Source organism: Notolabrus celidotus, chromosome 6 (genome assembly GCF_009762535.1).
Source record: "Notolabrus celidotus isolate fNotCel1 chromosome 6, fNotCel1.pri, whole genome shotgun sequence".
Lineage (NCBI taxonomy): Eukaryota > Metazoa > Chordata > Actinopteri > Labriformes > Labridae > Notolabrus > Notolabrus celidotus.
Genome location: NC_048277.1, coordinates 32,989,101 through 33,277,458, shown reverse-complemented (window position 1 = coordinate 33,277,458; position 288,358 = coordinate 32,989,101). Strand labels below are relative to the sequence as shown.

Here is a 288,358-nt window from a genome sequence, read left to right as displayed (position 1 = left end):
TTAAAGGAATCTTATCTCTTTGTTTTCCATGACACCTTCATTCATTTGCATAACCGAGGAGGAAGAACAGGAAACAAAAAAAGAGTTAAGAAATCTCTCCATGTGTTAATTATTCATGTTCTATACAGGCACATTCATTCATTACACTCATTCATGCCCAATAATCCTGCAGGCAGATCTCTGTGGGACTGATATTTAATGATGTCATCATTCATTCATTTTTTCCCCTTGCTAAATTCTTTATGGGGTCATGTGGTCCGCCTGCTGCGCTGAATGGAAAGAAGAGTCAAGAGTTCATTATGGGATTAATGCAGATATGCTGTACAGGCAATGAGTGATAACATTGCTAATCCCATATCAAATCCATCTTCATTGTAAAAGGAAGCTGAGGGAACTCTGGATAAACCTGCAAACTCCACACCGAAGGCTCGTGGCCAATGAGTCACTGCGCCAACAGAAAAATTATCACCTCGGAAACATGCATGAAGAAAACTCATATCAATCCATCCCCTAGATAATGTTTGTGACATTTCCTCCATGTGGCACCAGGCGTTGTTGGGATGAATAAGAGGTGCATCATTATCATCAGGTATTAGCAATGAGTTCGTCTTAGCCGTTATGACGGATGTAGAGGCGGGCGGATCTCTTGGGTTGTGTAAAGCTTGAATTACTTGAGTGAAACGCACGTGATTAAATGTTAAGTGGCTGGTGGCGTTCGAAGCTTCAAATGTCACTGGTGCTTCAAACAATGAACAAACACCTTAGTTAATGTTGTACATCTTCAGAAAATACTAAATATTACAGCTTTGAATCAACACAAGGTTATTTATTTCCAACATAGAGGGACTAAAGTACTCATATCTAATGTAGTGTTTAATGCAGATCAAAAGTAGGCCATATTTGTATATAATATCGCGCTGCTTCTTTGGCTTTTACGTCTTGATTATAAGACTAAATGACTCTGAGTATCAATGTGACGTACTGGTGGTTCATATCATCATTGAGATGGCTGGTACCAGTTTTACAATCCAACAGATGTCACTACATTTGTCGAGTTTGAAGCTGCATCGGTTGTAATTAGCCATCAATTCAAAAAGAGCCATTTAAAGTTTCAGCCAGCCATCACGACTAAGATGCTAACGTCATCTGTTGTTGTACTTGCTGGGTTTTTGTGACGTTTTTAAGCCTTACATTTCCAAAATAACTGCTCCAATGATTAGGTGGTTGTGATGGAGGCTTTAGTAGTTGAGGAAGAGTTGCTGTCTTGTATTTTGGTGGTTTCCAGATCTAAGGCACTGGGTATTTAGATGGCCGCCATTAATGCCTTACACTGGGGGTGGTAGAAAAACATATCCACTGTCAAGGATTGTCTTTTCAGTATCCAATCAATCAAATCTATGAAATGATAACAAAGGAGAAGAACAGTGTGCCATATTTCATGGTAGAACAATCTATTTGATAACCCCGGTGACTAATGTACAACAGTTTATCCTAGCATTAAGCTGCTTCTAAGCTAACATTGTTGTCCAATTTTGTTAGACAACACAACCACAAGAAACATGTCAATTTGAAGTGTTAAAATGTAGTAGTCCTGAAAAGTTAGCTAGCTAAAAGCAAGCTTGAAATGATGATAGCAATTGTAGCTAGTAAGTGGTTAAATGCTAATGAACGGTTGTAAATGTGATTTCAAGTAACTTAGTTCGCTAGCTAAAAGCATACTAGATTATTTAGAATTAAAAAATACATTTTAGCTAGCCAGTGGTTGGATGCTAATGTTAGCCAATGTCAAACTGTTACAGATGCATCGTCTTCTATGTTGTGTCACCAGAATATATATGATGATTTACCTCCAATTTCAACGATTCATTGCCTTCCTAGTTGCTTGTCACTCAATTTTGGAGTTTTCTCTCTCCTGTTAGAGGCCAGCTTTGGAAAATCATTTGATGATGTGATCTGCTCTTTGCAATCTTTATGAGGTATAGTGTTGTGCAATCCCCCCTTGCAGATGCCTTAAGAAACAGAAACTCATAAAAAAGACATTTGAGGCCTGTATATGTCTGAAAAATAGAGCAGATAAAAGTTATTCAATAATCTGGTCCATTCCATGGTTTAAGATTGACTGTATATCTAATCAAATTCAGTATATGAGAGGTAAAAGCACAAGTGTCCAGTCCTACTTTCTGCACAGGATGGGATTTAGTGTCTTGCTCAAGGACACTGTAACAGATATGGACTCCCTCTGCAGCCAGGGATCAAACCTGTGAACCTTCAGGTGAAGGTACAGGTCTCTCTGTGCTCCGGATGTCATCCATCAAATCTAAACCCAACTTTGGCCAAGCTTGGGATGCACTTATTCTTAGAACGGGCTGCTGTGATGTCATGGCAGGACCAGGATTGACAGATAGCGTTGGGGGTATGCATGGCATGCCGAGCGCCCGGGGGGCTCTCATGGCCGTTCTTCCTGTCTGCGGCTTGGCCTTTCACGACTCTAAAGCCAAGGATTAAAGGGCACAGGAAACTACCGGTGCTAATTTTAGAAGGCATGTAGATGGACTTGGCAGAACCCATCAGCACCTTCATCACATCCACACTGCGGCTGTGACAGGGAAGGCCATACTGGGATCTGGAAACACATATGGCGGGGTCATGTCGAGGGTTGTCAAGAGGTCTGGCATGTGGACATGTGGTCAGATGACTGATGGGTGTAGAGTTAAATGTACAGAGGCGATCAGCTGGCAGACTAAAAAAAGCATTGCATTGGGGTCGGCATTGATGGGTTAAGAGATTCAATACGATAACTCCAAAGTCCTCTCAGACACAGAACTTTTTTCTACAACTCTAGAGGTATAAACTCTTTATTGTGCACAACGGTCTAATTCTGTCGTTCCATGACAGGAAGAAAGTATCAGAAATGGCCTCTTTGTTGCAAGAAAATCTACTAAGAGCGTGTGCTGGCTTGCTCACATGTAACATGAGAATGCAATGAGTTGTGAGCATCAGATTCTTTGTAAGATGATTCTGCATCATTTATGACAGTGCTGTGGTTATAATGAAGAGAAAAGGTGCAATGTTCCTTTACCCTTTGTGATATGGAACCATTGTTTCTTTGCATGTTTATGTTTTGAAACTGCAGCAGGGTGTTGATTAGCTTAGCATTAGGCAGAGATAAAAGCTGCACTGCCTGTATGAAAAGCTCAGAAGTCCTAGAATTAGCTGTAGAAGTGTTTGTTTGATTTGTAACACAAAGGAAACCTGTGGTTTCATGCAGGTATGGACCGATCAAACTTTTTGAGGCCCTGAAATCAGTACTCATTGCTGGGCTTTGGTAATGGCTGATAATTAACAACCTGAATTCCAAGTGTGAGGAAGAGACTGGGAATTACGTTTATGCAACGGCAGGCTTATTTGCAGTGGATGTTCCAAAGTAATGCAACAACAGCTAACAACACAGATTTGTTGGGTAAAGGTATGAGAACATTTTGATGGGGGGGCCATGTTTTTGAAAGCTTGGGACACAATCCAAGTTTGTTTAGAGCATTCACCAAAGCGCATATAAATAAGTCTTAATGCTCAGGTTTCCTGGGGAAGGACTCCTGGGCCTTGGTGGGATTATACAGTATGTTCCCTTTGCTAGGTCAGTATAGTTCATCTACATTGATGAAGCCGACTCTTAAGTGGTATTTACCAAATGTAGATTGGAAAGCAGGTGTTGCACTTATTAGTCACACATTTGTGCAAATACAATGTTAAGAAGTTGTTATGTGCTGTACCCTGTTCTGTGCTTTTGTATGTTCTCCTGCTTTTCTGTCCTTTGCCAGTCACATCTCTTTAAAAAGCTAATATGTGATCCTGTTGTAACCAGTAGGAGTTGCAGCAATGGTGATAGATCTATAGCCACCTACACGCACATTGTCTCACAGAAGGGAGAAGGCAAAACAAATTGGAATTAGAATTAATATATTAACATGCAGTATAATGGAACTGTAACACAACAACTGCTATCGTGCCCTCAGAATGAGCCAATTGGCTCACAACTCCAGGTGCTTGCTAACACCATCCAAAGCTAAACTACAGCGTTAGAACAGCTTAGATTCTACTGCATAGGGAAGTTTTGTGTCAACACTGAGACGAGGTAAAAAGTAGCTTAAAAAGCATGAATCAGCACCTGGGGGAGTCACAGTCGAGATGCTAGCACTGTACAAATCAACAAATCAATTATCTTCCACCCTGCAGATGATAAAAACCTCAGCTTATTTTTACTGGCACATGTTGCACAGTAGCATCTTGAAGTGTTGAAACGGCCACATCCGGTCTCTGATTAAGTACGAACATGAAATCCAGCGGTGGGTGTCGGTGTGGAGTGCGGCTGCCCCACTTCTCACTGCCTTCTGACCATGAAAATAAAGGCAAGAGGTTGTGGGGCTAAACTTGGCGCGCCTGCTAATCCTCTGCTAACGGTTCCTGTCCCTCTTACCCTCAAGCGACAGCGTGTTGACAGCCGCCTCCACCCGCTTCATCTCCCCCTCCTCCATCCACCCCCCTCCTCCAGCAGCAGCTCCCCCCCTGCACCCCCAATCCACCTGTCTCATGTCACATTGCTTCCCCCCCATATCCACTCCAGCAATTTCCTGTTGCCCTCACAGATCGTGTTACAAGTTCCAAAACTGCAAAGGCAGACACACACCAACACACACACTCATACTTCCTACATGCTCGCTCTAATAGACATTAAGAGAGGCACACACTCTCGCACACAAACACGTATACACACACCCATTCTTGCATGCCAGCCATGCTATCATTTTCACTGCCAATCCTCACAATCTCAGCGCTTACACCATCACACTTTCCAACTCCCTCTCTCTCTCTCACACACACACACACACACACACACACACACACACACACACACACACACACACACACACACACACACACACACACACTCGCTCTCTCCCTCTGACCAGATTATTAATCCGGCTCAGGGAACAGGCTGTGACCAAAACCTCGTCGGAAGCAACAGATGGACTGCCTCACAAAAAAACAACCAAAACCCCCAAACACTTCCTGTCAGCTTTGCACACATGCAGCTCATACACACACTAACACATACACACTTATCAGCCCATAACACCTCTCATGAATGGCTCTGAGAGAGAGAGAGAGAGAGAGAGGATGTTGTGGGTAAGATTAGAAATAAATATGTGTGTGTGGAAGTGACTCTGAACAAACAAGGCTCTTTCTGGAGGGTGTTTGAGGAGCTTGCGTCTTTGTGAAGGAGACTGAATGCAGCCTGGATCATGTGTTCAGGTGTCTGTGCGTCTGTGTTACTGTGAAAATGAGGGACTGTAAGAGATGTGGTGGGGTTGTGTGTATGAGTTTTGTGTGTATATTTGGTGTGAGTGGACTGCACAGAGAAAATCAGTCTGATAGGCAAACTGAGCAGCAGGAAGTGTGCTTATTAAAAATGTTCATCTTAAGTCCATGTGTGAGTTTGAAGACTCAAAGGTTTGCCTTATCAACACAGAAAGCTTAAGAAGACACTCGAAAGGTCAATTAAGGTTCAACTCAGCCAAGTATAAATAACAGGAAGTCATAGTTTTGACAGTGAGCCAGAAACCATTCATGTGTCTCGTGTTTGACAAGGCCAGAGTCTTTGACTTCCTTAACCACCTTGGTAGAAAAACACACATAAATACATGTAGAAAATAACCATTATAGCTATGACTCTATTGTTGTAAATGGGCCCAAACAAAGCAGCAACTTGCAAAAGTTAGTGGAGGAAGCCAAAACAGAATTACCAAAAACTACAATTCCTTGAATGATAACCAAGTTGAATCTAAAAGCAAGTCAGTTCCAAGCACCTCTGGTTTTGAAGAATGAAACCAATGCAGAAGTTTAAAACCTGCAGTACTCCCAAAAGCCCAGGAAGCCAACCAATAAGTTCAACATGTTTACAGCCTGGTTCACAAAACATCTCTGAGTATCTAGCTCATTTATTTGATCTGTTTACACACTGTATTACACATTGCTGGGTGATTTTTTTTGACAATCAAATCAGTAAAGATAATATGAGGAGAGAGGAATACATTTGGGGTGTGGTTGATTTGACTGACAGGCAGGGGCATAGAGGATCCACCTCTCCTATTTCCAGGGTTAACCAAAAGTTAGGTTGTGTTAGTTTTTCCAATATTGCAACCATTTTTGGGCTCCAAATGTCTCTTCAGAAACCACCGTGTGACGACACAGAGACTACATCCACGTTGAAAACAGTCAATCCCTGTAGATCCCATGGGAAAATGTTGTGCTTATTCCTGCTTCACGACAACTGAGATTTTAACAATCAGTTAAAGTTGCATTAGGGGTAACAGTGAAGCATAACCAGGAGTGTGACTGCTATGAGTGACAGGTGGGTGCAGCAAGCTGTTTCTCAGCTACGAGTCACTGAACTCAGCTGCATTTGTGGTTTGAGTGTTTTTGCAGAAGTATTGATGTGCAGATGTTTGTCCTGTTCCAATGAAATGACATTCTACTATTGATGTATTTCTGTTGACTCTAGCATATATATATATGCAGGCTGTTACGACCTTAGCCTTGAATCCAGTGTATAACTGTCTTAAATGAATATCTTAGCTTGCATATCAAGTCTTCTGTAGCTTCACTCTCTTGACCAAAAATGGGACTTCAAGATCCCAATTGTTTTAGCCTCTCTCTCTCTTGGTGAAGTTTTGTTTACATTTCATTCAACTATTATACTTTTAATGGAGGTAAATCATAGATATGTTAGAATGTCTGTGTGAGCAACTGTCTGTCCACTAACCCCAGCTTCATATCTGTTTAATGATGCCAAACACCAGATGGAGGTCCAGAGGTCAACTATGAGACAGCAGGAGACACCTGGTGTCTTTATGGTCTGTCTGCACTCATAAATGCACACTTCCTCTGACTGCGTCAGTAAGTCAAACCTGTTGCTTCACAGGCGGGACTGCTTTCACAGCCAGCCATCATCACCTCTTTCTGTACTCCAAACTTCCCACATAGAGGGAGCTCCCATTAAAACCAAATACTCCCAACCATCAACAATGAAGAGGCTCACATGTTTCTTTTTGGTTGGTATACTTGGTTGTATACTTGGTTGTGAGGTTGCGTTTAGAATCAGATTTAGGTTAAAGGGATAGTTCCCCTTTTTTTAAAGTGGGGTTGTATGAGAAACTTGTAAATCTTAAGTGTATTACCAACAGTGGATCCCATTCAAGAGAACTGGCATGAAAGCTAGGCTATCAGCTGCTACAGGCAGGGTCCAGTTTACCGCCTTTAGCTAAGAAAGTGCGCCCCAAGCTTTTTCTCAGAGCTTTACTTTGCTGTTAGAAAGCCATTCATGGACCCAGCACATACAGTATGTGTTTCCCCCACTTGCAGTGCTCTGATCAGATGTTTGGGGATGCAGCAAAAGAGACAAAAAACAACCCAACTTAAAAGCTGGGGATTTTGACGGCTATGCTTTTCTGACAGGCCTCATTTTTATAGCATAATGACCGAGCCATAGCCCCCATAATGTGTTCACCTCAGGCAACATTAGGATAACTTATACATCACAGACCTGAGCAGCTGATAAGTGTGCCACAGCATCTCAAAATAAAACTATCCCTTTAAAGTGAGGGTCAGGGAACATGGAAAACATTACTCCACAGATGGTCCTCACAAGGATAGAGCACAGAGGTGTGTGTAGGTTTCATTAACATGCTTCCCCACTGTTAAAATCATCACTTGTGTCCTCTGACCCCGCCCACGCCCCGAGGAATGCTGGGAAGGAATGTCTGGAGTAGGGGGAAAGTCAGAACGAGGAGCTTTGTTCCTGGAGTCTGTGTTATACTCTCTCTCTCTCTGTCTCTCTCTCTCTCTCTCTTTCTCTCTCTCTCTCTCTCTGTGTGTGTGTGTGTGTGTGTGTGTGTGTGTGAATGTACAGTCCAATACAATGTTCTCTAACACAGCCACTCAGCCCACGCTATTTCCACAGCAAGACAGTGTTTTTTTCCTCCAGTGAACTCACAACTAAACTAGACTTTGTTCAGGAACTGTCCGACATTTGAGCAAAATATTTAACCTTTAACTTGTTCTAAAATTAACTTTGATACATATTAATCCTTCCAATTTACACAAACATCTGCATCCAAGTTAAGCTGTTTTATAAGACTTTATTGGTTTCACACTTAAACCTGAGATTGATTACACTCAAGTTATCCCTGGTTCTCTTGAAGCTTTGTTTTTTGCAATTTGGCGCCCAGACCCTAGTCTACCCTCTCAATGAGTAAAAGGATGTATTCAGCATTACAGACTTTCCTTGGCCAGCTGTATATTGTTCATCCTTCGTGTAATCATAATCCCCTCGGAATTGGGAAAGGTAATCGTATATAGTCCAACTGTCTCTGTCCATGTTGCTTTTCCAAGATTCTCAGTTTGTAAGTCCTTCAGTTGCAATAACATATAAACAAAATAACTGGGGAGCTTCCTTCTTGTGATTCCATTTTGGCCTTTTTCATGCATCCATTGAGAAGAGAGGACAGGGGAAGAGGGAGTGGTAATGATATGAAGGAAAGGGCTGAAGGTGGGAGGGCAACCAAATGTCATTTACGTAGACGATTTCCTCCTCCTTTTATTCTGCCTTCATCATTTTGGATTTAACTTGACTACAAATCCCAGGATTGTAGTTTGAATTCTCTTTTCTGCAGGAGCTTAAGCTGTTTTGCAAGACGACACAGATCAAACACTCAAGACAGAGACACCAAGAGCACAAAGAGGAGGCATGGACTTTTAACAGGGCATAAGATTTTTCCAAGGAGATTTTTCCAGCATTGTGGGAAATAAGCTTGTCTTGCTTCCTTGTTGAAGTTGCTTTGTCTTGACCTAAAGCTGCATATTTGTCACAAACTTGGTGATATTGAAATCTTTGATGCCAACAATAATCACAACCACACTTTGGGTTGTAAGATCGAACCATTACAATGCTTTTAAATCTATACTATACCCGGGGGGCCGTTGGCCTGGTGGTGTGGGCGTGCCCCATATACAGAGGCTGCAGCCCTCATTGCAGCGGTCGCAGGTTAGGTTCCTGCCTCGACCATTTGCTGCATGTCTTACCTTGCTCTCTACTCCCCACATTTCCTGTCTCTCTCCAGCTGTCCTTTCCATTATATGCAAAAATGCCCCAAAAGTATAACTTAAAAAAAAAAAAAAGATCTATACTATACAAAAATCTATATCTAGACTATATATCCATTCCTCGTAACTACCCTTCATGCCCAGCCTGCAGGGGAAAGACAGGACAGAGAAAAACCCAACAATAGAAAGGAATGCTATTTTATGCTCTGAAGCAACACTTTCTGAATGCCTAAAAATGGCTCCTGAGGTGAAAATGTTCCAACAGGTGCCAAGAGATGTCAGCTGCTGCAAATTGCACCCAAATCTGTGTGTGACAAGTTGTGCAATGCTGACAGAAATAGTACGGAAGTTCAAATTCCTGGGTTTGTGTTTTTGCTGCATGGTGTTGCACATATAGTATATATGCCCTCAATTTTCACAGACCCCTCCACCGCCAACCCACCAGGATGTTGAAAAAAACAGTTTGACCAATCACATCACTTGAGTATCCTCTTCACAAGTTGACGGACATGCCTGCATCTCTTTCAAACACCCACCTTCTCGTTCCCGTAGCCCTCTCATCACCCGCCTCCCCCTTCTGATTCATGTGTGAATCTGATGGATTTGCCGGGTGTTGATAGAGCTCGGTGTCAGGTGCTGCACGTGCCTCACTGAGCTGTCCCAGATACAGGCAAAGCTATGGGGAAACATCCGATTGTCACGGTTTATACCTTAATAGGTTTTACCATTATAGGCATCCAGAGAGAAGCAGCTCGAACGGTTGGAAGAGAAAGGGGATTGACTAGAAAATGGAAAATTGCAGGTTCCCTTTATGTGAACCCAGAGGATATAAGCTCTTTTTAAGCAACAGCCTGCTGTACAAAACCACAGCCTGAAGGAAGAGTGAGTTTAGATGTAATGCAGCCAAAACATAAAAGATAAATCAGGGGAAGAAATATTAATAATGCCCAAGCTACTTCATAAATAACATTCCTGAGTCATAACCATTACAGTGTTCAAAAGAACCTTTACTGTAGCGACACTGAACAATGAGTCATGACTGTAATAAATCTACATCTTATAAAGCTTACCTTTTACATTAAATCAAATGAGTGTGATGTTAGAGTTACATCAGAGTGCCAGATGCAACTCATCAGCCACGTTTGAATGAAACTGTGTTGCTTTTTAAAGCTTCATGTTTTTGCTTCTATCAAGAGTTGATGCTTCTGTGATAAGGCCGAACAGACACCTGTCTCCAGCAAACAAGCTCTGATTAACCTGATCCCCTCCACCTGTAAGCCAATCAAAATTAGCCTGTGAAGAAAGTGGAACAATTAATAGCTTATAAAGACCTGTCACTACAAACAGCGCTTTGTTGCACTTGATGCAAAGAATGCTGAATGATAAAGTAAAAGTAATGCATGCATGGACATCAGAGATTATTTTAATCCAAGTTTTTTAAGTGCTTTGACCGAACCAGACCACAACTGTGTCACATTACCCCCCTCGACTTCCACCTTACATTGACAGTGACTTAACAAGGTGGTGGCATTTCTGTCATGATTTGGATTTTTAGTGTAATGTTTAGTTGTATGTTTCCCTGCTGTATGTTTTTGTTTTTTGTTTTGGCTCTGGGCTCTCCACTCATATGTGATCAATCTACTCCTGATTAGCTGCCTCATATAAGCTCAGGTCTTCTCCCCACATGTTGCCAGATTGTTGCCATTCCTCAAGTAGTATTGTTGGCTCCTTAAACAGTGATATTGTTGTTGAAGATTGTTTTGCCTGTGGCGTTTTCCTGTGCCTGACTTTTTGCTCTTTTGTCTCCAGCGCCACACCACTTGTTGCCCAGCCTCAGCCACAGCCACAGCCAACACCTCTCAGCTGCCTCAACTCAGCCAGTTTTGCCACCTTCATCCACGCCTCCGCTGTCCACCCTCTGGGCCTGGTTCTTCTCCCTTCATCAGCCTGTTCATAATAAATCCCCCTGTCACAATCTCTTACCCCTGTCTGTGGTTTGCATCCAGTTGAAATACTTCGGTACAAACCATAACAATTTATCTTCCTAAGTTAAACGTTAGGTGTATGCTCAGGGATAAGATCTTGAATGCACTTAACATCATTTATAACATATTGATTTTATACTTCTTATTCTTAGTCCTAACAATCTCTAACATTGTCAGTGAACACAGCATCCTATAGGAACATGGGTTTCTAGGAAGCTATGACAGTGGCAATGCCAGGGATTTAGGACTCCTTGAAAAACAGGAAGTCAGACCCCCAAACAGCATAAAAACATCCGGTTATAACCTCAGAATACATAACTCCATGTTGACGGCAGATGTATTTCACTTAAAGGCACTATGAGGAGTTTTTAAATAGCTGAGAAACAGCTTATAACTGTATTTTTGAAGATATTAAACTAACAAGTTTTGCTCAAATAAGGACATGGCTGACTTGATTGACAGGCGGTTACCCTGTAGTGGTTACCCTGTTGCTGTTAGTGAAAAGGGCTAAAGGCCCGCCTCTTTACCTCACACTAGCTCAGACAAAGTTAGGTTGAGTTCAGCATTTTCAATATGGCACCCGCCGATGATTGTGTTCAAAACAGCGATTCAGGAACAGATGGATAACATCCTGGATTCTACGTCCATTAATTATACAGGCTATGAGTACAACCCCTAACATTAGCTTGATCAGCTCCAAATCATGAAGTACCAAATGTGGGACATATCACGGTTTCTGTCTGAAAAACTCAAAGGTTTGTTGGACAATGTTGGAATAATGATATCAGGTTTCATGAGTTCATATAAATGGATTTGACTAAAGAAGTAGGTGGTAAGAAATAAGGCTGATTTTTCTATCACACCAGGTTTCATTAGCTGTTTGAATGACTCATTTAGGTCTGAGCAGTCTAAAAACATCTTTCAAAATGTGTTCCTCTCTTTTTGTCACAGAGTGAATGAAATGAAAGTAGCACAGAAACCTGACTGACCAGACTAATGCTGTAACTTATACTAACCTTCAAATTAACTGTGAGTCAGGCTGGAGACTTATGAAACCTCTCCTTTTAAAAAACTATCTTTAGCTCCTTTATGAACCTTCAGTCAACGCGTCCTTGCGCCCACACAGACTCTACCTGAAGCGACTACCAGATCTGTCTATTCTTGCTCAGCTGAAGAAAAGAGATGGAGCGAGAGAGAGAGAGAGAGATATTAACTGAGAGATAAACAGAACTAGAAAGAGAGGGTAGGGAAAGAGAAGCACTGGTTGACAAAAGACGGTCTCTAACGGCGCTGAATCATCGGCGCTGTCTCCATCAAGGCCCACGCAGCAAACTCAAGAGGAGTATAAATAGTCATTATCATTTAAGAGCTGTTTTAGAGATGACAAAAAGAGAGAGAGGAGACACCCACACAGACAGACCTGCCATTAGGTCTTTTAACTAACACTAGTTTCTTGTGTTGTCTGTTAGCCTCCCTCTCTTGTTTACTTTGTTAGCACTGTGTCAGCTGTGGCGTGTCCTCCTGGGGTGCAGAAATACATCCATAAATGGGAAACACTGATGGATGAACCTGCAACTTGACCTGTTGTTTGAAGCTCTAAAGGTGCTATAGACAGATATTAACCCCTTATTTTGTTCTATGATCTTGTGTTTCAAAATATTAAACCATTTTGGAGATGCTGAAATGATTCTTGCCTTTTTCATTTCATCATATGCCTCATTTCCCAAAAACTGAACTTTTAGCCATAGCTAGAACTCCTAGACACACTACATTGGTTGCAATTTAATGATATGTAATAGTGCCTACAGTCATGGATGGTTGGGAGAAGTTGCTCTCGGAGGACGTTCTGGTACCATTCTTTATTCATGGCTGTGTTTTTAGGCAAGATTGTGAGAGAGCCCACTCCCTTGACCGAAAAGCAACCCCACACATGAATGGTCTCAGGATGCTTCACTGTTGGCAAGAGACAGGACTGATGGTAGCGCTCACCTCGTCTTCTCCGAACAAGCCTTCCTCCAGATGCCCCAAACAATCGGAAAGGGGATTCATCAGAGAAAATGACTTTACCCCAGTCCTCAGCAGTCCAGTCCCTGTACCTTCTGCAGAATATCAGTCTGTCCCTGATGATTTTACTGGAGAGAAGTGGCTTCTTTGCTGCCCTCCTTGACACCAGGCCTTCCTCCAAAAGTCTTCGCCTCACTGTGCGTGCAGATGCACTCACACCTGCCTGCTGCCATTCCTGAGCAAGCTCTGCACTGTTGGTGGCCCGATCCCGCAGCTGTAACACCTTCAGGAGACGGTCCTGGTGCTTTCTGGACTTTCTTGGGCGCTCTGGAGCCTGTTTGGCAACAATTGAACCTCTCTCCTTGAAGTTCTTGATAATTCGATAGACGGTTGACTGAGGTGCAATCTTACTCGCTGTTATAAACTTCCCTGTTAGGCCCTTTTTGTGCAATGCAATGATGGCTGCACGTGTTTCCTTGCAGGTAACCATGGCTAACAGATGAGGAACAATGGTGTCATGCACCATCTTCCTTTTAAAGTGTCCAGTCACTCAATCATGACAGATTGATCGCCAGCCTTGTCCTCATCAACACCCACACCTGTGTTAATGTGTGTGACACCTGTGTGTCATTGAAATTATGTTAGCTGGTCCTTTTGTGGCAGGGCTGAAATGCAGTGGAAATGTGTTTTTGGTGATAAAGTTCATTTTCAAGGCAAAGAGGGACTTTGCAATTAGTTGCAGTTGAGCTGATCACTCCTCATAACATTCTGGAGTATATGCAAACTGCCATTATAAAAACTGAAACAGCAGACTTTGTGAAAATTAATAGTTGTGTCATTCTCAAAACTTTTGCCCATGACTTTACATGTACTGTTCCTGTCACATAAACTGATAAATATATAAATAAATAATTTGGGGTATCATGTTGGACCCTTTCTGGTCACTGGTCTCTGAAAACTTCCACTAAAGAGTGCAATAGAACGTCTTCTCAGTAGGTCAGTAAACCTGCAGTCTTCTAAATGTGTGTGTTCTTTCTTCTGCAAACTTCCGACATCCTTACTTTTCCTCCCCAGCCCTTAAATTAGGGAAACTATAATAATACCCAAGTGCTCTCTCTCCACCGTTCCTGGTTGATTCGTCTGTGCCGTTTCCCGTCATCAGCATCCGCCCACAGCAGGATTTTGGCACATTGAGGAACAGGAAGTGGAAGTGGGTGATTAAGGCAGAGCCAGGCCCAGTGCATCCAGCCCAGGTATGAGTAATCCTGCTGACACAACTGTGCCACTTCAGCAGCAGAACAGGGGGAAGAGAGCTAATAATGGAGTCAGTGGGAGGAAATCAGCACTCCAGCATATACTTCACCAGCTACTGACTCGAAAACACACACAGCTTCATGGGATTGTTGACATTTCCCAGAGTGGACTCAATATGGAGCTCAAATATGACATTGCTGTGCATGTGACCCTGTTATGATGCTAGTTAGCGGGACGTGTTATTTCTGGTTTCTAATTAACTTCAATTTTCATTTATTAAGTTGATTAGAAAACATTCAGGAAACGTGATTCTGTCAATGTTTTGTTTGTCATGCAAGCTCATGCAGTTTTAAATAACAATCTGTGCATTCAAAAAAGGGCTCATGTTAAGATGATTTTTAAAAATATTTACATAAATTGATTTTATTTAGACTAGAAACAAATTAAAGCTGGTTATTCTGAAAAAGAAAAGAATATACACTTGCCCATAAAGTTGGAATATTTCTGGTATTCAGACACATTCCTCTTTATACACATAGCAATGATTCCATACTAAAGAAACATCAATACATTTTTGAGAAGATATATGCTTTATCTATCAAGATTAAAATCACATTGTCAAAATCAGTTCATGAGAAGAGGTAAAAAATATTTGATTCCAACTTTATGGGAATAATTGTTGAAAAGAGAGTGAATTGTTTTAAACTTGGCAAGCCATTACCTACATTTAATTAGTTCAAATACTCCTACATTATTGATCTGGTGATTGATTGGGATTAGTCATGGTTAGTTAAGCAAAAAGCCTTCTCATTGATTAGATCAATTCTGTGCTTCACAGCACTACTCATGAGCTATTTTACTCATCTGCAAAAACAGACCCATAACTGTAACAAAAGTGAGTCCATATGTGACCCGTTTAAATTTGCGTTGTGTTGTTGTGTGAGTACGATACTGTGACACCAGGATTCTGCACCAGGCACAGAAGACACCCAGACCTCCATGTAAGATACAGCCCACTCCAGCTCCTCTCCCACAGGGAAACCGTACAAAGAGGTGCAGGTAACAAGGTGAATTGAATCACACTGAACTTATAAACATACCTGGCACAAAAGACAAACAGACCTCCATGTAAGATACCGCCCACTCCAGCTCCTGCACAAACAAAACACAGCATCACATCCTGTGCACGTGAACTAGCACAACCTGCCGTGCACGTTAGCTAAAAGTCTCTACATGACATTTGAATTAACTCAGATTACAGGCAGTAAAACACATAATAAAGTACTAGGGGACAGAGGTACACACAAAAACATCAGGGTCAGACTGATATTCTGCAGAAGGTACAGGGACTGGACTGCTGAGGACTGGGGTAAAGTCATTTTCTCTGATGAATCCCCTTTCCGATTGTTTGGGGCATCTGGAGGAAGGCTTGTTCGGAGAAGACGAGGTGAGTGCTCCCATCAGTCCTGTCTCTTGCCAACAGTGAAGCATCCTGAGACCATTCATGTGTGGGGTTGCTTTTCGGTCAAGGGAGTGGGCTCTCTCACAATCTTGCCTAAAAACAAAGCCATGAATAAAGAATGGTACCAGAACGTCCTCCGAGAGCAACTTCTCCCAACCATCCAAGGGCAGTTTGGTGATGAAGAATGCCTTTTCCAGCATGATGGAGCACCTTGCCATAAAGCAAAAGTCATAACAAAATGGCTCGGGGAACAAAACATTAAGATTTTGGGCCCTTGGCCAGGAAACTCCCCAGATCTTAATCCCATTGAGAACTTGTGGTCAATCCTAAAGAGGCGGGTGGACAATCAAAAACCCACAAATTCTGACAAACTCCAAGCATTGATTATGCAAGAATGGACTGCCATCAGTCAGGATTTGGTCCAGAAGTTGATTGACAGCATGCCAGGGAGAATTGCAGAGGTCTTGAAAAAGAAGGGTCAACACTGCAAATATTGACTTATTGCATGAATTCTGTGTAATTCTCAATAAAAGCTTTTGATACTTAGGAAATGCTTCTAATTGTATTTCATTATACCATAGAAACACCTGACAAAAACACCTAAAAACCCTGAAGCAGCAGACTTTGTGAAAATGTAATATTTGTGTCATTCTCAAAACTTTTGGCCATGACTGTAGACACTGACCTCTCCGTCAGGGAAATCATACAAAGGGGAGACAGGAGTGGGCAAAACAAATATATAGAAATAACCACAGAAGAAGAAATTCACAGGAAGGAGGGGCTGCACATCAACACACACAACATTAACAAAGTTCTGAGGTTCAACAAGTAATAAAACGATTGACAGGTATTTATTGTGTAATTATAAAAAGAAAGAAACTGAATATACAGGGACTTAACTGACTTAAATATAAGGATTGGTGTTTGCAGTTGTTTTTGTACTAACAGCTAACTATTAAGCTGAAAGACAGATTTTTAAAATAACCTCACAAGGATAAACTCCGCCTTTCAAGCACCCACAGTCTTCAAATTATATAAATGTGTGTCCATTTATTTATGTAGTCCACTGAGTAAGTCATCTCCACTATTGAAGACAACTTTGCATAAACACCCATGGATCACAGGTTTAAATGTAATTTCATGTAATTGAAATGTAATTTCATGTAATTGAAATGTAATTTCATAATTTCAGTTTTTAATCTTAAACAGTCTTCATCCAAACACCTGTAACCTTTTATTTTCCCCACACAGTCTCTGTTAAAAAGGGCCTTGAGTGTTTAAATGCAGCAGCCGCTCCTGTGTCAGAGACGAGGAGGAAGTCCATTAACAAACAGCAGGGGCCACACCGGATGACAGAGCGCTGGCACATGATGAAGGCTGCAGGCTCAGGAGCCAACAGAGCCTTGTAAATATTTTAGTGTGTCTAATGTGATGTTTTCCCTGGCTTATCCTCCTCCTCCCGTGGAGCCGATCAACGCTCAACTTTACTCCCAGCCTCATTTCATAATGTCTGATAATTGATTCTTGACAGAGAAAGGTCAGAGGTCAGGGTCAGATACACAACAGGACGGCCGGAGGTGTTTAGAGGTTCAGTGTCAGCAGGGTGGATGTTGATCAACTCAGGAAACTTGAGAATACTTTGCTGCATATAAATTGAATTTATTTTGATCTTTATGGTCTTATTTTTTGAATCTTTATGATGCCAATGAGTTACAGATTAAAAAGAATGTTGGATAAGCATTATTGTGTCTTGAAGAGTTATTGAACTTTCCATAACCATGAGTGTTTGCTTCAAATCAACACAACAATCAGTCCTGCTGTAGACTGGACTCACCTGTACCAGTTAAATTAATGTTTTGATTAGCAGAAAGGGTTACACGTGTGACATCAGTCCTTTGGCTCCACCAGCCAGGTCAGTTCTGCACATGCCTTCCCATCACCAGCACAACATGTCAGCACCCATCTAGGTAATATTATGGCCTCTAGTCTCACTACGGGAGGAGATGGAGGAGCACTGCACCTTTACCTGAATCTGTAACATCATTGAAATCACTTCTTAAAACTCACTTTTTCAGACTTGCTTTCATGTGATGTCGGTGTCTATAATATTATTATTTCCTCATTTTTTTTTTCCTTTGATTGCTTTATTCTCCCGATGCTTCCTTACTGCTTTTATTGCTTTATTTATTTTACTGGTTGTATCTGCACAAAATGCTTTTATCTCTTTTTCTGTCTTTACCTCCTTTTATTGTTTTTAGCTTTCCTTTATTTTGTTTTAATTTCTTTCAATGCTTTATCTATATTGTTGATCATATCTCTATTGTTTTTATTTCCCCTCATTGCTTTTCCCCCTCTTTTAGTGTTTCTTTCCTTTAATTGCTTTAATCGACTTACTTTCTTGGTCCCTTTGGTCTCAGTTCATATTGTTAGGTTCTTGCGTTGCTTGGGTTCTTCTTTTTGTGTTGGGTTCTTGATGTTTGATTTTGAATTGTCGTTCAAGTTCTTTTCGGTGTTGGATTCTTATGTATGCCCTGCTGTCTGTCTAGCACTTTGTAAACCATTGTTTTTAAAAGGTACTATATCAATAAAGTTTGGGTAAAGAATCTCTATCACTCATGTAAACTAAGGCTGAAGATGGTAATGAAGAGTCCTGAGTTCAGTCTGATGTTAGGAAAACTTTGGCTGGTGCTCTTTTTAAATCAGAAATGTAACTGAGGTCATTATTTGTAGAAAATAACACCAAAAGCAAAGGATACATTTCAGTCATGAAGGTATAAGACACACAAAAAGAGGCCTTTTTTCGTCCACAGAGCGCTTAAGAAATTCCTGTGCTGAATCTACATCAGCCAGACATTCTGGCTCCCGTCTTCCAGCAGAGAACAACCTCTGACCTACAATCTTTCTTTGTAGCTGCTAAGATGTCTTACGCAGAGCTCTGACACCGAGCCCCCGGGCCTCCGTCTGTCGGACTGACACTTAGGTGGAAGGTAAGAAGAGGAAACGTCCTGAAATCAATATCCTCTTTGTGCGGACGGCTCGCCTCTTCCGCCGGAATCCAGACATGTAAAACCTCTGAGCAAAGAGGGATTTAAGCAGATTTAGCAAACTGCTGCCACACTATGCTGACGGGAAGAGGCTTCTAGTAACATGAGTTGTCAAAAAAGCAGAAAAAAATACTACGAGGGAACAGAGAGCAGGAAATGATGGCTCCCCTGTCTCACAGGAGAGATCAGCTTGCAATGAATGCTCAGCGTTACATCAGCTTGATTCAGGAAGGAATAAAAACTGCAATATCAGGAATGATATGAAGTTACTCCAGTACTTTCGGCTTTGTTAGCTTTAATCTCTCTGTGATTTGAAGTTGTTAAAAGGCTTTTAGAACAAAACTTGGCCTATCATGTTTTAAGGAATTCACTGACACCATGAACATCCCGGTCACTAAATTAATGTAGAGAGATTAATTTAATTCATGCCAGATTAAGCTAACTCCAAAGTATAACTCTCACTCTTATTTTGAGCTATCATAATGACTGTTCATAACGCCCATTATTCTGTGGCTTGAGGTGTTGTGACTTAACTTGAGCCGTTGAAAGATTGCAGTCGTCTTGTCTTCCTCTTTAAGGTAATGTTTGGTTCATTAAGGAACTGTTTCTTCAGAAGTTAAAGATCTGGTAGGCAAAAATGGAGAGAGTTCAAAGAATGGGATAGGTTTTAAAAGTATTCAACAAGGACATTTCAGTCCTTCACTTCATTCTTTCCTGCAAAACCATTTCACCTAAACAAGAGAGGCATGGACAGTGCTGATGAACAAGTTTGTAAGAGGGCTTCAGTGAGAGAGTGTGTCCCAGAAATTTCTCAAATATAACAAAATATACTTGTAAAATAAACTTCCTTCGTCTGGTGATGTAATTATTTTTTTGTTACCGTTTTTTCTTCTTCAATCTCTGGACCCATCCACTATCAGCATCTATCTATCATGGTCTGTAGATGAGAAGCGATGTATGCCTCTAGGAGTGAATGCCAACTTTTCAGTACTTGTGATAGTTCCAGTGATCAGCGTTTAAAGACTTCAAGACTTCCTTTTTCATTCATCTGCATCAAAACACCATCACTGTTTGGTCCATTACATTCCCTGGAGTCGTGCCGGTCATCTGCTTCTATAGGTATTAGTTCAACAGCAGGCATTACGTGACACAGATGCTTTACTCTAAGGCAGGGGTGTCCAAACTTTTTTCAAAGAGGGCCACATTTGATGCTGTCAGATTTCCTCAGGGCCAGAGGCTCCTACTGAGACTCAGTTATCATAAAAGCTATTTCAGTCAGACAACTCACGTTTAAATTGTTTATTGTAGCAGCAAATACATATTCATGTTTGGCGCCCAGGCTCCGGCCTCATCACTCCCTGCAGAAAGTTTACATGCAGACTTTGAGGAGTGATGAGCAAAACATACTAAACACCCCCGGAGCCTGCAGATGGAAGCTGGGGAGGCGGCGGGGAAGAAGAAAATATCAGCGATGGCATGCAGCAGCAGAGTCGTTGACAGGCAGAGGGAGAGATGGGAGATTTTTCCCAGTTTAAATAGACCGCCAATTTGAGAGGCAGAGGGCAGGATTGGATGATGGATAAGAGAGTGGGACATGTGACGTGTATGGCATTGCAGCTCGAGTTGTCTGCCTGAACTAGCTCGCAGGCATCGCTCCATATATGAACTCTATTTGATAAAAAAAAATTCCTTAATAAATCAGTAACTAGGTATTCCTCAGTTCTCCACAAGCTACATAAACATTGGCAAAAATTATCTTCTTCTGGAGGAAAATGTTTTTCATTAGGGTCGGGCAATGTGGGAAAAATATTCTCATTATTTTTCTATGGCAGGATCACGATCTGGATTTCACCACACCTCTTTTTCATGTTGTTTTTTAGACTTCTCTGACCAGCAGACGACATTTTTAGAACAAAATAATTCATTTTGAACAATTTTAATGCACCAAATTTGGCCTTTTCTACACAATTTCATAATTTTGATCTTGTCTTGTGTCCTCTTTTGTGTCTTCTGAACTTTTAGTGTTCACCAAGAACATTTCCACATCATGATAAAAACATTGATATGAAAACCTGTCAACTTTAAGAGTTCTTGTGTTTCTTCTTTATTGCCATCTTGCAGAATTCCCGGTTCTGATGATTCAGAATGTGATTAATTTCTTTGCTATAATATAATGGAAGCTTGGGGCCATAAATAAATGGACCTTGGGCCGCGATTGGCCCCCGGGACGTACTTTGGACATGCCTTCTCTAAGGAATCAGTTCACAGGTTTCAGGTCTGCTGAAGTACAACATCATGACACAGAACAACTCTTAAAATGTCCATCTATCTATCCATCCATCTATCCATCCATCCATTCATCCATCCATGCATCCATGACAAACACTTGGTTAATCAGTGACAGAGAACACTGAGTCAGATGTGTTCTCAGGCACGTAGCAGCCATATGACAACATAATAAATGTCCTGTAAAAGGGAAGTAAGTGGGCTGATCCATCTGTTACAATCAGGAAACACACCGGCTCAGACATCATGTGATTGTCTGCAACATTCACAGCCGCAGATCAGCTCTCAGTGAAAAAGTAATCCTGACCCCCCTCCACCTCCACCTACAGGTAGCTTCTGTCTGCAGTTCTCTCCCTGAAGCACATCAACAGGTCACAGCGTGGGAGGAAAAATTCAAACACAGAAGGAAAGCCAGCGTTGTGTGACAACCGGCAATGAAACAAACCATAACCGAGTTTTCAAACTCTGGACGGCTGGATGTTGCATTACTCCCTTCCTCCTCTGCTCCTGGAGACCAACACTGATGACTGACATTACCAGCTAAATTACACACACACACATCTAAGCACACGCAAAATGTGGACACAGTCAGAGACACAGTTCTGCACACACTGAAGGTTCACCTTTTCAATCTGCAAAGAGAGCATCCAGATAAAAAGGAGACGCAGATGTTGTGTTTTAAGTGCTGCTGGTTTGTCTGCAGGATGATGCTGAAACAGGTTCTTTAATGAGTCAAGCTTTTGATCAATGATATAGCAATCTCACAAGTGAAAAAAAGAGAAACCCCTCCCCTTACCTAAATGACATTTTGGTTAATTGTAAATGTCTAATAAACCGTAATCAAAGACTGCATGCTACTGTGAACACAACACTTATGATAAAGTGGCAGATTAAAGGTGGTGGCTACTTGCTGCAACACTAACTAAACACAATGAAGTCTAAAGCCCATACTTATGCGTTGACCCTACACAGCAGTGGCCGACGTGGTCGTGAGCACCATGTCCTTGTGCGTGGATGTGTCCGTGTCGCACAGCAATACTACACCAAAGCGCTTGAGGGGAGTGTGGCCTCTCTAATAGTCTGGTTGCCTGATCTGGCCCTGTTAAGTTCTCTGTTTACTTGTTCACAGCGATTCTGAACTTATTATGTTAATTTACAGGTTATACATGTTGCTGTTTATCATGCAGCAATGATTACAGGGAAGAATGGGGAGGAGATGTTGGAGGACATGAAATGCACGGTCGATGAACAACGATACAGGAATTGTGAACCAATCACAGGGCTTGCGGTCCACGTCAATTCGACCCGTAGTTACATTTTGGAGGAGGTGCATGTCAGGCTAGGTATAGGGGCTACACGGACCTACGTGCATAGGCTATGCCGGTGATTTGACGCAGAAGCATATACCAGACTTTACTCTGATATAAAACCATCTTTTGAGGGTTGTTTTTCCACTTTCACAAGATTACAACATCATAAAGTGTACTTAAAGATCAACAAGGTCAAAGTTTGTCTAGGTTTCACGTAAAATATAATCATAAAATAACTTTATTAGTTGCTAAGTCCATCATTATGTTTATGATATGGACAAGGTACATCAATCAATCAATCAATCTTTATTTATATAGCGCCAAATCACAACAAACGTTATCTCAAGACGCTTTTACAAACATAGGAGGTCTAGACCACTCTATGTCAAATTATGAACAGAGACCCAACTTCAAGACAGGGTAAGACTCAGTCTGACCCCACCTTAATCCATCATGAGCATTGCTCATCGCAGTATTTAGCTAGTTACAGTGGCGAGGAAAAACTTCCTTTTAACAGGCAGAAACCTCAGGCAGAACCAGACTCATGTTAGACAGCCATCATGCCTCGACCGAGTTGGGTCTTGAAAGAGGGATAGAGGGGAGTAAGAGAGAGAAGTGATAGTGATGAGATGAGTAGTAAAGCTGTTGCTGCTGGAGTCCAACACGTCCGTATCAGCTGGAGTCCAGATCGTCCGCAGCAGGAGGACGTCTACGGCAGCTCCGAGGAATCTACGAGACAATGGAGCTCAGGGACTCCAGAAAGGTCTATGGTTAGTAACTTTAATGGGACAGGGAGAGTTAAAGTAAGTGATGAGGGGGTTGGGGGGAAGGGGGTGAGCTAGGATCTCAGTGTGTCAGTGCGCCAGTTCCCCCGGCAGTCTAGGCCTATAGCAGCATAACAAAAGCTGGTCCAAGCCTGATCCAGCTCTAACTATAAGCTTTGTCAAAAAGAAAAGTTTTAAGCCTACTCTTAAAAGTGGAGAGGGTGTCTGCCTCCCGGACCCTGACTGGTAGATGATTCCAAAGAAGAGGGGCCTGATAACTGAAGGTTCTACCTCCCATACTACTTTTAGAGATTTAAGGTACAACTAGCAAGCCTGCATGTTGGGAGCGTAGAGTTCTAGAGGAGTAATAGGGCACTATGAGCTCTTTAAGATACGAGAGTGTCTGATTTTTAAGGGCTTTGTAGGTTAAAAGAAGGATTTTAAATTCTATTCTACATTTTATTGGGAGCCAGTGTAGAGAAGCTAACACTGGAGAGATGTGCTCTCTCTTCCTAGTTCTAGTCAATACTCGAGCTGCGGCATTTTGAACTAGCTGAAGAGTCTTTAGAGACTTATTGGGGCAGCCTGACAAGAGGGAGTTACAGTAATCTAACCTGGAGGTAACAAATGCATGGACTAGTTTTTCTGCGTCGCTCTGAGATAGGATTACAAAAATGAATGAAGTCCATTGACATCGTTATATGAACACCAGTCTCATATTTGACTCATCCATCCATCTTGACCTTGTCACAACAGCAACTTTCTCCCCCTCAAACTCATCATCGACTATACCTCTGCTGCTCCCAGTGAAATGTGCTTTCATTCATTCAATGTTGGTCAAGCTGCAAAGTTGACTTTGAGGACAATCACAGTTTAAGAAATTCTCATAAGGAATCTGTTTTTTGTTTGTCACACAGCCTTTCTTGTTAAGTTTAAAGGTGAAAACACCAGAACAGAGCAGTCCCCTTTGATGACAGTGTTAACCAGTGTTCTGCTTCCTGTCAACCCTCCCTCCTTTAGACCCCAACACAAACACAAACACACACACTCACACACACACATGCATTGCAAAGTTGACCGCCACCTGCCTGGCCCTGACCCTTCCTCCGCTGTTTTACAATGCAGGATGAGTGTTAAATTGCCTTGACCCCTCGTTCAACTCAGCCAAACTGATCCTGAGGAGTGAGATGGATTGGATGGCGGGCGTTCCGACAGGCACACAGAGATCAGCTAACATGCTGGTTTCCTCCTGGTCAAGGTAAAATACCCGGTCAGTGGAGTGAATATCAGCCATGTTTGCCTGCTGTCACCTCCTTTTGTTGTATAATGAATGAACAGAGGGGAGAGTGAACTGCTGTTTGATTTCAGCTTCAAAGTGACACCCAACTATAAATGGAAATATTTGAGATCAGATGAATTTGTTTGAGACAAAACATCAAAACAAAAGAAACTTGTATCTGCAACTTAAACCACTGATCCAAAATTCATCCATACACAACTATATCAGTGCATTTTGTCACTACAGGGTCAAAATATTCTTCTTCTGGCACAGTTGCTGAGTTTTCTAGCATGACACATACAGTTCTTAAGATTTAGTATTATAGTACTATCAGTTCTACCTTTTGATGCACAGATGAGAGATCAATCTTAAGTAGACATACCTAATTATGGAGTGGAAAGGAACTAAGTCTTGATGAGACTGAAATTTAAAGTGCTGAAAAACTGCTTGACTTTATTTTGGGTTGCCATATTAGTTACACCTCATACTGTGCCACTAAGGGAGCAGTCTTTTCCAAAAAAGTTCAAATACCCAGTGAGGTCCCTGAACAATGGGTTGTGATTCTAAACTGGAAGAGGGGATTCTAGCTTCTGGATCTTAAAAGTGAGCCAGTGGGAGACCAACATTTCCTGGTTGCAAAAAGTTATGAGGGACAAGATCTTAGTTTTCTGAATCATTCTGGTTTTAGAGCAAAAGAGGCACAAAGTGTTGACTGAAGTGGAAATCCAGAACGCATTGGCTATCATGTGACAATTTGGCTTATATCTGGATATTAGTGGGGACCATAGTCTGTATAAAATATGGATGCAGTAGTTACGTCACCTATTGGTTCCTGAAGAGGCGTTATAAAGCCCAACAATGGTAGGCGCCTTATTGGAAAAGCCCACTCCAACTAAGTTTGGACTGATCTTGAAATAGACAAAGAGGTGGAGTTGAGGCTGGCTTTAAATCTTCTGGCAAACAGCTACAACTCACCAACATGTCTGCCATGTAAACTGATCCCCTAATTATGCAAATTGTTGCACAACATTGGCCTTAGCATTTTCAAAGTGTGTTGTGTTGTGAGAAATATTGAACCCCTTGTGCAGCTGTGAAGAAAAATAAACTACTGAAACTAAAAATGTTTTTCCAAATGGACTGTAAACATGTTTATTAAAAAAAATAAGAAAAATTCAATTTTATAATGGAGCCTAATGGGGTTCCTTTGCTTTTGGACACATGCTCTAGAGGACTCTCAAGGAACTGCAGTTTTTCAGTCACATATGCTCCATGCAGAGTTTGCCTGTTGGGGACAGCTTTCCTGTTGTAGAGGTAAAAAAAAAAAAAAAGTATAGAGATGGGCATTTGGGTTGGATGATTTCAACTGTAAGAATTTTTTTTTTCATGTGTGAGTTTCATCAAATCAAGAATGTTTAATTTAGTTGGAGTATGCAGGAAAAATTATTACAACATATGGCAAAGACATTCCATAAAGCCCAGAGGCCATTTCTCATCTGCAGTCCTTGGACAGGATGTTATATAACCTTTAATACATCAAAAAAATTCCATCTTTTCACTTTTTCTGAAATGACATGACATTGCTTATTATGAACCAAGTTCAGTGTGTCCATAACATCAAACCAGGGTATTACGGAGGCATCAATACATAGCCACACTCGTATGTAACAGACCTTCTTTCTGTGGATTTGTGAAGACCCTACAATGGAGAGAGCTATTTTAGCAACTCAGTGTATCAGAAATAGCATTCATATATGTCAAGGTTAGGAGATTGTACTGAAGCTCGGCATACGTGTATGACATACTGATGTACCTGAGGAGTAAAGGTGCAGGAATTCATACCAAAGCGTTTCAGTACTGTACCATGTGTACTGATCCAAGCAGGGAGGAACAGCCCTGTGTGTATGTACATGTCTGTGTGTGCCTCTCATAAAGCGATGTGAAATCACACAATGAGGCACCAACGTTACGCCATTTCAGGATGCAATGTGTCCGAACAAAGATGAAGTGATGATGGAACTCTGTTCTGGCACTGTTGCAGAGTTTGTGCAAGAGGCTTGAGTCTTCTTTGCTGACTTTCCAATGAATCACCTTGAAACATCCTCAGTTTTAATTCTTTTTTATAACCTTTGATAGGTGTTTTTTAAAGCAGTTGAGTCGTGTGAGGAGGAAGCTTTGTGTCAATTTGTTGGAGTATGGAAATTATGGTCACGCTACCTTATTACAACCAGTACAACCACAGCACACCCTGGTTTACTGTGAATGCCTGTTGGCACAAGGCCTCGCTCTCAGTTTTACAGTAAATGCTGAGGACTCATTTCTGGAAAAATTATTCCTTTTTTTAAAAGAACGGAAAGAGACTGGGTAACACCTGCTCAAGTAATCCAAGGCTGCACCCACGGCTTCCCAGAAATGCTCCAACATCATCCCATACTTTCCTTTTTCCCCCTCCTGTCCTCCTCTGCGCCTGCCCTGCTTCAGCCCCTCGGGTCAGATAATAGAGAGCTGAGAGCGACAGCTGCACTTTAACTGCCCCAGGAGGGGGCATCGAGGGGGCGGGACCGCTGGAAAAAAAAGGGGGCAATGAAAAGGAAATGAGGAACTGAGGATACATTCTTTCCAAATGAGAAGGAGAGGAGAGAGAGTGTGAGTCAAAAGGTCACTGAGTTCGCACCTCACCTGCAAGTCGACCCCACCCTGTGAGGAAGACGTGAGAAGAGCAGGATCACGTTAATTATAGAGTGTGAGGAATGGGCAGGAGCCTCGGGGTGCTCTGCCAAAACACTTCACATTTATTCAAGCCAACAAATATGAGTCAGATATCTGTAAAAGTGCAATTATGTGTGTGAAATCAAGCAGATTCTTGCTGGAGCTTTTCACAGGCTAGTCTGTTATTCACCTGCTTTTTGACGCCAGAGCAACCCCTCATCAAACCTCATGGATTTAATTCCATGTGGTTTGTTAACTTGTAAATATTTCAGGGGTTCTGGAAGGTGCACCATACCAGAACATTTGAATAATTCCCTTCATAAAACCTTGAAAAATCCTGCATCAGTGAGTTTGGTGCACTCTATATAACCCTACTTCCAGGCTAGCCACAGGCCATCGATCTCCACAAAGGCCTTATGGGGCCCCTAAAGGAGGGCGGAGCCATGGCGAAAGGATGAAAGCGAGGAGGAAGGAGAAGCGGGGGAGTAAAAGACGAGAGCCTGAAGCCCCCAGTGAAGGGCAGATTTCATGCTGTCTGCCAAACAGAGTGGTCCAAACACTTTGAATCTGCGAGCATGTGAATGTGTGCCTCCATGTTGTGTGTGAGTTTGTGTAACCCCAAGTGTGTGGGAGTGACTGGAAGTGTTGGGCTGAGCCACTGAAAGGTGTCACATGTTTTTGTGTTCGGTGGAGGGGGATTAGCAGCAGGACAATGCAGGGCAGTAATCCCTGTTTTTTTTTCATTCATTCCTTCCTCCTTCCTCCTTCTCCTCCCATCCTCCCCTCCTTGCTCCCCGGTGAGGCTTCTTTTACTAGCTGCTGTTGTTTTTGCTTTTACAACTGTGAGAGAAAGTTCAATTACAATCAAAGAAATTGACTAAGAATGAGAGAGGCTAACGAAGAGTACGGGGAGCATGTACTTAACACAGGAGCTCTGGAGAGGGTACCGGGTCAAATGGTGTGGAAAAGCGTCCAAATACCTAAAGGGAGGTCTTGGGGTTAAAGGTCAGGGGCTTCCTGCAGGCTGCAGGGTGGCGTCTTTCCTCTGGTGCATTCAGGCTGCCACTGGTTGGTGGGACTGAGGTCACTGTGGGGTTAAGAGGTCGACCTCTGAGTTTACAAAAAGAAAGAATCAGACCATGGAGAGGTGGAGGTGTGGGGATAAAGGTGGTGGCTGATCTGTTGAGCAGGAGAGAAGCTGAATGGAGTCTAGTCCGTTATAATTTAAGTGACAGGGTTACAAATAGTCTGATTTCATATATTGTAGTAGATACAACAGAATTGGCTCATGGATTTGGGCAGAGATGTTCAGAAATAGCTGAGGCTCTTTGCGTAATCATGAAGAGATGTCAAAAATAAATGATTTTAATCAAGATTTGGATGATGCAACTCTTAATTCTGTGGGGTTTTTTTTAGCCATTTGTGACTCAGCAACTGCAAAATGTACTGATTCATAGACTGAGCAAACTAGTAACCAATCCACCAGTCAGCTGGGGTTGTTGCTGTTTTGGAAGGGTTAAACATTTTCAGCTCAATGTTTGTGAAACTATTTCATTTTTCATTCTCAGATATAAGAAATCTGATGATAAAAGTTTTCTTGGGAGGACCTTTTGGTTGAACTTCCCTCGCAGTGTTCCCCTGCTTTTATTTTTTGGGTCTAGCTTGGCTAACTTAATCCTCTCCTTGTTGAACTCCTAGCAAGAGAGCAAACAAACTTAACCCCCCAAGAATAGTTGAGAATATCTCCTGCTTTAATCCCATTACTGATGTTGTTGTGTAAATAAGTTTGCAATGAGTGTAGCTGCAATAGTTTTGCTGAAATATGTAAGGTCTTCCCTGAAAAGGTCACTATCTGGATGGCAGCAAATGTTGCTCCAAAACCTGCATGTACTGTTCAGCATTGATGGAGCCTTCCCAAGCGTGTAAGTTACCCATGTCATGGACACTTATGCATCCATACCATCAGGGATCCTGGCTTTTAAAGTGTGCACACATAACAAGCCAGTGGTCCCTCTCCTCTTTAGAGCAGAGGATGTGGTGTCCATGATTTCCATATTGATTTGACAGATGAAAGTTTTCCACTTTTTTCGGCCTATCTTATACCCCCTCATGTTACCAACCTGTTGCAAATTGACCTAATTAGCATTAGGAGATGTTGTCCCAACTTTTTTTAAAATGCTGACATCAAATTCAGATCCAATAAACTGGATGATATATTCCCAGAAAGGGAAGCCCCTTTGTCTGCCGCTACATTGCTCTGATTGTTTGTAGGTCTGTCCGATCCCTTCCCTCCTGCATGCAGCCATTGCTAACGTCTTCTGGAAAAAGGAAACAAATCACTTGTGGCATCTTTTGTTTGACAATCTACACAGGTCAATTGTTCCAATAAGGGTTCCTTAACAGTTATATCTAGGGTTCAAGTTCAGTATCCCACATTAAACATTCAGTTTGTGTTCAAATAAGACATGAGGGTAAACTTTAAGGCTCCATCAACAACATGCTTTCATTTCAATACAGCGTTAACAAACCAAAACAGACGTTCATTCATGCACCGTTTCAGAACATCCTTGGATTCTCTATATAACCATACTGTATCTTTATCTCTATACCATTATATACCATCATAGACCATTCATGTACGCAGGGCATGCATAAGCCGGAGTAAACACTCGCTTTTCACATTATGAGGGGAGAGAACACTCAGAGTCACATGCATATAAGCATACAACCTGTGCATTTACGCAGCAGTAACATACTTAAATGCATCATTTAACTGCTCAGTAGCATTCAGCATGGACAACAAGGTCAGCAGTGCAAGTAATTAGACAGTCATGTTGCAAGCCAAGGTTTGTTTTCCTGTTTGCTCCTTTTAGAAAAGGGTCATTTGGTAGAGGCATGACGAATCAGGGGAGAACAAACAGTGACTGGAAGATCCAACAAGCAACTTAATGTGGGTGTCTGCATCATAACTTCCAAAAGTGTCTGTAAAAACAGCATGTCACCACAGAGTTATCAAAGTAAAAGGGTGTCAGCAGTGTTATAGGAGGTCTGTTGTTTGCTGGAGTATAGCTGTTGCCTGGCACAAAGGTAGCAAAGGTGATGCACTATCAAATAAAAGCATGGTAGTTTTAACTAAATGAGGTCATTTGGCTGACTCCAGGATGACCCCTGCATTTATAACCCCATTTCGCAGGTTGGAACCACAGTAGGACTCTTAATCTGTCTTGTCTGAACAATTTGTGCTCCACATGGATTGATTGCTTATAAGTGCTCACACCCAGCCCCGTAAATCAGGAAAACCTCAACATCACTGTCTCAGTCCAGCTCCGAGCTCCGCGGAGGCTGAATGAACTCGGCAGAACCTCTGTTCATGTTTGTGTATCATGACAGCGAGTACATTCTCTCCTGCTGTTAATACATCTGTCTGCATTCTTACACAGATTAGCCACAGGTCGCAGCCTCCCCATTGTGTAACACATGCAGGAGTAAGATTAATGTTGTGAAAGTGTGTCAAAACAAAGCGAGGCCAGGGCTGTACGAAATGGACCGTTCACTCTTTGAAACGCTCCATTGATTCAAAGGTTCATTTCCCTTTTAGCTTCTTCAACCACACCAAATCATTTTAAAATGAGCAAATAAATCAGACATAAAGTAAGAAAAACATGAATATTTTATTCTTATAGTAGATAATATTTTACATGTTTTATTGTAGAAATGTATTTATGATATTCTTAAAGAGCTGTTTATTACTGAACTGTTAAACCCACTTAAAGCTTCTGTGAGGAGTTTCTGATTGGTTATGACGGACTGAAATAAACACTGGTGTCTCTTTATGAGATACAAAAGGGAAAGAGATGACCAATGATGAGACTGAAAATTTAAATACTGTATTTTTTAATGCCTGTAACCACTGTGAGGGGCTAGGTGTTAGATGAGAAAATGAATGGCAATCTGAAGAAACTGCCTTTTCTTTTCTTTTCTTTTATTAATTAATTTATTTAACTATTTATATAATTTATTAATTTATTTTTTATCTTTATTTATTAATTAATTTATTTAATGTATTCATTTTTATAATTTCTTTATTTAGTTTATTTATTTATTTATTTATTTATATATTTATTTATTTATTTATTTATTTATTTATTTATTATTTATTCATTTATTTAATGTATTCATTTTTGTAATTTCTTTATTTATTTAGTTAATTAATTAATGTATTTTTTTATTTATTCATTCATTCATTCATTTATTTATTAATTTAATCTATTCATCTATTTTTATTATTTATTATTTATTATTTTTTTAATGTATTTATTTATCTATTTATTTGTTTGTTTGTTTGTTTATTCATTCATCCATCCATTTATGTTTTGATTAATTTAATCTCTTAATTTATTTCTATTTTTATTATTTTTTATTTAATTCTTTTTTTATTTAAATTATTTTTTAATGTATTTATTTATCTATTTATTTGTTTATTTGTTTATTCATTCATCCATCCATTTATTTATTTATTTATTTATTTATTTCCCCCCAGAGCAAATACTCAAAGTGACAGATACATTTGATTGTTAAAGGAAATACTGCAAAAGTAAATCAGCTGAGTTGTAGGAGGCACTGCTGGCACCAAGATCAACACAAACAGAGTGTTCCTCATTGGAGCTTTAATAGACAAAAATGATCACTTGGTGATGAAAAACTCTGTTCTCTCCAACTCTACTAATCTGTCCTTGGTTTTGTTACTTTACTGGTGAGGTCCAAGCTGTTTGATATGCTACTGAAGTGAAATGGTTATGTGAGCTACACACTGAGTCCATGTAGTGCTGTAACTCAAAGTTGTAATGATTCATAACTCAATAGAGGATTATTTAAGCCATGATTTGAAGCAACTATTTTACCAAATTAGGTTTTCAACATTTCTTTCCACACACAGGATCTCAAGGTCCAAAACTGAAGTCATACTTAAAAGTCTGCACGCTGAACTCAAAGGTCGAACACGAGTCGGATATTTTGGCATGAAACCCTCTCAGTATGACTGAACGCTGAGCAGATGTTCCAGGTGAGGTAAGTACCATCTGTCAGGACTGCACCACAAGCTGTGATTTATAGAGTACAGTTCATTTCAGAGGCCGTAAACGTGAGTTCATTTTTTCTTCCACTTGCACAAACAAGTTGTGGAGTGCAGGCTGAGGAAGAAGAGGATGTTCTTGGAGCAGGAATGTGTTCAGTACAGGTGGACATGTTGGTGATGTGCCGCTGAGAGGTCTGCCAGCTGCTGTGTCACACAGATCTGAGGTTCACAGATCGGGCAGAGGAGAGAGGTGTTGACGAGTGCAGCACACTCTGCTCCTTCACATTCCTGCTACATCTGAGAAATCTGAAAACTTTTCCCTTTTCTCTTTACTTTACAAACTTCCTACAGATTTCTAACCATGCAAAGAAGCTGGACCCAGTTTGTGCAAATGTCAGCATGTGGATGAAGTGTTAGCCCTCATAAGTGTTACTCTCTGACTCTCTCTCTCTTTCATGCCCACACACAGATGTTAACACACAGGAGCTCTCTGCTCCATCACACCGCCTCTTCCTGTGAACAAAAAAAATGTACATCTATTTTATTTTTTGCAGAAATATTTACTTTCGTCCACATTTGCTTTAGCAAAAGGAAAAACCGCCCACATGTGTTGAGGTAAAGTTAAGTGGACGTGTACAGCAGCTCTTCACTGTGGCTCCATCCACTCGAAAACGGCTTCAGAAAACCCACACTGTGAAACAAAGTGAAAACAATACGTGAATGCAACATCCTCAGCCCAAATCATAAAGACCGTTGGTTCCTTTCAGGCACCCTCAAATAAGAGAAACACACACACACATTCGCACACCGTGAAAAGCAAACTGAAGGTCTCTGGAAGCCAGCCAGGGTCTAAACGGTTCCTGGCACTGAAGAACATTTTTCATGCACTCACACATCGTCACGTTAGAGGCGTCTCTTTATGCCCGTTCTGGTCTTTTCAAGCTTTATTCAGAGCGCTTTTGTCTCAAGGTCGAAACGAGGACTCAACTCAGGTGTCAATGAAAAGAGTTAAAATTAGAAAGATCAGGGGACACTTTGCAAAGAAAATTAGAATCTGTCTCTTACAGACTCTAAATAAAAGCAGAATATTAAAAAGGTACTATCATAAATACTGGCCCTGGAAACAGCTCTCTGACTATATTAGTAACATCCAAATGCTTAAAATAGTAAGCATTGAAAAGTGCCTTTAGTAGATTCGATTCTAATTAATAAACATCCAAGACTTTTCTGGGAATTTTTGTTATTTTTTCCTATCAAAACACCAATTCACAAATGGGTTAGATTCTATATTTAACTGAAAATCGTGCAAAAGAAACATATCAGATGTTGAAACTGGAAAAATGTATTATTTTATACAAAAAAACATGCTCATCTTAAATTAGATGCCAGCAACATGTTTTAAAACTGTTGGTACAACAACACAACACTGAAAAGGTTTGTGTGTAATGCTAGAAACACGTGGAACAACATCCCTCAACTAATTAGAGAACTTGCAACAGCTTAGTTACATGACTGGGTATAAAAAGGGCACTCCAGAGAGACTGAGTCTCTTAGAAGTAAAGATTGGAAAAGGTTCATCACTTTGTGAGAGACTGGGTGAAACAACAGTACAGCAATTCCAGAATCATGTTCTTGAGAGTTGGGAGTAGAGATAAGAGTCGCAAAGTCAGTGACATCTTTTAAATCTCTTCTTGAGACCTACTTGGATAGACTTGCATTTATGTGACTCCACCCTTTTAACCGCTTTTTATTCCTATTCATGTATTTATATTTCTAACTAATTAGTTGTTTTTAATTTTATTTGATTATTTATTGTTTTATTACTTCTTTTTTCATTTATTATTTCAGTTTTCTTTCAAATTTTCATTTTTTTTAAAATACTTTTTATTTAGTAGTTTTCACAAACAAAGAAACAACAACAAGGAAACAAAACAAGACAAAACAAAGACATGGCAGCATGTCAGCATTGGATGAGTTTTCTTGCATCTTCAAAGACTATCTTCTGTAAGTAAACAGCTCATTTTTAACCCATCCTTGAGTATAGTATTTGATACACAATGTTATTATTTTAATTTTCTTAATCTATCTTTTTCCATTTTCTACTTTTTCTGATGTGCTGTCGTCCTCTAAAAACCTTCTTATTGTACTTTATGTTTTTATTTGCTCATGAATTTTATTTATTTATTTATTTTATTGATGTATTTTTATTTATTTATTTTAGTTTATTTCCTTATTTATTTCTATTTATTTATTTTTTATTTATTATTTATTTATTTATTTTTTATTTATTTACTTATTTATTTCTTATTTATTTATTGACTTATTTATTTTTTATTTAACTACTTAATGATTTTTTTTAAATCTTTGCCTTTATTCTTCTAAATCTTTTACATTGTATTTTGTTTTTGCATTGTTAGAATTTTCTACACTCCGTCTGTTAAAAGTTTATTTTTTCATCCGAATCCTGCCATGCTTTGCTTGTCAAAGCACTTTTAAATATTTGCTTTTAAAGGTGCTATACAAATAAAATTATTATTATTATTGTTGAAGAGAGTCAGATAATTTAAAGAACTCTCCTTACAAAAGGGACGATAAATGATAATGGATGTTCAAGAACTTTGGGCCCTCAGGCTGCGGCACTTCATTAAAAACAGTCATGACTCTGTAGTGGAAGGCACTGCATGGGCTCAAAATCCCTTCCAAAAAGTCTGTGAACACAGTTTGTTGCTGCATCCACGAATGCAGGTTATAAATGGACAATGCAAAGAGGAAGTCTTACATAAACATGATCCAGAAATACCATCAGCCTCTCCAGGCCTGAGCCTATAAAAGAAGGACTGAGGCAGAGTTAAAAAAGTGTCCTGTGGTCTGAAATTTTTTACATTGGAAATCATGGATGCTTAGGGGAGGGGCCACCGGCTTGTTATCAGCACACACTTCAAAAGCAAGCATCTGTGATGGTGTGGGGATGCATAAGTGCCCGTGGCGTGGGCATCTGAGAAGGCCCCATTAATGCTGAATAATATATACAAGTTTTCAAACAACATATGCTGCCATCCAGACAATTCTTTTTTCCAAAGAGGACCTTGCATAATGAAGCAAGACAATGCCAAACCACATCCTGCACGTATTACCACAACATGACTCCATCGAAGAGTCCAGAAGAATCCAGTGCAGGCTGTAAAGCTAAGCCTCTGTTAATAGTAACATATGTGATATCGTCTGTTTGTGATTTAATTTGATTATGTAAGAGTGCTGTTATTCTTCATACTCAGAGGCTGATTAAAGTGAGAAAAAACAGCAGAGGACACTTGAATGAGTCCAAATGTGGATGCATGAAGAGTGCTACAGAAGGTTGAGTAGTTCAGCTCTGTGGTGATGATTCAGGGAGCTGGAGAGAGAGGAGACAGGTGGCAGTGTCATTCGCACTTCATGACGCCGCCCGGTGGGACTTCAAACTTTGACTTCTCTCTCTCTTTTAGTGTACATCTGCGTGGTGATGACCCAGCTGTGACCTCGCTGGAGAGGAAGCAGCGAGGAACCACGTGACGAGTGGCGTCATAAACAAACCACAAGCTCATCACTGAGGTGTGATGTGGCACACTTGGGTGGCAGGTGAGTAAAGTCCATCTTGTGCATGCATGTGTGTTAAAACTTAACTTTTTACCTTTGTTTCCCCTTACAACATTTTACTTTTACCAAGCCATGTTAATAAGTTTTAGGTCCTGGCTGCATGGAAAATGTTTTCATGTTATGCAATGATCTATGTGTACTTTAAATATCAAGTTACTGTCCATTACTCCTACTAAAGCTAATGTTATAGTTCCTTGCACACGGCTGAATATGCATTTACTTTTCTTCGTTGGATTTCTTTGAGCCGTGATTCCCTGCAACACTGCACTGACCTCATTGACATAAACTCTATTTGACGTCTCATTTTATAGCTTCATTAAGCAAAGTCCAAGTCGAAGCACTCCCATTGTTTCACGGTGTAAATGTTCTTTACTTTTCAACCTTTGAAACCGACATCAAAGCAACCCAGCATGCGATCTCCCTAATCAGCCGATATCTGTGTAAAATCTACAAGAAGAGGTCTGGTGCAGCAGCAGAGACGGTGCGCGCTAACCTCCCCTCACATTCAAACACAAACCTGGCTGACCTCAACTTGATCCTGCTGTCTGGAGCTACAACAAACCAGAGGAATAATGAGGAATAAAGCTCCTTTTACTGCCACCCTGAGAGGAAGTCACTAAATGAGGTGGAGGGAGGGGAGCAGTAAAGTCAGAGGCAATCTGTCTGTTTACAGCCCCTCATATAAATACAAGAAAGACAGGACCAGTATATTGGATGCTACATAGCTGAGTGGTGGACTAATGCCCTCTGATTGAGAAACAGATGTCCCTCCTGTGAAGCGTGTGTATTCCTGTTCTGTATGCTTCACTGATGACTACACGACTTCACTTCTCTGGTCGTCTTGTTAGGAGAAATTCCTTCACAAAAACAACAAACATAGTTGCTCTGCAGGGGGACAGGTTCTGATTATCACACTGACACGAATATAAGAGAACCCTGATTATAAGACAACCCCCCTTTTCAAGACTAATCATCATAAAAGACCAAATCTTGTTTCAATTAATAAAAGAGTTTTAATTGGTGATAGATGTGAAAGAAACTCATTGAATAAAATAAGATAGGTTGGAGTTGTGAAGCCCATGCAGAGGTGTTATGAACTGCAGTTCATGGAGTGTCCACTTGAGGCTGGCTGCAGAAACACCAAAAACCACATACACACCCATTCATAAAACACGATCTTTACAGCAGAAATAAACATGTTTACTAGGGGTGACCCCAAATAGTCGAATATTCGACGATTCGTTCTAACGAACCTTAGTCGACTGCCAATCTCATAGTCGAATATTTGCATATGAAACGTGGATCATTCCATTCAAACCATGGGGGTGCTCAATGTCAAATTTTACATTATTTTCCTGTTTCCCGTAAAAATAGTGTCTCATTTAGCCTATTTTAATATAAATATAGACTTATTTAATGTAATTCTGAGAACAGCTCTTGAAGTGTTAAATCTCCTTAAAGTGGTAATTAAATCTCCCCTGGTAATTAAAGGTGGACTCTCCCATTTAGCGGCAGCTGTGGAGCAGACGTACCTCAGCGGGCCTTGCAGCTCAAAATGTCAGCAAATAAAACTTCAGTTGATCCTAATAAATAGTGATGAAGATGAGGAGCAGCTTCATGAAGAGGGCTGTGAGATCAAGGATTACCGGACCACACAAAAACTGTACGGGGCCAAAAGAACGAGGAGGAATACCCAAAGCTGTCCGAAGCCTCAAAAACAATCCACAGCATCCCATCCAACTCCACATCATCAGGGAGGATATTCTCAAAGACAGGATTTACAGTCAACAAAGCAAGGAGCGCACTTCTGCCCGTACACATGATGGTTTTCCTCACGTACAATTTGAAAAGATTCAAGCGGACTAAGACGTGATGAAAGACTGTTTTAAAAGGTTCTGTTAAGAGATTTAAAAACCCTTTAGCTGGTTCAGGTTTGATTATGAACATTATACAAATGTTTAGTCTTAAGTTGGACAAACTACCCTCTGCAGTGCTGCTCTCTGCTGTGTGAACACTGTTTAAATATCTCCTGATTCCTTATTCTATAACGGCGCGTTGTTCCATGTTTAACGGATGGTGGCCTTATTTGAGTTTTCTCTCCTTCATCACCTCGTTGTTTTTGCAATATAGATTTAAAAAACTAAGTTTTATACTTATAATATTCTGTTGTCCCTTTTACTTTAAGCTGCGAGTCTCTTAATTGTAAAGGGTTATGTGTAATATTGTCATGCGGTCACCATCATGCAGACTTTTGGTCAATAAGGAAAAACAACAAACATTCCACTATTCGTCGACTATGGGCAAAATCTGATGAATCAGATTCGACTAAGCAAATTCTTAGTCGGGCTCACCCCTAATGTTTACAGCCTGGTTCAAAAAGCAGTTTAGGTATGAATAGCTCATTTCTCTATCGGCACACACTGTACGGGGTGAATTTTTTATAACTCATTACTTTTTTTAAGGTATATTTTGGGGCTTTTTTGCCTTTATTGACAGGACAGCTGAAGAGAGACAGGAAATGTGGTGAGTAGAGAGTGGGGGGGACGTGCAGTAAATGGTCGACTGGCTGGGAGTCAAACCGGCAACCTCTGCGACAAAGACTATAGCCTCTATACGTGGGGTGCTTAGACCCCTAGGCCACCAGCGGCCCAATATAACTTGTAACTTTTGAAGATATTAAACTTACAAGTTTTGCCCAAATAAGGATGTGGCTGACTTGATTGACAGGCGGGCACCCTGTAGCTGTTAGCGCAAAACTAAAGGCCCGCCTCTTTCCGTCACCTTAGCTCAGCCCAAGTTTGGTTGATTTCAGCATTTCAAGAAAGAAAGGTACTGTATTGATCCCCAGGGGGGAAATTCAGTTTTTTTCACTCATGCTATTTTGGACATGCTACACATACAGTTTTTTGGTATATACATACAAATGCACACACATGCAGTGAACATGCTTAGGGAGAGATGTCAGTGAGGATGCTGCCGTCAACCAGCGCATCCAGACCAGTTGGGGGTTTGGTGCCTTGCTCAAGGGCACCTCGGCAGTGCCCAAGCAAGTGAACCAGCACCTCTCCAGCCACCAGTCCACTTGGCAAACTTCGTCCATACTGGGACTCGAACCGGCGACCCTTCGGTTCCCAAGCCAAGTCCCTATGGACTGAGATACTGCCGCCCCAATTTCCAATATGGGACCCGCTGACGATTGGCTTCTAAACAGCGCTTCAAGAACAGATGGGTGACGTCACGGATACTACGTCCATTTATTATACAGTCTAGGCTTTTGATATTAATTAGTGACCAACTTTCTCTGACACCAACCTCTTGGCAGCGATTTCAGGCATTAAACATATTTATATGGAAGTCGTCAGTCTTGATGCTGATGGGCTGCTTTTCAAGCTCATTAAGAGGATCCAGAATTCATTTTAGTCTGTTTCATGACCAGCAAAAACTCCTCACTGGGCCTTCAACATTTTGCAGAACTCAAGACTAAAACTCAGAGACATTCAGCAAGAAACTGACTGACTTACGGCAACTTCAACCACATTTTATGGTCAACTTTTAAAAGAATTTAGATGAAAAAGCATGCCACACTCCAGTAAAACGTAGGATTCTGCTTTGACAATTTGTCTGCAGCTAAACCACATGAAAGGTTGGAAGGATGTAAGCTACCCAACATACAACACTGTACTTCTGTAGACCCTTTAAATCACAAACTACATATTTTAGAAGTTTCTTGGTGAAGAATGATTAATGCTGATAAATGCTGTGTTTTGTACTTGACACTAATATTGCTTTAATCTCCTTTGTAATCTTTTTTTTCTGCTACATTTATTTCCAAACTGTAAAGGTGTGATCTTGGGAGACTTTATGCTTTAACTGCTGAGCTTAATGAACTAGCAGAGGTGTGGAGGGATAAGGCTTGGGGATGGTTTAGGTCAATAAAAGCCAACAGCCAACAGCTAATTAAAGAAGCAGGAATTAGAGAGGGGCTCGGTTCAGGAAGCGCCACAGCTACGTTGGCCTGCTGTTCTCTTTCCGATCGTGGCAGCAGCGGCAGGCTGGTAATGAAGTAGCTCTGGCACAGCAGATGGGAGGCTGGTTAATGGTGGAGAGCTGCGGGGGACGACTTCAAAAGAGCTGTTGAGGAGTGTAGAGTAGTGTAGCGTGGAGGCTGAGCCGAGAGGAGGGGAAAGGCTCCACTTTGGGCTTTTATGGCTGAACAAGAATGTTTGTGTAGTCTGGCTTGTTTAGTCTGGTCTGATAACAAGGAGCGTGTACAATAGGTCTGTTGGGACGGGGGCTGTTTGATGTGAGGTCTGTTTTAGGAAATCTAAGCAGGGGTCATATTTCAGAGAATAATACATATATATTATTATAGGTAACTCAGAAGTGTTCAAGATACTTTTATCACTAACCTGCACGGCAATTATGAGGGTTTGCAAAACCAGTTTGTTCACAGAGCACACGCCGACTTAAGACTAGTTGTGACTGATTTTTGAACATGAAATTAAAATATGCAATATAAATTCTGCAAACTCTACACAGTCTGACAAAAAATCTACATAACTTTAACTTATGTTTGCTTCTCCTAACTCTGTTTTTGTTCTCCACCAACTTCTCTTAACTTTTTCCCCAGCTAAATGCTAACTTTTATCTGCCCCAGACGAAATCTGACACATGTACACTGCAAAAACTCAAAATCTTACCAAGTGAAATTGTCTCATTTTCAGTCAAAATGTCTTATCCCACTTGATTTAAGATACATATACTTAACAAGTAACATTTGAGCAAGATAGAGGGGACTTGTTTTAAGACATCTTAAATGTCTTGTTAAGTCAAACAATCTTGAAATGATCTTGTTTTGAGTTGTAATTGAGAAGAAACAAGGTTTATTTTACATTTCATACATTTTTCATGCTGAGATCTTTTTTGAAGAAGACGGATAATCTTGATTTAAGACAAACACTTTACTTGATTTATGTAAATGCATTTTATTGGAGAATCTATCAGAAAACAGCTCCATTGATTAAAGAAAGAAAGGAGGAAAGAAAAGTTGTTTTTTTAAAGGGTGGGTTACAGTTTTTAGGCACTTTTTCTTCTAAATTTAGATAAAAATATACATCCTCAAACTACATGCACATAATGAAACAACTACTTTAGAGCATAGCTGGCTTATCCTAAAAAACAACATGACTGAATATTAGTATATCCAGCTCACTATGAGAAGACATTATATCTCAAACTGCTCAAATTAAACTTTGTAATCTTATTCCAAGTACAAGATGGTGTTAAACCTAGAGAAGTGCCGCTATAATACAACTCAAATGAAGGTGAATATATCTCAAATGAAGAAGTTGACATGAAATGTATTAGTGCAAAAATCTTTTTTTGAGAGAAAAAATACTAATTGTTAGCATTTCTGTCTTATTCTGAGACACTAAGCTTTAAAATACTGGTAAAATATTGCTTAAAATAAGTTTTCCATGCTATTTTTAAGATCACAGTTTTCTAAATATTACGTCTTATTTTAAGAAATCTTACCAAGCTAATTTTCACTTGTTCTATTGGCAGATTTTTCTGCTTATTTCAATGTAAAAGTACCTTGAAATAAGCAAAACAATCTGCCAATAGAACAAGTGCGTGCAGTTTGTGTTCGCTTTTTTGCAGAAAACTGAACATTAAGTCAAAGTATGATCAATCTGATGCATCATATTCATCTTATTTCCAAGGAGAAGCAGCAGGTTTCTTAAATCTGTCCTTTCAGGTTAATGTGGTCCAATAAGCTTGACTAAGAAAGAACACTCATACAAACACACACAAGTGCAGACACACTCTAATGCACCCACTTAACATAAAACAAGTACTCAGCTTCCTCCTCTTCTTTCTATCTCTTCCTGACACACTCATTCACTCACTCACTCACACACACACAAACTCACAAACAGACACGCACACAGCCTCCGGGCCAGCCTAAGCAGGACAGTTGCTGAGGTAATGGTCCTTGGGGAGTGGCAGCCGTTCTCCCCTGAGCTCCTCCTGCATTATTGAAAGGCCAGTTCATTCATGTCAACAGGAACTTCCTGCCTGCCTGAGCAAGTGTAAGGGATACACATAAGGACCTGTCCGCCTGCACACTCAGTAACCGGAGAATGCCAAGGCCCGGCCAAGAGGAGCCGCCACATCCGCTGCAGCAGAGCGAACCGAGTCGGGTGTATGTGGGGGTTTGCGTAACCCACCGGGACCTGACACAGACGGCAGCAACAATGGAGCGTTTGAAATTGTCTCTGCTGTGATTAGCGATCAGAAAGCTGAGAAAACTAGAAGGAGGGTTTGGTTCAGGGATCTTTTCAGGGAGTTTGTGAATGGATGGTCTGTGGTTCACTACTTAGTGGACAAAACTGTGTGGAGGGATTACATGCTTTCACCAAAGGACAAAAGCTGGTGCCATCCAATCCTGGACCCCAAAACTTGTCCCAAAGCCGATGAGGCCAACCTGATAGAAATTGTGAATAATTTAAAGTTCAATCTTCAAAACAAGCCTTGGCAGAGATCCAAAATTGAGTATTTAGTCGGTCCTGATATGAAGATATTTAAAAAAGGGAGACTGTACTGAGGAGACAATTACTGGTCATACTTTGAGAACTGTCTTCAGTGTTTTTGTAAGAAAAACAGAAACAAATAAAGTTATTTAAATCCACTTTTTCCAGTTATCACATCTTTAAATTCATATTTTTTCACCATAGAGGATCTGATCAAACAATTTTTTTGTCTTTACTATAACCCAAACTAAAGACCTGGGTACCAAAGAAAAATATTTTCAGCATCCATGTAGACTGAAATCATTAACCAGTGAGTCCCTGTTGTGTTGCATGCATATGATGGAGGCACATATCCATCCTATTAGGGGCAGTAATGCACCAACTGCTTAAATCAACAACAGCAAGGCCTAAGCAGATAGGCAGCTATCAAAAATTGACCTCAAAATAACTGACTATGATTTATTTTTTAAATTGTGTTTAAAATACAAGCATGTAAATACTCATTTTAACATACGTTAGGGCCTGTGTCCACTAACTGTTTTGCTTCTACACTACACATGACCTCAATATCAGATCACTTCTCACCATTGCTTTATGTTGCAAGACAACAAAAGTTCTCTCACAGCACTTCTGCTTTCCTTCGTAGCGCCAGAGAGATCTGTTTTAAAATCTGTATATTCTTCATACTAACTTTTAAGATCTTGATTTTGATTGGTCGGTGAGGGAGCAGTGACGTTATCAAATGCAACAGTATCACAAAAGTGGAATTATTTGGGCGCTGTGAGTGCAGCAAGCAAAAAACAGGTGACATTGAGTGCTGAAAACACTGACCGGGACTGGTTTTGAATGGGAAATAGGTACTGCCAGCTCAATAAGAATGCAGTCAGTGGACACAGGCCCTTAAATTTTCAGGCATTTTTTGCCTTTATTGATAGGACAGCTGGAGAGAGACAGGAAAGGTGGGGAATAGAGAATGGGGGAGGACATGCATCACATGGTCGAGCCGGCGACCTCTGTGACAAGGACTGTAGCCTCTGTATGTGGGACGCTTAGACCGCTAGGCCACTAGTGCCCCACATACAGAGGCCCTTATACTAAAGCCTAAAATATTGCAGATATGTTCTGTGTGTAATGATGTACTCTCATTTAGCATATGTTGATGTATAAACATGTTTTTTTATAAGACAATGTGGCATAACAGGTTGATTTAGTGAGTTACATTTGTGTTTGCAAAGATAGTGATTATGCCCATGTGTTGATACACTCTGTTCCTACATGTTATGAAGTTGTGTGTGTGCATGTGTGCTCAAAAGAACTTAGAAATAACACGTTCTTTCCTATTATTGTCATTTAGAGGGCGTTAGAGATGATCCTTGCTTGCTCATTTGAGTCCCATAGTCCTCTGTTATTAATATAAACAAGTATGTGCGTGTCATACTTGTGTCATGAATCTCTTCCCTGTGAGTATCTCCCTCTGTCATGTGAGCAGTGTTTAGCAGCAGAGAGTTCATGGTGTTACGAGAGCACTTTGCATGTTGACTCAGACGTTGGTGAGCAGGCAGCCGTCACATCCTGACACTGCGGAGCGTCAATATATGGATCCGGATCTGCACTCCGGATATTTGATCCTTGCCTCCTCAAAGCACTTACACGAGGTGTTGTTAGATCAGTTTGTTCTCAATCAGCAGCGTCTTTATATTCATCACTGAACTTGTGTTGTCATAGCTTGCTCCTCAGCCCCTCCGCTCTGCTCTGAGAGGATGTCATGGGATCCAAAGAGGAAGCCAAATTTAACCACTACAGTTCACATGACCGCTCAACAAACGCTGCCATTCAGGAAGGAGTATCACTAAAGAAAAAGCATGGTCCTCTGTGCGTGTGGGTCTTGCGTACTTGGCTGTCAGTGGACAATTCTCTGATGAGTGTTATTCTGAAAAACAGTTCTCCTGGGAAATTTTATGGAAATAGGATTAGACTTGAGTTTGTTCACGTTTCAGCTGGACCATATGCTTTTACCCTGATATGAATGTCAAGATACTCTAATGCAAATACGATTTTACTCCAAGATGGTACAATACCATGAGCCATACTACAAAAGGCAGTGCACATCACATGTCAGTCAGTCACTTTTTTACTATCTATTTTGTAACCATCTATCATAAAACCCCACAAATGCACTTTTCTGTCTTTGTAATGATAGTTTTACAAGCGCCTGTTTTTCCTTTGTTACCTGGTTGACAAGCCCCGCCCCATTAAAGGTGACATATCATGCAAAATTGACTTTTTAATGGTTCTCTACCTGAAATATGTTTCCCTGGCATGTCTACAAACCCCCCGAGAATGAAAAAAATCTATTCTGCCCCTGTTCTGATTTCTCCACCTTTCTGTAAATGTGTGTGAAACGAGCCGTTTCAGACTTCCGTGTTTTTGTTACGTAACAACAATATCCGGTCTGTCACGGAGTCAGAGCTCAGAGCTTGTTCAGCCCATAGACTGTATAAAATAATACTGAATCCCCCCTCCGTTTTTCATTCCCTGCACACGTGTGGTAACAAGGAGATTAGGAGGGAGGCATGCAAGTTGTAGGCTGTCTTAATAAACACAAAGGTCGCTTTTACTCCCCACGTCTGCAGATTTGAAGATCTAGTGGATGATTTTTATTTGTCATGGATAAGTGCTGGCGCTAATTAGCATAGCTACATAGCTACATGTCGTAGCTGTAGCTGTGTACCAAGACACACGTCTACATACTGACAAATAAAACAACAAGAAATACAGAATCTGTGACCAATCCTTCAGAAAAGGTCCCACTGCCTTTCTGGCAGAGGTCGGTTTTACTCCCCACTTCTGCAGATTTGAAGATCTAGTGGATGATTTTTATTTGTCATGGATAAGTGCTAGCGCTAGTTAGCATAGCCACATAGCTACATGTTCGTAGCTGTGTACCAAGACACACGTCGACATACTGATAAATAAAACAACAAGAAACACTAAATCTGTGACTCTGTGATCAGATTCAGAGGGTTGAAGTAACGTGATCTCTGAGCAGCCGTGTATATTCAGCCAACATGTAAACATTAGATCAACGTGCTGGAGAGCCGAGGGCACATCCACTTCCTGAGGGGGCGTGGTCAGAGAGAAAACAGAGTGTTCTGAGGAGGAGAAGAAGAGGGTTCTTCAGGCATGCCAAAATCTGATTTCAAAGGTTTTTTTGAGCATAAACCTTAAAGACTTGTTTTGGGGACCTCTTAGGCCAATATATATTGATGAAAAAAGCGTGATATGTCACCTTTAAGTGTATTATTGGTTGCCTGAAGGGGTGACACCAGCAGCATCTTTCTGAACAGTATAGGCTGAGATGTTTCAGTAGTAGCGCCAGAGTATAAAAACAAATGTTCTGTGGGTATACAATTAAAAGATAATGAGACATCTTTGTGTTTCTGAAGTAAAAAAACATGGATGTGGTCTCTGTGGCGTCACCCATTGGTTTCTGAAGAAGCCCAAAGATAGTGGTCACGATATTGGAAATGCTGACTCCACTATAACTTCTGATCAATCCAGACACAGGCAGAGAGGTGGATCTGAGGTGGGCCTTTAAGCAAGATTCCCCCCTTGCAGCAAAAGTCAGAAAAGGCCTGATTTCTGGACCTGACTGCAGAGGTGCATCACCACGGAGGTCTGCAAAGGTTCGGGGGCATGGCTGCGGAGGTCTGCAGCTGGACCCCCTCTCAATTTTCTTGCTTTCCTTTGCTCTTCCAGCCATCCTCCAGTGAACACTGGAGGTCGCCTCTTGGTTACCATCTGTCTGATTCAGCCTCTGGTGCCTCAGGAAATGTTCAATGAAAAGTATATCAGATTAGAATGTTGCAATGTGAAACTTTTTGCTTCAGGAACACAGAAAAATCAATGTCTTTAGTAAATAGATCGAGTAATGGCTTCACAAGTCGTGACCAAGTGAGGAAGTCAGATCTAGAAACAAATGTTATGTTTAATGTGTCAGACTGTCTTAAATTGGTATGTTTGCCCTCTCTAGACAGACATGACTGTGTTTTATTTATGTACAGCATGAACTTTATCGATACCTTGTTTTAGTTATGATAACAAGTGTTCTCCAAACTTAATGATCTGTTCTGAGTCACTAAACCAAGCAGTGCTTTGTCTTGAACTTACCAAAGCTTCACCTGTTGCTTGTATTGTAAGTAGACTTGTAGTCTTATTGAATTAGTTGCACAAATGTAAGAAGATAAATCAATTAAAAACACAAATGTATACACGTATTAGCAGAATGTATGTAAAACAAGGGTATTTATGTGGTCCAATCTGGAGAAAAACTGCTTTTCTTTGGATAACTAAGCTTCTCCTTCAGGGCTGTTTTCAAAACTTTGAGTACAAAAAATGACCACATGAAAATAATAAAAATAAACCCTCTGAATTGCTCCATGGATACTTTCAATAAAAGCCAGAAAGATAAACTGCTGAGCAATCAGAACTTGGTGCAAAACTAACACAACAACACAACATGACGGTCTGCGAGACCTCTCCTCACTGTGGAGCACAAAGTGCTTTAAAACCTGACATTCTTGTCCCTCACGAGCTGCCATAAAGCTTTATTTACTTGACCTCTGAGCCTGGGGGTCACACACACATTAAGGTAGAACAGCACTCATTTGAAGTGGCTCACTTGTGGAATTCCCAGCAGACCTTTCATGTTGTAAAAATTCCTGTGTATCCTGGTAAACACCGAGGAGTTTGACCTCATCCTAACAGGAAGTTCAAAAGGTCATCATGGATTGGGGGGAGGGTTACTTTCTCTGTCTCTCTCTGTCTCTCTCTCTCACACACACACACACCTGACAAGGAGCATATAACAGGCTCATCTGTCAGGATAGATCTGGATGACCTTTGAACTCTTCTGCGGCAGACCAGCGACCACACAGCGACCTAAGATTGATGGTATGATGAATATGCATAATTATTCATGTGCACAAAGTAGTAATTTGTTCCCTAACATTAATAATTTAAGTCATTCAATTACTCATATTAAGTAATTTGAGCATACAGATGATTAATTCATGCATACAGATGATCAAGACTTTCACCCTCGGTGGCGTTCTTGCTGGAGTATCACATATCATCAGAGAAAAATGGCTGCCCTTGAATATGGCCTATGGCAGGGTCATGAAAGTGACTCACTTTAACACCTGAGGAATGAATCCTCATATGATGTTGGAAAAGTGTCCTTAAAGGCTGATATGTTGGACTCAGGATTCCTCACTGAAGAGATTTTTCTCACTGAAGTTAGAAACCCTCTGCGTCTCTATTTCCCCCTTCCATCCACTCCAAACTTTTGCAGGCACCAATGTTCTTATCATGCAGAACAATGTAAGGAAGAGAACATTGTCTCTTCTCCAGAAGTATATTTCTCTCTGCTGCCTTCACCCACCAATTTTAACCCCTCTCCTGGCCCTGGCGAAGTGATCTAAGACTGCTGAAGTAGAGCATCTGACTCAACATGGCATCACTGCTCAGCGGAAGCAGAGGCTTGTGAGGGACTAAAATATTGATGCTGTGAAAAGAGGCGTGAGTTCCGAGATTTTCATGTGCTCGGATATAGACGAGGGGAATGATGCACTTTCTGCAAACAAGCTACGTCAAAAAGGGTCACGTAAAAATAAGTCAGACGTAATGTATTCTGCTGTAGGGGGGAAGTTAGTTTTGAACTTTGGTTGGTTCGTCATTCAGTCAGTCACTTCACATCATGGGTCAACTTCTGGTTCATGTTCCGAATGAATTACACGCTTTTAACTGCAGGAACTAAATCCTACACATTTATATGACAGTTAATGTGCCTTTTGTGTCGTAGTGAGAGGATGAATTCAACTTGTTTGACTTCAAGAAAAACTGAAACAATTCTTACATGTTTAATTGAACTCAACTTTCAACTCAACTTTATTTATATAGCACTTTTCATACATAGAAACATGCAGCCCAAAGATCTTCACAGAACAACAGACAGTCAGAAAACAACAGCAATGGTAAAATGATAAAAGGCATGATTATAAATAAAATACTTAATTCACTAGCAAGGACCACGCCACACAAGGATATAAGTTGAACATTTAATGAATTAGTTGTGCGTGGTGTGCCCAGCAGAAGGAGACTCAGGATGGGGGTTCCGTCTCAGCCTTGTCTGCCAGAGCTGATCTTGACCCAGGTTGTACCTGGAAGTAGACAGGGCATAGAGGGAGCGAGCACGAGTTGAGTAGGAGAGGACAAGGAAATAAGTTAAGTGCAGTAGAGTAAGGTGAGGGAGGGTGGGTTGAAGAATCACGGACAAGCAGTTGGAGTAGGCTGGCTACGTTTAAGAAGGCTTGTCAGGTGATTGAGGGTGTGGTTTAGGCGTGGTCCTGCTCCCGAATCTAAGTTAACACCTTAACTTCATATAAAACAAAATCATAGCCCTGTGATAGGCTGGAGACCTGTCCAGGGTGTACCTCCGACGGAAGCCAGCTGGGATAGGCTCCAGCCCCCCTTGGCCCCTAGAGGGATACGTGGTCAAGAGAATGGATGGATGGATGGATGGATAAAATAAAATCAATACAGTAAAATTAATAAAATAAGTAATAGTGGAAAGAAAAGTTAAAAATAAATTAAGTTAAGGTGTTAACTTAGATTCGGGAGCAGGACCACGCCTAAACCACACCCTCAATCACCTGACAATCCTTCTTAAACGTAGCCAGCCTACTCCAACTGCTTGTCCGTGATTCTTCAACCCACCCTCCCTCACCTTACTCTACTGCACTTAACCTATTTCCTTGTCCTCTCCTACTCAACTCGTGTTCGCTCCTTCTATGCCCTGTCTACTTCCAGGTACAACCTGGGTCAAGATCAGCTCTGGCAGGATAACGCTGAGACGGAACCCCCATCCTGAGTCTCCTTCTGCTGGGCACACTAATTCATTAAATGTTCAACTTATATCCTTGTGTGGCGTGGTCCTTGCTAGTGAAGGTAGTGTTAACAAGATCAGATGAATACAAGAAATAGAGAAATACATAATTAAATTAAATACATATATGTTAAAGCAATGATTAAAATAATAATGATTAAAATAATAGCTAAAATAATTAAAATAATAATAAGATTTAAATTTCCCTTTCTCTCTTTCATCCCCTTTTCCTTGTATTTATGAAGTATCATTTCCTTGTGTTTAGCCAATGGGCCTGCACACTCATGCAGAATAATCCCCCCCACTAAACTGATTAGTGTAACTCAACATACTGTAGGTGTGCACGCCACAGCTGACAATGGCCCTGATGAAGTCCTGAGTAAGTGCAATGCATCAGCTTGTTAAAGATGTTTTTGCCTTATAAAATAAGCATTTTAATTCTACAGATTCTTCTGCAGTTTCTAGGTTCCTTTTGTACCCATACAGCTACCTCCTCATGAGAATATCAAGCACAACAAATCTTGAATTGTACTTGAATTTAACTTTTCTGTGTTGTACTCGTAACCCTGTAATTGTTGTCTATTTGTAATATGTTTATAGAAATCTGCAGTGTCTCCAATTTGTGAGGCAAACTATTACACCACAAAGAAGCGATCAGAAGCAGCCAAAACAAGAGGTCATGTGATGATATTGTTCAAATGCCAATTAGGAACTTGTAAAATTCAGGGTTGTTTTTTCTTTGTTGTTTTTCTCTTCATTTGCTGTGATTGTTCGGGTTCATTCCCAGCAGAGCTTAAGAGAAAGGCCAGCAGAACCTCTCCCTCAACAACAAATTACTGCAGCCAGATGGAAGATTATTACTTTCAAATCAAACTCCAAAGTTTTCTGAGCAGCTGCTTACTGAAGATTAGAAGTTCTAAAGAGACAGAAGGAGGTGGGTGGAGTAGAAAACACTGAGTATCAAATCCTGTTTCATTGGAGTCCACATTACCTTAAATCCTAGACGCCAGACTGGACTTCAGGTTGATGCTGAGGAACAACCAGCTACTCAACTCATGACACCATGTGGCTGCAGAATGCAACTGTTTCGCAGGTGTTCTCTCTCTGCAGCGTGTCACTGCAGAGCCTGACCTCCTGCTGTCCTCAAGTCTCACTAAAAAATGTTTGTTATTTAGAACACAGATTCTTTGGGTTTTTCCAAGAAAAATCCAATCAAAACAAATGGACCCATTCACACAGGATTGGAATAAGATTATTCTGAAGGCTTTCAAGAAGATCATGCGCTTATAGGAAGTTGCATAATACTCTGAATGAGTCAGAGTGGCTTCAGAGGAAGAGTTCATAAAAACAGTGTGTGTTTGTGTAGAGCTATGTGTTGCAGAGAGAGTGCTTTTGTTATGTTTGATATTAACATGTAGCAGATGTGGCGTTATATCTTGTGTTTGTGTAGAGCAGTAAAAATGTTCATGCATGTGAGCTGGACCTGCTTCGGAGTGACTTACTAAAGTCTGCCGTTCTCATGTTGAGACTCCCACAGAGCTCCCTTGGCACAGTTACATCATGACTCATCAGTCATGCAAGTGCTGCAACGCCTTCATCTGTCATACATGACACTTTGGTCTGTCCATGTTCCCCTGCACTGCAGCACAGAGCTTCACGTTATGCAACAGGTAGCTCTGACCAAACACGCTGATTGGTGAGAGCAGGAGGATGCATGTTCTGTTCGTGAGTGCATACAATCAGGCCTAATGACTCACTGTTATGTGGAACTACTTTGTCTTTATGATGTAAATCTAAAACAAACACACAGCATGGGAAAACCCATATGTATGTCACATAGAAAACATAACGTGTTCATGCAACAAGTATGCAGTTGAATTAATGTCATGAATGAGGCCAGATGGTCCCCACATGGATCTATCTGCATCTGGAAGTTTAACTTTAAAACCCAGGATCTTTATCCAGAATGATTCAGTGATATGGAAGTTACTGGATTAGTCACATATCCAAGTCTTTTCCAGAGAGGTTACTAAGGGGGCCACAGATCTTGCTTATTATTTCTGCAACATATTCATTATACAACAAAATGCATATGTATGTCACACAACACAAAGTTCTTAAATCTGGAAAACTACATTTCCAGGGAACTACATGTAAAAAAGACATTCAAAGACATGTGATAACATCATTATCAGTGATCTGCAGCACTGACTCGGCAGACCCTTATCTAAAGAGTTCCACTTTTATTTGACAGGGGAAGTATTTAACTGATTAATCAGAGATGATAACGTTATATTGCTTCTTAATGTACCCTTCTACAAACGCAAGAATGTAAGGCTGGATAAAGGTTCCTTTAAGATGGATAAATAAAAATGATAAATGATCTTTAGTGAATTAAATGTCAGGTTATAATCGTTCATAGTCTCAGGGATGTCACCCACTGGTTTATGAGGCTCAGCAGTAATACTTCTGACTCAATCTAACTTTCCATTGACCTAGAAACAGACAGAGAGGTGGAGCTGAGGCAGGCCTTTTGGCTTCCTGGCTAACAGCTCCATTGAGACTGCCAGTCAGTCAACTAAGCCTTGCACCTATTGAAGCCTTATCATGCAAAATTGTAACTTTCTGCACTTCAAAAGTAATGATAAAAAAAAGATTAACCCCTAATTGTGAGGTCCCTAGTCTCCTTCCCTCCCTTTTCTTCTGTTTCCCTTTCCCTCTGTGTTTGTCTTGTTGTCTGCTCACCTCGAGATGAGGGTGGACTCAACACACCTTGCTGCAATCAAGTCTGCTCACCTGCTGCTAATCTACAATCAAGCCATCCACTCTGTCTGCAGTACTGAAGCCCAGCTCAGTCCTCCACTCATCGCCACATCATCCGTTTGAGAGGGTGGTACTCAGCACAGACCCTCTTGAATTGTGTTTTTTTTTTTCCCTTGGTGGGGAAGTAAGTTGTGATGCTTAGTCTCAAAGTCTCAAAGTCTTCTTTATTATCAAATAAACTGCAGTATGCACTAGACATACTAAAGATTTGATATTGTGTTTCTCTCTCAGACCCTAGCAACGACAACAACAGATAAACATAGGAAAGCTAGAAAAAGATAAGAAGTAAGCTAATAAAAATAATAAAATACAGTTTAAAACAGTGCAAACACTTTGATTCAGACCTCAGTGTTGATTTGGGGTGGGTCAGTGACTGGGTTAAGTCTGTGAAGAGGGCACTATGGGAAGAGAGGGCAAAACAGGGAGAGAGTTCAGCATCCTGACTGCCTGGTGGATAAAACTGTCCGTCACTCTGCTGGTTCTGGCCCGGAGACATACTTAGATATTCAAAATAAAAGATCAGCAGTAGCAGGGAGAGTGCAGAGGATTTGCACATATGGTTTGTGATTCATTTGGTGTAGCATCTGACTAAGCTTGCAAGAATGAAATGTGTTTTTTGACATTTTTCACAAAATTTAGTATCAAGAGGCTGTCAAGGATTTTGTTTTATTATCAGTTGTTTATTTTTTCAAAGGAAGGCAGACTTTTCATCTGAATGATCCCATTGATTGAGCATCTTCTGTAGCATGAATAAAAAACGTTACATTTTAACGCACAACAAATCCCCTGTACAACAGGCTGGCAATGGTGTGAAGTCCACCCACTGTACCCAACAGTCCCCTGCATTCATCTAATTATAGTACATGTAAATGAGGACTTGGCTGTGATCTGGCAGCTTTGGAACAATGAATCACTTCAGATTTTTGAAGAAGAAGCATAATGGAACAACAACAATTTAAAGATGGAAAGACTGAATCACTGCACACACAGCTGTAAACATAACAGGTGAGTCATTTCCTTTTTAATCTGCTGTAATCACTGTCATTATAAAGTTATGTTGTGCAAACACCTTCCGTGACCTGCAGGTCGTAACATCGTGCAATGAGGATGAGTCATAGTGGAGGAGTCACACCCTCCAAATCTGGAGGAACAAATCTGCATTGTTCACCGATTGACTGTTATTATTGGTTCATCTATCAAATGACTGGCTGCTTACTCTCTGACAGCAAGAAACAAACACACTAAGCAGCTTCATCTGTTGCAAAACAGCCTTTTACTATTAACCCATTTGTTAGGTAGCTCTTGTAAATTAAACTGGAGTATGATAAAGACATACAGTCATGATGGGAAAGTGATGGAAAATCATGCATGCTTATTCTTCAGATTTACCACATTTCAAAAATTGAAAGCAATGCATGCACGACCACATGACAGGGTGTGTTTTTTTTTTGCCAAGAGATCAAAAAATAAAAATTCTATCACCTGACTTTCACTCCCACTCAGGAAACAAATATCCGGCACAGCCTAACAGTGCTGAATGATTTCACAGCTGATGTTTTGAGGTGTTTGTTTACAAATTCTTCTGTTGTTGGGTCACTGCTGTGTACTGCTGTTTGGAAGAGAAATGCATCAACAAACTGGACACCAGTTTCTTAAAGACTACAACAAGTCCAACTTGAGAATCAGGCTTTAGTAGTCCCATCTGTGATCTTAACATCCCACCAGTCTGACAAGCCCAAATTTTGAAGCAAAATGTTTATAGCAAGCGGCAACCTCCGGTGTTAGAATATGAAGCCCATGCAAAAGTGCTAGAAACTGCAGTTCATCAAGCGTCCACATGAGGCTGGCTGCAGAAACACTGGAAACAACACATAAACCACCAATTAAAAAAAGACGTTTTTTGCAGCATTCATGCTTTTGTTTCATCCCGACTGGACTATTGTAATTCACTTTTCACCTGCCTCAGTAAGTCGTCCCTCCATCGTCTTCAATTAGTCCAGAACGCTGCTGCAAGGCTGTTGACCAAGTCCAGCCGGAAAACCCACATCACTCCGATTCTTTCTTCCCTACATTGGCTTCCAGTTAAATTTAGGATTCATTTTAAGGTTCTTGTTTTTGTGTATAGAGCTCTGCAAGGTCAGGCTCCTGAATACATCGCCGACCTGCTCCACCACTACCTCACCAGTAGGTCACTCAGGTCTTCTGACCAGGGCTTGCTGGTTGTCCCTCGAGCTCGTCTAAGGACAAAAGGTGACCGTGCTTTTGAAGTGGTGGCACCAACATTGTGGAACGCTCTTCCTGTAAATATTCGCTCAGCTGTCTCTGTTGTCACTTTTAAGAACTCTTAAAGACACATTTATTTAAACAGGCTTTCGACTCACCTTGTACAGACTAATGTTTTAATTATGCTATTGTCTTTTACTGTTTTATGATTTCATTTTTAATTTGAATATTTTTCCTGTGAAGCACTTTGAGATTTTATTCTATGAAGGGTGCTATACTAAATAAAATGTACTTACTTACTCATGTGACCGGTGGGAATCTGCATTGTGTTTGTTAAAAATGACTGATGACCAACACCAGGACCTCGTTTGTTCTGCGATTATTCTGTTAATCAGACAGACAAGAACCTCTGAGTTTATAAAGTATGCAGCCCGCCTCCGCTCCTGCACAGATGAAAGCACATTTCGACTAGCTTAAACCTTCAGTGCACGTAAACCAACATGTGCATGTTCAGTTAGTCTGCTTAAACATGACTTTAAAGGTGACATATCACGCTTTTTTCATCAAAATATATTGATCTAAGAGGTCCCCAAAACATGTCTTTAAAGTTTATGCTCAAAAAAACACTTTGAAATCAGATTTTGGTCTGCCTGAAAAGCCCTCTTCTTCAGCCCTCCTCAGAACACTGTTTTCTCTCTGACCACGCCCCCTCAGGAAGTGGATGTGGCCTCGGCTCTCCAGTGCGTTGATCTAATGTTTATATGTTGGCTGAATATACACGGCTGCTCAGAGACCCGCGTTACTTCAACCCTCTGAATCTGATCCAGAATCTGATCCTGACGGAGAGGCGCCTGCAGCAGGACCTTTCTGAACGATTGGTCACAGATTTTGTGTTTCTTGTTGTTTTATTTATCAGTATGTAGACGTGTGTCTTGGTACACAGCTACAAACATGTAGCTATGTGGCTATGCTAACCAGCCCTAGCACTTATCCATGATAAGTAAAAATCATCCACTGGATCTTCAAATCTGCAGACGTGGGGAGTAAAACCGACCTCTGCCAGAAAGGCAGCGGGACCTTTTCTGAAGGATTGGTCACAGATTCTGTGTTACTTGTTGTTTTATTTGTCAGTATGTAGACTTATGTCTTGGTACACAGCTACAGCTACAGCTACGAACATGTAGCTATGCTAACTAGTGCTAGCACTTTTTCATGGAAAATAAAAATCATCCACTAGATCTTCAAATCTGCAGACATGTGGAGTAAAACCGACCTTTGTGTTCATTAAGAAAGCCTACAACTAGCATACCTCCCTCCTAAGCTCCCTGTTAGCACACATTTGTGCAGGGAATGAAAAACGGAGGAGGGGTTGAGTTGTATTTTATACAGTCTATGGGCTGAACAAGCTCCGAGCTCGGACTCCGTGACAGACCGGATATGGTTGTGACGTAACAAAAACACGGAAGTCTGAAACGGCTCGTTTCACACACATTTACAGAAAGGTGGAGAAATCAGAACAGGGGCAGAAGGGATTTTTTTCATTTTCAGGGGGGTTTGTAGACATGCCAGGGAAACATATTTCAGGTAGAGAACCATTAAAAAGTCCATTTTGCATGATATGTCACCTTTAAAAAGGGATAAAAGTAAACTCTGTTTAATATACACATAGAAACACTATACAGGACAAAAGCACACATAGAATAAGTAAATATATGGAAACATATATGGAAACAGAAAAGTTAAATGACGGACACCTACCTCTCCCCAAGGGATAACATACAAAAGGGGAGAGGGAAGAGGGCAAATCAAATATAAAGGTCAAGATACCAACGAAGAAGAAAATGACCGGAAGACGAGGCTGCACTTCAAAATACTTTTAGAAAAAGAAATATACAAAGAGGCTCTAAACACACACACAGGTATAATTTGTGTAATTATAAAGAAATAATAATTAATATTGCATTTTAACCCTGTTACACTCACTTACATTAATAAACATATTTACAGCCAGGTTCAAAAAATGGTTCAGGTCTGAGTAGCTAATTTCTCTAATGGCACACACTGTACAGGGTTAAATTTTGGTATAACTCAGTATTTTCAAAGATATTAAATTACAAGTTTTACCCAAATAAGGACATTGCTGACTTGATAGACTGGTGGGCACCCTGTAGCTGTTAGTGAAAAGTCTAAAGGCCCGCCTCTTTACCTCACACTAGCTTGGACAAAGTTAGGTTGTGTTCGACATTTCCAATATGGCACCCACTGATGATTGGCTTCAAAACAGTGTTCAGGAACTGATGGGTGTCATCACAGATACTACGTCCTTTTTCATATTGCCGACTGTTTTCAAGTTCATTTTTTTGTGCATTATTGTACTCTTTTATATTACTTCCATTGCAAACTCATAGCATCAGCAAAGAGCTGCTGATGTGCATGAATGATGTCATCTCAAGGTGCCCATACATAATTCAGCCTCTGTGCTCATAGTGAGATCAGGTCTTCAATTTTCTACTCTGACAAACAAACGTAGGAAGTAAAATACATTTAAAAATGATAAGTTATGGGTTTTTAATGATCTGCTGCTTTGTGGGAGTCAAAGTGCTGAGCTGACATGCTGAGCTGGTGTGTGTTTGCGTGTGTGTGCGTGTGTATGTATGCTGTAAGAATGGCTGATAACTATCCAGCTGCTTTCCTCCAGCGTAAGTGAACAGTAAGACTAGGAAATGAGCATGTTTCAGCCTCTGTGCGGTGTTACCAATCTCAGGTCAGACTTGTTAATGTGCTCCCTGTTTGTGTGTGCGTGTGTGTACATATGTCTGTGTGTGTCTGTGTGTGTGAGTCAAATGTTGGGTGTTTCTTGCTGTCATCATGTGGTCTTTGGGAAGCAATTTGAGGACAATTAGTGGCCTCAAACTTCCTGCTGTCTTTTGTAGTCGGATAACATGAGCTCGCCCTACACAAGCAACTATAATTATCCAAAGTCTCGTCTTTCACATCTTATTTTGTTGAGGCTTGCAGACCCTGTGAGTGTACTTTGTGAGTCTGCATGTTGACTTGATTAAAGGATAAGTCAGTGATCACTTTATCAAATTGTCTTGGTCATCAAAATCACCTCATCCTGCTGATGATCCACCTCAGGAAGTGCGTGGTTCATAATAAGAGTGAACAAACACAATATTCAAGGTCTTCTCACTAGAAATTTTCCACGTGTCATGAACAAAATTACTCAAGCATTATGAGCACTAGTGCACAAGATACTGTTTAAGGGCCTGTGTAAATTAACCCTTTTTTTTGCTCTGGCGGCATCTTCTTTCTACACAAGACCAATGCAGTTCAGCTTTTTTTTTTAACATGGAGAGTCAAGTGCAAAACAGCTGTTAAAAATAGTTCAATTTTTGGGACACTATTGCGCTTGTCAGTCACTATTCCATCACCAACCAATCAAAATCAAGAACAAGCAGGACTTCTGATATTAACTTTGTAAGCAGCAAAGGCTGACACGGGACTTCCACCAGATCCGTGTCCAGTTAAGTGAAATATGATCATGTTTTATTTTGAAAAATACCCTGATGTTTTAATTTTGTTTTGGTGCCTGACTTCCTGTCCTGCTCCAGCTACTCTGTTGAGATTGATGAGTCTTGCTTAAAATAGAAGTCTTGTTTATCTGATCCGGAGGGCTCCAACCTGCTGGATCAGAGACGCAGCCTGAACGTAATGGATTGGATCCAGTGGGAGTTAACACATTGACTAGAATAGAAACCTATCAACTCTGGTGCTGTGACGGATGGGAGACAGACCGGACACGGATCTGGTGGAATTTGGCTGCAGGGTCCTACTTCAGGAGGCGAAAGTTCTGAAGGTGCAAAACAATGCTGTCAGTGGAGACAGGCCCTAAAGCTTCAATGTGAAAGCTTACTGTAGACCTGAGATTTTGGTTTACTAACACTATTTCCAAACTATTAACTAAACCTTGATACTAAACTTATAGTTTGGAAAACATACTTCAAGTAGAAGTTTTTATGAAGATCATCACACAGGACATCGAATCTGTTCCCAAAGACAGCTAATGGATGAGAAACTTAACAAAGAGAGACATTTAAAGAAGAAGGGAATAGAGAGGGATACTAATGCATTTGAGAAAGAGGTGACTCAGCGGTGTAAGGGGGCAGCGAGTAATCCTTGATGAGACGAGTTTTCAACACATGACAGAGTCTGGAAAGATCGGCCAGTGAGAGAGTAACGTGACCGGGTTAATCGAGGTAAGGAAAGGTCTGGAGGGATGAGGTTTCAAACAGTTAGGCTGACTTTTACAAACCAGAGTTCATATCTGTCTGCATTAAAGAAAGAAGAACTGCTTAAGTCATGCTTTAAACCAATCAGTAGGACATTTATAGACGCAAACAAGGCTTTGTGGCAACTTGCACACACACTTTATTTATTAATTCACCGTGGCACTGTGGCATCAACATTAGTTTCCATCTCAGGCTGGTCCTGAAAAATGGGCACAGATGTGAGAAGCCTGATGAGCTACTGGACCTCAATCATCTCTGATAGGGAACAGTGGAAGAACATCCAGGTAGCAGCAGCAGCAGAGTGCATCTCCAAGGTGCTGATACTAGCAATAATGTTAAAAGTTTTGACATTGGCTTTACTTATGTTTAAAGATGTGTTAACCTCTAAAACTTGAAAACGAAGGAGAGCTGAATGAAGACAGGAATGTCAGCAGAAGTATTCCTGCAGAAGTCCTGCTCACGTTTTCAGATGTTACATTCAGTGAAAATGTTCAGCTTAAAGTGATTTATATAAGGTGATTTAATTTGATATGAATGATAACTAATAAGCAGGCTAATGTTGTATCTTGACAGTGAATTAAAATGCTAAATTCAATGTTAATTTGCATCTTCAAGGCTGATTAGATCCGTTGGAGGAGTTACTGTCTGTTGAATTCAAGGTCTTTCTTTTTAACTGTATAAATTAATTGTTTTTCAATCATTGTCAAATCAATATTTTGTGTCATCTTGTTCATGTTTTTAGTTGGTAGCAGGTAATAAGTAGGTGAATGTGACTGATGGTTATCCCAACATGGTGAGCAGAACCCCTCCACAAACATGAGATGACAGAATGAGGTGCAGGTATGCACCCATCACACATTTTTGCCATCTAGTTGTTAAATCTAAAACTAAGAGTACTTTTTTAACTTTCCTCCTGCTTCTCTGTCTCCATCCCAGCCTTTGAGCTGAATCAGACAATCCCTCACAGACTGCGGACAGTGTTTGCTGATGGGAAGCTGTCGGCCTTTGAGCTCCTCGTTACAGACACACCAGATGTCCCTGGCCTTTGCTGTGGTTTTGGGACTTAATGTAGATGTGGGTGGAGGTTTTTTCGGTGAAACGCCTTCTCTCCACCACATGAAAGTGTCGTGGCAAAGATGTGGCAGCCTGTGAGAAGATACACTTGTGCACGGGTCATCGTTTTTCAGTTAAGATTAATAGAGGCCTCTGGTGTTGTGTGGTTGTGCAGGCAAACAGGGGGGGGTGTTCAGGTTCACATGGGAAAAATGTGACACGTTTTATGAGGGAAGATCATAAAAAAGAACATTTCTCTTTTAAATGGTTGCTATTTTTTAAAAGGCGTTGTGTTTTTTTATTCTAAATTGGAAAATAGTTGAGTCACGAATGTTCAGGGGTACACCAAAGTCAACAAGATTCATCCTCAGGGAAACCACAGTCTGCACTTAATGTCGAGCTGTCTGTGATGCATCAAATATCACAGCTGTGTGGCTGAATGACTTTGTGTCTTGGTTTATCAAACTGCTGATAACTGTAAAAATATGAAACTGTTAAAATGTTCTTGAAGGTTATGTCAATGAGAAGAGAATAGTATTTTTTTGTTAAATTAAATAATAAAAAGTTAGTTATCATTTATAAATCTATGTTTAGTCCATATCTTGTATCTTTTCCAGCCATGTAGTGCTTTTTGATGCTATTAATGAAAAAATGCACCTAGTCCATCTTTTATTCAGGAAAGCATTTATTGTTGTAACTTTCTTGACATCTCCAAAATATTCAAAGTAAGCCCAAACTTAAAAGAGTCAAGAGTAACTGAATTAGCTTAACATGTTCTGTATTTGTTGTTCGGTGATCTTGAACACTGACTTCATCTTTGTCTTTTCACTCAGCGTCACGTCTCGTTTGTTCTAAGAAAGCTCATAAAGAATTCAGACTTTCCGTCCGCTCTTGGCCCCAAGCTGTGTCTCCAGGATGAAGACCTGTGTAATAACTCTAAATTCGTTTTCATGACTCCATCAAAGAGATGTCAGATTAGAGAATGAGTAAAAACTACAGAATAATAGATGAGCTTGAATGTTTGATAACGTTTCCTTGTAAATACTTTAAAGGTTAGTTTGTCCCAGAGCGTTGGGGTTGTTCCTCCTTTTGCATGCTTGTGTTAGTCATCCACATGCCAACTGTTATGCTAGTTTATGAACCAGCATGCAATGTTAGCTCTCAGACTCATGTTGGCAGCCAGTGGCGTACTCAGGATGTTTGAGGAGCAGGGGCGATAAAGTCCCCAAAAATTTTCAGGAGCAATCACTTTATTCCTGCATTCTGGTGAATATTTATGAGACTATTTGTTCTGCAAATTAAATTATGAAAAAGGAAAACACAAAACTATTTATCTATTTCTTTATTATTATTATTATTATTGATTATATTAAACAATTAAGATAACATAACATAATAAACTACCTGGGCATCCAGAGAGCACTTTATGTGTTTTAGGGGTTTCGAAAGGGGCACTTTTTTGCCATTTCTCCATAGGTGGGGTATCCAGAGGGCACTTTTTCTACTTTTTAGGGGCATTCAGAGGGCACCTTTTGTGTTTCATTCATTTTAGGGGTATCAAGGGGGCACTTTTTTGCATTTTATATATATTAGGGGTTTCTAAAGGGGCACTTTTTTGCTGTTTCTCCATAGGTGGGGTATCCAGAGGGCACTTTTTCTACTTTTTAGGGGCATTCAGAGGGCACTTTTTGTGTTTCATTAATTTTAGGGGCATCAAGGGGGCATTATTTTGCATTTTGTGTATTTTAGTGGGTTCTAGAGGGCACATTTTTGCATTTTTTCCATAGGTTGGGCATCCAGAGGGCACTTTTTCTACTTTTTCTACATTGTAGGGGCATTCAGAAGGCACTTTTTCTACTTTTTTACACATTTGAGGGGCACTCAGAAGGCACTTTTTTTACGATTTGTGTATTTAAGGGGTCTCTAGGGTACACTTTTTTGCATTTTGTGCATAGTTTGGGCATCCAGAGGGCACTTTTTCTACTTTTTAGGGGCATTCAGAGGGCGCCTTTTGTCTTTCATTCATTTTAGGGGCATCAAGGGGGCATTATTTTGCATTTTGTGTATTTTAGTGGGTTCTAGAGTGCACGTTTTTGCATTTTTTCCATAGGTTGGGCATCCAGAGGGCACTTTTTCTACTTTTTCTACATTTTAGGGGCATCCTGAAGGCACTTTTTCTACTTTTTTACACATTTTAGGGGCACTCAGAAGGCATTTTTTTTACGATTTGTGTATTTTAGGGGTCTCTAGGGAACACTTTTTTGCATTTTGTGCATAATTTGGGCATCCAGAGGGCACTTTTTCTGCATTTTTTGTATTTTAGGGGCATCCAGAGGACACTTCCTAAAGTTTTTCCATAAGTGGGGCATCTTGAGAGCACTTCCTAAAGTTTTTCCATAAGTGGGGCATCTTGAGGGCACTTTTATAATGTTTTATGTATTACAGTGGAATCCAAGAGGGCACCTTAGCGCATTTTCTTATGGCAACAGCCAGTTAAAGAGAAGAGGAGAGAGGACTAGAGTTTGTGACGATGTTTCCAAGCAGTGCTAGTATTCAAAGATTAACTTTAGCTAGCAAACTACAGAAATTAAAAACAACCTTACATCTGGCTGTGAATGAAGAACCTGTGTTGGTCGTGCCTCTCTGGAAATCTTCTCAGCTATGTTTTCTCCTTTTCCAGCTGCAATCAATTTCACAGCCGATTTTATTTGGTCTTTATTTCTTACCATCTGCCCTCTGTGATGTCACTCGGGATCAAACGAGGTGCTTCTTCTGACGCACACAAAATAATCTTCATAATATCTTGTAGCCAGTGACGCACCGTTATTTTCATATCTTGTACTTCGTGCATGTTTAAGATTTCTGTCTGAATGTGCATGATGCAAACAGATTTTAAATCAGCAAGGATTTTAAGACTCCTGTATTCTGAGCGTGGCCTAAATGTAGGATAATCAAAGTGTTCGAGATCCCCTTTTTATGGAGACACTTAAAACTACAAGCGTAACCAGGGGCGGCGTTTGGTTGGGATTGAGGTGATGACATGGTTCAGCGATCCTCAGTTGGTCTCTCACTGTCCCAAGAAGAGCTCTAACCCTTACCCTAGAAAAACTGTAACAGTAGGATGAACCCATGCTGAGTGTTCTGAACCAGAACTCTCTCCCTCGTCTGTCACTTCACCCACAGGTGTGATTTTTAGTGCGAGCTCCTGAAATGGAGTAGGTGGATAAGGTGTAACTGCTGTATTTCTCTGTGTGTGAATTTGTGTGTTACTGTGGTCAACCACGGATCATATATTAGAGAGTCCGCCTCAGACAGGAGATGAGAAAAACTGAAGGCTGGGAGTATTGGTGGGAAGCTAACTCGGTCATTGACTGAGAGAAAACACAGCTGAAGATGGGTTTATCTCTTACTTGTAATCTGGAACAGCTTGGCCTTGATGAGGTAGAATGTACAGTACACCAGATTCAATCTACTGTAGGTAGTATGGTACAAATTAGCAAATATTTGCACGTAAGAAACTAGAAAAGCAGACAAAAATCCAATTCAACAAGGATTAGCATCACTTCTGTTAAAGTGCTTTTGAGCAACAAATAAAAAAAGTGTTGCTCAATCTGTTTTTGAGAGTAGAAGTTGGATTTCTGGGATACAGGAGCATGGACTAAAGCAGAGGTTCCCAAAGTGTGGGTCAGGACCCCCCTGAGACACAAATGAGGGGTTATGAGATGTCTTCCAGAATGTTGTTTTTTTTAAGTTATCTAAAATAGTACATTTTACCCATTATAGTGAAAAAATCTTGACAAAAATAGTAGCTAAACTTGAAATAAAACCTTGAAAATAGAAAATGTCATGAGTTTTCTGCCTTTCTTTTTGCCAGATGACTCCTAAGTTTAGGGTTAGTGAACATGTAATCATCAAAAGCATCAATAGCAGTAGATTAATTCACAACAGCACAGGAAACACAACCACATGCTCATATAGGTAGGCTAATTTTCTGCAGACGCAGAAAAGCTACATTAAATCTGAAAATCCAGGCTGAAAAGGTTGGGAACCCCTGTACTAAAGCTATAATAAGTTGGTTGCTGAAATGTGGATTTAAAGCCCCCTTTGTCTGGTTTAAAATATATACTAAAACACAAACATGGGAGAATATAACTCAAAGTTATAAATGGTAAACCCCAGAGACATGATAGAAAATGAGATCACGTCTAATCTCTGAGTCACAAGTCTGTGTTTGATGAAGTCATATCTCTGGGCACAGTTAAAGCTGAACAAAGCAGAAAGGGAAGACATGGCAAAGATGTCCTTAACTTTACAGGAAAGCCTCTCATCTGTGCCAGTATCACATGAAGGCTGAAGACAAACACATAGTTCCTTCAGAGCTCTACAGAGCCAGAGACAGACCACATCAAACGCTCATGTGCCTGATGCTGGTAAACAGGACCAGTCTGAGCCAGAGCCTACATCATGTGTGTACCCACACCTGGCTGCCATGTTTACCTGGCGGTCGACATGCACACCGGTGTGATAAAGCCTGAGATGGTTCGGTGGGATCATGGCATTTCCCATAATCAACAAAATTCATCAAAGAAGAAGATTCCGCTAACAGCTACATGGTGCCCGCCTGTCAATCAAGGCAGTCACGCCCTTATTTGGGCAAAACTCAGAAGTTTAATATCTTCAAAAATAACTCGTTATAGAAGAATTCCGATAAAGAAGTGAGCTATTCAGACACAAACTGCTTTTTGAACCAGGCTGTAATCATGTTTATTTCTGCTGCAAAGAACATCTTCTTTAAATGGGTGTGTATGTGGTTTACGTTGTTTCTGCTGTCAGCCTCAAGTGGACGCTCGATGAACTGCAGCTTTTAGAACTTCTGCATGGGCTTCATAAGACCACTTGGTCAAAATCCCACAACAACAGTGGTTCAACAACAAAAACAACATTAGGGGCAGCCTGATCAACGTCATATCAAACTCTACCTGTTGACACTGTGGGAAAACGGTTGTTTCCATCACTGGCTTGCTTTAGAGTGGGGAAACAATGATGTGAGAGGAACCTGACGAGCTACTGGGCCCAAACCATCTCTGACAGGGAAAAGTGGAGCAACATCATGTTCTGCAACCCAGGCAACAACACTTGCCTCATAGATGTGTCTACTGCAAAGCCCAGAGGAGAGCTGAATGAGGACAGAAATGTCAACATAAATATTCCTGCAGAAGTCCAGTTCACCTTGTCTGGTGTCACCTTCATTGGAAATGTTCAGTTTGATGTGAATTATAACAAATAAGTAGGTTAATGTTTTTTAACTTGCAAAGAGGCTGAAAATCAATATTTTAAGTCAACTTTTTTGTGTCTCCAGTTGGTCGCCAGGAAGTGGGGGCTGTGCCACCTGTTCATTATACATCAATCAATAAATCATCTTGTTTTGTATGGCGCCAAATCACAACAAACGTTATCTGAAGACTCCAAACAGAGCAGGTCTAGACTGTACTCTATGTTCTATTATTAACAAAGACCCAACATCAAGACAGGATAAGATCCAGTCCCATTTTACAGACACGACTCAGTCTGATCTCATCTTAATCCACCGTCTGACTGAAAATTGTACTGCTCAAGGCTTTCTCTTCTAAATCTCTGGAGACAAAATTGAGATTCTCACTTCAGCCTCATTCAAGTTTCAAATTGTTCTCATTAGTTTATCCTAAAATTCACTAGGAGAAATAGTTGAGACCATGACATGAGTCTTATTTGAGACTTAAATGAGAGATCTCATTAATGGCAAATTTTCTTCTCTTTTTTTAAATATATTTTGGGGCTTTTTGCCTTTATTTGACAGGACAGCTGAAGAGAGACAGGAAATGTTGGGAGTAGTGAGCTGGGGAAGACATGCAGGAAATGGTCGATCGGCCGGGAATCAAACTGGCGACCCCTGCGACGAGGACTGTAGCCTCTGTATGTGGGGCGCTTAGACCGCTAGGCCACCAGCACCCAAAGGAGTCCACCCCTTTAATTGTAATAATCTGGCTAAATCCGATCAGCCCTTTTGCGGCCCATATTTTAAATAAATGGTCCTTCATACCTGGTATGAAATCTCTATCTTTTGCAGTTTCTCTCAAATCCATTAAATCTTTGTGAAGTTGTTTTGTTCCAAACAGACTTGTAAAGGAAGGACCATATAAGGAAGTCAAAGAAGAGATCATTTGACATCTAAATAGCTGATCTTTCAAGTGGTTCAAATGTTTTAATGAGAATTGTAAGTTTGTGGACAATTACATTGAAATGTTAATTTTGCAGGGCACTATAAATGTTCATGAAAAGTTGAGCTCAGGCTCTTTCTTTGCTCCATCTGAGCTCAGCTTGAGACACAAAAACTGAGTCTGACAAAAACAAATGCATGAGGTTAGATTGAGACAATTGAGAGAGCTCCCTGATTTCTCCACCTGAGCTCAAAAGGAGTCACAACACTTGAGAAATACCTGAGAATCATTTCAGATTTTGATGAGATCTCCTTTTGAACTGGAAGGGAGACTAAGCTGAGACTTTTTACAACTTTTTTTCTGAAGGCAAGAATGAGAAACAGGAGACATAAGCTATAGTCTCATTTTGCTTTCAAACAGATCTCATTGTTGTCTAGGAGACATAAATGAAACACTTATGAGATCTCCTCTCTAAATTTATTTTCCTATGGGCACGTTCAAACATAAGTTAATGTATCCAAGTTTAATTTAAGGTATATTTAGGCATTTCATTGTTTTGAAACAGCCACAATAATCAATAGTTTCTGTCAATATCAGCTTCCTTCCTCACTCTTATTCATGGTTGTGAATAAATCTCCCCGTTACAGAGAATAACTCTAACCATTTATGCCAATGTAAGTACATCACTGAACAAAACATATAACAAGTGTGTGTTTGCTTTAAGACTTCTGAATGCAGATTTGTTCTTAACTACAGTAAAATGAAGGAGATGTAAATCAAACAAAACAAACTGGAAGTCCTGATATTTTAAAATAACCCATTAGTCATAAGTGAAGAGATACCTCTCAGAGAGCGATGTGGGGGGAGAGAAAGGAAAACTGAGAGTTTGACGGTAGGAGGTTTTCTGAATCATCCCCTCCCATAGGCTATTTATTTTGGTTGGGTGGAAAGGAGAAATCCATGAGGGTGTTGGGATGGCTCTGCAGGATGACGTAAAAGGGATGTCTGTGTTTGGGAGGGTAAAAAAGGGGGAGTCACAAACACAAGTAGGCCATCATCGTAGGGAAACCAAAGGATACTGCACCGGAAACTTTACATGTACAGAACATTTATGGTCTTAACTGAAAACAACACTGATGAGAGCTCATCTTTGTGTTTTATGTAGTCCAGGATTCATCTATATGGTGTTGTTTTTTGTTGCTCATTTTAATTCAGCTTGATAAAAACCTGTTTTTGCTCATTTCTCACAGCACTTATTATTTCTCATGCATGCACAAACATTACTATCTCTATTTACTGGCTTTCATAGTAGCACTCGCCCCCAGTCATGTGCTCCCATGTGATGTCCCATTTCTAAATGAGTCTTTACACTGCACTTCCTCTTCATGTGGGACAGGCGCTGAACTCAGTGAACTGAGGGATACAGTTTGATGCACAAATAGACTGGACACACACAATACCTCTACTGTTTCTTTATATTGATTTATTCTTCTCTCTTTTGAAAGACTTTTGAACTTGTTCTAATGTGGAAAGTATGAGAAATATTCTTTTTAACTAAAGGGCATGGCAGACGTTGCATCATATCAGTGAGAGTATTCATTGTAGAAGAACAGTTTGGGTTATCAAGTTGTATAATGTGTAATAATGCAACTGCTAAGCCAACCATTTCCACCAAAGATTAACTGAAGATCCAGCTAACAAAGCAAGAGAAGCTGTAAGAACACAGTTTAAACTTGTTTTCCTCCTGCAGCTGGCTGTATAAATGTATCAGCCAGTAAAAGTGAACCATTTCAGAAGAGGTTCTTTTAAGTCCCAGTTACCCAGCTGATTTTAGCTTATAATGCAATGCAAACTACAAAGAAGGATAACACTTTTTAAAACATTTGAGACATTTCACATGTGATTATTCTCTGTTGAAACCTGTAGCTTAAAGATTCAGGCATCTTATGCAAATAGAGACTTAAACTGAATTGAGAATCAGACTGGACCAGGTCAGTTTTTCTAAAGAGGAGCACGATTTGGGAAGAGTGAAGTGCCAAAGAGCAGACATTTACATTTATGCCTGACCCTCTGAAGCTAAGAGTTTTACTGTGTTAACGAGGCATCTCTTCAATTTTAGGAAAGAAATATGTTTCTGTTCTTATAAACAAAATATAACATCTTTTTCAAATTGACCTTCCTAAATTCCCTTTCCCTAAACAGTTTGTGAATTTGAGCGCTCAGTGAGGAGGCTCAACCCCATACGCCCTCAACCCCATTTTTGTGCTCTGCCGATAAGTTGCATAACCCACCACATGGCCTGAATCGTCCTCTGACACCAAAAGCATGACGATAGATTGGGATAGATCGGGAGCCAGAGCCAAAACATCACCAGGGTTATCAAATGAGCACAGCCCTTTACTGGTGTTTCATCAAGTCAAGCCAATAACACCGTGGGAGTCTTAACCGGAACCAACCCCCTCTGTGTGCTAGCTCTCACCTCCCACCATACCCACACATCGAAATAGAAAAGGGAGAAAACAGAGAGAGGAGTCTGAAGAGAGATGTTAGAAATTAACTTGGTACTTCACTTTAATCTAACCAGTGTAAAGGGCCAGATTCAGATCCCTTTAGAGCAGGGGTGTCAAACATGCGGCCCGCGGGCCAAAACCGGCCCGCCAGAGGTTGCAATCCGGCCCACAGAACGACTTTGCAAAGTGAAAAAATTACAGATTAGACATTAACTGCAAATTTTCAATAAAAGTAACTACTATTTTAAATTTGTCCTCTGATGGTCGCATACAATCATAGTGCTGATGTAGCGCACCTGAACAGCACTTTTTCCCAGCACTTTTTTCTCAAAGTGAGAAAATAGATGACTTGCTGTTTGCATAATCTGGTTGAGATTCATTAAGTCTTTTTAGAGCACTATAAGATGATCCACTAACTACTAACACTAGCACAACACCCCTGCATACAACACTGTCCAGCAAGCAAACAGTTCCTTTCGGAGCTGAGGGGTCCAGGATAGCCAACTTTACCTTCTTCATTATTATAATCTCTCTGTTCTTTTGCAGTAAAAATTACACTCTGTGTCAGGTGAATTGATAACTTGTTTGGTGCGTTTGCAGCAGGTTTCAGTGCTTAAAGAGTAAAATGTTCTGCCCCACTATGAGACTCATCATGGAGAACTGTTTTTGTAGAAAGATAGTTGATTACATTTTCAGCACATATTTGTACTATTTTGCACTAAAACAAAGGGAAAAATGTAAAGTTGTCGTTATTATGTTATGATTTTACTGGTCCGGCCCACTTCAGATCAACTTGGGCTGTGTGTGGCCCCTTAACTGAAATGAGTTTGACACCCCTGCTTTAGAGCCTGATGTGGTCCAAAGGTGTCGTATTTAGTTGACTTTTTTAAGTAGTTAAATAGATCTGTGCCAGACTCATGCAGAATCATGAAGCTGGAACATCAATGAACTTGCACCGCAAATTTTTCAAAGTTTCAGGATATTTGTTGCACATTTTTTTGCTCTGATATTAAGTCTGTTTTATTGTTGTTGCAATTGTAGGTTTAAGGTGATCTTGTGTGTCATGAAACGCACCCATAAATCATTTAAATCATTATCATTATTATTTATAAGTATCATTATTATTTATAAGTATTATTATTATTTATGTGGTATTATTATTATTATTATTATTATTATTATTATTATTATTATTATTTATAAGTATTATTATTATTATTATTATTATTATTATTATTTATAAGTATTATAATTATTTATGTGGTATTATTATTTATAAGTATTTATATTATGTATTTATTATTATTATTATTATTATTATTATTATTATTATTAGTAGTAGTAGTAGTAGTAGTAGTAGTAGTAGTAGTAGTAGTAGTATCGTTATTATTCTTCTTCTTATTATTTTTTAAATTTTATTTAATTGTTATTTTTATTATGCCCAGTCCCAGCAGATGGAAATGACCCCACTTGATGCACTTAATGATGTTTCATAAAAGTCTTAACTTCTTCAGGACCTCCAAACACACTCTGATCTAAAGACAATCAAAGGCTGGAGAGTCAATTTAAAAAAATGATGTAACAAGTTTTTGTCCTTCAGATAGGTGTCACAGACCACAGTTATATGATCTGTTTGTAAGTTTTAACTGCCCCCCCCTGGCCCTTAATGGTCACGTAATCATTGGCTCTGACCTCGACCAAAACATGTCAATAACATCTGATGCCACCGGGCCCCCGAGTCCAACTCCGTCACCTACATCCAGCTGAGTGAAACACGGAGTGCCAGTTCGGCTTTGGACCTGCCAATGTTTACCTCTGAGGTAACTAATGGTGTAAGTGTTTTCGCAGGGCTGGTTTGTGAGGAGGGCGCAGTGGGAGGCTTACAAAACGGGGTTTTTGTGGGCGCTCGCTGACAAGCAATAGGAAGGATTCTCAGACTGGGTTATGCAAGACGTTAGTCATCAAGGCATGATTCATCTTTCGGTTCACTCTCTCTGTCTCTTGGATGTCTCTTTTATTCTCTCGTTCCTCTCCCCACTATTAAACTCCCTCTCTGTTACATATCCCTTTTCAGCAGGGGGGCAGGAGGTGACAGAGTGAGACACTGGCCTATTTATTTGACTTCTTACTGTAGGTGGAAACAAACATTCTCGGTCATGAAAGATCAAGGAAGAAGCATGAGGGATTCCTAAGATGGAGGGGGGACTTTGAAGTGACGTCCAAGTTTTGAAGGAAGTCATTGGCTTATTAAGGAGAAGAAAAGCCAATTTTCATGACATGTCAACCACACGACTACCTCGGCCTCAATCATATCAGAATTGATAATAATTGGTTCCTCCTTTTCCCCCGGTTTCCATTCAGTTCATCATGACCTTGGAGCAGCTGGATGTCTGGTACTTGACCTTTGATTGCCACCCACTTCCTTTTTTTCCTATTTCATCATCCACCATTTCTGGATGGCTCCAACTAAAACCGATGACATGCTGTATGCTGCAATAAGGTGGCTATCTGCAATCACCTTACTCACCTATCCTCCCAATGTAGTGGTCTGTTAAAGCTGCAAGATTACCCTCTGCTCTGTCATTGCCGCCACTGCCCTGCATCAGTGCTTTAAGTGGGCCGGAAGGCTTCTGTATGCAGTGTACCTCCACTTCTATATTTAACTATTGGTGTACCGAGACTTCTTACCAGCTACCAGTACCCTTTCCTATCGTCTTCATACAGCTTCTCTTGGTGATTCATAGGTGAGTCATTAAAGGAAGTAAAATATATTACCCGTGGTGCACTACATGACGCTGAAGTCCTTCAATGGACGTTACATGGCGCTCGTAATGTCCACAGCCGCTCTCCTCTCCTGTCTGTGTGTGTCTCTGTTGTGTGATGGAAGTAGAGTCAACATGTTTTCATCCCCCTCCAGAGAAGGCCTGATGACTGCTGTGCACCACATACCAAAGCTACTGTAAATGGTTTATAATAGACGGATGAAAATTGGATTGGAGCTTGGTGGTGCAGAGGTGCAGAGGTTCTTTGTCTGTTTGGCACACTGTTTTTTTCAATGAATGTGTGTTCTGAAAATCAGCATTATCTTCTGGTATCAACAAGAATGTTACACACATGATTTACAGGTACTGTCCACACGATGCACAAGCCAACAAGTGATTAAGGGAGTACCAGCTCTATAAACTCCACCGCTACCCAAGCATCCATTTGCAAGCTAAGACCTAAGATATTGTCATCACTCCTTGCATTTCTGCAGGTTAATAAAATCTATGAGGACTAATGAGGTTGAGGTCATTTTGCACAGGCTCTAACTCAGCTTGGATAGAGGTTCATTCAACATTTTTGTATGGGTGTAATATTACATTTGTACAGGTTTGATTTTTATATTCTGTGCACATTTCATTTTGATACTTAATCTGTAAAGTTTGTCATTTCAATCTGCACTGGTTTTTATTTTATCTTGTTACAGGCATAATTCAAATTCTTGCACAGTTTAACTTCAAATAAAGGGGGGCTTGTGTTGTTTTATTCATCACGTCATGTGCTTTGTAAGCTCCTGGATTCCTGAATTTCCCTTGGTATCACTAAACTATCCGTCCGTCGGGAGGCAAAACTGGAAGGAAACAACTTCTTTTCCCTCTGGTCTTTTCTATGTGCAGGTTCAGAGTACTTGGCCTGAGAATGAGTACAAGAATGGCACACTTCATTTCATGACTTGGCATGCAGTCAGAGCCAGAGTCACTGGCTTGCTAAATTTGGATGGTATTTGGATTCTACAGGAAAAACAAACAAAGTAAAAAAAAGTCAGCAGTTCCCAAGAAGCACAGTGCAGAACTAGCTGCCCAAGGATGAGCTTTCTTTAATGATGGGAAAAAACTTTCCATCCCCATCATGATGAACTAGCAGATCTGGTCCTCTCAGGTAAGAATGTGTGATGGGGAGAGTTTGTTACCTGTTGTTAAAATTGGCTGTAATCATGTAAGGCTCGCTCCAAGACTCTATTACAAACAAACAAAGGAAAGCTTGAGGGTGCCATGAGGAGATGTTTGATGAATTGGATTTTAAAAATCAAAAGGATAGGGTGAAGTTTCACAGCACCTTTGAGCTTCATAAGGCAGAATAACATGCTCCAGATTAAACCTTAAAAATAAGGGTAAAAAAAAGTCTCTAGCTCTGTCAAGGGATTGTAAATCAAGTTTCTTCTAAGTATGATTATCATCGTTTAAAATGTCAGTGGATGTAAACAACGGCCAAGCTGATAACGAAACTGCTTCTTTAGCATCACTTAGGATTTAAAAAGTTAAGAAGTGGTTATATACAATCTAATAATTTTCAGAGCACCTAAACACTAAGTGCCCCTGTCATATACAGAAAAAAAGAAGGGGAATGTTTGCGCTGTGCATTGTGGGAAACAGCACCCGAGGGAGACTAATCCACTGAATACTGAGAAATTTTCCAGAATCAGTCCCACATCTGGGGAGTTTTGGCATACTGCAGATTTTGCCCTTGTTCACATACTACATAATACTGGATTTTGGCCAGAGTTTTGAATGCCGGTCTGCTGACTCAGCCCATCTTTTGGTCAATTTAGTAAAGAGGAGGAGTTGAGGCAGGCCTTTAGCCTCCTCACTAACAGCTACAATACCTGCCTGTGAGTCAAGTCTGTAGAGCCCCTAATCATGCAAAACGTATATCCCTAATATCTTTAAAGGTGACATATCATGCAAAATCGACTTTTTAATGGTTCTCTACCTGAAATATGTTTCCCTGGCATGTCCACAAACCCCCCGAGAATGAAAAAAATCCATTCTGCCCCTGTTTTGATTTCTCCACCTTTCTGTAAATGTGTGTGAAACGAGCTGTTTCAGACTTCCGTGTTTTTGTTACGTAACAACAATATCCGGTCTGTCACGGAGTCAGAGCTCGGAGCTTGTTCAGCCCATAGACTGTATAAAATAATACTGAATCCCTCCTCCGTTTTTCATTACCTGCACAAATGTGTGCTAACAAGGAGCTTAGGAGGGAGGCATGCTAGTTGTAGGCTGTCTTAATAAACACAAAGGTCGGTTTTACTTCCCACGTCTGCAGATTTGAAGATCTAGTGGAGGATTTTTATTTGTCATGGAAAAGTGCTAGCGCTAGTTAGCATAGCCACATAGCTACATGTCATAGCTTAAGCTGTAGCTGTGTACCAAGACACACGTTGACATACTGACAAATAAAACAACAAGAAACACTAAATCTGTGACAAATCATTAAGAAAGGTCCTGCTGCCTTTCTGGCAGAGGTCGGTTTTACTCCCCACGTCTGCAGATTTGAAGATCTAGTGGATGATTTTTATTTTTCATGGATAAGTGCTAGCGCTAGTTAGCATAGCCACATAGCTACATGTTTGTAGCTTTGTACCAAGACACACGTCGACATACTGATGAATAAAACAACAAGAAACACTAAATCTGTGACCAATCCTTCAGAAAGGTCCTGCTACAGGCGCCTCTCCGTCAGGATCAGATTCTGGATCAGATTCAGAGGGTTGAAGAAACGTGATCTCTGAGCAGCCGTGTATATTCAGCCAACATGTAAACATTAGATCAACGTGCTGGAGAGCTGAGGCCACATCCACTTCCTGAGGGGGCGTGGTCAGAGAGAAAACAGAGTGTTCTGAGGAGGACTGAAGAAGAGGACTTTTCAGGCATGCCAAAATCTGATTTCAAAGTGTTTTTTTGAGCATAAACTTTAAAGACATGTTTTGGGGACCTCTTAGACCAATATATATTGATGACAAAAGCGTGATATGTCACCTTTAAAACGAATAACTTATGGGGATGCCGTTGGCCTGGCGGTCTAAGCGTGTGCCCCACGCTATAGCCCTCGTCGCAGAGGTCGCAGGTTTGATTCCAGCCTCGACCATTTGCTGCATGTCCTCCCCCACTCTCTGCTCCCCACATTTCCTGTCTCTCTTCAGCTGTCCTGTCCATTAAAGGTGAAAAAGCCCAAAAATATTAAGGAAAAAAACCAAAACATAATTCAGTTATATATATATAAAAAAGTTCCACCCAAATTCAGTGTGGCTCTGCAGTTTTTAGCACTTTTGCATTAGCTATATTTCTCAAGACCTGAGGTGATCCCTTGTTTGGAACACAAGATAGAAAAGGTTGATTATGATGCCAACTTCCAGATCAACATAGTCCTTGCAATTTCAGAACAGTTTGAATCCCTTTTGTGTTACATATCTGAAATCACATCTCTTTCTACCACCGTCTTTTTAAACTCTCCTGTAATCAGAAATCCCCTAACAACGTTTAGAGGCAGCTGATTTCAGAACGACTGTGCTCTCACTCAGTTGGCTGCAGCTACAGCTCCATCACCACACTGCAGCTCTGTGCGCTGTTTCCTCCTGATCCCAGAGTCTCCTCATCTCTCCCCCACTGTCAGTCACTCTGTGAGACATCACATGCGAATGCACATGATCCTCTGCACCTCTTGCTTTCTTTCCTGCGTGCACTCGCATTCATACTAGATCAAGGCTCCTGTCTTTGATTCTTTATGCATTTTGTGCCGTACGATACATCAGTCCTTTCTTTTATATTCCTTTCTGTGAAATTTGTTGCAGTTAGAGTTTATTTTTTTAATGTTTTTGAATGAAGCGCAGTGCACCACCGTTACTACAAAAGCATCTGTGCTGTATGCACCACTCCCCCCCCCCTGCAGCTCTATAACCATTGTGGCATCAGAATCATCATCATGAGAATCATCATCCATAAACCAGACACTTACAGCAATTATAAGGTGATCAGTCCAGCTGTAAGATGATGGGGATGAGATTACCGCAGCTCGCTCCCCTCTTTCCTCTCCCTCCATCTGCACCCTCCTTCACCTGACCTCACCTCCCACCACCCCTCCCCCTCCATCTCTATATTATCCCCCCATCTCACGCTTACGTAACAGGGTGATCACAGCCATCCACCGGGCCGACAGCCGATCTGAATGAAGAGGAAACTATGAATGAATAAGCAGCCATTCTTAATCTTGTCTCCTTCTCCTCGCTGCCTTCACAGATTCACATGCAGCTCCCTGTGCATCATCCCTAGAACATCTTTTAGCTCAACTATCTTGTGCTCTTTCTCCAGATTTCCCCTCTTTCTTCCTTGCATGCTTCCTCTTTCATTCATATCTTCCACTGTCCTCTTCCTCTCCACTTCCCCCCACTGTCAGCTCAGCCTTACATCAGCATGGGGGCTGTTGCCGTGCAGATTAAGTGCTGTAATCCTGACGCGTGTGCGTGCAATGAAGTGCATGCATGCGAGTACTCGTGTGTGTGTGTACATGCACCATCGTCTGCAGAGCACCGGATGTTTCTGGTAGCCTTAAAACATGGCAACAGCAGTGGTTTATGACCGCTGCTCCATCCTGCACCCCCCCCACCCCTCCCATCATCATCATGAGCAGCAGCAGCAGCACCGCCGCCGCCATCGCTATCATCATCGCTCCATCTTTCGAGTTTGTAGGGGGGGAGGGGGCACAGCTGAGCCAACGGTGAGGTCATGGGATGTTTCAGAGCCCATTCAGGAAAGCAGCAGCTGGATGAGCGAGGGGGGGATGGAGGGGGGGGAAAGCTAGAGAGGTGGAGCGGGAAGGGGAAAGCATGCCGTCATCAGGGGAAAAATCATTCAGAAAAACTGGATTTGACAGAGAGAGGGAACAGAGTGAAAGAGAAAGAGGAGGAGGAGGAGGGAGGGAGGGGGGAGATACAGATGGGTTTATAACAGCAGCTAGCATTAAGTCAGCGTTATAGCATGGGGAACTCAGCTTTATGAATGAAGGGGATTTAGATGGAGGGACGTTAAAAGACAGGAGGGAGGAATACAATTAAAGAAGATTTTGAGCCACAAATGATGGTAGCTAAATGAGAAAAGCAGAAAGCAAGAAACATGGGACAAAATGTGCAAAAAAAAATCCATTATAGCAATTAAAGGCACCACCAGAGTACTGAGGAAGTATAAAACATAACTCATGATGGTGCTTTGATGCATAAAACAGAAAAGAGAGGGAGACGAGTGAGAACCGATTTCACAAGCAGGGTTTTTGAAGAATTTAAAGCAACAGAATATAAGAATATTATTCCTTTCATTCAGAAGCAAAGTGAAACTGAAACTTCTGGGTGAAAGTTCCTGATGCAGGAGAACCAATGAAGTACTAAATTTGATGTTTCTGGAAACATCCAACATACATGTTAACCCCCGTGTGTCTACGGCAAGTGTTTTAGAATATGTTTCATTTTCTTACGCTGCTCTAACACACGCCTTTCCTTCAGGATTGATTTACTGAAATCATGTCAAGCTGCAACAAGAGAGACCTGATGGTTTAGAGATTACTCTTAAAAGGTTTTGAAGATGACGCAGGCGAGCAGCCTCTGACGATATTCTTGATATGGAATACAAAAATATGACGTACAGAATTCATGTTGCAGCTTTTGTAAGCCAAGTGTTTGAGATAAGCTTTTTTTAACAAATGAAAACCTCACAAGGTTCAAATCCTCTTCTAGAGGATACCTGTGGGTCAGAGATGCTGATCAAACACAACCAATCAGAAGGCTGGGGGAAGAGTTTTTTAGCATTTGTACACTTCTTGTTGGCTTGCCTCAAACTTAGTAAAGTCTTAGATACTCTCATGTTTTTGTGACTGAGGTGAATGTGGTCTATTGCTTGAGGGCTTTTTGTGTCACATGTATGATGAGTTCAAGGCTTTTGCTGGTCTTGTGAAGGTTGTGAATAAGTGTTTTTTATTTTTTCGTTTTGGATCTGAACCTTGGGGCAGCTGTTGCTCAGCGGCAGAGTCAGTCATCACTCAATCTAAAGGTTGGCGCTTCCATCTGAGCTTCCACTGTCACATTTGAAAGTGTCTTGGGGTGAGACACTGAACCCATAGATGCTCCTGTGACAGCCATGAATGAAGGAAATAAGTTAATTGTGATAGTAACTACAGTCTGCTTTTAGCCACTACGCTCCCAAACTATGGAACAGCCTGCCGGAGGATCTGAGAGGCGCTGATAGAGATATTGAGACTTTTAAACATAAACTAAAAACGTATTTATTCAGTCTGGCTTTTATGTAGGGTTTAACTATTTTATTACCTACCTTTTACTGTAATATTGATTTAAATGTTGCTTTATTATTTTAGTAATTTTAACTGTTATCTTATTCTATTTGTATGTATTGATTGATTCATTTATTTAATTGTATTTATCTACTCAGTTTTATTGATATTTTAAGCCTTAGTTTTATTTTTCAACTCTTATCCTTACCTTTTAAATCTATTTATTTTAACTATTTTTATTCTTAACTTTGATGCTTTAACTTATTTTAATTACACATATTTTATTTTGGTGTGCATTAGTCTCTATTTTATTTTATTTTATTTTATATTGTTCTTATTTTTAATTTGTTTATACTTTTATTATTATCATTATTATTATCTTCCCCTAATATGTCTTGCCATTGTTTCATCTCTGCTTCTTTCTTGTTTTCAATCGCTGTAAAGCACTTTGGGTTGCATTTTATTTGTATGAAAGGTGCTTTATAAATAAAGCTTGATTGGTTGATTGAGTAGCATGCTCTGCCATCACTGTATGAATATGGTGTGAATGGATGAATGTGATGAAGTCATGGATAGTATAACTAATGGGTGTAATATCTGTGACGTCACCTATCTGTTTCTGAAGCCAATCATCAGTTGGGGCCATATTGGAAATGCTGAACGCAACCTAACTTCTGTCGAGCTAGTGTGAGGTAAAGAGGCGGCCTTTGAGCATTTTCGCTAACAGCTACAGGGTGCCTGTCTGTCAATCAAGTTATCCATGCCCTTAAATGGGCAAAACTTGTACTCCTAATATATTTTTAACTGTTAAAAATAAAACCATACAGTGTGTGTCGATTGAGAACTGAGCTATTCAGACCTAAACCGTTTTTTGAACCAGGCTGTAAAGATGTTTATTTCTGCTGTAAAGATCGGCTTTTTGAATGGGTGTGTATGTGGTTTCCGGTGTTTCTGCAGCCAGCCTCTAGTGGACGCTTGATGAACTGCAATTTTTAGCACTCCTGCATGGGCTTCATATTTTAAGACCGGAGCTTGCCGCTTGGGACAAGTCCATTTACCATTCCAACTGGGCAACAGAGAAGTCACAGCATAATTCATATCTTGTACTTTTGTTTTCTTTTGGGATTATTTTCTTTATTCAAACTGCAACAAACAGCAGAAAATTAAATTAACTCCAAGGGCCTGTCACCATAATGGCCCTGTGTAATAAAGTATTGTGATGGTATGGGTAAAGAGAGCAGTTGGACTAAACAGTGGAGGCATGGTTCTTGTTTTCCTGCTACATTCAGCCTCGTTCATTAAGCCCAGAGCAAGCAAAAGTGATCTAAATTTCTAAAACGGCAACGTAAACTGGGTCAGAAAAACTCAGTGAGGCCCGAGGTCATTAGTGTTGACCAGTGCTCACACACACACACACACACACTCATACACACACTCACAGCTATCTGTCACAGCGGTCTTCATTGTACAACTTTAGTAGGTCAGAGCAGGAGTCATGTTAGTGTGTGTTGTGTCATTGTTGGGGGTTAAATTGATCGTCCTCATGGTCCATTTGTTTGTTTGCATCAGTATTGAGTTACAAAGAGATGCAAGGGGCTAATGTGCTTTAACACAAACACAAGAGCACCTGAAATCTGCAAAAAAACAGTGAGCAGAGCGACATGATTCACCTCAGACGGAGGTAACATGCCGAGAGTGCCGTTTAGTGATTGTGTGTTTTTGTGAGCGTTCATGTGTCTCTGCAGGCTCTCTGGCTTTCCTGCAGACCTGAACAGAGGGTCTGTGTTGCATGCATAAGCTGTGTACTAATGGACAAGCCAATAAAAAAGGGGCACACACACATACTTACACACTGTCAACAGCAACAGCCACACACACACACACACACACACACACACACACACACACACGTAAGAGCAAACATACATTCACACAAAGGGTTACTGTCAGCTGATGCTCTTTATGTGACAGCGGAAATTAAGAGTTCTATTTTCTGATGCAAACACAGTCACATGTGCATGCACTCCTTTTGTCACATAAAATGACACACATTTATTTACTTGATAAAGAGTCATCTAGATTCCATTGAAAGCATGCACTACACCCTGTGCCGACACACAATCAAAACTGATCTTGTAAGAATCCTTTTTTATCATCAGGCTGGATAAGGTACTTGATTCTGATTGGTCGAAACCCCTGAGCAATAGTAAATAAATCTCAACAGAAAAGGTGACACCAGGGACAACCTGATTATTTCACATCTGCCTGTTGACACTGTCGCAAAAATGTTAGTGTCCGTCTCAGGTTGCTGCCATGGTCATGTTTGCTTTTAAGTGAATTACTCCTGATCTTAGCTAGTCATGCTAACAATACAAGTAAGATGGTGGACCCATCCGTAATGACACATTGTCACATCCAGTGTATGCTGCATGTGACTACTGTTACAAGTACTCATGTCTTCTGAAATTTCACTGATCAAATTCATTTCAATGGGATTACTTTTCTCTTATGTTGAGTTTCACCACTTCATCACCCCTCTAAGAATATGAAGATGTCTTGATGATCGCCCAAAAACACAGCATATTTAACACTTAGTTCTAAATCTTGGAAAATAAATGTAGTCCAGACCATTCTTGTCAAACAGAATTATTATTTCCATGCAATGAGTTATATTTGGCAGTATGGCTCTGTCCTGAGAGCTCCCTGATCTTCCACATGCATACGTGGAATGCCAACACCTGAGGTGGGGAGAGCACACCTTCCCTCTCTTTCATGGCATATGAGGGGTACAGAACAGAGCAGGCACCAGTGACTTACTTATGAACATAGTAAAATGAGGAGGCACTGGGGTGGAGGTGGGTTGAGGAGGAAACAGGATGCATAGGCAGGCTGAAGCAGTTTTAATAGAACGCCCATTTTGACATTTGCCAATTGAATGTAAGTAGAAGGTAATAGGCTGAGCTGTCAGCTGGTATTATGATCAGAAGTAGTCCCTCCTTGTTATAAAATAGTTCATCTTTTTGCTGATGGTCTGGTTTGCTTTGGTAGCTCATGTAAAGAAAGCATCAGTATTCATTTCAGTCTGTTTTTTAAAATTCCTCACATGATCTTTAATCCCTGTTTGAGAAACCATCCCTTTGCATATTTGCAAGTCTTAATTTACACAGTGCATACCATGAAAGTTAAATGCACAAGGTACAAGGAGAAAAGCAATGTTATTAAAATGAATGTTGCCTTTACATCTGTCTTTGATTTTGTTCCCAGAGACAAATGCATTTTCAGTCCATTCAACCCAAGCTCAAAATGTTTGCATCCTCTATTCGGCTGACCAGACATCCAGGATTGTCTGGTATGTCCACGTTTTAAGCTAGGTGCAAAGTGCACAGAAATATCTGTCAAGCTGCAGGTTTCTTTCTGTTAATAATAGGCTGAACTATGAGTAAGGGAGTAATCCCTGTCAAATAAACACATTATATTCAAGTTCTCACACTCTTAAGTCATCTAGGTCAATGCTGCAGTGGTTGCAGATAAGAACACAGTGATAGTCACTTTCATGAATGACTTGATTCTCTCAGGAGTTCTAAATCCAAAGGTCTCAGTGCTGGATTATCCACGATAATCTTGCACTGCAGTGAGATGTAACAACCTCAAGGGGTTATTATAGCATATTGGGATTTATCATGTTTGTCCTATGAATATAGCTTTGTAAACAGTAACTTGTGCATGAATGGGGCGTATGTACTCAATGAAAGGGATTACAAGGAGCCTACACAAGCAGGCAGTCTATATATACTGTAATTCTCAATCTGCTGGAGCGGCTCATGAATGATTTCTGCTGACATGAGTATGAACAGGCGTTAAGCTATAAGCGATCTCATTGCTCATTAGCATTTTTTAAATCCTTTCACTTGAACTAACCGTGTGGATGAAGTTGGGGTCCGTCGAGGTTTAGTGCCACCTGCAGATCTAATCAGGGAGGATGAGTGAACACACCTGTGCAGGTGCATCAAAGCCAACATGGAAGTGTTTGTATCTTCACTGCTTTAATTTGTTATTCTCTTCACCTGGCACATAATAATTCAGGTGCAGTGCTGAACTATTTCCTCCAATCAGAAGAGTTTGTGTTCATCTGTGTTTTGCTGTTTGGCAGGAGGCTGTTACACTCTGGCTTAGTATGTGCCGCCATCTTGTGGACAATAGTGTAACAACCTTTAAAGTATTATCAGCTGTCTGTGATATGAGAGGAAAGGTAATGATGCTTCAGGCTTTTTGAAGGAGCATCAGTTCTTTTGGTGTTTGATTCAACATTTCATTTCTATCTATATATTTTGTAGTTCTTGATCCCTGTGTCTCCAGTTGAGTTTTACTTCCTGTCCTTGTGTGTTTCCCTCCTTTTTGATTAACCTGATTAGTTTCAGCTGTGTGCTGTGTTCACACCTGTGTTAATTACTCTGTATTTAGTTTCTCTGTTCCCTCTGTCCTGTGTTGGATTCTTGTACATCTTCCTTGTCTTCTCTGTGTTTCCTTCTTGTGTTTTCCTTTGGATTTAGTTTCTAAAACATTTTTGTTTGAAACTTTTGTTCCTTATTAAAACCTTTATTTTTCTGCTTAGGTTAGGGTTAGGATTAGGGTTAGGGTTAGGGTTAGGATCAGGGTTAGGGTTAGGATTAGGGTTAGAGTTAGGATTAGGGTTAGGATTAGGGTTAGGGTGAGGGTGAGGGTGAGGGTGAGGGTTAGGGTTAGGATTAGGGTTAGGATTAGGGTTAGGATTATGATTAGGGTTAGGGTTATGATTAGGGTTAGGGTTAGCATTAGGGATAGGGTTAGTGTTAGGGTTAGGGTTAGGGTTAGGATTTGGGTTAGGGTTAGGGTTAGGGTTAGGATTAGGGTTAGGGTTAGGGTTAGGGTTAGGATTAGGGTTAGGATTAGGGTTAGGGTTAGGGTTAGCATTAGGGATAGGGTTAGGGTTAGGGTTAGGATTTGGGTTAGGGTTAGGATTAGGGTTAGGGTTAGGATTAGGGTTAGGGTTAGGATTAGGGTTAGGGTTAGGGTTAGCATTAGGGATAGGGTTAGGGTTAGGGTTAGGATTTGGGTTAGGGTTAGGATTAGGGTTAGGGTTAGGATAAGGGTTAGGGTTAGGATTAGGGTAAGGATTATGATTAGGTTTAGGGTTAGGGTTAGGGTTGGGATTAGGGTTAGGGTTAGGGTTAGGGTTAGGGATAGGATTAGGGTTAGGATTAGGGTTAGGGTTAGGTTTAGGGTTAGGGTTAGGGTTAGGGTTAGGGTTAGGATTAGGGTTAGGGTTAGGGTTAGGATTTGGGTTAGGGTTAGGATTATGATTAGGTTTAGGGTTAGGGTTAGGGTTGGGATTAGGGTTAGGGTTAGGGTTAGGATTATGATTAGGTTTAGGGTTAGCGTTAGGGTTAGGATTAGGGTTAGGGTTAGGATTAGTGTTAGGATTAGGGTTAGGGTTAGGGTTAGGGTTAGGGTTATGATTAGGGTTAGGGTTAGGATTAGGGTTAGGGTTAGGGTTAGGGTTAGCGTTAGGGTTAGGATTAGGGTTAGGGTTAGGATTAGTGTTAGGATTAGGGTTAGGGTTAGGATTAGGGTTAGCGTTAGGGTTAGGGTTAGGATTATGATTAGGGTTAGGGTTAGGGTTAGGGTCAGGGTTAGGGTTAGGGTTAGGGTTAGGGTCAGGGTTAGAACCAGAACTAAACTTAAGCAAACAGAACCAAACTCATGCAAACAGATCCAGAACCAAATTCAAGCAAACAGAATCAGAACCAAACCAGAACTGAACCAGAACCAAACTCAAGCAAACCGAACCAGAACCGAACCAGAACCAAACTCAAGCAAACCGAACCAGAACCGAACCAGAACCGAACCAGAACTGAACCGGAACCAGAACCAGAACCAAACTCAAGTAAACAGAACCGGAACCGGAACCGAACCGGAACCGAACCAGAACCGAACCAGAACCGAACCAGAACCAACTCAAACAAACAGAACCGGAACCAAACTCAAGCAAACAGAACCGGAACCGGAACCGAACCAGAACCGAACCAGAACCGAACCAGAACCGAACCAGAACCAAGTCAAGCAAACAGAACCAGAACCAACTCAAGCAAACAGAACAAGAACCAACTCAAGCAAACAGAACCAGAACCAACTCAACCAAACAGAACCAGAACCAACTCAAGCAAACAGAACAAGAACCAACTCCTGTAAGCAGAAACAAGAACCAAACTCAAGCAAACAGAACCAGAACCAACTCAAGCAAACAGAACCAGAACCAACTCAACCAAACAGTACCAGAACCAACTCAAGCAAACAGAACCAGAACCAAACTCAACTAAACATTATCAATATCCTCAGTGCAGGTTAACATTGAGAATAATCTGATGCCTCAGCTTGGATGGGCTGATCTGATTTCTCCTCTCAGTGAGTATTTGCCCTGTCTTTGAGAAGAACCCTAACCCTAACCCTCTCAGAAGGAACAGATGTAGCCACGATACACAGCCTCCCCTCCATCACCTGTATCCTATATCCTCACATGTGATTGGCCGCATGGCCGCCAAGCTGACCAATCAAAACAAAGTTCTGCTGTGAGCAGAGCTGGGGCTGAGCACTGAGAGAGCTAAGCAGCAAAAGGAAAAAACAGGGAGTCAGCTCTCTCTCGATGCGAGCCGGCTCTTCTGATTCACTATAAAGCATCGGCTCTCAGAGCCGCAGCTTCTGATCATGACATATCAGTATCGTGCGTGCGTGCATGTATACGTGTGTGTGTGTGTGTGTGTGTGTGAGAGAGTGAAGCCTTATTATGCATTGAGGCTTTTGGCCTGAAAAAGATTTAAAGCTTCAGGGTCTTGGTCTCAAGATAAACAGTGACATCTGCTGGCGTACTGGACTAAAAGCAACCATTTAACATTTTGAGTGAAGCACCAGCTCAACTACTCTCTGTTTCAATCTCAAACTTTTGCAGTAAAGGTCAATTAAAGCTGCATGTTCACCCTTAGATTTGATGTTATACATGCAAACACTATCACAAATACCTCTGTTGTTTTATTGACCTGAATTTTAGTATTTCTAACATGCAAGTTGTTTCTAGGTTGAGTCAGCAGTATTTGTCTCATGTATTTCCTTTAAGATGTGACATATCTCATTGCCTGTGTTGATTGTTTCAATGCTGTATTAACATTATTATGATGACTATCACCGTTATTTCTCTCGCCTACTAATAAATCAGGATATAATCATGAGGTCTCAGTGTTTGTGTGTTTGTGGATTGATCAGGATGACTGATACAACTGTTCCTCACACAGGAATCAAACTCTGAAACACAGAAACACTATGGCACTACTTTACAACTCATCTTAATAAGATTCATAACACATCAAACAAATGCTTATTTTATAAGATTCAGACGTGACATGGTGTCGTTTCTCTTTCAAGCATATATGTAACCCAGAGAGTCTGACCCTGTAGCCTTTCTGAGACCTCTTATCTAACTCTAAAAGCAGCTCTGTACTAAAGCACTGTGGGGTCAGATCAGCCTGTAAGTTCATGTTTGGATGGATGAGCCATCATATAGTTATGTAATTATATTTAATGAAATTTGCACATGTAGTGATTTGAAAATGATTTGACAATCAGAAGTTTACAGTGGCAGAAAACTTCAACAGTGACGAGCACAGAAAGTCAGATTATTATCACATTGGCATGTCATTTCTTTTTCCTGAATTGATTTTTCCCCTTAGAAGCATGCTGCACACAGATGTCTGACCCCGTTCCTGTAATTATCTGTTTGCACAGTTTGTTGGACGGAAGAAAATGTAAAAGTGAATGATGCTTGTTACGCCACTGACCTATTTATCACCGTTAAATCCTGAGAAATGAAGTTATTCTCAAACATCCCTCAGATGGGAACAACCTAGGCTTCCCTTAAGTAGCTCTTCTGTGTGTGTCCTGGAATGACCACAACCTTTTAACATCCCATCATGTGGTGATCACTCATATTTTAGCCCTGCTGAAACAATGGCAATAAAAATTGCCTAAGGGAGGGGAAGGAAGCTTTTATAACTCGTGGTACGTGTTGTGAAACATTTGCTATCTGGTTTGATAAATCTCAACGAGTGAGAGTGAAAAAAGTGACACACACTCTCACTCCATATGCGGTTGTATTTCATTTGAGGACGTTTCGGTCCCTGAGATCATTATCAGTAATGATTTTGAAGAAGGAAGAAGGAAATGCTGCTTTCACAAGATGATTTCAAAACATGAGCAACATGAGACACGTGATTTAACCTACAAAGCCCTTAAAAATCAGGCACGCCTGTATCTTAAAGAGCTCATAGTGTCCTATTACCCCTCTAGAACACTACGCTCCCAACATGCAAAAGTTGTATGGGAGGTAGAACCTTCAGTTATCAGGCCCCTCTCCTTTGGAATCATCTACCAGTCAGGGTCCGGGAGGCAGACACCCTCTCCACTTTTAAGAGTAGGCTTCAAACTTTCCTTTTTGATAAAGCTTATAGTTAGAGCTGGATCAGGCTTGGACCAGCTTTTATTATGCTGCTATAGGCCTAGACTGCCGGGGGAAGTGGTGCACTGACTACACTGTGATCCTAGCTCACCCCCTTCCCCCCAACCCCCTCATCACTTACTTTAACTCTGCCTGTCCCATTAAAGTTACTAACCATAGACCTTTCTGGAGTCCCTGAGCTCCATTGTCTCGTAGATTCTTCTGGGCTGCCGTAGACGTCCTCCTGCTGTGGACGATCTGGACTCCAGCTGATACGGACATGCTGGACTTCAGCAGCAACAGCTTCTACGACTCGTCTCATCACTATCACCTCTCTCTCTCTTACTCCCCTCTATCTGTCTTTCCAGACCCAACTCGGTCGAGGCATGATGGCTGTCTAACATGAGTCTGGTTCTGCCTGAGGTTTCTGCCTGTTAAAAGGAAGTTTTTCCTCACCACTGTAACTAGCTAAATACTGCGATGTGCAATGCTCATGATGGATTAAGGTGGGGTCAGACTGAGTCTTATCCTGTCTTGAAGTTGGGTCTCTGTTCATAATTTGACATAGAGTGGTCTAGACCTCCTATGTTTGTAAAAGCGTCTTGAGATAACGTTTGTTGTGATTTGGTGCTATACAAATAAAGATTGATTGATTGATTGATTGATTGATTGATTGATTGATTGATTGATTCTGTCTGCAGCCACCCAAAGGTGTATGAAGCACTCATCCTGATCCTAGTCATTGCTGTGATTCAGCGTTATGTTTTGCACATCAGGGTCACGGTACATTTACGAATTTTATAGTTTATGAAAATAAATCAACACAGTAGGAAATACAAATACAGCTTAAACCAGATCCTCTCACTTACAATCTTTGGATTTGAAAAAGTGAGGGACATTTGATGGAACAAACCACATACTTTTTAAGTCTCCAGAAACTTGAAGTCCTGTCCTTGATTTATTAAACAATGAGACTTGTTGGCTGGTGGTGATCAGTTGGTCCTACCCAACTATCATACTTCAATTTCCTCAGGGCACACATTGGATATCCTGTTGTCGATACGATAAGATACGATGTACTTTATTGTCCCCATAGGGAAGTTTGTCTTTGACATCAGTGCTGCACATGTTACCTGCTCCTTAAAAAATCACCACAATGACACAAGAACGCATAAATAAATAAGAAAAAATACAATAAATAGTACTTTGAGGAGGCTGGACAGCATCCCCCTCACTAAGGTGAAGGAGAACAACACACCTGCATATTGTTCGTTAAGTTTAATTGTCATTTAGTACAGCGGGTTGTTTTGGTGTTTTTTTGTTATATTTTTTAGCCCTAACTAATCTCTCTCTCTCTCTCTCTCTCTCTCTCTCTCTCTCTCTCTCTCTCTCTCTCTCTCTCTCTCTCTCTCTCTCTCTCTCTCTGCAGGACTCCAGCAGCTGTACATTGTTAGGCTGTGTTGTGTGATCAGGAGAAAGAGAGGGGAGGGGGCAGGGGGGATATTTTGTTAATTCTGACTTATGTGGTAGTTCTTTTGTTTATTAGGTATTTTTTTGTTTTAGATGTGCATATGTTTTAGAGTCAGGGGCAGGTGTGACTGTGATTGCACTGGTGTGGGAGGAGCCTGAGGGAGTAGAAAAGGCCAAGTGAGTTCAGTCAGTGAGGGTGTGTGAAGGTGGGGGTCAGGGTGTGTCTCCACTGTTTGGCTGCTGCTGCTGCTGCTGCAATCAGGAACCCAGCTTCACCTGTGGAGCTCCTTTTGTTTGGAGGGAGCTGCTGCAAGACTGTGTGAGACTTTTTTGTGGTGTGAAATTAAAGTAAAAGAGAGAAACCAGTGCTCTGGAACCTGTGGTCTAATGCTTTTTTCTTTTTACATGTGGCTCTGCACTCCTCTGCCATCAGTTTTCGTCCTGTTGGTAAGGGTTTAGCCACCCAAAACCCAACAAGTACACATTCATACAACACACAGCATAGTCTTAAAGAGAGAACACCATAACACTGTCCCAACCCTAACAGGCTATTTACTATTTAAAATTCTAATAGAGATTGGCACAAAGGAGTTTTTAAAACCTTTACCTTGTCCCTTTATAGACTGTGCTTTACACTAAAGAGGGGACAATTCTCACTGTGATTTTATTTATGATATTTTTGGAGCAGTATATATGATGATGGGTTTGCATATAAATGAATGAAGGTATATGGATGTATACTTTTGTACTGGATTGGATAAGTGTTTGTTGTTTCTCTGTTATCTGGGTAAATAAAGGTTCAATACAATAAAAATGTTACATATTTGAAAATGCCAAAGCCAGCTGAATAAAGGAAAAGAAAGTAATTTTATGAGAATGATGGGCGGAGGCAGGCCTGGAGTCAACAGGTCAGAGGTTTTCAGAGGACGATAAAGACAACATGGATGAGTAGAGGAGGAGGGGGATATTCATTAATGCAATATTAACACTGGAAAACCTCTGTCACATGACTCCAGCTGTCCAGCGGTCCTGCTCCGTTCTGAAAACGCAAGCGGTGGGTGTTGATGGATGAGAGCATGGAGCCTGACTGCAGCGGATTGATGACTGATCAGTGACGGATCCAGTTGAAGTCTGATGTTAACGATTGGCCAACAGGATCTACTTTGTAAAGGTGAGAGGAAAACCTTGGCTGCAGCAACACAACATAGATTCAACATCAAACCAGCTGGGTTCACTTTAGGTAAGATTATCTTATGACAACATTTGGAAGGGGACCAAACGTCTACCTGTCTGAGGTGTCAACATCTACAAACATCATACACCTCCACCTCCCTCTTAAATTTTGTCACTTTGCTAATAGAACATCACTGGAAGTCTCACAATGTTAACACAGTTTGATTTACACAGTCTTAAAGTCCTGCAGAGGACAGTAACACTCATGCTGACCACTTCTGTCACAGTGGATATCGTGTGACCTCCTTTTGTTTGCACGGCCTTCTTATTTGTTAGGTCACAAGATGTCATGGTCCGTCAGAGCCTGGAAACGACGATCTGATCAATTCTTTTCAAGGCAGATCTCCCAGGAAGTTTAATTTGTCACTGTTAAAAAGCTTTCTGTACAATTCAAGGTTACAGTAAAGTGTGTATATCTTGGAGAGTTCTAAGAGGTTGACTTTATTATAAAAACAAATATGTACCGTGTCTGAAAGCCTTATCTCTGAGCAGTTAATAGACTAAAAAGAATTACAACCAAAGTCACGTTCTCTGGAGGGAAGTATTCCCACCTCTTTAGTTTTATCACGTGAAAGACTCACCACGACATTGTTGTGAAATGTGAGAGTCTGAAGGTACAAAGAATCCTTTCAGCACAAGTAGCACCATGTCCAATCCCTCCAGACACCTGTGACACAGAATCTGAACAGCAACCCTGTGGAAAAGAATCTCTGCATCTGAACAGAAAAGACAGTGTAGGAAAAAGGTTTCTAAGACCTTGGGAAATACAGACCATGAATAAGTGGACTCTTTGTGGTGAAGATGTACGAAGATGAAGAGAAGAAGAGTAAATAAGAAAATGAAAGGGTAGCTTTCCAGGGAAGCACATTGAGTGTCTTTGATAATCACAGAGCTGCCTCAGAGATTCATCTTCCCATCAGTTCGCATTTCTTAAGAGACAACCACAAACTGTTTTATGACACGATTAATCCAGTTCTTCGTGGTGCACCAAACAAAAGAGAGCTGAACTGCTCTGAGAAGAGACCTGAGGTGGGAGACCATCAGTCTTTCAAAGGAAGTCATAAAACCTGTAGGTGTGAGAAACTTGGCTCAATGGGTTCTGGGATTCAGCGTGAGGTCTTCCACCGTGAGGAAGACTCAGGATGCTCCTTGTTATTTTAGTGTCACAGTCAGGGGTCTAATCGTCTTAGGCCTTTCCTTGGCTCGACCCCAGCTCAGCGGGCACACTTGATGCACCATGATGCACAGAGAGTGACGAGGTCTGGATGACACGCTCTTGTGAGATTTTATGAACAGCGTTTCACATTTCTTGAGTCTTGACTTCAGGGTAAAACTGGAAATAGTGTCACCTCACTCCCGGCTTCTTTCCTAGAAGACTGATTAAGTCCACACGTAGGTGGATATTTCCAAAAACTGTTTATTCCCTATGTTTAAAGAAAATAATCCACACCACCAGTGATTTTGAATATTTCTCTGTCCACACAACAACAACAACAAAGACATCATAAGAGGGGTCAATCTGCAGACCTTCACTTTCAGGCCCCTACCTCTGCAGACCATATTTTTGGGCTTTATTGCCTTTATTGACAGGAAAGCTGAAGGGAGACAGGAAATGTGGGGAGTAGAGATGGGGGAAGACATGCAGTGAGTGGTCGACCGGCTGGGAGTCGAACCGACAAGGACTATAGCCTCTAAACGTGGGGGAGCTTAGACCACTAGGCCACCAGCGCCACATTTCTTGTCCACCTTGAAGGGATTCTGTCTTACTATTATTGTTCTGAGCCATGTGCAAGGATCTCAGGAGTGCTGTAAATGCGAGAAATACAATGCAGCCAAGTAGACCAATCACAGGGCTTGAGGTTCGCATCAATTCGACGCATAGTTACATTCAGGAATAGTGCGTCAGCTATGTTTGTAGGCCTCTGCATAGGCTATGCCATCGATTCAAAGCCGAAGTATAAATCAGGCTTTAGCCTTTACTTTCACCGACTTTCTAAATTTTGCCTGAAATAAAGCATTAACTTGGGGCAGAAACTTAAAGCTTGTAAAGCTTGTTGGAACCAACCAAGGGATCCAGCAGGCTTGGAAGGCTTTTTGTAAAATACCAGAAGCCTTTTTTAAGTCTGCCCTCATTCATTAAAGCACATGTATGGAGGAATAGTGGCGTGATTGGGCTGAGTACCACTAGCAAATTCTGAATAACATATCAATGCAGCTTGCAATGATTTTGGGAGGGATTCATATGGGGAAAAAAATACACGGTTTGATGAGACAATTTTAAATTATTTTAATGTAAAAATGCTTTTAAAATAATCTTAGTTGAGGTTTTTCTTTGAAAATTGACATCCCAAGTTGGAGTCATTTTTCAAATTGAAAAAAGTGTCATTAAGTGTCCCTCTATGTGTCAAACAATTGAGCCTATTGTTCCACTTTGAGTGCTAAGATGAATGTAATGTAAGTTTAAATACATTTGAAAGAGTCTGATGAACCTGTTCATCAATTTAATTACCAGTCTTAGGTCTGTGATCTGAACTCACATCAGAGCTTCATTTCAGAGCTAAATGCTAACCAGCTCCAGCCCTTCAGAAATGTCGCTACCATTGAAACCTCATCTGACCAAAAGCAGCACGTCTATCCCTTTAGCACGCAGACTCAAGAAACGGACACACTTGAGTAAATGAATACTAAGGTTAAAATCACTGTTCCGCGTGCCGAATGGGAACCAATTTTCTTGCTAACGAAACGAGACATCGATTAGCTGCTATGTCACGGTGAGTTTGGAGAGTTGTCATGAGAGATGCATTCACAGAGGTAGGTTCTGCTGTCCTCAGAGCAGCTGTAGGCTGATGCTTTCATAAGTTTAGTGGTTGGATAATTGCAAATTGATAGAGGAAATGAAAGGAATTAGAAGAGACATTTTCATTCATGTTAAAGTCTAAACAATTCCCTGCTTTACTGCTTTTAAATCACACTGACTTTAAAATTTCGTACATGATAAAGTCTATTTGTGTTTCTCAGTTTAAATTCTTAAAAGATGCAGAATATAAAAGCAGCACCTGTAAAAGCTCCTCTTTCCTGTGATGTCTCTGCTGACAGCCAAAGCCTGGTCAGTGTCTCAGGTTGTAGTTGATTCATGTCTGTTTTCTTCAATTTGCTCGGTCTCTTGCATTCAGCTTCTTGTGTGTTTTAACTCCCCTTGTTAAGTTTAGCTGCTTCATGTCTTCTCTTCTCTGTTGGTGACTGCTCAGCCATTAATTGTGAATCCAAGTTTTGTGCTCTCGAAATAAATTGAGAGTGATATTTAAAACGGCGTCTATGTTGTCGACAGATTCTGTCAAGAAGTAGGAAAAGGTTTTGGTCAGATTGTCACCAAGAAGAGTTTAAATTATAAGCAGTACATTGGATTTACAGTAACACCTTTCTGCAGATTGATCTGACATGTGTGACCAGTTTGATCAGGTTGTTCTTTTAACGTCACCTTTACTCAGAATTATGAATCATTGTCAAGGGTTTTTGACCAATCAGAATCAAGTGACTAACACAGCTGTGTGATTAGTAAGAGAGCTGGATAATAAAGACCAATTATTAACATCATTGTGACTATTTTCAATGGTTTTTACAGTGTATGCTGATAACAGCACAGCAGCATCTAGTTTCATTCTGAGTGCATTCGTGTGTGTTGAGTGTTTTTAAGGACACGGGCAAACTAGGTCTAAATAAGGTAACATTTAAAGATTGCTGACTTGAGTGGGATGAACCATCTCGTGTCAACGTTTCTGTAAACAACAAGCCACTTTGAGAGGATTTAAGAGTATGGATGGACACGTCCAGTTAAGAAATGCATGAACAGTATCCTGTTCAAAGTCAAATGTGTTGCCAATAAAAACATTTTATAGAGGAGTAAACAATCATTCTCTCTTTAAGAAAAAATTAACTTTAAGCAGAACTCAAAGATAACTTATTGTGCAAATGAGATTAACTGCAGCTCATTCTGAACTCTGGGTCGTCATTCCTGCTGCATTGGTATGAATGAAGAATTTCTCAGGCCCCAGCTGACTTCACATCCAAAGCATGTAATGTTGAGATACAACATGAGAACAAGTTAAAAAGAAGATGTTTAAAGTATATAGTGAATGTGTAGAAGACAGCCTTGTTTTAAAGCCGTTGCTTCACAAGCCAGCAGCCCAAATAAGTAAAAACTGAGGTTGACTAATGCACAAAAAGAAGCAACAATGATCTATAAGCATTTCATATCACATGCCCCTAACAGTAAATACATAACTTGTGGATCATATAAGATGACCAAAAGATTCAAAGTAATAGAAAATCTGATTTACGTTATTGAAATGTAACTTTAAAGTTCTAAAAATGCAGCTTTGAGAAAAGTGTTTTAAGAAAGGATTCCAGAGTTTTGTATCCCTCACTGCAAGCGCTCTGTCCCCGTCAGTTACCAATATTAAGAACTCACAGATGACCAATGCAGAAGGCTCTCAATGTTCATGTCTGCTCAGACAGTACTGAGAGGTCTGATATTTATCTGGGAGAACATAGAAAGCTTTAAAGTGATGATTAAAATCATGAAATCAATCCTAGAACATTAAGTGTAAAGAAGCTAAGACAGGAGCTATGTGATCATGCTTTTTTAGTTCTGGTTAAGACCCTGGCAGTCTGGAGTCGATCAGTTGATTTTTGGTTCATGACAGTAAAAAGGCTTTCAAAATAATCAAGGCCTAATGAGAAGAAAGCCTGTAAGGTGCCGTGCCCATTGCAGATTTTTGAGCTGGCAGCGCCTGATTTCTATTTAACCTCAATGTTATTCAGTGCATTTCTTGATCACCGACCAATCAGAATCAAGAAGGGGCGGGACTTCTGGAATAAACTTTGTCAACAACAATGGCGGATGTCCGTACAGAGGAGAAAAGTTATCACACCCTTTTTTTTCAAGGTACAACTTCTGAGTGTCATAGCATGCTGCTGATGCTATGACACGATTTCCATCAGCAGATTTTACAGATTCTTGTTGAAATGCTATTGAATGAAAGCAAGTATGAAGCATACAGAGCATTTCAAAATATACCCAACAGTCACTACTTTGGGAAGTGGAAGTGCAACAGGACAACTTTCATCATCTAGCAACTGTAAACGCTTGTGAGAAGCGCTCTGAAATTGAGGTTGTTGCTGCTTCAAGTGCAAAAAACGGCAGCAGTAGACAAGGCACCTAAAATTGTCTCTGTGTCTTTAAAAGTTAAAATGGTTTATCTCTTATAAATAATTCCAAAAATACATTTTCATAAGAAAATTGACTGAATCAATACAGTACTCTCACCCTCCCTCTTATCTAAACTTTATGGTTTTAAATGCTAAAAATCACATGAGAAATAAAAAAACACCAGACAAGTCATAAATCAGTCAAGTGGTCTGTCATTGCCCGTCTCTGTGACCCTGGTTGAGGACACTAGGTCTAGGTCTTTCAATGTAGCTGAGGACACCTGTGTGAACACTTTAAAAAAAAGAAAGAAAGAATGTGACCACATGACCCGCAGACCACCTTTTTACACCTGCGCTCAAAGGCTCTCCACCTGTGGAATACCTCCTCAAGCCCAGGTCAGCTAGGTCACCTCCAGGCCCCCTGTGACCCTCTGAGGATAAGCATGTAGCTCATGGAGGGACCAAAGAGCTGAACTATATCAAATGCATAGGAGGAAAATAAACGGTTGGCTTTATGAGTGGTGTGAGGATAATTCAGGTGAGCTAATCTTAATCACTGCATCACAACAATTTACTGGTTAGATAAAGTGACACTTATCAGGATGACATCCTACTAACAGCATCTTAAGGTGGTGTCTGACAACATGGTGTTCTTTGTTGTACAGGTGCAGAGTTAAGAATCAAATAAAAACCCCTCGAGCTGATCCACTGAGGCTAAAACACAGTGACCTTTATTCTCAAAGTGCTTTAATTCCAAAGTTTTGACAAGAAAAGAGCATTTTAATGAGTATGAAAAATCAAAGATGCATGTGACAAACGGGCTTGTCTCCTCTCATAGGATTCATCGTCACACAACAGCAAGCACATGACCGCAACTCAGAGTAACTAAAGCTTACACTACGTTTGCTTAGCAGCAGACCACTAATGTTTCAGAACAGGAGAGGAGATTATAAATTAACCGGGTCTGTCTTTTTTTTTTTTTTTTTGGGCTCAGTTTCCCCCGGTGTGAGGTGGTCGGTCATATTGCCCTCTTAGGTCTACTGCCAGTCAGTGTTTCGCTCTCATCGTGTGTGTGCTTTGAGGAGTCCTGAGAAGCAGCTCTGTCCAGTTCAAGAGAATGCATCTAACTTCAGAGGAGAAAATAGAGCTGGGGCTGGGGGAGCAGGGGACAGTCAATCCAGCATTTGGGGTAAGTGGAGTGATATTTTAATTATCTGTTAATTCTTGAGTTTTAGGGGAAAATCTAAATCTTAGAACGCTGGAAAATGATTTTGATTTGTTTGTTTTCATTATGCAATTTGTTCAAAAGAAAAAGAAAGAGTGCTGTTTATTATTCATTAGAGTACTTAGAGCTGGATGTAAGCCTCATTGGAATGTGAATGTGTCCACAAACAAGCAGTTTCAGTGGAATCGATTGTCAGGTTTTAAGAATCTGAGGCAAAGTTCAGGCACGAGTGTCTTTTAAAAAGATGAAATAGCTTCAAGCTCAAACTGGAAAAACTTTTGATTAAACGTAAAAGTAGAATGTTAAACTGAATAAAGGGCATTGAAGTCAGTATGTGTGGTTTGTGCGTGTCAGTTGTGAAACGTCCGGCTGCATGGGGTGTGCAAGTGTACACAGCTGAGCTCCGGAGGTTGATGTTTCCCCATTTTTTTCCTCCATCCAAGTTATCTGAAGAATTTAGAAAAATGGGATCACCAAACAAACACCGCAGCTTCAACAGCACATTAGTCTGTCAACATCTATAAAATAACACAAGCAAAGGCATTCAGCCTCATTAATTATTATGATCCTTGTATTGTTGACTACCTGACACTCCTGTTTAAAAGCCCAGAGAGGGATTTCTGCCAAACAATGAACCCAAAGATGTGGAATTAGGGTTCGTATTTTGGCATCCCAAATATTTTTTATAAATCACATTTAGGCTTTGATCACGTAAATACATATTGCACAATAGCCTTTCTGTTAAATGTGTTTAACTCTTTATTTTCTTAACACTACAAAGAATGAAAAACTAAGTTGATTTATTGAGTTAAGTGTCTTTTTAAGCTCCTTCTGGATGAAAACAACCAAAACACTGAAATGTAAAGTCTATTCATGTTGATCTTTTGCCTTTTTTCCATAACTGTACAAGCCTTTTAAGCTAAATCAAAAAAATCTCAGCAAATTTAAGCCCAAGAAGCTATAGGTAAAAGTGTCACTTTGACTTTTAGAAGATTTCCTGTAAACATTTCAATCTGTAATTTTCCTGCAATACTACCACATAAAACGTATAGCACACATAGCATGAGAGAAATCCCAGCACTCACTTCTTCAGGCTAAAAATATCAGCTAACGGATTTCATGCATAGAAAACTGGAAGCAGAAAACTTCACGTGATCTCAAAAGTGAGACCAAACAATTCTATAGTGCAGCAGGCGTGCTGAGATTGTGGAGATCTGCTTGGTGGCGGAGCCAATAGCTTGGAGGGAAAATTTCACCCTCACTGTTCATATAGATGTCTTTGTTCTGCAAGGTATATCAGATGTGCGTTACAGGAACATGGGAGCAGTATGGGGGGAGGGATGATTATATAGGCCCAAGTTGTATTATGTTTTTTTTTAAATTGCTGTTATAATATTTTCCAGTATCAACACATAATTAACCAATTAGCATAAGACATTGCTTTCTTGACATTTGTCCTTTCTTCATTTTGTAACATTGAGAGACACATGTATCAACATAATGTCACATTTAGACAGGCTTTTTAATGCTAAACTCCCCTTTTTATTTCATGAAATGGTTCAGTCCTGCTTTTTTAGCTGAAGAACATGAAAGTTTCTGGAAGAAGTCATTTGCCCGTGTCCAAATGATCAGATGGATGTGTAAAATGTGTGCCAGTACAGTTAAGTTGTGCCTGTTGGGTCAAAAGGCCCTAAATCAAGATGCTGAAAATATGTAGCAAAACTCTGCAGTCTTTGCAGCGTCAATGTTCTGCTACAGTAAAACCCACTGTCAGGCAGTAACAGGTGGAGAGAGAAGGCTGTGTGTGTGTGTGTGTGTGTGTGTGTGTACTTGTGATGCACTCCAGTGGCAACTTCCGGTCTTAAAATATGAAGCCCATGCTGAAGTGCTAAAAACTGCTGTTCATCGAGTGTCCACTTGAGGCTTGCTGCAGAAACGCCAGAAACCACATACACACTCTATTGGCCCACACTGTATGGGGGGTGAATTTTTTATTACTCGTTATTTTTGAAGATATTAAACTTACAAGTTTTGCCAAAATAAGGACATGGCTGACTTGATTGACAGGCGGGCACCCTGTAGCTGTTAGGGAAAAGGATAAAGGCCTGCCTCTTTACCTTACACTAGCTTGGCCGAAGTTTGGTTGTGTTCAGCGACGATTGGCTTCAAAACACTGCTCAGGAACAGATGGGTGACATCACGGATACGTCTATTTATTATACAGTCTATGGTTCCACTACCCATTAGATTCAAAAGGACCAGGTGTGAGTCAGGAAAACCAAGGTGCATCTATTGACTGTACATGGAATGGACAATGGCCCTGTGATAGGTTGGCAACCTGTCCAGGGTGTGCCAGCTGGGATAGGCTCCAGCCCCCTGTGACCCCTGAAGGGATAAGCGGTCAAGATAATGGATGGATGGATGGATGGAATGGGCAATGTGCCTTGGCCTCCAGGAGTGCTGACATACTGCATTTGTGTAGAATTGACCTGGCTGGTAGTGTGGTGGGACTAACGTCACACGCTTTCTGCCTACCAAAACACACAGTAGTCCCTTAGGTGGGTCCGGTCCACAGCAGAACAGGGTCTTGAGTTGGTTTAAAGCAGACACTGCTGAATATGGGAAGTTCAGTGGACTCTTATGTTAGTGTTTGTTAAGTTTACTCTCACAGTTCTACCTCTACTCTGCTCATTCAGTAGGGAACATTGCAGGAGCCTGAATTTGTCAACAGAGCTGTCAATCAATCATCTATTCAAAAATAAACTTGTCATAAAAAATGAACACGTGGACTTAAATGAGCATGATAAGACCTAACTTTAATGACAGAGACCATGTCTGAGAAAAAATGTGTTTGATGTGTATTTAGATTTAACAGTTTGACCCATGTTCCATCTGTTAACATGGAGGCGGGGTTATTGACCTATTCTGCACTCAATCAGCAGGGGGAGCTCTACATCTTTTGGCTTCACAGTCAGTGAACACTTATGGCTTCAATTTTAATACACAGTCTATGGAAGGAGCATTAATGAGCTAATGTGTTTGTGGTAGTAAGGTGGGGCCCAATGGAATATTTTTTCAGGGGGCCCTGAATGTCTCGCAGCGCCCCTGATTACTTTAGTAAATCATGGGTGCAAAGCAGTTTGGGAAAAAATGTGTTTTTGTTGCATTTTCTTGCTTATCACACAAGTAAGCTTTTGTTTGTCTGTCCACAAGAAGTCCATTTAAGGTTTCAGGTATCAGCACAGGAGGAGGCTAAACTCCAAAAACAAAGGTTCGCTTCACATGGAACAAAAGCTCTCACTCTGTACATGGCTTACATCTCCTATTACCAATTGGTGGACCATCCCTCAGAACACTTTTCTACTGATGGTTGTTGTTTAAATTGGTGATGGTAGAAAGTTCTGGGTCTTGTTTTCATTGTATAAGACTTTGGATACAAGAGGATAACTGATGATTTACAAATTGAAGCACCATAAAATCCAGAACATAGGTTGTGCAAGTTGTACTATTTCTGGGTATCTCAGGGAGAAGCGGTTCAACTATCATACTGCACAATCATGTCAAACTAAGTCCTCAGCATGCAGTTCCTGTCCAGCTGTGTGGTTCTTTCTAGTAACATCTGCTCCCACCGTGTGGAGTTTGCAATCCTGCTGGTTACCGGAGTAGTTGAGCTCAGCCTGAGGTCATGTTGATGGTTCTGAGGTTCCAATTCACCTGGACTCGCACCACCCACCTCAACTGGACACTTATCTTAAATTAGGGAGTCTTTTCCATCAAACCAGCACTCCTGGTGCTTTATTCACTCACTTACACCCCACCTTGTTCCCTGAATGCATGATTATGACCTAATAAGAGAGGAGAGGCTGTTAGCTGTTAGTGCTCATTATTTATTGTAAATCCTCAATATAAATCTGTACATACAGTCTGTTAATATGACTTTAACATCACTATTATTATTATTATTATTATAATGAGGGGTTCAATCAGTGTCGGGCTCAACACGGCACATACAGGCTGTGAGTGCTTTGTTTGTTTGTTTTTTTAAATCTGCTAATTTTTGCAAGCTCACTGCAGGAAGTAAGCTGGACAAAAACTGTAAAATTTTTATCACATCTGTCATGAATCAACTCCACCATAAACTTGTAAGGAGTTCCCCTCTCCACCCAGCTCATCATACAGTATATGTGGATGGAATTTTGCACCGTCAGCATGAGCGCACAGTCAATAAAGAGAGAGCACAGCCCGGGCCAATATTTGGAGGCAGGCCTTTATTTGCTTGTAAAGGACGCAAATTGAACACTGGTGTTGATCTGAGAATTTACGGTTACTCTATCCCTTTTATTGACTTTACTGTTTTCTTCTTTGATAATTGACTATTTTCCCTCTTAGTACCAAGATTTTTATTAGTTATTGTGTATTTTTCTCTACTTCTCAGTTGTAGCAGTTTGTAAAGGTGTGCACACCAAAAATAACATCAACAATTCTCCACATTTAGCTCCAAAACGTCTTTGAAAATAAAACAACACGTTTTTAAGTTACCTTTTTTAATGTTGAACATTTATATTTAACATTTATATTTATATTTAACATTCAGATTTATATTCAACGTTTAGATTTAATGTTAAACATTTATATTTATATTTAACGTGTATATTTATATTAACATTTATATTTATATTTAACATTTTGATTTATATTTAACATTTTGATTTATCATTTAATATTTTGATTTATCATTTAATATTTGGATTCATAATTAACATTCAGATTTATATTCAACATATAGATTTAATGTTGAACATTTATATTTAACATTTATATTTATATTTAACATGTATATTTATATTTAACATTTATATTTATATTTAACATTTATATTTATATTTAACATTTAGATTTATAATTTAATATTTGGATTTATATTTAACATTTGGATTTATAATTAACATTCAGATTTATATTCAACATATAGATTTAATGTTGAACATTTATATTCAACATTTATATTTATATTTAACATTCAGATTTATATTCAACGTCTAGATTTAATGTTAAACATGTATATTTATATTTAACATTTAGATTTAGATTTAACATTTTGATTTATCATTTAATATTTGGACTTATCATTTAATATTTGGATTTATAATTAACATTCAGATTTATATTCAACATATAGATTTAATGTTGAACATTTATATTTAATAACATTTAGATTTATATTTAACATTCAGATTTATATTCAACATTTATATTTAATGTTAAACATTATATTTATATTTAACATTCAGATTTATATTTATATTTTACATGTATATTTATATTTACTTATATACTTATATTTAACATTTTGATTTATATTTAACATTTTGATTCATCATTTAACATTTTGATTTATCATTTAATATTTGGATTTATATTTAACATTTGGATTTATAATTAACATTCAGATTTATATTCAACATATAGATTTAATGTTGAACATTTATATTTAACATTTAGATTTATATTTAACGTTTATATTTAATGTTAAACATTTATATTTATATTTAGCATGTATATTTATATTTAACATTTAGACTTATATTTAACATTTTGATTTATATTTAATATTAGGATTTATATTTAACATTCAGATTTATATTCAACATATAGATTTAATGTTGAACATTTGTATTTATATTTAACATTCATATTTATATTTAACATGTATATTTATATTTAACATGTATATTTATATTTAACATTTAGATTTATATTTAACATTTTGATTTATCAGTTAACATTTTGATTTATCATTTAACATTTTGATTTATCATTTAACATTTTGATTTATATTTAACATTCAGATTTATATTTAACATTTTATATTTATATTTATATTTAACATTTAGATTTAATGTTAAAATTCTCCACATTTAGTTCCAAAACGTCCTAAAAATGTAGAGTGAATTTTAAAAAGTCACTTCTTTATCACATTTCGTGGAATATTTGTGATCTTCTTCACATTTAATTTTGTTGTGAAAAATATATTAAGTTAAAATCACTGTTAAATCAAAATGCTAAATATAAATATAAATGTTCAACTGTTATTTTCAGTGTGCACAACTTTACAAACGGCGCCCCATAACCACCCTCTCATTATGGCATTAGTAAAAATACCATCATGCAATAAAATACCCTTTCCTTCTCATTTCTACATTAAAAAGGAATAATTAATGTGTCTTATGCACCAGGTTTACAGGTGATCAATGTTAAAGTGAAGCTTTTCTATGCAGAGAAGTTAAGGTAGGAAAGGATAAGAATGCAAAAATAAATCCAAAGCAGCCTTCCTGCAGTGTAAACTATATCTATAAAGGAACTTCAATTTTTGTGTTGAGTTTGGCGTTATCCCTCCACTGTCTTGCTCCCCTCTCCTGTGGTTCCTGAAGCTGTGGTTGGAAAACCACTAGATGGAAGCAAATGCCCTCGTAATCACTGAAACAAATGTCTGAGCACCTGCTGAGAACTTTGTGATGTGAAAGTAAATCAAAGGATGGGGAGGAAGTCGGAGGCAGATGGGTTCATGGGGTCAGTCACGCCACATGTGTCTCTGAAGTGAATGATGAAGCGTATTTGATGCCTGGCAGTATTCCAGTTTCAGAGTGAAGACTGCGAAACATGGCTGTGGAGTGCCTGGTGATATCTTTTGTAACGGCCCCAATTGGTTAATGTTTGATTAACAGGCAGTTGATGCAATTTCCTAGTCACTTGTAAAAACTCTTACCATGGAACAGACAGTTTTGATAACTCCCTTCAACCTTTCAAACACACACATTTCTAGGTACCCAAAGGAAAAGAAACTTAGAGAGGAGATCTCAAAAGTGTTTCATTTATGTCTCCTAGACAACAATGAGATCTGTTTGAAAGCAAAATGAGACTATAGCTTATGTCTCCTGTTTCTCATTCTTGCCTCCAGTCAAAAAAAGTTGCAAAAGTCTCAGCTTAGTCTCCCTTTCAGTTCAAAGGGAGATCTGGTCAAAACCTGAAATGATTCTCAGGTATTTCTCAAGTGTTGTGACTCCTTTTGAGCTCAGGTGGAGAAATCAGGGAGCTCTCTCAATTGTCTCAATCTAACCTCATCCATTTGTTTTTGTCAGACTCAGTTTTTGTATCTCATGTCGAGCTCAGATGGAGCAAAGAAAGAGCCTGAGCTCATCTTTTCATGAACATTTATAGTGCCCTGCAAAATTAAGATTTATATGTAATTGTCCACAAACTTACAATTCTCATTAAAACATTTGAACCACTTCAAGATCAGCTATTTAGATGTGAAATGATCTCTTCTTTGTATTCACAGTATGGTCCTTCCTTTACAAGTCTGTTTGGAACAAAACCACTTCACAAAGATTTAGTGGATTTGAGAGAAATTGTAAGAGACTTCATCCCAGGTATGACAGACCATTTATTTAAAATATGGGCCGCAAAAGGGCTGACCAGATTTAGCCAGATCATTACAATTAAAGGGGCGGATTCTTTTGGGCGCTGGTGGCCTAGTGGTCTAACAGAGACAACACATACAGAGGCTACAGTCCTCGTCGTAGGGGTTGCCGGTTCGATTCCCGGTCGGTGGACCATTTCCTGCATGTCTTCCCCCGCTCACTACTCCCCACATTTCCTGTCTCTCTTCAGCTGTCCTGTCAAATAAAGGCAAAAAGGCCAAAAATGTATTTAAAAAAAGAAAAGAAAATAGCCATTAATGAGATCTCTCATTTAAGTCTCAAATAAGACTCATGTCAAGGTCTCAACTATTTCTCCTAGTGAATTTTAGGAGAAACTAATGAGAAACCAATGAGAACAATTTGAAACTTGAATGAGGCTGAAGTGAGAATCTCAATTTTGTCTCCAGAGACTTAGAAGAGAAAGCCTTGAGCAGTTAAATTTTCCTCTGGGTATTCATTTATCCTCCTTTTTCTGAGGTTATCTTTATTGGAGGAAATAATCAACTTTGTTTTTCTGCTGAGTATTGAAATGTATGTCCCTGCATCTCATATGCCTCTATGCTGTGCACTCTTTCTCTTTCTCCTTTTAGACCACCTCCACGAAACGCCTCCGTCACATTTCAAACACTGGTGTCAACTTCTGACTTTCTTGCACATCAAACAGAAATATCCTCCTGAGAGTTTACAGTGACCAACCCTTGGTAAACTGATCCGTCCCATGTGGTCTGTGTTAAGAGGGAAGTGACCTCTTTGCATTTGAGTGCGGCTCATGAGTCCCATGGAGCGCCAGATAACATACTGTAACCATAAATCTACAAAAGACAATGTGTAGTCCTAAAACAGAGGGGAGATAGTTAGCGTTGTCAAATGCATCCTTGCTTTTCATTACATTGTTCTTAAATCTGCAGCTCTACAGCAGTATTAATGTACCAATAAGTCACCAAGCTGCACTTTGAGGAGTCACATCCCCAGAAGTGTTTATTCAGCCCTGACAGAAACTGATCCGTCCCAAGTGGTTTGAGCTGAGAAGGAGTGGACCTCTGTGTATTTGCAGACGGCCGCTGGTCCTCTTGGCTTTTTCGACCTACTTCAAAGAAACTCTGTAAAATCTGTCCAGATCAGATAGTCTGGTCATTGCCACCCTGACATGCTCGTAGACACCAGAACACCCACAAAGACTTTAGATCTTGGATGCCCAGCTTCTTTGGAACCGAGATACTTTCAAAGATACCAGCTTGCCTAGATTTATCAGTCCAGTTTTGGAACTGCAACAAACATGCTTGCACACGAACTGTTCTTTCCCAACTTAGCTGTCCTTAAAGAACTTCTTGTGAATGTGATGACGCTACAAGATGCCATTGTCACATCCTTGGTGTTAGTCCTGGCAAAAACTGACTGCTGCACTGCTAACTGGCCCCTCAACTCTCACTCTTCCTGGGTTCAGAGAGCTGTTTTAGCAGGGAAATCAGTCTCCTAGCAATTATGTGCCGTCTTGAAATCATCCTCTTTCTGTAAGGCCACACTTCCGCTGCAGATAAAACATTTGAGCATACAAGAAAACTATACTCCTTCTTCTTCAGGTGAAACTGACACGTTTTTGCTATTTTAGCATCATCATTTCTGTGCTTTGAAAGCGTAGCAAGCTAACTGAGTAATGATTGACAGCTCTCCGCTATCACTCACGCCCATGCATCCTCAGGTTCATGCGACACCTCTAGGCAACATGCCCAAGTATTGTACTGATATTCATTTATTATAATTTTCTCTTTGTGTTGAATACAGCCACTTATTGTGGGTTTCATTATTCTTTCTTTGATGCATTTCTTCCTCTTTTCTAGTGTTGGTATATTTCTACAGTGTGTTTCTTGTTTCTTTGTAATGCAGAGAAAGTCTGCTGAAACATCTTCTCAGTCTGAGATCAGATTAGATCACATACTTACCTATACAACTGTCTATGTTTCTTGTCTTAATGTTTTATTTAGATTGTTAAACAAAGCAATGGAATTAAGTTTTGAAACGAGTCCCATCCATCCATCCATCCATCCATCTATCATCTTGACCGCTTATCCTGTTCGGGGTCCTGGGGGGCTGGAGCCTATCCCAGCTGACTTTGGGCGGAAGGCAGAGTGCACACCCTGGACAGGTCGCCAACCTATCACAGGGCAAACATGGAAAGACAGACAACCATTCACGCACACACTCATACCGGCAATTTAGAGTGACCTATTAACCTGGTGAGTGTGTTTTTGGACTTTGGGAGGAAGCCGGAGTACCCGGAGAGAACCAACACACTGAGAGAACATGCAAACTCCATTAGGGGTGACCCAAAATAGTCGAATATTCAACGATTCGTTCTAACGAGCCTTAGTCGACTGCCAATCTCATAGTCGAATATTTGCATATGAAACGTGGATCATTCCATTCAAACCATGGGGGTGCTCAATGTCTAATTTTACATTATTTTCCTGTTTCCCGTAAAAATAGTGTCTCATATATCTTATTTTAATATAAATATAGACTTATTTAATGTAATTCTGAGAACAGCTCTTGAAGTGTTAAATCTCCTTAAAGTGGTAATTAAATCTCCCCTGGTAATTAAAGGTGGACTCTCCCATTTAGCAGGACCTGTGGAGCAGACGTACCTCAGCTGGCCTTTAAATCTTTCTACGTTCATGGCAGCTCAAAATGTCAGGAAATAAAACTTCAGTTGATCCTAAAAACTAGTGATGAAGATGAGGAGCAACTTCATGAAGAGGGCTGTGAGATCAAGGATTACCGGACCACACAAAAACTGTACGGGGCCAAACGAACGAGGAGGGATACCCAAAGCTGTCCGAAACCTCAAAAACAATCCACAATATCCCATCCACCTCCACACCATCAGAGAGGATATTCTCAAAGACAGGATTTACAGTCAACAAAGCAAGGAGCACACTTCTGCCCGTACACACGATGGTTTTCCTCGCGTACAATTTGAAAAGACTCAAGCGGACAAAGACGTGATGAAAGACTGTTTTAAAAGGTTCTGTTAAGAGATTTAAAAACCCTTTAGCTGGTTCAGGTTTGATTTTGAACATTATACAAATGTTTAGCCTTAAGTTGGACAAACTTCCCTCTGCAGTGCCGCTCTCCTCTGTGTGAACACTGTTTAAATATCTCCTGATTCCTTATTCTATAACGGCGCGTTGTTCCATGTTTAACGGATGGTGGCCTTATTTGAGTTTTCTCTTCATCACCTCGTTGTTTTTGCAATATAGATTTAAAAAATCTAAGTTTTATACTTATAATATTCTGTTGTCCCTTTTACTTTAAGCTATGAGTCTCTTAATTGTAAAGAGTTATGTGTAATATTGTCATGTGGTCACCATCATGCAGACTTTGGGTCAATAAGGAAAAACAACAAACATTCGACTATCCGTCGACTATGGGCAAAATCTGATGAATTAGATTCGACTAAGCAAATCCTTAGTCGGGCTCACCCCTAAACTCCACACAGAAAGGCACCTGCCTGACCAGGGACTCAAAACGAGTCCCTTTCTTAAGTTATTTCTAACATTTTCCTGTCATGTGCTCTGATCACAATGGGCCAACAGCAGGAAAAGCTTTGAAGTGAGTACAACATGAACTTATTGTTGTATATGTTGTAGTAATGTCCACCTAGAACTCTGTGGACTATGCTTTAATGGACGGGACATATGGAGAGATAGAGGAACATGGGGAGCCGAGAGCGTGGGAAGACATGCAGTGTGCTTAGACCGCTTGGCTAACTACGCCCAGACTGTACAGCTTTGATAAACAAATATGGCACACCTTCCCAGAAGAACAGGGCAGATTTAGGATCACCCTCTGACCAAACTGACCCGTGACCCTATCAACACCAGCAATTTACAGACCCTGACTTCTCTATATGTGCACATCCTTCAAACCTAATATCCTCCTGCTTCTGTTTAACTGCTTCACTTTTTGTTTACTGTGACACTTTGATGGTAAGGATGTGAGCATGCTCTGCAGACAGCGTGCATAAATTCAACCCAATTACACTGGTCTCTCTCTCTGTCTCTGTCTCTGTCTCTGTCTCTGTCTCTCTTTCTGGGGAACTTCCTCCAACAATCCAAAGACATGCATATTAGATTAATTGGTAACTCTTAATTGCCCAGAAATGTGAGTGTGACTGGTTGTTGTCTCTCTGTGCCAGCCCTGTAATTCACCGGAAACCATTCCGCTGTGTAGCCCCCCCTTTCACCCAATAACAGCTTGATACGGCGCCATGCTCCACGCTACCCCAAACAGGATAAGCAATATAGATAATGGAGTGTCTTTTCTTTTTTCTGATTCTTCTTGAAGCAGGGAAGTCACAATCATTTGTGACATGCCCAAAGTTAAAATGACTTACAACCCTTAACACAGAACAGTGATATTAGAAACATGGCCTTCCTGGGAAAATGAAGAACTGATGTTTGACTTGTTGAATGCTCCACTTCCAATCTTCCCATCTCTGGCACATGTTTACCTTCTGTGACATACCGCAGTAACCGCTGTTATAACTTAGCATTTTAGAGAAACTTAAAGACTTTGCAATGTTTCTTACATGTGGCATGAAACACTGTTTGCAATCAGTGCCATTTACTTAAATCAAATTAAGCAAGAATTCACCATTGAGTTTCCCAGGCTCTGAATTTGAAGGTCCTATATAATTAAAACCACATTTTTCTATATGCCAATACATAGGCTACAGTATATTCTATAGTCAGCCTCCAGTCTTGCAACACTGTGAATGTGGAAGCCAAAAAAAACCCTCTGCACATAGTTCCTACAAGGCGATTTGAAGCGGAATGATTTGCATAGGCTTGCATGCCAAGATGTCAAAGGTTAGAACCAGACACACCAAATTCTCTGGTGTTGGTTTCAAATATGATAGATAGATTTTTTTTTTTTAACGATCATTAATAAATAAGTTCATGGATATTAAGTTAAATTCATTGTTTAAAGCTGCTGTGAGGAACTTTTGTTTTGTATCGATTCTGGCGCCCCCCTTGTGGACAAAGTGATACCTCTTATCTCTTGTGCTATACATGCAAAAGTAGTGTTTTCAACAAAAACCTCATCCTGTTGTCTTTTAAAAGTCAACTTTATCAGGGAATGTGATTATTTTCCACGAAAACAGTCAAATAAAGGCTTTTTCTGAATCGAGATGTCCATCATCTTGTCTGACACCTACCACCTCAGGGCGGTTTCAGGCACTCAAAATGACAACAGAGAAGGTGTTAGTGTTGTTCCTGATGGTCTTGTTTGCTATTGAAGGTCTTAAAGAGGCATCTGTATCATTTTCAGTCTGTTTCTCAGCCAGTTCAAAACTCCTCACAGGGCCTTTAAGTGTCCCATCCATCCATTTTCTTCCGCTTATCCAGGGCCGGCTCAGCTCCCTCTTCATCACGACATTCCGGTACAACACCCACATCACTGCTGACACTGCACCAATTCACCTCTCAATCTCACACTCCATTTTACCCCCACTCGCGAACAAGACCCTGTGATACTTAAACTCCGCCACTTGGGGCAAAGAGAGGGCAATCCACCATTTTCCAGCAGAGAACCATGGCCTCAGACTTGGAGGTACTGACTCTCATCCCTGCCGCTTCGCACTCAGCTGCAAACCGCCCCAATGCCTGCTGGAGGTCCCAGCTCGAAGAAGCCAACAGAACCACAACGTCTGCAAAAAGCAGAGAGGAAATTCTGAGCCCCCCGAACTGCGCCTTGAGATCCTGTCCATAAAAATTATGAACAGGAATTTTGTACATTGTTAAGTGTCATAACTGTACAATTCCTGAGAGTTAAAGTATTTAAAAAATACCCAATAAAAATGGGTTAAAAACTCTTAAAATGTCATAAATAAATGGAGCGCCGCCTGCAAGCTAGTTCAGGCAGACAACTCGAGCCGCGCTCATCATACTGACACGTCACCACCTCTCCATCAGCTGATCTCAACATCCTCATTCGGCGGTCTATTTAAACGGCAAGCCTCCCTGTCTCTGCCTCTGCTTGCAGTGCTCCTGCTGTTCTGCTCAGTGCTGTGTGAAGTTTGTCCCCACCTCCTCCCCGGCTTTCACCTGCGGGCTCCGAGGGGGTTAGTCCTATCTCATTGCTCCTAATGTCTGCATTTAAATAATCTACGAGGAGTAATGAAATTCGGAGCCCACATGCCAAACACAATACTGTATGCTGCAATAAACTTATTAAGTAAACGTGAGTTGTCTGATTGAAAGTTCTTTCTCTGAGATCTCCATGCAGAGTCTCTGAGAGAGATGCTCATGATTGATTACTCATGCCTGCCATGACTGGAAGTGAGAGCTTCTGACAATGATGCATCATTCCCGCTGAAGCTACCAGAGAGGAAGCATCGGGTCTGACTTTGATTTACTTATATACCCCTAAACTTCGACAATGCTTCCCTCACTCCGTCCTCACATGTTCACAACCTCTGTATCATTTTGGACTCCCATCTCACTCTGGAACAGCACATCAAGCACATCACCAAAACCGCCTTCTTCCACCTTAAAAATATCGCCCGTCTCCCTTCATCTCTCTCCTTTTCCACTGCTGAAACCCTAATCCACTCCTTTATCACTTCCAGACTCGACTACTGTAACAGCATCTTCTATGGCCTTCCTTCAAAACAACTCAACAAACTACAATACATCCAGAACTCTGCCGCCCGTCTGCTCACCCACACCCGCTCCCGTGACCATATCACCCCTGTCCTCCAAAACCTCCACTGGCTCCCTATCAAACAGCGCATACATTTCAAAATCCTCCTTCTCACCCACAAAGCCCTCCATAACGAGACCCCCTCTTACCTCACCGACCTGCTCCATCACCACACCCCCTCCCGTAACCTCCGATCCTCCAACGCCCACCTCCTCTCCCTACCACCTGACACTAAGCACCGAACCTTGGGGGACAGAGCTTTCTCTGTCGCCGCCCCCACCCTCTGGAACGCCTTACCACTTAACATTCGAAACTGCCCCAACCTGTCCACCTTCAAATCACTCACCAAAACCCACCTGTTTAGAATTGCTTTTAACGTATGATTGCTTTTAAATGTATTTTATTCATGTTTTTATTATTCTGTTGTTTTATATGATGTTTTTATCCTTTGTGCAGCGTCTTTGAGTTTTCAGAAAAGCGCTTTATAAATAAAATGTATTATTATTATTATTATTATTAACAGACCACAACACAAAAAACAACACAAATCTCTATATTCTGTCCCAGCACCAAAGGAACAAACAAAAACAACCATCACTTCCTATTTTAATCAACTAAATGCCTGTTACAGTTCAACCACTTCACCTTAGACTGCTTCATCAACACACAAAAGGCAAGAAAGCTGGAGTAATGCTCAAATTTAACAAACCACTCAGAGACATGCTGTCGTAACCATGTCTGCAACACTCCTCCAGCTCAGGGTCTGATTCTGGATGATATGTGTAGTACTGGCGCAGGTTCTTCTGGGACACTCGCCATGTTTGTTTTGGTGTTTTCCCAACACTTTATCCGTTTGCTTCTGTCTGCACCCTCCCCACTCAGACAGGTAGTCAATCAGTGACAGAATTCAAAACCTTGGCTAAAAGACGACTCAGACAGTCTCATGTTTTATTTGACACAGAGCACACAGATACCTAACTTAACCTGTGGTGGATACAGTAAGTGAATATTCCATTATAACCCCTATTGACATTGGCTTCAGAATAAAGCTATCTTAAATCTGTTGAACATCAAAAAGAACAATTGGTTTTTTTTTATCATGGTGTCCAAATATCCACCTCTGAGCCAAACTTACAGCTGTGCAAACCCAATACCGTTCGTCTGGCGTCTCTATTTCACAAAAGAACAATGATTTGTTGTTACCTTCATGAATACCAGAGGACTGTTAAATCCTCTGATGTTATGTAGATGACATCTTGCATGGCTAAAGATGGTTAAGAACGCTGTGCTAAAGGACCAGAGAGGCTTCGTTTTTTATATTGTCATCAACAGCAATCTTGATGGAATTTTAAAGAGGATCACCCCACCTGCCCTGAATTATCGCCCACATGGATGCTTAACATGCCATAACTCACCTTAACTCCATTGTGTATCCTCAATATTTTTGTCTTTTGTCTGAGCTAAGCTGAAGCATCAGCTCCTGACTGATGTGACGATAGAAGGATTCCACTGAATTATTCCCAGTTTCAAAGACAAAACAAAGCTTTGGCGATACATCTGGCTCGGTGAGAGTCTGTGGTATGTGCAACATGGAAGTGTGATTGATTCAAGATATGTGGGTGTGTTATCTGACATTTATTTCAGGGAGTTGGTGTCAAAACAGTTAGCATGGAATTTAACAAAGAATTTGTATGAAAATACTGTGTTTTGTTTGAAGTTGTGTGTTAGACCTGAAATTACGGTGGCCCTGAAGGCCAATTGTGATAAACATTTAAAAAGCGCAAAATTAATTTCACTTAGCAAAATACATTTCACAGAATCGCAAAATACAATTCAGAATCACAAAATACATTTCAGAATCACAAAATACAATTCAGAATCACAAAATACATTTCAGATTCACAAAATACAATTCAGAATCGCAAAATACAATTCAGAATCACAAAATACATTTCAGAATCACAAAATACATTTCAGAATCAAAAAATACATTTCAGAATCAAAAAATACATTTCAGAATCACAAAATAAATTTCAGAATCACAAAATACATTTCAGAATCACAAAATACATTACAGAATCGCAAGATACATTACAGAATCGCAAAATACAATTCAGAATCACAAAATAAATTTCAGTCACAAAATACATTTCAGAATCGCAAAATACATTTCAAGAAACCAGAAAGGGTAGGACCATAGTACTTGTTTGTGATTGGCTAAACCCCAGTCTGTCCAGCATCAGTCCTTTATCATTTCCTGTTTACAGTGGATACCGCAATGGCAGGGCCAGCGCGAAATTTCAAGTGTTTACCAGGATGGAAGAGGAGCTTGAGTTGATAGAGCAATACTTCAACAAGGGACATACATATAGTGTGATTCTTGAAATGCTCTCCTCTTATCACGGAATACACATATCAATTGGAACCCTTAAATCACGCTGAAAAGACCTCGGCCTGCAGAGAAGGGGTGGATTTTCTTCATTGAATGCTGTTAGGAGGGCAATATCATCAGAGCTGCTGGGACCTGGACAACTGTTTGGATACCGAACAATGTGGATAACTCTCAAACAGAAACATGGTCTGCGTGTCAAAAGGGAGACCGTCATGAGAATGCTCCGGCAGCTGAATCCACGCGGGACCCTGTTGCGGGCACGTCGCAGGTTTATCCGTCGCACGTACCATTCAATGGGTCCGAACTACCTGTGGTATGTAGACGGGTATGACAAATTAAAACCTTTTGGATTTGCCATATCTGGTTGTATAGACGGGTTCTCCCGTAGAATAATGTGGCTCAAATGTGGACCAACCAACAACAACCCTGAAGTGATAAAAAACAACTTTATTGACTGCATCAGAAGTGTTGGTGTGGTTCCCATGAAACTCTGCACAGACTGTGGGACAGAGAATGGGGCTATGGCAGCTGTACAGTGCACTCTTCGCCATCATCATAGCGATTATCATGCCGGTGCCAGAAGCCATTTGTTTGGACGTGTGAAAGAGTGAGTGTGGGAGCAGGAGAAAGGAGATACAGCGCAGGAGAAGTTATTCATTCATTCAAGGATTCATGTTTTGCTTTGTTTGTTGGCGTGGTCACGGCCGACAGTGACCGGTTAATAAAGCTCTTGTGTTCACAAATCGGCTCGAGTGTCCGGACGGACGTTACAATATGTATACACACATAGAAAACACAATAGATCTTACGTTCACTTTGCTCTGTTCTTTTTTCTTCATGCCTTTCTTCTGTAAGCTGAAGTTCTGCCTTTCCTCTGACTTTTTCTTCCGATAGTCTATGAAGGTTTTCAGGGTTGGCATGTTCGGTGCTGCTGATGCTGCTGCTGCTGCAGGTATATACACAAAAGTAATTGAGTAGCTGTAGCTAGCAGTTGGAGAAGGAAGTTAAATGATCAAACATTTACCTGAAATGGGGCCACTGGCGTCATCCTTGAAGCCCTGCTCTTTAACAAGGGCCAATGCCTTCCCACACGCATTACAAAAATTCGGTAATGACGAAAATTGTTTTCCAAAATAGGGACAGAACATGATGAAAGTTTATTGACCGCTCTGTTCGCGCTGTAAACACATACTCCGGAAATTACGTCCGAGAATGGCGCAAGTTTGTCCAATCAGAGACAAGCACCATGGTCCTACCCTTTCCGGTTTCTTGAAATGTATTTCATGACTCTGAATTGTATTTTGTGATTCTGAAATGTATTTTGAGATTCTGAAATGTATTTTGTGGCTTATGATTCTGAAATGTATTTCATGACTCTGAAATGTATTTTGTGATTCTGAAATGTATTTTGTGATTCTGAAATGTATTTTGTGCTTTTGAAATGTATTTTGTGATTCTGAAATTTATTTTGTGATTCTGTGAAATGTATTTTGTGATTCTGAAATGTATTTTGTGATTCTGAAATGTATTTTGTGATTCTGAAATTTATTTTGTGATTCTGTGAAATGTATTTTGCTAAGTGAAATTAATTTTGCGTTTTTGAAATGTTAATTACGATTGGCCTTCAGGGCCACCGTATGAAATGTCTTTATTTGGCTGTTCTTCTCTTTAGGTCAAAGACAGCGAAGAGCCTCAGCTGACAGATGACATTGGGGAGCCACACACAGAGACCCTAGAGGAGACTGTCGACCACAGCGCAGATTTGGTTTACTCCCTAAATGACAGGCCACCATGGTACCTCTGTATTCTGCTCGGCTTCCAGGTAAATAAATCTCTGGCTTTGAAACTACTAGTGGTTAAGGGTGATTCACTTTGTGCATTGAAGGAGCAGAACATCCAGAAAACAGAAATGCTTGCTCTTTTATTTGGCTGTTTTTTTTTTTATTTTGAACACTGGAAAAAATGCCCCTCAAAAAACAAGAAAAAAACAACTTATTTTCACTTTTACCTTGAAATAAGCAAAAAAATCTGCCAATAGAACAAGTGAAAATTTGCTTGCTCAAAAAAAGATTTTTGCACTAATACATTTCATGTCAACTTCTTCATTTGAGATATATTCACCTTAATTTGAGTTGTATTATAGCGGCACTTGAGATCCTGTCCATAAAAATTACGAACAGGAATTTTGTACTTTGTTAAGTGTCATAACTGTAAAATTCCTGAAAGTTAAAGTATTTAAAAAATACCCAATAAAAATGGGTTAAATACTCTTAAAATGTCATAAATATTTTGAACACTGGAAAAAATGCCCCTCAAAAAACAAGAAAAAAACAACTTATTTTCACTTTTACCTTGAAATAAGCAAAAAAAATCTGCTTATAGAACAAGTGAAAATTTGCTTGGTAAGATTTCTTAAAATAAGACATACTATTTAGAAAACTGTGATCTTAAAATTAGCAGGGAAAACTTTTTTTAAGCAACATTTTACCAATATTTTAAAGCTTAGTGTCTCAGTATAAGACATAAATGCTAACAATTAGTATTTTTTCTCTCAAAAAAAATGTTTGCACTAATACATTTCATGTCAACTTCTTCATTTGAGATATATTCACCTTTATTTGAGTTGTATTATAGCGGCACTTGAGATCCTGTCCATAAAAATTACGAACAGGAATTTTGTACATTAAGTGTCATAACTGTAAAATTCCTGAAAGTTAAAGTATTTAAAAAATACCCAATAAAAATGGGTTAAAAACTCTTAAAATGTCATAAATATTTTGAACACTGGAGAAAATGCCCCTCAAAAAAACAGAAAAAAAACAACTTATTTTCACTTTTACCTTGAAATAAGCAAAAAAATCTACCATTAGAACAAGTGAAAATTTGCTTGGTGAGATTTCTTAAAATAAGACATACTATTTAGAAAACTGATCTTAAAATTAGCTGGGAAAACTTCTTTTAAGCAACATTTTACCAGTATTTTAAAGCTTAGTGTCTCAGTATAAGACGGAAATGCTAACAATTAGTATTTTTTCTCTCAAAAAAAGATTTTTGCACTAATACATTTCATGTCAACTTCTTCATTTGAGATATATTCACCTTAATTTGAGTTGTAGTATAGCGGCACTTGAGATCCTGTCCATAAAAATTACGAACAGGAATTTTGTACATTGCTAAGTGTCATAACTGTAAAATTCCTGAAAGTTAAAGTATTTAAAAAATACCCAATAAAAATGGGTTAAAAACTCTTAAAATGTCATAAATATTTTGAACACTGGAAAAAATGCCCCTCAAAAAACAAGTAAAAAAACAACTTATTTTCACTTTTACCTTGAAATAAGCAAAAAAATCTGCCAATAGAAAAAGTGAAAATTTGCTTGGTAAGATTTCTTAAAATAAGACATACTATTTAGAAAACTGATCTTAAAATTAGCAGGGAAAACTTTTTTTAAGCAACATTTTACCAATATTTTAAACATTAGTGTCTCAGTATAAGACAGAAATGCTAACAATTAGTATTTTTTCTCTCAAAAAAAAAGATTTTTGCACTAATACATTTCATGTCAACTTCTTCATTTGAGATATATTCACCTTAATTTGAGTTGTATTATAGCGGCACTTCTCTAGGTTTAACACCATCTTGTACTTGAAATAAGATTACAAAGTTTAATTTGAGCATTTTGAGATATAATGTCTTCTCATAGTGAGCTGGATATACTAATATTCAGTCATGTTGTTTTTTAGGATAAGCCAGCTATGCTCAAAAGTAGGTGTTTCATTGTGTGCATGTAGTTTGAGGATGTATATTTTTAGCTGATTTAGAAGAAACAGTGTCTGAAAACTGTAACCTGTCCTTAAAAAAACAACTTTTCTTTCTTTCTTTCTTTCTTTCTTTCTTTCTTTCTTTCTTTCTTTCATCAATGTAGCTGTTTTCTGATAGATTCTTCAATAAAATGAATTTACTTTACTTAAATCAAGATTATCTGTCTTCTACAAATAAGATCTCAGCTTGAAAAATGCATGAAATGTATATAAACCTTGTTTCTTCTAAATTACAACTCAAAACAAGATCATTTCAAGATTGTTTGCCTTAACAAGATATTTAAGATGTCTTAAAACAAGTCCCTCTATCTTGCTCAAATGTTACTTGTTAAGTAAATGTATCTTAAATCAAGTGGGAGAAGACATTTTGACTAAAAAATCAGACAATTTCACTTGGTAAGATTTTGAGTGTTTGCAGTGAACTTGGTTACCCAGCTGTTCATCAAAAAAATCACACAAATGGCAAAAAGTTTACAACAAAGATTTATGGGAGACAGGTAAGGCAGAATATTGAGTAGAAAATTGCTTAGTGTTGGAATTCAATGTTAATGGATGGGTCAACCAAGAACAGAGCAGCACGTGGGAGAGCGGGGTTTAAGGTTAGTGCAGAGAAAATGTCACATTTGAATTATTCAAGTGTGTAACGTCACATAACTTCCTTTTCTTTATACAGTAGTTGCCTTCCTGTATTGTACATGGTCCTACTGTTTTTTGTAAACAAAACCAAGTACACGTCATAAATAAAAGTGAAGGTTTTGGAAAGTTCTCTGTAGGTAGTTCTAGGTTTAGTTGGTGAAAAAGCACACACACACAAAAAAAACCCTTGTGCTTGAATAACACAAAACCTTGACTCATGTTTTCACACAGGGAAAGATCTCCTGTATTAAAGTTGGAGAGCTTAACTTTAGAAAGCCCTGACATCTCCCCCACGCATGATTCATGTCACCACCATAAAGTCACAATGACTTAATCAGAACTTCTTGTTGCATGAAATAACTGCAACATAAAAGCATGAGTTGGAAGTTAGCTGTGAAGTGTTAGCTGGTAAGTTGCTGTGACAAATAAAGGGAAACATGCCAGTAGTGCTCCCCTCTTTAAAATCCATAAACGGAAAATTCAGGCAGAAATCCAACCATACTTTAAAGTTTGATTGCATTGTTAAAACAGAAGAATGCCAAAGGGAATAGTTAGGCCCTCACCCCTGACCAGCTACAGCTTTGATAAACTGCCAAATATATTCTGCAACAATGGCATTCTTATGTATTCGTGTTTATGCATATCTGATGAATGTGGTCATTCTACCTTTGATTTGAACACCCAGCATCTTCTAAGGAAAAAATCCCTCATAATAATAGCTCCAACATGTTTTAACATCAGCTAGCTAGTTGTAATCTTTTCCACTTCTTAAACTTTTGCAACTAGAGAACGAAAGTAGAGGTTTATTTGATTTTTTGCTCCAAATGCTGCAGCCAAGTAGTATTTTTTTAAATAACCTAACTCAGTTTAATAAGCTGAAACAGGCTGAAAACAAAGGAACACTGCGATGTCTTTGAGAAACCTCAGTGGGTTTGTTACTGCAATGACCATACCTGCCAACATTGGACTGTGAAAAATAGGGAGATTTTCTGGAGTATAGTAAAAATCAGCCTATATCAAGTAACCCCATCCATATATAACCCTGAAGTGCAGATTCATATATTTAATAAAAGGATATGTAAGTCAAATACGTTAATGTGTCTGAATTTTAAGGGTTTGCAGTAAAATAAAATGTCTTACAAATATGACAAAATTCATAAACATGTTAAAGAGTGAGAGTAGAGTGAGCCTCTGCAGTAACACACACATATTCCAGGTAGAGTGGTTTAGGTTGACACCATATTTTGATGTTAATACCATTATAGTATTATTTCAATAAAGGAGTCTCTGTAACATGAATCTACATCTCTATGTGCTTTTTAAAGTCCTTCATCTGGGTCCTTTAAATCATATTTATTACCTACAGCTAAATGTTATTTGACCTAAGGTAACCTCTTCATCCTCAGCCTCTGCTGCTTTCTGCTCTTTGCTTTAAGAAGGAACAGATTTCCTCTGCATCTCCATCTGAGGTTATCAGGAAGTGTTTAGTGTTTTAACAACTTCACCTGTGACATTGTGATAGTTACACTGTCAGCACTCTCTCTGTCATCCGATTCACACAGCTCTAAACTCTCCTGATGAACTTTAAAGAGGATGCTGCGTTATTGCACGTCAAAACTTAGGTTAGCTAGCAAGAACAGGGCTAAACCACTTTAATGAGGGATGGATAACATCTTTAAACAGTGCAGATGTTTGTTGAACTCATAACAATATGTCTCATGAACACTTCAGCTACCTGCTGTGAGAAACAATCTCATGCAGCGTCTTTTGTAGCAAACCATGTACAGGGAGAGGAGGAGTGGATGTTTTTGGGGTTTGAATATAAGGCTCAAGTAGAGGACTTCTTGAAAAAGAAGTTGAGGGACACTCATTTGATTGACATCAACATGAAATAGGGAGATTGTCGGGAGTACAGTAAAAAGGGGTAGACTCTCGCCTAAACTGTGAGTGTTGGCAGGTCTGGCAATGACCTTTTCATAACACTGTGTCCAGCAATCCCATCAAAATCCAGTGAAATACATAAAGAAAGAGGAAGCTCTTCAGAAACATTTGATTGAATAACTTGTGTTTATAGAATAACATGTGCTTTAATACACGCTTAATTCACTTCATATTAGATCCTTACATTAACTGTAGTTATTCAGACTTCTAAATATATATTATTAATAATATATTGAAGTAAAGGCAGGTATTTCAAAAAACTTTCAAAGACATTTTTTTTCTAAGACCTTAAGGCTGATTTATACTTCTGCGTCTCCCCTACGCAGCAGGGGCTGACGCGGACATGAGCCCCACATACTTGTGCGAGGATGTGTCCGTGTCGCGCAGCAATTCTCCGCCGAAACGCCTGAGGGCAGTGTGGTCTCTCTGATAGCCGGTCGCCTGCTTCCGGTCCTGCTACGATCTCTGTTTACTTTTCCACAGAGTTTCAGAGCGTGTTCTGTTAATCTACAGCTGATACGTGTTGCTGTTTATCATACAGACATGATTACATGAAGAATAGAGAGGAGGAGATTAAATACGCGGCCGATGTGCGGCCGATGTGGCCGATGTGCGGGATCCCGGAAGTGATATGAATACGGGAAAGACAAAGCCGCCGAGCGGACCAATCACAGAGCTTGCGGTCCGCATCGGCTCTACGCGTAGTTACATTTTGGAGGAGGTGCACGTCAGCTACGTGTGTAGGCCTCGGCGTAGGTACGGGAGCTACGCGGACCCCCGGCGTAGGGTACGCCGTCGATTCAACGCAGAAGTATAAATCAGCCTTTACTGTGATGGACTGAATGTCATCTAACACTACCGCCCCCCAAAAGTGAAGCAAAAACATGGAGGGCTCCCTCTAGTGACTTGCAGCAGAATAGATCATAAAGCCCGCCTCCTCCATGTTAAGAGATGGGACATAGGTCAAGCTAGCAAATTGAAATAAACGTCAAATACATTTTGTTAAACATGATTTGGTTATTATTATTATTATTATTATTATTATTATTATTATTATTATTATTATTATTATTATTAATAACAACAACAATAATAATAATAATAATAATGCATTTTATTTATAGGCGCCTTCCTTGGCACTCAAGGTCACCTTATAACATTAAAAACAAACAGAGTTTAAATACCAAACATTAAATAAAACACAATTTAAAAAGTTTTAAGTGAATGGACAGTGGAGTTGTGGTCAGATGGAGTAAGCCAGTTTAAACAGATGGGTTTTGAGTTTGGATTTAAAATGTGGGAGTGAGTCAGTATTACGGAGGTCAGGTGGGAGAGAGTTCCAGTTCTTATTTTTGCATTTATGTGCGTTCAAGTGTTTATTTTAAGAGAAGTTTGCTCTTAATTAGTTGATGCTAAAGAAGAGGAGATGTTGTCATGAGTCGATGTTTAGTTTAGTTTTTTGCTTGTATTCATTCCTTGGCTTTTCATGTTCTTTCTGCATTAGTTATCCTCTGGGATCCATGTCTCTTTTTTGTACTTTCTTGTGTTTCTTAGTCTTGTGTTCTGATCCCTGTCTCCAGGTTAGTTACTTTCTGTCCTTGTGTGTTTCCCTCCTTTTTGATTACCCTCATTAGTTTCACCTGTGTCTTGTGCTCCACACCTGTGTTAATTACTCTGTGTATTTAGCTCCTCTGTTTCCCCAGTCTCTTGTCAGATCGTTGTCTACCCCACCTGCATGTACCTCATGTTTCTTTGTTCTAGTGGGTCCTTGTTCTAGTGTTTTTCAGTAAGTTTTGGTTTATTATTTAGAATCTGCATTTTGGGTCATCTACTTTTTTGGTTGCTGCACCGTGACAGATGGAATGTTATGACCAAGCGGCAACCTCAGGTCTCAAAATATGAAGCCCATGCGGAAGTGTTGTAAACTGCAGTTCATTGAGTGTCCACTTGAGGCTGGCTGCAGAAATAAACAATGCAACAGTTCAGAAGATATTATGATTACGAGTTTTGCCCTAATAAGGACATGACCGACTTGATTGACAGGCGGGAGCACTGTAGCTGTTGGCGAGGAGGCTCAAAGCCCGCCTCTTTACCTCACACTCGCTCGACAGCAGTTAGGTTGAGTTCTTCATTTCCAATATGGCACCCGCCGACAACCGGCTTCAAAACAGCGCTTCAGAGACAGATGGGTGTTATAACAGATACTACATCCATTATTTATACAGTCTAGGGTTATGACTGATGGCTCTGTTGACAAGTTAGTAGAGTAGAATCAAACTTTCTATGGTCATAAGAATCTGTTTCAAACCCATACATGAAAATGTTCTGCTGAGGGCTGTACCGACCTGAGGGATATTCAATGTTTTATCTAGAAGTTTAATGTGTGTTTTAGGGCATGAAGCCAGTCCCGGTGCTCCATCAGTCAGATCCCTTCTGCACATTTCTGGGCTATAAAATATACTATCAGCACATGTCAGCACCCATTGCAACAGTATTTTTGGCCTCATTCCTTTGCAGAAGGAGAAGGAGGTTAAGTTGCAAACAATGGTTGCAAAGTTTTGGGAATTTGTTTAACCTGATATGGGATATTCAGGAAGGAATTTTATCACAACCAAATTTATAGAAGTTACAAAAGATTAAGCGTTAGGAAATCCATCCTCTATATTCTGTCACAGCAAGCAGTCAGATTTTTCTAAACGTAATCCATTGATTTTTTTTTTCCTTCTTAGCCAACTCACAGCATAATCCTCCCATGACTACTATCATGTGGTAGTGAGCTGACAGGTTCTCCATTATCATAATAAATGGTAGCACATAGAACACTTGCTATGCGGTACTGGAGACAAGTTAGAGTGCTATAAATGATTGTAATTTAAAGCCCCTGATAGTAAAAACGGAATGCAGATTGATAAGCAGCTCATACTTGCACTGAGTCAGTAATCCAGAGTAATTTGAATCTGACGTTCAGCCTGACATCCTCTGATACAGCTTTAATTAACATTTGACTGTAAATGTAACTTCTTCATCTTCTTTAGGAGGAAATAAATATATTTAATGTTCTTTAGTTTAATACAAGGAGTGGGGGCAGGTTTTCTGCACAAGAACACTTGAGCTCAAGAGGATATTTGAAATGTGGAGAGGTCAATGTATAGGACAGATGATGAAATAAATAGCCCCACTCACTGGTGCTTGAGCTTATGTAAGGAAATTAGATGCCAGCAGGTCATACATTTCTATTTAGTGAAGAGCAGCCATGAAATTTGAATCATGCAGTAAAACTACTGCAGCCATGTAAAATGTGAGACTTGGAAGTGTTAGATATTTTTTTAAGTAGATTTATTTAGTTTTCATGTGCTTTGGTACAATGGTTTCTATTGTAGAGTTTTAAAGCCTGTGGACAGCTAAATGCTAACTCAACCTAACTTTTATATCAACCTAACAAGAGGCAAAGAGGTAGAGCTGAGGCAGGCCGTCAGCCTCCTGGACACAAGCTACAGTGTGCCAATCTATCAGTCTGACAGCCGTGTCTGTAATTATGAAAACTCTAAGCCTTAATATCTTGTACAGTGTATGCAAATTAGGGATGGGACATTTTCAAATGCTCGAACATTCGTTCACTTATTAAAAATCCAAGAGTTAAAGGCACTATGAAGAGTTTTGTAACTGGTTGAGAAACAGACTGAAACTGATACTGATGCCTCTTTATGACCCTCAAAAGCAAAAAAGACCATCCACAACAACACTGATAGCTTCTCTGTTGTCATTTTTAATGCCTGAATCCGCTCAGAGGGGATAGGTGTCAGAACAGATGATTGACATCTCCCTTTTTTGGCTGCTTTCATGCCAAATAATCACACCGTGTGATACAGCTTTATGTTAAACACAACAGGATGAGGTTATTGGCTGAAGACACAAATTTTGCATGTCGAGGACAAGAGATAAGAGGTATCACTTTGTCCACAAGAGGGCGCCAAAATCGATGCAAACCAAAAGTTCCTCACAGCAGCTTTAATGTGAATATTATCTCATTTTGAAAGTACTATTTTCATTCAGCTATAGAGCGCCTTAAAGCTGTTTGCTAACTGCATTAAATAACAGAAGAAGAAGAATGCGAACTGCATTAAATAGCGAAATAAGTTGAAAACATTAGCGACAGTTGCTAGTAATACATCTGTTCATAATTTGACATAGAGTGGTCTACACCTCCTATGTTTGTAAAAGTGTCTTGAGGTAACGTTTGTTGTGATTTGGCGCTATATAAATAAAGATTGATTGATTGATTGATAGTGGAGTGAGATTCAGAAACTGAGATAACGGCGTCTGAGCACGGCTTTAAGATGTAAACTTGCACAGCATGCTGCTCCATCAGACAAACACCGACATAACTGCTAGCAGCACTAGTACAAATAATCGCCAGTGATTATCGAAAAGTATTTTGGCTTGAAATGCTTCTCTATCCTAGTGCGGATAAATAATTTAGATATACAGACCAAAAGTGTTTTTGTACCAGGCTGTAAACATGTCTACTTTTGCTATAATGAAGATGTGCTTGTTAGAATGGGTGTGTACATGGCTACCTGCATTTTTGGAGCCAGCCTCAAGTGGACGCTTGAGGAACTGCAGTTTTTAGTATGTATGCACGTGCTTCATACTTCAAAACCAGAGGTTGCCACTTGGTTCCAATCAGCTTTTTTGGCCCCTGATCTCAATCTGTGTTTTATACAGAGTTCCGATCTTCAGCTTATTCTTTTTAACTTAGTCAAGCTAGCATCGTTGGAAAACTTGCATAGAAAATCGAATTATACTCAGAAGGGTGTAATAGCTTCCATTAATCCAAATGTCTGTTGTAAAACTAACAGCAGTCACCTTGTATGTTGTCAGGAACTTTGCTGTACAGCTCTGGTAAGGTCTGACATGTAGTGTCAAGATGGCGGGACGTACAGTGGATCAAGACAAGGCATAAATCTGCATTCTGCAGCAGAGATGGGCTGGTTGTCCAATGCGCTGAATTCAACCATCTTCTCTGTAATCTTTTTGGCCTTTTTGCTCTCTAGAGGATATCTATTATCTTTCCTTTTAAAGACTAGAGTTGGTGCTTTGGTGAAAGTGTCATAATCAGTTAAAATGTGTGGTTCCATTTGAGACATTGGAAATATTTGAAGTTTATTCCTTTAAGTTCTCACATACAAGAAGACTCCAGTTAAAAGACAGCTGTGACAATCACAACTAATGGCTGCTTGTTTTCATGTTTTGTATTTTTTATGTGCTTTTATTTCACAGTTACACAAATAAAAAGCAAACTAAACCAAACCAAACAGACAAGGGTTTTCCAAATTAACTAATTTCTTGGTCATTCAAACTGAAATTTTAAACTAAGATTGACTGATCGACAGGTAAGAAAAACTGTGGGGGAAGGTCTTTTTTTTTATTTATTTTTTTACTTAACATGGCTTAAACATGATATCACAGTCTGTGGGTGAGCAATGCCAAATTGGTTTGCTAAGTGTGTCTAGCATTAGCAGAGATATAACAATCTTCCTAGCAGGTTAACATGCCTGTTTGTTGTAGGCTCTTTTAAGTTAACCAGACACAGTCTTTGTACATTTTTACCAACATTTTCTAGATTAAAACAAATGCCCAACTGCACAGGACTACAAGATACCATTGGTCATGTCTGCTTGTTTATGTCCAGGTAGTAAAGCATTATACAGCATTATGGCATTTGCCAGTTACTGGATAAAATGAAGGTACAATGGGACCAAAACAAAAGCAATCTTGAGGTGTTAATATGCCATGCCCCCAAACTGACCGACAGCTTGTCCTCATGCTGTCTTCTTGAAGTTTAAGTTATAAAGATTAACACACACACACACAAAAACAGCTGAGAGGAAGAAAAGTTCATCATCCACCCTAGGGAGTAATCTTGTTATTCATTCCTAAAGAAGCTATTACTTTCACAGTTGACCATCCCTTTAATTTTCCCACTGGGATCATGACATTTCTCCAACCTTTCAGTTTGTGTAGCCCTTTGCACCTTTTGTTGTCACCTCGGTGTTTTCATATGAGTCCAACCACATCATAAATCACTTGCAGGAAATGTACTAAGGTTTCCATCCCCAGGAGATGATGTTCTTTCTGAGGGATCTCATTTTCCCTCTTGCCAAAACCTATGTAGTTCAGACTTTTAAAGGACTTTAAAGACAGCCTATTCAAAACAGGAAACATATAAGTGGAAGAAAAAATAGCTTTAAACTCCCTAGTCTCAAGACCACATGTGTTCATGTCATCGGGGTCACTTCACACTCAAAACAAACAAAACAAGTCGTATGTCAAGTAGCCTGTTGGAGGTTTTATTTTGCAGTGTGTTGGCTGGTAGTGCCATTCACTAAATGTAGTGGGAGGCTATCCAGGTGTCTCCTGCATTTCATTTAAAGTAAGCTATGATTCTTTCAGAGGGTTGACTTGTTTTTCCTCATCTGATCACCTCTGAACCCACTCAATCTCCCACCCACACCCACTGTTTAACTCCCCATACTCTCCAGCAGCAGCAGGTCAAACCTCTGTCAGATGACAGCTAGGGGTCAAAAGGTCATCTCATTTAAGCTGTTGCCCTCTTGGACTGATATCCAAACAACAAAGATGTATAGTCTCACAACAATGTATCATTAGGAAATTTGACTTTTCTTGGAATTTTGGTTGGAAATGTATTACTAACATGTTGTTTAAAGCCAGGCAGACTCTGGGAATGAGGCTGATTCACAACGATACCACACCTATCATCCATTACATACCGACCATCTGAGCAATCTAATTCTTTTATCAAGCGTCTATATTTTCTGTTTTTATGGACACATCAGAAAGATGATATCTGAACTTTATGTTTAATGCTGAAGTCATACTCTCTGACTTCAGCTCTGTGTAAGATACTTTACAAAGGAAATTTCACTGAAAAGTTTCAAAGCTCTGTTCCAATTTAACACGTACAGTGCAAGGACTTAGGTGGTGTGTCGTAAATTAATCACCTGACAGTGTGAGTTCAGTTTTCCTGACGACATTCATAATATCGTACAGTGTATTCCCTCGCAGAGAGGTAATCCATTCACTCAAACTAAACAGCAATGGCTGAGTTAATTGTAAAGACAGAACATGTCCGTCCTTGATGAAAGACACCAGCTATTGTGGCACGACATACATGTTGGAAGTCACAAAAGAATTGAAGTTTTTTAAGGCTTGCTTATGTTCTAATCATACATTTAAAAAAACAATGGTATAATATTAAGTGTATTAAACTTGTGGAGTGCTGGTTTGTTTGAAAAGACTTCAATTTAAGATGAAAAATGACCAGCAAAGGTGGATGGTACGAGTCTCTGCACATCAGACGATGGCATTGGATATCTGTACCTCACAAAAAGCTCAACCCCACTGCTGCATGGGTAGCTGGCAGGATGGCCATAACAGATGATGAAGGGGTTTAAACCACATTGGGAGCCCCATAATACATTGTGTTTAATTTTATTTAACCAGGAAAACCTCATTGAGATTAAGAATCTCTTTTACAAGTGTGTCCTGGCCAAGATCGGCAGCAGCATGTTCCAACAAAGTCACAGTCAAACAACACAGAATTCTAAAAAAAAGACAACATATCATGAATTTCAGAACAAAAATCATCACTCAAAGCATCTACAAGCTATGGCATCTTCCTCAAATGCATTCAGTCTGCTTTTAATAATACTGAAAGAGACAAGCTCACTAGAACCCAAGTTCTCCTGCAGCAGATTCCAGGCTGCAGGAGCAGCGTATCTATAATAATCCCTATAATCCTATAATAAATTAGACTGTGTCTTGAAGACTGATGTGACTATTCCAGATTTTACGGTAATATATAAATTAATGCCAGCTTTAGACTTTATATCAGTTTTTCCAATAATGTTTTTGACATTCAACAACTCCTCCATCATTGCCCATCATTTTTGTTGATCTTTACCACCTCTCAGAGTAGTAGTTATGTGGAAAAAGTTGTGGGGGTTGACTTTTATTTGCTTAAAAAAATACCTGTTTGCTAGTTCCACTGAATTGTTATACTTTTTTTCCATGAAAAAACAAAGAAAAAAAAGGAGAGAAGTTTTTTTTCTGCCAGTGTTGTCATGACTCTTACTTTCTATAAATGTATTTTAACTACAACTACAATTTTAATTGTAAACACAATATACAACAATTCCCAACAGTTTTTGGCAAAGATAAACGTACACTACCAGTCAAAAGTTTAGACACACCTTCTCATTCAATGATTTTTTATTTATTTTAATTATTTTCAACATTGTAGATTAATACTGAAGACATCAAAACTATGAAATAATCTGGTTTTGCCATAATCTGGATTACAACAGTAGTCAAATAGGGATATCCATTGAGTGCTAACCCTACCTCTGAACAACACAATTGATGGTCCCAAACACATTAAGAAGGAAAGTCATTCTACAAATGAACTCTTGACAAGGCTCATGTTAGTTAGAAACCATTCCAGGAGACCACTTCATGAAGCAGACTGAGAGAATACCAAGAGTGTGCAAAGCTGTCATGAAGGAAAAAGGGGGGCTACTTTACAGAATCTAAAATATAAAACATGTTCTGGTTTGTTTAACACTTTTTTGTTCATTAAATAATTCCATATATGTTCTTTCATAGTTTTGATGTCTTCAGTATTAATCTACAGTGTTTACAATAATTAGAATAAATGCAAACCCTTGAATGAGAAGGTGTTTCCAAACTTTTGACTGGTAGTGTACAAACACATGAGGGAAGACTTTAGAAATACAGTACCTAACATGCACTCATCTTTATTCCACCACTTGTTTCTACAGAGGTACATCTTAAACATCTGACTAGTGGTCTGTACTGGAAGGTTTTACTCCTCATACAAATACTTTAACTGTAAATACTACTATGCATTTCTTTGACCAACAGATACAAGATGCTGATGCTCATGGGACTTGCTTTACTTCCAAACACTCCACCTTTATGCATGAAGTTAAATTCCTTAGATCAATGATAAAAATACTTTTGAGAGTAATGCAATAGTTTGATTTGAATCTAAAATAAAAAAACATGTTCTGGTTTGTTTAACACCTTTTTTGTTCATTAAATAATTCCATATGTGTTCTTTCATAGTTTTGACGTCTTTGGTATTAATCTACAGTGTTTCAAATAATTGAAATAAATACAAACACTTGAATGAGAAGGTGTTTCCAAACTTTTGACTGGTAGTGTAGGCAGATCACTCACACACAATATTCAGTATGTTGTTATCTGGTGTTAAGAGAGCAGAGGAATAAAATCACTTACTTCTTATTTAGAGCATGAGGTAGCGATGTACAGTATATCAGACCCTTGTGGGTAAAATGAGTGTTATAACAGCAAATGCCAAAAAAGGGCATTAAGATGAATTTTATTACCTGTTTTCACAAGCAGAAGAAAAAAATGGAAGAGAACTACAGACTGTGGCTCCTGTCAACGAGCCGTATTCACATTGAGGCTGTGACAGACACTTTGGTCATCGGCTGCCCAACCACAAATTTTCCAAACGCATTATCTGTCATGTTGTGAGTGTGATTCCGCCCCTTTTTTATTTTGAAATCATAAGCACATTGGATAAAAGCATAGGTGTAAGGAGGAGCTGTCACTTAGATGAGTAATTGATCACCTCATAAAGTTTTTGGATACCTCCTTTTGCCTCTCCCTGTCATGAAACTGACCTTCTGCATCTTCATCTGACCTTGGGGAGGAACAGGTTTGAAATCCCCATAAATTTGGTGAGGCCTATCAACATCTGCCTTCAATATTTTACTCTTTTTTTTTTTTTTTTCAAACATCACCACATCAACATACACATGCAGAGTGTTAGAGAAGAGTGAAGCCACTGGTTCAGAAAAAGTGCAGAAGCACAATGTGATGAAATACAACACTCTTGACAAAACAGCGTAAATATATTGCTCTTCCCTCATGTATTTGGCTGTAATTCACACTCTCTCTCTGTGTGTGTGTGTGTGTGTGGTGTGTGTGTGTGTGTGTGTGGTGTGTGTGTGTGTGTGTGTGTGTGTGTGTGTGTGTGTGTGTGTGTGCATCCTGTAGTCTGTGAATGAGCTCCATTAAAAATAAGTGTACCGTATTTTGAGCACTGAAGTGTGTTGTACGGGTTGATATGAGTTTATTTTTTCACGTTTTTATAGATATAGATGACACGTGTTTTTCGTAACTCCTTTGTTTTGTTTTTTTAAAGGTGACATATCACTCTTTTTTTCGTCAATATATATTGGTCTAAGAGGTCCCCAAAACATGTCTTTAAAGTTTATGCTCAAAAAAACACTTTGAAATCAGATTTTGGCATTCCTGAAGAACCCTCTTCTTCAGTCCTCCTCAGAACAGTCTGTTTTCTCTCTGACCACGCCCCCTCAGGAAGTGGATGTGCCTCGGCTGTCCAGCACGTTGATCTAATGTTTACATGTTGGCTGAATATACACGGCTGCTCAGAGATCACGTTACTTCAACCCTCTGAATCTGATCAAGAATCTGATCCTGATGGAGAGGTGCCTGCAGCAGGACCTTTCTGAAACATTGGTCACATATTCTGTGTTTCTTGTTGTTTTATTTATCAGTATGTCGACATGTGTCTTGGTACACAGCTACAACATGTAGCTATGTAGCTATGCTAACTAGCGCTAGCACTTATCCATGATAAATAAAAATCATCCACTAGATCTTACAATCTGCAGACATGGGGAGTAAAACCGACCTTTGTGTTTATTAAGACAGCCTACAACTAGCATGCCTCCCTCCTAAGCTCCTTGTTAGCACACATTTGTGCAGGTAATGAAAAACGGAAGTGGGATTCAGTATTATTTTATACAGTCTATGGGCTGAACAAGCTCCGAGCTCTGACTCCGTGACAGACCGGATATTGTTGTTACGTAACAAAAACACGGAAGTCTGAAACGGCTCGTTTCACACACATTTACAGAAAGGTGGAGAAATCAAAACGATATATAATCATGCTTAATCAAAGTGTTAAAAGCGTGATTAAAATGTCATTATTTTGCATCCCAAATTGTTTTTTGTTTTTTTGAACTTTTTATTTATATATTTTTTTTCAATTGACACACAACAGGAGATATATTCTCTTTAAACTTAATCTTTACATATTAATGAGACAATTTCCTATAACTAAAATCGTTGTCATTACATTCTTATCTTATTTCACAGTATAGATTCATTGCTTATAATTTACAATTACAAAAGTGTATTTAGGGTAAAACTGAACTGAAATCAATAAATCAAATCAAATAAATAAATAAATAAAACAAGAGGTGACCAGAGCTCAGGCATCGCCTGTATCACTGGTGCCCATGTATTGAGAAACTTGTTTGTCTTCAGCTGTAACCTTGCTGTGATTTTTTCCATTATATGGACAGCTTTAACTCTGCGTCTCCTCTGCAAAATGCTGTGAGGAAGTGGATTCAACCAGGACATTGTAATTGTTTTTTTGGCTATTAAAAGCAAAATTCTTAGTAAGGATATTAAGTCTGCATCAATAATGTTATCAGAGGTTATGCAGAATATGAAGAGAGAAGGATTTAAAGAAAATGTGATCCCCAAATAGTTTTTAAGTCCACTTCTTACCACTGTCTTACAGTACGAGCAGCTGCATCGCTTCAAATTCCCTTTATCAATCAAGTTCTTCTTGTTCTGAAAGGTCCTGTGAAGTTAATGCATGATATCGTCGTTTTGGAGGAGCTCCCAGGGAGGAGGGGAGGGGTTAGACGGAGTCATGAGGAAAAGCTACATTCAAATTCATGCTGGTTTTCCGAGACTACCAACCCTAGCTTTAAGGGTACAGCACTCAAACCAGCTATATAGTTGAACCAACAATTAATTATTGAGTTATCCGAATGATTAATGTTGCTTTAATTATATGTGGATCCATTTTATTGAGTTTATATCCATGTCCAAATAACAACTTTTGAGTGTGCACAGGGACGCTGCATATGACATTATCAGCGTCACCAAGTAAGTAGTGTTGTAGTACTCGAGACCGGTCTTTTTTACACAGTGTTGTCTCTGTCTGGGCAGACTCCATATTTTATATCCAGACCGGTCGAGACCACCACTGATGCACTCTGTGTCCCTGTCATTACTGTGATAAGAGAAAAAAACAAAACTTAAGGAGTCAAAAGAAGACAACAAAGACAAAACCGAACCTTGTTTGTTGCTGTCAATAGTATTCAAAGCAAACTTAAATAAAATACACAGAAGTCTTTTATTTTGTTAACTCTCATAATGATTTTCCATTGATAGATATGGTCTTGGTCTTGTCTCGGTCTTGCCCTGCTATGGTCTTGGTCTTGACTCGCTCTCGATCCCTAAATATCTTGGTCTTGTCTTGTTCTCAGTGCACTCTTGTCTCGGACATGTCTTGGTCACGGTTAATGTGGTCTTGACTAAAACACTACACGTAAGTCTTCACACACTTGAAAAACCACAATGGCTGTGCTTCGTGAAGCGGCAAGTAACGAGGACAGACAATGCCAAACTGCTGTACCAGTACAGGGAAGACCAACAATAATCCACCAAGGGATATGGGGAAACAGAGGAACTAAATACACAGAGTAATCAACACAGGTGTGAACACAGGACACAGGTGAGACTAATGAGGGGAATCACAAAAGGAGGGAAACACACAAGGGCAGGAAGTAAAACTAACCTTAATCACATCACTATTAACACATTAACACTGGCTGCCTTGCGTTTTTATCCTCTTGTTTTAGATGAATCAAACTGAATTGAACATCTGACGTTGGCTCAAAATCACTCAAGTTTAAAGTGGTATCATTACAGAAGACTTATAACCCATAAGTGCCAACCCTAAATCAAAATAATTAAATTCCAAATCTGAAGTTTAAGTCTGTCTGCATTGGAAACCACTAACCATACACAGATGTGGCGTGGTGATAAAATAGATAGGAGCATATCTCGTACAGCCTGTTCTCTCTTATCAGGAACACAGAAGACATCAATACGAGGGACAGAAAGGAGGCCAATAAGAGAATTAAGATGTGAAGATGATGACATGCAGAGAGAGGAGGTCATTAAGTTATAAAAGAAGACTTTAAAAGTTCAGTTTGTAGAGGCTGGTCCGGATGTCACTTAACAAAATTTGTTCTCTCTCTCTCTCTCTCTCTCTCTCTCTCTCTCTCTCTCTCTCTCTCTCTCTCTCTCTCTCTCTCTCTCTGCTTCACATTTCTAACAGTTTTAAAAGGCAGCACTGCTTCCAGAAGCAGTGTTCACAAAGTATTTATAGTTATAATTAAATAGATGTTGTTTTTTTTATCCAGGTACAAGTCTCACCCAGCTTTGAATATATTTTTCACGAGTGACCCGACTGACTCAAAGTCCAGATAATGAGTTAGGGAGGTATGCTGAGCCTCAAGCTACAGGTTTTGCTGTCATGAAACTAGCTCTCATTTTAACCTTTGACCCCTTCACTTGTTCAACTCCTGAAAATATTCTCTCTGAGGGGCTTGGATTCTCGGCAGATGGGATATGTTGTATGCAAAACTTGTGCAACTGTTAAGTTATGGTGGAAACAGGAACAATGGGTGCCCACAGGTGTAGCAGTTTGTGATGTTGAATTTTCAGATAAACCCTTGTTACCTTATTAAAACGTAATCCAATGAGGTGGACACGAGCAAATTGAAAGGTGTATCAACTGGTAGAATAAATGTAAAACTAAATCTGTGACATTCTCAGCATTCCTCTTTATATACACCAACAGTGCTTCTTTTAGGGTATACAAACATGTATACATATACCTCTTATTTCTTGTATCTACTCTTATTTTTCTTGTATGAATCTACCAAGAGGCAACTTCCAGCCGCAAGAATTGAAGCCAATTTGGAAATGTTAAAAACTGCAGTTCCTGGGGCGCTGGTGGCCTAGCGGTCTAAGCGCCCCACATACAGAGGCTACAGTCCTCGTCGCAGGGGTCGCCGGTTCGATTCCCAGCCGGTCGACCATTTCCTGCATGTCTTCCCCCACTCTCTACTCCCCACATTTCCTGTCACTCTTCAGCTGTACTACATAATAAAGGCAAAAAGGCCAAAAATATAACTTAAAAAAAAAAAAAAAACTGCAGTTCCTCAAGTGTCCACCTGAGGCTGGCTCTGGAAGTACCGTAAACCACATACACACCCATTCAAAAAAGACGATATTTACAGCAGAAATAAACATGTTCACAGCCTGGTAGAAAAAACAAGTGTTGTCTGGATAGCTCATTTCTCTTTTTTTTTTTTTTTTTTTGGCCTTTTTGCCTTTATTTTATAGGACAGGTGGAGAGAGACAGGAAATGTGGGGAGTAGAGAGTGGGGGAAGACATGCAGGAAATGGTCGACCGGCCGGGAATCGAACCGGCGACCCCTGCGACGAGGACTGTAGCCTCTATATGTGGGGCGCTTAGACCGCTAGGCCACCAGCGCCCCAAGGATAGCTCATTTCTCTATCGGCACACACTGTACGGGGGGTGAATTTTTTCATAACTCTGCAATTACGAAGATATTAAGATTACAGGTTTTTCATTATGAGAGGCACAGCTGACTTCACTCGCTCAACATCAGTTATGTTGAGTTCAGCATTACCAATATGGCTCCCGCCGACAATTGGCTTCAAAACAGCGCTTCAGACACAGATGGGTGATGTCACGGATACTACGTCCATTATTTATAGAGTCTATAGAGCCCACCTGTTTCCTTCTTTGTGTTGCAACAATCCCTCTGTGGATCAATAAAGTCTTATTTTATTTTCTCTCTTTCAATTTTTCATGGTAGTTAAATAAAACAACTTGACTGAAGTAAGGGGAACACATGTGGCATGTATTTATTTACTTTTTTTTTTTGCAGCTTTTTTTGCAACCATGATAGATTCAATATCTTATTTCCTCTTACTTCTTGCATTATGTGATTTTAGAGCGCTGTCTTTGCTTTTAAAAAAATGTCCACATCATTAAGAACAATTATTCATATACTGTACATGTATTTAATATTTACAAATCGAAATAAAGACAATACACTATGGGAATTCGAGATTAATTCAATATAAAGATAAATGATTTTGTCTCCACTTCCTCCTCTGCAGCATTACATCCTGGCCTTTGGAGGCATCATCGCCGTCCCGCTGATCCTGGCTGAACCCCTGTGCATAAAGGACAACAACATCGCCAAAAGTCAGCTCATCTCCACAATCTTCTTTGTTTCTGGATTATGTACGCTGCTGCAGACTACAATTGGTACCAGGTAACACTCAGTGCTTTCTGTGTGAGATGGATACTCTATAAGTGGAATGGATTTTATAAGTCAATGTGTACTCTTTCAGATTTTAAGGAGCTGTTTTATGATTTAAAGCAGGTTTAAACTGAAGATGAGAGAGAATTCTTGCTTACATGTATACCACCATTTTATGGAGATCTTGATTTTTATCAACACAGATGTACTGAGACAGATGAACACAACACCTACAATTAAATAAATAGAACACAATTCTGCCAGCCTCCAAAGAGAAATGAAGCATGTGCCCATGACCGTGCAAATTATGATTATAGTGTCCATAAATAGATTGAAGGTGAGGAAGAGAGTCTGTGATATGACCATAGACTGTATCAGACATGGACGCAGCCTCCGTGACGTCACTCATTGGTTTCTGAAGACAAGTTTTGAAGCCTGTCGCTGGTGGACGCCATGCTGGAAATGCTGACTCAACCTAATTTTCAGTCCTCCGACAGACACAGAGGTGAAGTTGAGGCGGCATTTGGCCTCCTTGCCAACAGCTACAGACAGTCAACTCAGCCATGCCTCTAATTATATAAAACAAGTTATCTTAATATCTTCTAAATGGCTGAGTTATAAAAGCACAAGTGTGCGGTCAGAGAAATGATCTACTCAGGCCTAAATCCAATATGTCAATCAGTTGGATGGGAAAAGTCTTGATGGCCATTTTGACCCCTGCATCTTTTACCTGTTTCTTCTGTGACATATCATGCAAAATTGACATTTTAATGGTTCTCTACCTGAAATATGTGTCCCTGGCATGTCTACAAACCCCCCGAGAATGAAAAAAATCCATTCTGCCCCTGTTTTGATTTCTCCACCTTTCTGTAAATGTGTCTAAAACGAGCCGTTTCAGACTTCCGTGTTTTTGTTACGTAACAACAATATCCGGTCTGTCAAGGAGTCAGAGCTCGGAGCTTGTTCAGCCCATAGACTGTATAAAATAATACTGAATCCCCCCTCCGTTTTTCATTACCTGCACAAATGTGTGCTAACAAGGAGCTTAGGAGGGAGGCATTCTAGTTGTAGGCTGTCTTAATGAACACAAAGGTCGGTTTGACTCCCCACGTCTGCAGATTTGAAGATCTAGTGGATGATTTTTATTTATCATGGATAAGTGCTAGCGCTAGTTAGAATTGCTACATAGCTACATGTTCATAGCTGTAGCTGTGTACCAAGACACACGCCTACATACTGACAAATACAACAACAAGAAACACTAAATCTGTGACCAATCCTTCATAAAAGGTCTCACTGCCTTTCTGGCAGAGGTCGGTTTTACTCCCCACGTCTGCAGATTTGAAGATCTAGTGGATGATTTTTATTTGTCATGGATACGTGCTAGAGCTAATTAGCATAGCCACATAGCTATATGTTCATAGCTGTAGCTGTAGCTGTGTACCAAGACACACGTCGACATACTGACAAATAAAACAACAAGAAACACAAAATCTGTGACCAATCCTTCAGAAAGGTCCTGCTGCCTTTCTGGTAGAGGTCGGTTTTACTCCCCAGGCCTGCAGATTTGAAGATCTAGTGAATGGTTTTTATTTATCGTGGATAAGTGCTAGCGCTAGTTAGCATAGCCACATAGCTACATGTTCGTAGCTGTGTACCAAGACACACGTCAACATACTGATAAATAAAACAACAAGAAACACTAAATCTGTGACCAATCCTTCAGAAAGGTCCTGCTACAGGCGCCTCTCCGTCAGGATCAGATTCTGGATCAGATTCAGAGGGTTGAAGTAACGTGATCTCTGAGCAGCCGTGTATATTCAGCCAACATGTAAACATTAGATCAACGTGCTGGAGAGCCGAGGCACATCCACTTCCTGAGGGGGCGTGGTCAGAGAGAAAACTGAGTGTTCTGAGGAGGACTGAAGAAGAGGGATTTTCAGGCATGCCAAAATCTGATTTCAAAGTGTTTTTTTGAGCATAAACTTTAAAGACATGTTTTGGGGACCTCTTAGACCAATATATATTGATGAAAAAAGCGTGATATGTCACCTTTAAGTTTGTTGTTTGTGATATGCTGTGATGGATTTGCCAAGAAAATGTGTTCTCTATGAGTTTCTGTCCCATCACTGTAGGCTGAAATTGGTCTTGAAATTGTAAATGCAACATAAAAATAAATGATAACTTTCCTTAATAGCAAGATAAACCCTGCTTGAACATGGAGGTAGTCTTGGTGGTGCCACTCATTATTTCCTAAAGATGAAGCTCAGCAACGATGGCCATATTGGAAATGCTCACTCCACCTGACTTTCCACGGCGCTAGAAACCGGCAAAGAGGCAGAGATGAGGCAGGGCGTTAGCCTCCTGGCAAACAGCTCCATCACACCCACCTGTCATTCAAATCAGCCATGCCCCTAATTATGTGCAATTATGCACAGCTCTTAGCTTATATAATCAAAACGGATGAGACTGAGTTTGTTCCCTGAACCAGGTTGTAAACATGTTTATTTCTGCTCTGTAGTTCGCCTCAAGTGGACACTGGAGGAACTGCAGTCTATTATTGGCATTGGCTTGAGTTTTCAACACCGGGGGTTGCTGCTTGGTGAAAATGTGGGGGGAGGAAGTAAAAACAACAAAGTATTTGTACTTTGATTCCTCCCTCTCCGGCTAACAGCCTGACGTTGGAGCTCATGCAGACACCCCTGTGGTGGTTCACATGGAGTTAAATAGTGAGTCAGCCTGCCGCTGGGCTCTTTGTGACAAAGTGGGTACGAAATTTACCTCAGGATAAGAAACTGAAACTGTTTACCTCAAAGTCTTCTGATTCTACTTTACTCTGCATACTTTGAGTCTCCTTCTTTATAACTGAGAGGTGAAGTCCTGAGCAGTTTAGAGCTCTGTGAAGAAAAAAAACCTTCAGAAAGTGATGCATCAATCTCTGCTTCACCTCGGTGCAGCTGCCACCCACACACAGAGTACAGTACAAAACATAGCAGGGCTCCACACATACTTTCTGCCCCCTCAGCACTGCTGTAACATTAAGCCTGAGCAAATAGCTAATGCTTTTGTTTCAGTTCTCCACCTACGCAGTTTGGCAACGGCTTAAAAGGACAAAAATGTGATCCTAGAAAACTCTTTGACATTGAATAATAAGTAAGTTAATCTTTATTTTTAAAGCATCCTTCAACCGTGGCTGGTTTTCAACACCAGCTTTGTGAAATAAAAGAATACAGGGATCAAAACTCAAACGTGCAGACAAACGTGCACAGAGATGTTTGCTGCAACACAACAGAAGCTGAGAAATGCATGCACAGTTCACATTACTTCATGCAATCCCCTGCAGAAAAATGATTTCCTTTCAGGTTTTAAATACTGATTCTGCAGTATGAGTTCAATATCTACAACCATGCACCTCAGGCTAAATGAAGTAATTAGGTGACTGTTGTTTTGTAGATTTGGTTATTACTTTAAGAACATTTTGAATTTCAAACTAAAAAGCATGGACATAATGACCATCATGCAATCCACACTAAGAGTATCATCCCAATACATTAGACACGATTTGTGCAGATGACAGTAAATGTTAATAAAAAGATCATTATGAGAATCTGCTGCAGTGAGTTAGATTTATGTCTGTAGGCTAATGGTCTCCAAACAAAGGTCAGAGACCCCTGACAGGGTCTTAAGTTAAAATATGAGGAGCTTACAAGAGAACGTTCAGAAAAGGAAAGAAGGGAAAACACTAAAAATGTTAATCGCCCTAAAGTTCCTGAAATGTTTTACTTGGAGATTTTTGTCTGTACTAAAAGCATTCAGACAAACACTGATGTGTTTGGCTCCAGAACTAAACTGATTGACTTGAACTCCTCTCGTCAGAAAACAACCTGCTCATTAAATTCTGGCCTACAGTGACCTAACATCATTATGTCCAGAGAGCCTCTGACCTCTGACCCCTGACCCCTGACTTGCAGGTTACCAGTCCTCCAGGGTGGAACCTTCAGCTTTATCACTCCGACCCTGGCCATCCTCGCTCTGCCCAAGTGGCAGTGTCCGGAGCAGAAAACATCTGTGATGCTGTCCATGCAGCTGCAGAACAACAGCGGGCCGCTGCATGTGGAAAACTCTGATGAGGTGTGGATGTCACGGATGTGTGAGGTATGTATTTTCACTCACCGGGAATCCAAGTGTGTAACCAAAACACACACTTTCTAATGAACACACTTTCTACACTTCCTAAAGTATATATTTTCTTACATCTTCTCTTATTATATTTAACTTTTTTATAATCTGTCTTTCTTACTAAACACCAGGCTGTACTGATTACTTGATTCTGATCGTCACAACCCCAAACAACTATTATTTATTCTATCAGCGAGAGTGACACCAGGGACGTATCAAATTCATCCGCAGAAAGGAGTACAGCAGACATATTAAGTCTATGTTTTCACCTCTTCTGTTGACATTACTACTGATAGCCTCGGTAGACAACATGGAGGATGTCTGTGTTATTATTAACAATCCATTTGGATAACGCAAAACTTAAATATGGGCGGTTAACGGCTGACCATTGTGCCAAAGAAATGAAGACAAGAGACACACAAAGAGATGATTGAAAAAGACATCAAGTAAATTGAAGAAAACAAACTCAAAGCAACCACAAGATGTAACACAATATGAGTTTTGGCAGATTTAAAAGACTGGTTGAGTAAGAAGGAAAATTCCAACAGAACATGTGGAAGAGGACTGAACACAGGAAATAAAAATAAATTGAACCGGACTACAGCTTTAAATTAAAAAATACTTGATCAACATGGTAGAAGAAAAAAAGACTAAGGAGGTCATCAAGTGTGAGACATCTTGTTGGGAAGGTAGATCTTCTTATAAAGGTGTGTATGGATATATGCTCTGTCCTGGGCTGCCCACTGGACCCTGTGGAGGTGGTGGCTGACAGGAGGATGATAGCAAAGCTATCTTCTCTGATGGACAACACGTCACACCCCCTCCAGGAGACCATAATAACACTAAGTAGCTCGTTCAGTGACAGACTTCTTCACCCGCGGTGTCTCATGGAGAGATACCGCAGGTCTTTTCTTCCTGCAGTGGTCAGACTCTATAATCAATCACACACACACATATATATATATATATATATATATATATCTCGGAGAGATTTAAGTGTTGCAGCTCTGCAGAGTTCTGCTGTAGGATATGTACAAATGTGCAATCTGAGGAAAAACAGCCCTTATAGGACGAAAATTGCCAAGGATCAATTTCCTGTCAGGGTTTCCTGTCACATTCTTTAGCTAACAAGTCCATTATTATTAAGTTGAACATCTGTGGCAAATTTACTGTCTGCTTTTCTTGTTTGCTGTCACACAGATTAAAATGTGTAAAAATAATTTTTATAACTCAACTTGATGATTTAAAGGTGACATATCACGCTTTTTTCATCAATATATATTGGTCTAAGAGGTCCCCAAAACATGTCTTTAAAGTTTATGCTTAGAAAAACACTTTGAAATCAGATTTTGGCCTGCCTGAAAATCCCTCTTCTTCAGTCCTCCTCAGAACACTCTGTTTTCTCTCTGACCATGCCCCCTCAGGAAGTGGATGTGCCTCGGCTGTCCAGCACGTTGATCTAATGTTTACATGTTGGCTGAATATACACGGCTGCTCAGAGATCACGTTACTTCAACCCTCTGAATCTGATCCTGACGGAGAGGCGCCTGTAGCAGGACCTTTCTGAAGGATTGGTCACAGATTTAGTGTTTCTTGTTGTTTTATTTATCAGTATGTAGACGTGTGTCTTGGTACACAGCTATGAACATGTAGCTATGTGGCTATGCTAACTAGCGCTGGCACTTATCCATGATAAATAAAAATCATCCACTAGATCTTCAAATCTGCAGACGTGGGGAGTAAAACCGACCTCTACCAGAAAGGCAGCGGGACCTTTCTGAAGGATTGGTCACAGATTTAGTGTTTCTTGTTGTTTTATTTGTCAGTATGTCGACGTGTGTCTTGGTACACAGCTACAGCTACAGCTATGAACATGTAGCTATGTGGCTATGCTAATTAGCGCTAGCACTTATCCATGATAAATAAAAATCATCCACTAGATCTTCAAATCTGCAGACGTGGGGAGTAAAACCGACCTCTGCCAGAAAGGCAGTGGGACCTTTTCTGAAGGATTGGTCACAGATTCTGTGTTTCTTGTTGTTTTATTTGTCATTATGTAGACATGTGTCTTGGTACACAGCTACAGCTATGACATGTAGCTATGTAGCTATGCTAACTAGCGCTAGCACATATGCATGATAAATAGAAATCATCCACTAGATCTTCAAATCTGCAGACGTGGGGAGTAAAACCAACCTTTGCGTTTATTAAGACAGCCTACAACTAGCATGCCTCCCTCCTAAGCTCCTTGTTAGCACACATTTGTGCAGGTAATGAAAAACACATTTACAGAAAGGTGGAGAAATCAGAACAGGGGCAGAATGGATTTTTTTCATTCTCGGGGGGTTTGTAGACATGCCAGGGACACATATTTCAGGTAGAGAACCATTAAAAAGTCCATTTTGCACGATATGTCACCTTTAAAAGGGGAAAAAAAGATTAGTTTAATATTAGTATAAAAAATGTATAGCTGAAAAACAGCATCACAAGTTTCCATTGGGGAAACTAATCTGGAGTATATATTGGGAAGAGGAATGACTGTCATAAACCACTGAATATTGATTTTTGTTGAATTGGTGGAACTATGCCATTTATTTATTGCCCAATGCAGATTATTTCAAATTGTCGTTTGTCCAGTGTTTACAGTACAGAGATGTATTTGATGAAGTTTTAAAAATATATTAACTTCTAGATTTGTTCCTTTGACTCCATTTGTTACAAGTATTAATAATGCAACTTGTGTCCTGACTTTTCATCTGGATCAAAAATGTCTAAAACATTTACACTTGTATTTTTAAATTAGTTTTCATCATCCATGTCTTTCAGCGGTAAAGCCAACAGCAGGATGATGAAGTAGGTAGTAGATTGAAGTAGATTTTGAGAACACCTACATGAGATCAACAAAACACAGAAGCTGTGTCCACACATGCACAGAGTAAGAACATGAACATTTCAGATGCAGAGCTGAAATGGAGTGCACGTGTGAAAGAGGCTCGAGTCTCTGATACACCTGGTATTAAAATTTAACTGACACGTGGTCTGCAGAAGGGAAACCATACAAGTGTAAATGCTTCTTGAGTGGATCTGACCACACACTTCATGAGGTACTCTGGGTCACATTGCATTAAGATATCATACAAGCTTGCTGGTGCCCATTCCATTGGAGTGGTCAGGCAGATCAGATTATTTTACACCCAAAATGCATTTTTCTCTTCTCCTGATAACCTTTCCAGACACCTGATATTTAATTGACAAGGAACCCAAGTATATTTCACATTGTTGCAGCTACATGCCTGGAAGAATTTGTACACTGATTCTTCTTTGATCACTTGATTCTAGACTTTGTATCTCAGTGTTGTCTTGTTGTCCACAGATCCAGGGAGCCATCTTGGTGGCCTCTCTACTCCAGATCGTCCTGGGCTTCTCTGGGCTGGTGGGCTTTGTGTTGCAATACATCGGCCCACTGGCTATTGCTCCCACTATTAACCTCATCGGCCTGTCGCTGTTTATTGAAGCTGGAAAGAAATCTGGAGGTCACTGGGGAATAGCTGCTCTGTGAGTATATAACTCAATATGTAAAACAGGCCAGTATACAGAATGTATGTACTATGTTTAGTGAACTACATGCATATATGAAGTGGTAACATTTAGAGGATGAAATCACCAACAAGACGCAGATCAAGTTTTGGATTGGCTCTTTTTCAGTAGCTATAAGTCATGTTCCGTCAGTCTCCAACCCCATTTGTTCCTTCATGATAGAAGTCATGTCCAATATTTAAACCCATCTCATCCTTCTATCCTGTTCACTGTTCATCCTTACCTTCACTCCTTTCCTGTCCAGCCCAGTGGAATCTGTCTTCATTTACCCTCCCAACATCTCCAGATAATGCAGCCTAAAGTCATTACATAGAGTGATCCTTGTGGGTTTTAAAAGGTTCAGCACATCCACGCCCTGGTGCCATATATGGATGGTAATCAGTCATATCCTTCTTAGCCTCAATGCCTGCCCCCTGTGCCCCCTGCTCAGCGGTCTCTGTAGAGGATATCCAGCAGCTTACAGGAGCAAGGCCACATCTTGTGGTTGTAACTCAACACTGTCTGTCTGTCAAACGGCCAGTCAGTAAAGAGACAAAGCACAGGCAGAATGAAGTCCAGACCAAAACATGATCAGTGTAATTGCCACTGATATGCACCTTCCTTCTTTTTTATCTTAGTCTTTTTTTTTGTTTCTTTTTTTACCCACACACCTTTGCACAATAAATTTTTTTTTGCAGAAACAGGAATTAATATGGAGGCTTAATGAGGATTCCTCTGCTTTTGGAGACAGCCTGAAGTTGACACTGGAGGAACTGCAGTTTTTGCACTTCCTCATTGGCTTCATTTTTCAGCACTGGAGGTGACAGCTTGATAATTAGATGCACTGCAAGCATTTTGTCGCTCACCTTTTACCTACATATGAAAGGATTGATTTTAAGAGAGCAGTGCTTTTGTTGTGTAGAGGACAGGACAATGTCAATCAAAAAGGGAGACACATGCAGTCTTCAGAAATGGCCAATATTCCAAATAAGCACTTTTTTGAACAAAGCTTCCTACCTGCATTTTAATAGAGATGTTTAAAGAGGCTTTTTGAGACTCTCCACTTTGATGAAACATATACATTACCAGTCAAAAGTTTGGACACACGTTCTGATTCAATGGTTTTTATCTATTTTAATTATTTTCAACATTGTAGTTCAACACTGAAGACATCAAAACTATGAAATGATCTGGTTTTGCCATAATCTGGATTACAACAGTAGTCAAATAGGGCTATCCATTGTGTACTAACCCTACCTCTGAGCAACACAACTGATGGTCTCAAACACATTAAGAAGGCAAGTCATTCTACAAATGAACTCTGGACAAGGCTCATGTTCATTAGAAACCATTCCAGGAGACCACTTCATGAAGCAGACTGAGAGAATACCAAGAGTGTGCCAAGCTGTCATGAAGGAAAAAGGGGGCTACTTTACAGAATCTAAAATATAAAACATATTCTGCTTTGTTTAACACTTTTTTGTGAATTAAATAATTCCATATATGTTCTTTCATAGTTTTGATGCCTTACGTATTGATCTTAAGTGTTTCATATAATTAAAATAAATACAAACCCTTGAATGAGAAGGTGTTTCCAAACTTTTGACAGGTAGTGTACATTTTTACTACAACAACCACATGTCCAGAGGCTATAGGTACAAAGTAAATGATGGAACGAGTTCTTCACCCCAAAGTCTGCAGCCTCCCCTCTGAAATAAAATACCTCATGACTCCCATGTTGGTGCTGAACAGCATGAAGTTTTTAAAAGGCAGAGAGCTGAGCAGTTTACAATCAAGACATGGACCCTTCATCACACTTTCACTGTTTCTTACTCATAATCCTTTACAAGATGACAAGTATCATGTTGGCATGCTGGCTGTGTAAAATGACATGTTTGCACTTGCTCTGATTTCCCTCTGACTATGATGTATGGGCATGCCATGCTTAAACACAATTACACAAGTAGCTGTAAGCGAGGGCCAGGCCTCGGGGGAAAAGAGTGTGAGTGACACATTTCGCTCTGTCTTCTGTTTTTTTCCCACAGCACGGTCTGTCTGATCCTCCTGTTCTCTCAGTATCTCAGCAAAGTCGATGTTCCAATGATTGCTTACAAGGATAAGAAGTGGAAGGTTTTCCAGTATCCGCTCTTCAAGCTCTTCTCTGTAAGTTTCCATCATTGTGCAGCTCTCATACATTCTTCCTGTTTTTGAATAGAGACAATAAATTGAAATTTAATTCTGCAGACGAAAGCCTGTACTACCTCTTATAACCTTCTCGCTTTGCATCAAACCTTTGCAGTTTGATGGCAATGCAAAGCAAAAATTACAATTCACAAGTAGCGCTGCAGAGACCACCAGTTCAGGGAAACTTTAGCCACATTGATGTGGACTCCAGGATGTCTTTTGTTCCTCTTCAGTGAGAAATAACCAAATCAAAGATTGCACTGCTTGCACATCCAGTATATGTGTTTATATCTCACTTCTGTGCAGGAAGTGTTGCTTCCTTCTGTGCATACCTGTATAATAAAACGTACACTTTATCCACTGAAACAGAGCGGATGTAAAAAGCTTTGTCGGGGATAAAAGGGTTCTCACAGTGGGAGACATCCTCTAGTCAGGGTGGGCCTGGAACAGGAAATTATACTCATGCAGAGTAATTTCATCATAGAGCCAAAAATCAAGATTTAACTTCTTTGAAGTCTGTGTAATACAATAACTGTCTTGTGAGCCATGCAAAGTGCTCACACCTTTCTCTTTATTTAAAACCAAATCACCGTGAACGTGACTGAGATTAAGATTTTTAAAAATCCCATACTCAGTGTCAGGTTAGTTATGTTTTATTGAAATTATGTTTCCAGGTTGTGCTTCACTTCCATCTAACTTTTGTGAATGAGATATCTCAGAAACACTTAATTAATGTGGCATATCGTCCAATTGGGCTCAGTGATGAAGGGACTAGAATTTGGGGGTCAAATGTCAAGTTCAATGTGACCTAAGAGATGTGACCTGTATGTAAAAGTTAGAAGTATTCCCAAAGCGCTGCATTCTTTAAGGCTAACAAGGGGCAACTCCATAAGCTGCAAAATACAGTCAGCTTTAGTATCAGTCTGGCAGGAAATGACTGTTTCTGGTTTAGTACCTCAGTAAACACTATCCCTTTTCAAACTGTCAGCAAAGGTGGCTCTGCAACAACTCTCCTTTATTATCCATGTCTCAGAGGCGTCAAGGTAAGACCGAGTTGTCCCACTGCTGTCGTAGCATCAGAGGTAGTAACAGATAATAGAGGCATCAAAGAGTCGAGTGTGTGTGTGCATGTTGGAGAGTGTGTGTGTGTGTGTGTGTGTGTGTGCTGCCATGACTGTGTGTTTTCGTCTCATGCTTCTGCAACACCCTAATGCAAAGTGAAATCACACAGTGGGGACACTAATATCACACCGCTGCGTGATCAATATGAAAGCTGAAAGCACAAAGACGTGATGACAGCAAAGTTTTGTTATTGTGCAAATGCAGACCCTCAAGAGTTATAACAATAATAATAATACATTTTATTTAAAGGCGCCTTTCTCGGCACTCAAGGACACTGCACAGATATATATATATACATACACAAATTTACATTAAAGGACACAAAATCAAAGTCAAAATGAAAACAATATAAACTAACAAAGTGGGAAGAAAAAGAATAGAAACAAAAATGACAGTGCAATTGGAGTCAGATGGAGTAGGCGGTTTGGAAAAGATATGTTTTGAGTTGTGATTTGAAATGGGGGAAAGAATCTGTGTTTCTGAGTTGAGGTGGCAATGAGTTCCAGAGACGGGGAGCAGAGCGGCTGAATGCTCGGCTCCCCATTGTGGTGAGACGGGCGGAGGGGACAGACAGGTGTATGGAGGAAGAGGATCTGAGGGAGCGGGAGGCAGTGGGAACATGGAGGAGGTCGGACAGATATGGGGGGGCGAGGTTGTGGATGGTCTTGAATGTTAACAGGAGGACTCTGAACTGAATACGGAACTGAACAGGGAGCCAGTGGAGCTGTTGGAGGACAGGAGTGATGTGGTGGATAGAGGGGGTTCGGGTAAGGATACGGGCAGCTGAATTCTGGACCAGTTGGAGTTTATAGAGGGATTTGTGAGGAAGGCCGAAGAGGAGAGAGTTGCAGTAGTCCAGACGGGAAGTGACAAGGCTTTGGACAAGGATGGCGGCAGTGTGGGGGGTGAGGGAGGGGCGAAGATGATTGATGTTACGAAGATGAAAGTAGGCAGTTCGGGTGATGTTATTGATGTGTGGTTGAAAGGATAATGTGCTGTCAAGGATGACACCCAGACTCTTAACCTGGGGGGAGGGTGAGACGGAGGAGTTATCAATGGTGAGGGAGAAGCTGTTGGATTTGGATAGAGTGGATTTGGTGCCAATGAGGAGAACCTCGGTTTTATTACTGTTTAATGTAAGGAAATAACCAGGTTTTTATTTCAGAGATGCAATCAGTGAGGGAGGTGGGCGGGAGAGTGGACGAGGGGTTAGTGGTGAGGTAGAGCTGGGTGTCATCTGCATAACAGTGGAAGTGAATGTTGAATTTGTGGAAGATATTACCGAGGGGAAGGAGGTAGATGATGAAGAGGAGGGGCCCCATGACAGAGCCCTGGGGCACCCCTGTAGCGACGGAGGAAGGAGTTGATTTAAAGGACTTGAGTTGAGTGAACTGTGTGCGGCCAGAGAGGTAAGTTGTGAACCAGTCTAACGGAGTGTGGGTGATACCAATGGAGGATAGCCGAGTAAGGAGAGTGGTGTGACAGATGGTATCGAAGAGTTCATGCTCTCAGTTGCTGTCTTCAAGTCTTTTCTCAGGATTGTGAACTTTTACGTTTGTTACCATTTGGAGCACAATAGAAAATAGAGCTGGATGTGCTTTGGGGGGTGAGTGATCACAAGATGGTGAAGGCCTGATTACTAGGAGTGACCCCAAATAGTCGAATATTTGACGATTCGTTCTAACAAGCCTTAGTCGACTGCCAATCTCATAGTCGAATATTTGCATATGAAACTTGGATCATTCCATTCAAACCATGGGGGTGCTCAATGTCTAATTTTACACTATTTTCCTGTTTCCCGTAAAAAAATAGTATCTCATGTATCCTATTGTTATATAAATATAGACTTATTTGATGTAATTCTGAGAACAGCTCTTGAAGTGTTAAATCTCCTTAAAGTGGTAATTAAATCTCCCCTGGTAATTAAAGGTGGACTCTCCCATTTAGCGGGACCTGTGGAGCAGACGTACCTCAGCTGGCCTTTAAATCTTTCTACGTTCATGGCAGCTCAAAATGTCAGGAAATAAAACTAGGAGCAGCTTCATGAAGAGGGCTGTGAGATCAAGGATTACCGGACCACACAAAAACTGTACGGGGCCAAAAGAACGAGGAGGAATACCCAAAGCTGTCCGAAGCCTCAAAAACAATCCACAGCATCCCATCCACCTCCACACCATCAGAGAGGATATTCTCACAGACAGGATTTACAAGTGACTCAAGTGGACAAAGACGCGATGAAAGACTGTTTTAAAAGGTTCTGTTAAGAGATTTAAAAACCCTTTAGCTGGTTCAGGTTTGATTTTGAACATTATACAAATGTTTAGTCTTAAGTTGGACAAACTACCCTCTGCAGTGCTGCTCTCTGCTGTGTGAACACTGTTTAAATATCTCCTGATTCCTTATTCTGTAATGGCGCGTTGTTCCATGTTTAACGGATGGTGGCCTTATTTGAGTTTTCTCTCCTTCATCACCTCGTTGTTTTTGCAATATAGATTTAAAAAATCCAAGTTTTATGCTTATAATATTCTGTTGTCCTTTTTACTTTAAGCTACGAGTTTCTTCATTGTAAAGGGTTATGTGTAATATTGTCATGCGGTCACCATCATGCAGACTTTGGGTCAATAAGGAAAAACAACAAACATTCGACTATTCGTCGACTATGGGCAAAATCTGATGCATCAGATTCGACTAAGCAAATCCTTAGTCGGGCTCACCCCTACTGATTACACAAAGCTTCAAATCTGTAGACCACAAACCACCTGCAACATGTTCATCTCTGACTATAATATGAGGGAATTAAAAACCCCAGTTATGACACAAACATAAGGGCATGTCCAACAGGATAAAATAATGAATTAATGACACATTGCATCTGAAAGGTTAAATGTCATCTTCATCATGAGTCACTTTATCTCAGGACTTTAAGTTTGTAAGTATAAAATGCTACTTTTTTCTAGGCTGCATAAACATTACACAGAAGTGACAGCGTGGACAAGAGACACCAGACAGTGATGAAGCAGCAATATACTTACAAATCCCCATATTTGGGGATTTAAACTATCTTTGCAGTTATCAACCATATTGTAGGTATTGTGTGCAGTCATGGCTATAATTGACTTTGCTTTATTTGACAGGAATATAGACAAGAACAAGAAACTTCATTCTGCTTTTTGTTTCCCTCAACAAACTTAGACACTTAAGGACCTGCAGCAGAAAGACCATTGCAACTTAATGTCAAGTCTAATCAATTTGATCTGGATATATCCCTGAATTTAAATCAAAAACATATGTACAGGTTTTACAGTCCCTTGAGGCAAAGATCAAGGAAGAGGAGACAGAGTGGTTATCACTAAATAGACTACATTCCATTAAGTAGTACCCCAATTTAAATAAAACTAGGACACTGTTTATAATGTTGATAAAACAAGATTTAAATCATTTGAACTATATGTCTGACTGAAAATAAAACATATCAAATGTTGAAACTGGAAAATTAAATTATTCTTTAAAATAAACATGCAAATTTTAATTTGATGCCAGGAACAAAAAAGTGGGAACGAGGACAACAAATTGAGGAAAAGGTAGTGTAATGCTAAAAAAAAACACCTGGAGGGACATCTCCCAAATGATGAGGTTAATTTGTAACACGTTAGTAACATGACTGGGTATTAAAGGTGCAATCCAGAGAGGCTCTCAGGAGTAATGTTGGGAAAGAGGTTCACCAATCTGAGAGTGACTGCATGAACAAATAAGAGGAGAATTTAAGAAGTATGTTTAACAGCGTAAAACTGCAAAGAATTATGGGATTTCATCATCTACAGTACATCATTTTATAAAAGGTTCAGAATCTGGAAAAATCTATGTACTAAAGGAACTAGGCCAAAAACCTAGGCCCCTATGCAGCTCTGCATTAAAAACAGACACGACTCTGTACTGGAAATCATTGCATGGGCTTAAAATTGCATTCAAAAACCATAGTCTGTGAATAGTCAATGCATACATAAATGTGGGTTGAAACTGTACCATGCAAAGACTATAACTATATATATATATACACAAAATCCAGAAATGCCGGCAACTCTTGGCACCATGCCTTTCTCACATGGGCTGAACCGAAGTGCAAACTGTCCTGTGGTCTGACAAATCAAAATTTAACATTATTTTTGGAAACCATGGACGCTGTATCCTCCGCTTTAAGGGAGAGGGACCATTTGGTTTATTATCACTACACAGTTTAAAAGCCACCATTGGTTATGGTATGAGGATGCATAAGTGCACACACCTTGGTGGGCTCCATTAATGCTGAACAATATGCACAGGTTTTGCAACTGAGGTTGTAGATACATGCATGACATGCTTAGAGAAGATGAAAGGAGTGGATCTTCTTTTGTTCACTTCCATTTTAAGGATTTTGCTTGCCTTGCATTTGACTTAAGCTAACACAACCCCAGTCAAAGTCTCTAGTGGGATTATTTGAGCCCCATGTCTAAGCCCCTAAACTGTAGCCCCTTGTGATTGCAGTTATTATCTGTCATGCAGCGGTCCCCCATGGTGATGGACACACATACAGATTTTTTTCCTTTATTTCTAACCTCTATGTACCCAAGGATGAGCTTTCAGTCAAGCACACATGCTCTTTTTAGCATCCACCCATCTGCTTTACATGTGTTGATGTGCATACCTTGACATGCTGACAGCCTGACCATGATCCTTTACCATTTATCCATTAGGAGTCAGTGGATCCATATGCTGCTTTACGTGCAAAAGAGGAAAAATGCCCTTTAAGTTGTTTTATTAATACAAACTGGTCTCACCAGACAAAACCAAACCTTAAAATCAGCTATGTCTGAGTAGTGTCCAGTCACAGATCACTCTCTTCATCTTGTGGCACTATTATCAATCATCCTGTGAACAAATCCTGCTGCCATCGCCATTTTAACAGTGCAACACATGCTCCTTCCTAAGCGTGAAAGTTACACCCAGCTGTATCATAGACAAGGCTCAAATCTAACTGGTTTACAGTGCATTAGTTTAGGTGTGTTGTAACTTTTCAGCACCCTTAAGTCCAGGATAAGGTTTTGAACCAGGCCGTAAACATGTTTATTAGTGCTGCAAAAATCGTCTTTTTTGAATGGGTGTGTATGTGGTTTCCAGTTTTTTCTGCAGCCAACCTCAAGTGGACGCTTGATGAACTGCAGTTTTTAGCACTTTCACATGGGCTTCATATTTGAAAACTGGAGGTTGCGGCTTGGGTACAACGCAAAATCTAATTTCAAACCAGGTGGAAAGCTAAGCCTATGACTCTTATATTGGTTGGAGGTATCTGAGCTTTAGATGAGAAATTGTTCTCTCTTTAAAGCTCAATGGTATTAGTTATTATTTCCCTAGATGTCATATAGGATAGTGAGGAATGTGCTTATAGGCACAAAATAAATGCTTAGCAATGATGAAGGTTGAAAGAATGTCAGAAACATAAAACTGAAGGCCTCTGAGTCAGTTTGACTGCAGGGTTTCATCTTAGGAATGCTCTATGTACAGCAGAGTGACTCACCGCCTGTGAAACCCAGCAATAACGAAAAAGACAAACAGCCCACCATCCCCCTTGCTCCCCTCCACAAAGGCCTCCTGATCTGAGCAAACAGAGTTAAGTTTTGACTTTTCATTAAAATGAATTGTTTATCATCAAATGAAGCCATAGAATAATAAAACACTGCAGGTTTTAGCATTAAGGAATGAAGCTTATAGCAGCTGAGATACAACCCACCTGCTGTACCTGAAGTACAAATCTCTTGCCAAGTCACATTTATCATTAATTAATTCATATTAAATAACATAAGCTGACACTTAAAACCACACTGGATGTACATCAGTGGATACATATGACACCTACAGATTCCCGCTCTGTTTATCTTTCTGTTGGATCCTCTGTAGATAACATCAAAAAGTAATCAAGTAGTTACGAAGAGTACATTTTTTCTGGCAAGTTTTTCTGCCCTCAAGCCTCTGTTTGTCTTTCTTATGATGACTGAAACTCTCTGCTCCCCTTTAATCCCTCTACAAACGCAGTCTCTGCTGCTCACATGTGCCGGAGACATGCTGTACAGACACCAAAATGTATGCAAATGATAAACAGGAGAAAAAAGAGTGATGAATAGAACACTCAAAGAAAGTCATTGCTGGTGCTTAGGGTCCAGATGTGGAAACCTCTTATTGTTTTGATGAGGCTGTGAAAGAGACCCTTTGCAGGAAGCTTCTAACCCATCAGCGGAGGGCTCAGTTAGACAAATGATGGTGGACCAGTAGAATACTTCGGACTGTAGGATTTATGTACAGTGGAGCAAAAAAGGATTTAGTCAGCCACTGATTTTGCAAGTTCTCCCACTTAGAAAGATGAGAGAGGTCTGTAATTTTCATCAGAGGGACACTTCAACTATGAGAGACAAAATGAGAAAAAAAATCCAGGAAATCACATTGTAGGATTTTTAAAGAATTTATTTGTAAATTATGGTGGAAAATAAATATTTGGTCACCCACAAACAAGCAAGATTTCTGGCCCTCACAGACCTGTAACTTCTTCTTTACGAAGCTCTTCTGTCCTCCACTCGTTACCTGTATTAATGGCACCTGTTTGAACTCGTTATCTGTATAAAAGACACCTGTCCACAGCCTCAAACAGTCAGACTCCAAACTCAACCATGGCCAAGACCAAAGAGCTGTTGAAGGACACCAGGAAGAAAATTGTGGACCTGCACCAGGCTGGGAAGAGTGAATCTACAATAGGCAAGCAGGTTGGTGTGAATAAATCAACTGTGGGAGCAATTGTAAGAAAATGGAAGACATACAAGACCATTGATAATCTCCCTCGATCTGGGGCCCCAGGCAAGATCTCATCCCGTGGGGTCAAAATGATCATGAGAACGGTTAGCAAAAATCCCAGAACTACACGGAGGGACCTGAGGAATGACCTGCAGAGAGCTGGGTCCAAAGTAACAAAGGCTACCGACGCACAAGTATGTGGGGCTCAAGTCCGCGTCAGCCCCTGCTGCCTTAAGTCTGCTGCTCTCTACTGCTGCTTCTTTATCCTCCCTCTTTTTTTATGCAAGTGGCAACCTCCGGCCAGGATAATTGAAGCTAATGCGGAAGTGTTAAAAACTGCAGTTTATGGGCACCGTTGGCCTATCGGTCTAAGTGCGCCCCATATAAAGAGGCTATAGCCCTTGTAGCAGAGGTCGCAGGTTTGAGTCTTGCTTCGACCATTTCATGCATGTCCTTCCCAACTCTCTACTCCTCACATTTCAGCTGTCCTGTCCATTAAAGGCACAAATGACCCAAAAATATAACAAATAAATATAAAAAAAACAACAACAAAAAACCCTGCAGTTTCTCAAGTGTCCACTGGAGGCTGGCACCAGAAGTACCGGAAACCACATACACACTAATATAAAAAAGCTGATTATTACAGCAGATATCAACGTGTTTACAGCCTGGTACAAAAAGGAGTGTAGTCTGGATAGCTAATTTCTTGATCGACACACACTGTACTGGGGGGATACTTTTCATCATGCGGCAGTTTTGAAGATATTACAATTATGAGTTTTCCATTATGAGAGGCACAGCTGACTTGATTGACAGGCGGGAAGACTGTAGCTGTTGGCAAGGAGGCTCAAAGCCCACCTCTTTACCTCACAATAGCTTGATGGATGTTAGGTTGAGTTCTGCGTTTACAGTATGGTTCCTGCCTACGATCAGCTTCAAAACAACGTCCATTATTTATACAGTCTCTGGTTTTATGGCGAGTGGGAATCAGGGTGAAGAACAACTACCACCCCAACTATGAACTATTTATGTACATGCTACTACAACATGCTTATTTTTTTGTACAATATCAATGTTTTAGTCTTTCAAAAACATGGTTATTGTTACTACCGGTGTATTGCAACAGCCCTTCTTTACACTGTTTTTCCAAAACGAATAAGTTGGGTCCAAGACAGACCGCAGCCAGTTTCTCACAGTAAGATGTGCCAGAAGTTTGGCTGTTCTCCTTATGTTTCTAATAAAAGGTACAAAAACCAAATGTTTGTTTGCTGAAGAGGTAATAACAAAATCTGATCCACTTCTGAGTAAGACAGCGTACAACTAAACAATCACCAAGTTAATAAACAAACAGCTTATACACACTCTGATACGATGTGACATTGAGAGGGTCTGAAAGAGTTTTAATCATGTACTGTGCGTTACATGTTGCACATGTTTCTGCATCTGATGTTTTTCCTAGGCTTTGTTTGGGATGTGTGGAGCCTGGCTGGTCTGCTTCTTGCTCACCATCTTTGACGTCCTTCCTTCAAAGTCCAATGAGTACGGCTTCTCAGCCAGGACGGACATCAGCCTGGATGCTGTCACAAACTCCCCCTGGTTCCACGTTCCTTACCCAGGTGAGTGCATACATATATCTACTAAAACACAAAGAACTGAGCATGGATTATTCAGTTTATTTATATGTTTGCATAGAGGATGGTTTGACTGTGAAAAAATGTAGTTTCTGTCTTGATAAGTCATGCTGACATTTATAATAGCACTGTTTGACAGATCATCCCTGTAGTTGAATAAACAGTTCCCAAACTGTCAAAGACTGGAGAACATTTTGGAGAGATGTGGTTTCTTATAATTTAGGAAAGTCACCCGTCTGCTCACAATTAATCTCATCACTGAGAAACATCCAAACCATATGCAAACAGAGGACGTTCTGTAGCTTGACTCAAGGTTGCACAACTGTCGTTTCCCAAGCAAGGACCACGCCGTCAACGGAGTGGGATTTGACAGTTATTTTATTGATTTACTGGAAGTGATTCTAAATTTGACGTAGAAGAAAACACAATGTGCCGTACAGTTTGTTTAAAGGCTGTCGCAACTACAGTAAAAAAGCAGCCAACATTAAAAGAATCATTTTCATCACATATGACAGGAAAGAGTCACCGGGGAAAGCTAATAATGTTCTCCAGTTCTCCTCGCTGTGGATAATGTGTAGGCTGCAATATCTCCTGTCTTATTCAACTAACATCAACACCAACACAGCAAGACAGCAGGCTACAGCCTAACTCTTCACTCTGAGGTTACAACAACTGCAGTGTGCTAAAGCTGCACAAGTCACTCTACACTGTTACACCATACCTGTCCCTCCTAATGCAAACACAGGAAGGAAATAATGTTGCAGCCAGGCTCCTGACTAGTTCCAGGAAGAGGGATCACATCAGCCCTGTCTTGGCTTTCCTCCACTTGCTTCCAATTCGCTTCAGAATTGATTTTAATCAATCCTATATAACTGACCTCCTGAGGCCTTACAAAACCTCCAGGCCTCTGAGGTCCTCTGACATGGGTCTCCTGGCAGTTTCCCAGTCAAAATATAAACTGAAGGGCAACCACACTTTTAATGTAAAGGCCCCATGTCTTTGGAACAGCCTCCCCTCCTCAGTGAGGTTGACTCTTCTCTGTTGACTCTTTTAAGACTCGCCTCAAAACTCACTTTTAGATTTTAGCATTTTACATCTGAGTCCTCTTGCCCTACATAGGTTTCAATTCCCAATGCTACACTTTCCTTGTTGTTTGTCTCTTTTTCAAATAACTGTTTGGTTTGGTCTCACATTGTGTTTTTTATTTTATTTTATTTATTGATTTAATTCTTCTTTTTGAATGTATTGTACAGCACTTTGGCCATCTTCTGCTGTGTTTTTAAATGTGCTTTATAAATAAACTTGACTTGAATGTTCACAACAAGATAAGGGAATATTAAATATCACCTTAAATGTTACACATACAATTTTAATGATGCCTTAAGTGCTGTGATTTTAAATAATAACAAATATCAACTCATTTCTCTCACCCCAAAATAATGCAACAGAAGTATGCCAGCTGAAATAAACAAAGGCACTGTATTTGCATCGTACTAAGCAACATAAATAAGCATGATAGACTTAAAGCTAGGGTTGGTAGTCTCGGAAAACTAGCATGAATTTGAACGTAGCTTTTCCTCATGACTCCGTCTAACCCCTCCCCTCCTCCCTCAGAGCTCCTCCAAAACGACGCCCCCCCCCCGCTCACATGCACGAGCGCCGCTGACTTGCGACCATATGATCATGACTGATTCAAAACTGGTACTACAAATAAATATGGCTAGTACTTACAACTGTCATTCTAGCATTATCCAGTTGTACCAGTGACACGATATCAGGAGAAAAGTTATAACACATATAATACTGTAACAGCTCTACTGTTTGTTAAATGTGTTCAGCGTAGATGCTCTTAATTCCTACAGTGTTGACAGTCAGTGAAGGCATCAGGAGAGTTGTAGAGTGTGTGAGCGGGAGAGAGGAGAGACAAGAGGAGAAGTTTTTCTTTCATTCAAACATTGATTGTTGTTTTGTTGGTTGGCGTGATCACGGCCGACAGTGACCGGTTATTAAAGCTCAACGTGTTCACGAATCGGCTCGTCATCACTACAGCGTCCGGGCGGACGCTACAATACATATACATTTCTGTAGGACTTAGTAAATGTCATTCATTCTTCTGCTTGTCAGAGCCCCCGTGGTGAGAGCTTTTTAGACTCTGATCCGGACTACAGTCCTGAGCAAAGCACCTCATCGGGTCAGAGGGGACAGGCCCGAGGTCGAGCGAAAGGGGCAGTCAGTAGAGTCAGGGGAAGCAGCGGCAGGGGACGGGGACTCGGAGTGCACGCCGGGGAAATGTACACGCAGGAGGAGGGCAGAACAGCAGGACGAGATTTGAATGGTTTAAAATTTTGGCACCCAAAAAAGGCGGATTGGTTGGTGTTTTCCCAGGTTTACTCCGGCTGTAGATAGCAGCTTTTTTTCACTCTTTTTTTAAGAACACATCATGTATTGATTGCCATCAGGACGTAAAGATCATTTTAACCAGTATAACAAAAAGTGTATCTAAATCTGATTACCAACCCCAGCTTTGAGTAATGGACTCTGAGCAAAACAAGTTGTGTAATCTTATTGCACATTCATTTTTTTTTGGTTGTTTTTTGTTTGTTTTTTTACAGACGAAAAAATCGATTAAATGATAAATCAAGTGTGTTGTGAAAATATCAGAGATTTTATTTTTAACCCGTATCGCCCAGCCCTAACTTTTAGGCATTGAACTTCTTGCTGTTGTTGATTTGGGGAAGCTTAGTAGGGGATCAACTGTACCTGCCAAGCACAACCTAAAGGAGAAAATAAATAAATAGAAAGAAAAAGGGAGGGAGGGAATGGCGCAGAATGTAAGCACGAAAGGGTAGGAGAGGGGTAGGTTTGACTTTATAAGAGTGCTGGAAGAGGTGCAGTTGAGGTGAGTATACCTGCTACTGAAACTGTGCTCTCAAGCATCACTACATGAACTGCCACAAAGGTGGGGTGAATTAAACTCTTGATCTAATTCCTAAATACATCTGCTAAACACTTAATTTAGTAATAATGATGATATTTCTAGTAAATAACATTCTAATCACACGGAGTCAAGAGGCCTCCAGAGAGCAGTCATTGTGCCACATACACTCTGCAGGGTGTTTATGCAGAACATGGTTTAAGAAAGTATATTGTCTCATATTGTGACAGTGATTAAGGTGATAATTATGTATATATAGAAAACTATTCAATAACCAGATGTGTTTAAAGTGCTTTACAGAGGCAGCTAAATAAAAAGGCACAGGTCATAAAGTCATGACTGACAGCAAAGATTTAGACATCAAGAATATTCTAAAAGACTTTAACACAACTTTGAAATTAAATCAATGTTGATAGATGCAGTCAGTTCTTTCATGAAGAACTAGGATTTACTGACGTGTCTGACAGAGACTGACAATAATTATAATCACAGAAAAATGAAACACCAAATCCAGCAGGTTTGACTTATCCTTGAATGAACCCCAACCCCCTCCCTCCATGTGTGGCAGACTTTAATGCTGAGGGGCAGATATTGTCAGCTGATCTGGCGGTGATTATGCAGGGACTTATAATAAGTCTGCTGTATAAAAAAAAAAGAAAGCTCTTTCAGGTCATGCAGACATCTGGGCTGTGTCAGGGTTCATGTATTGCAGTCAAATAATCACATAAATAAAACAGAATTTACAAACAGAACAGAAATTATGACCAATTATCAAATTGTATAACTGATGTGACAGAAGTGAGTGTATTTATACTTTACTGAGTTTGTGAGAAAATGTTTCTTCCAATGGTTTTAAGCCGTTAACAAGTAAATACTGGTTGACATGTGGTTTAAAAGATGCTGTTTTGTTTGACATGATCTTTATAGGAACCTTTATTAGGTGATGTCTGTCTGAAACAACACACTGCTCTTATGTTTAAGAACATATTTGTCAAACTTACTTAACGTAAGTTTGGAACATATTACTTTCCGGGTGAGTGATATGTCCTGCAATGACATGCATATAAAATAACATGTCAGTATTACCCAGTACACATCCTTTAACACATGATTCATAGTGCCTGGGGATACAGCAGACACATGCCAGCTGGGTTTTTCAAGTATTCTCCAATCTGGCATGTTTAAGTGATCATATGCTTGAGTGTGAAGACAGAAGCATTCTCATGGGTGGGACAAAGTTTACATTTGAGCTTTCAAGGTAATGATTACCTCCAAGAGAAACTGTTTTCACAAGCCAAAGAAGCTGTCTTGTCTTGGTGAAAGCTTTTTCCTGTGATTTTTTTTTTTGAATTAAGTTAGAATAACAGTCACATTATGGCCCTGTCACACCTTGAGGATTAAGCCAGCGTTTTCCTGACGTATCAACAAGCCTCTAAAACGCTGAAATACACTGATGTTTTTTTAATCAATTTTGGGCGTATTGTAATGATCACCTTCTGTACTGTCTCTTTAAGTGACATTTGCTGTATGTTAGTTACCTTGGTAATCTAAGGTCAAGACTGGGGTCAGAGCAGAGTCATCTTCCTGCCCGCATGCTGCTGGACCGAAAGCAGGGAGAGCATTTTGGGCCTGATCTACTAAGATCCCAAATAACGAGCGCTAATTTGCGTGTGCAAATAATAATTTTGCACGTGCTATTTCTGGGCGTGTTGCGGGTGATCTACTAAGACTGCGTGCGCAAATGATAACGAGTGCAAAAGTGGTGCGGATCGCCCTATTTTACGAGGATTTTGCGTGTGCTATCGGCTGTCACCATGTAGAGTTTGAGAGAACAGAGTGGCCTTAAGCAATAAATGAAGTTTGAAGACATGGAGTTGGAAGTTTTAGTGGAGGAGGGAAATAAACACATCGGTGAACTCCAGCAGAGACATCTCAGTGTTAGAAACGCGATTTGGGAGGCCATCTGTGAAAAGGTGAATGCTGTGAGAAAAAACAAAAGATCTGCCAATGAAATAAACACATCTACTCTACTCCAAAACGCAATCAGTGTTTTGATGGAGTTTAGAGAGCGATTTGATGAGGCTTAGTCTGCCACTCTTGCTCTAGAAAAGTTAGGCGTCACTTAGATGAAGACAGTCGCCTCACTGTACCAGGGAGCAACTTCCGGGTGAACGTTTTCAATGCCTGATATCATCATCATCCAGCAACTGTCCCAAAGATTCACCAGCTTAAATGGAACTGGGTACATGTTTGAGGCAATTCACCCCAACACACTGCTACAAGCAAGAGATGAGGAGTTACGCAGAGCTGCCTGGCGCAGCTCAGTGAGCGCTCATTCTCCAAGTTAAAACTAACTAAAAACCCCTTGATGAGCACGATGGGACAGGAGAGACTGAGTGGACATGTCATGTTATTTATTGAGAATGACAGATCAAAGAAAATGAACATACAGCGCATCGTGGACAAGTACGCGGAGCTTAAGGCTCGTCCAAACAGTGGTGAGTAGGCCGAGTACTTCATATTGATTTTTTGTTTGTATGTGAACATGTGGGCCGCTGTGCCAATTTGACTAAACTTTATATCTGTTGATACAGTGACCTACTGTGCTCTCATTAGTTGAAAAAGTTAAAGTGGGTGTCAGAATGATGCGGCCGCTATCCGTGGTGCTGAACTGCTTTGAATTTGTGTTATTTTATTATTATTATTTTGTTATCTTGGTTTGATTGACTAAAACATTAAGTAATGCTTGTAAGCCCAGCTTTGGGGGCATGTTGTAAAGCGATGTTATGATGAGCGTTGCAGTGACCGCAGCCATGTGTGCGTAACGCTGTGCCAGTTTGCACCTCCCTTTCAAACGTGCTAAATATAGACGCAAATACAGTGGGCGCTATCTGCTTCAGGTTGACATTGAGACATTGAGAATGTTAGAAATAATGATTTTTAGTTGAAATAATAATTTTTTCCTTCAAACTTTGCTTTCATCGAGGAATGCTCCCTTTGCAGCAATTACAGCATTGCAGACCTGTGGCATTCTAGCTGTTAATTTGTTGAGGGAATCTGAAGACATTTCACCTCACGCTTCCTGAAGCACCTCCCACAAGTTGGATTGGCTTGATGGACACTTCTTGGGTACCATACAGCGAAGCTGCTCCCACAACAGCTCAATGGGGTTGAGATCTGGTGACTGCGCTGTCCACTCCATTACAGACAGAATACCAGCGGCCTGCTTCTTCCCTAAATAGTTCTTGCATAATCTGGAAGTGTGCTTTGGGTCATTGTCCTGTTGTAGGAGGAAATTGGCTCCAATCAAGCGCTGTCCACAGAGTATGGCATGGCATTGCAAAATTGAGTGATAGCCTTCCTTATTCAAAATCCCTTTTATCTTGTACAAATCTTCCACTTTACCAGCACCAAGGCAGCCCCAGACCATCACATTACCTCCACCATGCTTAACAAATTGCGTCAGGCACTCTTCCAGCATCTTTTCACTTGTTCTGCATCTCACTAATGTTCTTCTGTGTGATCCAAACACCTCAAACTTCAATTCGTCTGTCCATAACACTTTTTTCCAATCTTCCTCTGTCCAATGTCTGTGTTCTTTTGCCCATATTAATCTTTTCCTTTTATTGGCCAGTCTCAGATATGGCCTTTTCTTTGCCACTCTGCCAAGAAGGCCAGCATCACGGAGTCGCCTCTTCACTGTAGACGTTGACACTGGCGTTTTGCGGGTACCATTTAATGAAGCTGTCAGTTCAGGACCTGTCAGGTGTCTATTTCTCAAACTAGAGACTCTACTGTACTTGTCTTCTTGTTCAGTTGTGCACCGGGGCCTCCCACTTCTCTTTCTACTCTGGTTAGAGCCTGTTTGTGCTGTTCTCTGAAGGGAGTAGTACACATCGTTGTAGGAAATGTTCAGTTTCTTGGAAATTTCTCGCATGGAATATCCTTCATTTCTAAGAACAAGAATAGACTGTCGAGTTTCATATGAAAGTTCTCTTTTTCTGGCCATTCTGAGAGTATAATCGAACCCACAAATGTGATACTCCAGATACTCAACTAGCTCAAAGAAAGGCCAGTTTTATAGCTTCTCTAACCAGCAAAACTTTTTCAGGTGTGCTAACGTAACTGCACAAGGGTTTTCAAGATGTTTCTAGTCATCCATTAGCTTTCTAACGCAATTAGCAAACACAATGTACCATTAGAACACTGGAGTGATGTTTACTGGAAATGAGCCTCTATACACCTTTGTAGATATTCCATTAAAAACCCGATGTTTGCAGCTAGAATAGTCATTTGCAGCATTAACAATGTATAGAGTGTATTTCTGATTAATTTAATGTTATCTTCATTGAAAAAAACAGTGCTGATCTTTCAAAAATAAGGACATTTCTAAGTGACCCCAAACTTTTGAACGGTAGTGTACTTGAATTGGTTATTAAAAAACTCTGCAGTCTCTCTCTGTTAGAACATGAGCCGTGGAGAGTGTCAGAGGAGTGAAACCAGCAGGAGCACAGCGTCTGCTCTTTACAAGAAGTCACACTTCTTGACCGCAGTGCTTTTAAAAACGTCACATTTTGAACTTAATTTAAACCAGTAACAGCAGCTTTATCGTTGAACACCACCAGACTCCAACATGCTGGCTTCAGCTTCAGCTGCTGTTTCATAGGCTCTGCTATTTGACGGTGTGAGGGCTCCAAGGCTTCTTACACTCACACGCACGCACACACACAGCTGTGTGCGAGTGATAGTGTGCCTACAACTTATGGCAGGCGTGTGCCAGACGTATGACCCGTACACTGCATGCACAAAATTGTTCGACTTACTCACCGTACTACGACGTATACCAGCGTGCTTCAGCATGCTCTTAACTTATAAAAAATGTACCTATAACTAATGCGACGTACGCCAGGGTACTTGCCAGATTTTTTAAACGCCTGCATACGCTGGCTAAATCGTCATGGTGTGACAGAGCCATTACCAAGAAAAAAAACCTCTCATGGCTCACAGCTTTCAAAACAGGTTTACCCATCAAAACAGAAGAATTTTATTGCAGATGCATCTAAGACACATTCTTTTTTAATGTTATCTTGAGTGAAAGAGGGACATATTTTGCAGCATTTTGCAGAACAGACTGAGATACAGGTGGATTTTGAATATAGTCACAATACATGGAATAAATGTTCTTATTAACTTAGAATGAGCAACTCTACTGCATGACGAGCAGGTCGCCTCCAACAGAGACCACTAGGGGTAAGCCTGACTAAGGATTTGCTTAGTCGAATCTGATTCATCAGATTTTGCCCATAGTCGACGAATATTCGAATGTTTGTTGTTTTTCCTTATTGACCCAAAGTCTGCATGATGGTGACCGCATGACAATATTACACATAACCCTTTACAATGAAGAGACTCATAGCTTAAAGTAAAAGGGACAACAGAATATTATGAGCATAAACTTAGATTTTTTTAATCTATATTGCAAAAACAACGAGGTGATGAAGGAGAGAAAACTCAAATAAGGCCGCCATCCGTTAAACATGGAACAACGCGCCGTTATAGAATAAGGAATCAGGAGATATTTAAACAGTGTTAACACAGAGGAGAGCAGCGCTGCAGAGGGTAGTCTGTCCAACTTAAGGCTAAACATTTGTATAATGTTCAAAATCAAACCTGAACCAGCTATAGGGTTTTTAAATCTCTTAACAGAACCTTTTAAAACAGTCTTTCATCGCGTCTTGGTCCGCTTGAGTCTTTTCAAATTGTACGTGAGGAAAACCATCGTGTGTACGTGCAGAAGTGTTGACTGTAAATCCTGTCTATGAGAATATCCTCTCTGATGGCGTGGAGGTGGATGGGATGCTGTGGATTGTTTTTGAGGTTTCGGACAGCTTTCGGTATTCCTCCTCGTTCTTTTGGCCCCGTACAGTTTTTGTGTGGTCCGGTAATCCTTGATCTCACAGCCCTCTTTATGAAGCTGCTCCTCGTCTTCATCACTATTTTTTAAGGATCATCTGAAGTTTTATTTCCTGACATTTTGAGCTACCATGAACGTAGAAGGATTTAAAGGCCAGCTGAGGTACGTCTGCTCCACAGGTCCTGCTAAATGGTCCACCTTTAATTACCAGGGGAGATTTAATTACCACTTTAAAGAGATTTAACACTTCCAGAGCTGTTCTCAGAATTACATTAAATAAGTCTATATTTATATAAAAATAGGATTTGTGAGACACTATTTTTTACGGGAAACAGGAAAATAATGTAAAATTAGACATTGAGCACCCCCATGGTTTGAATGGAATGATCCACATTTCATATGCAAATATTCGACTATGAGATTGGCCGTCGACTAAGGCTCGTTAGAACGAATCGTCGAATATTCAACTATTTGGGGTCACCCCTAGAGACTACCATCTTGCACCGTCATGTTTCTACCGCAGCACAGAACAGACAAACTAGATACATACAGGTTTTTGTATTTAGTGAGTGGCCATGCAAAAAGCACAGTTTGAAAGACAAATAAAGGAAATGGAGGATCATACTCATCATGCCTCACAGTAGCTTCTTGTCTTTGGCGGACTCCGTCACCTCACAGACAGGATCTTATCGCTAGATATCACGAAATAGTCCAATTTCTACACATTATACCTTTAAAGTTTAACTACTGATCATCAAAACCTCAAGTCTGTGCTTCGCTCATGATGAAGAACTGAAGAATCTTTTAAGGTTGTTGAGTTGTAAGAAGCAAGCCAGCAGCCCACATTCACTCATTGAGTTATTGACTGTGAAATTAAGTCTATCAGGGAAATCTGGTTTCCGCTGTGACGGCTGAAAAGTTCAGGACATTAAGAACTTGTAAAAATATTAGGAAATTAAATCAAACCAGCTTTTTTGATCTGTCCAGATGGTTGGCTAAACGACAGTCAGCATGGCGTCATGTTAGCCTTCGGTTAAGCAGATGTTGAGGGTCACAGCGTGCTCATAAATAATCCAGTGGTTTAAGAGAACAAATAAAATACCCATCTCGTAACAATCAAACCCTCATGGCTATTGAGGTCATCTTGGAGTCTGTAGGCCAGTCCTTCAATCGCAACAAAAGATAGAGTGTCCTGTAATCGTGTGAGCTATTGCTGCAGGACACACATCCAAGGCGAGATCCAAATCTGAACCACTGAAGTACAAAGCTCAGAGTTTGTGTTCATGGAAGTTAAAGTGCACCTTCTCTGTTCCCATAGGTCAATGGGGTATGCCGACAGTGAGTGTGTCTTCAGTGTTGGGCATGATGGCTGGTGTCCTAGCATCAACCATGGAATCAATCGGGGACTACTACGCGTGTGCACGCTTGTCCGGCGCCCCTCCGCCACCAACTCACGCAATAAATCGAGGCATCGCCGTGGAGGGCATCGGCTGCATCCTGGCTGCTCTGTGGGGAACGGGGAACGGCACCACGTCCTACAGCCAAAACATTGCTGCACTTGGCATAACTAAGGTACCCATCAGAAGTGTTTGATCTTGTTAAAGTTGCATGAATAATTTTTCTGTTTACAATTTTTGAGGACATAAGAACTTTCTGTAAGGTCAACAAACCTAAAGACCAATCTGATGTCACTGGTGCTAGCAAACACCACCTCGACAAGCTACAAAGAACATATCTACACCTGTCGCTGCTCAGTGTTCCCTCACTGGCAATCGGTAACTGTGTTTTGTTGTCACCCTTGCTAGTTAGCACCAGACTTACTGGTCAACTAAACTTCAGTTTAGCCACCTACCACTAGCTGGGGGTATAGCTTCGGTTGATGGCTACTCCCACGGTGCTAAAATGCCTTATATAGCCAATATTATATGACACATGCACTACCAGTCAAAAGTTTGGACACACCTTCTCATTCAATTTTTATTTTTTATTTTAATTATTTTCAACATTGTAGTTTAATACTGAAGACATCAAAACTATAAAATAACATGGTTTGGCCATAATCTGGATTACAACAGTACTCAAATAGGGCTATCCATTGTGTGCTAACCCTACCTCTGAACAACACAACTGATGGTCTCAAACACATTAAGAAGGCAAGTCCTTCTACAAATGAACTTGTGTCAAGGCTCATGTTAATTAGAAACCATTCCAGGAGACCACTTCATGAAGCAGACTGAGAGAATACCAAGAGTGTGCAAAGCTGTCATGAAGGAAAAAGGGGGCTACTTTACAGAATCTAAAATATAAAACACATTCTGCTTTGTTTAACACTTTTTTGTTCATTAAATAATTCCATATATGTTCTTTCATAGTTTTGATGTCTTTGGTATTAATCTACAGTGTTTCAAATAATTAAAATAAATACAAACCCTTGAATGAGAAGGTGTTTCCAAACTTTTGACTGGTAGTGTATGTTGCAAGGTAGAGAAAGCACATGGCATTTCATAGCTGCTTACGTTCTGAAAGTATTTTGATCTAGAGATAAAGTTGTATGTAGGCCGTGTCTAGTTAAATGGCATATAAGTGTGACCAGCACAGGCATGTAGAAGTTCACCTGCAAGTGGGACCAAAGGATAGCTGTGTTTGCAACATTCTGCAAAACCAACGAGACATAATTTACCGGCAGACGCTGTGATCTCTTGTTTAGCATGCTCAATTTCAGCTGTTTTATGAGTGCTTTCTTTTCTTTAGCTTGGCTAGCTGGAATTTAAATTTCCATTTGGGCATCTGGGACTTCTGACCATCCCTAGCTGCTGCTACTACAATAAAGGGTTGATGGGAGCAAAGATTGTAAACCGTGAAGTTAATCATTGTATAATCAAAAACGAGACCTTAAAGAGTGGTAAAGTCCAAAAGATCTCACGTGATCTTATTGGAGTGGAAGGGAACACAACAGCAATTTATCGTAGTAATCCTTCACTGTGAGAATACCAGTCTGGTTGAAAACTGTTTGGAAGAAGCTGTCAACTCTCAAATTCACAACAGAGCAACCTTCAGTCTTAATAATTTGCCAATGTCGACCAATATTAGCCTCAAAGCTTGAGGTCTCTCTGGGACTTGGAACAATGCTTGGAGGCTCTGTCTGCTGGTGGTCAGTCATACCATGGTGATACTTTCCTATCCAAATTGTAAATCCTACATATTGAATGTGTTTTAAATTTCTAAGTACTTCCAAGGAGACTCTGCAGACAGTTTGTAGGTATTACAACCAGATTTGTAACATCTTTAAACAGTCACATAAACAGGATCATAATTCCAGGTCCCAGAACAGATGTCTCCACGAACAGTAGCTTTGGGTAAATCTGAGTTAAAATGGCCCAGAACGTCTGTGGACTGAGCGTTAGTGATTGTTTCTAATGGTTTGTGCATAAAAATGTCATTTTACTTCATCGTCACATTTATTTTCAATTCACAGAAAAAAGAAAAATCTGATTAAGTGCGGCTTTAACAACATTTTGTTCCAGAGATTTATTAACTGCATAAATAAATCACTTCGATAAAAGAATCAACACAAACTAAATAAAATGTGGTGCTATCAATTGAATTTGAAAGGTCCTGTAACCACTTTCACATTTTCCAACCCAAACCCTAACCATTTCACGCTGAGAGGGTAATCCGTGTCTCCACCTGGCACAGTGCTGTCATGGTTAACTGCCTGAGATCTTCTCTTTGAAGATCCAGCTGTCTCTGTTTGGATTCAGTAAAAACGCAACTGGACTTAAGTGAGCTCAACATCTCAAAGGGTCTTTAGAGAGGAGATCTTTGTGACTTGTTGTACCAGTCTATCTGCGTACTGCAGCTGTGAAGACTAAGTGGTAAGAGGTTATAAATAATGTCATTTACAGTTTTACGAAGGGGTTTAAATGTTCAGATTTGAGTTATCCACTGTTTTTCCAAATCCTCTGGCTTTTTTGATCGCAACTGTGATTGTCATACTAATTCCAGACTTCACTCACAGTCACACTGTTAGAGCATGTGACATTCTGTAGTACTTCTGCACATGTGATGCACAAAGTTATGTGCTCAGTGCCCAGAGGAGATGAAAGAGGACAGACTCAGTGACTGGTGGAATGTAGAAGTGAAGCTGATTTATGGGGATTTCATGTCTGTCTAGTTGAGAGATTTGCCAGCTGGGTGGTGCTTCTCCAGTAACAACATTGATTTCATGTTGATGGTGTGGATACACAAATAATAAATATGCTCTGGCGTTATCCAGACTCATGGTGCTTACAGTAAATGTCAGCTGAATCTCTGCTCAGAATGATACGAGCGTGGATTTCCTTCAGTTTAATGGTTATTAGACTGGGGTGGGCGAAACTTGAGCTGCAGTAAATGCTTCTTTTCACCTCCCCTGTCTTAAGAGCTAAGAAAAAGTTTGATCTGTGCTAACGATACCCTTTTAAAGTAAGGAAAAGGCTGCAAAACAATAAACTAATATAGACTTTTTATGTTTGAGTTAAACACCTAGCAGACTGAATTTATTACCCACATTCCACTGCAAAACAGACGCGTTGTTAAAGATTATCAACAGTAAAAAATAAAAGACTTAAAGATGACATATCATGCAAAATTGACTTTTTAATGGTTCGTAAATATGTGTCCCTGGCATGTCTACAAACCCCCCGAGAATGAAAAAAATCCATTCTGCCCCTGTTTTGATTTCTACACCTTTCTGTAAATGTGTGTGAAACGAGCCGTTTCAGACTTCCGTGTTTTTGTTACGTAACAACAATATCCGGTCTGTCACGGAGTCAGAGCTCGGAGCTTGTTCAGCCCATAGACTGTATAAAATAATACTGAATCACTCCTCCGTTTTTCATTACCTGCACAAATGTGTGGTAACAAGGAGCTTAGGAGGGAGGCATGCTAGTTGTAGGCTGTCTTAATGAACACAAAGGTCGGTTTTACTCCCCACGTCTGCAGATTTGAAGATCTAGTGGATGATTTTTATTTATCATAGATAAGTGCTAGCGCTAGTTAGCATAGCTACATGTCGTAGCTGTAGCTGTGTACCAAGACACACGTCTACATACTGACAAATAAAACAACAAGAAACACTAAATCTGTGACCAATCCTTCAGAAAGGTCCTGCTGCCTTTCTGGTAGAGGTTGGTTTTACTCCCCAGGCCTGCAGATTTGTAGATCTAGTGGATGATTTTTATTTATCATGGATAAGTGCTAGCGCTAGTTAGCATAGCCACATAGCTACATGTTCGTAGCTGTGTACCAAGACACACGTCAACATACTGATAAATAAAACAACAAGAAACACTAAATCTGTGACCAATCCTTCAGAAAGGTCCTGCTACAGGCGCCTCTCCGTCAGGATCAGATTCTGGATCAGATTCAGAGGGTTGAAGTAACGTGATCTCTGAGCAGCCGTGTATATTCAGCCAACATGTAAACATTAGATCAACGTGCTGGACAGCCGAGGCACATCCACTTCCTGAGGGGGCGTGGTCAGAGAGAAAACAGAGTGTTCTGAGGAGGACTGAAGAAGAGGGCTTTTCAGGCATGCCAAAATCTGATTTCAAAGTGTTTTTTTGAGCATAAACTTTAAAGACATGTTTTGGGGACCCTTAGACCAATATATATTGATGAATAAAGTGTGATATGTCACCTTTAATATTTAGTGTGGAAGTTGAGTCAAGCCAAGAATTGAAGTATTGCAGAATGTTATAAATAATGTAACAAAGCTCATATGAGCAGGATAGAACAATCAAACTACATATGAAGTATGGCAAAAATATAATAATGTTCAGCAGGAAGAAAAAAAAAATGTTACTAATAAAAAAGTGTATTTTTCCAACAAAAATATAAAAGATAAATGAACAAATAAAACACTGGGGCGGATATTTGTTGCTATATCAGTGTGTTGTGGATAAATGAGACAGGTCATGATGGGTGCCTGAGCAGACAAAGCCGAAAGGATTCAAAACACATGGAGCAGATGTCCTAAGAGGGTGCTCTCCCTTGGAAGTAGAGATAAGAATTTTTGAAGTGTACAAATAAGATCTACTTAACAGGAGTAAGGACGTCTCGTTAGATAAAATATTGGTCAGCAAAGCCCCTGTTTGAAGAAGTTGAAAAAAGATGTACAGCTTAGTTTGCATCCAGCCTGCGGCCTCTTTCCTGCATATCATTTCCCCACTCCCTCCTAGTTTCCCCACTGGCCACTGTCCTCTCCTCTATAAAATAAAGGTGTAAAAGCCCTAAAAATACAGCTTAAAAAAAACTAAATTAGCTGCTCAAACAGCCTCATAAAAGATTTGATATGGAATGGAGTGTATGTTAAATTATGGATGTTTTCTTGAATTAGTAGTTAGACAGATCTTTAATTTGCCCTGACCCTTATTTATTTTAAATTGTTTTAAATTGTACACCTGCTGCACACTTTATTAAGACAGTTTTTTGCTTAGACTTGATTTAAACTGAAAGTTTTCAGATACAGATCCCTGAATAACATCATCACTTAATGAGCCACTACAAGACAACATCATCATCATTTTTCAGGAGAATCTCTTTTTTCTTAATTAGATTCTAAATGCTTAATGCTTAAAGCTGGGGTTGGTAATCAGATTTAGATACACTTTTTGTTATACTGGTTAAAATGATCTTTACGTCCAGATGGCAATCAATACATAATGTGTTCTTAAAAAAGAGCGAAGAAAAGCTGCTATCTACAGCCGGAGTAAACCTGGGAAAACACCAACCAATCAGCCTTTTTTGGGTGCCAAAATTTTAAACCAATCAAATCCCGTCCTGCCGTTCTGCCCGCCTCCTGCGCGTACATTTCCTCAGCGTGCACTCCTCCGAGTCCCCGTCTCCTGCCTCTGCCTCCCCTGCCTCTACTGACCTCCCTTCTTCCCTCCACCTCTCTGTGCCCCCTGCCCGTCTCAGCACCATGGGGAGCAGAGCTTTCAGTCGCTCTGCTCCCCAACTCTGGAACTCACTCCCACCTGACATCCGTAACTCCGACTCACTACCCCTGTTCAAATCCAAACTTAAAACTCACCTGTTTCAAATTGCATTCCTTGTCTGATTGCACTGCCTCATTTGAACTTGATCTAACTCTGCTTGTTTTTATTTATTTCATCACGTTGTTTTTATTTATTGTGTTTTAATCTGTCTGTAAAGTGACCTTGAGTGCTTTGAAAGGCACTTCTAAATAAAATGTATTATTATTATTATTATTATTTTTATTATTAATATTATCTCATCATTTTTACATTTTATCAAATGGTCATAACTTTTTTTAATTTGGTCATTTTTTCAGACCAATTATGTTGATTAACCCTCCAATTATCCTTGGGGTCAATTGGACCCCATTCAATGTTTAACGTCTCTCTCTTTCGGCTTCTTATTTCATGACTTTTCCTAATTTAATGGGGGCAGCTAGGAAAACTAAATTAAAATGTTGATATGTTCCAATTTCCCGTGAAAAATAAATTACGCATTGGTGTTCCATGGGGTCAATTTGACCCCAGGCTGTTTTAGCTGTATATAACATAAGAAATATCACAATTTGTTTAGGATGATATTGAGGTCACTGTAACCAAGGACACTTCCTTGTGACTGCATGAGCTGGGATTGAACTACCAACCTTTAGATTGAGATATAATATTTCCAGCCACCATGTCTCTAAAGACTTTCAATGATGAGTCCTGAGTCATACGTTTTGATAACATAGAAACAAGGCAGGGCCGACGAGAGCATGAAAAACTTGCAGCAGTTTGATGTTCTGTTTTACAAATAAAGTCCTTCTAAATGCTTAAATTATATTAATGCTTGAAATATATTTTATTTAAAGGGCTGTTTAGGTAGTCAACAAAGAAACATAAAGGACCTGACAGCTGGAGGTTTAAATTGCTGGGGTCAAATTGACCCCGAGGATAAAAGATGTTAGCAAATTGAGGGTAACAGGAGGGTTAATTTTATGTCTTATAAATATGTCGTTTATCCCTCAATGATGACTGAACATTTGGAGTTTTTTCTATCGAGTTTCTCAGTTCCCAGCTTCTTGTTGTTCTTTTACTGGCAGAACTGGGTTTCCACAATATCTCTACAATCTTGCAACAAAAGTAAAAGAGAAAACAACACAGAAAACATCAAAACACAGCAGACCACACAATAGGCTGAAACACTTTGAGCACCTATTAACATCACAAAGAAGAGAACATCAGTAAAGTCTCCTGCACTGGATGATTGAAGACTCTCACTGTAAAAAATGTTGGACTCAACAAACAGGATGTCATTTGCATCTACATGGATTTAGGCTCGAACGGTATGTGATAAGTATACAGTACTGAGCTGGGGTGTCAGTTTGATGTATGCAGCCTGTCTTATTATGACACAGCTTCTTGAGATAAAGGCTGATTCTACCGCTGTGCGTTTTATGGGCTCATCTGTCTGTTTATCTCTCCTCTTCTTTCAGCCGCCAGCTCCTAAAAGTCACAGATTCCCTTTAGAGAATAGGATGTACCTCTACTACTCATTCTTACAAAAAAAACACAAAGCTGACATGGCGAGAATGATTGATTAACCTTGAATCCCTGTGGTCTTTTTTTTACCAGGTGGGCAGCAGACTGGTTCTCCAAACGACTGGCATTCTGATGATCGTCCTGGGAATCTTTGGGAAGTTTGGAGCTGTTTTTATCACTATCCCTGACCCGGTCATCGGCGGCATGTTTCTCGTAATGTTTGGAATGATCGCAGCAGTGGGGATATCAAACCTCCAGGTAAAGACACTTCAGGACTGTAACGTGTCAGAATTTATTAGGTGGACATTAAAACCTCAAGCACTCAATGACTGGTGATTTTGATGGTTTCTCTCCTTTGAAAATCAAGACCACAGGTTCTTGCCCTTCGTGCAACCTAGAACAGGGTTTTGCTTCAGCCATGACCTGACACTTGAAAAAAAACTGACTTTTGCAAATAGTTTGCAGACCTGAACCCTAAATTTCATTAAAAGTGTCGTGCAACAAAAATATATAAAAGAACCAAACAAAATATTTCTTTTATTCTTTTCATCTAGTTCCTTTACAGATATTCAATAAAAACTTCAAGTTTGACTTTTATGGGATTTGGTTTCAAGCAGCAGAGCGTTCTAAAAACTGTGAGAAACCAAAATATCAAAATATCAAAATGTTTCCTTTCTAGTTAAAGCTAAAAAAAAATCATTAAATCATTAGGACAGAGAGATCCAGTCTGACCCAGGATGTAACGCATTATCTCAGGAAGTGCTTGGCCAGTCTTTGCAAATATGAAACATAATAGTTCTTTCTCTCCATACTCCATTGATTATTTTGTTTGTGTAGAGCAGCTGCAGTGGCACGAAGCCTTAGGTGCTAAAACCTTGAGGGAGCAACAGACTTCAGCAGGAAAGGCTGGTATCACAGTTCAGTGGTTTAAAAGACAAACGTGCTCAGCGTGAAACGAAAGAACATGTCAATCAAAAACTGAGGTAATTCACTTGTTCCTTTATTTCACAACCATGGGACTGAGTGGTACCTCTCATCTCTATGTGGATCCTATCCTGTACATTAGTAAATGGACTTGTAACTATATAGCACTTTTCTAGTCTGTCTGACCACTCAAAGTGCCTTCACACACTACTCGTCGCATTCACCCATTCATACACATTCACTCACTGATGGTAGAGGCTACTATTTAGTGAGGGACCATCAGTTTTAGCTAATCTCATTCGTACAAATTCACACACAGTGGAACAAAAGCGGGAGCAATTTGGGGTTCAGTGTTTTGCTCAAGGACCCTTGGGCATGTGACTGCAGGAGCTGGGATCGAACCGCCGACCCTCCCATTGATAGATGACCGACTCAACCCACTGAGCCACAGCCGCCCAAAGGTGTCTCTCACTGTGAAACTCCAGTCTGTGTGCTTTATAGTGTTTTTCTGAGGATAGCTGGCATGTCCCGCTTCTCCTGGATAAGACTCCAGGACCAGGGCAGATATCAGGTCTCTTTGTGGACAAGAACTAATGTGTCTTTTCTTTCTCTCTGCAGTACGTGGACCTGAATTCGTCCCGTAACCTCCTCATTCTGGGCTTCTCTACCTTCAGCGGTCTGGTTTTACCTTCCTGGTTTCACTCGAATCCCGGCATCATTGACACAGGTGATTTTCATACATATTCACCCACCTATGCATGCACACACACACCCACACACACACACATTAACTGCTTGTGACTGTATATTTTTCAGGGCTGTTAGCATGAACAGTTTAAAGTCAAATATGAACACGTTTCTTTCTTGATGGCGTGCTACTTTGCCCCTATCTTGGCACACTGTAGTTAAACGTCCCCCTGCTGCAGCTGTGATGGAAAGCATTGACACCACTGTGCATTTGAACGACACATTTCACATATAAAAAACCCAACAACTTTCAGATGGTTGAGTTGAAAAGTCAAAAGCATTAACACTTCATGTCAAACAGAATTAGAGTATCAGTAAAGTACTTCAAGTTGGAACTACCACCCACCTCAAACGCTGGACAGCTGGGTTGGCTGTGAGAATCGGCACAGACCTGTGGATGAAACTAAATCCAGAAGTTAGCTACAGTGCAATGTGAAGCAACTGACTGCAGGCCAGTCAGCGCTGTGGAAGACTGGGGTCTGAGAGATGTCCTCAGCTTGGCATGTTGAGACAAGTCATCTAGCTTACCATTGTGAGGAACAACAGTTTTACACGCACAGGACCTGTTTTCAACCACACTGGAACTACATCACAAATCAAGACACTGAAGAGAACCGCTTTACATCGTTAATGTGGACTAAAAACTGTTGCAAAATAATGGAATTCTAAATTTGATAAAAATTGCAATCGAGTGCAAAGAGATATATCAATGCATAAAAGCAGTTCTCTTTGACAGCCCTTATATTTTTCAATTGCAACACCAAGATAATGCTTTAACTGAAATTATTGTTGGCCCTTGCATACAAATATAATTATACATCCTTAATTCTCCTTTTGGGGTAGTGTGCTCCTATTTTGCCAAGACAGCCTAGCTGCAGACCCCCACAGTCAGGCCCCTACCTCTGAAAACCTCCACAGTCAGGCCCATACCTCTGCAGACCTCCACGGTCAGGCCCATACCTCTGCAGACCTCCACAGTCGGGCCCATACCTCTGCAGACCTACCCAGTGAAGCCCCTCTACAGTCAGGCCCCTACCTCTGCAGACCTACCCAGTGAATCCCCTCCACATTCAGGCCCATACCTCTGCAGACCTACCCAGTGAAGCCTGTCCACTGTCAGGCCCATACCTCTGCAGACCTACCCAGTGAAGCCCCCCCACAGTCAGGCCCATACCTCTGCAGACCTACCCAGTGAAGCCCCTCCACAGTCAGGCCCATACCTCTGCAGACATATCCAGTGAAGCCCCTCCACAGTCAGGCCCATACCTCTGCAGACCTACCCAGTGAAGCCCCTCCAGTCATGCCCATACTTCTGCAGACCTACCCAGTGAAGCCCCTCTACAGTCAGGCCCATACCTCTGCAGACCTACCCAGTGAAGCCCCTCTACAGTCAGGCCCATACCTCTGCAGACCTACCCAGTGAAGCCCCTCTACAGTCAAGGCCGGAAACACACGCAAAGAGTCTCAAAACTATTTCAAAACAAAAAAATACAAGGCACTGGTTTGACATTCAGTAGTTGTTTTTTTTGAAAATATATTTATTGCTTTTATAAACATAGAAAATACAGACTTGACAACACACAAACAAAGCAAAACTTAAAAAATAAAAGCTAACCCCCCCCCCCCCCCCTCCCAAAAGGAAAAATAAAAAAAACAACAAGAAAGAGCACGTCTGTTGCAATAGCAGCCTTGATCACATTAAAACCTTATCTTAAGCAGTTCTTATTAGGGAAAAAAAAAGAAAAACTTGAAAAAACAAGGACACATTTGCAGCAGGATGGTGCCGTTATGACGCAGAATATTAATGTGTGCCACGAAGAAAGTTCAGCAAAGGGTCCCAGATCTTATTGAACACACTTCCTCTGTCTTCTTTGTGGAATCTCAGTCTCTCAAGGTTCAGAGTGTTCGCCATTTCTCCCAGCCACAGATCAAAGGTGGGCACACAGTCCATCTTCCACACTCTTAGTATTAGCTTTTTTGCAACCACCATTCCGAACAAAACAGCCTTCTTCTCATACTTATCAGTAAAAGATAAGGAGCTTGTAGCTCCAAGGATGGCCACCAGTGGGTCAGGTTTCCAACATTTTCCAAAAGCCTCAGACAAACAGCAAAAGATGTTTTTCCAGTACAATGATAGTTTACTACATGACCAGAATGAGTGCGTTAAATTACCTATTGAGGATTGACATCTATTACAGAGAGGAGAAACATCAGGGAAAAAACTATGCAGTTTTTCCTTAGAGTAATAAAGTCTGTGAAGTGTTTTAAACTGTATAAGATTGTGTCGTACATTGACTGAACAGTCATGTATATTCTTTAAACATTCATCCCAGGTCTCATCTTTTATCTCCACATTTAACTCTTCAGCCCACGTCTGTTTAAGACCCAACGTATTCACCTCATCTATGCTGTGTAAGATTTGATAAAAATGGGAAACAGCCTAGTGTTTAACCGGATCAAATTTATTTATCTCTTCCATGGACTCATGTTTGTTCAGGGTTACAAAATTTGGCAAGTGCTTTCTGACATAATCCCTGATCTGTAAGTATCTGAAAAAATGTGTTGCTGGTATATCGTACACAGCTCTCAAATCGAGCAAATGTAGCAAAACTCCCATTGATATATAAATCTCCTATACTACAGATGCCTTTTTGACTCCAGATGTGAAAACCTATATCATCAAGGCCTGGTGTGAACAAATGGTTCTGACAAATAGGAGTATCTACATACATTTTTGGAGCTTTAATGTATAGTTTTATTTGCTTCCAGATTTTGATGGTGTTCCCAACAACAAAGCTTTTACTAAAATATGACTCCTTAACTACAACAGGGCTGTTAAGGAGAGAGCGCAGGGAACATTTTTTACAAAGCAATCTTTCTATCACTAGCCAGGCAGGGCATGAGTCCGTGGAAGATAATGGACCTTTTTTCCACCAAGCAAGGACGACATTCAGTAGTTTGATTAAAGCCTAAAATAATTGAAAATGTGAAGAATGAAAAAATTTAAGTTTGCACCATAAAGACTTATTTTAAAGACCACTTCCAGACCTGACTGCGGACGTGCATCACTGGGGAGGTCTGCAAAGCTAGGGGCCTGGCTGTGGAGGTCTGCAGCTTGACCCCTCTCCTATTTTGTGCAAATCATATTTCAATGCTGCCAACAAAACTCTGAGAAACTTTTACCCAGAAGGTTAAACATACATTTTAAGTTGAACTGAGAGGGAGTTAAAATAATTTGACAAAGGCCTGACAGCTTTTAATAATTTGTTTTGTCTAAAGCAACAAAATAATGCACATAACTGTCTTGTATTAAGTTGGAAAAAGACGCCTCACTGCCAGATTATCATAGAAAAGATGGATGAGGTTCTGCCAGCCTAAGCTGCCAAAGTGTTTCCAAATCTCACAGGCCAGATGGCAAACACCAGGTAACCTTTAGTCTGGATTTGGAAGTAACAAAGCTCTTTTTGAAGTTGTGTTATCTAACTCTAAAACCTGAATTAGTTTGTTTTTGTATTTAATCCTTTTTTTTTTTTTTTAAATACTGGCCTGCTTGTACCTCAGTTGGGTGTCAAACACCATGGGTTCACTTGGGTGTAAGACACTGTTTGGTCTGTAGGGAGCACTGCTGAGGCTTTTACACTCCCAGTTTGAATACAGTACACATTGACACATGCCTGTTTGGTCATCACTTTGGGTATATGTTCAAGGAAGTCAAATTAACTTAAGTCAAACAGTGCAGGGGTGTAAGTCCCTGGGAGAGCGCGCCTGTGAGTGTTTGTCTTTATTACTACTGACATGAGGTAACTACAGTTACAGCACCAGGGGAGAGAAGACTGAGGGAAACGGGGCATTTTCAAACACAATTCTACAGCATTAGAAATCCCCACTCATCCTCTAACTATGTGTGGTTTCTAAAGTTCTGTTTCTACTTATTCAGCCTGCTAATGACTCCATAGCTTTAATGATGTAAACCTATTAGCATGAGCTGTAAAAAAAAAAAAGTCCTCACAGCTTTTTGTGAACCCGGTTTTCGACGTAGCAGCGCTTGAAAAAGGCTGAATGCTCACAAATTTATAAATGTTTACAAAGTTCCAGAAACCACTCTAGTCTCTATATCAAACAGAGGTGGGAGAAGGAGTCTGGCCTGGAGATAGCTGAGGAAGACTGGTGTGATATTTGGGAGGGTCAGGCTAGGACCACCAACTCTAGATCATGGCGTGAATTCTGCTGGAAGTGTACAATACGGTATTCTATTACCCCTAAAATGTAATTTAAACAGCAAGCCTCTAAGGGACTTGATGAATGTTGGAGGAAGTGTGGTACATCTGTGGCATTTTCGTGTGTTTTGGGTCGGCCCTCTAATTCATTCTTACTGGCAAGAGCTGGCAAAAGAAATAAGGATTATTTTTGGAGTTGAAGTTGTTTCCTTCTTTGTCACATTATACCTTTTTAAAATTCCTAATGGACTTAAGTCTCAGGACAGGTGTCTTTACAAAAGCATCTTGGCTGCAAACGAAAAAGCCATCACGCACAAGTGGATGGAGACAAAACCATTAACAAAGGACGACTGGACTGCAATTGTAATTGAAATATATTCCATGGAAAAACTCACCTTCTTCTTAAGACTACAAGCTAATGACTGTGGGAAGTACTGGAGAAAATGGAACTCATACACCAGAGTTTGTAACCTTTCATCTGTGTAGACTTTTAGACTTTAGACTTTAGACTTTATTGTCCCCTTGGGGGAAATTCTTTTCCATAGCACCATCTGTGTTTCCACAGACATAGACGAAGACACTCACAAAAAGACATACATTCCTCAACTCTGCTAATCAAACTATCCACAGAGGCATCAACACTCAAACAGAGAAAGTGGTGTTATTCAGCGAGGCCTGTTGTTCAGGGTCCCTAATACAGCAGGGATCAGGCTCTTGCCAAGGCGAGCTCTTCTACACCTCGGTACCTTGTACCTGCGTCCTGAGGGGAGTGGGATGAGGTGGGTGTTTAGTGGATGTGTGATGTCCTGTTCTATTGAGGTTGTGATGCGCCTGATGGCCCTGTTTAAGTCTGTGAGGTTTGGTGTGGGGAGACTGATTATTTTAGAAGCTGTGGTGGTGATGCGTGCGAGTTTTGCCTTGTTTTTGTTTTTTTGAGCTTTTTACCTTTATTATATAGGACAGCTGAAGAGAGACAGGAAATTTGGGGAGTAGAGAGTGGGGAAAGACATGCAGGAAATGATCGACCAGTCGGGAATCGAACCAGCGACCCCTGCGACGAGGACTTGTAGCCTCTGTACGTGGGGCGCTTAGACCGCTAAGCCACCAGCGCCCCAGTTTTGCCTTGTTTTTAACAGATAGCATGTTTCAGAAGCAGGCGGAGCAGTACAGGAGGATGGATTGAATCATGCTTTGATACAGCAGCAGGAGGAGACGGGGGGCAACATAGAGTCCTTTGAGTTTACTGACAGTCTTTGATGGCTCCTTTTTTTGAATGTCACTGGTGTGCTGGTTGAAAGTGAATTGATTGTCCAATGTTAGATGACATCGACCTGTCTTTCCACCCACCGTTATGGGGAATGTAAAATCTATCTACAATAAGGTGGATGAGCTAACCCAGCACCAGAGGGAATACTGGCAGAGTAGCATCATGCTAACAGAGCTAACACCAGACACCAATGCCACATTGAAAGGATTTCACCTGCTGTGGGCGGACAGGATACAGGAGAGCGGGACTGGACGGGCTGGTGAAGAACGCCGGCTTGGTCCTGGATTCTGTGGAGGTGGAGGCTGACGGGAGAGTTGTTGCCAAGCTGTTGTCTCTGATGGACATTTCTATCCTATATATATTCTTGTTGAAATTCTTGTACAGGACACCTTCTTGTTTGCTGCTGTAACTCCATTAATTTCCCCGTTGTGGGTTCAAATAAGATAAGATAAGATAAGATATTACTTTATTGATTCCCCAATGGGGAAATTCAGTTGTTACAGCAACCCAGACATAAGTACAATCAAGAAAGAAGTTTCAATAAGTACAAAATAAGTACAAAATAAGTACAAAATAAGTACAAAATAAAATAAAAATAAAATAAAATAAAAATAAAATAAAAATAAAATAAAAATAAAACAAAAATAAAACAAAATAACATAAAATAAAAAAAAATAAAAAAAATAAAAGATTAATTAATTAATTAATTAATTAAAAAAATTAAATAAAAATAAAAATAAGTAAAATAAAATAGATAAATAGAGCTAGAGTACAATATAGATATATACAATATTACAAATGGAATTTAAATTAAATAGCAGTAATTACAGGCAGTATTAAAAAAAAAAATGTTTCAGTAGTGACAGGTTGACATGGTGTGATTATGGTTGGTAATGACAAATTAAGCAATAAATAGAAAGAATATTTGTATGTAATATGACCATGGGTTGTACTTAGAATAGTAATGTAATTTAACAAAATATAATATAATAAATAAAGGAGTATCTTATCTAATCTTATCTTACTCCAAGGTATTTAAAGCTGTAGATAATATATATTGTTTTGTACTATTGAATGGCCTGGAACGACCTCCCTTTTGTTTTATTTAATTTAATTTAATTCAACTTTTCCCTTTGTAAACCTGAAACTGAAATGAAAAGAAAGTAAAAAAGAAAAGGGCTGAATAGGGGAATTGAGTGTAAACAAGGGTCATAGAGGGTAAAGTTCTCACACATCCCTGCAGAGTTGAATCCTGGTTTAATCAGGGTTTAGCGGCAACACTGGGTTGGTTGTATATTCTAGTTCACACAAATGGAGGTGGTTGTGCGAGAAAAGCTGGTGGATTATGTCTTTGTTGCTTTATTAGTGTCACAACTGGTCGGTTTGGTGTGCAGAGGAAAGAAAGGGAAGAAAACTGGGAAGATTAGAAACCTACATGACTTTAACTGCTATAAGAAATATGATCAGACAAACACATAAAATTAATATTAGACAAATTCTTATGATTATTAGTCACATTTATACCTCAAATCTGTGTTATCTGATTTTGTGTGTTTTCTGTAAAGCACATTTACTTTCACAAACGCACACAAAAAGCAGAATCCCATTACATCGATCGAGCCATGAAACTACAATCCAACAAATTAAATTAGACCTTTTGAAGCTCCTACAAATACAAGTCCGCCACCTACTAAGAAGCCCCACCAAAAGAGCAATCCTCAAGATTAAACAGCTCTTCTCTGCAGACATAAGACCTTGATCCCATGAGTCATGTGATGCAAGTGTCTCCCAGGAAAGTCCTAATCAAGTGCAACACTGGGCATGAGGGCTTGTCTGGTTTTCGCAGGTCTAGGCTGCTTACCTCCCAATCCTCTTGGCTAGCCCCCATGTCACTGGCTGTAATCTGCCCGGCTCAGATAAAGCACTCTTGCCCCTGAGTTTTTCTCCAGCCTCAACACTCTACTGATAGCTCAACACAAGAGAAGGCCTGTCAGCGTGCAGTGTAAACAAACTGCTGCTCATCCAGACTTCTTAGATGCACAGGCTGTGGGATTTAGATCCACTCGGCGGGTGCCTTGAACTTTTGACTGCTTGCTCACTGGGCAGGAAATGTGTATAAATGTGTATGTGAGTGTGCTGAGATGGGCCCTTTGAACAAGATTGCGGTCAGAGTCAAACTACGTCAGCGCTGTTTGTAATTCTTGATTCAATTCAATACAATTTCATCAGGAAATTTGCTGCCGGAGGGGCATTATGAGAGCAGGAGCATGCAGGCATCCACAGATTGAATGGGTCTCTGTGTTCACCCATGTGCTGGTGCTAGCACATGCCATATGAAAGGCCAGGCCTTACTCAGGGAATCTGAGTGCCATGGTGGTCAAGTGATTACACCAACAACTTTCACACGTATAAACATCAGTCTGTTGGTTCTTCGTGAACCTGCAGGTGTCACAGGACTCTCCTGAGAAGGTGTGCAGGCTTTCTTCTATACATTTTCAAACTGCTCTGCAATGAGGCCTTCAAAGGGAGCTCACATAGCAGCGATGCTTTTCTCTTGTAAAACTATTATTACAGACAAAGCACCCGTTGCTGTTTTATAATGAGAACGTTTCAAACCTATAACAGATAGTAAGAATGAAGGGTGCATATCTTTATTGTAGTATTTTTGTAAAATTTCTCCAGAACTAAAGCTTTTGTGATGTTTCTGTTAATATGGCTGGAGAAAACCTTGCGTAGGTGTAGGTCTGAACACGTTGTTGCTGTTTTGCATTAACATTAAAGCTGGGCTTTAAAAATAAATTTTATAAATGCTGCAAAGATCATCTTCTTTGAATGGGTGTGTATGTGGTTTCCGGTGTTTCTGCAGCCAGCCTCAAGTGGACGCTCGATGACCTGCGATTTATAACACTTCCACAGGGGCTTCATATTTTGAGACCGGAGGTTGACGCTTGATTTATCCACAGAAAAGCAGTAACATATTGAACATAACTTTTGGACAGTAAAGCCATATTGATAGTTTTCATTGTACTTGGCCATGTATGTTGAATGCATGTATGAGATAATGCCACCAAACTGCCAAAAAATGATCCACATTAGACTCAGGATCATAAATGGGATTTATAAATAATGAAAGAGGCTCTGTTGGAACAGGCTTGCATATACATTTTATTAATGCTGCAAAGATCGTCTTTTTAATGGGTGTGTATGTGGTTTACAGTGTTTTTGCAGCCAGCCTCAAGTGAACACTCAATGAACTGCAGTTTATAACACTTCCACATGGGCTTCATATTTTGAGACCGGAGGTTGCCGCTTGATGTATCTACAGAAAAGCAGTAATATATAGAATTTTTGCAACATGACTTTTTGACAGTAAAGCCATACTGATAGTTTTCATTGTACTTGGCCATGTATGTTGAATGCATGTATGAGATAATGCCACCAAACTGCCAAAAAATGATCCACATGAGACTCAGGATCATAAATGGGATTTATAAATAATGAAAGAGGCTCTGTTGGAACAGGCTTGCATATACATTTTATTAATGCTGCAAAGATCGTCTTTTTAATGGGTGTGTATTTGGTGTCCAGTGTTTCTGCAGCCAGCCTCAAGTGAACACTCAATGAACTGCAGTTTATAACACTTCCACATGGGCTTCATATTTTGAGACCAGAGGTTGCTGTTGATTAATGCACAGAAAAGCTGATATATATTGAATTTTTGCAACATAACTTTTTGACAGTAAAGCCATATTGATAGTTTTCATTGTACTTGGCCATGTATGTTGAATGCATGTATGAGATAATGCCACCAAACTGCCAAAAAATGATCCACATTAGACTCAGGATCATAAATGGGATTTCTAAATAATGAAAGAGGCTCTGTTGGAACAGGCTTGCATATACATTTTATTAATGCTGCAAAGATCGTCTTTTTAATAGGTGTGTACGTGGTTTACAGTGTTTCTGCAGCCAGCCTCAAGTGAACACTCAATGAACTGCAGTTTATAACACTTCCACATGGGCTTCATATTTTGAGACCAGAGGTTGCTGTTGATTAATGCACAGAAAAGCTGATATATATTGAATTTTTGCAACATAACTTTTTGACAGTAAAGCCATACTGATAGTTTTCATTGTACTTGGCCATGTTTGTTGAATGCATGTATGAGATAATGCCACCAAACTGCCAAAAAATGATCCACATGAGACTCAGGATCATAAATGGGATTTCTAAATAATGAAAGGGGCTCTGTTGGAACAGGCTTGCATATACATTTTATTAATGCTGCAAAGATTATCTTTTTTAATGGGTATGTATAACATTTCCACAGGGGCTTAATATTTTGAGACCGGAGGTTGCTGTTGATTAATGCACAGAAAAGCTGATATATATTGAATTTTTGCAACATAACTTTTTGACAGTAAAGCCATATTGATAGTTTTCATTGTGCTTGGCCATGTTTGTTGAATGCATGTATGAGATAATGCCACCAAACTGCCAAAAAATGATCCACATGAGACTCAGGATCATAAATGGGATTTCTAAATAATGAAAGGGGCTCTGTTGGAACAGGCTTGCATATACATTTTATTAATGCTGCAAAGATTATCTTTTTTAATGGGTATGTATGTGGTTTCTGGTGTTTCTGCAGCCAGCCTCAAGTGAACGCTCAATGAACTGCAGTTTATAACACTTCCACATGGGCTTCATATTTTGAGACCGGAGGTTGCCGCTTGATGTATCTACAGAAAAGCAGTAATATATAGAATTTTTGCAACTCAACTTTTTGACAGTAAAGCCATATTGATAGTTTTCATTGTACTTGGCCATGTTTGTTGAATGCATGTATGAGATAATGCCACCAAACTGCCAAAAAACGATCCACATGAGACTCAGGAGAAGACGAGGATCAAAAATGGGATTTCTAAATAATGAAAGGGGCTCTGTTGGAACAGGATTGCATATACATTTTATTAATGCTGCAAAGATTGTCTTTTTAATGGGTGTGTACATGGTTTACAGTGTTTCTGCAGCCAGCCTCAAGTGAACGCTCAATGAACTGCAGTTTATAACACTTCCACATGGGCTTCATATTTTGAGACTGGAGGTTGCCGCTTGATGTATCTACAGAAAAGCAGTAATATATAGAATTTTTGCAACACAACTTTTTGACAGTAAAGCCATATTGATAGTTTTCATTGTATTTGGCCATGTTTGTTGAATGCATGTATGAGATAATGCCAAAAAATGATCCACATGAGACTCAGGATCATAAATGGGATTTCTAGATAATGAAAGGGGCTCTGTTGGAACAGGCTTGCATATACATTTTTTTTCAATCTGGGAAGTCAATATTTTATGAAGTCTTTGAGTTCTTAAAGTCATTGGCAATCTCAAATGTCAGCAAATAAACCCATACTACCTTCCCGTTGAGATTTCATTTTGGTAATACAAATATGTATAGCTGTGAATCCGGTAAAATGATCCTTTCATTTCATACATGTTCAAGAACTGTATATTTTGACACATTAACATGTCATCCTCAGAAATGTTTTGATTGCTGAAGTTAAACAGACAGCCTGTTTTTGTTCATGTGGAGCGGTACATTTTCAACACATGGCAACATGAGCTGTCCAACAAAAGCCAGAAAGCATGTATGTGTTAAATCCAACAGATGGATGGAGGCAGAACTGGCTGTTATTCTGTCCCGCAGGATTTACTGTTAGTGGGTTTCCCTTTGAGGGAGCTTTTTTATTTCTTTAAGTTTTCTTTAAGGCCACTCGTTGACCTTCTTGTGGAATATGGATAGCTTTTCCACAGGATCTATTGGTAAATCTCCTGAAGGGTAAAAAAAAAATGACAGTATCTTTATTGGCTCTGTTTGAAGGTATCAAAGAGCTGGACCAAGTGATCGTAGTGCTCTTCACCACACACATGTTCATCGGAGGATTCTTTGGGTTCATCCTGGACAACACCATCCCAGGTATGACCGCATCATTTTGCTGCAATAAAACAATCAAACCTTTCCATTTTATATCAGCTGACCTTTCTGTTTACCTTCCTTTCTTTACAAGGCACTGATAAAGAGCGAGGCATCAAGAGCTGGCAGGTGAAGGTGCAAGCGGGAAACAACACCATGTGTGACCCTTCTTGCTATGATATCCCTTTCTGCAACAGTCTGCTAAAACGCTTTCGATGTTTCCAGTACCTGCCCTTCCTCCCGTCTTACAAGTCAAACCAACAGGCCACATCTAATTAATGAGGGGGTTCACTTGAAAGGTAGCATCTGTGTCAAGCAGTATTTGGAGAGCATTAAAAAACACAAAGAGGAAAAAGTGGAACAAAAATTTGCTTTAATTCTGACTCAAACATCGTCGGTCCAAAAGTGAATGGGTCGGTGAGTCACTGTGATGCCTTTAAGCTTTACTTTCCCTCCTCTTTAAAGAACATGCAGCTTTATTAATTGGATTAAACCATTAATTGGATTAACATCTATTTAACCCTAAAACTTCTGATCTTCCCTCAGAGTTCAATCTCCAAAACAGGCATAACAGTTAAGTGTTTATATTATCTGTATGTTTACACAGCCTGTTGTCAGCCGGTTGTGTCTTTAACCTGCGCCCACACTGGACTGAAGCTGGACTGGGTTATTATGGCACCACTTGATTTGATAGAAAAAACTAATCTGAAAAGAATAAAATAATCCTCAGTAAGTGGGGCTCTAATAAAAAGTAGTATTTAATCTAAATATTATATTTTCTGGAGCACAACAAAATCATATTTTGTTATATACAATGACATACTCATAAATACACACTAACTTTTTTAAATTTCCAGAATAATGCAGAGAAGCTTTGTCTTTTTAAAGCTGGAACACATCTAAATTAACCACCTCAGATTGTTTCTAGAGCCTCATTCCCACGGGATTAGTGTTGACCCGTTAATGCAATATGGTGCATATTGCCTTTTTGTATCTATTAAGAAAGAGCCTAGTGCTCTGCTTTATTCTGTAGAAGCTTATGAACTCTATACGGTTTATCCCAAAGTTTCTAATGCACTGGAAGTTTACTGGATGTGTTCTTCTCTTTATGAAAATACATACTGACAGCCAGATTAACAGTCAGGGAATTTTAGCCCATATTTGGCCAATCTGGGAATAAACTCCTTACCAAAAAAGTTCTTCACCAATGTGTTCATAAAGGTCTCTAATAACAAATATTATAGGTTTAATCTCAACTCCTGTAGCAAAATCTGTGACAGCTACTTAAAGTTTTGTACCTGGAATCTTATTGGTGAAAATTTTTAAATGATTAATTCTGCCTTCAGCAGCTTGTGAGGGGTCAAACTAGGGGTTATTTGGGATTTTGAATTCATTGCAAACATCTGTTTTGCACAAAAAACTCCTTGGTGGAAAAACGGCCATGCCATGCTGGAGCCTATCCCAGCTGGCTTCAGGCAGGGTACACCCTGGACAGGTTGCCAACCCATCACAGGGCTAGGTGAAGACAGTCCTCATCACAATTACAGCTTGTGAATGTGATGAGCTCCTTTTGGAGGCACTGGATCTAGTGTTTGAACAGGCTCATAACTGTGAACCCCTTTCATTAATCTGTTGTCTCTGGAGTCCTGCATCCAGTCCTGGGTTTGGAGCTGCAACTAACAATTTAAACCAGTTGGGGTTTACTAGGCAGAGATACAGAATCACAAATACTACTTCCTCAGTGACAAGAATGGAGTCGACATCTCTAGTCCTTCTGGCTCTTCCAAATCCCAAATAACCCCCAGTTTGACACCTCACTAGATGCTGAAGGCAGAATTAAACATTTAAAAATTTTCACCAATAAGGTGTCACGTATATTGCTACAGGAGTTGAGTTTAAATCTTTTAAAGCTAGGGTTGGCAGTCTCTGAAAACTAGCATGAATTTGAATGTAGCATTTTAAAAAATACAAATAAATATGGCTGCTGTTAGTACTCACAACTGTCATTCTAGCATTATCCAGTTGTACAAGTGACACGATATCAGGAGAAAAGTTATAACACATATATAATACTGTAACAGCTCTAATGTTTGTTAAACGTGTTCAGCGTAGATGCTCTTAATTCCTACAGTGTTGACAGTCAATGAAGGCATCAGGAGAGGTGTAGAGTGTGTGAGCGGGAGAGAGGAGAGACAAGAGGAGAAGTTCTTCATTCATTCAAACATTGATTGTTGCTTTGTTGGTTGTTGTGATCACGGCCGACAGGGACCGGTTATTAAAGCTCAAAGTGTTCACGAATCGGCTCGTCATCACTACAGCGTCCGGACGGACGCTACGATACATATACATTTTCTGTAGGACTTAGTAAATGTCATTCATTCTTCTGCTTGTCAGAGCCCCCGTGGTGAGAGCTTTTTAGACTCTGATCCGGACTACAGTCCTGAGCAAAGCCCCTCATCGGGTCAGAGGGGACAGGCCCGAGGTGGAGCTAGATGGGCAGTCAGTAGAGTCAGGGGAAGCAGCGGCAGGGGACGGGGACTCCGAGGAGTGCACGCCGGGGAAATGTACGCGCAGGAGGCGGGCAGAACAGCAGGACGGGATTTGAATGGTTTAAAATTTTGGCACCCAAAAAAGGCTGATTGGTTGTTTTTTTCCCAGGTTTACTCCGGCTGTAGATAGCAGCTTTTCTTCGCTCTTTTTTAAGAACACATTATGTATTGATTGCCATCAGGACGTAAAGATCATTTTAACCAGTATAACAAAAAGTGTATCTAAATCTGATTACCAACCCCAGCTTTAATATGTGTTATTATGAACACATTGATGAAGACATTTTTGGTAAGGAATTTATTCCCTGATTTTCAAATGTTTCCCTAACTATAAGCAAAGAACAGCAAGACAAACTTATAAACAGAAGTAAACACATCCACACACTTTTTAAAAGTTCACATGCATTTTTTAAATGAGCACCACATGTTTCCATCACCCATGTTCGCAAACTGCCTCTTTTCTTTCATGTAATAAATCAAATTGACTTGCATTTTGAAATATATTTCATGCATTTACTAAACTGATGCACTTTTTCATAATAATAATGTCATGACGCTGCACTGAGGCCACTGCTCAGATGGTATGAACATGTTGTGAGCCCTGCGTTTTCAGTAGGATCATAACTGCTCAACCAATCAGAGTACCTCACACCAACAGATCATTCATGGACAGCTTTTTTATTAAAGTAACTTAATGTGATGTTTTTAGGATCATTGCTTTATACATTTTCATTTTGTTTTTTGTCGCTGTATAAAAGTACAATTTTGATATAAACATGATACTTTTACGAGTATATAATATATAATTTTACTAATTCCTGTAACATACTGTAATTTCTAATCCTTTGTAAACTGTGACAATCAAGGGTTGTTGTCCAAGATGTTTTGAAGTTAATAAAGACTTTTAATATCACATGTTGTGCTTGGAACATTTCAATTGCACTGAAAAAATTCAACCTGCTATTGATACAAGAGGAAGAGTCAGTCGGCCTAATCCTCTGTTCACCATGAATGTATTTATATACTTTTAAGCCTTTAATTGTGCAGATTTCTTTCGTTTGTTTGTCTGGTATGGCTGAAAACAAAGTGATGAATGTTTAGAGAGTGAGCCATCGTAGTAAAGCTGCAGACCTGACAGCTGAAACTCTATCCATAAACCCAAATTCAGAGCCTGGTCTAAACTAACTCCGCTTATCACCGTGAGCCCTCCTTTCACATTGGACATCTTTAGTGTTCTGTAAAACACTTAATTATTGCTTTCTTAACATTTTGATTTGTTAATGCACTCTTAAATGTTATTATCTTGATGTGCAATCTTTCAGAAGGACAAACTTTATAGCCTGGAACAGCTCTGAGGAAAGAGAGGTTGTATTTCTTTCAACAGCTCTTAGGATCTCTCAAGTCTACCTGAACCAACTCATCCTTTACAGTCTATGAGCACACCTGCTTCCTGGCACTGAACACATCCATTTGAATCATTTATCCACCTCTCCAAGGGATACAGAGATAGATTGTGGTAATTATATTATGAACACTGTCAGACCATGATTACACTTTGCTAAATGTGATGACAGATTTGCAGTTCACCATTGTGGAAGTTAAGTGCTCGTGAATAAGAATGAATGGAGGTATTGTGTGAATGGAAAAACACGTATTGTAACCCTGAAGTATGTTTTTACTGGCAACTTTGCCAATATAAGATGGGCTTGCCATCACAAATGTGCACTTAAGAAAATTGGTAAAAGAAAAAAAAGGGGGGCGTGAAGAAATGAACCTGCAGGCCTCTTTGTTCTAGTAACCCATGAGAGAAGGGTTGCGCAAACTTAAAGAAGTGTAATAAAGCAGTAATAAAGAAGCTAGATGAAAACTAGAAAGGTAGGAGGAAGAGGGCTGTTGCTTTGAATGAGTGTTGGCACAGGGAGGGCCTGTACTGTAAAAATTTAAACTTAAAATTGTTGGCCTGAAAATGATTTTTTGGTTAAGTAAACAAAACATGTTACATTTTGTTTCAAACTACATCAAAGTAGTTATCTCAACTACCTGTATGAAGTTTGTTGTGCAAAGTTGGTCTCATTTCATGAGTTAGGTTGGCAAAACTTGAAAGTATGGGTTTGAGGCTTGGCGAAATTATTTGTATGTATGCTTCAGGCAAAGAATGGGTCTCCAACTCAAATCTACAGGGGTCTTCCACACTTTCAATTCCCCACATGTGGCACCATCTCTCCTGTCCTGTGTGTATTTGATCGCCCTAAAGGTGAGTATTTTGTTTGAGTATTGTATTGAAACTCTAGCTTTACAGTTGGTCAGTTGATGGTGAGTTGATTACCAGTTAATGTAACAGGGTTCCCACTCTTTTCCAGAGATCATTTTCCAGGACATTTCCAGGACATTTTCAGTGATGATCAAGCTGGTATGACAGTCTAAATTGAGTTCCTAATTTAGTTCCTAAATAGACTAATATGTTCCTCTCAGTGGAAGTCTACATTGAAAGACGTGCAGTCTATGGCTAGCCATGAAATCATCTCTTACATGCTTAAAAATGATGGCAAATTAATTATAGAACAATGCAACCACAGATGCACTGCACTTTATTAGTGCAACCAAGTAACAATGATGGCCTCTCATCTCAGCTTTCTCTTTTCGCAAAACATATAAAATTAGCTAAGAAAAAAACTAAAGAGCCTGCAAAGAAATCTGGAAGCTGCCTTACTGAAATAAATAAATAAATAATAATAATAATCATGAGAGGATCAGTGCATTGATTGACCTAAATAGAACTGAAGGACAAAAATGGCCACAAATGTTGAATGGGGATGTTTTGTGTTTTTAACCTTGTCAGGTCACACGCAGTCATGTTGGAATAATTTTCCAGGACAATCTATGATTTTCCAGGACATTTAACTTTTTCTCCCATTTTCCAGGGGTTTTCCAGTACTGGAAAACTGGTCAACTGTTTTCCAGGTTTTCCAGGACACATGGGAACCCTGTGTAACTTTAATTTGTTTAGTTAGTTTAATAAAGCATGGTCATTACCAATAGTTAGCTGCCTTGAACATTAGCTAGCCACCTTGCAAGTGGGAAACCAGTGCAGTAACATGCAGTAACAAGGGAACATTTTCTGAACAAAGAATAATAAGCTGGCACAACTTTCACTTCTTAGTATGTAGAACTCAAAACTGTAAGTTACACTACATATGATCTCAACAAAACAAGTTATCTCAACAAAAACTCATCAGTTGGCTCAAATGTAAGACTTCTAGAACTAAAAATTTAGTGAAGACAGTTGCCTTGAAATTTTGAGTTTTCACAGCTTTTCCATTTTAACAGTATGTATCCACTGGCAGCATTTTTTGTGCTGTCAAAAATGCAGTTCCATGTTTTCAGTGCTCAGTAGTTAATGCACAAATACTTTTTGTGTCAGCTGTTTTTCCTTCCTGCACCCACAGCAATCTCATGCTTTCTATTGTCACTTCTCCATTCCTGACCAATCAAAGCCAAGAAGGGGCTGGACTTCTGATTTGGGTCCAACATTTAGAGCACCATCACACTTACTATGTCACTTCTCACTGACCAATCAAAACCACTTCTGATATCAACTTTGCCAACAACAATGGAGGAGGTTTAGAAGAAACTAACCAAACTCTTGTTTAAGGGTACGGTTCAAGGTCTAGATATACTGTAGTTTCTATCAATTGAGTCCCATTTTTAAAAGTTCATTGAGTAAAAGCAAATATGAAGCATACAGGGTAATTTAAAATAGACTTAACTGTCACTAATAAGGGAAACAGAAATGATTGGAGAGACTTTTTGCAACATGGCAACAGTTGGCGCAGTGAGAGGTGAGTGTTTTGGGGGGTTGCCAGTGCAAAAGTAGTGGACACAGGACCTTAGGGGACCACTTGTTGAAAGAGTTGCCTGCTCTCTGTCTTTATGCATAAATGTGCCACAAATGTATTATTTCAGAATTCAGACACCTACTGTTTCTTGATCTTCATGTTCACCAAGGATGTTCTGAAGTGACTGATTTCCACAGTTCATGGCCTCTGCCGTTTTCCATCTTGGAAGCAGCCATCCTGTGCAAGTGGAGATGAACAGTTGGCGCAGTGAGAGGTGAGTGTTTTGGGGGTTGCCAGTGCAAAAGTAGTGGACACAGGACCTTAGGGGACCACTTGTTGAAAGAGTTGCCTGCTCTCTGTGTTTTTGTGCTGAACAAAAGTTTTCCATCTGAAATCAGACTCTCAAGAAGTTCACCGTACATGAATATAAATATTGTCTGTGGATTTCCAGGTGAGACGATTACACTTTGTAAATGTAAGCTAACATAACACACTGGAAGAACTTGATGTTAAAGTACTTCTACTAGGTGTCATCTTTATCCACTTTGAGTTCAGCGGTAGAGAGGATGTTTACATTAGTTACCAAATATAGATATTGGGCTCCCTGTGACTGTGCAGACACAAGATCCTCAAAACTTCTATGCAGGTCTGTGAATGTGCATCAGTACGTATGCATCCACATGTTCCAGCATTTCAACATTCTTTATTTTTACAAACAAGCTTTGAAGTTTATGTTGGACCAATGTTTTGTCTTGAGCTTCATCTATACTGATACAGAAAAGCTGGGAAATCTCTTCCTTTCACAGGATTAGGGTCTATAGTATATCCGACAGTACAGATTACTCTGTAGTCTAGCCTTTAGTCTCTTGATCAGGTACAGCACCGTGCAACTTAGGTCAAAAGTTTAATCCCCTGTGGTATTTACTGTTTATCTTTAAGTGCAATGTGCCTTTGTAGTATAAAAACAACCATGCTGCACACGGATTTGTCGGACCCCTTTGCTTATGATAAAACAGGCGCCACACAGGACACTTGGATTAGGGTGAAGTTTTTCAAATGAAACAGGACAATTCAGCACATCAAACTGAATAAGGAACTCTGTGGCTACAAAGTTTTACTCTGGGTGAACCTTCTTAAGTTAATCAAGTTCTTACCTCTCATGAACTCATCCAGAATGAGGATATTCAAAGCAAGGAAGCACTCCAATGAGACGCACACACTTTCTTTGAGATCAACTATTTGAAGTGCTTTTTAGGTTTTGGTTTATTCCTATGATCAAACAAAGGAATGGGACTTCTCCAGTTCTTTAAAAAAAATGCATAATCATCAATAATGTATTTATAGCACAGAGCAAGCCACAGCATTGTTCTCTTGTAAATTGATTCCACCCCACTTGGACTCCCAAAAAAAGTTAAAACAGGTTAAGGGTGGCCAATTTGCTGTTATCACAAGGATTACCATAAATTATGCATATTCAGTGAAGGTGGAGTTGGGGCAGCTGTGGCTGAGTAGTTGAGTTAGTTGGTGGTTCATTCCCAGGGTACAGTAGTCTATGAGTGCATGTCGAAGTGTCCCTGGCTCAGACACTAAACCCAAAGTTGCTCCTGAAGGTGTGTCAATGTTCATGATTTTGACTTAAACCAATAGGAAGTTGGGCACTTCACACAACAGCATCTGCCATCAGTGTGTGAAAGGGTGAATGAAACATTTTGTGTTACAACTTTTTCAGTTGTCTGACGACTACAAAAGCTTTATGCATAAATGTGCCACAAATGTATTATTTCAGAATTCAGACACCTACTGTTTCTTGATTTTGATGTTCACCAAGGATGTTCTGAAGTGACTGATTTCCACAGTTCATGGCCTCTGCCGTTTTCCATCTTGGAAGCAGCCATCCTGTGCAAGTGGAGATGAAATGTATGTCACTAGGTGTGTCGACGAGACATTGGGCATGCACAGATAAAACTCAGCCAGAAGACAATTAGAAACACTGTTGATATGGGACAAGTTTAAGTGTTATCAGTTCAGTTGAGGTGTTTATAAGGAGCATTTTATATTAGGAATAATCAGAATATTCTGCTCCATGTGAATTCAGCTAGTGTATAATCCCACTTGGAGCCAAGGCTGCCATCCCTCACAATAAAGACTGTCTGTTGCCATTGTGAAAGCAATTATAGTATGTAATGACGAATGTGTGTCAAAGCAACTCTAACCCCTATCTTTCACACTGAGATAAGATAAGATATTACTTTATTGATCCCCCGGGGGGGAAATTCAGTTGTTACAGCAACTCAGACATAAGTACAATCAAGAAGAAGTTTCAATAAGTAAAATAAAATAAAATAAGTACAAATAAAAATAGATAAATAAAGATAGAATACAATTTAGATATATACAATATTACAAATGGAATTAGAGTAAATAGCAGTAATTACAGGCAGTAGTAAAAATTATTCAGTAGTAACAGGTTGACATAACAATAAATATGGGTATGTAATATGACCGTGAGTTGTAGTAAACAATAATAATGTAATATAACATAATATAATAGGGCAAAGATAATTATAATGCATTATAATGCCAGCAGTAGTCAATATTATGCATTATAATGCCAGCAGTAGTCAATAGTATGCATTATAATGCCAGCAGCAGTCAATATTATGCATTATAGTGCCAGCAGTAGTCAATATTATGCATTATAATGCCAGCAGCAGTCAATATTATGCATTATAGTGCCAGCAGTAGTCAACATTATGCATTATAATGCCAGCAGTAGTCAATATTATGCATTATAGTGCCAGCAGTAGTCAATATTATGCATTATAATGCCAGCAGCAGTCAATATTATGCATTATAGTGCCAGCAGCAGTCAATATTATGCATTATAGTGCCAGCAGCAGTCAATATTATGCATTATAATGCCAGCAGTAGTCAAATGCAGACAATATGATTCTATATATATCCAAAACTATGTATCTTTTATTTGCAAAATCATTTTGCAGAACTTCAAACATAAGCAGTCCAGTCCACACTATGGCCTGCACACATGAACACAACCTATCAGCTGTGTCCATGTTGATAACTATGATACTAATAATGCATAAAACTCAAGCCCATTTCACTGTGGTGGCTGAAGATAACAATGCCATGTTATGGAATGCACCTTAATTGGTTTGTTCATATGACATATAATTGTGTTTACTACCTACTATCGTCACCAGCTGGTTGTTTCCACTTATAATATGTCTTTACAACAAACATTGTGATTGTCATCTTTTGTGACGTATTTAAAAATAGGGCCACGCACTTTGCAAAGCATATGTGGAGGCCATGTGGTTTGGCAGAGTGCCAAGTTTGACAGTAAGACTGTCAGTAGGTCAAGGACCAGAGCAGTTGCACAGATACACATTTAAGATGGGTGTCTTCTCTTGCAACATGGTTGGCATAAATCTAACAGGATTACTCAATCCTAATCAGGGTTGAGCTGTCTTGACGGGCGCAAGTGTTAATTTCGTGAAGAGACACCTTCAGCCACAATACTCTGAACGTGAGGTATTAGAGAGAGTCTGTCAAGGCATTACCAGCCATGGCTTTTCTAGCCACTAGAAACGTGACTCATCGTGAGAGATGTGCCAACTCTGAGCTGAAGGTCCTTCAGTTCTGGTATGAGGAGTAAAACTCCACTTAAAGAATTAAATCAATACTGCGTTGTGGCATTCAACGTAATTAGCACTAATGATGAAAAACACTTATCAGTTTTTATAAATTGGAATAATCCTTATTATTAAAAGGCAGAAAAATCCTAATCTCTTTGATGTGTTTGTGTAGCGCCTAAGAGCGCTTAATACTAAATTTTCAATGCTTTCAAACCAACCAACTGGAAGTTATTTTAAAACATACAAAGAACATTTTAAGGCAGATTTTAATTCTAGGTGCTGAAAATCAATTCTGGAAATGAATCTTCAAATGCAACAAAGAACAATAGATTAGAGAATGGAGTGAAAGACGGTGCAGATTTCCTTTAGCTTAAGCTCTTTAATGCAGCTTTACACTAAGGTACACTGTATTAAATTACAGTAGTCCATGTGTCCAACAAAGCTGGAAAATCTTTATTACGCCACGACAGTAATGGAAGGTCTACAAGTTGGTCAGTGTCAAAGGGTTCTGGGTAATGTGTTCACTCCTTGATTCACCCCAGAAAGGTTCAGAGGTCACTGCTCTACATGCCTCGTGCACTTTGCACAATAAACTCAATGACATGCTTCAGACTGGGCTTGTTTTTCTTCTTATAAAGTACAGTTGAAGCAGGCTGAAGTAGCTGTCCAGTGTTCAAACGATCCACTGATGTCTAACTCTCAGGAACAAAGGGCAAGTTAGATGTTTATATACTTCCAATAAAGTCGTATAAAGTTACAATTATCCAATATGTGCCTGTAAACATACATTTACCGTCTAAATGTTGTAAAGCTATCTCATTACATATCTTACAACACATGTTTATTGTTTTACAACACTCTCACTCTTACTAATTACATTCATGTGGCTTTAATTCACATTGGTCAAACATCTACAGAGGAACTGTAATGCAACTTTGATTATGTTTACTGTACATTACGCATCATTATTTTAGAGCACAGATCATGCCGGGAGGTCAGAGTCAATTGTGTCATGCTTCAAGCCGGTCATGACTTTGTGGAGACCTATAGGCACATGCTCTGCAGAGAAGACAGAACCTGGCTCTATGTCAACAAATTGTCCTTTCAAGCTGTGTTCTTGTTTATTTTTATGTTCTAATGAGTTCCAACCTTGTTGTAACACAGCATATCAGATAGAAACACAAAACAGAGAGATATACAACATTATTTTATCTCTAGAATTGAAATGGAAAAAAAAGAAAACAGAAAAAATGTAATATTTTAGTTTAAAGTCCAAGGGCTTTCGTGCTTTTTCAGTCCAGGCTCCCAAACTATAGAACGACCTACCAGCTGAAATATGGCATGCTACTTCCGTTTTTAATTTTAAATCACTTCTTAAAACTTTTTTTTTCAAAAAGGCCTTCATAACTTTGTAACATGTTATTATGCCCTGGACGTCTTGTTATGTGTTCTCGTACTTTGGAGTTCCTTTATTTATACGTACATACGTATGTATGTATGTATGTATGTATGTATGTATGTATGTATGTATGTATGTATGTATGTATGTATGTATGTATGTATGTATGTATGTATGCATGCATGCATGTGTGTGTGTGTGTGTGTATGTATGTATGTATGTTTGTGTGTATGTATGTATGTATATATGTGTGTGTGTATGTATGTGTGTATGTTTGTGTGTGTGTGTATATATGTGTGTGTGTGTGTGTATGTTTGTGTGTGTATGTATGTGTGCATATATGTGTGTATGTATGTATGTATGTATGTATGCATGCATGCATGTATGTGTATGTATGTGTATGTATGTGTGTATGTATGTGTGTTTGTGTGCATGTATGTATGAATATATGTGTACGTATGTATGCATGCATGTATGTGTGTGTGTGTGTGTGTGTGTGTGTGAGTGTGTGTATGTATGTGTGTGTATGTATGTATATATGTGTGTATGTGTGTGTGTATGTATGTATGTATGTATTTATGTATGTATGTATGAATGTATGTGCATGTGTATGTATGTGTGAATGGATATATCTATATATATGTGTATGTGTGTACATATGTATGTGTTTATATGTGTATAAAAAAGGGTTGGGGTTATATTTATTATTATTATTATTGTTTACTTTCTGTGAAGCACTTTGTAACTCTGTTTAGAAAAGTGCTATATAAATAAAGTTTATTATTATTATTATTATTATTATTAACAAATTTGTTACAAAATAGCTTGTACATGTTACACAGCTAGCTCAATGAGAGGTTAATCAGCCAATGTAATTTCAATTTGTCCTATGTAATGTTTATAACAGACCATATCCTGTGAAGTGCCATATGCTTTATGAATTAGACCTCGAGATGAAGAAGATAGATGGGGCAAATGGTTGAATTAGAGGCCGCAAGCCATTTCCTTGAATTCCCCCCTCTGTGTGGAGAGTTGAAGACTGCATCAGCCTACTTCAGCTGGATTCCATCAGCTATCATATGACGATTACTTCGCTTTTTTTAAACACTATAGACGGATATCTGCAGGCAAGTGCAGCTATCAGTTGCTCAAAGATGAAGCCTCTGAACAAGAACTCTATTATAACTTCTCTAGTTGTTTTTTTCGGACTGTAAACAGTGACCTGCACAAGGAAGCAAGTTATGACTGAGAGTCACTTTATTACACAGTCAAACATGCAGTCTGTTGCTCACAGCAGCTTAATTGTTGTCAGACAGTTGCCAATGGGTTCCAGGATCGGGCACTGACTAACCCTACTATTAAAACAAGCACCAAGAATGAGTTATTGGTTTAAACATCAGTCTTTGTGTTATAACTCCAGTGTGCTGTGTTACTGGGTGTATAATTTGTTGCACTGACATTGCATTTCAAAGGTCACACATCCTCATGGTGACAAGGCAGTTGCCACATATTCTGTCATTGTTAATGACATTCATGTCTGGAAAAAGCAGAAAGCTTTATGTACTGTGTTTAATCAGACTCTTGGAGATATCTGATGAATCAGTAACGTAGAGTTGATGCCAAATTGGAGGAGGTACGGTCAAAAGGATTTCCTTATCATTTCTCCAGAAAACTCTCCCCTTGACTGTAAATTGCAACAGACCATGAAAGTCTTTGTGTTGTGTCCAACTTTTTATGTGTGAACCAGACTGCTGTTGGAAGCATGACAACAAAAACATCTCTTTTCCTGGCTTTTCATATCTACAGTGTCTCCCTGAAATTAAAGTTTTATCTCACAAGCAGATTTCTGAAACATTCTATAAGCACATTCTCAGCATTTCTAGGTGCCTCCTCCTGAAGTCATGTTTAGCCAATCTGCATGCTTTCTGATGGTAGCACAATACCAACTAAATTAACTATTTGGGAAGGGACCAAAGAAGAATGCAACCCTTTAAAAAAAAATGGTGTCCATAAACCTGAATGATTAAATAAGCCAGAGAAGGGGTCACAAGGTGCATGTTTTCAAGAGAATCTGCTCTCTTGTTTTAGAATTTAGAAGTCACTGTGTGTTTTATAGCTTATCTTTCAGGTATCACCGGCCGTCACAAGCACTGTGGGAGCAGACAGTAATCCAATAATGTGAAACCCATGTGACCTTCAATCATTTAAACAATTATATTAACTGTACAGATCATTTAGTGGTGCCATTTTGCTCCAACATACTATGTGGCTGAACTTTGTTTACTCTTTAATTCAGCCGAGACCGAACAAGTCTTCCTGAGTTGTATGAAAAGTGCATCAGATAAATGAACCAATCCAGGCTCCTCATTTATCAACAATGCATAAAATGTTCTAGATTGAATTAATTGTGGAATGTGCTTGAGTACAAAAATATCTGTATTTATCAACCATGCGCACGTTGTACATACCCACATAGGTATTTAATCAGCTGATAAATCAAACATGTTCCTAACTAGCATGTCAGCATCATGGGCCATACATCCCAGGGTGGACAGGAGTTGTATGTGAACGGTGATGGCTTTCGTGCGTTCTGTTCATCCCAAGAAGGTCAGTCAATTAAACCAGCAGAATATGCTTTGGGAAGCTGCTGAGAAGCCACTCTGTGCTCTCACTCAACAGATCAGTGTGTTCCCTGAAAACACGCTCCCTGAGGAGAACATGGCTTTCCTCCGTTGTCTTCTAACGGAGCAAGATGAGCCATGTTTCAAATCCCTGTCACAGCTGTTGTTTTATAGGTTTAGAAACTGACACTGGACAATGTGTTTGTTTCAAGCTGGACAAAATGATCAATAAAGAGATGTTTTCTTTAAAAAGAAACCCAGAACATATGTTCATGTTCAGTTTGCTAACTGCCACGTTATGCTTTCTCTTTGTCTTTTCATTATTCCACCACTCAGATTATGCGTTAGCATGATTAGAGCTGTGCTTGTATTTACAACATTTCCAAATTGATAAATTACTCACTTTTTGTGGGAATGTTCTTAAACACTCATCATGCACACATCTGAGCACAGAGGCACTGTTGACGAATGAGGACCCAGAAGTTTCTGTATGATTTGATAGACATAGCCTATTGGATATTTTCCTACTGACAGTGCACATTTATCAGGCTGCCCCAATAAGTCTCTAAAGACTCTTCAGCTAGTTCAAAGTATTGACTAGAACTAGGAAGTGAGAGCACATCTCTCCAGTGTTAGCTTCTCTAGACTGGCTCCCAATAAAATGTAGAATAGAATTTAAAATCCTTCTTCTAACCTACAAAGCCCTTAAAAATCAGGCACCTTCGTATCTTAAAGAGCTCATAGTGCCCTATTACCCCTTTAGAACTTTACGCTCCCAACATGCAGGCTTGCTAGTTGTAATCTCTAAAAGTAGTATGGGAGGTAGAACCTCCAGTTATCAGGCCCCTCTCCTTTAGAATCATCTACCAGTCAGGGTCCGGGAGGCAGACACCCTCTCCACTTTTAAGATTAGGCTTAAAACTTTCCTTTTTAATAAAGCTTATGGTTAGAGCTGGATCAGGCTTGGACCAGCTTTTGTTATGCTGCTATAGGCCTAGACTGCCGGGGAAACTGGCGCACTGACACACTGGGATCCTAGTTCACCCCCTTCCCCCCAACCCCTTCATCACTTACTTTAACTCTGCATGTCCCATTAAAGTTACTAACCATAGACCTTTCTGGAGTTCCTGAGCTCCCTTGTCTCGTAGGTCCCTCTGAGCTGCCATAAACGTTCTCCTGCTGCGGACGTTCTGGACTCCATCGGCAACAGCTTCTACTACTCGTCTCATCACTATCACCTCTCTCTCTTACTCCCCTCTATCCGTCTTTCCAGACCCAACTCGGTTGAGGCAGATGGCTGTCTAACATGAGTCTGGTCCTGCCTGAGGTTTCTGCCTATTAATAGGAAGTTTTTCAGTGACAGACAGCAAAGGCTTCAGTCTGCTCCTTCATTTCTAACTTTTTGAAGTTGGGAACACCTGTGCCACGAAGTAAACAAGTTCATGTTGTGCCCCGCCACTGGCCTTAGCCTCCACATGATGGAAAATGTGCCAACAGGTCAACAGTGCTCATGAAATGTTCTCTTTTTTGGAGTTTCTAAGAAAGAACCATGAAATCACGTAGAAGTTACTTCAGTAAAGATCAGATTGATAAGAGCACATGAAGAGAAAGAAACTCTTTGATGAAGTTTCCCAGACTTACATGTTTGCTGACCTCAGTTCACAGTGTTGTTGACTTTTTATAAAGTGCTAAGCAACCAGACTTGTATGTGTTTTAACATTTACTTTCATCTTTAAAAATCTGGTGGAAATAGTGGACCTTTGCAGTAAGGTCAGATGATCAATGTCACTTTTTTTTGCCAGGTCTTAGCAGGAAGCGTAGACTTTACTTGTTTCTGATGGACAGAGATCTAAGCTGCAGAATGGGTCTCCCCTTCCCTAGATTCACAGAGTGTCTGTCTCACTACTTCGAGTGCTGAATGCTGATGTTTTATTTGCATGCCTCTTCTCAGAGCTTAAACTCAGTCCTCACTGCTCACTGTTTGCTGTATAAACATATTGGTTGGTCCTCCTTGAGCCCACGTAAACTAAAACAAAGGTGTATTCTTACTTGCAAGTCTTTTTCAGGTCTACTTCCTTCATACCTTTGAACATGTCAGACGGAAGAGTACAGGAGCTTTTAATCTTTGGTCCCAGGATTTTTTTTTAAGGTTGGAAATTAACAGGGGAAAAAATGCATTTCAATGTTCTGCTAAAAGAGCTGACTCTTCATGGTCTGGTCTCAATAGATGCTTTCAACATAATTTAGAATGACTTGGAGGCAGGCTCATCTGGCTGTAGTCTGACTGTGGCCAACTTGATTTACTTGTTATTCTGTTTTTAATGTTTTAAAATCATCTCTTCTGTTATGGCTGTATTTATGGCTGCTCTTTGTTAGAAACTTGGTACACTTTGCTGTTGCCTGTCTTGGCCAGGGCACTCTTGAAAAAGACTATTTTAATCTCAATGAGTTCCTTCTGGTTTAATAAATGTTTAATAAGACAAAGAATTTCATTCTAAAAAAAATGGTCTCAGTTTGAAACGCAGAAATAAAGCTTTGGTCATTCGGCAATCAACTTATTATTATTTCTCTGAGTTGCTTGTTTCTGACAACAGTGACTTCAATCAATCAATCAATCAATCTTTATTTGTATAGCGCCAAATCACAACAAACGTTATCTCAAGACGCTTTTACAAACATAGGAGGTCTAGACCACTCTATGTCAAATTATGAACAGAGACCCAACTTCAAGACAGGGTAAGACTCAGTCTGACCCCACCTTAATCCATCATGAGCATTGCACATTGCAGTATTTAGCTAGTTACAGTGGTGAGGAAAAACTTCCTTTTAACAGGCAGAAACCTCGAGCAGAACCAGACTCATGTTAGACAGATAGAGGGGAGTAAGAGAGAGAGGTAATAGTGATGAGACGAGTAGTAGAAGCTTTTGCCGCTGGAGTCCAGCACGTCCGTATCAGCTGGAGTCCAGATCGTCCGCAGCAGGAGAACGTCTACAGCAGCTCAGAGGAATCTACAAGACAATGGAGCTCAGGGACTCCAGAAAGGTCTATGGTTAGTAACTTTAATGGGACAGGCAGAGTTAAAGTAAGTGATGAAGGGGTTGGGGGGAAGGGGGTGAGCTAGGATCCCAGTGTGTCAGTGCTCCAGTTCCCCCGGCAGTCTAGGCCTATAGCAGCATAACAAAAGCTGGTCCAAGCCTGATCCAGCTCTAACTATAAGCTTTGTCAAAAAGGAAAGTTTTAAGCCTACTCTTAAAAGTAAAGAGGGTGTCTGCCTCCCGGACCCTGACTGGTAGATGATTCCAAAGGAGAGGGGCCTGATAACTGAAGGTTCTACCTCCCATACTACTTTTAGAGATTTTAGGTACAACTAGCAAGCCTGCATGTTGGGACCGTAGAGTTCTAGAGGGGTAATAGGGCACTATGAGCTCTTTAAGATACGAGGGTGCCTGATTTTTAAGGGCTTTGTAGGTTAGAAGAAGGATTTTAAATTATATTCTACATTTTATTGGGAGCCAGTGTAGAGAAGCTAACACTGGAGGAATGTGCTGGAGCTGCGGCATTTTGAACTAGCTGAAGAGTCTTTAGAGACTTATTGGGGCAGCCTGATAAGAGGGTTAAGAGGGAGTCTTATATTCATCTGATCTTGTTAATGCTACTTTATTTTTAAATTTTCTTTTCACTATTACTTATTTGATTAATTTTACTGTATTGGTTTTATTTTAATTGTAAGTATTTTATTTATAATCATGCCTTTTATATTTTTACCTTTTTGCTGTTGTTTTCTGTCTCTCTATTATTATGTGACGCACTTGAAATGTACTATATAAATAAAGTTGAGTTGCATTATTATAACACAATGCGTTTCTTCAACAGAGTTGCCAGTTTGCCTTTGTCTCTTCTCACCTTGTCCCTCTTTGGCGTGTCCAACCTCTCTCCCTCTGAGCAAAACCCCAAATCAAAACCCTGACCCTCCCTGCCCTCAGACTAGGGCAACAGTGCTGCAGAGGAGCTGGTCAGTAGAAAGCAAACTTCTGGCTGGATTTGATTTAGAACAGACTCTGACTTTGTTATTTCTTGACAGAAAAAAAATATACTATATTGTAAATTGAGTTATGGTTTTTAGCCTATATCGTCCACCTTGTCCCTCTTTGGCATGTCCAACCTCTCTCCCTCTGAGCAAAACCCCAAATCAAAACCCTGACCCTCCCTGCCCTCAGACTAGGGCAACAGTGCTGAAGAGGAGCTGGTCAGTAGAAAGCAAACTTCTGGCTGGATTTGATTTAGAACAGACTCTGACTTTGTTATTTCTTGACAGAAAAAAATATACTATATTGTAAATTGAGTTATGGTTTTTAGCCTATATCGTCCAGCCTTAGCCTGCAGTCAGATGTATTTGTTTATTTATTTATTAGTTTATTTGACAGGGGCCATGCAAAACAAAAACTGTCAAGCCAGAGTTAGCTATAAGCTAATTTTCATCTGTGGTCCCTGGGTAGCGAGTCAGTATTCATTGACCTTCGTGTTGAGGCAGTTGTAGAGTATACGCCACGTTCATGAACTTTAAAACTGAAGTTAGAGACAGGCAGAGTTAAAGTAAGTGATGAAGGGGTTGGGGGGAAGGGGGTGAGCTAGGATCCCAGTGTGTCAGTGCGCCAGTTCCCCCGGCAGTCTAGGCCTATAGCAGCATAACAAAAGCTGATCCAAGCCTGATCCAGCTCTAACTATAAGCTTTGTCAAAAAGGAAAGTTTTAAGCCTACTCTTAAAAGTAAAGAGGGTATCTGCCTCCCTGACCCTGACTGGTAGATGATTCCAAAGGAGAGGGGCCTGATAACTGAAGGTTGTACCTCCCATACTACTTTTAGAGATTTTAGGTACAACTAGCAAGCCTGCATGTTGGGAGCGTAGAGTTCTAGAGGGGTAATAGGGCACTATGAGCTCTTTAAGATACGAGGGTGCCTGATTTTTAAGGGCTTTGTAGGTTAAAAGAAGGATTTTAAATTCTATTCTACATTTTATTGGGAGCCAGTGTAGAGAAGCTAACACTGGAGGAATGTGCTGGAGCTGCGGCATTTTGAACTAGCTGAAGAGTCTTTAGAGACTTATTGGGGCAGCCTGATAAGAGGGAGTTGCAGTAATCTAACCTGGAGGTAACAAATGCATGGACTAGTTTTTCTGCGTCGCTCTGAGATAGGAAGTGTCTAATTTTAGAAATATTGCGCAAGTGAAAATAGGCTGACCTTGAGATTTGCTGAATTTGAGAGTTGAAGGATAAATCTTGATCAAATAGGACTCCTAGATTCCTAGCAGAGGTGCTGGATGCCAGACTAATGCCGTCTAAAGTACTTATATTATTAGAAAAAGTCTCTCTGAGGACCTGATCTTTACCTGTTCACCTTTTATTTTTTAATTTACTCCCTGGGGAAGCCTCTATGCTAGAGTTTGTTTTAAGCACCAACAAGGCAACATCATGACGATACAGTCATGTTAACATTTAAAGAGCAAGTTCTTTGGCGTTTTCTTCTGTGTGTTTCATACGTTTGGACAAGTCTTCAGAGAGCACATCAATCTTGTTCAAGTTGAGTTGATAAAATAATATCTATTAAAAGTCTGCAAGAAGTTCAAAACAGAGCTAATAAAAAAACAAGTGAAACACAGTGAGCTCATTAGTAAATCACAAAGAACACTGGGAGCAGGAAACCACTGGGAACTGATTGGAATGATCCAACAACACATGGGAGGAAACACAGGGACTAGATACAGAGCAGGAAATGGACAACAGGTGTGGACACAGGTGAAACTACACACAGGGAGCAAGAAATAAGAAATAAACAGGAAACACCACAGACTTGGCTAAGAATCACAAAGGAAAATACACACACAAGGAATACAACACAAAGCATGGATCACTAATTAACAACAAAGACAAAGACAAAAGAACAACTCAACAAAAACAGAATACAGACAGGGAGGAAACAAGACATTCAACACAAGGTAAATCAGGAAATCAGAAGGTTGCTTTTCAACCAGAAGTACCTTTCCTACTTTTTAGTGCCAGGAACTAATCCTCAAGGAACTAAATGGTTTTTGTAGCCCATGTTCTGCCTTTCCACTGAGGCCTGATATCTTGTGGTGATCATGCCAATCAGGCCAGTGACGTATGGATAAAAAAATAGAGTAATTGCACTACACCGCCAGACCAGTAGAGGGCAGTAAGAAAAAGATGAAGGCCATACAACAAAGATGACGCCATAGCTCAGTCCATAGAGACTTGGCTCTGGAACCGAAGGGTCGTCGGTTCGAGTCCCAGTATGGACGAAGTTTGGCAAGTGGACTGGTGGCTGGAGAGGTGCTGGTTCACTTGCCTGGGCACTGCCGAGGTGCCCTTGAGCAAGGCACCGAACCCCCAACTGCTCGGGGTGCGCTGGTTGACGGCAGCATCCTCACTCTGACATCTCTCCCTAAGCATGTTCACTGCATGTGTGTGCATGATTGTATGTATATACCAAAAAACTGTATGTGTAGCATGTCCAAAAATAGCACGAGTGAAAAAATTGAATTTCCCCCCTGGGGATTAATAAAGTACCTTTCTTTCTTTCTTTTTCTTAGCATGGAGGGGATTCATCTTGTGCTGTTTTTGATCGTGCTTTATTGCATTGCATAGCTTGCAAATACCTTTAGATTATCATTGAATACTTATTTAGTGTTGATATTTTGACATTTTAAATCAAAAACAAAATTCCTGAGGACTCCTCCTGTGTTTTAACACCTGTTGTAAACTCAACAACCACTGACATGTTCAGCTAAAGGTCCCCAGTGAAGGATCACTTATGGTCTAAACACTTTGTCTGGAGGTTCAGAGAAGACCCAAAGCTCCCAAAGTTCCTGAACCTTTGGAAAGTACTACTTGGAGGAGAATAACAACTAGCTCATGAAACTCCTGGCATCTTTTGCCAACATTTTATGGCTGGTTAACTGTAATTTATGTTTATTTTTATTATGCATTTGTGTTTATTGATTTTTAAGTTAATGTGAGTTTTGTAGCTGTTCTGTATTTAACAAGAGGGCTTGCAGTGTGTGCATGACCCCACTCTGAAAACCATTTGAATCATTGTTGGAACTCTGCCACTGAAAACACAAACTGTTCTATAAAGGGGAAACTAATAAACTTATGTCAACTTTTTCACTGTGTTATAAAAGAGTGATGGATCAAGACAGGTTTTATTATTAACATGAAATCTGGGGTTGATAATTGGAATACAAAGATGCATTAATAACCCAATGAATGAATGAATTAATCAATATAATCACATCCTGTCATTAAAGCCCTGGTAGATGGTTATTTCCACAGTAAATCACTTTATCTAATCAATCCTGGCTCCAGTGAAATGCATGTCTGTAATGCCTTTGTTAACAGCTTAATGTTTTACCTGCCAGTTTCCTTGAAATCACATGCTAACGGCTCTGGCAGACTGACTCCATCAGATATGGATCCAGCTCCAGGAAACATTTCTTGGGTGTTGAATCGGCCTACTTAACTGGTATTCACTTGAGTAAGTTTAAAATTCATAAAAGTAGTATTACACCTGAGTTAGACCTCATGGTTTTACATCTTATTCCTTTTTTTAATTAAATTTTTTAACAAATCCATGGAAATGCTTTAAAGAAAAGCTGTGCTGGAAATACCAGCAAAGCACTTTAATATCCTTTTAAAAGTGTACAGTTATTAGCTGTAACTTTTTGATGAATAAAACAGTACAATAACAAAGAGGTTGATATTATTTGGGATGAATTGTGCTTTAATTATTCAACAAATGGAAAAATTTGGCTACATGTCTCTTATTGTATGCCATTTCCTGTTGAGAAAATTAGCCTGTGACTGCAGTAGGACTGGGCGATATATCAAGGTTTTAAGAAATATGGATATTAAAACGAGACATACGGTAAGATAATATAAATCATATCAATATAGTTCATGTTATCTGGGTGTTTTCAAAATTAAAATTAAGACTTACCTTTTTAATCTAGTTTTTAATTTGGATTTATTTTAGCCTTGGACTGCATTATTATTTAACCATTGCTTTAACATTTATTTATCTTATCTAATTATTTATTTATATACACTACTGTTCAAAAGTTTGGGGTCAGTTTTCCATGAAAACTCACACTTTTTATTTATCAAATGAGTTACAAATATAGTCAAGACATTGAGAATGTTAGAAATAATTATTTTTATTTGAAATAATAATTTTGTCCTTCAAACTTTGCTTTCATCAAAGAATGCTCCCTTTGCAGCAATTACAGCATTGCAGACCTTTAGCATTCTAGCTGTTAATTTGTTGAGGGAATCTGAAGAAATTTCACCCCACGCCTCCTGAAGCAACTCCCACAAGTTGGATTGGCTTGATGGGCACTTCTTGCGTACCATACGGTCAAGCTGCTCCCACAACAGCTCAATGGGGTTTAACTGTCCACTCCATTACAGACAGAATACCAGCTGCCTGCTTCTTCCCTAAATAATTCTTGCATAATCTGGAAGTGTGCTTTGAGTCATTGTCCTGTTGTAGGAGGAAATTGGCTCCAATCAAGCGCTGTGCACAGGGTATGGCATGGTGTTGCAAAATTGAGTGATAGCCTTCCTTATTCAAAATCCCTTTTATCTTGTACAAATCTTCCACTTTACCAGCACCAAAGCAACCCCAGACCATCACATTACCTATAACATGCTTGACAGATGGCGTCAGGCACTCTTCCAGCATCTTTTAACTTGTTCTGTGTCTCACAAATGTTCTTCTGTTTGATCCAAACACCTGAAACTTCGATTCGTCCATCCATAACACTTTTTTCCAATCTTCCTCTGTCCAATGTCTGTGTTATTTTGCCCATATTAATCTTTTCCTTTTATTGGCCAGTCTCAGATATGGCCTTTTCTTTGCCACTCTGCCTAGAAGGCCAGCATCCCGGAGTCGCCTCTTCACTCTAGACGTTGACACTGGCGTTTTGCGGGTACCATTTAATGAAGCTGCCAGTTCAGGACCTGTGAGGCGTCTATTTCTCAAACTAGAGACTCTACTGTACTTGTCTTCTTGTTCAGTTGTGCACCGGGGCCTCTCACTTCTCTTTCTACTCTGGTTAGAGCCTGTTTGTGCTGTTCTCTGAAGGGAGTAGTACACATCGTTGTAGGAAATGTTCAGTTTCTTGGAAATTTCTCGCATGGAATATCCTTCATTTCTAAGAACAAGAATAGACTGTCCAGTTTCATATGAAAGTTCTCTTTTTCTGGCCATTTTGAGAGTACAATCGAAACCACAAATGTGATGCTCCAGATACTCAACTAGCTCAAAGAAAGGCCAGTTTTACAGCTTCTCTAACAAGCAAAACCGTTTTCAGCTGTGCTAACATGATTGCACAAGGGTTTTCAAGGTGTTTCTAATCATCCATTAGCTTTCTAACGCGATTAGCAAACACAATGTACCATTAGAACACTGGAGTGATGTTTGCTGGAAATGGGCCTCTATACACCTGTGTAGATATTCCATTAAAAACCCGATGTTTGCAGCTAGAATAGTCATTTATCACATTAACAATGTATAGAGAGTATTTCTGATTAATTTAATGTTATCCTTATTGAAAAAAACACTGCTTTTCTTTCAAAAATAAGGACATTTCTAAGTGACCCCAAACTTTTGAACGGTAGTGTATTAATTTCTTATATTCATCTGATCTTGTTAATGCTACCTTATTTTTAACTTTTCTTTTCACTATTACTTATTTGATTAATTTTACTGTATTGGTTTTATTTTAATTGTAAGTATTTTATTTATAATCATGCCTTTTATGATTTTACCTTTTTGCTGTTGTTTTCTGTCTCTCTGTTATTCTGTGACGCACTTGAAATGTACTATATAAATAAAGTTGAGTTGCATTATTATAACACAATGCGTTTCTTCAACAGAGTTGCCAGTTTGCCTTTGACTTTTCTCACCTTGTCCCTCTTTGGCGTGTCCAACCTCTCTCCCTCTGAGCAAAACCCCAAATCAAAACCCTGACCCTCCCTGCCCTCAGATAGGGCAACAGTGCTGCAGAGGAGCTGGTCAGTAGAAAGCAAACTTCTGGCTGGATTTGATTTAGAACAGACTCTGACTTTGTTATTTCTTGACAGAAAAAAAATATACTATATTGTAAATTGAGTTATGGTTTTTAGCCTATATCGTCCACCTTGTCCCTCTTTGGCATGTCCAACCTCTCTCCCTCTGAGCAAAACCCCAAATCAAAACCCTGACCCTCCCTGCCCTCAGACTAGGGCAACAGTGCTGAAGAGGAGCTGGTCAGTAGAAAGCAAACTTCTGGCTGGATTTGATTTAGAACAGACTCTGACTTTGTTATTTCTTGACAGAAAAAAATATACTATATTGTAAATTGAGTTATGGTTTTTAGCCTATATCGTCCAGCCTTAGCCTGCAGTCAGATGTATTTGTTTATTTATTTATTAGTTTATTTGACAGGGGCCATGCAAAACAAAAACTGTCAAGCCAGAGTTAGCTATAAGCTAATTTTCATCTGTGGTCCCTGGGTAGCGAGTCAGTATTCATTGACCTTTGTGTTGAGGCAGTTGTAGAGTATACGCCACGTTTATGAACTTTAAAACTGAAGTTAGCAGCTCTTGTACCTGCAACACCTGCCCTGTTGCAGGCATCCGCCGCCATCTTTGCTCACCAGGTTGTTTGCTTATTAATAAGCTGAAGAATTGCCTCAACAGTGTATTGACAATTCAATTCACTATCTCTATTTTAAAGCAAAAACAAGCGGCTGTATTCACCAAACATGATGCCTGCCCAGCAAAAAACATTAAAGCCACAGAGTCAGTGAAAGAGCTGTCCCACCACAAAGGGACTTTCTTGTCCATGTGAAATCATTTGGACTGGAATCTTGGTGATCCAATTTTCGCAGGGCAACTCAGTGACCTGCTGGTAATCTAACCAGTAGACTTATTCAGCATTTTGTAAACTAAAATGCCAACAGTGGAGAGCACTTTAAAAGCCAATAAGCTGAAATGTGATTTAGATATCAAATCAAGTCATTAAGTGTGTTTTCTGGGGAAAATAGACCTGAGCGGTAAATCAAGTGAGAATGCTCATTTTTATGGAGAAGAAAAGACTGTAAAGGGAAAAGGACACTTCTTGAGGTGACCGTGCTGGGTCCAAAAACAACAGTTTAAACCGATGAATACATCACAGAATCTTACACCAGCTGGTCAGAGTTTATCATAGAGAATATAAGATGGAGCGAAAATGATCTGCACAGGTTTATCACTTTGACCGAGCTATTCCTGCATTTTTAAAGTCAGGTTGAAATGGACTGACACTAGTCCATGTTGGATATATTAGGAACATTTATTAAAAAAACTTGGTACTGTGTAAGAGGCAGGGTTTGAGTTACAGTTGAGTTTTATGGGGGTCTTTAAAAAACTAGTGATATGGGATGAGATGAGATGAATAAACTTCTGAAAAAGTATGCAATTTACAACGCAACCAAAGAAGACTGCTCTTTATGTGGTCCAGCTCACACACACTCACTCTCTCTCTCTCTCTCTCTCTCTCTCTCTCTCTCTCTCACACACACACACACACAACGGCCACGTTTTTAACATGCTAGATCAATCAATCAATCAGACTTTATTTATAAAGCGCTTTTCATACAAAAATAGAATAAATTAAGAAAAAGATCCCAGCCCCAGCCCCGACCCCAAACCCACCCCACAATCCTAAGGTTAACAACACAATATGCAACAATAGTAATAAAAACAATAAAATAAATACATTTTAAAAAATCTAAATAATTTGCTGAACAAACTGAGGAAACGCTCTCATGTTATCTTAATGAGGAAACACTGGAGGTAAAATAAGATGTTAAAACTCAAAACAGGAAATTAAAATCACCAAAGTAAAATACATTTCTAAGATAATAAAACACTAAAATATTAAACCATTAAAAGAAAATAAGATGTGAGACTTACAATAAATAAATAAGTGAATATATAAATAAAGTAGAATAAAAGTGACTAAATTTGAAATAGATAATAAATAAATAAATAAATAAATAGATAAAACTGTTAAGAATAAGAATAAGAATAAAACTCAGTTAAAAGTGAGACTAAAAAGGTAGGTCTTGAGTTTGCCTTTAAAAATGTTTATGCTCTGGGCAGCCCTCAGATCCTCAGGCAGGGTGTTCCACAGGCGTGGGCCGTGATGATACAAAGCTGCCTCGCCGTGGGTCTTAGTTTTTACGTTTGGTACAATTAAAAGTCCGCTACCTGAAGACCTGAGTGCTCTCAATGGCTCATATGATAAAAGCAAATCTGATAAATAAGAAGGGCCAAGACCATTAAGAGCTTTAAAAACCAATAAAATAATCTGAAAATCTATTCTAAAAGATACTGGAAGCAAATGCAGAGACTTTAAAATTGGTGTGATGTGGGCCCTCTTTCTGGTCTTTGTCAGCATTCTAGCTGCTGAGTTCTGGAGCAGCTGAAGCTGAGAAATGTTCTTTTTTGGGAGACCAGAAAGAAGAGCATTACAATAATCAATTCTACAGGTTATAAAAGCATGAACTAGTGTCTCTGCATTGGCTTGAGAGAGAAACTGACGCACTTTGGAAATGTTTTTTAGGTGATAAAAAGCCTTTTTTGTTATTTCTCTAATGTGTGGCTCAAAACTGAGGTGTGAGTCAAAGATCACACCCAGGTTCTTTACCTGCTCACATGGTTTAAGAGCCAGTGCTTGGAGTTTGGTGTTCAGTTTCTCTCTCTGAGGTCCAGTACCAATGACTAAAACCTGAGTTTTGTCCTGGTTGAGCTGTAAAAAGTTCTCTGCCATCCATGACTTAATATCTAAAATACAGTTAAAAAGTGTGTCAATTGTTCCTGGGTCATCAGGAGACATGGCGATATAGAGCTGTGTATCATCTGCATAGCTATGAAAGTTGATGCCGTGCCTCCTGATGACACTTCCGAAATGAACCCAAGACACGTTGAGAAGCGCTGTCCATTGTTCTGAAACAACAGAAACACCAAGTAAAGTCCTTTTTAAAGTATCTCTGCCAGTTATTTTATTTTTGCTATTTTCTATAGCTTCATTTAGCCTAACCAGAGGGGGGGGGCATTATAAACATACAGGCTTTAAAGTTAAAAGCCATCCTCTATGCTTACTGTTATGGAGCTCAGACTCATCATGATGGGAGCTGAGCTCACACTAGCTGGGACATGTCTCAAACCCTGTAAACAGGCCATAACTTTCCAATAAAGACATATAAAGTTTACTCCATCTTTATATAAAACGTACCAATGTAAAGAAATCCTGTTGCACAACTTAATGCTGCAACAAAATTTAAATGTGTGTTGAACTCAGTGCTCTCTGTGGACAAAGCTATAGTCCCTTCATTCTGCTGAAGTAGTGCTTTTTGACAAAAATTACCATCCTGCTTTCTTGTATCAGTTAAATCAACCACTCACAATGAAGCTTTGACGTCTACAGCAAATTAAGATGAAAGCTGTTGTAGTTGCGTGCTGATAATTGACTCAATGCTGTTAGCAGCTTTAACAGGAATTTAAAAAAAAAACCTGCTTAGAACTCATCAATCTTGGTGTTGATGGTCTTGTTTGCTTTTGAAGATCATTTAAAAGGCAAAGAAACACGCTAAAGTGCCCTCTTGGATTCCACTGTAGTAGATAAAACTTTAAACATCGCCTTTCTCAGGTGCCTTTCCCATGGAAAACACATGAAAAAGTGCCCTCTGACTGCCTTGAAAATGTGTAAAACATAAAAAAGTGCCCTCTGGATGCCCCTCGGATGTATAATAACACAAGAAAGTGCTCTCTGGACACCCCTTAAATGTACAAAACATTAAAACAGTGCCCTCTAGACACCCCTTAAATGTACAAAACGTTAAAACAGTGCCCTCTGGATGGCCCAAGAATGTAAAAAAACGCAAAATAGTGTCCCCTGGATGGCCCTGAAAATGTATGAAACGCAAAAAAACTGGCCTCTGGATGCCCTTGTATTTAATTATGTTATGTTAATTATGTAATGTAATCCAAATATAGAGATACAAAAGTAGTTTTGTGTTTTCCTTTTTCTATGATCAAATTTCCCCCTCAATTGGTCACATAAATATTCACCAGAATGCAGGAATTAAGAGTTAGATTTTAAGAATTTCCTTGGGGAAGGAACCCCCTTTTATTACTGCTGCATCAATACATTTAAATTCACCCTAAACTGTGAGTACCAGGGTTTTTGTTGTTGTTGCCCCAGCACCTCCAACAGTGTGAGAATGCCACTGATAATAACTTCTGTCTGTTTCAAAACTGGCAAGTTTTCACTACGCCTGAAGGGAAAATTTCCAGAATGTAGGTCCATGGTAAATGGGCTTACATGTAATGCTCAGTCTTGACTCTGTGTCAAAGGTCACATTGTTGTTGTCTGAAAATGTTAGCTTACATGTTAGATTTCTTACTGTCATGAATTTGACCCACATTTGGGATTTATTGCTGGCAGAAAATCAAGGAATCCAAGATAAAGCAAGAAACGTCCAAAAACACAGCAAAGGTATAAAGACAAAGTAGATGAGGTAAAAGAAGATGCACTAACTGACATCCTACATTTTTAAAATGAAAACTAATTATTGTTGTACTGTGGCCATTGTTGTGTTGTTAAGTAAAAATTAAGAGTAAAATGGGAATCAATGTTACTATTCCAGCAGAGGAATGGATGCTCACCTTATGGAAAGATGCCCAAAAACATCACCAGCTTACACTGTGTTCCTCAAAGTGCAGTGCCCGTCAGCCTCACCTACATAAATGACACAGTTAAAACTCACCTAAGGACACTACATCTGTTACGGTTTATGTAAAACAATTGCTGGGATGCTGGCAGCTTAAGTAGTCTTCACCCTTCAGCTGCTCTCTGAGCCGTAGCAGCACTGACTGATGAATGAGAATATACTACATGCTTGTGGTCTTTTAAATATGTAGAAGTTCCTGTTGCTTTAAAAGTGTCAGGTGCTTAAATCCTGACTCATCCCCGCAGAAAAACCCTCAGGGTATGGAGGAAGGACACAAAGATATAAGTGGAACCATTTACTGAATATAAGAAATTCTGAAACTTTGACACACACTAACTTATATCCAGATTCTTAAAAACCCAAAGTATCAATAAAAAACATGTTTCAGATATCTCTGTATTTTTTACGGACAGCACACAAAAGGAGACACGTGGTACTTCAGATAGACCAGAGGCTAGAGCAGCAGTAATTCTACTTTATGTTGTTGTACATCAAGAGCAGATTTTCTAAGCTTTGGTATTATGTCAAAGGTGACATTTTGACATTTATGGATCACCACTATATAGAAACAAATAAAATAAAATGATTTTTTCCTGAAAATACATCTGGAGAGAGTGTGACCGTCTCATGTTCAGGGATTATTAATTAAACGTCACCACTTGTCTGTAAGGCAAGTCTTCTCTTTATGACTGAGGCTGGCGTTAACTTACCACTACACTCTGTGAGCAGAGGATAGACATTAAACAACTGTAAAACAGCCAAGACATATGATGACACAGAATGTGATGTGCGAAGATGGTGAGCACAAAAAGTTCATCTTAAAATGTGTGTGCTGGTTATCTCATTTCTATGGAGAGGTTAACAACAAATCAAAAAGAAAGAAAGAATTATATAAACATATATATATGAAAAGTAATATTAGGGGTAAAATATATATATATATATAAAATAAGTAAATAAATAAACAAATAAAAAAGGTAAATGTGTGTGCAGGTTATCTCATTTCTATGGGGGATTAACAACAAATCAAAAAGAAATAAACAATTATATATACATATATATGAATATTAATAGTAATATTAGGGAAAAAAATAAAAAATAAAAATAAAATAAGTAAATTGATAAAGAAATAAAAAAGGTAAATGTGTGTGCAGGTTATCTAATTTCTATGGGGTGGGGGGGGGGGGTAACAACAAATCAAAAAGAAAGAAACAATTATATATACATATATATATATATATATATATATATATATATATATATATATGGATAGTTATATTAGGGGAAAATATATATATTTTATATATATATATATATGAAATGAAATAAAATAAGTAAATAAATAAACAAATAAAAAAGGTCAGGTGTGTGTGTGGGGGGGGGGGTTACATGAGTGAATTCTTAAGTTAAAAGGGGTATAAGGAATAAATGATTGTTGATATTATTATTTATTCATTTATTTATTTATCCTTTATCCTAATGTTTACTCTTTCATCATTTTATGTTGATGCTTATTGTTAATGTCTGATTGTTATTGGTATAAAAAAAAGTGAGCTTTGAAAAGAGGGGGGAGATAGAGGGAGAGGAAAGTTGATTGTGAAAGTAGGACAGGGGAAACAGACAAACAAAATAATAACAACAACAACAACAACAATAATAATAATAATAATAATAATAATAATTATTATTATTATTATAATTATTATTACTATTATTATTAGTAGTAGTAGTAGTAGTAGTAGTAGAAGTAGTAGTAGTAGTACTACTACTACTATTACTATTACTATTACTATTATTATTATACATTCTGTTTGATTTAAATGAGATCATTTAATTTTAAAAGAAATTCAATATGTTGTTTTTCGCATTACTAAGATTTAGTTCTCAAAAAGTGTTTTTTAAAAATAAGTCTTGAAAACAGGAATCAGGAGTTGTCTCATCATAGGACTGTCCTATATTCAAGCCTTTATGGTACATTTGTGTTGCAGCGTAAATTAACGGACGATTTTGGGAAACATTTGTTTTTTTGTCATTCAACTTTTTATTGCGGGTTTTTTTTTTCAGTATTTCTCTGTTCAGCACAAGTTGAAAAATTATATATAAGTTTTACAAAACCAACAAAAAGAAAATAGAAAAAAAACAAAAAACACAATAGTAATAATAATAAAATAAATAAATAAATACAAAAAATAATAATGAAGATAATAATAAAATAGCATTCCTAATTTTCTTTGTGATGTTTAGAGGTTGCCATATATGGTATTTCATGCCACAATATTACATTTCACAATCATACATGAAGTTCATCAGACATAGAGGACAAATTAATTGCACATCGTCACCTTCTCCAATCATTTCCAAATAAGGAAACGTTTGTTTTCATTCAATACTCTAGTAATCAAATGTTATCCCATAAAAACAGCTAATAAGTATGGCATTATGGCAGAAAAAGATGAGTGCACTCAAGCCTATTTAAAACTGCAGACAGTTTGAGACAGTCCAAATGCTGAAGCAATTAATCACACAATAGCTGAATCTATTGCACTTGATGATCAATCTTTCTTTGTGGTAAAAGCACAAGGATTTTGCCGTCTAATAGCCCATTTTTAACCCTGGTTTTTGCTCCTAACGGACCACAGACGTATCCCTGCCTGCCCCGTTTAATGTGGTTTCCACACACACACTGTAAAGTTCACCTTCGACATATGGACTTGGTACGTGGCACTTAGAAGACAAAGCATGGAGGAGTGTGGTGTTAAAAGCTCTGGGCCGTGAGACACACACTTCACAACAGTTGAACAGTAAGAGCTGTTTGTGTTTTTGTCTGCACAATAGTGATCTCATCTGATCATTTTAAAATATATACATCCATTACATTTTGCTAACCACATCGTAGGCTTTATTACCCTGCAAACTGTGCATCATTCACTTCTTTTTGAAATACTGAAGTGTGAAAAAATGTCTGTATCAGCAATCTGGGCAGGTAAGTAAACATGCAAAATAATAATACATATTGTGCATGCCTAAAAATGTTACATTAACAAATTGTGAACATTTAAAAATGAATTCAAAATGTCCAACTTTCTTTCCTGTGAATGTTACGCATGGTTCAGGTTGTGATATTGCTTTTTTTCCATCAAATCTTTGGGAAACCTTGTACGAGCCTTCTCATGGAAAGTTTGTACATCTCATACATCATGAGGAGGAGTTTCTATGGGCCCATTTTGTCCATGCCACTATGCAAGGCTCAAATCATATAATTTTCAACATTACAGATGCGTTTGAAAAATTTGAGGAGCCTTTTGTGAAGCTTTTAGTTTATCTCCTCTTAAATGCAAATCATTTGACATTGGCTTCCAGTATTTTTAAGAAGAGATTTTAAGATTAATTTATTGGTTTTTAAATCTCTTAATGGTCTTGCTCCTTCTTATTTATCAGATTTGCTTTTATCATATGAGCCAGTGAGAGCCCTCAGGTCTTCAGGTAGTGGACTTTTAATTGTACCAAACGTAAGAACTAAGACTCAAGGTGAGGCAGCTTTTTATTATCATGGCCCACGCCTGTGGAACACCCTACCTGAAGATCTGAGGGCTGCACAGAGCATCAACATGTTTAAAAGCAAACTCAAGACCTACCTTTTTAGTCTCGCTTTTAACCCAGTTTTATTTTCATTCTTAATAGTCTTATTTTTTTATTTTTATATTTTTTATTTATTATCTATTTCAAATGTATTCACTTTTATTCTACTTTATTTATTTATGTATTTATTTATTTTAAGTATAGCATCTTATGTTCTTTTAATGGATTAATATTTTAGTGTTTTATTATCTTAGAAATGTATTTTATTTTGGTGATTTTAATAAATTTATTTATTTATCTATTTCTTTTTTTTTCCTCTTGTCTGCATATATATTTCTGGTTTGTGTCATGTTTGTCACAAACTGTCAAATATTAATGCAATTTTGGTGATTATAATTTCCTGTGTGGAGTTTTAACATCTCATTTTACCTCCAGTGTTTCCTCATTAAGATATCATGAGAGCTTTTCTTCAGTTCGTTCACCAACTCATTTTTTATTTTATTTTTTATTGTTTTTATTACTTTTGTTGCATATTGTGTTCTTAACCTTAGGATTGTGGGGTGGGGTGGGTTTGGGGTCGGGGCTGGGGTGGGATCTTTTTCTTAATTTATTGTATCTTAAGTTGTTTTTATGTACACGCTTTGTGTAACAATGTCATTGTATGAAAAGCGCTTTATAAATAAAGTCTGATTGATTGATTGATTGATTGATTGATTGATTGATTGATTGATTGATTGATTGATTGATTGATTGATTGATTGATTGATTGATTGATTGATTAAAAAAGAACTATATCTTTGCTTCAAAAATAAGTCCTTGCACTGTTTAGTGTGCAGCCATTCTTTGAATCATTCATCATCAAGTGCTATGATTGCTTAAACAAAGCGTGATTTTAGTAGATGAATATACCTTGAAGGGAGTATGATCCCTTCAGATCCAGACAACACATTTAGCAAAGTAAGCAAGTAAGTAAGTACATTTTATTTAGTATAGCACCTTTCACAGAATAAAATCAAAAAGTGCTTCACAGGAAAATATCCAACACATTAAAAGAAACAGACCATAGCATAAATAAAGCATTAGTCTGAACACAGTGAGTCGAAGGCCTGTTTAAATAAATGTGTCTTCACAGGAAGAGCGTTCCACAATGTTGGTGTCACAACTTCAAAAGCACGGTCACCTTTTGTTCTTAGACGAGCTCGAGGGACAACCAGCAAGCCCTGGTCAGAAGACATGAGTGACCTACTGGTGAGGTAGGGGTGGAGCAGGTCTGCGATGTATTCAGGAGCCTGACCTTGCAGAGCTCTGTACACAAAAACGAGAACTTTAAAATGAATCCTAAATTTAACTGGAAGCCAATGTAGGGAAGGTAGAATCGGAGTGATGTGGGTTGTCCGGCTGGACTTGGTCAACAGCCTTGCAGCAGCGTTCTGGACTTATTGAAGACGATGGAGGGACGACTTACTGAGGCAGGTGAAAGGTGAATTACAATAGTGCAGTCGGGATGAAACGAAAGCATGAATGATCATTTCCAGTTCAGGATGTGACACAACAGACCTAAGTTTGGCAATGTTTCGTAAATGAAGCATGACCGGGACAACTGATTTATGTGGTGATCAAAATACATGGACTGATCGAATATAACTCCAAGATTTCTGGACAGCAGAAGAGAGGGAACCAATACACTGAGCAACCTTGGAAGCTATAGTATCATAACCAACAATAAAGGTCAAAACAAAGTTTGGTTTATACACAGGGTGTCAATTATAACATTTCCAGCGAGTTCAGATATTCATCAGTGTGTGCTTTTAGATGCCAGGAGGTGTGTGATCAGATATAGAGGTTGGCTCATGCAGGGAAGCTAAAAGGGCAGATTTAAGACTGAATTCATAAAGGACAAGTGGGGAAATAAAGACAACATCGAAGCAATGAATATGACAAAATATAAGTTATATCTGATCTGTAAATCTTGTCCTGTAGCTCTGAGTGCATGGAATACTTTGCCATATGGGAGGTCAGTACAGGTTTGCTTTTTTGATGTTTATTGTTGTGCATAAGAGAACATGTGTGCACTGTAAGCCGTGGTAATATAAATTTTTTAACATCCTCGGAGTCCCTTGAATAAACGAAAGCAGATGTAATTTGGTACAAACTCAAACTTTGAAACTGAATTAATCTGCCAGACTGACTCTGCACTGTGTCAAAAGTAATACAAGTTGAAGTGTATGAAAAGAAACAGTCGCATTTTAATGGCCAAGAAGAAAACCAAAGCTGATTTCAATTCTTAGCCTGTAGTGTGATTTATGTTGTAATATATAGTAGCTCTCCCTTCCCTTAACATCCTTCTTGTGCCACAATTGCACTTTAATTCAATCACCTGCAGCCAAAAACTGAGTTGTGTCCAATGAAGTATTCGTACAGAACTCTTCCTGTTGTCATGTTCTTTCATTTTCATTTCAGGCAATGAAAATGTCATGAGTTGCTTTGGTTCAGATTTGTTTATTGCTCTTCACGTGTTATTAGAAGTCTTCCAGTTTGATTGTACCCTCATCACTCTCACCTGTGTCTCATTGTCTCACCTACATCTGATTGCCCTGTCAGTATTTAGTCCATGTTCCCTCCCTTCTGGGTCAGTTCATTGTCCGTCTTCTGGGCTCACAGTGTAATACTTCCTTGTCTACTTGTGTGTTCCCTGAGTTTTCTGTTGGACTTCGTTTCTAGGACATTTTAGTCGTTTTTATTTCTACTTTTTGTTCTTTTGTTATCAAATCTTAAAGGTGACATATCACGCTTTTTTCATCAATATATATTGGTCTAAGAGGTCCCCAAAACATGTCTTTAAAGTTTATGCTCAAAAAAACACTTTGAAATCAGATTTTGGTCTGCCTGAAAACCCCTCTTCTTCAGTCCTCCTCAGAACACTCTGTTTTCCCACTGACCACGCCACCTCAGGAAGTGGATGTGCATCGGCTGTCCAGCACGTTGATCTAATGTTTACATGTTGGCTGAATATACACGGCTGCTCAGAGATCACGTACTTCAACCCTCTGAATCTGATCCTGACAGAGAGGCGCCTGTAGCAGGACCTTTCTGAAGGATTGGTCACAGATTCTGTGTTTCTTGTTGTTTTATTTGTCAGTATGTAGACGTGTGTCTTGGTACACAGCTACAGCCACATCTATGAACATGTAGCTATGTGGCTATGCTAATTAGCGCTAGCACTTATCCATGACAAATAAAAATCATCCACTAGATCTTCAAATCTGCAGACGTGGGGAGTAAAACCGACCTCTGCCAGAAAGGCAGCGGGGCCTTTTCTGAAGGATTGGTCACAGATTTAGTGTTTCTTGTGTGCTACAGCTACAACATGTAGCTATGTGGCTATGCTAACTAGCGCTAGCACTTATCCATGATAAATAAAAATCATCCACTAGATCTTCAAATCTGCAGACGTGGGGAGTAAAACCGACCTTTGTGTTTATTAAGACAGCCTACAACTAGCATGCCTCCCTCCTAAGCTCCTTGTTAGCACACATTTGTGCAGGTAATGAAAAACGGGGGAGGGATTCAGTATTATTTTATACAGTCTATGGGCTGAACAAGCTCCGAGCTCTGACTCCGTGACAGACCTGATATTGTTGTTACGTAACAAAAACACGGAAGTCTGAAACGGCTCGTTTCACACACATTTACAGAAAGGTGTAGAAATCAAAACAGGGGCAGAATGGATTTTTTTCATTCTCGGGGGGTTTGTAGACATGCCAGGGACACATATTTCAGGTAAAGAACCATTAAAAAGTCCATTTTGCATGATATGTCACCTTTAATTTGTATGCAAGTGGGTCCACTTCTGTTTTTACCATTATGACAGTACAGCTCTTAAAACACCTGAGGAGGGGCGCTGGTGGCTTAGAGGTCTAAGCGCCCCACGTTTAGAGGCTATAGTCCTCGTCGCAGAGGTTACTGGTTCGACTCTCGGCCAGTTGACCATATACTGCATGTCTTCCCCAAGTCTCTAAACCCCACTTTTCCTGTCTCTCTTCAGCTGTCCTGTCAATAAAGGTGAAAAAGCCCCAAAATATAACTTAAAAAACAAAACACCTGAGGAGATAAGTGGATAAAGTTTCTCAGTGTACAAAAGTCTTGTACACAGCGGGGTTGAGAACTCCAGTGATATTATTATTGGGGGTGCTGACTGTAGGTTGAGAACATCTGCTCTAACTGACAGATATGACAAAGCTTAGCTATTTCACATCTGTGCACATTTCTAAATTGATTTTGGCATCCTCTTTGTCAACTGATTACAATTCACAACACTGAGGTAAAACTGGAGAACCCCTGTTACTTGCCACTGACAGTAAAAGTTTCACTCACTCAGGAGAAAGATGGACAGCTACTCCCCAATCCTGCGGGATGCAAGTAATTGTTCAAGTGGATAGAACTAACTCTCCATTTTATGAAGCTTCAAGAGACGGGCAAATAAGACACAGTAACAACAGCATTTGGGCTCCAACCTCATGTGTTGAACACTGGATATATTTATTTAAGCTGTCATGGTTCTCTGCCTTCGATCATCCATTTGCAGTATAATGGTCACTAAGTATGTTCTTGTCTTCCTTCTGTCTGTGACAGTAAACATGTCTGAAAGTTACTTTTATCACCACAAAATGTGTTCTGGTTTTGACTTGAGTTTATTCATTCACATGTTCCACTTAAAACCATTTGGGGTGTTGTTTTAGTGAATTGACTCTGTTTTGTGTTAGGGGCATTGGGCAGAGGACACTTAGAGCCAGACAACATCCGGGCCTCTCTTCAGGGCTTTGCAGTGGAAGTCGTTAAAGGGGTTGAAAATCAAGATGAATCAGAGTTTGAGCGACCTCTTTAAATGTGGATTATTATTGGGTATCTGCTTAATTCCACTCTACATTTAAAGGAGATTTCCTGTGGTGTGGGAAATGATACTCAAAAAACATCCTATCACACCAGAGACAGCTTCTCTCAGAAGTTTCTACTTGAAAACACAGCCATGCACAAAGGAGACATTATTTCTAACGGAGGTTGTAATATGGCTCTGAAGTTTTCCGGCACATAAATATGACCAACAAAGAGATAATGGAAAATGGATATTGATGTTGACTCCAGAAAATCAAATGTAAGGCTGAACTTTTATTACAATAAACTTCTGTACTGTTGCTCGGTGACTTGAAATCAAATCAACAAAGTCAGGATTTCTTGAAAATGTAATTGGTTCGACACAACACTGGATTATGCGAGGTAATACACAGAATAACAAAATCTGCCCTTCAAAAGTCCACTCTGAGTCTAATCCAAATTCTGTTTTGAAGAAGTTGTAATTCAAGCAAGACAGAACCAATCAGTCTGCAAACAATCCCAGCTCAGTTTGCCTCCTAAAAATATGTGTTGCATCTTGTTTTTCAGGTTCAGAAAAACAGACAACTTCCCATTCAGGGAGTAAGTGAATTTCCTTATTGTATCCATGGTATACTTTCAAACTCACCCCCGGGTCAATAGTTTGGAACTCTTATGTGGTGTGGCTCTGGCAGACATTGTGGATTGTGGAACAAAGTAGGGGAATGGTGAAATGTCTGGAAAATAAGAGAAAAATTTACAAATATATTCTTTATAGGAAGCATCTGTGGATGTCGTACACATTTAGCCAATGCTCAGCTATCTCAAAATATTTATGACTTGTTTTACCAACTAGTAATTCAGGTGATGACTAGAGAGTGTGATGATGTTAAATGGTTAAGTCGACTAAGCATGCTCATCCGAAGACAGGTGTACAGACTGCCTGTAAATTGAGATTAGATCTAGTCACAGCACTGTTGTAATCATGTTTAACATTACAGTCACACAACTTTTTTTCATACTTAAACCTGGCATTTTATTTCCATTCTCAGGATATTCAAATTTAAACTGCACATGACAAGTGTCATATGTGACAAGCAAGTCATGTGAAATAAATGAAAATAAATCCTGTCATCAAGAGACGTCAGAATAAAATGTCTGTAAAGCTGCAAAAGCTTGTGGGTCCATATGACTACTGATGCAAAGTAATATCTAGGTTAGCATTGGATACCAATAAATAGGGGTGGGACATGCTTTCGGAATGCTCAAATTCAACTCAACTCAACTCAAACTTTATTTATAGAGCACGTTTAAAACAACCGGGGTTGACCAAAGTGCTGTACAGATCAAAAACAGCACAAATCACAAACATAGCATAAAATACAGCCACCACAAACGCACAAATATTCGTTCACTCATTTAAAATCAAAGAGTTGATGTGAATATCATTTCATTTTGATAGTACCAATTTCATCGTTTTCACCAGTGCCTGGTTACAAAACGGTATTCCCGCCAGACGATGGCTATAAAGCGCCTTAAAGCTGTTTTCTAACCGTATTAAATAACAGAAGAAGAAGAATACTAACTGCATTAGTGAGAGATAGTGAGAGATGTCAAAAACACTAGCAACAGTCACTGGAAATGCATATGTAGTTGCATAAAATTCAGAAACTGAGATAATTGCAGAGACTTAGCATGGCTGTAAAATGTAAAAATGCTCGCCATGCTGCTATGTCACAGAAAACACCTGCATAAAGGTTGAGACAGATGCTGCAAGTGCCAGCTGCAAGTGCCCGCTACAAGCAGCACCTCATCCCGCTTGATTATTACAAATGATCGCCGAATAGATGCCAGTGATTATTGTATAGTATTTTGGCTTGAAATGCCCATCCCTACAAAGAACCAGTTCCAACTTGGTACCCCTAATGTAGGTGACAATAGAGACAAATGGAGAGTTCAGTGCAGCCAGGTAACTGTTCCAGGTGAAACTCCCTCATGACAACTAGAGGGCAGCTGAGGTTATGAAAGCTCTTAAAAACACACCAGAGACCAAGACTAGTTTAACACAAACTGTTATAAATTTCCTATGTTTTTTTGGGTTTATTGTAGTATTTTCGTTTAGGCACCTATATGGGCAGCCCAGGGTTTTTAATGTTAATGTTATTGTGTTCAGGCACTTCTGCGGGCAGCTAGGGGTCCTGATGTTGAAATGAACGAATAAAGCTGAAGTTGAGCGCCGACCAGCCATTAAGTTTTAAATATGTGATGCAGTTGTGAGGAAGTAAGTCAGACTCACTATGAACATGATTAAATGATTGTTTATCTGTTATAAATGTTCCTTGTTTATGTGATACTAGTGTTACGAGTTGATTGACGTGTATCACTAACGCTAAAGCTAACGCTAATGGTAACGCTAACTGTCCATTACATGATATGTAACGTCTGGTCGGTCACGTCATTAATATTTTATTCTGTCTGTTAACCGTTTACAGAATACCATCACATCACAACATATAACAACCCCTTTGTCATCATCATCTTTCATACTAACAAAACGAATGAGCTATTCATCGTTGCTGTAATGCTGTGTATCTACGTTACTCTCTGACCGGAGCTCCTGGGTGGATGAGGTGTCCCAGAAGTCATCATAAACACACGCTTACAAGCACGGGAGAAGCCACAATCTCCAATACAAACAGCTTTTGTAAAGTAAAACCTAAAAAGATCCAAAATTGACAGTTCATATCTCATGAAATGAACAGTCTGAATGAGGATGATTTCATACGAAGGAAATATACGCCAAAGTTGGCTAGGGAAAGCGTGCTCCCCATGTATAGAGGCTACAGACTTCATTTCAGCGATTGTTGTTGTTTCAACTGTTTGCTGTACTTCCTGCTTCTCTCTACGCCCTACAGTTGCTGTCAGTCCTGAGACATCTTAAAAGGAAGAAAGCCCCCACCCTAAAAAAAGACGACACCAAAATAAAACTCACAAAAACAGCATTGAGCGTTGTTGATAATGTAGTCGTAACAGCTTGGAATCAGATAATAGGTATACACGAAAACAGGTATGAAATCATTGATGTTGCTTTAATTGTTGCCAACACTGTAATCCAGTTGCTTTTGATTTAAAATTCACTAACACATAGCAGGCTGTAGCAACACAAGGTATTAATCCCTTACCTGTCTAAACCAGGTTTTAAAAACTATTCCAGGAATTTAAATAACCAACAGTCGCACTCATAACGTCTCACTAACCTGCCTCAGGGAAGGGAGGTAAGAGGTAAAACAGTTGGATGTAGCCAGCACTGCTTCGGTTTCACACTAAATTGGCGACTAATATTGGTCTCAGTTTGGGGGGATGTACTTAAATGCTAATCTTAAACCCTCTAGGGGTCAATTATAGCTTTACACACTGATGCTGAGCTGGAATTCCTGGACCTACAGCTGCCCTGAATGTCGTGTGGTTTTGTCTGTGTGTAGTTAATCCTGCTGCTTGAGTAGTATTGGCCACACTCGCAGGTCTACTTCCTGCTGAGAAGTGAAAGTAGGTTGTAATGCGGCAATGTTGTGTCCTTTAATTGGTTGGCATCAGTCCATTCTTCCATGGTTTTATTCAATGTCCTCTTGTAGAATGTAAGTCATGCAGAAAGTATACTTTGCAATCATTTAGAGAGTGTATGAAGACATTGTAGGGAGGTTACTTTAGTTTAGCTGGAAGGCACAAGCCCTGCAAGACTGTGACAAGACAATTGTGGTGGGTGGGTCTTGGGTAATAATAACCTTAACATACTTAACATACAGAAAGCACTCTAACTGGTCAGAGTGCTTTCAATGTAAAGTCTCTGTGATAGGTTCAGATTAGACCTTCAGTGTACTGAGACTGTAGGAAGGCAGGCACATTAATAAATCTATTGGTTGTATAAACACAGATCTGCATTCCCATTTAACCCCAATTGGAGATCACATAAATAATCAGATCAGTTTGAGGTCTATTACCAATCGGCGAACCAAAACACATAAATAACAACTAGTGGTAGGGCAGTAACCTTTTCACACTACCAATTTTTTATAATGGGGTGTCATTGGTTACTTACAGTCTGTCTGGACTTCAATTCAACCCATGTAGGCAGCACCATGTGTTAGCAACAACGGGGGAGTTCCTTCAATGTTGCACAAACATCCAATTTCACCCAAGGATGAACTTATTTGATTACTTTGAAAAAAAAAAAGTCACTGTGATGTCTCGCAAAGAGTTTAGACCATTACTTGAGAACTTGTACGCCAACTAAGACACAAGTTCATGCAAACGTCTCATGTTATAAAATGATAAACAACAAAATGACATTTTGTATTCAAAAGTCAAATTCGTTTTCACTAAGTTACAATTCTTAGAAAACCACTTTCGGACAATATTCCCGTCTAATGCCTGAATGATTTTTTGGCACAAACCCTGGAGGACACTCAGGAAGGAGCTTCCAAAGGGAATTAGATTTAGGTGTTCAAAGTAAAGGCCACTGCGACCTCACATTCATCTCTGTTTTGTGAATGCACTCTTCTTGCAACATATGATTGAGTGGTATTTTCTTTATATTCCTGAAATAATGATTCAATCTGCAAAGGACTTCTCCTCTTGTATGGGTTCACTCTGCTGTTGTGAGAATGCTTTACCTATAATAATCAACAGTCAGAATGAGGATCATTTCATACATAGGAATTTGGCTTCAAATTAAGGAAAGGAAAGATGAGAGTGGAGCGACACGATACTTCACAAACTTTAAATGCAACTGACTTACAAGTCATCATTATAAAGTGTCTGAAGGTAACATATATTATGAGTTGATACTAAATTGATTGACTTATTAATTAATCATCCACTTCAAATGATGTTCAAGGTTGTTTTATCTGCGTCACTAGCCCAGGCAGAAACTTCTGGTCACTGAGTCTTCTTCTTCTGCTGCTGCTTCTTTTTCTTTGTCTTTACTCCATTTTTTGGCAGGTGGCTACCAGCATAATGATTCACTACTGCCCCCTATGAACCTATTAGTTGCATGGTTTTAATTTATTTACCTACCTACCTACTTACTTACCTACTTTATTTTAAAGATGGTTCTTCTCAATCTTAGTACAATGCTGCAGTTCTACTCTGGATTATGAAAAAATCTAATCTTTGGGGTGGGTCAGATGTGAGATACGTCCTTGAAGCAGCATGCACTTTAGCTATTTGTACCTACATACTTACCAACCAACCTACCTACCTACCAACCTACCAACCTACTTACCTACCCACCCACCCACCCCACCTACCTACCTACCTACCTACCTACCTACCCACCTATCTATCTATCTATCTATCTATCTATCTATCTATCTTTTCATATTAATATATATTTTTATTTTAAAGATGCAAATTGCTGTAAAAGATTACTTCACTACTACTAATTACTACTAGTAACTACTAATTGCCCGAATTCTTCTTGACATGAGAATACTCCAGCGTCAATTTGTGTAACTCTCCCCGTGGTACAGCCGGAGGGCTGCACTTCACAAGGTGAGTTTTTCCTGTGAATTGATACTTGTAACAAGTTTTTCAGATGTGATTATACAAGACGCTTTATGTTTGATAAATCATGGCTCGAGTCACAACCCTGTTCTGCAGTGGAGTTAGGTTTGGCTTCAGTACAAAGAACAAAAACTCACAAGCAAGATGGACCATCTGTTTCAGCGGACAGACAGCGTTGGCAGATAATATCTTTGCCAATCTGACCCTGATAAAGTCACTGTAGCTGGTTATAAAACAGACTGACAGTAATACTGCTGCCTCCTTAGCACCTACATATGTAAATAAGACCTACAGCTTCAAGATCATCTCTTCCTATATGGTTATTTGAAATGTCTCAGGCTGCTGCCATTGAGTAGGTGTTTGGATGATGTGATTCATTTGTAAATTTTTAGTTTTATCCACAGCGAAGATTCTCACTGAGTAATCTTTAGCTGTTAAATAAAGTGAAATACTTACACGTGTAAAAGGAAAACCACTGAAGAGATTGAAAGCACACACACAAATGTTATGCTTGTTGACTTCAAACTGGGCTCCTGTGAACAGAAACAATCTTATAGAACAGTTTTTCCTCCTCTCTGACCCACAGTATGTCAGTCTGATATACCTGGATATTTCCTTCCTGTCTTGTGTTTCAAGACAGGAAGGAGAAGATTTAACTGATTTTCTATCTAAGGATGTCCTGAAGCGACTTATCTCCGAGTCTTATTAAGAGGAATTTGAATTCTTGGCCAGAAGGTTGATATTGTTGAATTGGAAGTCTTCTGTCCCACCTACCCCTTCAAGCTGGATTAAGAGTGTGCTTTATTTTCTCAAACTCGAAAAGATTAGGCTGACCCTGCCTGAGTGGTAAAGCTCATATCTTTCAAAAAATGTAGGATCCGTCTAGGCTTATGAAGCTCAGCTTGCTGTATATCTTTAGATTGAGCATCGACATGGTGTGTCTTACTATGTTTACATTATACTTTTCATCTATTTATTTTTAATACACTTGCTTCTTGTCTTATATTCTCAATTTTTGGAGTTCTATCTAGTTGATCCGGAGGGAGTATGTGTCAGGTGGGAGGTTATTTGTTGTTTTCTATTTCATATGTTGTCTTTGTATTTCTTTGTTCCTGGAAAGAAAAATGGAAAATGTACCAACTTCTAATTTTGGAAATGATTGTTTTTCTATGTGAAAATCAATAAACAAAGTTTCAAATAAAAGAGCAATTTAAATTCAGACTCACTGACCGGTCTAAAGGTAAAAAAAAAGCACTCAGGAAACAGTCACATTGATTAAAGACAGGATCACAGAGTCTGCAGGTCAACAATGTCAAATTGTTTGTCCTTTAGTGTGGCTAACATTAGCAGAGCTAGCACCACCAGCCTTCTGCCCTCCTTGTAGGTTAATGTCCACATGCCTCTGCTGGTTACTCATTGCTCTGTTTGAGTTGCTATGGGGCAGTTTATTAAATATAGTTTAGTATTATGGCTGTAAGTCATAATGCTGGTGGCAGCCATGCACCACAAACTTCATGGCTAGACATTTGACATTAACAACTCTCTCAAGTGACCAGTAATTCTGGTGCCGACTAGCAAAAGTGATGACATGTAATCATTTAGTTAAAAATAATGTGTACATCCAGCATCAACATGAAGGACCATCAGAGGTAAAGGTTGATAGTGTTCCTCCTGTTGCAGCTCAGCTTACTGAATACTGACCGTTTTGGCATTAAGTAGTCAGTAAGTTAGGCTAGTTATTTTTGTAATTTTGGGGGGAATTTTGCCTTTTTTACACAGAAAAGCTGAAGTGACACAAGAAACATGAGGAGTAGAGAACAGGGGACCACATGCAGAAAAGGATCATAGTTAGGAACAGAACCTGTGAATGCTGGGACGTTGATTGTAGCCTCTGTGAGTTGGGCCCAGTCTTCAACCAATGGGTTAAACAAAAAAAATAAAGTTTTGGCCGTTTTAGGAAAGATTGACGCCTGTTAGCTTGGCCTAGAATCCACTCTGAGTGTTTCGGTGTTTCATGGTGACTTTTGATTTCCAGAAACACAGCAATCCATTGTCAGTGCTTTAATGAGCCTGTTTTGCAGGACAAGTTCCCCTCTGTTAAGCTTTTTTGAGACAAATTGAAATTGAATAAGTCATTTCTATTTGTGTAACAGCCTTCATTGACAGGAAATGTAAAATGCGGTAGCCCCTCTGCAGCCTAGTCCTCTTCCCTGTAAACCGTTTGCATAATGAAACTGAAAAATGTCATCACTCGCAATTAAGTTGAAATACTTTTAATGTTAAAAATCTGACAGCAAAGAAACAAACACGTTTCAGCCCTAGGCTTTCATCAGCATCTAACCAACTAGGTGGATGTGCCCAATTTTATCACAATTGTCGCCAGGTGACCCAAAAAAACCTCAAGTTAGCCTCTGTTAAGAGTTAAGTTTTTTTAGACAAATTGAAATTAAGTTAGTAATTTATCTTTGTGTTACAGCCTTCATTGACAGGAAATGTAAAATGTGGTAGCCCCCTGCAGCCTTTTCCTGTTCCCTAGTTAATTTGCATATATATAATGAAACCTTAAGAGATCTTCCTTTTAGACATAATCCTGTACCAGACTGTCCAAGCATTAGTGAGAGTCAGATTTTATCTTGATCATATCCACTTGAATAGCAGGTATGACAGGAAACAGCACAGTCAGAGATGTAAAAACTTGAGCTGGCTTGTGTTTGGGGTTTTTTTTGTACCACCTTTTCACTCACTGCATGGTTACTTTTAACATCTCTCATGTGTTATGTGCAGCCTGCTTGTCCTCTTCTTTGTTGTTCAGTTATTCAAACAAAGATTTAAGTAATCAGTGCTGGGCCGAAGATGCCAAAAGCAGAAAACTGAGAACATCTTGCCTACTTGGCTATAAACGGGGAGCAATGGTGGTCTGACCGCATCATTGCCAATTTTCTGCTCTGTTACAACAGTAAGTAGAAATAGTAAAATTTGCAAAAGGGCATTCCCCTGCTTAAAACCAAAGCCATCCTTTTTAGACTCATCCTAACATTTATGTCATCCTCTCATTTCCACAACCTACTTCATCATCTCCCCACGTGGAGCACCACTGTCACAAGTTCTCTGCTCATGCACATTGCTCGGCTGCTCATAGAGTAACAAGGAGATGGTCCTATTTCTGTTATTCCATTAGATTGATTGGAGAAGGGTTAACTTTATTTATATCTACATCTAAACCAATATGTTCATTAACCTGACTACTGTTAGATAGAGGAAGCTATGGCCACTTCATGACAACTGTTGCAACTCTGGGGTAGCAAGGCATCTGTAACAAGGTTATGTGTGGTCATAACAAGTTCATTTAAGGCTAACTTGTGGTTTGGTAACAGCAGATGGGATCCAGCATTGCACTGCGGTCAAAGTGTTACACCTTATTGGCTCCACACAGTCTTTCTCCTTTATGCAACCTTTTCAAAGCCTTCTCAAACATGTTTTATTTTACTTGTTGGACTGTGAACTGAATTTGATCACTTCTAATACCAATACTTTATCTTTTGCCAGCAGATTGTGCTTTTATATTCAAATTCCACTTATTGAGATACATATTCTTTCACACATGAATTAGCGGAGAAGTTGATTTTGGATCCATAGAGCTAATCTGTGAACATAATTAAGCTCAATGGTCTGTTCTTTATGGGTTGGCGACCTGTCCAGGGTGCCTGATGTGAAATAGGGGGGCCAAGCCTCGTTCTGGCTCCATCTCACTGTTTTCATATTTTGTCTTCTAGATCTCAGACATCTGCACGGCCTTCAATCCCTGACATAAATATTAATGTTGGCACATAAACACTGCCCATATCAGAACCCTTTATAAAAGTTAGTTTATATTCTGTTTATGTAAATGGAAACCATTGCATGATGATCTGATATTTGTTCCCCTCAGTGGCCCTGCCTCTTGACCACAAGACAGTAAGATCCAGCATTAACAACACTGAAAGGATGCAGTATGAAGAAGATAGGTGATGACATTTACACGTTTAAATAGCAAGTCTTTTATTAAAAAATGAAATGTTCAAGCAACTCTTTTCTCATCTCAAAATGATACTTTTTTAAAAGCTGATTTCTTTTTCCTTACCTGAAACTTTCTTGGCTTTTAAACTTTAACATTTGTCTGTGATTCTGGAATACAGTAGTTCATTTAGTTTTGGAAATGTCAATGACCGAGGGCTCAGAATTGAAGCATAGGAGGCTCTACAGAAATAACAATTTAGGTGCAGCTTAGAAAAAAAAGTGAACTTATTCATTTTCATGCAAATGTACTAAGTCAATGTCATGAGTTGATGTTTAGTTTAGTTTTCTCCTTGTGTTTCTTACCTTGGTTCCTCACAGTTTTTCTTCTGCATTAGGTGCTTTGTCTCTCTTGTTTGTTTAGTGATCCATGTCTCTTGCTGTATTTTCTTGTGTTTCTTAGTCTTGTCTTGTGTTTCCTGTTCTATTTTATAGTTCTGAATCCCTGTGTTTCCAGTTCAGTTTAACGTCCTGCCCTTGTGTGTTTCCCTCCTTTTTTGATTACCCTAATTAGTTACACCTGGTTCCTGTGTTCACACCTGTGTCAATTACCCTGTGTATTTAGTTCCTCTGTTCCCCCTTTCCTGTGATCAGTCCCTCCAGGAAGTTGCGATTTCGCGATCGCAACTATCAACGCAAATTCAACCAATCAGCGCGATTTTTTCGCGGCCTTGCAATTTTATACAATCACCGCAACTTTGACCAATTACCTTAATCTCAGCCCCTGTCCGTCATCAGTTTTGTCATCATTTTCACTTCCTAGGAACATAAACGTAAGTCCTCACTTGATCGGCACTTTTCAACAACAAGACACGCACAGAGAACGGGTGAAGAGAGGGGACAGCAGGCAGGACAAGTGATGATGACAACGTTGTTATTTATAGATTGAGGGGCTCAGTGTTCGCTTGGTCTCTACCTGCAGCAGGTGTGCTTTATGAACCAGCTCTCCTCACCTCCATGCATCTGTCTCATCTTCATTGATGATTTTTACCCCCCGGTGTGCGTTAGTGACAGAGACACACCCGGGGGACGTCTGTTTACTGTTTGAGGTTTGACGTTGTTGCCGCTCTCACCGTAAAAAGCTCCTCGTCTACAGCTTGATTTAATCCAGTTTGGTGAAACATCAGACAGCTTTAGTAAGTTTTGATCAACTCCAAGTCATCAAAGATGCAGATTCACTTCAGAGTGCGTGAACTGCCCGTGAACTGCCAGTCAAGTGCTTCTGTCACTGCGAGGTACATTCAGGGACCGTCGTAAATGTGCAATACAGCCCTTTCATGGCATTTTTCTGTGAATCAAGAGAATCAAAATACAGTCAGTGGCCACATCAAGAATGTTTTCTAAAAATAACTGTCATTTAGCATATTTACTTGCCCCTGAGATGTTATTGGGGGGAAAAAAGCAAAAAAAAAAATTGCAACTTTCACCGCAATTTTTTCAAAAAGCTGTCGCAAATTCAGGCTATTTGGGCCGCAACAATCACAAAAAACTCCCGCGAAATCCTGGAGGGACTGTGTGATGGATCATTGTACGTATCTCCCGTGTTCTGTGTGTTTCTTTTTCCCTGGCTGTTTCCGAAATCGCCTACTATACTAGCAGTACGTACTGATTTGTCCAACATTCAGTATGTAGTAAGTAGTATGTGAACAAGAGCAAAATCTGCAGTAAGCCAAAACTCCCCGGATGTCTACTGATTCGGGAAAATATCTCAGCATGCATTGGAGCAGTCTGCCTCGCGTACTGTTCCCCACAATGCACTGCACTCGTTCTGCTTTTTCTTTTTCTGTATTTTTTGACAGGGGGAAATACGTTTTTGGGTGCTGTGAAAGTTATCAAATTACATATAAACTACTTCCTATCTTTTTAAATCATAAATGGATGCTAAATACGCATTTTATTTATTGGCTTTGCCGTTGTTTACTTCCGCTTTCCGAAACCGGAAATTCAGCGACGTCTGGCTCAGCATGCTGCATGACAGATCGAACAGAACAGTCATACTACATACTAAATTCAAACGCAGTATGTAGTAGGCAATACCTAATGCCTGCTACATTAGTAAGTAGTATGTAGCAGGCCGTTTCGGAAACAGCCCAAGTGTTTCCTTTTGGGTTTAATTCTTGGAAGTTTTTTGTAAGTTTTGTTTGTATACCTTTTGTTCATTCACCAGTAACCAGAGCTTAGACACAACATATGGTTTGCACTTCAGCCTACAACAATAAATATGTTACTATCTTGATGAACCATCAAGTTTTTCTGCTGCCAACTAGTGAAAGTGACTTATAATCAATTAGTCAACTCAGCGCTAACATCCTTAGTATGACTGTATGATTACATTTTTAAACAAGAACTAATATTGGAATATAATTTATTTTACAGTTCTGCTCAGCTCTTGTCTCTTGTCTGTGAGTGTTCATACAGGCAGACAGTGTCAAATACAATAATCCTTGAATAGACCTGGAGATTGTTGAATAGTGCATTGGCTTGAAATGCCTAGCCCGACAATAAAGAATCATTTTTGTACGTTTTAGTAATATATAATGTGTCTTAATATCCCTAAGGCTGATTTATACTTCTGCGTCTCCCCTACGCAGCAGGGGCTGACGCTGACATGAGCCCCACATACTTGTGCGTCGGTGTGTCTGTGTCGCTCAGCAATTCTCCGCCGAAACACTAGAGGGCAGTGCGGTCTCTCTGATAGCCTGTCGCCTGCTTCCGGCACCGCTACGATCTCTGTTTACTTTTCCACAGAGTTTCAGAGCGTGTTATGTTAATCTACAGCTGATGCATGTTGCTGTTTATCATACAGACATGATTACATGAAGAATAGAGAGGAGGAGATGAAATACACAGCCGATGTGCGGCCGATGTCCGGGATCCCGGAAGTGTTGTAAATGCGGGAAATACAAAGCCGCCGAGGGGACCAATCACAGGGCTTGAGGTCCGCGTCGGCTCTACGGGGAGTTACATTTTGGAGGAGGTGCACATCAGCTACGTGCGTAGGCCTCGGCGTAGGTACGGGAGCTACGCGGACCCCCGGCGTAGGGTACGCCGTTGATTCAACGCAGAAGTATAAATCAGCCGTTACTGTTCTGTGAGGTGGATAGGTTCATAGTTTTCCCAAATATGTTTCTGGTATTCAAACATGCAAAACATGTTCCACTCCATTAAAAAAATGTCATGTAACACTGACTGTAGGAAGACTTTGGTGATAAATGTCACACGCGGATGATTTAAATTAGTCATGCTGGCAGACTGGAATGCTCACAAGACGCTCAGTCAGCATCCTGACTGGCTTTGATCTTACACATGCACTATAAATATGTCTGCTCTTTATGCTTGAATGAGGAGGTGAGAGAGGGCAGGTGCAGAGTGTCAAAGAAGTCGGAATACACTTGGTTTAATGCCTTTGACAAGACAAGATGGAGACTTTTATGTAAGAGGACAATAACTGGGGGGTAACACAGACAAGCTGGCAGTGGTTCTGCTTTCTAATTTGCCCGTTAGCAAAGTGAATGTAAATTTGAAATTACAAATCTCCAGACTGTCTCCTGTACCGCCCTGAGTGAGCATGAAATTTCAAGCTCTACATAAATTAGTGGTTATAATGAATAGTACTAAAACTTTGCATGCTACCTAACCAAGTCATACTTTTTAAAACAAGTTTTAAAAAATGTTGGAACTGTTTTTCTTTTGTTAAACACCAATTGAAAGTCTGAATTTAAGCTTCAAGCGTTGGTAAAGAACTGATTCTATCATGTGAATTTAGTTAACCAGAAACACTTTCAAAGTAATGTTGAAGGCAGCGAGGAGCATCTTAAACTGATGCCACTTCACTGACCTTCATAGTAAAATGAGGTTACCATGCAGTGACAACCTGTTATTTATTTTATACAGATTGTTTTGTGCCTGTGTTCAGGTCAGATTTTTGATATTCAGCACTTTTTTTAAATTAAATTTAATTAATTCAATTTGTAATTTATTCTATTTTGTATTAACTTATGTACAGCACTTTTTGTTACAATATCATTGCATGAAAAACTTTTAGCTTTACAAATAACATCCGGTTGATTGGTTAATTGATTTGCTAGGTAAAAAAGCAACAATGTCTATGATAAGGATTTCATGTTCATGCTTGCGTAAGAACACCTCACTGCTCTTTGGGGACAGAAGAGTTAAACCGTGTGCATATTTATCACATCATGACACTGAAGCTGTGACAGGTAACGTTAAAGGTACATCCGGTCACCCTTTGTGAATTTACTTCCAATGTGTTGCAATTAATCGTTTTATGTATCTACAAATGAAAGCATGACCTAATCACTCTGCATCCTGCAAGAAGTTCTCTTGAACAAAAATTGAAGGATATATGAATTCTTATCATCTGCTTCCACAATAAATGCACGCTTTGGGAAGACACATTTAAGACAGAGGATGTTGGTGCTCATGGGTAATACAGTCTTTATCCTAAAAAAAAACACAACCAATTTCCCATCAAGGGCTGACCAGAATCAACACAACAGTGCCTTAAAGAAAAATTCTCATATCACTGTGGGATCAATGATGCATTGGCACGCAGAAGTGACACCTGAAGTGGCTCTTGATGCATATGTAGGTATCATTTAATTATTGTGGATGCCACAGATGTCAGTTTACTATCTTATGTCACACGTGTAAATTCATTAAATAACCAACACCCCATAACAACCCATTATTTAAGGGTTGCAAGTGACGTGTTAAAACTAGTGCCGGCTCCACATAATGCCAATGAAATGTGGGTGATGGAGAGGAAGACGATCTAGGATTTGGTTTGTGTTTTAAAACAATAGCAGGTTATATTTAGCCACCAATAATTGGAAAAGAAAACATGGTGAGAAGAAAAAAAGACCAGAAGCTGAAAGTTATTGGTAGCCGTCTGTCATTTGGCATCTAAACTCCTTGGTTAGGAATGCTAAGACAGGAACTTAAAGGCTCACTACTTCCCTTTCATTGAAAGTTTGTGTTTTGGGCTGCATAAATAAACTGACTTGACCTGACCTTTGTAAGAAGTTTACTGTACTCTAGGTTTAGTCCGCCTTTCAAAGACTTTTTTACTGAGGATCTGTGCAGTGAAGCTTACTCTTCATACTGACATGTTAAATGCTGTGTTTTCAAGCATTTAATTTGAAGGAATGTGCAGACCTTGGAGGCCATTTAAAGTACTTGAAATGGTAGACTAACATTGCCTCTGTGCTGGATTAGACTACCAACTGCTGGAAGTAATGTTGAACAAAGTCGAGCAGGCTTGGAAGTAAAACTCAAAAATGTCTCTTTGGTGAAACTCCAGCATTATGTAATTATTGAAGGATTGACAGCTGAAAATAAAACAACATATTTTTACTTGTCTATGCATGTATACTTTATTAATCTTCCAGCCAAGCAACACTGAGAAATTGGAAGCAACCCCCCTTTTTGTTTCTATATCATACCTCCAGGGAAAACGTAACTTCTATGAAGCAATTTAAATCAGCTCCTGTGTTTATGTAATGGCTGTAGCAATTTGCTGAGGCATGACAGCAAAACCACTTCCACTCTCACTCCACACGCGATTCAGCTCTCTCCTACACTATTAAGGTCTTGATTTGGTGTTGCAGAGTCAAGATATCAAAGCTTAGATCCTGACATGCCAACACCAAAGCACATGTCTATTCTGTCCCAGTACCAGAGGACCAATGAAAACAGTGGTTGCTTTTTACTTTTAACACCAACGTGCCGGCTACAATCAACCTAATGGGGCGCTGGTGGCCTAGCGGTCTAAACGCCCCGCATACAGAGGCTACAGAGGCTACAGTCCTCATCGCAGGGGTTGCTAGTTTGATTCCCGGCCGGTCGATCATTTCTTGCATGTCCTCCCCAGCTCTCTACTCCCCACATTTCCTGTCTCTTCAGCTGTCCTAACAAATAAAAGTAATAATAATACAATCAGCCTAATTTTTCTGTTCACTTTGGACTATCTGATAAACAAGGGCCAACCACATAAAGTTACACACAGATAGTAGGACTAACATTCAAATTTTAACATGCCACTCTAAGACATGTTGTAATTTCAACTGCAACACTGGCTTCTTCCTGTTTGGGGTCAAATTCTGGATCAGTGGAGTATTGCAGTATCCAATTTAACCCTCCTGTTATGTTTGTTTCTTCAGAACAGCAATAACGTTCCTGGGTCAGTTTGACCCAGGGCATATTTAATTATCCAAAAGTGTCAGAAGAACCCAAAAAAATCCCAATAAACATTATTTTAATCTGATTATTAACTCCATTCCTAACCATTTAAATCAATAGTTGGTGCAATAATGTTCTTTTAATCCTCACAGATCATGCTTCAATGAGGATAACTCACTAATTTTTAATGAAAATTCTTGTTAAACTTCTTAAAATGTACATTGGAAAGACCTAAATACAAATACAATAGTTTTACATGACATAGATTTTGTATATTTTATTTTGAATTTTGAATTATTTGGTTTTATGAAGTGATGTTGATAAATTAAACAAGACACCTCTTCTGTCACATGCTGCCCAGATCTTTATGCTGTATTTAGCTGGTTTGGAAGGCATATATGGCCTAAAATGTGAAATGAACAATTTTAATTTGATATGTGGATTCCACCTTTTAAGCCAAGCAAAGACGTCTCATACCAAAGAAATACAGTTATTTTTTTAGATTTTTGAACTATAAAAAAAGGGTCAATTTGAGCCTCAACATAACAGAAGGGTTAAGGTTAATTTCCTAAGCCTTTTTAAAAGAAATATCAAATATACCAGCTGTAAGATATATCTGCCTTATTACATAGAGACAATATATAATCAGCTGAACATTTCAAAAACAAAAGAACTGGTCATTCACTCCTCCAGCACTCACAGCCCAGCTCACAACCCCATCCACATCAACAATCAAGCAGTCGAAATAGTAGTGATGAGTCGGTCGCGAACATAGACTGTATAAAATATGGACGTAGTATCCGTGACGTCACCCATCTGTTCCTGAGAGCTGTTTTGAAGCAAATTGACGGCAGCAGCCATATTGGTAATGCGGAACTCAACTAGGCAGAGTGTGACATAGTGTGAGTCTCTTAGCCAATGGCTGTGTGTTCCCGACCGGGAGTCACGTCAGTCATGTCCTTATTTGGGCAAAACTCATAATCTTAATACCTTCTTAACCGTCACGTTAGAAAAAAATTCACCCCCCGTACAGTGTGTGCCATTAGAGAGATTAGCGTTGTAGGGCCAAGCCGTTTTTTGAACCAGGCTGTAAACATGTTTATTAATGCTGCAAAGATCGTCTTTTTCCCATTCATATCTATGTGGTTTCCGGTGTTTCTGCAGCCAGCCTCAAGCGGATTTTCGATGTATTGCAGTTTATATCACTTCCGCATTGGCTTCATCGTTTGAGACCGGAGTTTGCCGCTTGGTCGCAAACGATCCGGCTCTAAGAGCCGGCTCTCTGAAGTGAACGACGGGAGCCGGCTCCTGACAGGCAGCCGTTTTTATTTTGTTTTTCTCGTCTTTTTCTGTTAAAGCTTCACGTGATTAGTCAAGACATGGTGGCGTCTTGACCAATCACGTGTCTACATTGAGCAGAACGGGGAGGGGAGGGGTTCCAGACACACACACAGCACAGTGAGCACACCAACAGGAGGGAGACGAGAGGAAGAACATGCGCGACACAGAGAACGCGCTGGAAAGGTGAGAAAACGAGTGAAAACGCAGTAAACTGTGGACGCATTTCAATGGCAGAGATAGTTCAAAGGCAGAGTGTAGACTGTGTGAGATGAAAATGTCATCAATTAGGTTCTACAAAAAACCTGCAAAGGCACATTAGATCTGTCTGTGAAGGTTCTCAGTCATCCAGGTCATGGACTTTACAACTGTTTCTCCATCAGTGCAGTTGGAAGAATAAAGACAGTGAAGGGAACCTGCTGTTTATGAAGGTGTTTCAAAGTTTATAAATAATATACAGACATCAGAGATTGGACCTTTTTGTCTAATTGAGATGAGTCTTGTTTTTTGTACTTTATAATTTAATTTCTGTAACACTTTGCTCCATGTTGAGAATAAAAATAAAGCCTTTTAAATGATTAACAGTTGATATAATGTATGTTTTTTACATTAGTAATTCATTTGACATATAATTTAACATTATTTTAGGTAATACAGTCATTCAAACAAGAAAAAATCTGAGGAGCCACTTGGGAGCCGAAAGAGCCGGCTCTTTGTAGTGAGCCGAGCCAAAAGAACCGGCTCTCTAAAAAGAGCCGGAATTCCCATCACTACGAAATAGTGGATCACTTCAAATATCTCGGACTCACCCTGGACAATAAACTCAACTTTGATCAACACACCACTGACATTCACAAACGCTGCCAACAAAGACTCTCTGCCATCCGCAAACTCAAAGCACTTTCTGCCCCCCCCCCCCCCACCTTCTACTGTTACTGTACCAAAGCATCATCCAACCCATTCTCCTCTACTGTTCCCCCTGCTACTACAACATGCTAACTGTCTCCAACAAAAACAAACTCATACGCACCACAAACACTGCCACCAAAATCATCCGCTCCCCACACCCAACCTGTCTGACCTCAACAACAGAGCCATCATACACAGAGCACGCACTATAACACTGGACCCCCAACACCCCCTCTACTCGGTCTTCACACTACTCCCCTCCGGTCGCAGATACAGATCCCCTTACTGTAAGGGAGCCCGGTTTGGCAGAAACTTCGTCCCATCGGCCATAGCACTGCTAAATAGAATGCCACTGTAATGTGTCCGGTGTGTTTATATGTGTCCGGTGTGTTTATATGTGTCCGGTGTGTTCATATGTGTTCGGTGTGTTTTATATGTGTCCAGTGTGTTCATATGTGTTCGGTGTGTTTATATGTGTCCAGTGTGTTCATATGTGTCTGGTTGTGGTGCACCATTGCTGTGAGGCTGGGTGGATGTTTATGGTTATTGTGTTCATACATGTATTCCTGTACAGACGGTGGCAACAAATCTCCTTATTAAGGACAAATAAAGATCTATCTATCTATCTATTTGCAATGTACTATTGTTAAAGAAAGTGGAAATGTGCTATAGCAGAGCCTTAATTAAGGAGAGTGAGTAGATAAATAAATGTGTGACAATCTTGTTCCAGGTCTGCATGACAAGTAAATGCAAGCAAGCTACTTTTGCCAACAAAGCAGTCATGTCAGCTTTACAAGATGATTTGTCAGGGTGCCCCAGAGGCCAAAAATCAATTAATGCAGCTTTAATGTAGACGTGAGTACAGGAAATCCTGTTTCTTCAAAGTCTGGACTACATTCATTGATAAATGTCCATGGAAGCATAGTAGTATTTAGCAGACAGATTTGCAAAGTAAGCACATTATGTAATTATGCTTCTCAGACGCGGAGGAAGGCGGGCAACATTTCTCAATTCCGGTTGTGTTTATTCAGTAAGTCTTTAATTGTTAATCCTATTAGTGCTCTGCAATCAGGCCAAGGAGTAAGTTCTGCACCAACACAATGACAACTTTTGAAATGTAATGGCTGCAAGACTATACGCACTCAAACACACACACACACACACACCACACACCTCATTATTGTCTGACGAGCCACTGTCAAGCAGGTGATAACACGATTATGCTTGAAGCGCTGAAGTGTTATACCTGTGGAGAATTACTGACCACCAAACGTGCTCGTTTCGCTCCATCAACAATGAGTACTGCTCTCTCAAACGCTTCAGTTCGAATCCTGTCATTAGAGCCTCTTCCTCAGGCAAAGTAAAGAGAACTTGAATTAGTAAATCCTGCACACACAGACACACACACACACACAAAAAAAAAGACACGCAGCTCATAACAAAACCATACTCTTCACTTTGGCATTTGTTTATTTACTTAAGTGATCACACTGCTTATGACTGTAAATAGCTGATGTTGAAGCATGATTGTAGGTAGTGAAAACTATGATAGGGTAAATGCAAAAAGAGACTAGCGCTTGAAGTACTCAAAGTAAACTTTAAATAGAGATTGAACTTTGTTTTTCTTAGTAACTTTAGTTTTCACTGCAACCTTGGAAGGCAAAATGCTGAGGCACACTTTAATGCAAACACAAAATGTTAACAGTTAATTGAGTATCTAGTCAGATCAAACCATTCACATTTCTTTCACTTAAGAACAGGGATGTGCATGTTTATTTGACTAAACAGTTAAATGTTGTCACCAGAAAAACTAGTAAAGTTGTGCTCATAAGTTTACATACCCTGGCAGAATTTGTGATATTTCTGGCCATTTTTCAGAGAATATGAATGATGAGAGAAAAGCAAAATTTTTAGCAAACAACTGTGTTTACTTTTTTTATATCATAAAGACAACAGAAACTACTCAAGAAACCATAAATTCTGCCAGGGTAATTGAAATTATGAGCAATAACTGTATATATATTATAGAAGGCTGGTTTTATGACGTGTCTGAGCCAAGCGACAACCTCAGGCCGAATTGAAGCCAATGCATAAAGGCTGATTTATACTTCTGCGTTGAATCAATGGCGTAGCCTACGCCGGGGGTCCGCGTAGCTCCCGTACCTACGCCGAGGCCTACGCACGTAGCTGACGTGCACCTCCTCCAAAATGTAACTCCCCGTAGAGCCGACGCGGACCGCAAGCTCTGTGATTGGTCCCCTCGGTGGCTTTGTCTTTCCCGCATTTACAACACTGCCGGGATCCCGGACATCAGCCGCACATCGGCCGTATATTTCATCTCCTCCTCTCTATTCTTCATGTAATCATGTCTGTATGATAAACAGCAACATGTATCAGCTGTAGATTAACATAACACGCTCTGAAACTCTGTGGAAAAGTAAACAGAGATCGTAGCGGGACCGGAAGCAGGCGGACTATCAGAGAGACCGCACTGCCCTCATGCGTTTCGGCGGAGAATTGCTGCGCGACACGGACACACCGACGCACAAGTATGTGGGGCTCATGTCCGCATCAGCCCCTGCTGCGTAGGGGAGACGCAGAAGTATAAATCAGCCTTAAGTGTTAAAAACTGCAGTTCATCAAGTGTCCACTTGAGGCTGGCTATGGAACTACCAGAAACCACATACACACAAATTCAAAAAAAGCTGATCTTTACAGCAGAAATAAACATGTTTACAGCCTGGTACAATAAATGAGTGTAGTCTGGATAGCTCATTTCTCTATTGGCACACACTGTACAGGGGTGAACTTTTTCATAACACGGCAATTTAAGATTTTAAGATTGCAAGCTTTCCATTATGAGAGGCACAGCTGACTTGTTTGACAGGCGGGAACACTGTAGCTGTTGGCGAGGAGGCTCAAAGCCCGCCTCTTTACCTCACACTCGCTCGACAGCAGTTATGTTGAGTTCAAAATTTCCAATATGGCTGCCGCCGACGACTGGCCTCCAAACAGTCACATCACGGATACTACGTCCATTATTTATACAGTCTATGGTCTGAGCTGTAGCCCAGCAACCCACTACTACACCTGGCAATAGCTCTGGTTAATGGCTATTGCCGTTGCTATATTGCTCTATTACCCAGATGTAAATAAGCACAGGTGACAGATGGCATCTTGTATCATTAACCACACTCAGCAGACCAATTGGGCACTGTTAACCTACATGCTCTGGTCCCTTGTCACGCCATGCTTGATGAATTGTGCTCAATTTGGACTGTTTTCTGAGTGTTTTCTCACCCTTACACGTCGGTTAGTCAGAATTTAGATTTTCATTTGAACAACTGGGAAACCAGTCACTTCAGAACTTCTCTCTACAAGAAAGGTGTTTTTTGCTTGAAGTACACATGTGGGATCGTCTTGTTTTGAGGGTCTTATCTTTTGAATGGTACTGTCCATTTACAACAGTTGACAGCACCACTTATTTGTAAAGGAAGTGCATCCTTCATGACCATTTGTCATTTGAGGGGAGGAAGCAGCAGCCAGTGGTCTGTGGACTCAGTTATGGTAAACATACTAACTTTTAGTTTGTGTAGAGTTGAGCTGAGCTGACATCAGCTGAATGTAAATTGAGTTAAGGGGTGAACTATCCTGCCTTTTTTTGCGTTCTGTTCCATAAATTACGCGGTGAGCTCTCTTTTGACAATGCAAAATTTGATTTCAAAGCATCACAGAGCTCAGTGTAAGCAAATTCAAGACTTTTGACTTTGTCCAGTACGGCAACTCACATTATACCCAATTTGCTTTGATGCTAAGCTAGGCGAACAGCCCCCAGACTCCGGCTCTACACTGAGTGCAGTGGGCAGTATAAATCTTCTGCTCTTACTGTAAAAAGAAATAGTTGAGAATTATTTCCATAAGTTTGAACTTTGTTTTGAAGGCACCGCCTCTACAGAAACCTCTACATCCCTTGCATTTAGGATGATGAAACAATAAACAATGCATATTGTTGCGGCAACACTGTCCAGAGTATGGGGGTGTGGCTGTCGAGCTACAGGTGGGCGGACCTTCCTGGTCACGTGACCAATTTATCAATGAGACGGTGACGCTGTGGTCTTGATTAGCTCAGGCAGACACCTGCTAGAGAGGCGAGAAGAAAGAGACGCCGTTGTCAGAAGCCGTGGAAAGAGATTCTTGCGAAGTTTTCCCCTTTTTCCGTTGAGTTTTGTCGTGTGTTATATATGTTAACTTAAATATGAACTGTCATCGGAAACCCTGAGGGTAACGAGAAGGAAGCAGCGTGAGCTGGTCCCGGAGCCGTGAACGGTGTCCTGGAAAGAAGTCGGCACAGGTAAGGTCCGCCTTTTCCCTTTGCCTTTTGCTCGACAGCCACCTGGTTCCTTCTTTAGTATGGCACGGGCAACCAACGCTTGGATGCCCTAGACCGAGCTCGTGCCAGGGTTGTGTTGCCGAGACAATATGGTGCTTTACCCTTTGATACAATTTTCTCCATCCATTGACGTGGAAAGACTCAAGATCAAGGTTTGTATTACTGGAACACATTTCCTTTTTATAGAGGATGATAAGAAATAAGAACTTCATTAAGTGTAACTTCTTAAATATTGAATCTAAATATGACAGTACAAATTAAATACAGAGGAATTTAAGACATTAAGGAGAATTGGAACAACAGATACATGTGAACTTTGACACATTTACACTGAAGTAGAGTTTCTAGTCTGCAATGATGTGTCAGTAAATTAGTCTGGATTTTCTTCAGCAACCTTCAAATGCCGTCAGTAAAACATGTTTGTCTGATTCACGACAGGCTGACGTGCCAGAGAGTTAAAAAACTGACGAATAATTGGCCCTGTGCTTTTGGCAAATACTCTGCAAGCTTTCACGTTTTCTACCAAAAGCACCTGCAGCCTGAGAAACTCGTCGTTTCATTTCACTTCGTGTCAGCTGGCCCCGGGGAGACGCTTTGATGGTGACTCATCCAGGTCTCCTGAAACTGAAAGTCACTCTTATCTGTGTCCCAGGTTAAAAAAAAAAAACAGGAGGAGAAAACCAGTAGAGCGGTGGGATAACATGCAAATATGAAACAGAAATGCAGTGTTTAACACAGAGCCTTGGTTAGAGACCACTGCACTGTGGATCATATAAAATGATGAAGTAACCATGAAGTCCACTGGTGTCACATGCAACTCAAGAATTTCACCAGGGGTTAAAAAGTCAGAAAAATAACCACAGACACAAACAGGAAGCTCATAAGTACAATTAGGTGACTGTAAAAAAAGACTTAAGTAACGATGCCACATGATGCTAACACAGATCCTTTCACAAAAGCAGTCGTCAATTATGTAACTCAAATATGTAACTCTGCATGACGTCCTCATTAACGTGATATTAAAAAAAAGGAGATGGTTTAGAGTTGATGGTTTTTCAAGGTTTCTGATTTAAATCTTAACCCTCCTGTTATGTTCATTTCTCTGGAACAGCAATTATGTTCCTGGGTCAATTTGACCCTGGGCATATTTAATTATCCAAAAGTGTCAGAACGCCAAAAAATCCCAATGCACATTTTTTTTTAAATCTAATTCTTAACTCCATTACTAACCATTTAAATCAAGATTTAGCCCATTGGTGTTCTCTAATTCTCACAGATCATGGTTCAATGAGGTTGACTCACTCGTTTTGCATTAAAATTCCTGTTAAACTTTTTTTAATGTACATTGGAAAGCCCTAAATATAAATACAATAGTTTGACATAGGTTTTAAATTATTTAAAAATTTTATTTTTATGAAGTGATGTTGATAAATAACATGACTCCTCCTCTGTCACATGCTGCCTGTATTTTGATGCTGCATTTAGCTGGTTTGGAAGGCATATATTGCCTAAAATAGACTTTAAAAAGGGTCAATTTCAACTGCAACATAACAAGGTTCAAGGTTACTTTTATTTGTACCCGTAGGTAGATTTAGTTTGCAGTGAGTCAGCCTCCTTTTAACATCAAAACAACAAACTGCACAAGTCAATGCATGACAAACAAAAGTGACAAAGTGCTCAGTGCTTAAGAGGTGACGCTGACTAAAATCAATAAAAACAGGAAATGAGCAATCAATTAGAGCAAAATCAATAATAACAAGATAGACATAAAATCAACTGTTGGTCAATAAAAACAAGATAGAAACAAGATAAAAGGAAGGAAGTGCCACCAGTAAAAAGCAAGATAAAAAGGTCCATAAATACTTAATAAATAGTGGAGAACTTGTTTATAGAGAATCATGTTGGATGTTGTAACCTCCATAACAGGAGGGTTAAAGAAAGATGAGATTAAGAAAATGTGTCCATTCAAACATCATTCAGCCATCCTGTTTTTGAAGAGTCAATTCCCAAAAGGAAACCACAATCATGATGCGCTCCCCGAACAATCATGACATGTGATTTAACTCACCGTTGAGATTTCTCCCTCTTTTATGTTGTCGGTCACGATGTTCCTATTTTGTACAGTTTATTGTGAAAAGGCTCATGATGCGGTGACACACACTTTGACTCATTCGGTTACTGAGTCATCCATTCACACAGTTACACACACTCTCACTCTCACAAAGGGGAGGGCAGTTTCACAGCTCAGCGGCTTTTCATGTGTAATCCTTTTGTGAAGTGCTTCATTGTAACGTTTTCGGGTTCGGATTACAGAAAAAATAATTCCATGTGTCAAACTTTTTTTTTTTTTTAAAACAGCATCAACTGTGTTCATTAGACAGCTAAATTCTGTACATCCTTCTTACTTACATGTTGATTTCCTGGCAGCACTATTCCATCAATCAATGAATTATTGCTTTGATTACCACATGACTAGATTTCATGATATTAATAAATAACTTACCTAATATTCAACAGCTGTAAGCCAAAAAAAAGTGGGATTGAGGGAAATTCAGAAAACAAGGGAGCAGGGTTTATCCTGCATATGAAAGACAAGTATCCCCTCTGCTGTATTTTTGTACTACCCCCGGCCCCAGTCAGCATTGACAGATTTATTCATGAGGAATATTGTTTTACCATTATGTACTGCAGAAAAGACTTGGATACTGCTGACATAGGCATTGGACACATGTGCACATGATAACAACATCTGATTTCCTCCTTGAAGAAGTATAATAAGCTTTCACTCATCACTGGATTTACTCCTGTCATTCCATACGTGCAAGCTGATGTTGCACAATTGGTTTTTTTTCTTGTAACAGGTCAAGTGTGTAGAGCATGCAAACTCCTGCACAGTCTGTCAAAAATACATGCATTGGCAATATTTTCATGCTGAACGCTGCCAATAACTGTACTTTTGAGAGTTCAGCAGTGTGCAGATGTTTTCGAGCCACTTTCCAGTGCTTGGAAAGAGATTTTGGATTCATATCTTCTGTCTGAGTCCTTAAAGACATAAACTTTGAGATATTTTACTTTGAAAGTTAAACAATTATTAAACACATGGTTAAAGTAGATACAATTAGTAGACCAAAAAAAGGTAAATAATGATGTATATCTATGTGTTTGTGCTCAGACTTAATGCCACCCCAGTTAATAGAGTCTGGATGAGCCTCTGGACTAATGCCTGGTTTACACCTCTGTGTGGTCTTCAAGCTTTCTCCCTAGTGTCCTATGCCATCTGGAGCACTGCACACTTGTGTCTGCGTTGCTCTGCAATACTTTGCCTGAACACTAGTTGGCAGTGCGATTTCTTTGCTTGTCATGACAAAAGTTTCTGGTTCTGCTACATTCTCTGCTTGTTGTCCTTTTGCTCGGATTAAAACTGATAAAAGTTGTGCAGCAGGTGATCATACTGCAGGAATTGAGAAGAAGAGAGACATCAGAGAAGATAGAATGTGCGGCTACTGAATCAGCGTAGATAATGCATACTGGTAATTTTGTTAATGCAGGAGATACGATGCAGTCCAGTGGACCAATCACAGGGCTTGTTGTTTCAAAATGTTGTTACATTTTTAAGGAAGTGCATGTGAGGCTATGCATGTACGCTTCTGTGGTACAGTTCTATGTGAAGCTCTGGCATATGCTCAGCATAGATTTGACGCAGCAGCATAAATCAGGCTTAATAGAGGCAGTGCTTGCAGTATAACACCTTTTTTTTATATCTATTACATGTGGGGTACATGATAAAGTGTTAGTGCACTGAAAATCCAATTCAATTGAAGCCATTAAATTCAGTGTATTGTATTGCATCTTTGGTAAAGTATTTAGTATTTTTAAGACACATTTTAACCGTTTATCTTACATTTTAAAGTACTTTAAAAGTACCTTGCCTGTCTTGGGACAATGTTTATGAAAGCAAGAAGAAGAAATGAGTCCAACCATAAATCAGGCTTAATAGAGGCAGTACTTGCAGTAGAACACCTTTTAAATATATATCACATGTGGGGTACATGATATGGTATTAGTGCACTGAAAATCCAATTCAATTAAAGCAATTAAATTTAGTGTATTATATCTTATCTTTGGTTATGTATTTATTATTTTAAAGACACATTTTAACAGTGTATCTTACATTTTAAAGCACTTGGAAGTGTTTTTCATCTGTTGAATGAATAAAAGTACCTTGCCTGTTTTGGGACAATGTTTATGAAAGCAAGAAGAAGAAATGAGTCTAACCATAAATCAGGCTTAATAGAGGCAGTACTTGCAGTAGAACACCTTTTAAATATCTATTGCATGTGGGGTACATGATAATGTATTAGTGCACTGAAAATCCAATTCAATTGAAGCCATTAAATTAATTGTATCTTTGGTAAAGTATTTATTATTTTAAAGACACATTTTAACTGTTTATCTTACATTTTAAAGCACTTAAAAGTGTTTGTCATCTGTTGGATGAATAAAAGTACCTTGCCTTTCTTGGGACAATGTTTATGAAAGGAAGAAAAAGAAATGAGTCCAACCATAAATCAGGAGTAATCACTATCATTACTCTGCACTTACTTTATATTCTACAAAACATTATGGCTTCGTAATTGACATTAATTGAAATAAATCATCACTGCATTATTACAGGGGAGAATCGACCGTAACTGTAATCCCTGGCTGTGGATATTAAAGGGTTAAATGTCTCGTAAAACCACTTAGCTGGTAATAAATTGAGTGTTGAGCAACCGGCGCAGGGAACCTGTTTTCCTCTCTGCTGTGTTTAGATTGGCAGTAGTGCATTAGGAGTGAAGCTCTTCACAGTGCCGCTCGTCAGAGGGCGGCTCTTTGGCTGCTCTTTACGCATCATTATAAATGCTTAACTCCCTCCCTCCGCGCGCACTGTCCAGCTCCGCCGCCGCGAGCCCTCACTGTCTGGATCTGTGCTATAGATAGACAGGTCTTCATGCCACACGCCGACAGGTTGCAAAGGTTGAGAGTTTGAATCCAGAGTGTTTTGTTTTTTGCCGTTTTATCTTCTTCTTCTCCACGTTGTGTTTTTTGGGGTCTTTTTTTCTCCTCTGCTTGGATACTCCTGACTTAGGCATTGGATATGTGCACACAGGATGGTGACAACCCCTTTCCTCCCCGTAGAAGTAAAATAAAATAGGCTTTCGCACAACATTGGATTTACTCCTGTCGTTCCATATGAAGAAGTCAAAAGTAAGTGTTCTATTTTTACTCGTTTTAACTTGAGGGGATGTTTGTTGTATGGGATGACGCAGAGCAGCGGGACACGCTTACTGCTGCTTCCAAAGTTTGACAAAACATTTAAGATTCGGCTCCTTCTTCATTGATATAACTATCAAATCCTACACCAGGCTTGCATATTAAGTTTGCATTATAAAAGCTGCTTCATATGACGCGTAAATATCTGTGTCAAAAGAAGGACCGGCTCTGCTGCGCTTCCTTTACTGCCTAAATTTACTAGTTTGTGGAGCCTGCAAGGTGTTAAAGCTGCTCACCTCGCGCGTCCCAGAAACACTCCACCTGTCCGGGGTTTATCCAGATTTACTGCAAACATGCCGCCCGTGGTCCATATGCAGATCAGAGATCTGATCTGCCCTGGATCAATAACTTTGTAGCGCCAGTCTGTAGCACTTACCAGTCCAACAGAGTCCACGTCTGAGGAGGTTTCGCACCATGCGTAACAGTGAGTGTGAGGAGGATTTATTCTTTAAATCTTTGCATTTGCACTTAGGGAAGGAGAGAAACACAGCTATTTACCTTTGAACCTGCAGATCAGTGTTTGGGTAACTCCCTAATTATCTCTAATTTCATGGGAGCGCAGGAGTTTTATTGTTCAGATTGACAGAGGTTACTGATCAGGCTCTAAACGAGGTCAGGGTGTCAGTTTTTGCTCCTGACCACGTCCCTGGTCAAAACGTGGCTTGAAACTCGCTGATAATTACTCAGGCAGAGAATTGAGCTGCCTTTTCATCCTCCGCCTGTCCACCGTTTCAGGCAGCCCTCCAGGTTATATGCATCAGCCAGCTTTACAATAAGAGAGGCTCCTGTCTGTTTCAAGCTGAAGAGGCTTCAGGGCCAGCTTAACCTCCATCTCTGCGAGCTCTGCTCTTCTGTTTTCTACTAAAAGAAAAGCACTTCTGCATATTTCTGCAGTCCTAAAAGCAGCTGTCATTTTATCTCTGTGCTGTATGAATGCCTTTCTTATCCCTCCAAACCAGCATGTGATTGTCTTATGGTGACACTTACATGCAGCAGAAGCACCTTTTTTGAAATGTCTTTGCAACAATAACAAGCCTTTTCACTCCTTTAAATCCTTTGCACCACTTATTTTGACTGACTCAATCCTGAAAATTGGTTTATGTGTGTATGTGCAGGTAAGAAGGTGTGTAAACCTAAATTAAGGCAGGTTTAACCTGCATTACATCCCCAAGGCTGTTTGACTGAACCCTGCACTGAGCCCTGTTCTTGAATAATCTGTGCCTCATTCTTCATGCCATCTTAAACTCTTTTTAATGACAGTATTGAAAAAAACTTGTAAATGTATTCTATATTAACATCACACAGGGTGCATATGTGTGCATGTGTGCATCTGGGGATAGAAGTCTTTGAAGTCTCCTGCAGGAAGGGATGGCATTTCTGCAGCCTTGTCCCTGCTAATCACATTCAGAGCACATATTCCTTTAATGCTTTTTTTTAATGAAGTTGTACAGTAAGTAGTGCTCTGTGCCTGGCAACATTAAAAGACACCTTTCATCTTCTTACTTAGTGTCCTTGCTGCAGCTGACGGTGCTTTCCACCGTCACGTAACCGCATGTGGAGAAATAAAGTCAGGGATTTGGTCACATTTTCATGCAAGCTGTTCAGTTTGTTGTAAAAAATGTGTGAGCGGAAGCTCTCCTCAAAGTTGCATTAATGTATTTATTTCTCTTATTGTTTCATTGAGCTTTTGAGCTTTATATAATACTTGTAGAATTTTCTCTGTTTGGATTCATTTACAACCAGAAATGAAAAAGGAAATGTTCCCCAGAACTGAGATAAGAGTTCTTCGAAACGCTTTGACGCATGAGGTGTGTTTGACAGTGCATCTGTGTGAGAGAAAGTGCGAGAGCTAGTCTATGTCTTCACACTTTCACAGAACATTTGGCACCAGTAGGGAGCGCTAGTTTTCTGATGCCTACACAGAGATGGAGCACGCAGCCACCCAGGTCTTTGGGCTGTGGGAGATGTAGAGAGACATATCTTATCTGCGTCGAGCTCCTGTCGGTCCTGAACGCAGCGTTATTTACTGCTCAAACCTTTGGTTTTTTACATTCCTCCTCTAGGGAAGAAAGATAGGGCAGATGAACAGGAGTTTCTAGTACTTCTTTGGACATGTGTGTGTTGCAGTCTGAAGAGGGCTCTCAACACTGGCTGTGAATCAACAAACGTGTCCTCTGACCAGAAGGAAGCAAAAAATAATACTTTTTATTCCCCTCCTGGAAATAATCATTATTTTAAGATGTGTTTTGTTTGTTTTAAGAATTGGAAAGACACAGATTATTGCAGATCAGAAGCTTGAAAGCCTTAATGAACAGACTGAGGTCTGTCTGCACTGAAGATTTATAATGCCACATCGTTCGCTGAAGCATACTAGAAGTAGGCGTCATTGCAGAGGGTGTTGATGGGTCTGAAATTCACTCTCCGGCAAGCACAGCTGAATGTTGCAAATTATGTATTACAAAGCACCATAAAAAAAAAAAAATGTAATCTCTTAATCCGAGGTTAAGGTTTGTGGAAGTAGTTTGAGCTCAACACAACACCAGGAAAAGAAAACACAGAGCAAAACCACTTAATTACATCCTCTAAACTGGATCCAACAATTTAAAAGACATAAAATCCAGCCTGTGTTTCTGCGCTCCACATTTTCTCTCACACCTGAACGCCTGACTTGCAGAGGTTATTTATGGCACCAACTGGAGCCAAAAAGAGTCAGTGGCTTTCCTTCTAACATTATCTCATTGTGAAAAGATGTTTCGCAGCTTGCAGTGATGATGAATGCAAGTTATTTTTTGCTGCTTATCAAGTAGACCCTATGACTTGTGTTATAATCACTGTTTATCCCTGTCTGCACGTCTTTCAAAATGTTATTCAATTTGTATGAAATGAGATTACTGCATGTCTGACTGCTTTAACCTGAATGATCCAAATATTCCACTTACATGATTGCACATCAAAGGTGCTTTTTACAGCATTACTTGTACTGAACATGTTTTTATTCACAGTTCTCAAATAGCTGACACAAAACCAGCCACGGTTGCACAACCTGGACTTCCCGCTACAGTTTTGTTTGATCCCATCAACAGGAGTCGGCCAGGAGGATTAAGCTGCTCATCGCTTCTTGGCGTTCTTATCTCTCAGGGATGACTGACCCATCAAATGTTGCGTGGGGTTAGGGAGGTTCACTCACATAAATCTCAAGGCTCACATGTTAGTCGTAAAACTGAATTCATTTTTTTTGGTTGCAAGACATTTCTAAGAAGTTTTAATACTTCATGGACTTAAAGGAAAATTGTCATAACATTGATTTTAGACTGAAATAGAGGAAGGTTTGATGTCCTGAAGTTTAAGATTTCACCACATTGAAGATTCCCCTGTTTTTGGCTCTAATGGAAAAGAGAAAAATTGAGATGATTTGAGATAACTGAGCCTGTGCCGTTTTATTCAGATACTCAAAAAATCAAGCCTGGTGTCTATAGATACTCAAATAAATGGATGATACCTCTAATATCCAATGCAAGGAAGTGCATTTCTTTACTGATTGACACCACACAAAGTCACTGGGGAGGGGCTAAATATGTCCAATTACTGAAAAATCTGCATTTCATATCAAACTGGTAAAGACAACCGGACTATGTTGACTGTGCAACCACATTTAAGCAGAAGAACACTACTTACAACCAACATAGGTAACTGCATTGAAAGGCAAAGTAAAGGCACATTTTGGACTCAAGTATTACAAAGGGGAGGAGTTTCAAAGGCACTTATCAGAAGGGATCCCATAGGAATGAATGGATGTCTGGTTGATTCGCCAGCAAGCACATTAGTGGCGGGTACCATCCTTAGAACCCACAGCTGAGAGACCCTCACCTGGTTCTAAACAGGAGTTGTGCCTTTTCTAATCCTTAAAAACTGTCAGACACACAGCTTCACAGCAGTCTGTTTTGTGATCGCTGCCCTCAATAAGTGGACAATTTGTACCGCCAGCCTACAAAAGTCTACTGTGACCTCTTTTAAAATGTTGGCACTGCAATCACACACAGCACCAAGATGGCAGACTAACTTCCCCGACGCTGAAAGGGACTTGGGATTGCTCATCATTTTCAAGGTGTCCAAAACTAAAACATATACGAACAGTCAAAGCTTTGTCAGGTGTAACCCTATGTTCAACATTAATGGATATTACGACACAGGTCTTCATAACGCCCACTTTCCACTCATCACAAGATTCGGAGGGATGAAGTGGAGTCACGCAGACGCAACAACATTTCAGTAATTGGTCACTAGTTATGACACACTGTTTCCTAGAGATAAGATCCATTTCATTCAAGCGTCATCAAAGTTCAGTTTCATGAGATTTTAGGTTCCATCATCAGCTCTGAGGCTTTGTGCAGGCAGATTTTCCCCTTGTGGAATAATACCACGCCACAGAGAAAGTATGATTTGAGTTACTGGATTTCCTTTATGAAAAGCATCCCAGGCCTCGTGTCGGAGCAACATGTTAGCGCACTGCTCCAGCTGCAGAGTGAAACCTTGTCTGTGGTAACTGGACTGCATGCCCAGTCTATCCTCAACACAACTGTTACATGTCTTTGCATGACCGTCATTTGAAAAAAGTATACCTCTAGCTGTCTGAGGGTCATAAATCCTGGTGTTTAACTGTGGTTGAGCCCTGTAATGTTTGGAACATGAGACCACCAAGAACTCATCTTGAAGTCATTGTTTGAAAAATGTCAGATGAGGCCACATGTGTGTTTGTCTTTGTACAAGTGAGTGGCAGAAATGTGAGGATACATCAGTAGAGCCAGTCAGAAGATAGGAAACACACTTAAGGAGCTCTAGGAATTTAAAAACAATGTTTATAGATCTCTGAACCATGACTCTTTACAGCTGAGGTCTGCCGGTTGTGCGGTTGCACGTCCTGGCAGCTGTCAGCTTCATGGAGTGCAGGGAGTTTAAACCAGAGGCCACAGTGATATTCTCGATGCTTTTCAGGAAGGTTTACTACAGTTGTAAATCCTTTATTCATTTATCACTATGGAGCACCCTTTAAATTATGTATAGCCTAATGTTGGCTTTAATACTGAGCAAGGAAGAGATGTCAAAGCACAAAGGTTGAATACTTATCAAGAAAAACAGCCAATCAGTAGCTTGTTCCAGCATTTCCAGAGTAATTTCCTGTTTTGCTCTGTTTTATATTGTTGTAAATTGAATATATGTGGGTTTTTGGGTGTTAGTCTGGTGGTGAATGTGGGCAGTTGAAAATTGTTATGTGCATTTTTAAAGTTCTCAAACAGGCCGCCCATGCTGCTGTGTTGGGCAGGTTGCATGCGGCAACATACTTTGAAAGTAAAACTTTTTGTTGATGTTTTTTTTTTTGGTTGGAGGCCATTTCCAGTTCCCCAGCCAGATCCAATTATTGCCTTTTTTTAATCTTTATATGTTTTTACTTCCATTAAATAAAAAGAGCTTTAGCCAAAGGGTATGTAGTTGACTCTCTTAGCGCCCAGACTTGCTGAGGCCACTTCAGCAGGTGCTCTTGTTAAACGGCCTCCTCCGTGGTGTGCCCAAAACCCAATTAAAAAAATGTTACGTTTGTAGTTGCTGTTTTGCCAAGAGTCATACACTAAGAATAATGTGAACCAGCTTTGGCTCTTCTTTATAATGAACTTCTCTCACTCTTTCATCCCTCCCTGTCTCTTGTGATCATGCTCCCAGTCTTGTCATTTTTTTTTAATTTAATCTACTGGATCAACTATAAAATTTGCAGCAGACCAGCAAACCCAAACAAGTCGCTTTTTGTTTGTCCCTGAGAAGTTGACATTTTGGGGATTCATAGTTGGCAGAGGGCAGCTGTGACATCGTATTAATTTTTAACTGGACGCCTCAAATTTAACTGCAGGACCAATCCTGTTAAAGTTACATGGGATGTTAATGAGGCATTGAATTAAACTCCTCTACACCCCCAACTTTTGAGCATGTGAGGCTACATTGGATTGCATCATCCGGATATAATATTAGGGTCAGGACTTTCACACAGGAGATCAGATTTTGTGCTCCATGGGGACCAAGCTTCAACTCTGACTTTTATTGGGTTTTTTGAGTTCTTTCTTTTATATGTCATGGGTTCTAGCTTTGCTCTTAGTAAACCCATATGTTTAAAGGTGCTGTACAAATGTTACACACCATTAGCCAGGTTTGTGGCTCCTGTTAATGTCAAATGCCATAATGCTATTATGTTATGCTAACTAGATGTAATTAAGCACAGGTGACCAATTGTACCCCGTAGCACAGCCCAGCTTGTCAGTATTGTGATCTAGACACTGGAGATAAAGTTGTATGACGGCTGTGTCAGGTCAACTTGACACAGCTTACCTTTTGACTACTCGGTTAGTCTGAATTAAAATCTCCATTTAAACGACTAGGGAATCAGTACATTCGTAACATCCCTACTTGCCAATGTAATGCAACTCATTCATTTATTTTCATGCTAACTCACCTTCTTTGCTATCTTTTTAAATCAAAGAGGCAATCTTTTTTTTACCACACCGTCTCAGCAGGGATGCTTCTTCTGGAAATGTAGGTTATATTAGATAATTCCCAAACCAACAATAAAAGTAGTTTTTAAGGTGGATGATTTGGATTTGCCGTATTTGATTTGTACTTGAGGACTCCGCCTTTTTAAACCCCTCAGGACTTTGGATAATGATATGTTGCCTTGATGCCTCAGAGTTCGTGCTTTACGCATGCAGGACCTCTTACTATTTTTACAGGCACACTGACTTACCCCAGTGAACATCTGACTCAGAGTGTTTGCTGCTGGAGGGCATTGAGAGAGCTCAGATTTATCCCAGTGCTCTAGGAAATCTTCATATCCGACTTGCTGCGAGTTGCAGTTTCCACATGATCAGGTACTCTGGGATGGATGGGAGGTCACAAAGCGTAATTAATACCGAAGAGAGAAGAGCATTAGTCATCTCTGCCACTCGTAACAAGCAGTCCCAAAGTGGACATTGGTTTGGCTTTAACGTCATTGCTTAAGGCTTTAACATGCCGGGCAGTGAACTAAAGCTGACTGTTGTGATCCCAACGGCCATGGCATCAAAACGATATGTAGCACAGTCGTGAGAATAGATGGATTTCTCAGTGTGTTACATTAGGGAGTGTTTCTCTAAAAACCCTCTTTTGAACTCAACAAGTGCAGTCCTTAAATCCTAATGGGGGTTTGGGTCCAACAACTTCCCTGTCTCCCTCTTTACTTCCATATGTTGAAGAGGTTGACCTCTCTCAGTTGTCTTTTTGGGCTTACTCTACGTCATGATAGACGTAAAGACAAAAGGAAGAGCATAGAAGGTGATATAGGTGGTATAGGGGTGTTCTGAAGAGGCTCATTTCTAGTCCTTTGTCCAGAAATTTGAATTCCAACAAAACAACTTGTCTAAATCAGAAAACTCTCAGAAAACAGTCACTGAACACAATTTATTTAATATTGCTAAACATGAGATCACAGAGTCTGCAGGTAAGGGATTTGAAAGTGGTTCGCTAAGTGTGGCATGGTGCTAGTAAAGCCTACATACAACGTCTGGTTGCCTTTTCAGATCAAGCTTTGAATCACCATGATCTGGAAGACTGAGAACCTTCACAGACAACTTAATCTCCATTTTCTAAATCACAATACTGCCAAACTGTGCCATGACACAGGACGCCGTTTGCCTTCTGTGCCTGTTTACAGTTGGGTCGTACGTGGAGCATTACAGCAGCATGGCAGTCGCCCGGCAAGTGGTGGGTGACTGTGCTACATAGCTGTCTAAATCAGATTAATGATAATGCCATTGGACCGAAGACTTGGCTCACGTGTTTATCTGACCCTTTGAAGGTACTGTAAAATATATCTTATGTTAAACTTCAGCACGAAACCTTCACTAAGGATCGAATAAACGAGAATTTCTAGGTTTGGTGGATCGGAAGTCCACTGGTCGTCTACTATCTTTGCATGGCTTGAACAAACACTTGATTAACTTGCAAAGCTACACTGATTTAGTAGTGTTATACTGATCAGCAGCCTCCAAATGTTTAAAACAGTGAAAACAATTTCTAGGATTGTAAATCAATGCAATCACGAGACTTTGTTGGGTATGCAAGCGTAAATATGCTCACAAAATATTAGTCTGAATGGTCTAGTGGTGAATTGAAGTGGACAGAAAGAAACGTATCCGTGAAATCAGTAACACACAGGACCAAACACATGATCCCCTCCAGGCAGAGATAACAAAGAAAGCATAGTTCTCAAAGTACTCATTTTCAGCTTAGAACAAGCAGATATTTCTTGATAAGTTATATGGTTTAACAGACACATTTAAGGACATTTTCATCATTACAAAATCAGGGTGTAGCAGAAAGCCAGAGGGGCTGTGAACCTCAATGAAAGCAGGGAGACAGGTTTATTATTATTTGGTGGGTGGCACCCTCTTAACCCCCCCATCCCCCTTCATTGGTGAATTCATTATGAAAATAAAAGCACACGCTCATTGTTTGGTCTTGTGTGCTCTGAGCCAACAGCATAATTGATTAATGAAATTTGAATAACTTGTCTACAGCCTTTTCTAACCACAGTCATGCATATCTTAATTCAAATCACAAGATCAGAACTTAATCGTTTTTTATACAATTATTTATTTTCCAATTCTTTGCAAGAGCAGTGCAGGCAAACAAGGTGAATCTGAGCCGTGGGTGAGAACCTGTAAAGGTACACACTTGGCAGAGCTCCCATCACGGTCTGATAAAAATAAGCACCCTTGCACAACTTAGATTTCTTCCTTGTCCGAGCCAAATTCCCCCTCCTTTAGTTTCTGCATATTAACGAGATCCGCCCTCACAGTTTGTTGACATAGTTAGGGATGTGTCTATATTGAAAGAGTGTAAAGGGGACATGCAAAAGCACTTTTTCATTCCAAGGAAAACAACAGAGAGCATACATGCATTTCATCTTCACCCTCCCCCCTTTCTTTTTTTATATGTTCTCAGTAGCAAGATCAGACTTCCTGTTTAGACACCAGAGATTTATTTTGTTAGTTTATGCCTGGGTTCAGCCATGAGTAAATTTCACACGTTAAAAGAGATTTTTTTGCCTAGTAAGGTGACATAATTACAGCCACAAACCGAACTCTGCTTCATCTCAAACAAGACACTCCTCTTAAGACATGTGGGGGAACAAGATAACATCACCTTTCTGTGCCAAAAAGCATGGAATGAGTTAGACACAGGAGCCTCGTGGAAGCCTTTTAAAATTCCCCTTCTTGATAGTTGTTGTTCCTCATCTAAATTTATGTGGATTTTCATCATTAGAATCTCTAATTCCCTCCAGACCTCTGACACTTATATTAGTCAAACATACACCATTGTTAACACTGTTATTTGAGATCCCTTGTTAAACACGATCCCATGTGAGTAAACCAACACTTGAAAAGGTTTTGTTTCTCTGCAATGCATCATTAGTTAAAGCAAAAGAAAACTTGATTAGAAAGAAAATTGTAGACACGGGTTAAAGTGCAAATCCTTTGAACTCAGAGCTTAAAACTTATTGTTAGCCATAGCTATATGTGGCAGCTTGCCCAGTAGTGTTAACATCACTGCCATTACAGGGATTAACTGTTCCCAGCCCCCAGGTTGTCTACCTCTGTCTGTCCAGCTGGTGCTGATAGCAAATGTCTTCAGGGCTGCATAGCTTTACTCAGACGTCCACCACAGCCATTCTCATAGAGGTGAATTTATGACTCTCACAAACTGTTCATTAAACACAGCCATCATATTACCTCTAAAACAAAAGTGTTTTCCATTTGTCACTCAGAAAGGAATTCCTTAGCATCACACCGCTCTGTGATTTAAGCTTTCTCACCTCTTGTCCTTTGGAAATCCATCCTTTAATTATAGCGGATCAGGTTTGGACACATCTCTGCTAACAGACGTCTGCAACGCTGTCCTCACCGCAAGTTGACAGCATAACCTGCTAGTCTGTTAAATGGGTTAAATGGGTTGGTTCAGTTGTTGCGTCTGAGCTGTAGTGCAGCCACCCGCCACTAGCCTGAGGTCTGGTTGATTGAGACTGCTAAGCAGTGGTAAACAAGCACAGATGATGGATGGCATCTTTTAGAGCTAGCTGGTTTGACAGTATTTGATTTTAAAAAAGTGTCTGAGTCTAGTTAACTCAACAGGAACGATGTGTAATAATCACAGGGAGGTGGGCTTTAGTTTGCAGGGAGGATTGAAGGCTGGTGCTGCTAGCTTTGTTAGCATAGCGACACTATTTAAACTACGGTGGCCCTGAAGGACAAAACAAATAACAAAGGATGAAACACTTTTACAAAGTTGGAGACAAATTTACATATTGGAAAACAGTTTTACATTTTATTAAACAAAATTACATTAGCAAAACACTTTTACCAAGGCCAAAACACATTTTCATTTAAGAAAACAAATTTACAAAATAAAAAAAACACTTTTACAAGCAGTGAGACATTTGTTTCAGGAATGGTAAAAGTGTTCTGTCGTTTGTAAAATTGTCTCACCGCTTGTAAAAGTGTTTTTTGTGATTTCGTAAAAAAAAAAATTCTTATTAATTTTAAATTTGTTTTGGCCTTGGTAAAAGTGTTTCATCTTTTGTAAATTTGTTTTGTCCTTCAGGGCCACCGTAGTAAACCCATTGACATTGTATACGCACAGACTCTGTGGCCCTGTATTAAGTCATGTAACATAAATTGTTCACCTTTTTTTTTAAAGTTATATTTTTGGCTTTTTTGCCTTTATTTTATAGGACAGCTGAAGAGAGACAGGAAATGTGGGGAGTAGAGAGCGGGGGAAGACTTGCAGGGAATGGTCGACCAGCCGGGAATCGAACCGGCGACCCCTGCAACAAGGACTGCAGCCTCTGTATGTGGGGCGCCTAGACCGCTAGGCCACCAGCGCCCCAATTGTTCACATCTTTGACATTTTCTTCAAGTTTTTTCTAACCTTTAGACTAATCAGCTAATTGAAATAAAAACTTCCAGTTAGAAGAATAACACATTAGTCTCTTTGGAGTATCCCTAAAGGCCACCATTTCATTTATTGCTTCTATAGGTGTTATTATACAATTGCAGCCAACATTGGGTATTACTTAAGTCAAGCTCCATTCTCATAATCGAGATGGTTGATGGTTGTTGTCTCTGTATTAATTGCCTATTTATGGAAAGTTGTCCCCAATGGCAGAATTGCTGTCAGATAATTGCCAGATTGGATGGATTTTAAAATTTGATTTCTTTAGTGATAAACCTTTATTAGCTAGTCAGCTATTAGCCAGATCCATATGAAATACATACTCTTTATAAATATGATTAATAATGGGGATAAAACTGGGGATTAAGCTGCTTACCCCGTAAGTAACGTTCATCCTCTAGCTCTCCATTCAACTTCTAATACCACAGAAGCCCACAATGAATATAACTGAATGTATCCCAGTGAGCTCAGTGCAAAGAGTAGCTGTGATTCAGGGTTGTTCATCTTATTGAGAATAAGAAGAGGGTTTAGGTATTGGCAGTGGGAAACTCTTTTATTGTATTCAGGTGTCATTTTGGCTGTCAGGTTGCATCATGTGAAATATATCCCCCAAACACTGGAAACTAACAGTCCTAAAGCAGTGTCTGTCACGCACTGTTGTTATTGTTGACAGATGCAGGTTTTATCGGGGTAATAAGCTTTCATGGTTCAATTTGAAGGATTTCAGAGCCTTCAGGACCTTTTATGTTCCTCGGCATTGTGTCTTTTTGAATACCAAGAAGTGTCTGCAGAACCACACTGGTTCTGACTAATGCAGCCTAATTGTCTGGCTCCTCTCCATTACCTTGAAGAGTGTTTTGTGAGTGCCAGCATCTGTAAGTACACCTCAGCAGACAGCAGACTGAATGTTCTCAGATGCTAATTTGATTTATACATGAAGGCAGAGAGCTCTGGTCGCTTTGCATCTGGTGTCTGGAATCCAGTCTTTGTGTGTCAACACTTCTTATAGCCTCTTTGTGTTTGTCTGTTTGATGGTCTGCAAACACATTATACGAGTCATATTTTCATATGTGTAAGAAAGGTAATGGATTAAGTGATAACATATGTTGTTTGACTGATGGCAAGCCAAAAATAAAACTATAAAGATGATATTTGATAAGGAATATTTGAACAGCTTCTAATTCGTCTTATCTTTATCGTTTTTATGAGGCAAGAAGTGCTGAACATTGTGGTCTCCATCTGTGTGCCGTTTTTTCACTGAGATTTTAAACACTGATATGTGAATGAGGCTGAGGTCATTCTTGATGGCTTGTGAACCACTGATTCTTAACAGTATTGTGTGAGAATGACGTTTTTATTTCCTTCTTAGTCAGTTAACAGCATGAAATGGTAGAAAATATTGGCGCAATGTACAAAGTTTAACTAATAAAAAACATTTATAAGCATCAGTTTGGTTTGCATTTGAATAATTTGGGGGATAATGAGAGATTTTTTTGTTTCTTAAATATTCACACAGAACAAAAAGTCCCACATTAAAATCAGATATCAGATATAGAAGGAAAAACAATCTTTCTTTCAAACTTAGCGTGGATCAAACAACATCTGGACTCCAACAGCAGTCTGTTTTTTTTCCTTGGCTGCTTTTATGTGTCGTCTGCCCGTTTTTTTTAAATCCTCATTATGAAACATGGGAAGTAATATCACATGGCAAAATTCTAAACAACGATCTCAGCAAAAGATTAGGATAAACTGTCCATCTCGGACAAAACAAGCGGCATGTTGCCATGGCGGGGTAATGCCATGCAAGGCCCTTTGTTCAGCTTTTATGAGATTATGTGGTTTAAGAGGGCTACGAGGCCGGCGGTCTGGAGAGCCTGTTCAGCTAATGACGCCTCAGGTTCAAAGTGGTGGTGGAAAATGAGACGGGGGTAATCATCCTCAGCATCAATATGATGAGGCAGAGCAGGCTGGCAGGCTTGGAGAGCCATAATGCACCTGACAATGACAGATAAGAGGGTTTCAGTTTGAAGGGTTGCACCTGACTGTTCAGCACTTCTGGTCTGGTATGAGCTGGTTTGCTGTTTTGAGAGTAGAAGTGGTTTAAGTGCTTTGTTGAGGACGCAGAAACTCTCCTTTTTGAAGTTCTGCACTGAAATTGGGGTTATTTTCAGCATGGGAAGTCATTTCTTTTCATTATTCATTGTCACAAGGTCACTCATTTAGTGTCAGGCAAACATTACAAGAGCGAGTTGAAGTCATCTGGCTTTTCTCACTGCAGCCGTATTCTCCATTGATATGTTTGGCTTGAGCTGTGTTGTTGGGAGTCAATGAGCATTTTTGGAACTTGTAGGAACACGATGTGTTTGTTTGGGTTGGGTATTATTTAACTGAGATGTTTTCTCATATTTCAGCCTGTTAAAACAACACAGCCTACAACAACACAGGGATTCTGTTTCTTTTATATGAAAGCATTTTGTGTATCAGTGGATTGAATTGCAGATCATTGTAAGTAAGATTTGAGCATTAAATGAAAAATGTTGAGCCATGCATTAAATGTAATTATAAAGACTTAAGTCAGGAGCTAGAGCTTATGTGCACCTGAGAAACAGCACTGATGATACTATAATGTACCACATCTCTGCACTCCTAAAAAACCAAAACATCAGTTGGATTTCAGAAGAGAAGTCTCAAAAGAACATCTCATGCATAAACCTGCTCATTAACAGATAGTTTGAAAGCAAAGTGAAGTGGCAGTAGAGTTAAGTATTGTATTTGATTAGTATTTGGATAAAACATTGTGAGAAATTTCAATAAATATCGATCACAATGATTGTCAGGATTTCCCTTGAATGTCAAAATTGAGCTACAAAACCCTCAGGCTTTAGAAAGAGACATTTATTCCCAGTGACCACTGAGTTCCCTGCTGTGGTGATTCCCATACAATGAGTGTTTCTTTATTGGTTTCTGAATATATCAGGTAAGACTTGATTTACTTTTATTTGTATTTAAAGACCCTTTCCTAGACTTTAAACTTGTTGGCCATCCACAACAACATACCGACTTGTACAAAGGTGTAATACAAGGTAGATATGTCTCTACCTGTCCTTGTGTTTAATGAAATCAAGCCAAAGTTCTGCAGGGTTTTGATATGAGCCTGAAAAGCATTATGACCCTTTTTGATAGGTTGATAGCTCAAAAGTTAGAAGCAAAAGTTCTGTCATACAGTGTTTACCCTGGCTACATACTGACACTTTGATGGATGTGAAAATACAGCTGCCCATGAACAGAAATACCTAACATACTGGCATCAGAAGGCCAAGAAGCTGGTTGGAAAGCCATGAAGGTTTGGTTTTGTCAGCAAGGCGGTCGTTCAGCTGCTCCTGGGCGATGGGGGTTGAACATTTGCAAAGAAGCAAGGAGAAGAGGCAGGGAGAGCGAGCTACTGGCTTTGGCTCCAGAGGATGGAACCAAAAGCCAAAGACACCCCCTAGCAGAGGACATGCTTGGACAATGCCAATGCAGGACCAAGACATCAAAGATCTGCATATTAATACACACCCCTCTCCTTACATTATACATCTAACAGACTTTTACAAACATTACTGAGAGCTCATGAAGTTGGTTTGCTTTGAAGGTTTTTAAATATGCCAGGCAACAATAACTACTCAACTGGATGTAGGTTAAGTTCCCCTAATGTACCATGATCTATTGCTTCTGGCTTCTCATAATGCTATCCCCCACAGCTTAGCTTGCTTTTTTATGCTAATGTTCCCATAATATTTAAATATGATCCAATGATGGCATTAAAACTGTGACTAAGCCTGCACTTAGCCTATAGCTACCACTGCACCTCAGTTAAAGCTTCAAGAGGAGTCCTCAGAGTAAAGCGGGACTCTAAAATACATTTTCACTCCGGATTGGTCTGTCTTTTCTGTTTGTACGTTTGTTTACATAGCCATTTGCTAACACAGCCATCACACAAATGGCTCACAGCATGGAGTGAGCATGCATGTGTGTCCACTATTGTCAGTTTTCCCTTCCTTTTTTAAATCCTTTGGTCTCCCCATATGGCAGCTCAGTGAGGGTGTATGCGTTTGCTTTGGTTTTTGCTACCTGAGATGGATTCACACTGACTTTGGTATCTTAAATGGCTGTGAATGTGACCACCAAACCTCTAACATCTGCTTCATCCACAGTCTGATCACGCCTTTAACCCGACAGGACAGCAAACATCGATACAAGTACCATTAGTGTTGCTGCAAATGGTGCACATAGCAGGTGAAAGTTTTACAAAGTCCAACAGGAACGGTCTAGGCGGATCAATACGATGATAGCCAAAGGATTACTCAGTCAGCAGAGGTTTTGTGAGAGTTCTTAGTGGGATGTCTGCTCAGTGTGTAAGATTTAACACAAAAAAATGTATTATTTTCAAGTGTAGATATTAAAACTATTTTGGCTGCATGTGAGTGAAAAGCATATTTCACCAACTTGCTCAAAGAAAGGGAAACACTCCTTTTATGTTTGAATGGAGCAATAGGAAATTGCTGCAGAAGTATATGCACACATTTCTTCTTTCAAACATTTTGAGCTCTGCCTTTCATGATATCATATGACCAAAAACTGGAAGTCCCTCGGCTCAAAGTAGAGATCTAACTGCAGATATGTCTGATGTAGACTACACTAAGAATATGTGATTACTTGCGATGTTCCCCCGAGGCCAATCTGCTCACCAAATGTTATGAAAATCTGTTGATAAGTGTTTTAGAAAAGCCACCTGTCAGCACCAAGAGCTCCACAGAGATTTAAACTTACTGGTAGTGAAAACTTTTGGCTCCCATAAACATCAGGCATGTTCCATGGGCTGAGTGTATCTCGTAAAGACCCGGGGAATGCTGCCGACAACGCTTTAACAACTCAACCTATCACATCCTGCTGTGTACACCACTGTTTACTTGGCCCCTTTATGTTCTCGCAAAAACCCCTACAGGGATGACCACAAGGTTTAAGATAATAATGACAGCAAAGTGATGGTGTTTGACGTGAAGGCATTAGCGGCCACCACCTAGTGATTCATCGGTTAAACAAACTTTGCAGGGATAAAGAAGGGTAGTGTCGGTGAAAGTGTCGACAGAAATTCCCATTCATTGAAAGCAGAGGCAGTGAAAGTGTCTTTGAAGCTTGGTAATAAATGTAAACAGTCAACCCTGCTGCTTTGTTGCAGCTTGAAGCCAGATTTAGAAAGCTCTACCACTGAATCCAGACATTAATTCTAGGCTTATAGTTGATATAAAGGTATCTGATCACATGTTGGGACCACATGGATCCATTTTTTCCTCAAGGTTTCTGTGCATTAGTTACAGCTTTCCAATGTGATTCACTTTAATATGACACGGCCTCCACTAAAGCCCTTTAAAGGCAGCCAGGGTAACACGTGTCAGGCCAGAGTAGACAAAACAGATCAATATGAATGTTCCTCATTTGATAAGTTCAGGTGTGAAACAACAAGGTTGATGATAAAATAAAGAGGTTTAAAATATCCAGGGATCTTTCAGGGAGGTGGCATTACTTAAGAATGTAACTTTGGGTTTTTCGCCATCTCTAAATGAATCACAACATTCCTTTGCCACTCCTGATGTGAAATTTCAGGCATCTCTTTTATCCATGACTTATCAGGTAATCACCAAGAAGTCTGTAAATGAGGAGTGCATGTGTTGAAATCATACAGGAATCTCTAGTCTCAAAAATTAAGCTAATTCAGGGAGGTGGCATTACTTGAGAAAGTAACTTTGGGTTTTTCGCCATCTCTAAATGAATCACAACATTCCTTTGCCACTCCTGATGTGAAATTTCAGGCATCTCTTTTATCCATGACTCATCAGGTAATCACCAATAAGTCTGTAAATGAGGAGTGCATGTGTTGAAATCATGCAGGAACCTCTAGTCTCAAAAATGAAGCTAATTCGGAAGTGCTTAAAACTGCAGTTCTTCAAGTGTCCACTTGAGGCTGGATCCAAAAGCCCCAGAGGCTACATACACACCTATTCTAAAAAGCTAATCTCCACAGAAAAAATAAGCATGTTTACAGCCTGGTTACACAAACATATTTGGTCTGAATAGCTAATTTATCTAACTTTAACAGGTTACAAGTCATGCACACATAGGGGCATGGCTGACTTGACTGATAGGCACCCTTAAGTCCACTTCTTTGCCTCTTGGTAGGTTGACCCAAAGGTTGAGTCAGCATTTCCAACATGGCGACCACCAATGATAGGCCTCATAACTCTGCCTGAGAAACCCATGGGTGAATACATCCTTGCTTTTTACAGTCAATGGTGGATATTCAGCACACATTGGAACTGAGTGGCTTCCATGCATGTAGAGATCTTGATTCTAATTAAAAAATGGATAGTATCTAATTTCTTTCTTGAGCAGTATGAATAGCTATCTTATCCCTGCAAGACATAAATCTGCAAGACTATCATTCAGAAATATCTAGACATTTTGATGGCTTGAAAGTACCCTAGTAATCCAATAAATGTATGATTAATGAATGATTGCACAAATATGTGCAGAGACATAATTTAGATTTTACTTGCATGATATTATTTGATTCAAGAAAGTTGAAAATCTGATTTTGGTAACATGCAAAGAAAAAAGAAGACATCTGCCACTGTCTCCCTGGGTTGATAGCCAGCACTTAGGGCTTACATGTTTGTGAGTAACACATCACTGAAATCTATTAAATTTAATAATGTTTTTGAGGGCAAATGTCAAGTTTTGCACTGCTGAACAACTTGTGCAGCTACTTGCAAACGCCTGACCTGTTGTACTGTAAGGTCTCTGAGTATATTTTTCCTGAACAAATGTGCTTCCTGAGAAGAAGAGGCTGTCGCAGTCAGTGATGAATTGCACATTTATGTACACATTTGACTTTCCCTAATCTCTGTCCTCTGACATTGCTTTCTTAACGTCCCTGCTGGCGATGTAAAGATGATAAGTTTGGTGTATCTGCAGAAGCTCAACGTAATTGAATATCATCCCATCTGCCCTTTTACATGGATGCTTTTCCTTTCGGCCTTTCCTGCTGTTGATGGATCATTGTTTCATTCTCTTCCTGTTGTGGCTCTGTTTGACAAATATATAGCAACAGCAGGAACGTGGGTGTGGGACTTTGCCTCTGAGATTTGCAAATGACAGACCTAAATCTCAGAGAAAATGTAGGCGGCAGAAGTATGAATGTGTGTAATTGTTGCTGCAAAACAACAAGCATTGGACATCAAACCGTTGCTTAAATAAACTATAGAGCACAATCCTGTTGTACTGGTTAAAGTGCCTTGAGATTAGAGGCGGCTCAGCTGGCTATGATCTTTTTATCCCTCTCACTGAGTGCTTTTTGTGAAGCACTCAAAGCTTTATTCACAAAAGTAGAGGTTCACTTTCAAAGTTGAGGAATTGTATTGGGTTGGGCTCTGACCCAACTAATCTCAGTTAAGAGGAGAATTGTTAGTCCATTGCATAATATGGTCACAGGTGAGGTGTTAGCCAAATAATAGCAACTGTTAATGCACAATGCACGAAGGCCAATCATGGGAAAGGCGCTCTAGTTCCTCATTTCTGAAACCAATCTTGAAGATGCCTCAGTGTGTTTCCTTGTATGTTCACAGTCAGTGTTTTCTTACCTGAAGGCTCGCTCGTCATCAATCACATTGACGGACTTGTCATCCTTCTGAAACATCTGGGATCAAATTTTTTCAGCCTTTTTTTAAAGTTATGCATTGTTCCCAGCCTTGTTTGTGTGCCTAGCAGTCTTCTTCCCTGCCTTTTCTTGGCGCAATGCTTTCTTTCTTGGCGCTCTGCCATCACCAACTGTCAATCTGCAAAATAGCTTGAAACCAAAAGCAGGAAGTTGTCCACGTGTTTGTATGATTTTGTCCTCATGCACATGGGTGACTGCTCCTTTGTGGTGCGGGTGGTCTACATTTCCATGGGGTAATTTTCACTCGCTAAGCTGTTTGTGGCTCAGGGTCTACATGGACTCTAAATATGTACACCAAGGATTATACATATTTGTGTCATTCACCTGCAGGCAGTAAGATCATGACAAACTTCATAACAGTCGTAGGCAAACTCCTTTTCTGCAAGCTGAGCCTCTTGGCAGTCGGTGTGTGATGACTAAACAAAAAGCATCAGATTACTGTACACAACAGGTTCACACATTGATATCCAGGTCTCAATTCTTCAAATAATTAAATCCAACTGTCAGCAACGGTTGCTTTCCATCTTGTGTAAACACATATGATATTTGATAGTTTCAGAACAATGCCTGCAAGTCACAACAACATCAATAGTTCCAACATGACTGTCGCTTATCTGAAGTTTACATTTCTCACGGCTCTAAGAGTCTGCAATAAGCCAGCTGCATTTCAGCAGCTGAGGACAACTCCGCGGTGGTCTGAAACATGCAGGTCTGACCAGGTAAAGCTGCTGGTTTGTCCGTTGCAAGCTGCTCCTGTGACGTGTATGAAAGGATGGATGTTTACTTTAGCATTTGGCTTTATTTGAAGTCATTTACTCACTAATCTATTAAGCCAGTCTTTGTCCAGAGGTCTTATGGTGCATAGCTGTGTGATTACCACTGACCGAATAAAAACAAAGACAACATTACCCTCAAAGAGATCCTTAACCCTAAATGGATACACTGACAAAATAGATCCAAGCTGGAAGAGGAATCAAGAAAAAAGCAACTATGCCACTCCAAATGTCTGATCAAAGTCTTACCAGCTCATCATGATGGATAAACACCATTAAGGAGCCTACAGGGGTCCTTGTATTGTGCATCATGGCTCACCATCAACACTGATGACAGTGAGCCAGTCATATCCAGCTGGGAGGACTTGAATACAAGGAGCCATTGTTAATGTTTTAATGAGCACCTTGCCTTTTGTCTGCTATGAAAGTTACAAGGATGAAAACTTATGAAGCATATAATTGTTAAATTGCAAAAGGTAATGAAACAATTGAGAACAGCCCTTATCTCTGCAAGCTAAGATAGACAATGCCCACAAGAGGCCACAGTACCTGCTGCTTTATTGAAGATTTGTTGAGTGCACTTAAAACTTTGTTGTGAAGGATTTAATATCTGGGATTAATTTTACATCCCTGGGTAATGCGTTCCAGAGCTGACAGCCATTTACAGAGAGAGCTGACAACCAAATGTGCTTTTGTATTTTTGTTAGTGTGATTGCAAGTGCTTCTCATGCTAAAACTTGCTTTCGATGACAGCTCCAGACTCTAATGTAGGACAGATACGACCCTGATCTGAGGTTGTTTGTAAATTCAAGCCAATACTGAATACTGCTGTAATAAGTGCTGTGAGTTCTTCAGCAGTGTGTCCTTGTAAATTACTTGGCAGTATCGTCTTCGGGAACTTTGGCCAGTATTCTGAACTCTACTCAACATTTGTCGGTTCCGCTTTTAAGCTGCCGTAAAATTAGCTGTAACAGTACAGCCTTATTGATTTGCACAGCTGAAAGGGACTCTTTGAACTAGTTATTGCAGTCTTTAAATGTGTTAACTGGTTCAGAAAAGCTAATAGCTCTTGGGTGTGACAGTCTGATCCCAGGTCTTTTCAGGTCAAAGACTTACACAAACCTTTTGCTGAGTCGATGTGTCCCTTACACAATGATTATCAGGATGTTCAAACAATTTTGTGTCATTTATTATTTCTTGTAATGAAAACATGTATCTTACGGTCATCACTAACTGTCATGTCTGTCTCTTCTTGCCCACAGAGTTGGATACGGATTTGTGTCCATTTACTGCTGTTCTTCATTCTTGGGATACATTCAAGTAAATTTGACGTCAACCCAGTGACAGATGACATCTCGAGACTCGCTGTTTTGGTAAGGGCCGCAAGTCAATCCACCTTCAATACGATCTTTGTATTAGTGCTAGTGCTACTGAATACAGCACTGTAACTTAAGGCTGGGCGATAATTCAGTACAATAATTATCATGATATAATCCTTCTCAATATAAATATAACAAATGTTTAATAAAGATTTAATATATTTAAACCTGTAATTACAACCCCCAACCACTGGAAAGGGAGGGGACGCTAATGTGCCTTAAACACTAGTTGTGACCCAACATTAGACAGACGGCATTGAACAGCCAATCACATCACAGGGTTAGAGGTAGGCGGGGCTTAAATATGTGAAACGAGCGACAGCAACACAAAAGAAAACTCAAAACCAACCAGCTCAAAGCAGAGTCGTTAGTCTGACACTGTGCTGATTCAATGTTAACTGTTAACTTAACCTTCCTATTATTCCTGGGGTCAATTGGACCCCATTCAATGTTTAAAGTCTCTAAATTAATGATTCACATAATTTTTTTTGGCTTCATATTTCATGACTTTTCCTCATTTAATGTGGACAACTGGGAAAACATGAAATTAAAATGTTGATATGTTCAAATTTCCTGTTAGGAGAAATTACGCATCAGTGTTCCTTGGGGTCAATTTGACCCCAGGCTGTTTCAGCTGTATAAAACACAAGACATTTTAATATTTTATACACATTTGTTTTAGTTGTTTTTGGATGATATTGAGGTCACTATAACATACATTTTTATAACCTAAAAGAAACATAAAGTACCTGAAACATAAACCTGGGTAACAATCCGTTTCTGGAGGTTTAAATTGCTGGGGTCAAATTGACCCAAAGGATAACATATGTTAGTAAATTTGAGGGTAACAGGAGGGTTAATACACTTCAATACATATACTTTCAAGATGTTGATTAATACATCTGATTATGCAAACCAGAGAAAAATAAGAATCTACAAACTAAAACTTCACAAAAACCTCATCTTACACAAAAGACCTGCTTCCTGTTAGCACCGTCAGAAATGAAGGATTTAAAAAGCTAATCAGAAAACTAAATCCAGATACAAGCTAAGAAACAGTCTTCAACTTTCACTCAGGAGCAAAAATCTGCCTTAAAATTTAAAAGAAATAATGATTTGATTTTTATTGTGATAACATCTTCTTTAATATCGCCCAGCTCTACTGTAACTACGTACACTCTGATGAATTCACACACGGTGTAAGCATATAAGCAAGATTTTCCAACATCACTCACTAATTTGCTATGATGGAGCTGATTTCATGGTGATCTGTTCTGGTCCTTGGATATATTGACAATTTTGTCACTCAAGAGCACAATGCAGTGTGTCATTTCCTTTAGTGATATTTCAGTCACATTGTGTCTCTGGAACTCTCTCCCTCCAAACATCCGCAACTCTGACTCACTCCAGTCATTTAAAAACCACCTCAAGACCTTCCTGTTCCAAAAAGCATACAACACATAACCACTTCTCCTGCCCTGTACCTCTGTCTTTGTTCTGTTTCATTTATTTGCTTTATTGCAACTTTGAGTACCAAGAAAAGCTCTATACAAAACCTATCAATTATTATGAATCAATTATTATTATTGTCACACATTTTTAATGACAATCTGAGCATGTCTGTGACTAAAACAAGTTCTCAAACTTTGATTTGATTTGAGTGACTACAGACAGTTTGTACCTATTAGTCAGTTAGACCCAAAAACTGAAAACAAACATCAGCAAACACAGAATATCAGCTCATCACGCATACTTGTCATGTGCCATGTGTGGTTTGTTTGATTGTGTACTCACTTCTGTAATTTAATTTTGAATGTATATTCTTCTTTTCTTTTCACAGAGACAAAATATTCCGAAAGATTACAAAATTCCTGTACATTACGTATCAAGAGAAGAGGTAAGATATTGTGCTGTCCGCTCCACAGTGGGTTACGGGGAATAAGCATCTCTTTTAGTCCTGTTTGGCTTGTGACTTGGAATTCTCATAATTTCATGACCAGATCAAATGGGTGGGAAATTTGGCATATTCACACTTCCAATGCCTTTCAGTAGACACCTTTGTATTTTCAAACAACAGGGTCTCTTGAACACTAAAATTTTACCACTTTTGAAAGGGAAGACACCCTTTATTTAATTGACTGATTTTCCTCAGCTACACCTTCATCCCAAACTTTGGCTGACCTTCAAACGGTTATGCTGTTCAAATAAATCAACCCCCATGACTTAGCAGTAGAAAGTAAAACCTGACTTGGACTTTTTATGTCTTAATTTTTTAGTAAATCTGTTTAGCACATTATTATCTCTATTATGATCCCATGGTCTTTGTCATTGCTCATGTTGTGCTGTATCTCTGTTTCCTCTCTTCCAGGGTGGGATGTGTTGGGTAAAATTAAACGTCTTCTACTTGGAGGAGAGTTTGAAAGATTTAGCACACAAGTTTGGAAACATTTCATCCAACAGAAAAGATATTAGCATATTCGTTCAAATGCTCCAAGAACTACGGCTCAACTTAGGGTCTGTGGTAAGTCTGTGCATGATTCAACCTATTGAATGTTGTCAAATTACAAAAACAGACATTGTAATGAACATGCTTGGATGAGATTTAAAATACATTTTACAGATTTGCAACACTGTTTAAATACTTTTATCTGAAAGCAATGAAAACACATCTTCCATGCTAGTATGAGTGGATTTAAACTATGTTAAAACTGAAAAAGAGGACAGAAGAATATCTAAAATTGCTCTTTTCAGGCCTCCACTAGGTAATTCTGTAAAATCTGGAATATAATTGATACAAACATACGATCACACACACAAAAAAAGTCTCTATGCATTTTATACTGGTCTATTGGTCACACCAGTGTAAAGGACACACTATCTAGATGACATATAGACCACATTTATGATACAGTATTAACCCAGAAATGTTAAAAGCATGTCATACAATGTTCAAAATAGATTCCCCACAAGGTTAATTTGCTACAGCTTTAACGACACGCTGCATGAAAGACAAACATCAGCATGTCCAAACCTCAACCCTACTGCACACATGGCCAGCATGTTTATGACAAAAGTTATTTCCTCCTCTCTCAAGAACACTCAAACAGTGTGTCATTGTTTCCTATAATAAAAGTTACTCATTCAACTTCACTCCTTGGAGGCTGTACTCATTTCCTTGACCTGTGTGTGTTTGTGCAGGAGCCGATTATGTACGACTTTGAGTGCCACTACCGCGAAGAGAGGTGGCAGACAGCGCGGTATTTTGACTTTGTCAAAGACTTCCTTCTAGCTGCACAGATTAGAGAAGATTCAGACGACTGTGAGCCTCCTCCCTGTCCCACCACATCATACACAGAAACAACAGAAGCATATTTAACAGGTGAATATTTATTGTTTGTGTTGTTTGCATGTGACTGACTTGTTGATGCTGGTCTGGATGTAAGTGACAGCATGTGATGAAGGGTAACAGTAATCATGTTTGTGTAACTCTTGGAATGTGTCTGGACCAAGCGGCAACTTCTGGTCTCAAAATATGAAGCATATGAGGAAGTGTTATAAACTGCAAGTCATCAAGAATCCGCTTGATGCTGGCTGCAGAAACACAGGAAACCACCTACACACCCATTCAAACAAGGGGATCTTTGCAGCATTAATAAACATGTTTACAGCTTGGTTCAAAACGGCTTCGGTCTATGTAGCTAATCGGCACACACCGTACAGGGGTGAATTTTTTTCTGATGAAGATATTAAGATTACAAGTTTTGCCCAAATAAGGACATGACTGACTTGATTGATAGGCGGGAACACATAGCTGTTGGCTAGGAGGCTCAAACCCCGCCTCTTTGCGTCACTCTTTTGGATAAGTTTAGCATTTCCAATATGGCTCCCGGCGACGATTAGCTTCAAAACAGCGCTCAGGAACAGATGGGTGTAATAAAGGATACCAAGTCCATTATTTAAACAGTCTATGGTCTGGACTCAGGGATCATTTAGACAAGTGGTTCTCAAAGTGGGGTCCTAGGACCCCTGGGGGTCCACGAACCATAGCGTGGGGGTCCGTGAAATAATTATAATACATTTCTAATACATTTTTAAATTGTGCTGAGTCATTAAAAACAGCATATATACAGATGAGGACCATTTGGCGACATCTTATCACATGGAATATAAGGACAAAACTAAATACTTTTTCCAGTGAAAGAGAGAGGAATACATCCTCCAGAAAAACAGATGGTGAAGTGTTTTCTGTCTATCACTGTGGAACAGGTCTGAAGTATTTAGATTGACTCCATCAACCCATATTAGAAACCTCGGTATAATTTTTGACACCAACCTCACCTTTGAAAAACATGTCACTAACGTCACCAAAACCGCCCAACTCCGCCCACTACTCTCCTTCGCTGCAGCTGAAACCCTGATCCATGCTTTCATCACCTCCAGAATTGACTACTGTAACAGCATCTTATATGGTTCATCATCCAAAGTCCTCAATAAACTCCAGTACATCCAGAACTCAGCTGCCCGTCTACTCACTCACTCACTCACTCACTCACTCACTCACTCACTCACTCCCCTTCCCGTGATCACATCACCCCTGTCCTCCAAAACCTCCACTGGCTTCCTGTCCCCCAACGCATTCACTTCAAACTCCTCCTCCTGACTTACAAAGCCCTCCATCACCTGGCTCCCTCATATCTCACTGACCTGCTTCACCCTCACAACCCCTCCCGTGCTCTCCGCTCCTCTGATGTAAACCTCCTCTCCCCAACGCTGTAGGACCAAGCACCGAACCTAGGGCGACAGGGCTTACCCTGCCTTCTGGAACTCCCTCCCCAAACACATACGCAACTCCACTGACCTCCAAACATTCAAATCCCACTTCAAAACTCACCTCTTCAGAAATGCTTTTAACTGTTAATGTTTTTATTTTCACTGTGTTTCTAACTTGTTTCTTTTATTGTGTCTTTTATTGTGTGCTATTTGTGAAGTGTCTTCACAAATTCTGTTCTGTGAAAAGCGCTATATAAATTAAATGTATTATTTATTATTATTATTATTATTATTATTATAAGTTACAATACAAATAGTTCCAAGGACATCTACAAGTGCAAATGGTAGTAAGCATGTGCTTAATCTATGTTACAATTATGAGGTGGTCCTTGAAAAATGTTCTTACCTGTAAGGGGTCCCTGGCCCCAAAAGGTTTGAGAACCCCTGATTTAGATGACCTTATCTTATTAATGTTCTTCATTTTTGAGTTATAAATAAAATCATCCAGCCCTTATAACTCACACAACAAGCTATTCTAGTGAACCAAAATGTTACTTGTTCCAGCACATTCATACCAAACATTCATTGAACAGATAAGTGTGGCGTACTGTGTGTGAGATTTGAACATGAATGATAATTTACAAATGTAGTATTTAGTGTTAGTGCATGAAAAACAGGAGCTGGTTCCTCTGTCTTTAAATGAGGATCAGCTGTTTCTGTTGATTATAAATCCATGTGTAATGAGTTTATTTGGGTGGTCAGGCCGGGCTTTAGACAAGCCAGCGTTTTCCTTTGATGTGGTAATATCTGAAAATGAAAGTAGTTAATAGTTCCGTCCCTGCTGTGAGTTGCTGCTGTGTTTACAGCGCCATAAACTGGTATTAGTACAGAGCTGTGGTTGTGTGCAGCTTGGGAGGTCGTGTTTGTTTCTATGACTGCTGTTCATTTGGGGTAAGAAGAAGAAGAGGACTCTGCTTCAGGTTATGTTCTCTGAGTAAATACGTCAGTGAGGTTTCGTTATGCTTTACTCAGCATAGCGCCTTACTTTAATCCCTGTATCCATCTCTCCAGCCTTCTTCATGGCATGTTTCTGGATGTTCCTTTGTGTACTTCTGTGTACTGCAGATAAATGTGTAGAAATGAAATAAAAGCAGAATAATTGAAGCTTACTCATTGTCAAAACATTGAGAGAAGAAAGTTTTTACCAGGCGGAGACAAAAAGAGGCTGAGAGGAGTTAAAACAAAACCTGTACACAGCTGTAGTTTGTAAATCTTAAGGAGAAAAGGCCCTTCATAACAGCTTGACTGACATTTAAATGCTTTACTTTCACAAAAGACGAGCACACTGGGAACTCGTGTCTGTTCCATCACCGGGTTTAGTGCTGAAATAAAAGGACTAGACTGGCTAGAGATCAGATAGTTAGTCTAGCTTTCCATGGACAAGACAGATGTTTTTAGTTTCCCCATTTTTGATTTCCATATTTATGAAGTGTGGGAGGGTCAAGACTCAAGCACAACACTTAATTTTGTGTCTGTAGATGAGATGAGGTGAAGCTATTTTTCAAAAGAACACAATCTCACGACTCTTCCTGAGTGAAATGAAGAGTTCAATATATAACTGTGGGTTTGGTAATGATGAGCATCAGAGAGTGAATGAATATGAACAGAATGAATCTTTCATAACAAGTAAGATCACCTGAAAGGCATCCAGCCTCAAAGTGTGATCTGTGATCTTTTAAAGCCTCAGATAATCCAGAACAAATTGTTCTCAACCGTCTGACATTAACACCAGCCAGAAATCAAGATTTATTAGGATGGCTATAAAGATTGCATATTTTCCCACTTACCTCAAATCTCGCCATGCTTCAGTTTTTTGAGATCAGCAGCTTATGAAATATGATTTGGGAACCATGGGAACGTGAAGTAGTTCCAGTGAAAATGATTTACACGTCAGTCTGTGGATTAACTAGAGAAATCTCTTTTTTATTCTAGTGAAATACATGATGGATTGTTAAGTAGTTTTTGGATTGCTCTGAGGATGACAAATAAGTTTCACAGCAGTCTCTCCACACATTGAGGTAGACGTGAGTTATGGATGTATGAAAACCTCAGAGGATGAATCCACACAATCTAAATCCCCTGGTTCTCTCAGTGCTTCAAAAAGGACAGAATCATTAAATCAATCATTGTTTGTTTTTAGAAAGCATAAGTAGCATCTGATGATGTAGGTCACACCTCACGCACAGTTCAGAGACATGAACATTCTAGGAACAAGTTCACTTTTTCTTGTAAAAAAAAAAAACTAAAACACGCCACCCTCTTTGGACTATTGTGAATGGGCTCTATTTAGGACACATCTCCTGTGGCCATTTCGAGAAGCTTTTAATCCAGGAACCATTATTCCTTCACAAGAACTCTGCGCGATAAAAACTGAAAACAGTCTCAGTGCGTAGACGACCCATTGAGACACGGCTGAGTCACAGGACTGAGGGAAGATGTCCCCAGGCGGCGCATGTGAAAGGAAGAAAAGGGCCGAAACCTGATTGTATACGTGTTGATTACAGAGCAATCTTCCAATCTTCCCAAGCGCTTGGCTTTTCTTTGCCAGAGTGGTGGGATCAGATCTTTTATTTGTGTGGAGGAGGGAGGGGGGGTAAAAAAAAAAAAAAAAAGAGCAGTGTTGAGTAGACTTTTTAGCACCTGACAAAGAAATGTTTTCATTATACAGCACTAACTTTCCACCCTTTTTTATAAACCTCCTCTCATTTTCTGCATGTCTCTTCTCATAACCCTGAACTCACCACCACATCTCTTCTTCTACTTTGTCTCTCCTTCCTGCCAGAATCACCCACACCAAGCAGTCAAACCTCTGAGTGTCCAACAGGCTGCACTCCGCGTAAGTTTGCAATTCCCACTATTTCTGAGTAAACGAGTGTCGAGTCTGTGATCAGGTTTCAAAACCAGCCCAGCTGGAGTGTCAAAGTGGCAGCTTTTTGCCGGCTACAGTTTTTTGCCACATTGTTGAGCAAATCAGCCCATTTCCCCAGAGCTGCTGTCACTTCATTATTGATGCTCTGCAGAGCAAATTCCTCGTCACGACTTAGGTCTCACGTCTTGTCTTGTTTGCTGCCAAATGGCTGTTCTCTAACGGCCATGCAGTAAAAGAATGTCACAGACATGTGGTTTAAACTTCTTCCTCTTCTTCTCATGTCACCATTTGTTTATTTATGATCACAGTTATCAAATGAAAACACGTACTGTCAATTAGTAGTAGCAAACAGGCGCATTGTCAAGTACTTTGTCACATGTAAGGAAATAAGTCATTAAAGAAACTATTCATCTTAGTTTTTGTACCTGTCTGGTTTTCTGCACGGAAGGATGACGAGAACATGCGAACGCTCCACTCAGAAATGTGCTGTGCATATTTTTCTCTTGGATGTTTGACGTTAACTATGCACAATCACTTTCATCTTCAGGGGAGGGAAAGGGTGAAGAGTTGAGATGTGTACTCACCAGCATGTCACTGTGACACCAATCTGAAATATTAAAGGGAGAGAAAGAATCTGAAATATATTTCTAACCAATAAGGATCCACCAAAATGCTCGCAGAATGTCTGAAATCTTTGAATGCAAGAGAAGGAAATATCCATCAATAACCCTCCATTTAACACACCATCTAACTTTTAGTGTATGACTGGTTTGCCATTGTGATAATTTGCTATTTCATAGTGTTGTGTGGTTGTATCAGGGATCCAGTCATGGTGCATTTTGAGATAACACTCAAGTGATGTGGTGGAAACCTGGAACCCTGTAGAGCATGCTGTCAGAAAGAGAGGCGACTTTCCTGTGAAGGATGAAACATCTTGTTTGCAGCAGTTCAACTTCAGGGATAGTGTTTTTTAATTTCTTAATCAGGGATACTAAAGTGTAGATGCCTTGAAATATTGATCCAGGCTAATTCACTTTTTTAATGTGCTTTACAAACACCTGTTTTCAAAATGACATTCAAAGATAGCAAGTTTGAAAATGGATCTTTTGGCTAATCTGCGATTGTAGTGTTTTATTAAAGGCAGTTTATTGTTTCACTGTTTCTTTGGAAGTCATGAGTCGGCCATGTGTCATGAAAAGCAAGATGTTGATAACTGAACTGGTGATGCCTGCAAAAAATGTAAAAAATGCTGATCTGAAACGTCTGTCAGAAAACAAACACTCAAATTCAATCAAAGTGTGGACTTCAAGTTTGGTGAACCGTTTAAAACACTGTTAAGAGATTAAAGATGCCACACACATGAACTAAAATCTGTTGGGTCAAATCTAAGACATGTTTTGTTTGCTTTTCCTAAATCCAGTCCTCGTGGAAAGTAACGTTGTTTCTATCTATCTCCTTTGTCCCAGGTCATGAACAGAGTACCCTGAATCAGGTGGTGGAGCGAAGCCTTCTCTCCTTACTGTTCATTCCACTCCTAGCTCTGGTATTCCTGCTCGTGTGGAAGGTAAGCTGACCTTTGATGCAAGACACTAAGCTATTAAACTACCTGAACGGCTCCAGAGATATGATTGTTTTTAAGTGGCCCATTTTATTGTCAGAGATACCGCTTTGTTCCATGCTATTTATGACAGTCGGCAACAACCTTTTAACTTCAGGTGCAGACGCTGTGTGGGCTGTGTTGTGGTGATGTAGGATTCATAAAATGATTTCCTATCTTTTGAACAGCTCCGGTCACGGAGGAACGGGGAAGACCTTGAACAGAATCCTGGAGAAGGTGGACTTTTCACAGGAACAGAAGGGACTGCACCTCCTCTAAATGCTGAAATATCAGAAAAGTAAGCTTTTAACTCCTTCACATGCTTTTTAAGTTCACAAAGAACTATCCCCACTTTGTAATCTGCTGTCTGTTACACAATGGAAGTCATAAAGTATAAAAGGAATGTTTACTTTGTATTTTTTGAATACAAAATAAAAAAGCATGAATATTTAATCACATCAAGAACAAATGAAAACATGCATGGCTGTGGTGGGAACCTGCAAGCGGCCAAAAAAAACAACACAAACTTGTTAAAACAAATAAAAGCAAAAAGCAAACATATAAAAAAAATGAAGACATGAGAAACAAAACATAACTTGTTAAAATTTCCTCCAAACTAGTTTATGATTAATCTGCATATACATAATTACTGCTTTGTGAAACTTAACATGTTATTCTTAATTTTTCAGGAAAAGGATTAACCCTTAAAGACTTAGACCAATATTAGGGGCGCCAGACTCTCCTGAGTTTATTTTGAATACGCTGAATGAGACAATGTGGTACATGTGGTATCAATGGAAAGCTGAGACTGTCTTCTGTAACTGAGTTTTTAAAGCTTGTTGATAGGATTAGCTGTTAAAAAGTTATCAAACATTTAAGAACAAGTAGCCGCCACCAGCTGTCTTGGTCTCTGAGGATTAAAAGTAACTTTAGTCCACTAGCCAGGGCTGTAGCTTGGCTAATGGCCTCTGCCACAAAGCTATAATTCTCCCCCTACTTCTCAGATTTAAACAAATATATATAACAGATGGCATCTCATAGCACGGTGCGGTTTTGCAATACTTTGATCTAGAACATGGAGATAAAGTTGTATGTAAGCTGTCTCTGGCTAAATGGACAATGCAGAACCAGGGATGTTTAAGTTAACAAAGCGGCAACCTCTTGTCTTCAAATGTGAAGCCAATGCAGAAGTGCTAAAAACTGCAGTTCCTTGAGTGTCCACTTGAGGCTTGATGCAAAAGCCCTGGAAGCCACATACACACCCATTCTAAAAAGCCCATCTTAACAGCAAAAACAAACATTTTTATAGACTGGTACACAAAAAGGATTTTGGTCTGAATAGATCATTTGTCTATCCATACACACTATTTGGGTGGTGAATTTTTTTTTATAACTGAGCAGTTTTGAAGATATTTAGGTTACAGATGTTGCAAAGCAGAGGTACAGCTGACTTGCCCTTTACCTCTTGCTAGGTTGACTGAAAGTTAGGATGATTCAGCATTTCCAATATCAATCAATCAATCAATCAATCTTTATTTGTATAGCACCAAATCACAACAAATGTTATCTCAAGTCGCTTTTACAAACATAGGAGGTCTAGACCGCTCTATGTCAAATTATGACATAGATCCAACTTCAAGACAGGATAAGACTCAGTCTGACCCCACCTTAATCCATCATGAGCATTGCACATCACAACATTTAGCTAGTTACAGTGGCGAGGAAAAACTTCCTTTTAACAGACAGAAACCTCAGGCAGAACCAGACTCATGTTAGACAGCCATCTACCTCGACCGAGTTGGTGGCTGACCAATATGGTGGCTGCTGTCCATAGACTTCAAAACTCAGCTTCAGGAACCAATGGGTGACTGAGACTACATCCATGTTTTATACAGTTTATGACAATAACCTGCAAGGAGGGCCAAAGGCTGGTAGTGATAACTCTGCTACCTTTTGCCACTCTTGGCTAACCAATTTAACATTGTTTGCTTGCAGACTCTTCGATCCTGTTAGCCATGTTAAATAAATGTGCTCATGTTTGACTGTTTTCTGAGTGTCTTCTTACCTTTAGATGAGTCAGTTCGTCAATTTAAATTTCAGTTTACATGACTAGGAAATTAGTTATCTGTATTTTACTATTAGTGTGACCTTCAGTATCTATATAAGGCCACTCTAGGCCTGTGCTGATTGTAAACAGTTTGAATATTTGGTTTTCCCCACCACCAATATGTTTCTTGACTATGACACCAAATCCTAGAAACTGAAGTTGAGTGGCTAATTATTTGCCTTTTTGTCTTTTCTTAAAGGAACAAGTTGAACGTTATTGAAACGGTGTAACACTTCTACCCTTCAATGTTCTTCAGCAAAACTGGTAAGACTTTTCTTTCAATCAGAGAAACAGAAAATCATCTTGTTGTTGTTTCTTTACCTGATACTGAGCTCTAACACCTTTTTTTTTTTCCCCCTCCTCACAGGGCTCTACTCTCTTCTCCTGTTGTCCAACGGTGATGAACACAAAGCTGAATTCCATAGTGAGATATCTGTACTAAAAGGCCTGTTCTTGACTGCTCTCCAGATTTACGATGGCAGATAGACAATATGCCGTGATTCTTCTGGTTAAACCACACCTGATAGCATGTGGATAAGCTTGCTTTTCCCGAAAGACTGCATTTTACCCCATGCTTTCAAAAAGACTGAGTTTTTGGCAAAGAGAAACCCCCACACCACACCCCAAAACGGATCCTCCGGCTTCATGAATCAACCACAACCTTGCTGCTTCATGACTTCTTTTGGAGAGAACATTGCTTACCGCTCAGCAAGTTGGTAAAGCCAGCTTCTGTTTGTTTGGGCCCACCAGTTCATCTTCATTGACGAGGCAGAAAGTGACTGACACTACTTATCTCTGGAATGAACCAAGGCACGAGTTACTACCTCCAGTGACCCTTACGTTAACCGCATCCTCAACAACTCTACAGTCTCCTCTCAGTTCGGGGTTTCCCAAAGAATATAATGTTGAACATTGTAGTTCCAAGATATAGTCATGTTGTCTGGTTTAGGCATGTACCTGCAGAGGTGTATGATGTATTTATTTATTGGCGGTGGCACTGAGCTGCTGCTTTCTATACAACTGAAATGTTTTAACCAACATTTACAAGCACCTTTACTAATGGGTCACATATAAAGAACAACTTCTATACTAATGCATCATGAACCCAAACACCCTACTCCTTGCCAAGTTATATTTCCTCCTAAGATGTTCTCGTTGGCTTGTATGACTCGGGGGATTTACATGTAATGCATTACATAGAAGAACAATCACTTAAATACAAATATGCTGCTTTGACTTGCTTACATTTAGACCACTTAAACATGCAACCTGCTGGGAGACTTCCGTGGATCCAGGATGTTTCTTTGAAGACACGTTTTCAGAACAGAGGTGCCACACTCATGTCAGACTTCTGTAGCAAATGTTAGCATTTGCTTTATAACCAACAAGTTGAGATAAGTACAACAAATTGAAGGCATTGCGGAGCTGTTACAGAATTAAATGTAGACCACAATTCCTCAAATTACTTATATTTCTAACAAGGCAAAACTCACAATGAAGAATTTTAAAAAACGTCATACTAACTTCACTTGTGTCAAGCACCAGTTTGGATATTTGCATGATAAGCCTATTATATATAATCAGAAGAAGCCAATTGGCTGTTTATCCAAATTGACTTTAAAATCTGAGAGTAAGTTGCACAGATGCAGACTGAAAAGCTTAAACTGTGTCCCTGCCTCAAGGCTTCCACTGCGTTCAGCAATGTTCAGTGTCCCTGCAGATGTGTAGCTCCTTCTATCACAACCTGTTATCACTGCCCTGCCAACCACCCCCAGGGAACTAAAGTCTATGGTGTCGCTGATAGATGTGAGGTATGGATGCAGCTAACTTTTTTTGACAAAAAAATGTGTTTTATACACAGAAAAGACATATTTAAGGCTTGTATCAGGATGAAATTTATAAGCATCTTCATGTTTTCCATCTGCAAATCTTACTACATAGAAAATGCCATCCTCAGCATCAATTTTGCCTTAAAGTTGCGACAGGATACAATGTCAATGGAAGTGCAATGTCATCTCCCTGTCATGAAACCGTGTAACTTTCAAGGAGTGTGTTCTAAAGACGCATGGTGAGTCTCAGCTAGGGTCAAATCCAAACTGTTAATATGCCTTTATGTAAAACAGGTAAACAGCTAAAGCAAATGCAGAAGCTCTTGCACCCATTGAAATACTTAACCAGTGTGCCCCCCCCCTCCCCTCCCCTCCCCTTTCTCCCCTGGCTTATCTTTCCTTGATGCACTCTCTGATCTGATAAGTAAGCACCTGGAGGCCCTCCCTGATAACACAGCCGAGCTGTGAGGAGAAAAATGTAAGATTTAAAACATCTTAAGAGGGGGCTGACTCCTGCAAAGCCTTGCCACTTCAGAGTAAGGTAGATTAAAAATGGATGATAGGTTTCAAGATGATTAGGGAGATTATGTAACCATCTGTTAAGATGTAGGAGTGTGAACAGGGCACGCTGGTTGTGACCTTTCCCATCAAGCCGCCATGCTGCATTTAGCTGACAACGACGAAGTGGCAGGACATAAAAGCTATTTCTGTATCTAGTTTGAGTATTTCTATCATGTCTGTGGTCTTACATTGTACCATGTCCATGCTTGGTTTTGTGCCTTGTTTGAATAGTGTGATTGACTCTGTGTGTAAATGTTGAAAGCCTGCAGATTAAAATTATCTCACCACAAAAAAAAAAGCAACAACAGAAAAGATAACATCTCTCTCTGTCCTTTCTTGAGGAACTCAAACCTTGATAGTTGACCTGTGCCCACTTATATTTCCTCTGAATCAGTCTCCAGAGAAAGCAGTGCTGAAAACCCCCACAGGAGGAGAAAACTGCAGTGGTTGTGACATTTCTCTCCACGCATTACATGTTAGCCTTTGTAACCTTTAGGAAACACTAACTCTGCTTGTTTCATGTGTATTTCGGACTGTGTGTTGGGATTTTTCTTATAGGAGACAAGAGTATGTTGTGCAAAATTGAATCTGTGTTTAAGAAAAAAAAAGTATACCACATTGGTGTTCATATAGTTAAGAGCAACCGTACCTTTCAGCGTCATTGGCTGGAATTCTTTGGTGTGGTCAAGTATTGTTTGTTGTGTTAAACTGCGAGATACTATCTTCATTCAAACTTGCATTTTTGAAGAACACTCTGTTAATGGCTGCTTGTTCCCTGTGCTGCGAACTCAGTTTAAAGCTGACTCTGTGTTAGATAAGATATACCACATTGGTGTTCATATACGTTTAGCTGGAATATCTAATATTACTTGTGTGGTAAAGTACTATAGTTGAAAGCTTTTAGCTGACTGTTTCTGTTCAAAAATGCATTTTTGAATTACAAAGGCAGTTCAGACCTGAGACTCTCTTCAATCATCTTCAATTTTGCTTCTCTACATAAAGACTTTTACATGCAATGTCCAGTATTCTGTCAGACACAAGCTAGTCTAGCAAAACAAATACATAAAATACATTTAAAAATGACAAATAAAGGTTAAACTATGTCAAAAGTTGCTTTTATACATAGTATATAGATATCATGAGCTGCAACAGGTCTAAGCTGTGAAAAAAAAAGAAAAAAAAAGAAACACATGGTCTCCCATTTTCCTGTCTATATGAGAGCCTCAAACAGTCTAAATGTCTGATGCATGGACGCCAGAAGCTGACACATTTCATGCATTAGTTGAGAGAATGACCGCCCTTGAATACTGTTATTATGTGGGTTGTTGTGTGGTCTGAGATAAAGCAGAGCTGCATTCTGAATAGTGCTTTAGGGCTCGAGTGATCAAACGCATCACACGTTGAGGGTGAATCAAATGGCTCTGGGCAGGAAAGAAGTCTGGGTGCCAAAAAGCAAATGTAATTATTGCCCAGTTGATATTCTGGGTGGAAACTCTACTGTATTCTGTATTTTTGTATAAATGTAAAGAAACATATATGAGATATGAATAAAGTACACGTATCCAACTGTTGTTGAATGGCTCCTGTGTGTTTTTGGTAAAAAGTGAGGCTGGGAATGAAAGCTGGGCCACACTCACTTTGAAAACATTTGCTTTTTTCACAAAATAACTCAGCTGCAGTGCAAACACATGGGGTGACTGTAATTACCAACATGCCTTTAGGAAAGGGATGTACAAGTTTCAAACTGTTTGTAGCAATTTGAAGACAGAACCAGTTTAACCAGTAGTGGCCTGAAGCATTTGTTGGTTTCTGGCTTTCAAAACTGCATTTTTTTAATGAGATTTAATGCTTTGAACTTTTTGTTTTTCTGAAATCACTTTGAGAATTCAGCACTTTTGGTCTCATTTAAGAAACACTAGTTCAATGACCTGACTGATTTACCTTTTGTAGTTATTCAATTCTACTCCTCTAATCTCACACACTGAGCCCAAAGTGTATTGTGTTGTTTCAGCTCCCCAAAATGTGTATAACCACAAATTGGAAGTCTTATTAGCTCCACCAGGACCAGGTTTTAACGGAGCAATAACCACATAGGCAATATCTAGCCCTCTAGCCTTCTTTAAATACTTCCACGGTTAAGCACACCCTTGTGTAATTTATTGCGTTTACACAACACAAGCACATCCAGGGGCAACAAACACAAAGACTATTCCACATATTTTCATATACGGTTGAAGTGCTCTAAGTTCAGATCTACTTTGAACACTATAAATGAATGTTTTCCAGCCTGGACGAATGTATAAGTGTCCAACAAAACTTCCCTGTGCAGTGAGCATTTGGAGAGTTTGTTGTTCTTTGAAGGCCTTTTAGACTTCCCAAGCTCCTACTTCAAACAAGACACTGTCCCAGCACAAGACCAGCGTTGAGTGACATTTAGGCCAGCTATGATCTCATGACCACATAGATGTGAATCTCCACTAAACCTACAAAGACGAATACTTCCCTTGCTGTGGTTAAAGTCGGTCTCTTCTTTCAATTTTGAACTGGAAAACAGAACGGTAAATGGTTGTATTCATAGCGCTGTCTCTGTCCTTCTGACCACTCAAAGCGCTTTTACATAACATGTCACATTCACACCACATTCACACACTCATGTGAAGCACCCATCAGTATTAACTAATCCTCGTCACACACTGGCACGGCCACCAGGGGCGGTTCGAGGTTAAGCGTCTTGCCCAAGGACACTTTGGCATGTGGACAGCAGGACCTGGGATTAAACGCCCAACCTTCTGATTTGCTCCTAAAACAAAGCTTGTCTCCAATACTTAATTTTCAATGCAGTTAGCTCAAGCATCACCTTGACCCATTCGGTCAGTTAGGGCAGTGGGCGAATTCCTGACAGATAATAATAATAATAATAACAATAATACATTTTATTTATATAGCGCTTTTCATAGAACTCAAAGACACTTCACAAATAGCACACAATAAGAGACACAATAAAAGAAACACATTAGAAACACATTGGATATAAAAACTTTAACAGTTAAAAGCATTTCTGAAGAGGTGAGTTTTGACCTGGGATTTGAATGTTTGTAGGTCAGTGGAGTTGCGTATGTGTTTAGGGAGGGAGTTCCAGAGGGCGGGGGCAGCAATGGAGTAAGCCCTGTCATCCCAGGTTTGGTGCTTGGTCCTACAGGGTTGGGGAGAGGAGGTTTTCATCGGAGGAGTGGAGAGCACGGGAGGGGTTGTGAGGGTTAAGCAGGTCAGTGAGATAGGAGGGGGCCAGGTGAGGGAAGGCTTTGTAAGTCAGGAGGAGGAGTTTGAAGTGAATGCGTTGGGGGACAGGAAGCCAGTGGAGGTTTTGGAGGACATAAAGCTATCATAGTATCTCTTTGGCATCATAAATTAACAGAGGGGTACCACAAAGCCCTATTTATGGGCCCCTGTATTTTATGGAATTAAATCTAACTTTAGAGCAGTACTAGTCTGGTTTACACGATTGCATATTAGGGACATTGTAGGGCAGGAGTGTCCAAAGTACGGCCCGGGGGCCAAACGCGGCCCAAGGTCCATTTATTTATGGCCCCCAAGTTTCCATCTTAAAATGTGTTATTTATATCATAGAAATTAATCACCTCTGAATCATCCTTATATTTGCAGTTTCTTTTAAGCGCACAAACAAACCTAAAGTCAATCCAGAAACGTCTCAAACAGCTTCATATGGACTTACCTGTATGAAGCCAAAGCACTGGGAATTCTGCAAGACGGCAATAAAGAAGAAACACAAGAACTCTTAAAGTTGACAGGCTTTCAAATTTATGTTTTCATCATGATGTGAAAATGTCCTTGATGAACACTAAAAGTTCAGAAGACACAAAAGAGGACACAAGACAAGATCAAAATTATGAAATTATGCAGAAAGGGCCAAATGTGGTGCATTAAAATTGTTCAGAACGCAGTAAAATAATTATTTAGTTCTTAAAATGTTGTCTGCTGGTCTGAAAAGTCTTAAAAACAACATGAAAAAGAAGTGTGATGAAATCCAGATCGTGAAAATAATGATTCAATATTTTTCCCACATTGCCCGACCCGAATGAAAAACATTTTCCTCCAGAAGAAGATAAAGTTTGCTAATGTTTACATGGCTTGTGGAGAACTGAGGACTTCCTAGTTACTGATGTATTGAGAAAACATGTAAAATAATTGTTATTAAATTGAGATTTCATATATAACTTTTATGATTCCTAAGTCTCAGTAGGAGCCACTGGCCCTGAGGTAATCTGACAACATCAAATGTGGCCCTCTTTGAAAAGAGTTTGGACACCCCTGTTGTAGGGGGATGAAAAGTAATAATAATCATAAAAAATGAATACATTATTATTAATAATAATAATAATAATAATAATAATAATAATGATATGAGTAATATCCACAAAATTGACACACCAACTAAGGAGGTGTAATAGTAGAGAACATGACTTCATCAGGTAGGTTTGCTTTAAGTGAAATTAATGAATATGTTAGTTTATTAAAAATGTTATGCATGATCAAATGTTAAATCCACTTAAAAAGTACTATTTAATAGGCTCAAACTAGCAGGCATGATGCAAGGCAGCGAGTCTGATGAAGAAAAAAAGAGAGGCGATGAGGTTCTCTGGCAAGCTTTTTTTTTCCTCTCACAAATGTGCAACTTTATTCTCAAAATGTGCTCCTTCCTTTGCCTTTATTTTACTTTTCTCCATGAGTTAGAAATAATTGTGATGGTTTTCTTGTCTCATTTGCTAGTTTGAAGTGTTTCTTAATAATGATTGATGGATATTTTGTAAATTATGGTGTCTGTTAAAAAAAAAAAAGGGTTCCATTTGACTTCAGAAAACAAACCAATGAG

General features: G+C 39.8%; 2 protein-coding genes and 1 long non-coding RNA gene across 4 annotated transcripts; 2 read left to right on the top strand and 1 right to left on the bottom strand.

Moving 5' to 3' along the window:
- Positions 1-112,026: 112,026 nt before the first annotated feature.
- si:dkey-106n21.1 (solute carrier family 23 member 1) lies at positions 112,027-184,052 on the top strand. The gene is made up of 12 exons (XM_034685167.1): positions 112,027-112,398; positions 113,541-113,690; positions 133,448-133,605; positions 137,565-137,748; positions 141,146-141,327; positions 143,394-143,511; positions 152,930-153,086; positions 163,269-163,522; positions 170,584-170,748; positions 172,033-172,141; positions 183,534-183,629; positions 183,721-184,052. The coding sequence occupies exons 1-12, from the start codon at positions 112,027-112,029 to the stop codon at positions 183,903-183,905; spliced, it is 2,130 nt and encodes a 709-aa protein (XP_034541058.1). The 3' UTR covers positions 183,906-184,052.
- Positions 184,053-191,261: 7,209 nt separating this feature from the next.
- On the bottom strand, positions 191,262-231,021 carry LOC117814791. Its single transcript, XR_004631628.1, has 4 exons — positions 230,894-231,021; positions 221,622-221,709; positions 191,813-191,907; positions 191,262-191,685 (listed from the first exon to the last, which is right to left on the bottom strand). It is a non-coding gene; the product is annotated as an uncharacterized LOC117814791 (long non-coding RNA).
- Positions 231,022-248,179: 17,158 nt separating this feature from the next.
- On the top strand, positions 248,180-285,038 carry kitlga (kit ligand a). Of its 2 annotated transcripts, XM_034684873.1 has the most exons (10): positions 248,180-248,672; positions 269,558-269,668; positions 271,515-271,571; positions 272,043-272,195; positions 272,873-273,053; positions 277,287-277,340; positions 278,840-278,937; positions 279,159-279,268; positions 281,277-281,341; positions 281,445-285,038. In XM_034684873.1, the coding sequence occupies exons 1-9, from the start codon at positions 248,658-248,660 to the stop codon at positions 281,305-281,307; spliced, it is 810 nt and encodes a 269-aa protein (XP_034540764.1). In that variant the 5' UTR covers positions 248,180-248,657; the 3' UTR covers positions 281,308-281,341; positions 281,445-285,038. The 2 variants fall into 2 exon arrangements, with proteins under 2 accessions (XP_034540764.1, XP_034540765.1); XM_034684874.1 differs by lacking the exon at positions 277,287-277,340 and having other exon boundaries at positions 248,347-248,672.
- The last annotated feature ends 3,320 nt before the right edge of the window (positions 285,039-288,358 follow it).

Bases quoted from the DNA above. Each gene is read 5' to 3' on its own strand.
- si:dkey-106n21.1 (XM_034685167.1), top strand. From the start codon at position 112,027: ATGTGGATAACTCTCAAACAGAAACATGGTCTGCGTGTCAAAAGGGAG. The intron at 112,399-113,540 runs GTACAGTGCACT...TCTTCTCTTTAG, and splicing joins AGAATGGGGCTATGGCAGCT to GTCAAAGACAGCGAAGAGCC. The intron at 113,691-133,447 runs GTAAATAAATCT...CCTCCTCTGCAG, and splicing joins GTATTCTGCTCGGCTTCCAG to CATTACATCCTGGCCTTTGG.
- kitlga (XM_034684873.1), top strand. The intron at 271,572-272,042 runs GTAAGATATTGT...CCTCTCTTCCAG, and splicing joins ATTACGTATCAAGAGAAGAG to GGTGGGATGTGTTGGGTAAA. The intron at 273,054-277,286 runs GTGAATATTTAT...CCTTCCTGCCAG, and splicing joins AACAGAAGCATATTTAACAG to AATCACCCACACCAAGCAGT.